General features: G+C 40.4%; 2 protein-coding genes, 1 long non-coding RNA gene and 1 pseudogene across 8 annotated transcripts; 2 read left to right on the top strand and 2 right to left on the bottom strand.

The window, feature by feature from the left end:
- Positions 1 to 299: 299 nt before the first annotated feature.
- LOC136792713 (uncharacterized) lies at positions 300 to 65,241 on the bottom strand. 2 transcript variants are annotated; one of them, XR_010836933.1, is made up of 4 exons: positions 65,016 to 65,241; positions 62,754 to 62,840; positions 29,766 to 29,895; positions 300 to 486 (listed from the first exon to the last, which is right to left on the bottom strand). It is a non-coding gene; the product is annotated as an uncharacterized lncRNA (long non-coding RNA). The 2 variants fall into 2 exon arrangements; XR_010836934.1 differs by lacking the exon at positions 300 to 486 and adding an exon at positions 8,556 to 8,625.
- Positions 65,242 to 65,368: 127 nt separating this feature from the next.
- Positions 65,369 to 117,789, top strand: LOC131742929 (zinc finger protein 271). 3 transcript variants are annotated; one of them, XM_059041366.2, is made up of 6 exons: positions 65,369 to 65,432; positions 66,712 to 67,207; positions 67,483 to 67,624; positions 70,498 to 71,537; positions 78,273 to 78,278; positions 115,075 to 117,789. In XM_059041366.2, exons 2-6 carry the CDS (start codon positions 66,800 to 66,802, stop codon positions 116,821 to 116,823), a joined length of 3,345 nt encoding a protein of 1,114 aa, XP_058897349.2. In that variant the 5' UTR covers positions 65,369 to 65,432; positions 66,712 to 66,799; the 3' UTR covers positions 116,824 to 117,789. The 3 variants fall into 3 exon arrangements, with proteins under 3 accessions (XP_058897349.2, XP_058897333.1, XP_058897334.1); XM_059041350.2 differs by lacking the exons at positions 65,369 to 65,432; positions 66,712 to 67,207; positions 67,483 to 67,624; positions 70,498 to 71,537; positions 78,273 to 78,278 and adding exons at positions 105,594 to 105,730; positions 106,373 to 106,604 and having other exon boundaries at positions 114,812 to 117,789; XM_059041351.2 differs by lacking the exons at positions 65,369 to 65,432; positions 66,712 to 67,207; positions 67,483 to 67,624; positions 70,498 to 71,537; positions 78,273 to 78,278 and adding exons at positions 105,610 to 105,920; positions 106,373 to 106,604 and having other exon boundaries at positions 114,812 to 117,789.
- ZSCAN30 (zinc finger and SCAN domain containing 30) lies at positions 77,133 to 167,413 on the bottom strand. Of its 3 annotated transcripts, XM_067016016.1 has the most exons (6): positions 166,950 to 167,413; positions 164,730 to 165,220; positions 164,315 to 164,459; positions 163,025 to 163,432; positions 138,129 to 138,387; positions 77,133 to 77,777 (listed from the first exon to the last, which is right to left on the bottom strand). In XM_067016016.1, the coding sequence occupies exons 2-6, from the start codon at positions 165,147 to 165,149 to the stop codon at positions 77,168 to 77,170; spliced, it is 1,842 nt and encodes a 613-aa protein (XP_066872117.1). In that variant the 5' UTR covers positions 165,150 to 165,220; positions 166,950 to 167,413; the 3' UTR covers positions 77,133 to 77,167. The 3 variants fall into 3 exon arrangements, with proteins under 3 accessions (XP_066872117.1, XP_058897364.1, XP_066872118.1); XM_059041381.2 differs by lacking the exons at positions 138,129 to 138,387; positions 163,025 to 163,432; positions 164,315 to 164,459; positions 164,730 to 165,220; positions 166,950 to 167,413 and adding exons at positions 82,181 to 82,319; positions 82,595 to 83,049 and having other exon boundaries at positions 77,133 to 78,099; XM_067016017.1 differs by lacking the exons at positions 138,129 to 138,387; positions 163,025 to 163,432; positions 164,315 to 164,459; positions 164,730 to 165,220; positions 166,950 to 167,413 and adding an exon at positions 82,144 to 82,261 and having other exon boundaries at positions 77,133 to 78,099.
- Positions 125,216 to 126,112, top strand: LOC131742939 (small ribosomal subunit protein uS2-like; annotated as a pseudogene).
- Positions 167,414 to 219,412: the final 51,999 nt, after the last annotated feature.

Here is a 219,412-nt window from a genome sequence, read left to right as displayed (position 1 = left end):
AAATACAGCCATCCTCACATCTGTATTATATTAGAGGAGACACAAGACAAAACACTGACTCTTGAGGTTAAACCTAAATTTCCTGCTTCAGTTCTGAAAGAGTTTGAGAGTTTAGATCAAAAAGGCAACAGAGAAATAAGACCCAAAAATGTCTAAAAACAAGTTTCAAAGGCTATAAAATGCCAACACTTAGTTACTTATTTGAAGCATCAGTTTAGTCAGCAATTACCCTAGAGCCACAAACAAAAATTAGTGAAGATTCTACTACATGCTCTTTTTCCAAGTTCGGGATGACCCACCTGGGATCTGTATGTCATAGGAGGTGCCAAACCACCACCTCTGATTCTTCAACTCTATTGTGTGATATTGTTGAATTTCCACGTCTTCCTCTCTAGTATACTGTTACATCACACTTGAATTTCCGAAGATATTATTTCAGTCTCCTTTGGAATCTACTGGTCTTTAATTTCAAACTTTAATTTCATCCTGCAAAAAAGAAAACCCTAAGTCTTGGGTCAAAGATCTACAAGCAAGACAAATTATCTCAACAAAAACAAAAGAGCATGAGACCAGAAACAGGATTCAGGGAACTCTCTCCTTAAGTCTGGCTTTTGAGCCTGCAACCTCAGCCTTTATCAAGCTTGTGAGTAAAACTACGTTTGAGAAAGTAATACTGACCTATTAACTTTGGTGGCTCTGTGGAAGCTTCTCTAAAATGCCACTGATCAGAAATACATACACAGACACACACACACACAGTAGATGAAGAATTTGTTATTTTGAACAACTCAGAATGAAACAGCCTCTCCTATCGAATTCCGTGGTAGAGTGAGATGCATATCTCTAAACCTTGCACATTACAAAATTTTCCTCAACCATGAAGATTCTGATTGAATCAAGGGACTGGGATTAGAAGGAGATATTTACCATGAAGTCATTTTAGACAAATCTTTTATCAAGTTATGCCTTAGTTTCAGCATCTAAAAGAATCTAGGTTCTATGCTTGCTCTTCAAGTCCTTTTACCAATTTATCCCTTGTCCTGTCTCAGCAGATTATTAACCTTCAGCTAGTCAAACAAATCCTATTGCTCTTCTTTCTACCTCACTGGTTACTCCTTCTCAGTCTCTTTTTCTGCTTTCTCCGTTTAACATTGGAAGGTCCCAGGGCTCAGTCCTTGGATGTCTTTTCTATCATCACTCACAAACTTGGAGAGTTCATCCCGTCTTCATATTCCAGAGACTCTCAAATTTATATTTTCAGTTCCAACCTCTCTGCTGAATTCCAGGTTTATATACACAACTGCCTGTTTAATATATCCATTTGGATGTCTAATAGACATCTCAAACTTCTGTGTCCCAAATGGAAGCCCCAGTTTCTCCCTACCCCATCCCACAAACATCCTGCCCCTACAAGGCTTCCTGTTCTCAGCTAATGACAACTCCATCCTTCCAGTTGCTCAAGACAAGTTATAGTGTCACACTTGACTCTCACTCTCCACATTCAATCTGTCAGAAAATCCTATTGGATGTAAGAAAGCCCTCAAGAAAACCGTATATCCAGGATCCAGTCTGTTTCCTTATCACTTTTATAGCTACCACCCTGATCCAGGCTCCATTATTTCTTACCTGGGTTACCTAATGGCCTCCAAAATTCTCTGCCTCCAACCTTGTCTCCTGGATAGCCAAGGAGATCCTCTTTAAACATCCGTCATATCATTTCATTCCTCCACATCAACTCAGTAACGACTACCCAGACTACCTGTTTCACGAAGGTAAAAACAAAAGTCCTTACAATGGACTGGTTTCCTTCATCTCCCCCTTGATCAACCTGCTCTGATCACAAAGGCCACCTGGCTGTTCCTTAAACATCTCAGGCACGTTCCTCCTGTAGGTCCTTTGCACTGGTGCTTCTCTCTTTCTAGAATGTTCCTCCCTCAGAGAGCCATAAGGTTCCCTCACCTTCTTCAAGTCTTTGTTCAACAGTTTCCTTCTTAGTGAGGCCCACTCTGAATGTCAGCTTAAAATTGCAGCCACCCTCCTCCCCAACTCTCAATCCTCTTTCCCCTCCCGTACATTTTTTTCTTTCTCTAAAGTACCTATCACCTTCTAATATTTACTTACTTGTTTATTTTGTTTCTTCCCACAACACACACATACACACCAAGACTGTAAGCTCCATGAGGGCAGTGATTTTTATATTTTGTTCACTGAGATATTCCAAGGGCCTAGAATATAGACACACTGTGTGAATATTAATTGACTAAAGTCCACCAGACCACCAACTTGCCCATTCTATTCTCTGAAGTTTTATCTGTGTCATGGTCCCTTTTTAGACTGACTTTCCCCAACCTCTCTAGCAATATAAATTCCTCTTTTCCTCACTTCAAGCTCCAATTTAAATCCTCCTCCTCTTAAATCTTTTCTACATTAGCTCTGCTCTATTGACCATGGATTTTTATGTACTTAGTCAACAAAAAAATTTGCATTAGCATCTTTGTTTGCCAACTCTGTAAATTTTAAGTCATACATACATACAGCTAAACTCTCAGTTCTTTATCTTACAAGAAATTCTGTAAGAACTATAGCCCCTGGAATTTGTGAACGTTTCATGCCTTTAAGAGATGCATCTGATGGACAGGGAGAGATTAGCAGAGAGTCCCTTAGTCATGGGGTAAATACTGAAAAGTTCACAAGCTTTCTTTGGTGAGAAACCCAAGCCCATCATATGGGGTTAATCATGTCCCCCAGGAAAGAGATGTCCTCACCCCTAGTACCTCAGAATGTGACCTTTTCTAGATTACCTTTCCAGAGGTAATCAAATTAAAACAAGGGCATTAGGGTGGGCCCTAATCCAATGTAAATGGTGTCCTTATAAAAAGGGGAAATCTGGACACAGAAACAGACATACACAGAGGGAAAATGTTGTGAAGACACACAGGAAAAACACCATGTGAAGACAGAGGACTGGAGTGATGATCTGTGAGGCAAGGGACACCTGAGGCTACCAGAAGTTAAGAGACAGGCCTGGAACAAACCCTTCTCTAGCACCTTCAGAGGGAACACGATCCTGCCAACACTTTGATTTTTGTCTCCAGAACTCTGAAGCAATACATTTCTGTTATTTTAAGCCACCCAGTTTACGGTACGTTGTTATGACAGCCCTAGGAAACAAATGCACCCATTATTTGGATGCAGTAAATTGAGCTGAGATCTGGCTAGATATCTACATTTTCAAATTATTCAGGTTGCAACAATGTGCCCTGAAACTGAGGTCTTTTAACTGATTGTCTTGATTCCAGAGCAACTTTGTAATTATTACTTTGCAATCATTCCACTGATAAGATACTCAATTAGGGATAAGGGAATCATCTTTCTACTCTAGAATCAAAAAGACCCTCTCTTTTGAGTACAAGGGAGGATCACACAATGGCCTTATAATTTCTACAGGCAAGCTGGCCTACAAAGCTGAAAGTCAGAAAATATTCTGCACTATTAATTGGCAATTATATGTTTGAATGGGATCTACACAGGGAGAAAAACAGTTTAGAAAACGATTAAAATTATATGACTAAATTTAATCCATTGGTTCAGATTTTAGAAAAATGTCTGGTTTGAGTTACCTGGACCAGCTATCTCGCTTTCTGTTTCAATATACAATCAACCTTTTAGCTTTGGCATCAGGTTCCAAACCATATTCTAAAAGGGAAAAAAATAAGAGCCACTGTTTGAAAGTTTATACTTCAGGAATAAACTCAGCTTAATTCCCTTGGAGGCCGAGAGACTCAGGTTATTGGACCTTTCCTAGGTGTGAGGGTGAGAACAGAGGCCAGTGTCACATGAGCCTGAAAAACTTTGAACTGTTTTCTCCATACTGCGCCTTCAGACCAGATGCCATCTGCCCAGCCTCATTTCTTCCTTGAACTAAATCAAGAACTCAGTTTTTCCATTGCTGCAATGCTCACAGGTCTAGAAAGACAAGAGTTAAAGTTTAAACATTCCTGTCAGTTACTGGATATTTTCCAGTAAAGGAAGAATCACAATTAGCAAATCAAACCCTAGTGATTTACTTATACTGCATATTACAATATAATCCTAGCATCTATTGAGCTGTTTTACCAAAGTGCCAGATGTTTTCTATACATTATCTCTAATCATCACAAAAACTATGCAAGGAAGATGTTATCTCCATTTTTCTAAGGGGAAGATGTTCAAAGGAGCTAAGTGGCAGAATTAGGGTTTAAACCCAGGTCCTTCTGGCTGCAAACTCAGCCACTGAACAAGCAGCATTAAGAAGAGCCAATTCCCACCACTTCCCAGAACTTTAATTCCATTATCTTTAATTTTCAGAATAACCCTGGTAGACAAGAATTGCTGTGATCCCCTTGTCACACCTGAGTGGACTGACACTCAAGAACGTTACGTGACTTGCCTATAGCTGGATTAAAAAACCAAACTTCCCTGTGTTGAGTACTGTCCTAAGCTATTGGGTTTTTCCACAAAACCCAAATGAACTTTTTGGCCAAACCAATATTTATAACCATTATAAACCACCCTAAAAAGCAGAGGGGTATTATCCTCACTTTACATGTGAGGAAGGTGAGGTTCAGACAGGCCACTTGACTTTTCATGTCACAAAGCTATCAAGTGGCAGAGCCAGGATTCAAAGCCAGGTCTGAGGATTCCAAACCCGTGCTCCTGCCACTGTGCCAGGCCGCCTTTCCCAGGGCCTTTCAGTAATTAAGTCAGTGTCACTGAAACTCTAGGCTACCTTTCAAGGGCTTATTATAACAAGGAGAGCACTTGGAATAAAAGTAAAACCACTTGACAACATAGTACAGGAAGAAAAAACTATGATCTGGGGTTACAATAGCCAAGTTGGCCCAGTCAGTGCACAGAGCAGCAAGCATTCTCTATGTTCCAAATAATGACACTGTTAATTTGATTTATATAAAAGGAAATAAAGAAATTTACATAAATGAAAACACAAGCAGGAGGAGGGAAGCAGGTATACATTGCCAGAAATGAGCTAGGTATTAAATGAGAAAGGGCAAAATAGGGAATTTCTGTGTGTTTTATTCATTTTACTTCATTTTTAAAGGCTTCTCCCTGCCTATCCTCTTCCCACTGCGTTCAGTGACATTCCCCTGCCTCTAACCAAAATGTTGCTTTGGCAGGAAATGAGGAGGAGGAGACTGTTTGAATGCAGGCTATTACCCTATGATTAACCCTTCTCCCTTGGATCAGAACCTGGGGTCCTTTTGCCAAAAAGGCAAAGAAAAGAATAAGTTTACCAAACCCTATCCCTTCTATGACACATTAGAGTGTGTTACACAATGCTTCCACATAGATTCCCTCATTTGATCTTCACATCAGCCCTGGGAGGTAGAAATGTCTACATCATAATCCTCATTTTACTGACAATAAAGATAAATTCAATTAAGTGACTTGTTCAATATCATACAATCAGTAAAACTCAGGCTGGAAGCCAGGTATTCTGTTACTGAACCTCAGGTTCTTTCCACAGCAGCATCATGTTCTAAATTCTTTGAGAAATAACCTGTTTTACTGTATAATGCTGAATATCTCTACAGCTGCTATTGCAGTTACCACATCATCATAATTTTTTATTACTGTTTGATAGACTTTATTTTTTTACGAGCAGTTTTAGGTTCACAGCAAAATTGAGCAGAAAGTACAGAGATTTCCCATATACCCTCTGTCCCCACACATGCATAGCCTCACCCATTATCAACATCCCTCACCAGAGTTAACACATTTGTTACAATTCATCATTTTTTAACTATAAAGAAAATTCAAATGATCATTCTTAGCATGTTCTTACTAGATAAAAATTAATAAAGTATACAGATAATGTAGCTACTTTTTTTTTTTTTTTTTTTTTGCCATGGCTCACGGGCCCAGCCACTCTGCGGCACACGGGATCCTCGCAGACCGGGGCACGAACCCGTGTCCCCTGCATTGGCAGGCGGACTCTCAACCACTGCGCCACCAGGGAAGCCCTATGTAGCTACTTTTAATGGGGCACATGCTATGCACTGGAGAATATACTAGGTATTTGCACATTTAACTATCACAACTCTAAGGAAGCTGTTGTTCTTTTTATTTTTATGTCTCGTGAAACTGAGGCTCAGAGAGGCTAAATGACTTGCCCACACTTACAAAGGAGGAAGTAGGTAGGATTCAAAGTACTCCAAAGTCTATGCTATTTCTGAGGCACCAGGCATCAGGGGAAAGACTTCATAAACCACCTTACCCTCCAGTTAAGGCAAGATGACTACTAGAATAATCGTAAGTCTACCAGCTTCCTTAGGAACCCACCCCAACCTATCAATCCCCAAGTTGGTCAAGTTTGTTCATGACCTAAATCCAGGAAAGAAGAACAAAACAAGGTGCTGCCAAATCGGTGAATGACCGAAATGTAACGGGAAAGCTGTGTTAGCATTAATATGCAGATTCATATTAATATGCAGACTCATTAATATGCAAACTCATATTAAGTTTGAGTCTCACTTTCCCCCATGCAGGCAATAATGAATGATCTCTTTACTCTCAGAGGATCAAGAACCCTTTGTTCAAGGCTTCCACCACCTACATGTGAACCTCAACCTGTAGCCCATGGCTAAAGTAATTTCCTTTGTCTCATGAGATGACAGTCATAAGACTGAGTACATAAAAGAAGGAGAAGGAGAAGGGGAAAGGGGAGGAGGAAGAGCAGGAGGAAAAAGGCAGCTCCCAGTATCTGGGGAACAAATGCTACCTAGAGCTCCTACTCACCTTCACTATGTACACTTATCACCAGCCTCTCTGCCTCATCCCCAGTAAACGTATGAAAGATCACGAAGAATGGGCTTCCCAGTCCCTTTATTTCTATCTAAACCCTCCCTAAAACACCACCCATAGTTTCAACCTGGACTGAATGAACAAGGAAACGGGGTAACATTTCTAACAGGGCTTTACTTTTAGTGTGTGTGTGTGTGTGTGTGTGTGTGTGTGTGTGTGTGTGTGTGTGTGTGTGTGTGTGTGTATGCTATACAGTAGGTCCTTGTTGGTTGTCTATTTTAAATATAGCAGTGTATACATATCAATCCCACATTCCCAATCTATCCCTTCCCCCCACCCTTCCCCCCGGTAACCATGAATTCATTCCCTAGGTTCTGTGAATCTGTTTCTGTGTTGTAAATAAGTCCATTTGTATCATTTTTTTCCAGATTCTGCATATAAGTGATACCGTATGATATTTGTCTTTCTCTGTCTGACTTACTTCACTTAGTATGATAATCTCCAGGTCCATCCATGTTGCTGCAAATGGCAGTATTTCATTCTTTTTAATGGCTGAGTAATATTCCATTGCATATATGTACCACATCTTCTTTATATATTCATTTGTCAACGGACATTTAGGTTGCTTCCATGTCTTGGGTTATTGTAAACAGTGCTGCAATGAACCTTGGGGTGCATGCATACTTTCAAACCAAGTTTTTCTCCAGATATATGCCCAGGAGTAGGATTGCTGGATCATATGGTAGCTCTATTTTTAGTTTTTTAAGGAACCTCCACACTGTTCTCCATAGTGACTGTACCAATTTACATTCCCATCAACAGTGTAGGAGGGTTCCCTTTTTCCACACCCTCTCCAGCATTTATTGTTTGTAGATTTTTTGATGATGACCATTCTGACTGGTGTGAGGTGATACCTCATTGTAGTTTTGATTTGCACTTCTCTAATAATTAGCGATGCTGAACATCTTTTCATGTGCCTCTTGGCCATCTGTATATCTTCTTTGGAGAAATGTCTATTTAGGGCCTCTGCCCATTTTTTTTTTTTTTTTTTTTTTTTTTTTGGCTGTGCTGGGTCTTCGTTTCCGTGCAAGGGCTTTCTCTAGTTGCGGTGAGCGGGGTCCACTCTTCATCGCAGTGCACGAGCCTCTCACTGTCGCGGCCTCTCTTGTTGCAGAGCACAAGCTCCAGATGCACAGGCTCAGTAGTTGTGGCTCACGGGCCTAGTTGCTCCGCGGCATGTGGGATCTTCCCAGACCAGGGCTCGAACCCGTGTCCCCTGCATTGGCAGGCAGATTCTCAACCACTGCACCACCAGGGTAGCCCCTGCCCATTTTTTGATTGGGTTGTTTTTTATGAGTTTTTTTAAATTAATTAATTAATTTTGGGGCTGCATTGGGTCTTCGTTGCTGCATGCGCAGGCTTTCTCTAGTTGCAGCAAGCGTGGGCTACTCTTTGTTGTTGTGCACTGGCTTCTCATTGCGGTGGCTTCTCTTGTTGCGGAGCACGGGATCTAGGCGTGTGGGCTTCAGTAGCTGTGGCTCGCAGGCTCTAGAGTGCAGGCTCACTAGTTGCAGTGCGTGGACTTAGTTGCTCCACAGCATGTGGGATCTTCCCCAACCAGGGATCGAACCCATGTCCCCTGCACTGGCAGGCAGATTCTCAACCACTGTGCCACCAGGGAAGTCCAGGTTGTTTGTTTTATAGTATTGAGCCACATGAGCCATTGGTAAATTTTGAAGACTAATCCTTTGTCAGTTGCATCATTTGCAAATATTTTCTCCCATTCTGTGGGTTGTCTTTTCATTTTATTTATGGTTTCCTTTGCTGTGTAAAAGTTTTTTAGTTTAATTAGACTTTGTTTATTTTTGTTTATTTTTGTTTTTATTTGCATACTTTTACAGTCTTTAGATAATTACTACTACAATACTATCCTACTACAACATTTTCCTACTAATAATATTGAGGCAATGAATAACAATGGTAATAATAACTGATTGAGTTCCTATTATATTCCAGGTGCTTTATATACTTAATCCTTTCCCAAATCTTATGATAAAAGGTCCATAATTCACACCCACAATTCTAAAATTTAAAAGTTCTGAAAACCCAAATGTATTTTCCTAAGTATACAGGAAACTCATTTTGTGGCAAAACCTAATGTGAACCAAAACTGGGTTTTTACAGTCTTTATTTATCCACTTGGTGTGAACATCCATACATTTTGCTGCAAAATGAGTTAATGTGTTGGATTTGAGAGCACAGCCTCAGGCTCTACTAGGATGTAACATACTATGTATTATAGAATACATATGCACCTTTTTCTTTGTAAAATCTAAAAATATCTGAATTCTAAAACATACCTAGACACAAGAATTTCAGATATCTCCACTTTTCTGATAAGAAACAGAGAGTCACAAAGAATACAATTTTACTATATACTTCCCTTAGGTCATCAGAGCCCTTTTACTAATTTAATAGTCAATGTTCAATTTTTTTAATTCAGAAAAGGATAGCTATTACGTCTGCACATAATCTAATAGTCATACGTAAATGCCTCATTCCAGTGTATACCCCCATCCAAACTGTGTTAAGAGCTACTGGCTTGTAGCTGACCTGAGAGAGCTGAGCTTGCATTTATCATCTCCTGTTACCCTGTCCAATCTCTAGTGAGGAATATTCAGTAACATCTCTAAGAACAATGACTTACTATATTCCATGCACTGTTCTAAGTGCTATACATAACACATTTAATCCTCACAACAACACATTGAGAATGGGCACTATTATTCCCACTTTATAAATGATGACTCTGAGGCAGAGAGAGGTGAAGTATATTGTCCAGTTAGTAAAAGTGGTAAAGCTAGGATCTGACTCTCAGCAGAAATCAAACAGACAAAAATCCTTTTCTTACAGCACTTGTTGGGAGGGGGAGGGACAGAAAGTACATAAATAAAATAAATAACCAATATATATAGTATATCAGAAAGTTGATAAGTCCCATGAAGAGGAAGAAAATCTGAGCTTTTAATTACAACACTCTATCTCTTAGTGAAAGTAATGTCAGGTCTGGTGTCTGAAGGGTGAAAGAGAAGATAAATTTCAGGCTAAGTAAACTGAACACTGAACTCTACTATCAAAGTAAAGCCTGTAAATGAATTTCCTTTTTTTTTTTAAGAATACATAAGAACTTCCACTTCCAAGCACCATGGAGTAACAAGGATCAGATTTACCCTTCTACCTGAAAGGTTAAAAAATAAAAGCAAAAAACAGACAAAATATATGAAACAATGGTTTTCAAGATACTGGATATCACACAGTGGTGGACAGTGATTCCTGAGAAACAGGAAACAAATGAGGTGAGCCCTATGATTTACCTAGCTTACTAACTGGAGGGAAATTCCAAGTGGAAACCCATATGTGGGATGTCCCAGGAGATTTTGGCCAGTTTAATAAGGCAAGAAAAGGAATAAAAGGCATCTGGCTTAAAAAGCAAAAAGCAGGGCTTCCCTGGTGGCACAGTGGTTGAGAGTCCGCCTGCCGATGCAGGGGACACGGGTTCGTGCCCCGGTCCGGGAGGATCCCACATGCCGTGGAGCAGTTGGGCCTATGAGCCGTGGCCTCTGAGCCTGTGTGTCCGGAGTCTGTGCTCCACAACGGGAGAGGCCACAACAGTGAGAGGTCCACATACCGCAAAAAAAAAAAAAAAAAAAAAAAAGCAAAAAGTAAAACAGTCTTCATTTGCACATGACATAATTTTCTATGTAGGAAATCCTAAGGAATACTTTTTAAAGCTATAAGAATTAATAGGTGAATTTAACAACATTGCAGGATACAAGCAATGTACAAAATCAATTGTATTTCTATGTACCTATAGACAGTGATGAATAATTGGAAACTGAAATAAAATATCATTTACAATAGAATCAAAAATATGAAAAAAGATGTATATAAACATCTTTTATACAATGACAAAAGATATATACATTGAAAGATATATACACTGAAACTATAAAACATTGCTGGAAAAATTAGAGAACACTTAAATGATTGGAAATTTGCTCATTGTTTATGGGTCAAAAGACTCAATACTATTCAGAAGGCAGCTCTCCCCAAACTGATCTATAGATTCAGCATAATTCCTATCAAAATCCCAGCTGACTTTTTGCGGATGAGGACAAGATGAACATAAAATTCATATGGAACAGCAAAGGATCTAGAATAACAATAGAAAAAGTGTTTTTAAAGGACAAAGTTAAAGGACTAACACTACTTGATTTCAAAAGGTGTTATAAAGCTACAGTAATAAAGATGGTGTGGTATTGTCATGAAGATAAACAAATGCATTGATGGAAATGCCTAAGGAGCTTATAAAAAAGGCCCAAACATATATGGCCAACTGACTTTCAACAAAGATGTGAAAGTAATTCAGTGGAGAAAGGATCTTTTCAACAAATGGTGCTAGAATATGCATAAAAAGTGAACTTAGATCAATACTTCACACCACATACAAAGATTAATTTTAAATGTATCACAGACTTAAATGTAAAACCTAAAATGATAAAACTTCAAAAACAAAACATATATGAAAATCTTTATGACCTTGGGTTAGGCAAAGATTTCTTAGCTACAATGTCAAAAGCATGACTCATAAGAAAATAAATTGATAAACTGGACTTCATGAAAACTAAAACCTGTTAAGAGATGAAAAGACAGTCCTCAGACTGGAAGAAAATACCTGCAAAGCATTTATCTTATAAAAGATTTGTATCCAGAATATATAAAGAATTCTCAAAATTCCAAAATGAGAGCACAAACAATCCAACAAATATATAGACAAAAGATGTGAACAGATATCATCAAAGAAGATATACAAGTAGCAAGTAACTACATGAAAGGATGCTCAACATCATTAGTAATTAGGGAAATACAAATTAAAATAGCAAAGGGACACCACTACACACCTATTAGAATGGCTAAAATTAGGAAGATTCACAGGAACAAGTGTTGGTGATGGTAAACTGAGCAACTTTAAACTCCCATACACTGCTGGTGAGAATGTAGAATGGTATACCCAGTTTGGAAAACAATTTGTTAATATCTTAAAAAGTAAAATATATACCTGCCATATGATCCAGCCATTCCACCCAAAGATTTGTACACAAATGTTCATAGCAGCTCTATTTGTAATAACCAAAACCTGGAAACAACCCAGATGCCCACTCACAGGTGAATTGTTAAACAAATTGTAATATATCCATATGATGGAATTAATATTCCTGAGAAATAAAAAGAATGAAGTAATGATACATGTAACACAAGGAGGAATCTTAAAATAATTATGCTGAATAAAAAAAGACAAAAAAATATATATATAAAATATGATTCCATTTATATGAAATGCTAGAAAACTAATCTACAGGGACAGAAAGCAGATCAATGTGGTTGCCTCACATCTCTCAGGAGGGAGAAATTGCAAAGGGTCATAAGGAAACTTTGGGGAGGTGATGGATATGTTCATTATCTTGATTGTAATGGTGATTTCACCAGTGTGTACATAGGTCAAAATGTATCAATACTATCTGCACATACTTTAAACATGTACAGTATTGAATGTCAATTATACCTCAATAAAGCTGTTTTTTTAAAAAAATAGTAACACATAAGAAACTAGAGACTGGTCTCCTTCTGCTCGAATCTACTGAAATTATATCACTTGTACAGATAGGCATAACTAACTGCAAATAGACAAATCAGTCCCATACAAAAGCTGAGAAGGATTTAGTTCTTCAAAAGAATGTTATAAATGTGTGTGATTCACAGATGATCAAACAATTCTAGTACAAGAAGGAACAGTTTTGCTAGTTTTCTTCGCCTTCCTTATGCAAAATCAAGGTTTCAGATACCTTACAAACAACTTTTAACATGACCAGTAATTTTGTTTATTATGTGTTCTGATGATCTACTGCTATATCAAAAACCACTGCAAAAGCTAGTGTCTTATATACAGTTTGGTCAGAACTCAACAGGAACAGCTCATTTCTGTTTCACTCAGAGCCATCTCAGGTGGCACAAAGGCTGAGAGCTGCAAGCATCTGAAGGCTCGTTGATCACAAGTCCAGTGGTTGAAGTTAGCTGGGACCTTAGCTGGACTAGAGCCACAGCACAAACCCTCTCTGTGTGGCCTGGGCTTCCTCACAACATGGCATCTGGGTCCCACACACCAATATCTCAAGAGAGAGCCAGCGATAAGCCATGTCACCTCTTCTAACCTAGGCTTTTAAGTCACTCACTGTCATTCTGCCACATTCTATTCTCTGAAATCAAATGACAAAGGGCAATCCATATTCAAAGACAGGGGATTAGATTCCACCTTTTGATAGGAGGAATGTCAAAGAATTTGCAGATGTGTTTTAAAACCACCGTACTGTATTTATTGAAAATGCAGATTCCTCATCATCCTTTCAAATATGTGGCCAGGAGCATTCATGGAAGGAGCACTGTGCTAGGACTCCAGGACACTGGATTCAAATTCTGATACAGATTTGAGACTCTTACATGGGTTAATTTTCATGTTAAGAACGGGGACTAGGAACTAGTGTACAGATGAGGTCAAAGTGAGATGAGAGGGCACAGAGGGAAGGGACGCAGGCTGCTCAGTTCAGGTCTTTAGTAGAGAAAGGCAGTGGAGGCACCAGGCAAAACACAGTGTCTAGACTCCCAAAAGAATGCTTAGAGCCACTGATGGGTCAGTCCTATAAAAGCAGAGTGAAGAATAGTGGTGGGCAGCCACGAACAGGGAAATCTTACAGCAGGTACACGTGGCTCTGAGGCCAGGATTGGGTTTTAGTACCCCTACTCCTCGGCAGAACTGTGCTTACTCTAGACAGAAAACAATCTTCTATTATTATACCAAATCATACAGTATCATCATTGCATGCTTATCGGACCAGCTGTCCTACTAGACTAATATGCTCCATAAAGGCAGGGACCATGTTTAATTCATTTTTGAATCTCAGCACCTTGCATGTTTCCTTTGGTGCCCAATACTTTGCAAGTGCTCAGGAATAAACAGAACTGAACTATCAAGGTCAAAGCAGGGAACTAGTCTTAAGGGAGTAAAAGTCTAAGACTGGGTATCAGGACAGGATTTAGAATCTGGGAAAATAAAGGCCCAGTTATTAAATTATGTGGTGGTCGAGGTCATAGGTAGATGATAGGTGCTGAGGTTCTGCGTATAACTGGCCACAAGGCTGACCTGCCTGAGCTCTTAAACAAGGGTTCCTTAATTTCCCCCAAAGATTAATCCTGAAGTGTGGGTGTAAGATCATAAGAAGGGAACAAGGGCAGGGACAGAAAGATCTGTGGCTGCCCCACATAAAAGAGTGCACCAGGATGTCTGTGAGACCCCTTTCTTCTTCTAAGTCATTCTGCACAGTAGGGAGCCGTGCCTATGAGCATGATGCGTTCTGGACAACCTGCCAGGAATCCCCCACTAAACCACGTGGTTTCTCCAGGCCAGACTTCTCTGCTGTGAGCTCATCTATTTGACTGCCCCAGATTCCCAAAGGCATCAGACAGAGCTCATCACCACGCCCAAACCACCAAGTTCCTCCTGCATCTCCTGACTGCATGAGACAGAACCACTGCAACCCAGTTTGCCATGCCAGAACCAGGCCTTGTCCTGGACACCTTGCCTCAGTCAGCCCCAACTTCCAGTTATGTCCGATCAATTCCAACTCTTTATGATTACTCAACACTGTCTCCTCGAAATGCAAATCAAAACTACAGTGAGGTACCACCTCACATCAGTCAGAATGGCCATCACAAAAAGTCTACAAATAATAAATGCTGGACAGGGTGTGGATAAAAGGGAACCCTCCTACACTGTTGGTGGGAATGTAAATTGGTGTAGCCACTATGGAGAACAGTATGGAGGTTCTTTTAAAAACTGAAAATAGACTTGCCATATAATCCATCAATCCCACTCCTGGGCATATATCCTAAAAAGACGAAAATTCTAATTAAAAAAGATACATGCATCGCAATGTTCATAGCAGCACTATTTACAATAGCCAAGACATGGAAGCAACCTATATGTTCATCAACAGATTAATCTATAAAGAAGATGTGGGATATGTGTGTGTGTGTGTGTATGTGTGTGTATATATATACATACACATATAAATGGACTATTACTCAGCCATAAAGAATGAAATAATGCCATTTGCAGCAACATGGATGGACCTAGAAATTATCATACTAAGTGAAGTAAGTCAGACAGAGAAAGACAAATATTATATGATATCACTTATACGTGGAATCTAAAAAAATGATACACAAGTATCTTTTCTGACCACAATGCTATGAGACTAGATATCAACTACAGGAAAAGATCTGTAAAAAATACAAACACATGGAGGCTAAACAATACACTACTTAATAACAAAGTGATCACTGAAGAAATCAAAGAGGAAATCAAAAAGTACTTAGAAACAAATGACAATGGAGACATGATGACCCAAAACCTATGGGATACAGCAAAAGCAGTTCTAAGAGGGAAGTTTATAGCAATATAATCATACCTTAAGAAACAGGAAACATCTCGAATAAACAACCTAACTTTGCACCTAAAGCAATTAGAGAAGGAAGAACAAAAAAACCCCAAATTTAGCAGAAGGAAAGAAATCATAAAGATCAGATCAGAAATAAATGAAAAAGAAATGAAGGAAACAATAGCAAAGATCAATAAAAGTAAAAGCTGGTTCTTTGAGAAGATAAATAAAATTGATAAACCATTAGCCAGACTCATCAAGAAAAAAAGGGAGAAGACTCAAATCAATAGAATTAGAAATGAAAAAGGAGATGTAACAACTGACTCTGCAGAAATACAAAGGATCATGAGAGATTACTACAAGCAACTCTATGCCAATAAAATGGACAACCTGGAAGAAATGGACAAATTCTTAGAAATGCACAACCTGCCAAGACTGAGCCAGGAAGAAACAGAAAATATGAACAGACCAATCACAAGCACTGAAATTGAAACTGATTAAAAATCTTCCAACAAACAAAAGCCCAGGACCAGATGGCTTCACAGGCGAATTCTATCAAACATTTACAGAAGAGCTAACACCTATCCTTCTCAAACTCTTCCAAAAGATAGCAGAGGGAGGAACACTCCCAAACTCATTCTATGAGGCCACCATCACCCTGATACCAAAACCAGACAAAGACGTCACAAAGAAAGAAAACTATAGGCCAATATCACTGATGAACATAGATGCAAAAATCCTCAACAAAACACTAGCAAACAGAATCCAACAGCACATTAAAAGGATCATACACCATGATCAAGTGGGGTTTATTCCAGGAATGCAAGGATTCTTCAATATACTCAAATCAATCAACGTGATACACCATATCAACAAACTGAAGGAGAAAAACCATATGATCATCTCAATAGATGCAGAGAAAGCTTTTGACAAAATTCAACACCTATTTATGATAAAAACCCTGCAGAAAGTAGGCATAGAGGGAACTTTCCTCAACATAATAAAGGCCATATATGACAAACCCACAGCCAGCATTGTTCTCAATGGTGAAAAACTTTTCCACTAAGATCAGGAAGAAGACAAGGTTGCCCACTCTCACCAGTCTTATTCAACATACTTTTGGAAGTTCTAGCCACAGCAATCAGAGAAAATAAAGAAATAAAAGGAATCCAAATAGGAAAAGAAGAAGTAAAGCTGTCACTGTTTGCAGATGACATGATACTATACATAGAGAATACTAAGGATGCTACCAGAAAACTACTAGAACTAATCAATGAATTTGGTAAAGTAGCAGGATACAAAATTAATGCACAGAAATCTCTGGCATTCTTATACACTAATGATGAAAAATCTGAGAGGGAAATTAAGAAAACACTCCCATTCACCATTGCAACAAAAAGAATACAATATCTAGGAATAAACCTACTTAAGGAGACAAAAGACTTGTATGCAGAAAACTATAAGACACTGATGAAAGAAATTAAAGATGATACAAATAGGTGGAGAATATACCATGTTCTTGTATTGGAAGAATCAACATTGTGAAAATGACTCTATTACCCAAAGCAATCTACAGATTCAATGCAATCCCTATCAAATTACCACTGGCATTTTTTACAGAACGAGAACAAAGAATTTCACGATTTGTATGGAAACACAAAAGACCCCGAATAGCCAAAGCAATCTTGAGAACGAAAAATGGAGCTGAAGGAATCAGGCTCCCTGACTTCAGACTATTCTACAAGGCCACAGTAATCAAGACAGTATGGTACTGGCACAAAAACAGAAATATAGATCAATGGAACAGGATAGAAAGCCCAGAGATAAACCCACACACATATGGTCACCTTATCTTTGATAAAGGAGGGAAGGAAACACAGTGGAGAAAAGACAGCCTCTTCAATAAGTGGTGCTGGGAAAACTGGACAGCTACCTGTAGAAGTATGAAATTAGAACACTCCCTAACACCATACACAAAAATAAACTCAAAATGGGTTAAAGACCTAAATGTAAGGCCAGACACTATCAAACTCTTAGAGGAAAACATAGGCAGAACACTCTACGACATAAATCACAGCAAGATCCTTTTTGACCCATCTCCTAGAGAAATGGAAAAAAAACAAAAATAAACAAATGGGATCTAATGAAACTTAAAAGCTTTTGCACAGCAAAGGATACCATAAACAAGACCAAAAGACAACCCTCAGAATGGGAGAAAGTAGTTGCTAATGAAGCAACCGACAAAGGACTAATATCCAAAATTTATAAGCAACTCAGGCAGCTCAATAACAAAAAAACAAACAACCCAATCCAAAAATGGGCAGAAGAACTAAATAGACATTTCTCCAAAGAAGATATACAGATTGCCAACAAACACATGAAAGAATGCTCAACATCATTAATCATTAGAGAAATGCAAATCAAACCTACAATGAGATATCATCTCACACCGGTCAGATTGGCCATCATCAAAAACTCTAGAAACAATAAATGCTGGAGAGGGTGTGGAGAAAAGGGAACACTCTTGCACTGTTGGTGGGAATGTAAAATGATACTGCCACTATGGAGAACAGTATGGAGGTTCCTTAAAAAACTACAAATAGAACTACCATATGACCCAGCAATCCCACTACTGGGCATATACCCTGAGAAAACCATAATTCAAAAAGAGTCATGTACCAAAATGTTTATTGCAGCTCTATTTATGATAGCCAGGACATGGAAGCAACCTAAGTGTCCATCAACAGATGAATGGATAAGGAAGATGTGGCACATATATACAATGGAATATTACTCAGCCATTAAAAGAAATGAAACTGAGTTATTTGTAATGAGGTGGATGGACCTGGAGTCTGTCATACAGAGTGAAGTAAGTCAGAAGGATAAAAACAAATACCGTATGCTAACACATATATATGGAATCCAAAAAAAAAAAAAAATGTCATGAAGAGATTAGTGGTAGGATGGGAATAAAACGCAGAGCTACTAGAGCATGGACTTGAGGATATGGGGAGGGGGAAGGGTAAGCTGTGACAATGTGAGACAGTGGCAGGGACATATACACACTACCAAATGTAAATTAGATAGCTAGTGGGAAGCTGCAGCATAGCACAGGGAGTTCACCTCTGTGCTTTGTGACCACCTAGAGGGGTGGGATAGGGAGGGTGGGAGGGAGGGTGACACAAGAGGGAAGAGTTATGGGAACATATGTATATGTATAACTGATTCACTTTGTTGTAAAGGAGAAACTAACACACTATTGTAAAACAGTTATACTCAAATAAAAATGTTAAAAAAATAATAAAATAAATTTAAAAAATTAAAAATGATACAAAGAACTTATTTATAAAACAGAAATAGATGCACAGACATAGAAAACAAACTTATGGTTACCAAATGGGGAGGGGAGGAGGGATAAATTGGGAATTTGGTATTAACAGATACACACTACTATACATAGATAGTAATAGATAACCAACAAGGACTTACTGTATAGCACAGAGAATTATATTCAGTACCTTGTAGTAACCTATAATGAAAAAGAATATATATATATATATATATATATATATGTATAAACTGAATCACTTTGCTGTACACCTGAATCACTGTAAATCAACTATACTTCAATTTTTTTAAAAAGAGGAAAAAAAACAGAACAAAACTGTCTCCTCTTCCAAGAAACCCTCCCTAACCCTAAAAAGTTGAAATGCCTTAAGTAACTTCAGATCCTGAACTGTCTTGCTACACTACCCAGATGGCCCAGGTAACATGGTTGTTCAACAAATGTTTTTTGAATAAATGAATGAACATATTAAATAAAGCCACAGCCATTGTAAACCGTGCCCCCACCCAGCACTTCCTAACTGCCTCCCCTCCTTTGTTTTTTCCCCTCCATAGCACTTATTGCCTCTAACATGCTATAAATTTACTTATTTCTTTTACTTATTATCTCCTCGTCTCCACATCCTTCTGAATGTAACCTCCATGACAAAGGGGTTTTTGACCATTGGTTCATCCCTGAATCCCAAGTGCATAGAATAGCACCTGGCATTCAGTAAGCACTTAATAAATACAAACTAATGACAAGTTTCCAGTGCTTAGCTGGTTTCAGACAGCCTTGGCATTTTCTAGGCAGTGATCCTCCTAGGTTCCCTGGCAATCACGCCTCCCTGACATGCCACCCCTCCCCACCTGGGACACTCTTTCCTCATCTGCCTGGACAACAGCTTATTTTAGGGCAGCTGCTGCTGCAGCAGAACCAACTACCGAAGGACACTTCCCATCCCAACATCTGGAAAATTCACGTAGAAAGCCTTTCAAACCTCACGTGCCAGGAAAAGTAACTCTTTCACTTTTTACAAAGTAGCCAAGTGACTATAAAATAAAATGCATTTAATGAGGAACTAGTTGGTACTTAAAAATTCAAATACCTGGTTCGGAGTCAAGATGGCCTACTAGGAGGATGCAAAATTCGTGTCTCCTCACAACTAGGGCGCCTCCCAGGCACCGGTGGGGGACCACGGACACCTAAGGGGATGGGAGGAACACCCAGTGACCGGGTAGGACATGGGGCATGGGGGGGAGTGAAGGGGGAGGAGAAGTGGAGGTGGGATGGGACTGGTGCCCCTGAGGGGCGGCTGAGGGAGGGGATGGGACCCCAAACCCCAAGGGGGAAATTGGGGAACCACTGGGAGGGCAGAGGATCAAAAGGGAGCATGGCCAGGTTTCCCCTGCCCACTTGAGCCCCCAGGAACCTGCTGAGATCCCAGGCCTGATCCTCTGCCCACCTAGGCCCCCTCCAGCCAGGTGGGTCCTGAGGGAGTGGGAGGGAGGGAATGGGGAGCAAAAGTAAAGGCCGGACCTCCAGGACCAGCACCCCTGAGGGGTGGCTGGGGGAGGGGAGGAGTTCCTACACCCAGCGGGATCCACCCACGGTTAGGGGTCCAGCGTGGACGGGGGAAACCCTGGGGGAGACAGTGGGGGAGGGGCACGAAGGAACAGAAGGGAACGGGGCCAGTGCCTTCCCTGTCCACTTAGGGACCAGGAAGCCTAATCCTCTGCCCTCGGAGCCTTCCTCCTGCAGTGCAGGGCCCAAGGCCCGCCCGTACACCCCCACCCAGGGCCACACCTCTACACTCAGAGACCCCCTCTGAGACCCCCTCCAAGGTGCTGGGCCTAAACCCCACCCACACACCCCCACACAGGGCCCTACCTCCAAAATCCAGAACTCCACACTCCAAAGGCCCTCCTTTCCATGTGCTGCCTCTCCCCTTCTGCACAGGTAATAAACAGAGGTCCTGCCCCATGCTTGAACCTCACCCTGCCTAGGCCCTGCCCCACACTCAAACGTCACCCACCCCAACTGCCTAGGTCCCACCCCACCCAAAACCCCACCCTTGCCTAAGTTCCACACCCACCTAAACTCCGCCCCCATAGCCAAGGCTTTTTTTTCATTTTTCTTTTTCATTTAGATTGGGGTTCTGTTTTACCTTGTTGATTCATTGTTGTTCTTTTATTTTCTTATTTTTCCTAAAAAATCTTTTATTTTTCTAATTTTATTTTATTCTTTATACTTTGTTTTGTCCTCTCGTTTTCACTTGTTCCCCCTTCTTTCTTTTTTCTGTTGTGCTTTCACCTTGTTGCAGTTATTTCAATTATAGTTTTATTTTTCCTAATATATTTTTTCTTTCTAATTTCATTTTGTTTTTTATTCTTTCACATTGTACTGCTCCTTATTTTCTTTCTTTCTTCCTTTTTTTTTCCAACTGTGCCATGAAGCTTGTGGTATCTTGGTGCCCAGGCCAGAGGTCGGGCCCAAGCTCCTAGGGTGGGAGCTCTGAATCCAAACAGCTGGACTAACAGAGAACCTCAGACCCCAGGGAATATCAATTGGACTGATGCCTCCCAGAGGTCCTCACCTCAGTACCAAGACCCAGCTCTACCCAACAGCCTGCAAATTCCAGTGCTGGACATCTCAGACCAAACAACCAGTAAGACAGGAATACAGAACCACCCATTAAAAAAAAAAAAACAGAAATGACAAAGAAATAGGTTACAGATGAAGGAGCAAGGTAAAAACCTACAAGACCAAATAAATGAAGAGGAAATAGGCAAACAACCTGAAAAAGAATTCAGAGTAATGATAGTAAAGATTATCCAAAATCTCGGAAACAGAATGGAGAAAATACAAGAAACATGTAACAAGGTCCTAGAAGAACTCAAGAGCAAACAAACAGTGATGAACAATGCAATTACTGAAATTAAAATACCCTAGAAGGAAATCAGTAACAGAATAACTGAGGCAGAAGAATAGATAAGTGGGGGCTTCCCTGGTGGCGCAGTGGTTGAGAGTCCGCCTGCCGATGCAGGAGACACGGGTTCGTGCCCTGGTCCGGGAAGATCCCACATGCCGTGGAGCGACTGGGCCCGTGAGCCATGGCCGCTGGGCCTGCGCGTCCGGAGCCTGTGCTCCGCAATGGGAGAGGCCACAGCAGTGAGAGGCCCGCATACCGCAAAAAAAAAAAAAGAATAGATAAGTGAGCTGGAAGATAAAATGGTGGAAGTAACTGCCAGGGAGCAGAATAAAGAAAAAATGAAAAGAATTGAGGACAGTCTCAGAGACCTCTGGGACAACATTAAATGCACCAACATTCGAATTATAGGGGTGCCAGAAGAAGAAGAGAAAAAGGATCTGAGAAAATATTTGAAGAGATTATAGTTGAAAACATCCCTAACATGGGAAAGGAAATAGTCAATCAAGTCCAGGAAGCACAAAGAGTACCACACAGGAAAAACCCAAAGAGAAACATGCCAAGACAGATATAAATCAAACTATCAAAATTACATACAAAGAAAAAATATTAAAAGCAGCAGGGAAAACCAACAAAAACATACAAGGGAATCCCCATAAGGGTAGCAGCTGATCTTTCAGCAGAAACTCTGCAACCCAGAAGGGAGTGTCAGGACATATTTAAAGTGATGAAAGGGGAAAATCTACAACCAAGATTACTCTAACCAGCAAAGATGTAATTCAGAATGAAGGAGAAATTAAAGCCTTTACAGATAAGCAAAAATTAAGAGAATTCAGCACCACCAAACAAGCTTTACAACAAATGCTAAAAGAACTTCTCTAGGCAGGAAAAACAGAGAAGGAAAAGACCTACAAAAACAAACCCAAAACAATTAAGAAAATGGTAATAGGAACATACATATCGCCAATTACCTTATATGCAAACAGATTAAATACTCCAACCAAAAGACATAGTCTGGCTGAATGGATAAAGAAACAAGACCCATACATATGCTGTCTACAAGAGACCCACTTCAGACCTAGGGACACATACAGACTGAAAGTGAGGGGATGGAAAAAGATATTCCATGCAAATGGAAATCAAAAGAAAGCTGGAGTAGCAATTCTCACATCAGACAAACTAGACTTTAAAATAAAGACTTACAAGAGACAAAGAAGCACACTATATAATGATCAAGGGATCAATCCAAGAAGAATATATAACAATTATAAATATTTACACACCCAACGTAGCCTCACTTCAATACATAAGGCAAATGCTAAAAGCCATAAAATGGGAAATTGACAGTAACACAATAATAGTAGGTGACTTCAACATCCCACATTCACCAATGGACAGATCATCCAAAATGAAAATAAATAAGGAAACACAAGCTTTAAACACATTAAACAAGATGGACTTAATTGATATTTATAGGACATTCCATCCAAAAACAACAGAACACACATTTTTCTCAAGGGCTCATGGAACATTCTCCAGGATAGATCATATCTTGGGTCACAAATCAAGCCTTGGTAAATTTAAGAAAATTGAAATTGTATCAAGTATCTTTTCTGACCACAACCCTATGAGACTAGATATCAATTACAAGAAAAAAAAACTGTAAAAAATACAAACACATAGAGGCTAAAAAATACACTACTAAATTACCAAGAGATAACTGAAGAAATCAAAGAGGAAATAAAAAAATACCAAGAGACAAATGACAATGAAAACACGATGACCCAAAACCTATGGGATGCAGCAAAAGCAGTTCTAAGAGGGAAGTTTATAGCAATACAATCTTACCTCAGGAAACAAGAAACATCTCAAAGAAACAACCTAACCTTAGAACTAAAAATATTAGAGAAAGAAGAACAAAAAAAAAAGTTAGCAGAAGGAAAGAAATCATAAAGGTCTGATCAGAAATAAATGAAAAAGAAGTGAAGGAAACAATAGCTAAGATCAATAAAACTAAAAGCTGGTTCTTTGAGAAGATAAACAAAATTGATAAACCACTAGCCAGACTCATCAAGAAAAAAAGGAAGACTCAAATCAACAGAATTAGAAATGAAAAAGGAGAAGTAACAATTGACACTGCAGAAATACAAAGGATCATGAGAGATTACTACAAGCAACTATATGCCAATAAAATGGACAACCAGGAAGAAATGGACAAATTCTTAGAAAAGCACAACCTTCTGAGACCAAATCAGGAAGAAATAGAAAATATAAACAGACCAATCACAAGCACTGAAATTGAAACTGTGATTTAAAATCTTCCAACAAACAAAAGCCCAGGACCAGATGGCTTCACAGGCGAATTCTATCAAACCTTTAGAGAAGAGCTAACACCTATCCTTCTCAAACTCTTCCAAAAGATAGCAGGGGGAGGAACACTCCCAAACTCATTCTATGAGGCCACCATCACCCTGATACCAAAACCAGACAAAGATGTCACAAAAAAAGAAAACTACAGGCCAATATCTCTCATGAACATAGATGCAAAAATCCTCAACAAAATACTAGCAAACAGAATCCAACAGCACATTAAAAGGATCATACACCATGATCAAGTGGGGTTTATTCCAGGAATGCAAGGATTCTTCAATATATGCAAATCAATCCATATGATAAACCATATTAACAAATTGAAGGAGAAAAACCATATGATCATCTCAATAGATGAAGAGAAAGCTTTTGACAAAATTCAACACCAATTTATGATAAAAACTCTCCAGAAAGTAGGCATAGAGGGAACCTACCTCAGCAAAATAAAGGCCATATATGACAAACCCACACCCAACATAATTCTCAATGGTGAAAAACTGAAACCATTTCCTCTAAGATAAGGAACAAAACAAGGTTGCCCACTCTCACCACTATTATTCAACATAGTTTTGGAAGTTTTAGCCACAGCAATCAGAGAAGAAAAAGAAATAAAAGGAATCCAAATTGGAAAAGAAGAAGTAAAACTGTTACTGTTTGCAGATGACATGATACTATACATAGAGAATCCTAAAGATGCTACCAGAAAACTACTAGAGTTAATCAATGAATTTGGTAAAGTAGCAGGATACAAAATTAATGCACAGAAATCTCTGGCATTCCTATACACTAATGATGAAAAATCTGAAAGAGAAATTAAGAAAACACTCCCATTTACCACTGCAACAAAAAGAATAAAATATCTAGGAATAAACCTACCTAAGGAGACAAAAGACCTGTATGCAGAAAACTATAAGACACTGATGAAAGAAATTAAAAAGATGATACAAACAGATGGAGAGATATACCATGTTCTTGGATTGGAAGAATCAGCATTGTGAAAATGACTCTACTACCCAAAGCAATTTACAGATTCAATTCAATCCCTATCAAACTACCAATGGCATTTTTCACAGAACTAGAACAAAAAATTTCACAATTGTATGGAAACACAAAAGACCCCGAATAGCCAAAGCAATCTTGAGGAAGAAAAACGGAGCTGGAAGAATCAAGCTCCTGGACTTCAGAGTATACTACAAAGCTACAGTAATCAAGACAGAATAGTACTGGCACAAAAACAAAAATATAGATCAATGGAACAGGATAGAAAGCCCAGAGATAAACCCACGCACATATAGTAATCTTATCTTTGATAAAGGAGACAAGAATATACTGTGGAGAAAAGACAGCCTGTTCAATAAGTGGTGTTGGGAAGACTGGACAGCTACATGTAACAGAATGAAATTAGAACACTCCCTAATACCATATACAAAAATAAACTCAAAATGGATTGAAGACCCAAATATAAGGCCAGACACTATAAAACTCTTAGGGGAAAACATAGGCAAAGAGTTCTTTGACATAAAAGTGCTCTATGACATAAATCACAACAAGATCCCTTTTGACCCACTTCCTAGAGAAATGGAAATAAGAACAAAAATAAACAAATGGGACCTAATGAAACTTAGAAGCTTTTGCACAGCAAAGGAAACCATAAACAAGACCAAAAGACAACCCTCAGAATTGGAGAAAATAGTTGCAAATGAAGCAACTGACAAAGGACTAATCTCCAAAATTTACAAGCAAGTCAATATCAAAAAAACAAATAACCCAATCCAAAACTGGGCAGAAGACCTAAATAGATATTTCTTCAAAGAACATATATAGATTGCCAACAAACACATGAAAGGATGCTCAACATCACTAATCATTAGAGAAATGCAAATCGAAACTACAATGAGGTATCACCTCACACCAGTCAGAATGGCCATCATCAAAAAAGCTACAAACAATAAATGCTGGAGAGGGTGTGGAGAAAAGGGAACCCTGTTGCACTGTTGGCGGGAATGCAAATTGATACAGCCACTATGGAGAACAGTATGGAGGTTCCTTTAAAAACTAAAAACAGAACTACCATATGACCCAGCAATCCCACTACTGGGCATATACCCTGAGAAAACCATAATTCAAAAAGAGTCATGCACCACAATGTTCATTGCAGCTCTGCTTACAATAGCCAGGACATGGAAGCAACCTAAGTGTCCATCAACAGATGAATGGATAAAGAAGATGTCGCACATATATACAATGGAATATTACTCAGGCATAAAAATAAATGATATTGAGTTATTTGTAGTGCAGTATATGGGCCTAGAGACTGTCATACAGAGTGAAGTAAGTCAGAAAGAGAAAAACAAATACCATATGCTAACACGTATATATGGAATCTAAAAAAAAAGGTTCTGAAGAACCTCGGGGCAGTACAGGAATAAAGATGCAGACATAGAGAATGGACTTGAGGACACAGAGAGGGGGAAGGGTAAGCTGGGACAAGTGAGAGAGTGACATTGACATATATACACTACCAAATGTAAAATAGATAGCTAGTGGGAAGCAGCCGCATAGCACAGGGAGGTCAACTTGGTGCTTTGTGACCACCTAGAGGGGTGGGATAGGGAAGGTGGGAGGGAGGGAGATGCAAGAGGGAGGAGATATGGGGATGTATGTATGTGTATATCTGATTCACTTTGTTATACAGCAGAAACTAACACAGCATTGTAAAGCAATTATACTCTAATAAAGGTGTTAAAAAAAAAGGAGGGTGGGAGGGAAACGAAGAGAGAGGGGATAATGGGGATATACCTATGCATATAGCTGATTGACTCTGTTATACAGCAGAAACTAACACAACACTGTAAAGCAATTATACTCCAATAAAGATGTTAAAGAAAAAAATTCAAATACTTGTGAAATTTTAATACTTAGAAAAACTTAGACTCAGGAAATACTAAATTTGGGATTATTTTTCTAAGTCAGTGGTAGAGAAAATCATCTTTATTTTTCCAGTAACAAAAGCAAGGTTGGGGCCTACCTAGAATTAGCAAAATTATGTTGTCTTTTTTTTTAATTCATATGATGTTTTTAAAACACCACTAAAATGATTTATTCATGATTGTCTACATAACAACTTGTCTACATGCCTTAAAATATGGCAGACCCTTTAGATATGTCATGTTGTTTAATTCTAATGACTCTGGGATAGAAATATAATTAGACACATTTCAGAGTAGAAGAAACTGCAAATCCGAGCAACTATGTAATTGCTGTAACTTTTTATTTCTTAACAAAAAAGGAAGGGATCTGAAATTAATATGGCAAAATGATAAGATCTGACAAAGTTACAACAGTGACTAAACATGGTATTGTATATACATCTTTCTGAGCTTCAGATACTTCATAATTTAAAAAATCAATAATGATGGTAATAATTTGCCCATGTTACAGTGCTAATTAAGGGCAGAACCAAAATTTAAATTCACATCTGTTTGACTCAAAAGTCCATGTTTTTTCTCACAATATTGTGCTGCCTTGACTCTCCAAAATAGAAACTATGACTTTTGCTTGAACTAGTACATAACCAAGTTGGAAGACCTGCAAAGTAGATGTAACTCATCATTACATAGTTATTATTAGCAGAAATAATAATACAAGTGTGGCAAGTATGTTGGATGCATGACTACCTTTTTTCCAATGTCTCTGAGATGGTTCAGTAATCCTAGACCAGGAGATTGTGAAAATTATCCCCTTTTCTCAAATGGCACCTTAGGATAGAGCCCACAAGCTTAGAACCAGCCTCTCTTTTAGTCCAAGACATAATTAAAAATAAAGAGCATTATTATGGACAAAGAAAAATGAGTAAACCAAAGACAGTAGGTGGGTAGGGGGTAACTGTGAGTGAGTTCTGGAGGAGGAATGGGAAAGAATCCTGAGACTCAAAGAATAAGAAGAGAGAGTGGGAGAGGAAGGATTATATATAAAGGAGGCATAAAAAGAACTAGGAGATAAGGTGAAATCTGGAGATGGAGAAAGACAAGAGTTAGAGAAAGTAAAAGGAATATAGAACAAGAAAAAACTAAAAATTAGAGGAAAGAGTGGGACAAAGAAGTTGGGGGGGTAAAATGAATTACATAAAGGAGAAGGCAGATGCAGATTTCCAATCATTTCATAAATTAGTTCCATGTCCTGCCATGTGGGTTTTCCCCTCCCTTTCCTGACATTAACAGGATCAGCAACTTTGAGTGCTACATTTTGCAATAGGAGGGTAATAAATTGAAAGCATCAGTGAGCAAACAGACCCTCACAATGAAAATTAAACACTGAAGAACGCAAATTAAATCCCGACATGACATAATGCTTAGAAATGTGGCACGTGGCACTGAAACATGATGTTGTTCTGGAAGCACTGTCAGTTCTGCAGCGAGCCTCCCGACTGCAGGCTGCTGCTACAGATCTTATTTCTTCCCCCCTTAGTCCACCAGTGTACATTGGAATCTGACTCCATCTTTACTACTGAACAAGCAGGAGGAATCTTCATGCTCCCAACCACACCCACACCTGCCAACACCTTTATCCAGCAGGTTGAAGGGCTGAGTGGCAAGCAGCAGTGACACACGCCAGGGAAAAGGCACACTCTTCCTAAAGTTTTCTCTCTCGCTCTCCCTTTCAGGGAATTTTAAAAATCACATTCAGAATGCACAAAAATGTTAGAGCCTTTAAAAACCTGTAGCCGTCATCAATTTTTCTTCCATATTCATTAGGTTTGTTTTTATAGGTAAATATTTCTTTCTAAAAAGGTAGTGGTTAAAATCCATAAAGCTGTAAAGGGAGACTTAGTAGAAGTATTAGCTTATATTGCCCAATTAAGTACTTGTTCTTCAAGCCGGGATTAGTTTTGGTTTTGTTTTTGTTTTAAGGCACTTTGTAGCCATTTCATCTGTTTATAAAGAAGTTTTAGGTTAATTCCAGTTTGGTTAATTCAATAAGGATTTATGTTAAAGTGCCTACTTATATCAAGGTACTATGGTCTAATCCACACAAACTTAAAAAATTAAACTGTCAACCATATGCCAGACGATATATTAAAGCTCACCTTTATGTATAGGCAGTTCCTAAGGAAAAGTGACGTGAACAGATCAACAAGCACAACTCAACCATTCATTTCAACCTCCTGCCACGGAGCACCACCTACCCCCCACCATGGCGCTGGGAAATTCCCTAAGCTATACAATCACCGGGGCCCTTGATCTCCCCTCCCATCCTCTCTCCTCCCCTCTGCTGCCCCATCAGCCCTGCAGCCTCCCTCGGCAGGTGCCCATCAGCTCCAGGACCGACCCAGCCTCCAGCCTGCACAGCAGCTGCAATTCCCTGCTCAGGACACCTGGTGTGCAAGCAAGCCCTGGGCTGCACTCCTGCCAGAATGTCTACGGAGGAGCAGACACTGGCCTCAGACTCTGGGCTTGAGTCCGAAGTCTTCCACTTCCTAATTGTGTGTCAACGGATACTTTATTTCACCTCTTTCAGCTTCCATGTCTTTACCCTTAAAATGGGAAGACCATCTGCTCTACCATCTTCATAGGATTGTTGTGAAGATTTTGTGAGCCTACTTAGTGGGAAAGCATTTTCTAAGTGCTATAGTGATACATACTTATTCAGAAGTAAACTATTTAGAGATATAAACTGGTAAATAGTGGTCTAATTTTATAAATTACAGGACACTGGAAGGGTCACAACCTGAAAATCAGACATGGATCCAGTCCTGGCTCTGCTGGATAACCCCAAACAAGTCACTTACCTTCTCCCATCCTTTGTATGAGTTAATGTTTTTACTCAACTTGAAGATCTCTGAAGATCCTTCAGGTACTGTGAGTCTAGAGCAGCATTGCTCAATTGCACATGTGTTAAAAAAGCTTTCAGGAACCAGCCTGGGAACAGAACAGTAAAACATTGCTTATATGGAAAAATGAGTTCTGAGCGATGACAACTGGCTTACAAGTGAACTTTTGGAACAAAATCAATTTGCAATTTGGAGACTGTATGAATCACTACTATAGATTTCCATTACAAAAAAAAAAAACTTTGGTGAAGTTAGGAAATATCTCCCATGCTCTTCTGGAGTTGATTTTCCACAACATTTCAGCTTTGTCACTGGATGAGATCTGGGATGTACTTGACTTTTTAGTTAACCAAACCACCACATTTCTAAGGACAATGGCTGATTTCCCTTTTGGCACATGATGTGCGTGTATGTATGCGTGCGTGCGTGTGTGTGTGTGTGTGTGTGTGTGTGTGTGTGTGTGTGTGTGTTTGAGGAGTGAGGGAAGGGGATTAACATGGATTTTACTTAAAATCTGATATTTTATGAAATTATTATACATCATGAAAAGTATTTTGAATTCTTAGAAAAAGAAACATGCAATATTGACATACATTTTCATTTTTAACCTTTATTTTCCTCCTTGTATCATTCTGACATTAACTGTTTAAAGTGAAAAAGGAAAGGGCAGTGTATCCCTTAAGCAGTTCTAACAAAGGCAATGGGATAACTAGTACTCTCTGAAGTTAAAAAATAAAATGAAATGAAAAGATTTTCTTCTTAATTGACCTTCCTAAAGCATGGAAGTCTCAGACACATACTAATCCTTGGGTCCCAAGTACAGCATGTTATAGTAACTTTCTGAGGCTATGAGGGAGTATGAAGAGATCATGGGATATTGTTGCCATAGAAGTTTGGGGTTATGTAATAAGAACTTTACTTGACAACCTGTGAATGGAGGACACCTCAGTTGGAGGCCCAGAACCCTGATTTTTCACTGGCTCATCTCACACGGTTTCAATATATGGTTGTTATGATAAAAAATAACCACAATCCAAGGAATCATAATTATAAAGACATGTTCCTCTAAGAAATTTTCTCTCACATCTTCCTTCTCTGATGAATTAAGCTGTACTCACTGTCAAGAAGGTAATGTTTTCCCATTCAATGAAATGTCATGTGCTATTCACTTTGTGTTTTATTATGAGATGCACAGATACCTTTTCTAAAGACAAATTTAAAACATCACATTTTTAAACAAAAATAAAATGAATTGCACACAGGTAGGCTCCAGAAAAAGTTCACACAGTTTTTCAGAAACTATTCCAAGGATCATGGCAGTTAACATGTTTAGTGATTGTCCTTTTCCCCACTATGGTGATATTTTGTGTCTGATGGACTTTCCAAACTTATTAATGTCTATTACAATAGACATTAACATTATCACACTCTGACAACATTATGTATTCATGTAAAAGAAAAATTAAAAACAAAAAAAAGGGGGTTAAGGGTGTTGAGAGGTACAAATTTCCAGTTATAAAATAAACCAGTCTTGGAGATGTAATATAGAGCATGGTGACTATAGTCAATACCATACTGCATATTTGAAAGTTGCTAAGAGAATAGATCGTCACAAGAAAAAAAACTTTTTGTAACTAAAATATCAGGTCATTTCAACAATAAATCTGTTGCCCTGGCTTGAGAGGAAATAAAAATCAGCGTGAGACACCACTTCCCCTCTGCAAGGGATCAAAACAGCCCCTAAGGGATCCGTGTCTTAGTCAATAGATCCTTGAAATCAAGCCCAGGGTAGTCGTGCATTAAAAAACATGATCTTTGGACAATGATGATGATGATATGGTGATGACAACGAAAATAGCTGGCATTTATTGTTCATTTCTACAGGTGAAGCATCACACAAACAGCATGATCTAAATTAGCTCATTTAAACCTTACAATGACTCTGGGATAGTATTATCAACCCCATTTTACATACGGGAAATAAGCTTATGATGACTGACTAACTTGCCCAAAGTTACACAGCTAAGAACTAGAAAGGCCTCAACCCAAATTCAGATGGGTCTTCATGCTGAACCTCTTTGTTTGCCCCTCCAGATCTACTTTCCACCCTAATCTCTGCACCAATTTGATAAATTGTGCCAATTTTATACCCAGGTGGTTGACCTCTGTGAATTGCATCAATGGGCTTCCTTGCCTTCTGGATGACAGGTGTTTAGCCCATAGGAGTAGAGGCAGGAGGTCAGAGGGAGGAAGGAGACTAAGCCTGGACTGCTTATTCCCTGGGCTTCCTGCCTGTGGAGTCACCTCAAGTTTCTATGTCCCTCAAGTAATATCACTGCTCTTCTCAAGATGTGGCTCTCTAGATGATTCTCTCCTGAAGGGTTCCAGGAACCAAATGCCCCCATTCCTTCAAGCCAGAGCTGGTAACAGCTATATTGCTACTAGCTCTGGGTACACACTATCCAATGTGATTTATATCCTTGTAAACTGTCCCTGAATTAAATCCTCCATAGATTAACCTAATTTGAATGTATAGTTTGATTCCTATTGGGACCCTATTACAGCCCAACTGCAGAAATCATGTTCTCAACCACCATGTTAAACTACCTCCTAAATTACTGGAGAATCTCAGGTTTTCACTCTCCAAGATAAATGTAAATGGGCTCCGGTGTGACCTTAGAATAGTTCTGACCTCTGTGGGGCCTCCTGGAATCCAAGTCTGTTAAATAGTTTTCTTACACCTTCCCTTTACTACTTTATTCCCTTCTATATTATATTACATGTTATATTATGGTATGGAATTATCAGTTTAAATACTTCTGAAATTAATCATTTCTAATGAAATTTGATCTCTCAAAAAATTACATGCTTTTTCTTTCTAGGTCTCAACTGTCTAGGCTTTAGTCTTTCTTTTATGGGAATCTAAGCAGTAAAGACTACTATGAATATTTCTGCTCAAGTTCTTTAGAATGTTGAAAGGCAAAAATGGTGAAAAGAAAAAATACCTAGGAATAGGGCTTATTTCTGTAGCCCTATTCCTAGAGTACCATTTCCCAACCAATACTGTAGAATGCTCTGACACGTCATAATGATGGTCCTGGGGTTTCATGAGACCCAAGAGCCAATTTTTGACTAGGCATATTAGTGTGCAGGTAATTATTGATATATTCTCCAAGACAGAGAGTAGAAAAGAGACTGTACGTGTGCCTCTGTGTGTGTGTGTGTGTGTGTGTGTGTGTGTCTTACATACACAAGCAGTACCAAAAGAGGCCCTGGTCCCTGTGTCAATGCAGGAAGTACAGTCACTATGCTCAGGGGACTGTAATGTGACTCTAAAATTACTGCTTGGAATGCAATTCCCCTTGAAATTGATCCTATAGAATCACAATGTTACAGCTAGAAGAGACCTCAGAGATAAAAAAGGAAGCAATCCAACTTCTTCATTTTTCAGATGAGTCAATATATCACAGCAAGAAGTGACCTCCATGGATTTCCAGTCTAAAAGTCTGATACCATTAATCAAACTCTCGGAGTCCTGGGGGACTTTCTGTTGTTCCTCCACATACTGTCCCCTGTAACCATTTAGTTCTCAAAACCACCAAGAGATTGACAGATGACACAACATCTCAAAGTGTTTACTTATTAAGCCTAATATATTATAAGAAGTTTTACATACTATTAAATATTTTACAAGATTTTTAATGACTTTGAATGACTTTTGGCTTTTGGATGTACCATAATTTAATTCATCAATCCCCTGTGTTTTGTTTACCTCCACTTCACCCCACTGGTGAGGGAGGGATTCCTGCCCTAGGGTGACAGGGATGGCCAGATACATGACACCTGACACTGGACAGATGAGACCGACAGCGGTTTATTGCTCCCATATACTCACGTCCCAGGGAAGACACTGCATAACACATGGAGCCGCCTGGGGGCTACCCCCCGGGAACAGAGTGAACAAGCAGGGTCTGTGAGAGGCAGGCTCCGTTGAAACAAGAGGGTGAGGTGACCCCTAGTTCCTGCAGGAGGGTGCCATTGGCTTGTCTGAATAATTCTGCAGATTGGCAGGGAACTGAAGCCAACTACTCAGGGATGAGCAGCACTGTGCCTGGCCCCTCGATAAGGAGAGGTTTGGGCCAGTGTATCTTATCCAAGGGAGCAGAATTGGGGGGGGGGGATTTGCAGTTAAGCCATTCAAGCCTCTCCACACACCCAGTTTCAGATGTCAAGGCAGCACATAATCTTTTTATTTGTTTTTTTAACTTTTTATTTTATATTGGCGTATAGTTGGTTAACAATGTGTTAGTTTCAGGTGTAGAGCAAAGTGATTCAGTTATACATATACATGTACCTATTCTTTTTCAAATTCTTTCCCTATTTAGGTTGTTACATAATATTGAGAAGAGTCCCCTGTGCTATACAGTAGGTCCTTGTTGGTTATCTATTTTTTTTTTTTTTTTTTTTTTTTTTTTTTTTTTTTTTTTTTTTTTTGCGGTATGCGGGCCTCTCACTGTTGTGGCCTCTCCCGTTGCGGAGCACAGGCTCCGGACGCACAGGCTCAGCGGCCATGGCTCACGGGCCCAGTTGCTCCGCGGCATGTGGGATCCTCCCGGACCAGGGCACGAACCCGTGTCTCCTGCATCCGCAGGCGGACCGTCAACCACTGCGCCACCAGGGAAGCCCTATCTATTTTAAATATAGCAGAAAGCAGCACATAATCTTGAAACTTAACTCTAGGTCTTACACCACACCCTGCTGTTTAAATTCCCAATATTTCATTCTCATACGCATAGCTACATTGGGCACCTTTGAACATCTATCATTTTACCTATCTCTGATTGTATCCTTAGGATAAATTCCTCAATGCTGAAATTCAATGGGATAAAACAATAATAAAACAAACACTATTCTATAAGTATGTATGGTGGGGGGGGATACTCCATCCCCTATCTGTCAAATAATATTCATATTCTAGGCAGAATATGTTTTGCTTTTATCTATTTTAACCAGATGCTTTATTATTATAAAATCTATAAGTTCTTATAAATACATTCAAGCAATACAAAATGGTATATAATGAAAAATAAAAGCCTCCCTCACCTACTCCCAAGCCCCACTAGGAGGACTTTCCCCCAAAAAAACTGCAAAATGTTTATGAATATACAAGCATACTATAGTATATCTTAAAAATTTTTTTGAATCCAATAAATTGGAGGATAATATACCTTACACTGAAACTGCAGAGTACTTCATTAGATGGATGGTGCAATGATTTGCCAGGGCTGCCCAATAAAATACAACAGACTGGGTGGCTTAAAACAACAGAAATTTACTTTCTCACAGTTCTGGTGGCTAGAAGTCCAAGATCAAGGTGCCAATCGGTTTGTTTTCTCCTGAGGCCTCTCTCCTTGCCTTGCAGACAGCTACCTTCTCATTGTGTCTTCACATGGCCTTTCCTCTCTGTGTGTGCCCCCTGGTCTCTTTCTCTTCTTATAAGGACACCAGGCATATTGAATTAAGGCCCCACTCTTATGACCTCATTTCAACTTAATCACCTCTTTAAAGGCCCTATTTCCAAATATAGTCACATTCTAAGATACTGGGGGTTAGGACGTCAACATATGAATTTGGGGGTAACACAATTCAGTCCATAACAAATGCATTATAAATTCTGTTGTTTTTAGCTTTCTACCATTATAACAGTGCTGCAATGAATATCGTTGTACATGTATCTTTGAACATGTATGAGTATATCTGTAGAATAAACTCCTAGAAGCAGAACTACTGAGTCAGAGGAATATATTTTCGTACCTATTGCCAAACTGCCCTCCAAAAAGGTTTGTCAAATTTAAACTTCCACTAACAGTGTATGTGAGTCGTCATTTCCCCTCATACCCAACACATGGCATATTATCAAACTTTGCCAATCTGTAAGTAAAAAGTGATATCTTATTTTGGTCTGCTTCTTTTAATTATCAGTGAGGTTTTATACAGTATGAATTTTTCATAAGATGACTACTGTCCTTTTTTCATACATACTATTATATTTACAGTGATTAAATGCTTATATATATTATGTTTAAAAATCAAAATTACTAAAATGTCTTTATTCAAATCTATAGTCAAGTAATTAGAACATTGGTTCCACTATATCTAATTTAAAGAAGTATGGCCACACAAGCTTTGTACTGAATCTGCACTAAATAAGTACTTGCTGAACCAAACTGATCACTGGTGGCCTTTGCTGTCAGCAAAGGTAATAAAACCATCTCCTTTAAAAGGAAAAAAAAAAGCCCCTAATTATCAGTGCATTGCTGAGTGGTTGTGTATCTCTTCAGTAACTTTGAATTAATTTGAACACATTTTCCTCTACCAATTCTTTTCCAGTTGACATGTAGGCATGACTGAGCCTGGTGTTTTCAAATTGAGTTGAAAGAAAAAAGGTTGTTTTTAATTTTAAAGTTACCTGAAAAGTTTGGTAAATAAACCAAATCTAATTTTTAACCTAGTACCAGTACAGACTTAACTTTTCTTGTCCTGCTATGCTTTTGGAGCCTCTGGAAGACACAGCACTAGGGCAACCTCAAGACAGGAGTTCCTTTTACAATGAGCAGGCAGCGTAAGCAAGGCCAGGTACAAGTGAATAGGCAAGATAATGAGAAAAGATGAGTATGCCTGCTATGGAACATAAAATTTAAAAAAGAAAACTCACCTGCAGGGTTTTGATATGAGTGTATTTACTGGAAGGGGGCTCCACAGTGAGGGAAGAAATCATTTTCATATTGAGTAGAACTATCCAGGTTTCCCAAATGCCTCCTAATAGCTAATAGCAGCAGGAATACTTACGAACAGATACACTACTCAATTCTGTTTGCCACATGTAAACCTAAAAGTGCACATTAAGTTTGCCGTGTTTCAGGATTTCATCATGTATTTGGCAAGAGTATGTACACATAAGGAGACCTTTTGTTAAACCACATAAGTCTGATCTTGTTTATGAGCTCTAAAATTAAATTATCTCACATAAATACTCAGAAGGTAATTGTCATATTAGTCTCAATGGTCCACAGTACCACCACAAAAGATTCAGTCACAATTCATTCTGTGACATGGGCGGCCTGTCAGCTTGGTATAATATGCTGCTTCGTGGGAGTTTCATGACCTACAGACTCCCACGCATTTGGAGAGGGAAAGAGTGGCTGGAAGCACTTTTGCTGGATCTGTGGCAAAAGCATTTACTATTGAATAAAGGAAATACACTAACATAAAAGAATGAAGACCATAGTTCAGAGCCTGCAAATTTTCACTGTGAAGGGCCAAATAGTAAATATTTTAGATTTTGCAGGCCATTAGGTCTCTGTGACAACTACTAAACTCTGCTGTTGTATCACGAAAACAGCCATAGACAAAACATAAATGAATAGGTGTAGCAGTGTTCCAATAAAACTTTATTTACAAAAAAAGAGAGAGGCAAGCCAGATTTGGCCTATGGGTGATAGTTTACCACCTCCTGCTCTAGACTATATTGATCTTCCCCTTCTCTGGTAGTTTCTTTTCTAAACATGCACAGTGACTATGTCCCAGGCCCTATTCGGCTTTTTAAAAATTTATTCAATCCTCGAAACAACTCTGCTGTTATCATCTTCCCATTTTACAGATGAGAAAACTAAGGCACAGAGAGGTTGAATAACTTTCCCAGGGTTGTACAACCAGTAAATGGCAGAACTAGAACTTGAAACCAGACAATCTGACCACAGAGACCACAGCTTGCCACCCACTCCTGTGAGCTTTTAACTGTGCTAAGAGCTCTCAAAAATTCATCCGCCCTTTCAGAGATTCCCGAAGCTCTCCAAGTCTGGCTGGTACCCAGAGCAGATTATTTTTGCCACTAATCATCCAAGTGGATCCCAGGTTCATTATAGTTCTATGTGAGACTTCTAACAAGGGAAACACAGGGAGACACTGAGGGTCCCAAATCTATCCTGGCATTTGGATGTTCTCAGACACCTTATTAAGGTTTCTAGATCTTTATACAGCATCTTTTCCCAATTTGCTATAAGCCTAGAAGTTACTGTGTCCCCTAAGGGAGAATTTGGGACAATACTGTGCTACCAAAATATGCTGTTTAAAAAACAAAACACTAGAAAATTATCGTATTTCATGTAAAATTAATGACTATAGAAATAAAATTTAGCCCAAAGTTCTCTTATAACACAAAATTATGGGTCATCTGGATGAAAAGTAATGATGTTTGTCACTATAAGCAACAGGATACTACTACGAGGTTTGGAATTTATCCCTTTAAATCTGAATAAAGTAGACAAATCCTGGCTATTGATGTTCCCATAGTACCAAGGACGGCAGGTCAATTTTAACTTGCTGCTTGCTGAACAGTCTTCATGATTTGATTGTCCCTCACCATCCCATCATAGTATCTAGATATCCTTTCAGTCAAAATGTATTGCTTCTGATAGGTTTAAAAACTCATAATTAAAGAAGAAAGTAAACTGAACATCACTTTCGGAACATGGAAACTTCCTGTGATTGCCAAAAAGAACTTGAAATGCCTTAAGACTGAGATTATACATTCAGTCAAATCAGCAAATATAAATTGATAGTTTTGTGTAAGGATTTAGAACGTAAGTAGAATGAGAAAAGAGGTTTTCTCTGAAACAGCCTCTGGGAAAGGGAAGTGGGTGTTTTCACATCCCATTCATAAAAGCCAAGGACAAGTCCATAAACTTTTCTATGGCCTTTACTGCAGAGAAAAAAAAAAAAAAAATCCCGTTTCTATTTGTGAAAAGTCTTCAGATTTCATATTCTGGGAGAACAGAGAATGTTTAGCTCTGAAACGGCATGAAAATCTTATGCAGGATATATTTTGTAAGTTTTAAAAAAGATATTTTATCACATAAATGTGCCTTGTCATTCATTAGAAAACACCACTGTAGTATTGTGACCAGGTTCCCTACTGAGTTCTTAAGTTTTCATTGAAAAGGAAAGATATGAAAGGGCAGGGGAGAAAAAAACATGTGAAGCCTACTATGTACCAAGCTCCATGTTAGGAAATTTAATATAAATTATTACATTAAGGAAATAGCTAATTTAAAATGTTAGTTTCCATCTTCAAGTTTTGAAGATTGCTGATGGTCATTAAAAATATTTTCTCTTATTTCAATTTCTGTTGGGAAATTTTTAATTTTATTGTGAAAGTGCTTTTCTTTTATATTGTACTCACACCTTCTTTTAAAAGCAGGCTGAGGAAAGCTGACCTGTGAAGGAGTCTCTCTCCTGCTTGAGGTGAAGGATTGTGCCTGCCCATCTTCTGACTGTTGTTAAGGGCAATGGGCCCTCTGGAGCATTTTTAGTTATCAAGGCCTTCCTTTCCATCTCCCACACCTACCCCCAATTACAAACTAATATATTTTTCCATATGAGGACTTGTGTGTGTTCACAACTATAATAAATGAGGCATGGCTTTGCAAGCAGCTGGACTATCCCCTTAAGAAGTCATTTACATAATTAAACACTGAAGCTCTGAACATGGTACCTATGGTGTGTGACCCACTCTTGCATCTGAGGTAACTTCAAAGCAGCATCACATTCTTCCAGCAACTGCTCAGTCGGATCACTCCTAAATCCTCAGGCCTCCGCCCAGCCTTCCCACGGTAACCTGGATATTTGCTTCATCTACAACAAACTCTCTGCCTTCTCTACACTTCCTGCCTCAATTTTGCTGAAAAGTCACTTTCCTTGACTTAAACTAATTTACTCTTTTTGTTATGTTTCCTGTGTCCTGGACATTGGCTAGATTCACTTAGCTGTTTTAAGTTTTGAAATAAAGGCTATGGGACTCTGACCATAATCATTTACTGAATACCTATGAACCCTTATCATACTGTTTGCTCTATTTGGATAATTTATATTTTTCTTTGCTCAGATAATTCAATTCCCCTCATATAATCCCCATAACAACCCACTGAAGTATATATTACTATTCCCATTTTACAGATGTGGCAGTTGAGCCTCAGAAGTTAAGTTGGAAATGGCTAGGACAGTGATAATGATTCAAACCCACTCACTGACTTCCAAAACTTACTGCTCTTAAACATTAGGTAAGGGCTTCCCTGGTGGCACAGTGGTTGAGAGTCCGCCTGCCGATGCAAGGGACGCGGGTTTGTGCCCCGGTCGGCGAAGATCCCACATGCCGCACAGCGGGTAGACCCGTGAGCCATGGCTGCTGAGCCTGCGCGTCCAGAGCCTGTGCTCCACAACGGGAGAGGCCACAACAGTGAGAGGCCCGCATACCAAAAAAAAAAAAAAAAAAATTAGGTAATATTGCCCATAAAGTTCTCTTTATCTGGAGTGGTTAACATAAAACCATACGTAATTACATCCTCAGAAAGTATCTTCAACTATATCTTTACAACTTTTTAAAAATCACTTTTGTAAGGCTAAATTTAGATAAGCTAATTCTTAACTATTTTCATTATGAGTACCATAGAGAATTTGACAATGCTGTTGGACCCTCTGCCCAGAAAAAAAAAACACATATCACACATAAAACAGTCTAGATGGCTGCCAACTTTAAAGGTGTCTCCACTGACAGATTAGAATCCTTCTCAGTCACAGGTTAATGTTGCCAGGTCATCTCTCTGCAGATATTACCAGCAAGCCCTCCCATTCTTTGATTTTGTTTTCTACTGAGTGTGAAATGTACCATTTCCATTACTACATTCTGGCCATGACATAGGGAAATGACTCACAATGGACTTTCCACACTGTTGAACCCCCACATCTTCAACAGTGATGCTAAGTTTGGTGTGACCTTTCTACCCCATCAGCCTCACAGATGTGGTGTTGTTTTGCTACTTGCCAGTACATTTTCCCTCCTGCTGAAATAGTCTTGACTTGTATATCCAAACACATAATAATAAGGCACACTCCATTTTCCTAGCACAGAATCATTCAGAGAAAGGGGTTTGACCACAAGGCATAAGAAAAAGACTAAGGAGAAGCTAGTTATAAGAGAAGTCTAGAATTCCACGGAGATTAAGAGCCCAAGCTTTGGAGTAAGATGGCTAAGTAAGACAGCTATAGGCTCAAGTCTGTGTTCTGTCACTCACTTCCTGTATGACCTTGAACAATTTATTTAACCTCTCTGACTTCCTTAATCTGTGAAATTGGCATAATACTACACATCCCTCGTGGTCCAAGTTAATGTTAAGATTAGACGTTGAGATCAGATGAGAAACGTACAAGAGTTTGGCACATCGGAAGCACTGGGTAATGGGTGGTATTATTATGTTATTCTTAGTACTTTTCAATGGACTGGTTATCTGGTATGATTATGAAAAACTATATTCTAGTCAGCAGATAGTTTTCATATATATATTTATCATTGTTAAAAGTAATATGTAGTATTAAACCATGGACTTTTTACCTGTACCTAAAAGGAATCCCAATCAATTGGATTACTGACTTTTAAGGAATTAGAACATAATAAAAATGCTTAAAGAGGAAATCATATGAATTTCCTATTTTTAATCATTTGGGAGGATCCTCTGGGCTCAGGGTTACACTAATAAACATTAATCATCATTATTATATAATAGATATGCAGAAATACTGAATAAGAGAGGTTTCCAGATAATAAAATATCAATTATTCTTTTACTATAGCACAATATTCTGTGATATATCCTTTTACTTCGAAGTCATCAAGGGGAGTTCCCTGGCGGTCCAGTGGTTCAGACTCCGAGCTTCCACTGCAGGGGGCATGGGTTTGAGCCCTAGTTGGGGAAATAAGATTCCGCATGCCGCGTCGAGCAGTTAAGAAAAAAAAGTCATCAAGAAGACTTATTTTTAAGAGATATTGAGAATGTAGTATGTATTTATTGAATTGAAGGCCAAACTGAAAATCATATATGCCAGTTTTATATATTCTCTTATTATGTCTCACAACTTCCTAGCATGACAAAGATTATATGCCTACTTTATATTTGAAGCAATTGTGTGTTAGAAAACTTAATTTGCCAATGTACACATCTAGTAACTTGTGTGAAAGTAACTAGTAATTAGTACATTAGCATTCCAACCATAGCCTAACTTCAAACCCATGTTGTTTTTAACATACTCTGCTGCCTGCCAAATTTTACAAGGGAAAAGACATAATTTTCAAACCAGTCAGGAATTCTGCTTATAAAATGTCTTACTCTCTCCATTATCAATCTGATAACCTCCTAGAGGAAAAAATGGCAAAGTTTACAGAATAAATATACAGAATGTGCTGTCTCTTGAATAGAGAGATTTTAAATTCAAAAAATAGAAGGTAAAAAATGCAATAGAATTCTGATCTGAGACAACAATTCCATTCAAAAATATAACACCCTTTTCCCAGCTTATTATGTGGGTTCAAATGAATGAGCTGCCATCCCAAACTAATTAGAACACCGGTTGTAAGCATAACTTGGCAATCTCATTACTTACTAATTTGAATGAAGCATCAGCAAAGGGCACATGAAAACTGTATGCATAAATCAAGAGAATTTCTCCAATTTTAATGAATCATATCTTTTAGGAGATAAGCTACAGTTAAAGGTTAGTTTATGTGCCAATTAAGGAAGCTATAATCATAAACAATTTACCTGTGCCTGGAATAAAATTTAACCAATCTAGGATCATTTTCTTTTCATCTGTGCAAAAAAAAGAGTAATTTATTTATGTAATTATTACCAAGAATTTAGAAAAAAATTAAAAGTACTGGAATGCAAGAACTTGGGTAGAAATTTAGCACCAACTGGAAATCTAACATGGACTAATAAGTCAGATACTTCCATAGGTGCTGCTAATAAGAAATAAGTACCAGCTTAGCCCTTGAAATGTCACCTATATAGCCAAGCAGGCCAATGATAGATATTTATGAGTTTGCTAAGTCTTGCAGAACACAGAGAATGAAGAAACTCAGAAGATTTAATTGATTTTATCACCACAATACCCCAGGCTTTTCAAAATAGTACCAGATCCTTTTGTTGTAGAAGTTATCTGCCTTAATTTTTCTATTAGGACCAAATAAGTTATCAAGAGTCAGAAGGGTAGGTATGAAAGGAAGTACAATATCTAAAGGTAAAATGATGCAAACTAAGGCTCAATTAGAAAAGCCAAAAAAAGCATCCAGGCGCCTTATTTTATTCATAAGAAATGTGCCAGAAATCATTAACAGAAATGAACCATTTGGTAAATCTTAGCCAAAGCCAGAGATTTCTCTAGAATTCAGCCTTCTCTCTTGAGTGTAGCTATATCGTGCAACCCAATAATGAGGTTCAGAAACCATATTTTTCATCCTATTATAATGTACAGACATACTCAATGTTTAAATGACTGTATTAATAGAAGCTAAATCATAACACTCTGCCTCTGAACACAACAGGGACAATGAAGACTTGTGATATGAACAAGTCTGCTGAAATTTAAGTGGTGCCAGAATTCAACAGCATAAGAAGAGGTGATTAAAGTTTATGAAACCTCCCTCTCATGGTTGCTTAGGCATTCATTTTTCCTTAATCTTCCTTTTTAAGTTACAAAAGCACTAAAGAATGTTTAGAAAATGAAGAAAAATCACCATGCACATTTGCCACCTTAAAACTATTATCATTTGCCTTATCCCTGTCTAGTCTTGTTTTTTCATGTATATAAAATCCTTTATTTTACACCAAAAGGAATGTATTATATGCACCTTGCTTTTTTTTTTTTTCACCTAAAATGTTTCTTGGAGATGCATTCGTATTGGTATTTAAAGCTGCCTCACTCTTTTTAATGGCTGCATGTTATTTCAGTGTACCATGTAGCATAATTTATTTACTCAGTCCCTATAAAATACCAAAGCACTTGTTTGTAATTTTTTGTGATTACAAACAACACCACAACAAACATTCTGGTACTCATATCTTTATGCAGATATGAGAGTATATTGGTGGGATAAATTCCTAGAAGTGGAACTTCTTTAGTTGATGTTTTATGTATTATAGTTTAAGTCATAGTGTCCATTCAATTTTACAGTCTGGACATTTCACATTGGATTTTATACACAATAAACATTTTCCATGTTGCTATATAGCCTCCAAGATTAAAGTTTTCGGTGGTTTATGGCTTCTTATTAAGGGGATACACTCAACCTTCCCTCTATTGTTAGGCAGTTCAACATTTCTAATAACTTGTTTCAATAAATAACATAATGCTGTTCCTCATGCACTGTATGAGGACCCTGAGCCCCCACTCTGGTCCTCCTCTCCACTCCTCTTAGCACAAAGCATCCCCATTCTAGAATATTCTTCAGGTCCCCATGACCCTGAAATTCCTTGCCTAAATGGCATGATATATGCTACAACATGGATGGACCTTGAAAACACTATGCTTAGTGAAATAAACATTCAACTGTTTGGGAATCATAAACAATTTCCCAAACTGGTTATCATCTTCAGAAAGTTCAACTTTTAATGTAGTTCAGATCTGACTTTAAGCTTCCGGTTTTCCATCTTGCCTACAAAGCTCCCCTCCTTCACTCCAATATTCTACCCCACCACATTATAGAAATATTCCCCTATAGCTTTATTTGCTACATTTAAATACTGAGTTCATCTTGTATTCGTATAAACATAGCAAAAGGATGCATACCAAACTGTTATTACCAGTTATCTAAACTTTGCCTTTATACAATATAACTAGATCCTTTGTGATATATATGTATTACTTAATAAACTTAATAAACAACAAAGAATACTGTCTAGCTCTAAAAAACAGTAAATGTAAACATTACTATTTTCACTGCCAAGATGAGAAAAGGAATAAAATAAAACAATTCATTTGGGAGTATTCAAAGGTACTCAGCAAAAGTAAAATATCAACCCAGATTCTAAATAACCAGTTTTTGTAAACTTTAGAGTAACAACAATTTTTTAAAATTTTCCCTCAAATGCTTTAACCAAATGGAAGAATAAATAAAGCCATATTCCATTCAGGATAAAATGAAAACTGTGGTTCACCTAAAGATCAAGCTTTGGCTAATTAGTAAAAGGGGCCAGACCAGAAGATGACAACCAGCCCAAGGAAAGAAAGAGGCACATGATTAAGAGAGCAGATGGTCACTTGCAATTTATTGTTTGATTTGGATTGATGGCCCAGTGAGGGAAGGCCTTTAGCTTAAGCTCTTCCCTTGAGAGCCCTGGATGGCTAGACTCCAGTGATTTGTTCAAGTTGGAGCCCTTCTCCTCCCAGAAGTGCTTCCATAATTCATAAAAAGTCTAATGTGTATATCAAACAAGCACAGACCAGGGGTCCATACTCCTTCAAGATGGCATGCTAACTAACTCCTGGCCTCAGGCAGGCAGAGTAGAAGAGGAAAAGCACCTTTTTATCTTCCAAAGATCCTGTTTAAAAAGCAAATAACATTGGGAGGAAACTTACCTTACTTAAATTATTTTGTATATATACCTTAAGCTAATGGTAGCAAAGATCTGCCCACAGCCCTCTGAAAGTACAGTCAGGCCTCAGGATAGATAGAAATGGATGACCTCAGGAAAGAGAAACAGGGTACTGATTTAAGGAGCCAAAAGCATGCTTCCATGTATTTCTCAACTTTGTTTAGAATGAACACATCCTGTACCAGCATGATCAGCTCTAAAAGGCCTTCCCTAATGTGAACTGTCCAACCAATTAAAAAGTATCTGTTTATTAAGCTGCAAGTGGCTATTGCATAAACAGAAAGAGATCCCAAACCAAACCACAGATAGTTCTAACAAGGTATTAGTAGAACATATGCATCTTTAAGTATTTTCTTTTTCATGTAAACATCTATTTTTAAAAAGGTGAAGAAACAGATTTGGATGGGGGAGGGGGAATTATGGCTAAGTCCAGCTTTGAGTTTTTCAGCTCAAAAAGTATTTAAATAAATAAAAACTGGTAGTTCTTAAAGTCAGTCTGAGGTTACTGCCATTATCTCTTGGGTTTTGTTCTTATGTTATCTTTTTCTAACTAAAGAGAGAGAGAGAGAGAAATAAATCTGTATTAATCCCTTTATAAGCCAGCCAGCTTTCCAATTACTTTTTCTCACAGATTCAGTATCCTTTTCATTACCAGAAAGTTACCTTGCATTAAATTGAAGATTTACAAATTAAAATTCAAATCTTTTTTTTCCTAAATAACTCCACAAACATGTTAAACAGGAAAAGGAAGTTGGAGTTAGGAATTGGGAGGCTATAAGAGTTTTTCGTTTCTAAAGGATTGGATGTGACTGCCAACAATTCCGTGGTTTTAGATGCTTTCAAAAGGAAGAATGTGATAATAGCTCCTGGGTGGAATAATTTTGGCTGGACTTGATTAAATCTAAGCTTAAAACTTATAGAGAACAGCTTGGACTGCATTTATTTTTTTTTAAGAAACAGCTATGCATTTCATCTTACTGTGGCCTTGCCAAATTCAGGGCCTTTTGGGAGTCTGGCACCAGATTAGACACTAACAAAGCGAGCTAAATGCCCTAGGTGATATGAGTTACTTAACTCCAATCAACACTAATGAGTGTGTGTCTCACTAAAACCCTGCACGTGTAATTTCGGAAAGGAGTCCTTTCCCTTTCCTTTCTCAAAGAGCTATTCCATTAAGCTCCCAGAAAGTAATCAATCTAAAACAGACTGAGTGACAAACACTGGACATATTCAGCTGGCTTTTTTATTTGTACTCTAATGTCTTTTTCTGTTGGTAAATAAATTATTTTACACATCTTAGAAATGCATCTAGAGTTTGCATCCAATATCTTAAGCTTTGTTCTTGACATCATTTTCTGGTGGCTTCAGGACATATGATTTTTAAAAAAATTTTTATTGGAGTATGGTTGCTTTACAATATTGTGTTAGTTTCTACTGTACAGCAAAGTGAATCAGCTATATGCATACATATATCCCCTCTTTTTTGGATTTCCTTCCCATTTAGGTCACCACAGAGCACTGAGTAGAGTTCCCTGAGCTATACAGTAGGTTCTCATTAGTTATCTATTTTATACATAGTATCAATAGTGTATATATGTCAACCCCAATCTCCCAATTCATCCCACCACCACCACCCCTCCCGCTTTCCCCCCTTGGTATCTATACATTTGTTCTCTATGTCTGTGTCTCTATTTCTGCTTTGTAAATAAGATCATCTAAACCAATTTTTTCAGATTCCACATGTATGTGTTAATATACGATATTTGTTTTTCTCTTTCTGACTTACTTCACTCTGTATGACAGTCTCTAGATCCATCTACGTCTCTACAAATGACCCAATTTCGTTCCTTTTTATGGCTGAGTAATATTCCATTATATATACAGGACATATGACTTTAGTACCACTGATAATAATTCTAGAATATTTGAAAAAATCAACTATATGTTGGATAACTCCTGGAGTCTCCATCTTCCAAATCTGAATACAAATAACACTAAATATTAAAAACTGCCCAATGGGTTTCTGGTTCCAAGACAAGATGGCATAAATGTACCTCTCCCTAATCCTCCTGTTAAGCACTGCTAAAATCCTGGGACATCATATATAAAACAGACATAAGAAGACTCTGAATATTCTTGCAGCAGTGAAAGAAAAAAACTCTATATCCATGAAAATATACTTCAAGAATGAAGGGAAAATCAGACATTCTCAGAGAAAGAAAAGTAAGAGAATTTGTTGCCAGCAGGCTGCCCTAAAGAATGGCTAAAAGAAGTTCTTAAATCAGAAAGGAATGATAAAAGAAGGAAACTTGGAACATCAGGAAGGAAGACAGAACAAAAAGAATAAAAATTTAGGTAAATACAATAGACATTCCTTCACCTCTTGAGTTTTCTAAATTGTGTTTAATGGTTGAAGCAAAAAAATTATAGCATTATTTGATGTGGTTCTAAATGTAAGTAGAGGAAATATCAATATTTAAGACAATTACATTATAAATGGTGGAGGTAAGGTTTCTATACTTTATTTGAAATGGCAAAGGCCAACACCAGTAGACTGTGATAAGTTATGTATACGTAATACAATGCCTAGAGCAACCTCTCAGAAAGCTATACAAATACATACACTCAAAACACTATAGATGAATTAAGATGGAATTCCAAAGAATGTTTTAGCAACCCACAGGAAGGCAAAATGGAGAAACAGAGAACAAACAGAAAATGAAAAATAAAATGGAATACTTAAGCTATAAGATATCAATAATTACATTAAATGAAAATAGTCTAAGTTCCCCACTTAAACAGAGATTGGCAGAGTGGATAAAAACCATGACCCAGATATATGCTGTCTACAGCAAACTGCATACAACAACTTGGATGGCACTCAAGGTCATGATGCTGGGTGAAAAAAGTCCTCAGAAGGTCACATACTATATTTTTCCACTTATATAACATTCTCAAAATGACAAAATTAAGTATATGGAGAACAGATTAGCAGTTACCAGGGTTAGGGTTGGGGTGGGCATGACTACAAAGGGATAACATGAGGGAAATCTTTGCAATATAGGAATAGTTCTGTATCTTAATTGAAGTGGCAGTTACACAAATCTACACATGTTATAGAATGGCATAGAACTATACACACACATTGTACCAATGTCAGTTTTCTAGTATTAATATTGTATCATGGTTACATAAGATGCAACTCTTTTATAGGCATACTGCAGAGATATTGCAGGTTCAGTTCCAGATCACCACGATAAAGCAAATATTGCAACAAAGAGAGTCAAGAATTATTTAGTTTCCCAGTGCATATAAAAGTTATGTTTGGGGTGGGAGAGATAAATTGGGAGATTGGGATTGACATATACACACTACTATATATAAAATAGATAATAAGAACCTACTGTATAGCACAGGGAACTCTACTCAATACTCTGTAATGACTTAAATGGGAACAGATTCTAAAAAGAGTGGATATATGATTATGTATAACTGATTCACTTTGCTGTACAGCAGAAACTAACACAACATTGTAAATCAACCATACTCCAATACAAATTTTTTTAAAAGTTATGTTTACACCATACTGTTGTCTCTCAAGTGTGCAACAGCATTATTTTTTTAAAAGGTACACCTTAATTTAAAAATACTTTATTGTTTACAGAAACAGAAATATGGATCAATGGAACAGAATACAGAGCCCAGAAATAAACTCTCATACCTACAGTCAATTAATCTTCAATAAAGGAGGCAAGAATATACAATGAAGAAAAGAGAGTCTCTTCAGCAAGTGGTATTGAGAAAGCTGGACAGCCACATGTAAATCAATGAAGTTAGAACACACCCTCATACCATACACAAAAATAAACTCAAAATGGCTTAAAGACTTAAATATAAGACATGACACCATAAAACTCCTGAAGAGAACATAGGCTAAACATTCTCTGACGTAAATCGTACCAATGTTTTTTTAGGTCAGTCTCCCAAGGCAATAGAAATAAAAGCAAAAATAAACAAATGGGACCTAATCAAACTTATAAGCTTTTGCACAGCAAAGGAAACCATAAACAAAACAAAAAGACAGTCTACAGACTGGGAGAAAATATTTGCAAACAATGCTACTGACAAGCGCTTAATTTCCAAAATATACAAACAGCTCATACAACTCAATAACAAAAAAACAAACAACCCAATCAAAAAAAAAGTGCAGAGAACCTAAACAGACATTTCTCCAAAGAAGACAGATGGCCAAAAAGCACATGAAAAGATGCTCAACATCGCTAATTATTAGAGAAATGCAAATCAAAACTACAGTGAGGGACCACCTCACACCAGTCAGAATGGCCATCATTAAAAAGTCTACAAATAACAAATGCTGGAGAGGGTGTGGAGAAAAGGAAACTCTCCTACCCTGTTGGTAGGAATGTAAATTGGTGCAGCCCCTATGGAGAGCAGTATGGAGTTTCCTTAAAAACTAATAATAGAGTCTCCATATGAGCCAGCAATCCCACTCCTGGGCATATATCCAGAGAAAACTAAAATTTGAAAAGATACATGCACCCCAAAGTTCACTGCAGCACTGTTTACAATAGCCAAGACATGGAAGCAACCTAAATGGCTATCAACAGATAAATGGATAAAGAAGATGTGGTATATATATCACAGTGGAATACTACTCATCCATAAAAAAGAATGAAATAATGCCATTTGCAGCAACATGGATGCAACTAGAGATTATCATACTAAGTGAAGTAAGTTTGACAAAGACAAATACCATATGATATCACTTATATGTGGAATCTAAAATGTGGCACAAAAGAACTTATTTAGAAAACAGAAACAGACTCACAGACACAGAAAACAAACTTATGGTTACCAAAGGGGAAAGGGGTTGGGATAGGGATAAATTAAGAGTTTGGGATTAGCAGATACAAACTACTATATATAAAATAGATAAACAACAAGCTCCTATTGTATAGCACAGGGAACTGTATTCAACATCCTGTAATAAACTGTAATAGAAAAGAATATGAAAAAGAATATGTGTGTGCATATATATATATATACATATGTGTGTATGACTGAATCACTTTTCTGTACACCAGAAACTAACAAAACATTGTAAATCAACTATACTTCAATTTAAAAAATACTTTATTGCTTAAAAATGCTAACCATCATCTGAGCTTTCAACGAGTTGTAATTTTTTTGCCATAGTAACATCAAAGATCACTGATCACAGATCACCATAACAAATATAATAATAATGGAAAAGTTTGAAGTATTGCAAGAATTACCAAAATGTGACACAGAGACACCAAGTGAACAAATGCTGTTGGGAGAATGGCACTGATAGACTTGCTCAATGCAGTGTTGCCACAAACCTTCAATTTGTAAAAAACGTATCTGCAAAACATAATAAACTGAAGTATGCCTGTATCTAGTTTCCCCAGTGGTTATGTTACATCTTATGTAATCACTGGGGAAAACTGAGTAGAGGGTACACAGGACCTCTCTGTACTATTCTGCAGCTTCCTGTGAATCTGTAGTTATCTCAAAAACAAAACAAAACAAAGAAAAAACTCTGCCTAAGTTCAAATCCAGGCTCCACCACCCCCTGTGTGAACTTGAGCTCATTTAACCAATCTGTGCCTTGGTTTTGTCATCCTTAAACAAAATAACATTATCTACCACATCATGGCAAGAAATAACTGAAATAATACATTATAAGAAGAACTGTTCTATGAGTACTAAGTGATTATTCACATATTTCTGACTTTCCTTTGTTGTAGAGCTGGGCAAGATCAAGTCCTCTTTTCATCTTTGATTATTTACACAATCTACTTCATGTCCAAATCATACATCAGGGAGCCTATATGACTAATACAATGTTTTAAGCATCTCTCCGACACATCTAAGAAAACGTTGGCTTGGCAGGATGAAAACAAGAGGATTAGACACTGAGCATATCAAGGATAGGCATGGGCAGTTCTACTCTCTGACTTTATTCAGACCCTACCTTGAGAATCAAAATATGCCTCCCAAAGCACAGGATGTTTACGATCCATATAATTTATTGAACAAAAGCAAACAAAAATCGTATTGTTTAATTAGTCAAAAGCCAATTAGAAAACCTAACACATATATAGCCAGACAAACCCAGAGGAACAGAATAGGAAGCCAAGAAATAAATCAAATACATTTGGGAGTTAAGTATATGAAAAGGGTATTATCTGAAATTGGTCAGGGAAAGTTGGAATATCCAATAAACTGTGTTGTAACAATTGGACAGCCACCTGGAAGTAAAGGTTAGACCCACACTTTACATGATGATAAATTCTAAATGGATCAAAGACTTAGGTGTGAAAATAAAGCAATGAAAGTACTAGAAGAAAATAGAAACTTCTTTTTAACCTTGCGGTAAGGCAGGCTTTTCTTACCATTATACAAAACAAAGAAGCCATAGAAGAAACAACTAACAAAACTGACTATAAAATCAAAAAGTTCCACGTTATAAAAACAAAACCAAAAAATCTCAAAAAAAAAAGAAGAGAATAAATGAGGAAAAACATATACAGAAAACAATAAGATCAATAATCCTCTTTAAAAACATTTCTGTAGCACTGTTTATAACAGCAAAAAATTGGAAACAACCTAAATGTCCATCAGCAATAACCTGATTAAGTTATAGTTTAGTAAATTTTACATGATAGAATATTATGCAGTTGTGAAAAAATGGAAAAGTTCTTTAGTTAAATAATACAGAAAGATATCTATTATTAAAACTATTATGTTTTTTTTTTAAAGTAAAGTGAAAACAGAATATATGGTATGCTTCCTTTTGAGTAAAAGGGGTAACTTAAGAAAATATAAATATATATATTGCTTATATGCAAAAAGAAACTCTGTAATGATATATAATAAACCACTTATATCGGCTATCAGGGGTAGGCAGGTAGGTGGGAACTGAGTAAATAAGAAAAATTTTTCATTTTATACTTTTTGTTACTTTTTTGAATCATTCAAAAATTTATCTGTTCAAAACATTAGATTAAAAACAACTTTTAGGGGGCTACCCTAGTGGCACAGTGGTTGGGAGTCCGCCTGCCAACGCAGGGGACACAGGTTCATACCCCGGCCTGGGAGGATCCCACATGCCACAGAGCAGCTGGGCCCGTGAGCCATGGCCACTGAGCCTGCGCGTCCGGGCCCTGTGCTCCACAGCAAGAGAGGCCACAGCAGTGAGAAGCCCACGTATGGCAAAAAAAAACCAAAAACAACTTTTAAGCAGATTAGGAAAAGATTATTTTATTCATTTTAACCTCCATTAAAAGGTATCCCAAGCAATTTGAATAGACTGAAAATATTCTGATTAACATGTAATCAGAGACAGGGAGGTCTTAAGATGCTACCAAGAGCCCCTGAGTCAAAATGCTGAAAGATGATTTCCCACTCAACAGTCTAAGAAATTAGTTTAAATTTACTTCAAAATAGGAACAATCATAAAAGTATTTTAGCAAATTTTAAAGGCATTAACAACTGAATTTTATGAAATTCTGAGGTCTAGAAATGCCACACTATTTTAAAGAGAAAAAATATATTTTTTAAAGACAACAATGAAGGTGGACAATTGGCAGGGGTGGGGGAAGCAGCTTTTGCAGTAGGAAGATGACTAGTAGGAAATACCAAAGAGCTACAGTTTACTACAGCAGTAACCTAAAGTTTGAGGGAAATATTCCAACAGCTTATTATCTGTGTACATGTGTACTGTGTGTGTTTACCAATTTATTCATTTGTTTACTTATGTACTTGTTTATTTCAGTCATTCATTCATTCATCCCAGACTGATAACTTTCATGTTATTTAAAAAAAATTTTTTTTATTGAAGTAGTTGTTTTACAAAGTTGTGGCAATCTCTGCTATATAGCACAGTGACTCAGTGATACACATATAGACATTCTTCTTTATATTCTTTTCCATTAGGGTTTATCACAGGATACTGAGTATAGTTCCCTGTGCTATACAGTAGGACCTGTTGTTTATCCATCCTTTATATAATAGTTTACATCTGCTAATCCCACACTTTCAGTCCTTCCCTCTGCCACCCCCTCCCCCTTGGCAACCACAAGTCTGTTCTCTATGTCTGTGAGTCTGTTTCTGTTTTGTAGATAGGTTCATTTGTGCCACATTTTAGATTCCACATATAAGTGATATCATATGGTATTTGTCTTTCTCTTTCTGACTTACTTCACTTAGCATGATAATCTCTAGTTGCATCCATGTTGCTGCAAATGGCATTATTTTGTTCATTTTTATGGTTGAATAGTATTCCATTGCATATATGTACCACATCTTCTTTATCCATTCCTCTGTCAATGGACATTTAGGTTGCTTCCATATCTTGGCTATTGTGAATAGTGCTGCTATGAACATTGGGGTGCATGTACCTTTTTGAATTAGTTTTGTCTGGGTATATGCCCAGGAGTGGGATTACTGGATCATATGGTAATTCTATTTTTAGTTTTTTGAGGAACCTCCACACTGTATTCCTTGTCCTTTCATTTTAAACAAAATAAATTTAAAAGCTGAAGAGAATTATATTCTTAAAAGTTTCAGACCTACAGAGCTAAAAATCTATTTAAGGAAGCAATTTTTTTACAGAACATAAGCCTAAATTATAAAATGGGAGGGCAACATGATTACCACATTGGTAAGTGATCATAAAAAAGTAAAAGTGATCATTCCTAAGACACTAAATATTAAACCCAGAGAGACTATAAATATACACTTTCATAGCTTCTAGTCATTTCTAAGCTTTAGTTATTAAATGATTTACATCTTAACTATGGAAAGAGTACACAATTTTTCCAAATTTAAGTATTTTACCTTGAGAGAAGAAAAAGGAAAATTTACAATGAATGACATACACTTTGGATAGAAACCTGACAATATAAAACTGGAGCTTAAGCTTTTGTTAGGGAAGACATAAATTTAAGTCTGTATTTCTCAGCTGCAAACTGGTGTGCCTATTAAAGACAATTCACATTAATCTGCTTTGTCTTTTATTTTCCATAATCCAAGATGGGGTTGAGAGTTCCTCCCACATGCTCCCAAAGTACTCTATGTATTATGCACCTTACTGTGTTCTAGAATTCTGTTGATGTCTCCATGACACCCGCTAGACAGGCTTCCAGAAGGCAGGACCCTCTGTCTTCTATTCACTGTAGTAGTCACAGAACCTAGTAGAGTGTTTGCCTTGATGATGATTAATAGACATTGTTGATTTGATTAGATATCAAAAAATTTAGGTGTAGCACATATTGACTCTATTGATATTTTTGTTACCAAGATGCAAGTCCATGTGCCCAACGACGCACAGTGAGGCCAGACAATACCAAAACGCCGGAGTTTGGAACAGAGAAAGGTTTATCACAGGGCCATAAAGGATGTCGGCTCCCCTGGCCCTGAGGGAGCCACCAACTGATAAACCTTCCTCTGTTCCAGACTCTGGCGCTTTGGTATTGTCTGGCCTCACTGTGCATCGTTGGGCACACGGACTTGCGTTTTGGGACTTGCATTTCGGTAACGCCACCAGTGCCCAGGCCTGGCTGAAGAGGCCGATCTCAGTCAGTCACCCGCCAGCTCACCTGCCAGCCTGAGGCTGGGTGAGCTGGAGGGTCCTGGGGAGAAGGCTGGGATCTGCCTCTTACCTCACTCTCCACCTGACGACCACCACTCCTCCAACGGTTGGCTCAATGCCCCTCTAACGGTCGTCCATTCAGTTACTCACTTGGGGGCGGGGCCCACTTCAGCGCCAACCAATGGCTGAACGGGCCCTCCAACAGTCGCCCATTGACAGTTGCCCGCTTGGGGCAGGGGTCCACTGAGGCAGCGACCAATGGCTGAGCAGGACCTCTAAGGCCGTTCTAACCTTACCACATTAACAGTCTCCCGGTACCCATTGCCTGGTATAGACGTGGGGTGGCTGTAATGGCGGGCAACAATGGCCGAGTGCTAAAGGCTGCGCACTGCAGTGCTTTAATACATTTTTACAGAGCCAACTTTTTCATTTAGGCCAAAGTTATTTGGTTTTTATGTATGCCATCACTTTTAAAAAGAGATGACAAACTTAAAAGACTAAGCATAAGAGAAATTGATCCTTAAGAATTTCACTATAAAATTCTCCAAGGCTAATTTTCTTTCTGTTTATATAACTCAAAATTAGCTGTAATAGAGTTTACTCTTTTACAGCATCCTTGTATAACTCTGTATATTTCAGATTATTTGGTCCCTTTGGCTGTTATATGATTTTTATTTATAATTCAAATATTTGATGAATCCTCTAGATGTTGAAAATCCAAACTACTATGTTCAGAAAGTGTTAAATGTTAGTGGGAATGAGGAATTATACTGCAGGCTCCACTGTGATCCTACAAAAGCTGCCCTGCTTTATCTGGCCAAGAGGTGGCAGCATGCTCCAGCAAAACGTCGCAAAAATCCTGTGACTGTTTCTCCTGAGTAGAATTGCTGGACTGTAGGACACAGAGTACTAACAAAAATTTAGCTATTCTACTGGTTCCAACCAAACTGAATGTCCAAAGCAGTAGAGGTCATTGGATGGTTTCAACCATTTTACAGCTAGATCCAGTGTCACCACTGTTGCTAATTATCACCTGCTTGTTAATTCACAACAGGTGTAACAACGCAAACTAGCAAGGTTCCTGCCAAGCCAGAGAGCAGAGAGGTAAAGGAACAAGGGGAGCCTGGGAATAAGAGAAACTGAAGAATGCTTTGAGTAGTCTGGAACACCTCTCATATGCACATTTGATGACCTTTCAGTCTAATAAACATGATTAATATGTGATATACTTTTACAGTTTATAATACTAACCCTTTATATATAACTATATTATTAACATAGATACTAACAATAATACGACCAAATAACTACAAAAACTAGTGAGGGTTTTAAGGTCGTTTAATTTCCTCATTCTGATTCAGTAAAAATAGAAGAATTTATTCCATGGCATAGGTACTTCTGTTTGACTGACATTCAACATTTTCATATATTTTATTATACCTGTAGGATGTGATCCGTTTATAGAATAATAAAATTATGGTAAAATATTGGGCCAGTTAGATATTAAAAATAAACAATTACTTGTTTGAGTGTGTTTGGTTTGGTTAGATTCAGTCATTAGTTGACTTTATTTCATTCTGCCATGTCATTCATCATGCTTACCTATATAAACTGTTAATTAATAGTGTCCTTGCTTTTAAAGATTTAAGAGATCCTGGCATGCTCTATATTTAAAGAGTTCCTAGTTGCCATGCAGTTTCCTAGGAGACTGAGAAATCTGTTGCTATTTAAACACAAAAGTAAACCGACTAGACTTGTTTAACTGCAAAATTGACTTGAGACCTGTTTAAAATTATGTAAGGGAGTAGCCACTAAGCTTAGAAATGTGTGAAGTGTGCATCAGGGTAGACCTTGAATTTCAAATGAAACTTGGAGACTTAGTAGCACATCATCTTTCTGTGCACAGTCTCTGCTAGGACTCAGCATGTGCTGTATGGTAGCACAGCACTGGAAAAAGTACAATCACGCAACATCACTTCAGGGCTACCATGGAGCTGACTGAGTTGGTGGTGCAGGACAAACTGTTAAATCTTTCTGCACCCTAATTGCATGCAAGCAGTCTAGACATCTGTTAAATGTTTGTCAAAGTGTTGATGACAGTGATGATGATGTTAGTTTGGTTTGCTAAGAAATCAAACAAAGGAAATTTACCAGGTGAAGAACTAAATGGTAATAAAAACTACATTTTTAAGGATCGTTTCTAAAAATAAGGACTTCAAATTTTAAAAACAAGTTAACAGTATGCTCAAAGTGCTTTGCTAGATCCTAGGAATACTAACATATATAAGAGGAGCAACTCATAACAGAGCCCTTCCTAGGGTGCTGAGGAAGGTTTCAAAGGGAAAACAATACATAAAGCAGCCTTGAAGGATGCTTAGGATTTCATCCAAAAGCAAAAAGGTTATTAAAGACAATAGTCAGGGCAAAGGCAAAATGTTGAACAGAGCAGGATGAGAGAGATAATGCCTCAGCTTTGATGCCTGAGTATACAAGGGACAATACCGTGGGTCAGAAGGAGGAAGATGCTGAATGGCGTGGTAATGGTGTGCACCTTATGTTCTGAGGACACAGCAAGGCAGCAAAGATTTATAAATAGGATGATTATATCATCAGATTCATGTTAAGACTCTGGCAGCAATCAAGATGCACCGGAGTAAGAGGGCAGATGTGAGTCAAGGAGATCAATTAAGAAGCTATTACTAAAAAGATAATAAAGCCTTGAATTAAAACAGTAAAAAGGAAAAGAAGACAAATTTGAGCTACTTCAGATGATGATTCAATACTGATCTCAGGTGGCCTTGGCCTGCAGCAGCTTGAAGCAGGATTTCAGTTCCCGGCCAGAGACTGAAGTCAGGCCACGGCAGTGAGAGTGCTGAATCCTAGCCACTAGACCAGTGGTCAGTGACAAAGCCCTGGCCTTTCGGCTTTGCAGAAATGAATTCCCACAAAGACATGGAAAGTAGTGAAACAAGCAAAGTGTTTACTAGGAGGAAAAAGAGTACTTGTGGATAGACACATGGGCAGGCTCAGAGGGAGTTGCACCCTCGTGGTAGTTTGAGTCACTTTTATGGGGCATTTCTTCTGGGTTTTCTTTGACCAATCATCTTCCTTTGCCTGTATATCTCAGGGTCCTCCCACGTGCGTGCGTGCGTGCCTGTGTGCGTGCATCTCTTAGCCAAGACGGATTCTAGCAAAGAGGCCTATGGGTAGGTTGGCATCACTTACTATGGGGTGGTGCCCCCTCCCTTACTGACCTCCAAGGAGACTTTCTGCGCCTGCGTAGTCAGGAGGGTCTCCTTGACTTGGAGAATGAGGAATATGTGGTCTTTTATCTCTTATCTGGGCAGGGCTCAGCTTCTCCTCCCTCCTGCTATTTTGGAGTATCTGTCACAGGGGACAAACTGGCTGCTCAGCCTGGGGCCCATCTATCTCCTTCCTCAATATGATCAAAGTTTTTAAATGACCAATTTTTCCCAGTCCCTTCCACTGGCCCTAAAATTTCTACTTAGTCATGATGTGCGAGGTTAAAAAAGCAAGTTAATAAGTAATTCTTCTAATAATTCCATAATATAACAATTAATTATTAATAAGATTAAAAATGAAGGAAGGTAGTCAAGTCAGATTTGGCTGTGTGAATGCTGAAGAATTGGTAAACTGCCCAGGATAGATGTCCTCACAGGTTGGAAATTAAGATTTGGGGTTTGGTAGATATAATAAGAAAAACATGTTTGATCTTCATCCCCAGTTCCTCCCACAGAGCTCCTAAACCCCCTGGAATTTCCTGAGTGGTGGGGTGAGAGGAGTGTCTTTTGTTATTCATAATAAGCCCCTTTCAACTACACCTGAGTATATGATAATGGAGTGACTCTTCGGGAGGGCTGGTTGCCAGAGAAAATAACCACATGATTAGAGGACTGGAATTTTCAGCCTCACCCAGAGACCTCCAGGGAGAGGAGAGGGACTAGGGATTCAGTTAATGGTCAGTGGTCGATGATTTAATCAATCATGCCTTTGTAATGGAACCTCCATAAAAACCCTAAATGATGGGTTCAGAAAGCTACCAGTAGGGTGACACAACCCAAACTCTATGGAAACAGAAGCTCCCACACCTTGAGACCCTTCCTGACCTCACCCTATATACATCTTCATCTGGCTGTTCATTTGTATCCTTTATAATAAATCAGTAATAGTAAGTCAAGTATTTCCCTGAGTTCTGTGAGCCGTTATAGCAAATTATCAAACCTGTGCAGGAGGGACTGTGGGAACCTCCAATTTATAGCCAAGCCAGACAGAAGTGTGGGTAAGCTGGGAACCCACTACTTAAAATTGTTGTCTCAAGTGGGGGGCAGTATTATGGGACTCAACCTTTAACCTGTGGGGTCTGTGCTGACTGGGTAGTTAGTGTCAGAACTGAATTAAATTGTAGGACACCCAGTTTGTGTCCACAGAGAACTGGAGAGTTGCTGGGTAAGGAAAACCCACACATTTGGTGTCAGAAGTGTCATGAACAGAGAAATGGTTTTCCTTTAGTAAACAAGTCAGGAATGAAAATACAAATTGGGGGATCATTTATGTATGAGTAGAAGAGTGAAATCACTCCCCCAACAGAGGGAATATATCTGGAGAGTGTTGAAGATGAGCTCAGCAGAAGCCTGAAGGAAGGAAGTAGGTGGTAAAGAGGAGCTAGCTAGGCAAAGTGCAGCTGGAGTAGTAGAGAAAAATAGTGCCCTAGAAACTAAAAAAAAAAAAAGGATAGGCTGTCAACAGTGACAAAGTGCTTGAGTTCAGGAACGATAAGGATTGAGAAGAGGTCACTGGATTTGGCAATTACAAGGTCATTATCTTCTAAGGTTCAAATTCACTGGAATGGTAAGAGGAAACTGGATTAATAAATAAGAAGAGAGTATACTGAAAAATTTTAAAGTTATCACTTACTTTTACATTGAAGTACGATTTTGGGGAATTATGAAGTGTGGAGATAAGGATACATACTTCCTCTTTTTTTCTATTCTAAATTCTTTTACTCAATATGAAAGTTTTATTACCTGCAGCAGTATAATCCCAGTCACAAAAAGATGATATAAAATAATGAATTTTTAAAAGCAATACAAATCCAGAAAAAGTAAGCAAACTGGATTGTACCTCCTAAAAAATGTTTTTAAAATAAAAGTATATTTTGGCATTTGGGAGGCCTAGAGGTAATATTGGGTAGTATATATATTAGTCGTTTCCCACCATGTTACCTAACAAGATTGAAAGAAATGAACTTCTCATTAGATGTTGCCAAATAGAAACCCAATGAAGATTCAATAAGTTCACTGTTCTATTAAAAATTCAATTAAAACCTCAATCTCCTTCTAGTAACAATTAATACAACAACAAAAAAATATAGGCAAATAATACAAGCTCAAGACAACCAAATTAGATTTTTAAACAGGTCCAGCTTACCACAAATAATAGTTATAAAGAAATGATGTGCCTTTTAACACCTATGTCCTACAGCTTAAAAAAAAAAAAAAAGCCTCCCCTCCAGACTTTAATGTTTCCTACCCACAAAACCATTAGAAAATATTTCATTCAGCTTCTTTAGTAGAGTTGTTCTTTTCATTACTCATAATCCATTCATTTAGAAAGGCATTGCCTTTCCCCGCCCACCCTCCCAATCTTAGAATGTATCTTTCTTTGTTGAATCACCCCTAAGGCAGAACAGAATCCTGGTGGAAGATCTTTCTGAAGTGGCTGGCGGGATTAAGAGCTAGGATGAGATCTGTCATTGTGGTTAATCCATAAAGGGGAAAAAAAAAAAAAAGTAAACAACAACAAGAGCCTGTCTGTAGCTTTATCTCTGTTCTAGGCATGGTAAATGAAAGAATGTACCTCATGAGCAACCTCAACGGCTTTCTTTGACATTGAGGCAAAGAGAAACAACTCAGCAAATAAGGCCTTTGTTTACTGTCTTGGGTGCTACAAATAAGCATTGTCTTGTTCTGTTAATACATCTATTATGTCTCTAAAAAATACAAAGCTAAGTTGGTGAAATAACAGGAATAGAATTTAATTGTGTAATAATTATTCTTGATATTCTGTATTAATGATTTGGCGTCTTGGAGTCATGGAGCCATGCTAATGATGCAAGCTTTTTTACAAACACCTCCACCATCAGGCATTCAGAAATCTGTCACAAACCCTCCAATCACAAGCATCAACTGTGTGTTTTGCTTCCCACTCAGTAGGGGACATCCCCACCTAGCTCTTCTCAGCACTATAACAAAGGTTTAGTCCAAGTTCTCTCTACTTCTCCCTGTAAGTGACACCACATGGCCCCATGTGGCATGTGGTGCCTACCATCCTCTGGGTAACTGTGAGTAATAAGCTCTTCTTTCAAAGGTTGTTGTCTGCATGTCTGTCAAAACCTGATTAAAATAAATCTTAGGTTAAAATAAAGAGTCTAAGTATATTATTCAAAATTTTCCTTTCTGAATATTCTACTATGGAGCCGCGCCATGCCCCTTAAGGGTATTCGGCCTGGAGGAGAATGACCAATTGAGCACAGGCTCCCCAAATAGAGGCAGGCATTCATGCATGCCTCAGTAAGGTTGAGCCAACGCTCTTGGGACTTCTCCACCCACGTTTTCCCCGAGGTGATCAGTGCATGACAGGTGCAGGTGAAGCCCATTCTGGACGGATGAAAGCCCCTTTTTGCTAATGTTTATCACAAGGTCAAGAACAATATGCCCAGTCATAACAGAAACTTTGGGTACAAACAGAGAAGGCAAAAATATTGTTATCAAGAAGTTAGCAGGATGAAGGTCAGACTGTTCCCACAAGGAAGAAACTAACCTAATCTTAAACAGAACCTAGTGTGCCTTAACTCCCTGAACTTCCTGTATCTGCATTTTATAAAAGCTGTACATATAAACAATAAAATTGACACTTGTTTGCAATGGCTCCTGGTGTCCCTCCCGTCCTCATTCTTTCCTCTTAAACTTTCTCTTCATCCCCTTGCCGCCTGCATTCGAGCCCTCGGTCGTGCTGGCAGCGACATTCTACATCTTTGAATCCTTCAATTACTATCACTAGTTTTGGTATTGTTAAAAGGTAAACTAAGGATCATGAAAATTTTGAAGAGTGTATTTGAGCAAACATCAAAGCAAATCAGGCAGCACCAAACTGAAAATGGCTAGGCACACTCAACTGCCAGAGCTAAAGCAAAGGCTTTATAGAGCAGACGTGGAAGCGAAGCAAGGAAATTGATTGACTATAGCTTAAGTGATGGCCTCATTTGAGAAAGCCTAGTTGGCTGTTCGTGATTAGTTGTTCTTAAGTTTCAGTTTCTTAACCTTGAGGTATTTACAGGGATCAACTCTGGCTTAGGTTTTGGTTTGCTTATACAGGATGCCAAGGCATTAGAGCCACCTCGGTCAAACGACCTCCCTGTTGAATTACTTTAACAGAACCAATGCTCTCTCTTGTGTATTTATTTGCTAGTCATACTGGGGAGACGACAACAGAAAAACAAAACCCCTGCCCTCATGAAGTTTATACTCTAGGTGTTATAGTTGTAAGTGAAGTGAGGAAGCTTATCTTTTATTTCATTTGAATCCCTCACTTTTCCTCCATATACTAATATTCAATAATATTTGCTGAATGAAAGAATGATCCATTTTCCTTTAAGCATCAGAAGCCATTTTCTTTATCTTTACAACTGAATAGTGGTTTACAGTTAAGTTTATCTCACTTGATGAAGACCATGAAGTATAGCACTGCTAAATGATATTTACATAATTCAAGCAGTTGGACTTTCTGAATGAATAGCTGTACTCACCAATCACCAGTTTATGAATGAGTAAGTGGGTCCTCACCAGACACTGAATCTACTGATGCCTTGATCATAACTTCCCAACCTCCAGAACTGTAAGAAATAAATTTATGTTGTTTATAAGCCACTGAGTCTATGGTATTTTTGTTATAGCAAAATGGGCTAAGACACTATGTAAATGGAAATTGTCGACTAAGGCTCTTAAAAGTAATCAGTTGCTATCCCACTAGGAATTCAAACCAAGTCCTAGAAATTTGCTATAAATCTCTAGTCTACATCTCTTGCAACTAAGTAACTGGTTTATATTTTAAACATCTGTACCATCTTGTACGGAATGATAGGAATTTGAATTTTTTTTCCTAGTGTCTCACTTTCTTACCCATATAGGCCTATTACCTATAATAACATTACCTACTGAAATAGATGCTACTGTTGCACACTCATTATTCCTCTATCTATCCCCTTTCTCTGTCTTTTTAACATAACCCTAATTTTGTTCACCTTCCCCAGATTGTCTGTGTCTTTCAGGAGAGGCTAGGATATGAATCTCAGTTGGTCTAGCCTATCTTGGAGGCCTCACCCCTTTGTTAGTGACAGGCATGAACGGGTGAAGCAATTTTAACTAATGAGATATGAGGGAAAATCTGCTGGGGGGAAAGGTTTTCTTTAGTCTTAAAAAGAGACCGAATATAAGGGTGTCCCCCTTTTCTTGCCTTTGGGTATTATCTGTAATCTGTAACTGAGACCATTTTAGGACCGTAAGGAAAACCAGACTGGAGAACAAGCCAACACACTTAAAGATGGAGGAACAAAAAGAGAGAAGGGACCTGGGTCCTTGACAATACTGTCAATTCATTGAATTAACCAACTCTGGTGATGGCCTGACCTCCACGCACCTAGCTATGTTAGGTAATAAAAAGGCTTAAACATTAAGGACATTTAGTAAGGTTTCTACCACTGCAATTAAGAGCATTTCTTCTCTCTCTCAATAGCTCCACTCCTAAATAGTAGGCTTCTCAATATAACAAGGTGTGGTAGATTGAATGCAATGATAACTGCTTAAATTTCCTCCTATGTTCAAGCTGCTCTTCCTATTAAAAGGTAGTCTATTTCAAGACGCTTCCCATGAGACCAGTCCTGCCAGCAGAATACAGAAGAAGTATTATGCATATATAAATATAATGCCAGTTCCAGACCTAGGTCTTAAGAGATCAAGCATCTTCCCTTCCTCCTTCACTGTTGGAAACCAGGATGACGTAAGAAAGCCTAGGCTAACTCCCGAATGATGGGCTACTACATGGAGAGAAACTTTATGGAGGAGAATCAAGTAACTCCAGCCAAAAGACAGCACCAAGACCACAACAATGTGAGTGACATCATCTTGGACCTTCCAGTCCCAATTAGGCCAAGAGGACTGACACATAAAGCATCTCTGCTAAGCCCTGTCTGAATTCCTGACCACAAAATTGTGAGCAATAAAACACCTGCTGTTTTTAGTCACTAAGTATTGGAGTACTTTGTTAGGCAGCAACAGCTGAAACACAAGGTTGTGTTATTTGTTCTCTTGCTTTGTAAAATTACCATAGTCTGTGCACAACGATTAAGAATTATTTAGTGAGCCACTCTGAATGCTAGTGAATATTTTTTTCCAAATATGTGTTTTAATTGTCTTAGCTCACAAAGGAGAACGTGTTTCTATGCATGTATCACCTTGTACTAACATTTACAAAATAATTAAATACTAATAAGAGGGGAAATATTTGTAACAAATGAGAGTTGATATCCTCAGCAAGTAAAAACCTCTCTCAGATACAAAAGAAAAATAGTTAACACCTCAATTTTAAAAATGGGAAAAGCTATTTCCATGAAGAACCATAAATGGTCAATAAACATGTGAGGAAAACACTTTAACTCAAGCTCATTAATTTAAAAGAAATGCAAGTTAAAACAACATGAGGCATCATTTTTTAATCTACTGAATAACCAAAGAAAAATTTAAACCCTAAAACTTAAGCCACCTAAGTTCCAGTGTAAAATGTTAAAATCCTGCATTAGAGGCGCAATGTCTGGGACCCCAGAGTGTCCTTGAACTACGGCGACTTCGGCGTCTCTGGTCACACGTTGCCTGACTTTGGGCAGAGTCTATGGCTGTAAAATGGGCATAAATAGCTACCGCACAGAGCAGTTGGAAGGCTCAAACGATACGCAGAGGGAAAAGAAATATAAATGGTTGTTACTTCTTGTCAGCCCGTTCATCCACTGGTTTACCTCTGTCGGCAGTACTGGAAATGCACAGGAATTACAGGAAAATCCAAATTACTTTCTGGAAAACTGGAGGTAAGATGACTCGGAAATGACAAGACACAAAGTCAGGAGGAAGAAAGCCAGGGTAGGAGGTGGCCGAGGCGTGGAGCAGTGCCCTAGGGGAGGGCGACGTCCCCCTAAGATCTCTGCCTCTAGAGCATCCTCGCCCTGGCGTCCACGCTCCGCGGGGCCGGCAGCCACCCCGGGAAGGCGATGGGACGGCCGGAGCCACACGATGATTGGTTGACTGTGAGCATGGGGCGGGGCGGATGGAGGTTCGGGAGGGCGCGCGAGCGGAAGGCCGCGAACGCGCATTTCCGGTCTTTGTGGCTGGCACCTGCAGGTCCGCGGCTCGTGCCCTGGCACCTCCTGAGCTTCGCGGTGAGGGACACGGGGCCTGAGGCGGAGCGGGGGCGGGGAGGGCGCGCGGCCGGGGCGGCGGGCGCTGGGTGGAGGAGCCCCGCTCCTCGGCCTGCCCATCCCCGGGTCTCGGCACCTTGTCCGGGCGGCGTCTCCGAGCGTCCTCGGGACGCAGAGGAGACCAGCAATCAAGCCCCTGCTTTCCAGCGGAAAGGGCAGTTATTCCCCCACCGCCGTGATTTCACAGATGCTGCGATTTAACTGGGATATAAAAATAGAAAGGCTAGTGCGGCAGGGCTGGTTAATAAACCACAGATTTGTAGGCTAAATATTCTGTTCTTTAAAGTTAACTAGTGTTAGTGTTCAAATATACTGATCTGTCTTGCTAATTCAAGGGTACACCCTTCTATCAATATTCTCCCATCCAAAGATCAGATCATGATCGGTTTATATATTACAAAATTAAAAACAATTATTTGTTGCCATATTTCGCTTTTTCAAATGTTTACTCCCCTATCTTCTAAGCTTTTTGAGAGTTGAGATTAACGTTTTTGCTTTTGTGTCTCTATATCTGACATTTGCGCACATGGTAAGCATTTAACAAATACTTCTTGGTTAATTCCTAGGTAGACTCATTTATTCACGAGCAAATACCTTTGTATCTTAATACCTGGCTCGGGACAGAGCCCATAATAAGTGCCTCAATGTTTGTTGAAGAAGCGCATTAAATACTAAATTTAATCAAATGGCAAACGTCCAACAATGTTTTTATTTAAATCAACTCATGTTTAATATGGATTTTAAAAAATGTTTTATTACTACCTAAATGAAAAGCACCATTATGTGCCATAGGTTAAAGGTAACTAAAAATGTTTAAAAATCAGCATATCAAATCCTAGCTAGATACTGTTACCCATGGAAGTCTGAGGCTTATAGTTTATTTAGAAGGGAATTCTGTAAGTAACATCTTCAGAAGATGTTAAAGACAGACTATTCTCCTTGATGCAAACAGGATTGAAAGAGAATTGAAAAGAAAATTCCTCAATATGTGATTCATGTTAGTATTGCATTCTTTTGCCTCTAAAATAATTTCTCATAGTATAAATGTAGGAATTCTACAAAATGAGAGGGACGTTGAATGAAGTGAGTGATTTTTAGTTTTGTCATTTGATTATTACTTAGTTACAGTCTCAAACGTGATCCCTTTCCATATATTACTCCGATGACTGAACTTTATTATTGTAAGCTCTTAGAGGTTTTTTTCATTGCTGTAAGTTAACAGTGCTTTTATATCCTTCAGGAAAGAAGAGATTACTCAAAAGAAACTCTGAAATAGAGGACCCAGTTGTAGTGAGCTTTTTGCTAAGCTGTTTCAGCCCAGAACGGCTATGGAATCCAGAGCAGTTTCAACCCCGGTACCTCAGAATTCTCAGGAACAAGAGCTAATACTAGTGAAAGTAGAAGAAAGCCTTTCTTGGGGTCAGAAACTTAAGCAGAATGGGAGTGCCCGATCCTGCCAGGAATTGTTTCGCCAGCAGTTCCGAAAGTTTTGCTACCAGGAGACACCTGGGCCCCGGGAGGCTCTGGGCCGACTCCAGGAGCTTTGCTGTCAGTGGCTGAGGCCAGAGCTGCACACGAAGGAGCAGATCCTGGAGCTGCTGGTGCTGGAGCAGTTCCTGAGCATCCTGCCTGAGGAGCTGCAGATCTGGGTTCAGCAACACAGTCCAAAAAGTGGCGAGGAAGCTGTGACTCTGTTGGAGGATTTGGAGAGGGAATTTGATGATCCAGGGCAGCAGGTGAGAAAAGGGAGATGTGATATGTTTTGGGAAAAGGAATCTACTTCCTGGAGCATGTGGTGGCATCATAAGAATGGGGTGAGAATTTGTCTCTACTGAACCATAACGCTGAAGTGACTACCAGGGCCATACCTGTCTCTGTCTTTAAACAGTTCTTTTGATCCTATCCGTCATCCCTGGAGATGTCTTCGGTGACCTCTTGGAGATTTTTACTAAGCATTTTCCCTAGGGATTTTCTCACAAAGACATTTTCTCACAAATTTTACTGATTTCAGGTCCCAGCTAGTCCACAGGGACCAGCAGTGCCATGGACAGATTTGACATGTCTTGGAGCATCCCAGGAGTTAACAAACATCGAACTCCAGCCTTTAAAGACACAGCTGAAACCCTGGGAACCTTGCCTTTCCCCCAGAAGCGGTAAGAAATAGAAACTCATCTGGGCCTGTTCTGGTCTTGAGGGTAGAGAATTAACGATATTTTACAGCATGCCCCACGTGAGCCTCACATTTATTATTCTAGAGTGGAGGTGCTCACTCTTGAGCACCTTTGTATTCAGCAGTCCTGATGAATTGCAGTCAGCCCTCCTTGTGTCAGTTTCCCCATCATTTATCCACTTATTCCTTCATTTCATGATTTAATAGGATGCTAATACACATCTGTATTGTGGTAGGCACTGGGTCTCTATCCTGAAAGAATTTTCAAGCCTAGATGGGGTGGTGGACAAGCAAAAAGGCAATTACAGGGCTTCCCTGGTGGCGCAGTGGTTGAGAATCCGCCTGCTGATGCAGAGGACACGGGTTCGTGCCCCGGTCCGGGAGGATCCCACATGCCGTGGAGCGGCTGGGCCCGTGAGCCATGGCCACTGAGCCTGTGCGTCCAGAGCCTGTGCTCCACAACGGGAGAGGCCACAACAGTGAGAGGCCCGCATACCACACACACACAAAAAAAAGGCAATTACAATACAATATAGGGTAGTAAATTACAGAATAATTAATGTACTATGGAGGCACATATAAAGGCACCCACCTAACTCATCCTTAGAGGTCCAAGGAGTACTTCCTGGAGGGAGAGACATCTAAGCTAGGACTTGAACTCTGAGTAGAAGAAAGCCAGGTAAATAGGTGGGAGGAGGAGATTCCCGAGCTAAAGGGAAAAACTGTTTCTCTGTTCACAACATTTCTGACACTGCATATGTGGGGTTTTCCCTCCCATTAAACAATTCTGACACTACCCAGAACCAGTGCAGACCCCACAGGTTAAGGTTTCAATCCCAAGAGACTGCCTCCCACATCAGACGCCAGTTGCATGTAATGAGTCCCCAGATTATCCACACTTCAGTTCGATCTGGCTACAAATTGGTGGTTCCACAACCCCCTTCTCAGGTTTCATAATTTGCTATAATGGCTCACAGAACTCAGGGAAACACGTTACTTACCATTACCGGTTCATCATAAAGAATAGAAATGAACAGCCAGATGAAGAGGTCCATAGCGCAAGGTCCAGAAGGGTCCTGAGCACAGGAGCTTCTGTCTCTCTGGAGTTTGGGGTTCACCACTCTCCTGGGTGCATTCACCATCCCTGAAGCTCTCTGAACCCCTTTGTTTAAGGTTTTTATGGAGGTTTTGTTAGGTAGGCATGATTAATTAAATCATTGGCCATTGGTGATTGATTAACTCAATCTCCAGCCCCTCTCCCTGGAGGTCAGAGGATGGGTCCGAAAGGTCTAACACTCTAATCAACCAGCCCCCCTGCCCTCCAAGAGTCAACTCATTAGCATAACCTCTGGCACCTTCTCATCTCTACCACAGAGGAAATTTTCAGGGCTTTTAAAAGCTCTGTGCCAGGAACTGGGGATGAGGCCAAATCTATATTTCCCACATTACAGTATTACACGAGCAAAGTCCACAAAATCCTGAAGGTGAGAGAATACAGTCCATTCCGGGAATTGCAGGTAATTCAATTTAACTTGAAGAGAGAACTCCTAGGGGAGAGCTGGTTAGAGGGAAACTAGAGAGGAAACTGGGACACAGGTTGTGAAAACGTGTCTGTCATCCTCATTCGTTTGTACAGTACAGTGGGGAACAGTTGAAGGGTTTTAGACAAGTGAGTGACATGATCAGATTTGTGTTTTAGGACTCAGTTGCAGAGCGGGAATGGATTTGAGGAAGGCAAGAGTAGAGTCTGGTTAGAGACAGTTGTAATCCAAGTGGCCACAGTGAATAAATCAAATTGTATTGTGGTGAGAGGTGGGAAGGATCACGGCTGACTCCTGTTCTTCAGCATTTAACTTGAATTGCAGTAGCTGGTCATTGTTAAACGTGGAGCATGTGGGAGAGGAGTTGAGGGTGATACTCAGTTTTCAGTTTTGAACAACTTGGTTAATGGCGGTGCTATTCATATAAATGGGAAAACATAAGGGAAAAAAATACATATGATGATGTGTTTAGTTTGGGACATTTTGGTGCTTGTCAAATATTTACAAGTAATATGGCCAATTAGCATTGGATACGAGTCTAGAGCTTCACAGAACTGGGATAGAATTGGGGATCTGGGGAGATATTAGCTTATAACATAAGTAGCGATTGAAGCTTAGGACATAGAGAGTTGGTGGAGTGAGGATGTATGAGAGCTCAGAACAGAACCCTGAGGAACTCGTGTTCGAGTGATTGACCTTGAACCTAAGAAGCAACAGCCACAGAAATCAGGCTAATGTATTTGGAAGAGAGTGGCTCTGGAAGGAAGATGTGGTCCCCAGTGTCAGTGCTACAGAGAGGCCAACTAAGTAAGATCCAGAAAGAAGCCACTGGATTTAGCAGCTATGAAGTTGATTTTGATGAGAGTAGTTTGGGGGGTGGGAGGTGCACAGGTATGGCAGAAACCAGTTACAGAATGGGAACGAGTACAGACAACCATTTGAAGAAGCTTTATTCTCAGTGGGAGTGAGGTTGCATGAGGGAGATGTATAGGCAAGGAGCTTGATTTAAAAAGATGAGAGAGACTTGAATTTATTTAAATGCTGACACACAGGAGTCAGCAGAGAAAGAGATTGAAAACAATAGGCAAGGAATAGTGGGTAACTGATCAACTGAAGTCTCAGAGGAAGCAGGAAAGGATAAATTTCAAACTGTAGATGTAGGCCTTAGTATTAGAAAGGAGGAGAGACCCTGTTTTGACCAGTTAAAGAAAAGATACATGCAGATGGCTTTATCTTTGTAAATAGAAGCATCTATTTTCTCTCACATTGAAAGTGGAGAAATAAAAAGTTGTGTTTTTTGCTGTTATCATTTCAGGTTGTAAGAACAATGGATCAGCAACAAAGAAGGACGTTTCAGGAGAGAAATCGCAAAGACTTCCCCAGGAGCCTTCATTTGGAGGAATTAGTGAACATGAAAGCAGTTCGGAGTGGCAGCAAGGAAGTGCTACCGGGGAGAAATTAAGAAGATCCCCTTCCCAAGGGGGCAGTTTTAGTCAAGTAATCTTCACACACAAATCTCTAGGAAACAAAGACCATCCTGAGCCCCAGAGAAGCTTGATTCTAAATACAAACTCTATAACATATCAGAAAGTTCCTACAGAAGGGAGACCTTACAGGTGTGATGTATGCGAGCACAGCTTCAAACAGCATTCTGCTCTAACACAGCATCAGAGAATCCATACTGGAGAAAAGCCGTACAAATGTAGCCAGTGTGGGAAGGCCTTTAGTTTGAGGTCCTATCTTATTATTCATCAGAGAATTCATAGTGGTGAGAAAGCATATGAATGTAGTGAATGTGGGAAGGCCTTCAACCAGAGCTCAGCCCTCATTAGACATCGGAAAATCCATACTGGTGAGAAAGCTTGTAAATGTAATGAATGTGGCAAAGCATTCAGTCAAAGTTCATATCTCATTATCCATCAAAGAATTCACACTGGTGAGAAACCCTATGAGTGTAATGAGTGTGGGAAAACCTTTAGCCAAAGCTCAAAGCTTATTAGACACCAGCGAATTCATACAGGAGAGAGACCTTATGAATGTAATGAGTGTGGAAAAGCTTTCAGGCAGAGCTCAGAGCTGATAACCCATCAGAGAATACATAGTGGAGAGAAACCCTATGAATGTAGTGAGTGTGGAAAAGCCTTCAGTCTGAGCTCAAACCTCATCAGACACCAGAGAATTCACAGTGGAGAGGAACCTTATCAGTGTAATGAATGCGGCAAAACCTTCAAAAGGAGCTCAGCCCTTGTTCAACATCAGAGAATCCACTCTGGGGATGAGGCTTACATATGTAGTGAATGTGGGAAGGCTTTCAGGCACAGATCAGTCCTCATGCGCCATCAGAGAGTCCACACTGTAAAGTGACTTATGAATACAATGAACACTGTAAATACTTGAGTCAGGCTTCTATCTTTGTTAGTCAAAAGGGTTTAATTTACTTTGGAGTGAGACTTCATGAAAGTGGTTGTACAGTACTAGGTCTCGAATCAGTCTGACTTTATTACAGCACTTGCCAGTGCTCAGGCACATTGTCCCCTGAAAGCTTTTCCTGTGACTAATTAGAAGAGCAGACAGAAGAATCATTGCTCCTTTCTCTTACCAGTAAGAATACTCAGGAACTGCGAAAGATGGGACTATAACATGGAAACATCATTTTCCATGAGAATGTCACGAAGAGGGCACAGCAGCTCTGTCACTGCATCGAACTGTCAGTGGTCCAGATTTGGAGGATGGTGTGGAGAGTATGAGGGACATTTTGTCTCAGGAATGCAAAAATTATACTGACCAGTTAAGAACAGTGGCAGGGCAGCAAGATATGGGGAAACAGTTTCATCGATGACTTACTGAGCCCAAGGCAGACCAAAAGTGAGATAGTGAAAAGAAAATACAAATTAAGTTATCCAACAGTTATTTTTTGAGTGGCTGCTTTGTGCCAGGCACTAGAGATACAGTGGAAAATAAGACCATATCTTCCGTTTGACGGACAACACACGCAGGCAGTGACACTGTGGTACGATCAGTGCTGTGTGATGTTAAGGAGTACCTGACCCGACCTTGGATCAGGGAAGGCTTCTGAGAAAAATAATCTGAAGGATGAGTGGCCAGGAAGGTAGGCCAGCCAGGAAGAAAGTCTGGCACATCTGAGGAAAGGAAAAGGCCACTTTGCCTGGAGTATTCCTTTCGAGTTCCTTTTGAAGTGGATTCCTGTCTGTAGGAAAAGCATGCATGTGGCCAGAATCTCTGTTTACTACAGTGCCTATAGTGAAACATGAGCCAGTGGAGAAATTTGTTAATAGACAAAACGTGGAGTCCTTGGCGCATGGGGTGGTGAGGAGCTTTGTCTTGGTTTGTATGACCCCAGGGTAAGGGTTAAAATGTAGTTTCCTTGTCCAACCTGGAGGCTAGGCCTTCCACGTGGGTGAGGGCAGGGGGCCAGAAAGAGCCCAGTCTAGAAGTTAAGAGTCTTAGAGTTCCAAATCTCACCCTCACAGACATAAGGACTCCTTTGGTTCTTAAGACGTGACCAGCGCTTCTGTCGGCTTCCTCCTAACTCCCCAGGCTCCACGTCAGAAGCCGCTATGGCTGCTGTATCATTTGTTTCTGGGTCTGTACTTCCACAGTTCCTAGTGTGCACCCCTAGGCTCAGGCGCTAAAAACTTCCTCCATTGCTGGGTCTGTTACTCTCCAGGCGCCTCACATGTGTTCAGTTTTGTCATATCAGCAGTATTTCACAGTCTTGTGAATTTTGTTAAAGACCATACTAAAGGGAGATAACAGTAACAGTCACGGTCCATCCAGAGAGACTGCCCTCTTCTGAGGGACCCAGCAGGAAAAGGATCTCTAGACTGGTGCTTCTCAGTGCAATGCAGAAAGATGTATAGGTTTAGTCAGCAACAGAAAGACATGTTACTTAGAATACCCAATAGGTCAGAGTTAGAACACACCTTACCAAAAATTCAAACCTTTGGGAATCTCGAGTCCTGTATATAGGAAGAGTTTTCATGAGGATAAATAGAGAAGTAATGCTTCTGTTGGGGCAGGAGCATGTACTAACTAGTAAGAATGACAGGAGGACTAGATGCCCATGCTTGGAGAGAGAATGTGAGAAAAGAAACGGCTAGGTTAAATAACAAAATAGCATGGTAAAGCTATTCAACTCATATTCCTCTTCCACAGAGGAAGATCCAATCAAACTGAAAAGGGCAAAACAAATGTTAAGTAGGAATTGATACAACATATATTACAAAAGGCAAATAATCTTTATATAGAGGGTTCTTACATATATTGGTAAGAAACATAATAGGTACTTGCAAAGGGCTTTGTGTATATGTGTTACTTCTCAGCTCATATTTTGCAGATGAAGAAGTGAAGGCTTGAGGTCATGGCTTACTCAAGGTCATGTAGCTACGAAGTGGTGAGGTCAGACTTTAAACCCAGGCAGTAGGAATCCAGAAGGCGTCTGAGGAGCCACTTCTCTGTACTATCTCCCCATGAAAAAGTCCCAATAGAAAAAAGTAGTACTTAAATAGGCAAATCACAAAAGAATAAATGCCAATGGACAGTAAATATTAGCCTTGCTAGAATTAAAAATGTATATTAAAGCAAGCGTTGAGATGGCACTTTTTTTCCCTCATAAAACAGAGATTCAGGGAAATTGGGACTCTAATGCTGCTGGTGAGATGTGAATAGATGCTGTCTGTGGCAATCAATACCAGAAGCCTTAAACATTGCCTTTGACTTTAAAATTCTACCTGGTAATGTATGCTTCAGAAACCATCATGAATGTATACAAAGTCTAAAAAGCTGTTAAAAATGATGTTGATTAATATTAAATAAGAGCGTTCATATCTTAAGTAAATATAAGATGATATGTACAATATGATTTGTGTAAAAATATATGCATTAAAAATATTGGAAATATGTATAATCTCAATGCTATACTGGTTATATCTGAGTAATAAGATTATAGGAGATTTAATTTTTTCTTGTGTTTGTATCTTCCAATTTTTTCTACAATAAATATCTAAAATTTCTAAGGTTAGAGAAAAAAAGGTTTAAAAGGGAATGGAAGCCCAGGATAGCTGCGAAATTATCAAGAAAAGCATGTGCTTTCTATGGCATCTTTGTGCCTTCCAAGTCCTAGGCAGTTAGCTAACTCGTTAACTGATCTGTGACTTCCTAACTGGTAAATGACAATGGCAGATGTACTCATCTCACTAGTGTAAAAAAAAAGTGCAAACTATAAATCTCTGTGCAAATCCAAGTTATTTGCATGAAGGTGATTATAGTTGAGAAAAGCGATAGCCTTGAAGTAAAGACCTCTGTTTTCGTTAGTGCTTCTCCATGCATTCTGCAGCCATAAGCAAGTCACCTGACAACTCTGGACCCTCAGTTTAAAAGAGCTGAAGTAGGTGATCTCTTACAGTTAAAGCTTCAACAGTCTATATGAAACAGGGGGTACAAAATAGGTGGATGTCAAAGGTAATTGTTTTTTCCTTCACCAGAGTTGCCTGAGGAAAAGTAATCCATCCCTTTCCTTTCTGCTCAGAACCCTAATTTTCTCTTGGTGTAGAGGCAGTCCACTGTTTACCTTAAATGGGTCCCGCGCAGATTCATGGATTAAAAAAGATGTGGAATTTAGGGAAAGTGCTTAATACCAGTTTCCTACCTCTCCACTCCTCCCTCCTCACTTCCACAGCCTGCAGTTAACACTGTCCAGATGAGAGGATTAAAAATTTAAACAAGTCTGACCTTGGTCTCTCCAAGCCCCCTTGTGAACAACTTTGCTTCTTTTGCCCCGTAAAGTGAATCCTCAGAGCAAGGAGGATTGCCGATCATTTCCATGCAGAAGGAACTGACCTGAAGAGCATTTCTGCAAAGTCAAGAGGAAGGGTGAGCGGGGTAGGCAGACCTACCCCCTGCTCTCTGATGGCCCCAAACCAGATGTTGCTGCTCAGTAACTTTATCGTTCACAGCTGTCTTGTTGGCAGGCACAAATGATGATAGATCTAAAGGGTCATGGGGTGTTCCTGCACATGTGTGTCTATTAAGGACCTGCTGAGAGGGTAGGGGAAAGCTGTGGCATTCTCCCAGGCTCTTCGCCAAGGTGGGGAAGCGTCCTGATTCTTGTGGACGATGCGTCTGTTTGTAGAGGCTACTTGCTTTTATTCCCATGTTCTTTGAACCACAGTGCAGCTCCAGATGTCCCCTCAATTTTGTGACTTCACCTGGTAAACTGCAGCCCCAGGGACTAGGTATCGTTTTCAGACACGTTTTGGCCCAGGAATCAAAGCTAAGACCACCAATTCCCTGCCTTCTTCCCACAACTCCTTCCCCCATTCTCCCAGGGCATCTCCATTCGTGTAACGGTGCTCCCTATTACTGAATGATTAATTTCAAAGCAAAACTTAAAACTCAAATTTTATTACGAGACATCTTGCATTACATTCTAATACTAAATAAAGTATAAACAATGAGGTCCTACTGTATAGCACAGGGAACTATACTCAATATTCTGAGATAAATCATAATGGAAAAGAATATGAAAAAAGAATGTGTATATATATATATATATATATAACTGAATCACTTTGCTGTACAGCAGAAATTAACACCACATTGTAGATCAACTATACTTCAAAAAAATTTTGTAAATAAACAGTTGAAGTATATAATCAAAAGTATAAGTGTTAAAATCAGTTACTAAAAATGATTTACCAAACAAGATTTTCACCAAAAAATAAGTACACATATATTAGGGTTGGGGGGTTAAAAGAAATCTACTAGAAGTACTCCAAAATGTTAACAAAGTTTCTATGGATGGTGGGATCGTGGGTGATTTATACTTTCTCATTTTCTGTACTATCAACATTTACATTTAATTCACAATCAGTAAAAAAAATACTAAATGGTATTAAAAACATGAAATCATTTGATTGTCACCCACAGGAAAAGGCAACTCTCTATCCATTTGAAGGATCTTTTTAGATTTCTGACTAGCCTCACTAATAAGCCTACAACCTCTGCACACAAAAGCTGTCCCCCTAATTTCACCTCTCCTATTACCCACAACAGCTTTGATTATCACATCTTCTTCAGAAGTGACAGTATCAGGAAGGGAAATCAGGACATCTTAGAAGAGGACTCAAACTTTCTCTTAGGTATTAACTGCCCTCAGCAATTGTGAGTTAATTAAAACTGCCAAAATAAAAATTGGAGAAGTAGAGTTTTGAGGAATATTCAACAAATATTCATTGCCCTCAAGTAGCTTAGTATCTGTGAGTCTGGTGATGAGGGGAGGGAACAGGGAATGAGGAAGGCAGACCTCCCATTCCTGTGTTCCTGTCAGCTTCCCATTTCCTGGGCCCCAAGGTCATGGGACACAAACACTCCAGTCCCCACTGTCCCTCTAGCCTCCAATATGTATTCTTTCCTTGGTGTACAAACATGCCTTTTTCCATACAACACAGCAAAGTCTTCCATCACACTAATTCTCCTAAGTACTTCAAGAGAACTGGGATAGGCCACCCAACTCAGTGACTAAATAGGAAGAGAGGAACAAACACCTGTCCTGGCTTCTGAACCAGGGGCCCCAAGAAAAAATTCCTGCCAGAGAGAAGAGTTCAGAGGAAGGGATGTCTCCAGATCCTCTGTTCATGCCATTGCACGTGCTATAACCTCTGCCTGTAACATTCTTCTCTTCCTTCTTGCCTTGGTCTAGCTAACTTCTACCCACCTTTTATGTCTCAACTGAGATTTCATCACATTCAGGAAGCCTTTAGGGACTCATGGACCAGGCTAGGTACTCCCCTGCCATACATGCATTTCAACAGAACCATATATATATGATATATATATATATCAATCATATATATATATATCATATATCCCATTATATTACATATATATCATATATACATATCCCATTATTCACCCCCAAAGTGAATTCCTAGTATTTCATAGTTGTACAACTCTTACCCAAAGAGTTAAACTCTGGTGTGAGTTCTCTGATGCTGCATAAGGCCTGATCTATGCCTAAATGTTTTCTTACATTCACTACATTCATAAGGCTTTTCTCCAGTGTGGATTCTCTGGTGCTGGGTGAGGGCTGAGCTCTGATTGAAGGATTTTCCACATTCATTACATTCATAAGGTTTCTCTCCAGTGTGAATTCTCTGATGTTCAATAAGGATAGAGCTTCTACCAAAAGCCTTACCACATTCAATACATTCATAGCCTTTGTCTCCAGTGTGAATTTTCTTATGCTGAATAAGGGCTGAGCTCCGGCTGAAAGCTCTCCCACATTCACCACATTCATAAGGTTTCTCTCCAGTGTGAATTCTCCGATGCCGGATGAGCTCTGAGCTGCCCCTGAAAGCTTTTCCACACTCACAACATTCGTAGGGTTTTTCACCACTATGAATTCTCTGATGTCTAACAAGGTCTGAGCTCAGACTAAAGGCTTTTCCACATTCTTTACATGCATAAGGTCTCTCTCCAGTATGAGTTCTCTGATGTCTAATCAGCTTTGAGCTCTGGCAAAAGGCTTTCCCACAGTCTAAGCACTCATAGAGCTTTCCCCCAGTGTGACTTCTCGGTTGTGTTATAACATTTGAGTTCAGACTGAGACTTTCTTCACCCTCATTACATTCCAGGACACTCTCTTCTGTGGAGATTTCCTTGTTGAAGCTTGCCAGGCTAAAATGTCTTTCCTGGGAAGGGAGCTGACTCATTTTGTCCCCTGAAGCACTTCCTTTTTGCTTCTCAAAATTGTCCAGACCTCCCAAAGCTTCTTCAACTACCTGTCCTGAAGGAGTTTCCCCAGGGAGTCGTCTTGAGGATATCATGGCTGCTGATGCCACACATTCAATAATTTCTTGCTTTGCTGTCAACAATTTGTCAGCCACCAGCTTGCCATCTAAAAATGTGAATAGAAAATGCAAGTGTCATTTGCTCCCCATGTTGGAAGAAAAAAACTTATTGTAGCAAAAACAGAAAATAAACCAAATGAAATAGGTATTTACCTATTAGAAGGAAAACTCTTAAAAACTGGCTTCCCAACCTAGAATTTAGAAAAGGGGCCTGGGGTAGGGAGAGGTGGCACCCTCAGAGAGTAAAATAGAGTAGAATGAGAGTCAGCATTGGAAAGGAGGGATGGTGAACAGGGAAAGACATTAGTTAAAGGAGATAGTGATAAACAGGAGTAGCAGTGAGAGACCAGGAAGCTGGGAGACAATCTTGGGTTAGAGGAGAAGATGTGCTTTTAGGTAATGAGGGAAAGGAAAAGAGGAGATAAAGAGTAATTAGAATAAAGACAGATGTCTAAAAGTCTTGAATCACACTCACAACATTTTGTAGAAGCACAACAGTGCTTCTACAAAAATAGGAGAGCAGGAGATACAATTAGGAAATGCTTTAGGGGTTAGAATTGGACAGAGGTAGGTGGTGCAAAGGTAACTTGCAGATTCTGGCAGATTCTAAGTTGATGAAATGATTATAAGCAAATAGAATAAGATGTGCAGAGCATAAGAAAAGGAATATTGTGAGTTCCTGACTCATTCTGGGGCCAGGTGGGAGTCTTCTATGTTCACTTTTTTATGTATAAATGGTCAAAGATGGTGGATGGAAACAAGAGGCAGATGTGACTGCCTGGTGCCAAACCTTCATCTCTCACACGACACACCCCTCTCATTTCTAGATTTCTAGTAACTCAGAACAGGAGACGACTGGATGATGGCTGAGGTAACTTCAATTATTTTGAGTGTGAAAAATCTGAAGAACTGTTAAGTTACTTTCATCCCCCGCAAAGCCCCCTAAACTTATATGCATTTTACAGATCAGGAAACGAAGGCTCAGAGAGGCTATGTCACTGATGTAAGGCCACAGAATTAATAACTGGTAGAGTCAGGATCCAAACAAAGATCCTTAACATCAAGGCTTGCACTTTCCCCCTATGTCATCTGCTTTCCCTACTGGAAGGAAGCAGGGCTGTAGTTGCACTAAGAAAAAAAAATTAATTTAAAAACCATTTTTATTTAGCTTCAGAAAAGTCATGTTTTTCTATGAAAACAAATACTTCTTTTTGATATTCTTGGAGTTCATCACACTTAAAACACAACAATAAAGGCTCACAATGATTACCTGACCAAAGCAGAGGGCTATCCAGCTTCCCTTTTCCTCACTTCTTACCAGAAATCACAGATGGACAACACTGCCTCTTAGATTAGGACAGAACACTAAAATTCACACTGTTCTTGTATCTTAAATAGAAATTTAAAGTACTCAAGGCTATGCTCGTTCAAAAAGGGAAAATTTATGAATAAAAGCATAATATATAAAAAAGGCAGAGGAATAATAAGCACCAACTTGGTTAAAGTCAGAGACCTGACAACCTAATGAGAAATCTTGTGAAAGTAGTAAATAGGTCAAATTATAAGGAGTATAAATTATAAAGGGTATAAAGTGGCAATAAAATTGTGTAGGGACAAATTTAGGGCTGTGAACATTAGAAAAGCAATGTAATTTATAGGATTTTAAATACTTCTTCAAATTCTATAATCACATGAAGACAAATTATGAGACCAGAAAAAAATCTTGACCTTAGATGTATTGATCAGGAAAATATCAAGACCCTTATTCTTTCAATATGTATATTATATTTTTAAAAATTAGGGGCTTCCCTGGTGGCTCAGTGGTTGAGAGTCCGCCTGCCGATGCAGGGGACACGAGTTCGTGCCCTGGTCTGGGAGGATCCCACGTGCCGCGGAGCGGCTGGGCCCGTGAGCCATGGCCGCTGAGCCTGCGCGTCCGGAGCCTGTGCTCCGCAACGGGAGAGGCCACAGTGGTGAGAGGCCCGCGTACCGCAAAAAAAAAAAAAAAAAAAAAAAAAAAAAAAAAAAAAATTAAAGCTGGAAGTAGTTCATATGGACACAGAGAAGAAGTTTAATACTGTTTTAGTTTGCCGGCCTGCCTGCCATAACAAAATACCATTCACTGGATGGCTTAAACAACAGAAATTTATTTTCTCACAATTCTGGAGCCTGGAAGTCCAAGATCAAGGTGTTGGCAGGTTTGGTATCATTTGAGGTCTATCTCTCCTTGGCTTGCTGTGGCTCCTTCCCACTGTGTCCTTATACGGTTGCCCCTCGATTTGTGTTATGTCCCAGTCTCCTCTTCTTACAAGGACACTGTCATATTGGATTAGGGCTCACCCTAACAATCGCATGTTAACTTATTTACTTCTTTAAAGACCCTATCTCAAATACAGTCACATTCTGGGGTACTGGGGGAGGGTAGCGCTTCAACATAGAAATTGGGGGGAGGACATAATTCAGCCCACAACAAATATCAGCCCACAACAAATATCAGTATGAAAAGCCCAAGAACGACTTAAAAAATTACAGCACAGTCTCTGTTCCTCAAGACCTTAAAAGAAGGAAATAGAAGTAATCTACCCTAACTGATTTAGATATTTACCTACTTTAAGGCAGGGGACTTGAGAAGATGATTTTTTAAAATCCACTTGAATGTAGTTTTTGCTTGATGCGGAAGATATTTAAGTGGGCTTACTTGGCTAACGATGTGTGGGGCGGGGGCAGGGGCTGGGAGGGAGTTTCCCAGGAGGTCTCAGTGTACAGATGCATGGATACCTTTGGTGAATGCCAAGGTCCAAGATCTAGCCCTTGGCCTTGTGGCCTCATAAACTTAACTTTATCATCATACAATGAATAGATTTACCTCTTGGGGTTGACTCTCATTAGCCAAGCTCATGAAACTGAGCAATAAAACCATAACAAAAATTAATGAGTAATGTAACTGTCACACAGACCAGACTAGACTAATGTATGTTTTTATTATAGCTAAGCTTCATAGGAATTTAATAAGATTGCTTGGTAAAGATGAAATCAGAAGGGTAGTTGGGTGTAACAAAGTTGTTAATGAGAACAAGTTAATAAGCCTGATGTACATGCTGCCCATAGGGATGATTTTGCCAATAACATAATCAAAGCCCTTTTGGACAGCTTCAAATCCACCCTTCAGGGCCCTGCCTGTGCTACACTTCTCCCTGGCCAGCTGACAACGATGTGAGCTTTAACAGTAGGGGCTGAACAGACCCTGGAGGAGGAAGGAGCTTTTCTTCCTGGTGCTAGCATGCTTTCTTTTTCCCTGCAACGTGTGGGGCACCCAGCAGTGCCAATCAGTTTCAGGGGCACCATCCCTGAGGGTGGCTTTGCAGCAAGTTCTGTGTCATGGCACCTCCCCATGGTGTGGGGGGCTCCTGGCACCCCAGAGGGTAGCTTCTCAGTGAGTTCTGCCCCCTAGAACACACACTTTCCCCCCACCCATGAATGGCTTTCCTTCATACCCCAAAGAGCAGTTTCCCAGCAAATCTGCCAGCAAGCACTCAGGGAACATCTCCATCCAGTGGGCCATAGCTGCGTCCTCTCCAACAAGATCTGGATCTCAGTTCTGCCAGGGGAGGGGGAAGATGCAGCACCCTCTTGCAGATTTGTTCCTTTCTTGGGCGCTCTGCCTCAACCCTAGAGACTCCCTGTATGTGTTATTTCTGTATACTTTATGGGGGTTTTAAAAACTAATTAGCAAGTAATCCACTGTCATAGTTAATAATTCTTAACAATAAATTTTCCCTTTTTAAGTTACTATGTGGTTTCTCTTATTGATACATTATGCATCACCATCTTAGGGACTGCCTTGCCAGTAGGACCATATTATTAAAAAACCAGAATACTCAATGCTCTTTGAATATTATGGATATTATTAGAGAATTTTATTAGAGACCTTAATTCTTAACCTCAAATTAGAAATTATATTGGAATTTCAGATTCTAGGCAGAGCCAATGGAAGAATATTTCTAGGCAAGGGGGCTTTTCACAGCACTTAATGACAGTCATAAGAAGCAGTTATTAAGAAAATGACCCATGCCACGGATTTAAGCCCTCACCTCCGCCCTCAACTCCCAATGGACTGTGGCTCCTCACCTCTCTCACAGAAACCCTGGGGCTTCTGAATCTCATTCTTGCCCTGGTTCTCCAAGGGCTGGAGCTGGATACTCAGCGACTTCAGTGCTCCCACAGATGTAATTTCCTTCCAGATCATTCCTTGGCCATGAGCTGTGTCCTAGGAGTAATCAAGTACCAACACTATGATTCTGAGGACATACAAGAGGAAAACCCCTAGAATAACAGGGCTGGGCAGCCAGCGTCAGAAACTCATTCAGATGATTAGATAGAAGACAACAAGACTAAAAGCTCTAGTGACTTGATTCCAGTGCACAAATAATAACCCAAAGGACAAAAATTTTATAATTCTCGGGTAGCCCGGTCAAGGCCACTCAGAATGGCTTCCTCATTAACTTACAATCAGTAAAACAAGCAAACAAAACACCTACTTACCTGTTGCCTTGGTTTGTCAAGCTCTTTCTCCAGCTCCTCCAGCATCACCACGGCTTGCTCTCCACTCTCTGGTCGGTTCTCTCGAAGCCAGGTCTGCAGCTCCTCTGGCAGGATGGCCAGGAACTGCTCCAGCACCAGCAGCTCCAGGATCTGCTCCTTGCTGTGCACCTCTGGCCTCAGCCACTGACAGCAAAGCTCGTGGAGCCGGCTCAGAGCCTCCCGGGGCCCCGTGGAGTCAGAGTAACTGAACTGCCTGAACCGCTGGCGGAAGGCCTCCTGACTATAGGCGTTGCCCTGAAGGCCAAAGTCCTGCCCCCAAACATAATTTTCTTCTTCCACCTTCACAATTATGAGTCCTTCCTGCTCCTTTGGAGCATGGTAGACCAAGGTTGCAGACTTTCCTGCCATTCTGCGCAGAGATAGTCTGAAGAGGCTGCCTAGTTGAAGCGGGGAGGGAATGGACGTCTATGTCTGAGAGATTCTTTCTGAATTCCAGTTCTCCACAGAGCTCCTGAGGTGGACAATGCTAATATCACACAGGGAAAAAAAAAATGTGTTTAGAATATAAATTCAAGTGTTTGAAAACCAGTTGCCACTGAGTGTAGCACTGTAAAGAAAACTGACTAAAAGGGAGCTTCCATGTAAATAATACCTTTATAGATGATTCAGGATTTTTCTCAGGATGTAAAACAGAAAAGTTAAAGTACCATTGAAATAAATTCAACTTTTGGTAACAATGTCAGAGACAACATTAGGGATAATAAATAATGCTTATACATCATGGAAATCAGGAAAAACGTATAATATATTATCACCTCTCAGAATAATAACCACCATTTTACTGAGCACCTACTAGATGCCAAGCACCAGCTAGATACTTAACATAAATTTAATATAATTTCCCTAATAATTCTATAAGGATAATCATAATTATGCCCATTTTCCAAATGAGGCTACTGAGAATCACAAGGGGACCAAAGACACACAGCCATTAAGCAGCAGAACTGCTCTCTGCAACTAGAGGATTTATTAGCTTTTTCTATTAAACCATAGGGTCTCCCCAAAGAAGGGAATTTGCACTTAATAAAACTACTATGGGCCAGGCACTTTAAAAATACAATTTTATTGAGGCTTAAAATAACACTAATAGGTATGTATTATCAGCCCCACTTTACAGACGAGGAAACTGAGGTTCTTGAAAGTTAAGTAATTTGCCCAAGGCCCCAAACTGGTATATGGCAAAGTCAAGACACGAACCTAGAGTAGCCCAACTCTAAAGCACTTGATTTTTAAATTACAGAACGGGTTAATGCCCAGGACAATTTTGGTTGATACTATAAATTAAGAATGAGGGTGAAGGACTTCCTTGGTTGCACAGTGGTTAAGAATCCGCCTGCCAATGCAGGAGACAGATTCAAGCCCTGGGCCCGGAAGATCCCACATGCCGTGGAGCAACTAAGCCCGTGTGCCACAACTACTGAGCCTGCACCCTAGAGCCCATGTGCCACAACTACTGAAGCCCGTGCGCCTACAGCCCGTGCTCTGCAACAAGAGAAGCAACTGCAATGAGAAGCCCACGCACTGTAACGAAGAGTAGCCCCGGCTCGCCGCAACTAGAAAAAGGCCATGCACAGCAACGAAGACCCAACGCAGCCAAAAATAAATAAATAAAATTTTTAAAAATCTGCTTTCTAAAAAAAATAAAAATAAAAAAATAAGGGTGAAAATGTTAGGAAAATGTCATGGAGAATGGCCAGGGTGAATGCACAAAAAAGGAATAATTTTTCTCTTTTTTAAAAAATGTTTTTAGTTCTTTTTTTTTTAATTTTAATTTATTTACTTTATTTATTTTTGGCTGTGTTGGGCCTTCGTTGCTGTGCACGGGCTTTCTCTAGTTGCGGTGAGCGGGGGCTACTCTTCGTTGTGGTGCACAGGCTTCTCATTGTGGTGGCTTCTCTCATTGCAGAGCATGGGCTCTAGGTGTGCAGGCTTCAGTAGTTGTGGCACGTGGACTTAGTTGCTCCACCTGCATGTGGGATCTTCCTGGACCAGGGCTCAAACCTGTATCCACTGCACTGGCAGGTGGATTCTTAACCACTGTGACACCAGGGAAGCCTGGAAGAATTTTTCCTGATTTTAAGTCACAAGGTTCTGAGACAGCACAAAGGAAAGAGGAATGGATTCCTTCATCCATTATTTCAACAATACTTGAGCTATGTGCTAGGCAGTGTACTGAACAGGACTCTCAGGATTCAGAGGCCTGTCTTCAAGGACTCCTAGTTTAATAAGGGAAAGTGACAGGGAAACAGGCAAACACAGTGCAATACATCCAAGGATGGAGGGAAGCAGACAAGGTAGCCCAGAAAGATGACTAAGACCAGGAAGAACTGCCTGCCTGGGGGAACCATCTCAGCAGAGTCTGGTATGAGTGAGCTGGGTGGAGCTGTAGAGGGAGGTCATTCAGTCAAGGAGCAGTGGGTATGAGAGGATGTGGCCCATTGAGGAAACTGCAGGTGATTTAGAAAGGCCAGATTCATGGCTATGACTCAGAAACAGCCATGACCATGGCCTTCAGACTTGTTGAATCAGAATCTCCATGGGTGGGGCTTCAATAAGTGCCACAAATGCTTCTGATGTGCAGCCAGGGTAAAAACCCTGGGCCAGAGCCTCGGCAGAGTTAAGAAATAGTGAGAGGAGGAACCTAAACAGAGAAACTTGGGGACATTTTTCTTCTTAATTTTGTGGTATTTGGAAAATACTAAATACATTTCTTTAGTTCTTATTACAATTGACATTTAAGAAATCCCATGATGATGCATTGTCAGATCTGTGCATCAGTATAAGTACTATACCTCAGCAACTTGTCCTCCATTGGGTGGCTGAAGAATTATCGCTGTTCCTTCTCCATCTCCTTCACAAGTCCATCCTCCTTTACATCACATCAGAGTTCAACAGGTTAGCCCTAAGTCCACCACTGTTCTCATTCTCTCCCAGGCAATCTCATCCTTACCTTCAGTTACAGTCAACCTCTAGTCTGGACCTTTCATTTGAGCTCCAGCCCTATTTATCCATTGTGACTCACATCCATCACGACTCTTTTTTAAAAAAAAAAAATTTATTTATTGGCTGCGTTGGGTCTCTGTTGCTGCGCGCAGGCTTTCTCTAGTTGCGGCGAGTGGGGGCTACTCTTCGTTGCGGTGCACAGGCTTCTCGTTGTGGTGGCTTCTCTTGTTGCGAAGCATGGGCTCTAGGCATGCGGGTTTCAGCAGTTCTGGTTCGCGGTCTCTAGAGCTCAAGCTCAGTAGTTGTGGCACATGGGATTAGTTGCTCCGTGGCATGTAGGACCTTCCAGAACCAGGGCTCAAACCCGTGTCCCCTGCATTGGCAGGCGGATTTTTAACCACTGTGCCACCACGGAAGCCCCATCATAACTCTTCTTGAATTTCTCAAAAAGACCTCAAACTCAGCACATCCATGATCAATTGATGATTCCTCCCACCCCAACCTGCTCCTCTCTCAGTGATTCCCCTCTAGGAACAACCAAACGGCTGCACTGCCAGAAACCTGGAAGCATTCCTAACACCTCCTTCCTGTATTTAATGCAAATTAAGTCTTATTGATTTTATTTCCTATTTCCAGAATCTTCCCTTTCCCATCTCTGTCACCACCTTCTTCATTCCAGCAACTATCCTTCCTGTTACACTGTACAATAACCCACAGTCTGTTTATAGTGTAACCACAGTGACTTCTTCAAATTGCAAATCTGATCCTGTTCCTCTGACTAGTTTAAAAAAGCAAAAACAAAAACAATAGATAACCAATAAGGACCTACTGTATAGCACAGAGAACTCTGCTCAATATTCTGTAATAACCTAATGGGAAAAGAATTTGAAAAAGAATAGATACAGGGAGGAGGAACCAAGACGGCAGAGTAGAAAGACGTGCTCTCACTCCCTCTTGTAAGAACACCAGAATCACAACTAGCTGCTGGACAATCATCTACAGGAAGACACTGGAACTCACCAAAAAAGATACCCCACATCCAAAGACAAAGGAGAAGCCACAATGAGATGGTAGGAGGGGTGCAATCACAGTAAAATCAAATCCTATAACTGGTGGGTGGGTGACTCACAGACTGGCAAACACTTATACCACAGAAGTCCACCCACTGGAGCAAAGGTTCTGAGCCCCACGTCAGGCTTCCCAACCTGGGGGTTCCACAATGGGAGGAGGAATTCCCAGAGAATCAGACTTTGAAGCCTAGTGACAATTGATTGCAGAACTTCAACAGCCCTGGGGGAAACAGAGACTCCACTCTTGGTGGGCACACACAAAGTAGTGTGCACATCAGGATCCAGGGGAAGGAGCAGTGACCCCAGGGAAGACTGAACCAGACCTAGCTGCTAGTGTTGGAAGGTCTCCTGCAGAGGCTGTGGGGTGGCTCTGTTTCACCATGGGGACAAGGACACTGGCAGCAGAAATTCTGGGAAGTACCCCTTGGCGGGAGCCCTCCCAGAGTCTGTCATTAGCCCCACCAAAGAGCCCAGGTAGGCTCCAGTGTTGGGTTGCCTCAGGCCAAACAACCAACAGGGAGGGAACCCAGTCCCACCCATCAACAGTCAAGTGGATTAAAGTTTTACTGAGCTCTGCCCACCAGAGCAACAGTCAGCTCTACCCACCACCAGCCCCTCCCATTAAGTCTCTTAGATAGCCTCATCCACCGGAGGGCAGACAGCAGAAGCAAGAAGAACTACAATCCTGCAGCCTGTGGAACAAAAACCACATTCACAGAAAGACAGACAAGATGAAAAGGCACAGGGCTATATACCAGATGAAGGAACAAGATAAAACCCCAGAAACACAATTAAATGAAGTGGACATAGGCAACCTTCCAGAAATAGAATTCAGAATAATGATAGTGAAGATGATCCAGGACCTTGGAAAAAGAATGGAGGCAAAGATTGAGAAGATGCAAGAAATGCTGAACAAAGACCTAGAAGAATTAAAGAACAAACAAACAGAGATGAAAAATACAGTAACTGAAATGAAAACTACACTAGAAGGAATCAATAGCAGAATAACTGAGGCAGAAGAACAGACAAGTGACCTGGAAGACAGAATGGTGGAATTCACTGCTGCAGAACAGAATAAAGAAAAAAGAATGAGAAGAAATGAAGACAGCCTAAGAGACCTCTGGGAAAACCTTAAATGCAACAGTCACATTATAGGGGTCCCAGAAGGAGGAGAAAGAGAGAAAGAACCAGAGAAAATATTTGAAGAGATTCTAGTTGAAAACTTCCCTAACGTGGGAAAGGAAATAGCCAACCAAGTCCAGGAAGCGCAGCAAGTACAATACAGGATAAACCCAAGGAAAAACACACTGAGACACATAGTAATCAAATTGGCAAAAATTAAAGACAAAGAAAAATTATTGAAAGCAGCAAGGGAAAAATGACAAATAACGTACAAGGGAACTCCCATATGGTTAACAGATGATTTCTCAGCAGAAACTCTACAAGCCAGAAGGGAGTGGCATGAAATACTTAAACTGATGAAAGGGAAGAACCTACAACCAAGATTACTCTACCCGGCAAGGATCTCATTCAGATTCGATGGAGAAATCAAAAGCTTTACAGACAAGCAAAAGCTAAGAGAAACCAGCACCACCAAACCAGATCTACAACAAATGCTGAAGGAACTTCTCTAAGTGGGAAACACAAGAGAAGAAAAGGACCTGCAAAAACAAACCCAAAACAATTAAGAAAATGGTCATAAGAACATACATATCGATAATTACCTTAAAAGTGAATGGATTAAATGCTCCAACCAAAAGACACAGTCTTGCTGAATGGATACAAAAACAAGACCCATATATATGCTGTCTACAAGAGACCCATTTCAGACCTAGGGACACATACAGACTGAAAGTGAGGGGATGGAAAAAGATATTCCATGCAAATGGAAATCAAAAGAAAGCTGGAGTAGCTATACTTGTATCAAATAAAATAGACTTTAAAATAAAGAATGTTACAAGAGACAAGGAAGGACACTACATAATGATCAAGGGATCAATCCAAGAAGAAGATATAACAATTATAAATATATATGCACCCAACATAGGAGCACCTCAATACATAAGACAATTGCTAACAGCTATAAAAGAGGAAATCGACAGTAACACAATAATAGTGGAGGACTTTAACACCTCACTTACACCAATGGACAGATCATCCAAAAGGACACAACAGACCAGATAGATTTAATTGATATTTATAGGACATTCCATCCAAAAAGAGCAGATTACACTTTCTTCTCAAGTGCGCATGGAACATTCTCCAGGATAGATCACAACTTAGGTCACAAATCAAGCCTCAGTAAATTTACGAAAATTGAAATCATATCAAGAATCTTTTCTGACCAAAACGCTATGAGATTAGAAATGAATTATAGGGGAAGAAAAAGTAAAAAACACAAACACATGGAGGCTAAACAATATGTTATTAAATAACCAAGAGATCACTGAAGAAATCAAAGAGGAAATCAAAAATACCTAGAGACAAATGACAATGAAAACACGACGATCCAAAAGCTATGGGATGCAGCAAAAGCAGTTCTAACAGGGAATTTTATAGCTATACAAGCCTACCTCAAGAAACAAGAAAAATCTCAAGTAAACAATCTAACCTTACACCTAAAGGAACTAGAGAAAGAAGAACAAACAAAACCTAAAGTTAGCAAAAGGAAAGAAATCATAAAGTTCAGAACAGAAATAAATGAAATAGAAACAAAGAAAACAATAGCAAAGATCAATAAAACTAAAAGCTGGTTCTTTGAGAAGATAAACCAACAGCCAGACTCATCAACAAAAAGAGGGAGAGGACTCAAATCAATAAAATTAGAAATGAAAAAGGGAAAGTTACAACAGACACCACAGAAATACAAAGCATACTAAAAGACTACTACAAGAAACTCTATGCCAATAAAATGGACAACCTGGAAGAAATGGACAAATTCTTAGAAAGGTATAAACTTCCAAGACTGAACCAGGAAGAAATAGAAAACATGAACATACCAATCACAAGTAATGAAATTGAAACTGTGATTTAAAATCTTCCAACACACAAAAGTCCAGGACCAGATGGCTTCACAGGTGAATTCTATCAAATATTTAGAGAAGAGCTAACACCCATCCTTCTCAAACTCGTCCAAAAAGTTGCAGAGGAAGGAACACTCCCAAACTCATTCTATGAGGCCACCATCAAACTGATACCAAAACCAGACAAAGATATTACAAAAAAAGGAAATTACAGACCAATATCATTGATGAATATAGATGCAAAAATCCTCAACCAAATACGAGCAAACAGAATCCAACAACACATTAAAAGGATCATATACCACAATCAAGTGGGATTTATCCCAGGGATGCAAGGATTCTTCAATATACACAAATCAATCAATGTGATACACCATATTAACATATTAAAGAATATAAACCATATGATCATCTCAATAGAAGCAGAAATGACAAAATTCAATACCCATTTGTGATAAAAGCTCTCCAGAAAGTGGGCATAGAAGGAACCTAACTCGGGCTTCCCTGGTGGCGCAGTGGTTGAGGGCCTGCCTGCCGATGTGGGGGACGCGGGTTCGTGCCCCAGTCCGGGAAGATCCCACATGCCGTGGAGCCTGTGCTCCACAACGGGAGAGGCCACAACAGTGAGAGGCCTGAGTAACGCAAAAAAAAAAAAAAAAAAAAGAAGGAACCTACCTCAAAATAATAAAGGCCATATATGACAAACCCACAGCAAACATCATTCTCAATGGTGAAAAACTGAAAGCATTTCCTCTAAGATCAGGCACGAGACAAGGATGTCCACTCTCACTACTATTATTCAACATAGTGTAGGAAGTCCTAGCCATGGCAATCAGAGAAGAAAAAGAAATAAAAGAATAGAAATTTGAAAAGAAGAGGTAAAACTGTCACTGTTTGCAAATGACATGATACTATACATAGAGAATACTAAAAATGCCACCAGAAAACTACTAGAGCTAATCAATGAATCTGGTAAAGTTGCAGGATACAAAATTAACGCAAAGAAATCTCTTGCATTCCTATACAGTAATGATGAAAAATCTGAAAGAGAAACTATGGAAACACTCCCATTTACCATTGCAACAAAAAGAATAAAATACCTAGGAAGACAAAAGACCTGTATGCAGAAAACTGTAAGACACTGATGAAAGAAATTAAACATGATACCAACAGATGGAGAGATATACGATGTTCTTGGATTGGAAGAATCAACATTGTGAAAATGACTCTACTATCCAAAGCAATCTACAGGTTCAATGCAATCCCTATCAAACTACCACTGGCATTTTTTACAGAACTAGAACAAAAAAATTCACAATTTGTATGGAAACACAAAAGACCCCAAATAGCGAAAGCAATCTTGAGAACGAAAAATGGAGCTGGAGGAATTAGGCTCCCTGACTTCAGACTCTACTACAAGGCTACAGTAATCAAGACAGTATGGTACTGGCACAAAAACAGAAATATAGATCAATGGAACAGGATAGAAAGCCCAGAGATAAACCCACACACATATGGTCACCTTATCTTTGATAAAGGAGCGAAGGATATACAGTGGAGAAAAGACAGCCTCTTCAATAAGTGGTGCTGGGAAAACTGGACAGCTACATGTAAAAGTATGAAATTAGAACACTCCCTAACACCACACACAAAAATAAACTCAAAATGGGTTAAAGACCTAAATGTAAGGCCAGACACTATCAAACTCTTAGAGGAAAACATAGGCAGAACACTCTACGACATAAATCACAGCAAGATCCTTTTTGACCCATCTCCTAGAGAAATGGAAATAAAAACAAAAATAAACAAATGGGACCTAATGAAACTTAAAAGCTTTTGCACAGCAAAGGTTACCATAAACAAGACCAAAAGACGACCCTCAGAATGGGAGAAAATATTTGCAAATGAAGCAACTGACAAAGGATTAATCTCCAAAATTTATAAGCAACTCATGCAGCTCAATAACAAAAAAACAAACAACCCAATCCAAAAATGGGCAGAAGAACTAAATAGACATTTCTCCAAAGAAGATATACAGATTGCTAACAAACACATGAAAGAATGCTCAACATCATTAATGATTAGAGAAATTCAAATCAAAACTACAATGAGATATCATCTCACACCAGTCAGAATGGCCATCACCAAAAAAACTAGAAACAATAAATTCTGGAGAGAGGGTGGAGAAAAGCGAACACTCTTGCACTGTTGGTGGGAATGTAAATTGATACAGCCACTATGGAGAACAGTATGGAGGTTCCTTAAAAACTAAAAATAGAATTACCATACGACCCAGCAATCCCACTTCTGGGCATATACCCTGAGAAAACCATAATTTAAAAAGAGTTGGGCTTCCCTGGTGGTGCAGTGGTTGAGAATCCGCCTGCTGATGCAGGGGACATGGGTTCGTGTCCCGGTCCGGGAAGATCCCACATGCCACGGAGCGGCTGGGCCCGTGAGCCATGGCCAGTGAGCCTGCACTTCTGGAGCCTGCGCTCCGCAACAGGAGAGGCCACAACAGTGAGAGGTCCGCATAACGAAGAAAAACAAAAAAGAGTCATATACCAAAATGTTCATTGCAGCTCTATTTACAATGGCCAGGACGTGGAAGCAACCTAAGTGTCCATCAACAGATGAATGGATCAAGAAGATGTGGCACATATATACAATGGAATATTACTCAGCCATAAAAAGAAACGAAATTGAGTTATTTGTAGTGAGGTGGGTGGACCTAGAGTTTGTCATACAGAGTGAAGTAAGTCAGAAAGAGAAAAGCAAATACTGTATGCTAACACATATATATGGAATCTAAGAAAGAAAAAAAAAGGTCATGAAGAACCTAGGGGTAAGATGTGAATAAAGACACAGACCTACTAGAGAATGGACTTGAGGATATGGAGAGGGGGAAGGGTAAGCTGTGACAAAGTGAGAGAGTGGCATGGACATATATACACTACCAAACGTAAAATAGATAGCTAGTGGGAAGCAGCTGCATAGCACAGGGAGACCAGCTTGGTGGTTTGTGACCACCTAGAGGGGTGGGAGGGAGGGAGACACAAGAGGGAAGAGATATGGGAACATATGTATATGTGTAACTGATTCACTTTGTTATAAAGCAGAAACTAACACACCATTGTAAAGCAATTATACTCCAATAAAAATGTTAAAAAAATAATAAAAAATAATAAGTGATGCTAGAAAAACTGGACAGCTACATGTAAAAGAATGAAATTAGAACACTCCTTAACACCATACACAAAAATAAACTCAAAACGGATTCAAGACCTAAATGTAAGACTGGACACTATAAAACTCTTACAGGAAAACACAGGAAGAACACTCTTTGACATAAATCACAGCAAGATCCTTTTTGACCCACCTCCTACAGTAATGGAAATAAAAACAAAAATAAACAAATGGAACCTAATGAAACTTAAAAGCTTTTGCACAGCAAAGGTTACCATAAACAAGACCAAAAGACGACCCTCAGAATGGGAGAAAATATTTGCAAACAAATCAACGGACAAAGGATTAATCTCCAAAATATATAAACAGCTCATGCAGCTCAATATTAAAGAAACAAACAACCCAATCCAAAAATGGGCAGAAGAACTAAATAGACATTTCTCCAAAGAAGACATACAGATGGCCAAGAAGCACATGAAAAGCTGCTCAACATCACTAATTATTAGAGAAATGCAAATCAAAACTACAATGAGGTATCACCTCATACCAGTTAGAATGGTCATCATCAGAAAATCTACAAACAACAAATGCTGGAAAGCTTGTGGAGAAAAGGGAACCCTCTTGCATTGTTGGTGGGAATGTAAATTGATACAGCCGCTATTGATAACTGTATGGAGGTTCCTTAAAAAACTAAAAGTACGGGCTTCCCTGGTGGTGCACTGGTTGAGAGTCCACTGCCTATGCAGGGGACACGGGTTCGTGCCCCTGTCCAAGAGGATCCCACATGCCGTGGAGCGGCTGGGCCCGTGAGCCATGGACGCTGAGCCTGCACGTCCGGAGCCTGTGCTCCACAGCGGGAGAGGCCACAACAGTGAGAGGCCCACGTACCGCAAACAAACAAGCAAAGCTAAAAATAGAATTACCATATGATCCAGCAATCCCACTACTGGGCATATACCCAGAGAAAACCATAATTCAAAAAGACACATGCACCCCAATGTTCATTGCACCACTATTTACAATAGCCAGGTCATGGAATCAACCTAAATGCCCATCGACAGATGAATGGATAAAGAAGATGTGGTACATATATACAATGGAATATTACTCCGCCATAAAAAGGAATGAAATTGAGTCATTTGTTGAGACGTGGATGGATCTAGAGACTGTCATGCAGAGTGAAGTAAGTCAGAAGGAGAAAAACGAATATCGTCTATTAACACATGTATGTGGAACCTAGAAAAATGGTACAGATGAACCGGTTTGCAGGGCAGAAGTTGAGACACAGATGTAGAGAACAAACATAGGGACACCAAGGGGGGAAAACTGTGGTAGAGTGGGGATGGTGGTGTTCTGAATTGGGCGATTGGGGTTGACGTGTTGACTGATGTGTATAAAATTGATGACTGATAAGAACCTGCATTACAAAAGAACAAACAAAAAAACAACTAATGCTAAACTTTCTTTGGGTTATTTGTATGGAAATATGTTAATATAAATGTTTCAGACATTACATGAAATTTCTAAAAATCTTATATGTTCTGACATAATGTTATAAGTCATAATTCTAGTTATTATTTTAAAATGTATATCTCAGAAATAACTAAATTTCCTTGTCAATTACATTATTATGAACTTCCATCAAATCTTTAACCATGGTCATTTTTAAGTCTTTTGTCATTTACAGACAGTTCTGGATGTACTCTGATGCTTTTGCAAAAATGTTCCTATCAAAGGGTTTCATCTTCAAGGAATTCATGGAAAAGACTCTGACAAGTACAGGTTTCTGGTAACTGACTATACTGCTGAACTGAATGAATAAGCATTTCCAGAACTAATGGAAAATTGATGAATTCATAAAAATGCTAACAAATGATCAAGATGAAAAAAAAAATTACATGTGACTGAGTGAACTGATGAGGATGATTATAATTTTTGTGACTCTGAATATTAAAAAAATCCCACAAGGACTCAGAGGCAAAAAATATACAAATCAATTTTCACTGCAAAGTAAAAGAGCTGTCACAGTGGAGGATTACTGGACTGAATGTCAATATTATGACATAGTATGAGTGTGTTTCGTGTTTGGTAATTGCAATCATTGTTGCTTTTGTTGTGGTCATCCACTTACAATGCTTGGTGTCAGTTTATTTACCTATTGTAGAAACAAAATACAGTGTGTGTGTGTAAAAAAAAATCTGATAAAAAAAAGGATACAGGTATATGTATAACTGAATCACTTTGCTGTATACCTGAAATTAACAAAACATTGTTAATCAACTATACTCCAGTATAAAATAAAAATTTTAAAAAGACAAACAAAACAAAACAAAATCCTTTAGCCAAGGTAAGGTTTTCTTTGACTGCAGTCACCTCACTTTACAGATGCCTGGGCCACTTCCCAGCCTGAGCCAGAAAATTGTGGGTGGGGTTTTATATCTGTAAAACATTCTGCAAGTGATTCTGATGTGTAGGCAGGCTTGAGAACCGTGGGCCAGTCAAGGAGTCATGAGAGACACCGTGAAAGAGAATTGCATTCCTTTCCCTCAGAGCACCTCTCTCATTTTGTCAGTATATATACTTCAGTAGTACTACTGGGGTAATACATATCTTCTCCATGATTAGATTGTAAGCTACATCAACATTTTTGCTCACCACTGTATCACCATCACCCAATCCAATGTGTGGTATACACCCAGTCCAATGTGTGGCATAAACTGACTGCTTTGGACCAGAAGTGTGGATTTAAGTGTCAGCTGTTTATGGAGTTGTCTAGGGAACCCAGTTGTGGGGCTGGAAGCACCTCTGGTAAATAAGATCCTGGTTCCAGTTAGCTCTTAGTCCAAGCAACCCAAGAACCTCCACGGCACCTTTGGAAAATCCTTCTTACTGCAGTATAATGTATCTGCATTGTCTGCTTACTTAAACACTAATTGAGTTTTTATTATAGTCAAGTGCTGTCTACCTGTTTTAAGTGTCTTCATCCATTTCACCTTCATAGCACTCTATGCTCTACAGTTTTACAGAAGAGAAACAGAGAAGTTATGTAATTTGTCTCAGGTCACATGGTTAATAAGTGATGTAGTCTGGACTGTTTTGAAACCACATGGTCTGATTCCAGAGTCCACACTCTTGGATGTGTGTTCTGCTGAACTGCCCTTTCACATCTGCCTTCCCCCACCAAACCAAGAGCACTTTTAAGGACAGCCTGTGGTTTTCGCACATTTCTCTAACAATATTTATTGAGTGCCTACTTTTGTGCCGGCACTGTGCAAGGCACTGAGCAAAGAGTTATAAACAAGACAGTGTCCTTGCATTACAGAACTTAAAAATAGTAAGGAGAAGCAGATGTCAAACAAAAATCGCACGGAATTACCTGATTTAATCGTGATAAGAACTACAAATGGGAGAGCAGAAAGTGCTCTGAAAGTGTCTGGTAAAAAATCTAACCTAGACTGGGGAGTCAATAAGGACGGCTGAGAGCGGACTCAAAAGCGATCTCTGGGCGCGTGAAGTGGGAGGAGAGATTCCATCAGTGCCCCTCCGACTCCTCTGCTAGCGGCCTGGCACACAGGAGGCGCCCGGTAAGTGCTTGTGGAGTCAGTCGACGCAAGGGCGGGTGGATGAACCGGCAAGCGGACAAATGCATGAAAGATGGACGGACGGACTGATGGACTAATGGACAGATGGGCGGGCGGACGGTAGCATCGAGGGGCGGCCACCTGGTGCAGCCGCAGGCTCTGCCGGGGCCGAGGAAGGCCGAGGCCGGTCAAGGGCGGTTTGGGAAACACCCAGGGCCGTGCTGCCGGACCACCACACTCACCCTTTGCTCCACGGGCTGCGGGGACCGACCCCAGGCGGGGAGCAGAACGGCCTCTGGCCGCGCGCGCCGGAAGTGGGAGCGGCGCGCCCCTCTAGGCCGCCCGGAGGACTGCAGCTCTGTGGCGGGCGCGCGGCAGAGTTCGGAGGACCCGTGCGGGGTCGGGCAGAAGGAGTGCGACTGTGGGTGGGACCTGGTGGGGAGAGCCCCAGGTTGAAAACGGTTGACCGGCGACTGAAAGAGACAAAAAGAAATAGAGATAGAGGTTAGTAGAGCATCAAGGAGATAAAAATAGAACCCATCATCTGTAAATTTGGGGAAGAGGACCAGATCACATTCACACACCACAAACACGTTGACTGTCTGCAATGACAGTTCTAGAAGTTACGGGGATGACTGTAGGGGAAGAGGCTGTACCCTGGCATGGCGAGGGGACAAGGCGGAGATCAACCCTACCGTCGACTGCAAGGGCGTGGGGACCGGGGCCGAGCCAAAGAAGGGTCAGTAATTTCCCGTAGAATGCGCTACTCAATCTGAGCCTTAACGACCGAGTAAAATGGAGATTTGGAGGAGCACAGGTTTCCCAGGTAGGGAGCGGCAGGAGCGAGAGCCCAGCGGTGGGACGTACAGGGCACGCTTGGGAGTTAGCCCAGCATCTTGGTTGGCCAGAACCTAGGCTAAGGGATGGGTTGGGGTCAAGTTTGGAGTGTTTCAAATGCCAGGCTAAGGAATTAGGAACGGTGCAGGCCATTTATACGTGAGATGGCCAGAACTGTACTTCAGGGCAGTATCTGACAGTACTTTGTAGAGAGGATTAAAGGGCAAAAGAGATGAGAGAAAGAGGACAGGCGGTTAAAAATGTGAACTTAGCAAGATTTGCTAGTATCTGAAAATATGATTGAAGATGGGAAAGGGAATGACATTACCAAGGGAGATCTTATGGAAAATAAACAGGGAATTATGAAATACTAGTACCTGGGGGTGAGAAGAGGAAGAGTTGGTAAAGAAGAGGAGCTTCTCAGAGAAGTTGGGCCCAGCTGGTTCAAACATCATAAAAGCCAGGAGAGCATCTCAGGAGAGGGAACAGGTGACTAGGAGTTGTGCCAGACAGCTGGAGATGATGAGAACTAAGGTGATGCTGGAATTAAGGCGAAGGGCAGAAGAAGGGTCAGAGAGAGATGTTAACTGAGGAATGTCCTTGCCAGGGGTTAAGAAGTGTATGGTAAGGCCCTGAGAATAGATAATAATTCTTTTTTTTTTTTTTTTTTTGCAGGCCTCTCACTGTTGTGGCCTCTCCCGTTGCGGAGCACAGTCTCCGGACACTCAGGCCTAGCGGCCATGGCTCATGGGCTTAGTTGCTCTGCGGCACGTGGGACCTTCCCGGACCGGGGCACGAACCCGTGTTTCCTGCATCAGCAGGCGGATTCTCAACCACTGCGCCACCAGGGAAGCCCAATAATTCTTTTAAAGAAATGTGATAATGCAGGAAGGAAAAAGAGAGGACACTGGTTGGTCTAGGCAACAGGACTGAAAGGTGTTTCTTTGTTTTCTGAGGAGGGTAGAGACCTGATTATGTTTGTAGAAAAAAGGTAAACTATGAGTGGGGAGAAAAATTAAAGATAAAAGAAAAGAGGAATAGCTGACAGGGAGAGAATAAGACTGGATAGGTCTCAGAAAATAAGATGAAGCATTATAATAAAAAATGGTGCATTCGGTCTATGTTGTCATGCTTTGAATGCAGACCAGCCAAGTAATATAAGTTAGTAATGCTGATTTTACCAGTAAATATGTGCATGTACCGTTTGTTGAATTGTCACAAACTGAACACACTCATGCTACTAGTGCTCAGATAAAGAAACAGAATATTATCAGTCCTCAGAAAACCCCCTTGTGCTCTCCTCAAGCCACGACCCTCCTCTAGCCCTGAAAGATAGACTACACTGAACCTTGAACACGATAGATTGGCCTTGCCTATTTTTGTATTTTGTATAAATGGAACTAAGTATGCACTCTTTTAAGTCAGACTTCAACATTGTTTGTGAAATTTGTTCATATTGTTTTGTAGATGTACGCTGTACATTTTCACTTCTAATAATATTATATTTTGTGATTATGCCAATATTCAGGCATTTTATTATTGGTGAACATTATTGAGAGTGAAGTATTTAAGTCTAAGTACATTAATTTATCTTTGAATAGTAAACCAACCTTGTATTAATTACTAAGATAAATTTACTTGATTATGGTATATAATTTTTTAATATATTAAGGAATTTAATTTACTATTATTTGATTGAGAATATTTGTGTCCATATTGTTAGAGGTATTGGTCTGTAGTTTTCTTTTCCTGTGGTATCTTTGCTGGCTTTGGTATCAGAGTAATTACTGGCCCCATTTATTTTCTGGGAGAGATTGTGAAGGATTGGTATTATTCTGTTTGATAGAATTCACTAGTGAAGTCATCTGAGCCTGTGCTTTTGTGATTTACTTTGTTAGAAAAATTTTTATCACTAACTCAATTTTTTTACTTTTCATATATTTATTCACAGGTTCTATTTCTTTTCCAGTCAGTTTTAGTAATTTGTATATTTCTAGTAATTTTCCCATTTCACTTACATTGTGTAATGTGTTGGCATAAGGTTGTTTATAATAATCCCTTTAAATCTCTATAGGGTTGGTAGAGATGTCCCCTCTTTTTGGCTTTTGTTAATCTCTCTTTTTTCCTTGGTCAGTCTAGTAAAGGCTTGTCAATATTTGTTGGTATTTTCAAAGAACCAAATTTTGGTTTGATTTTTTTAATTGTTTTTCTGCTTTTTATTTCATTAATTACTACTCAAATCATTATTACTTCCTTCCTTCTGCTTTTTTTGGTTGTTGTTAAGTTTGCTCTTCATTTTTAAGTTTCTTAAGATGGAAACTTAGGTTACTGATAAGAGATTTTCTTTTCTAATATAGGCATTTCAAAGCTAAAAAAATTCCTCTAAGCACTGCTGTAGCTGCACCCTATAAAATTTTAGATGTTGCATTTCATTTTCATTCAGTGTAAAACATTTTCTAATTTCCCTGTGATTTCTTCTTTGAACCACAGGTTATTTAGATATGGGTTGTTTAATTTCTAAATATTTTAGAGTTCCCAAATTACTCTGTGGCTTGATATGCCCTCTGGGTCAGTGAAAACACTATCAACCCCAGTCTCTGGGCCACATAGGTCCCATTGGCCCCTGAGCCACTCTCAGCTGAGGTGGCCTTGGTGTCTCAGCCCTCAGTAGTGGACCCACCCTCTGGGTACTCCATTTCCTGGATGTAGAATCCCAAAAGTCTGACAGCTTTCCTTTATTTTGTTCTGTCTCTGTCAGGAATTTCCCTGGTTGTCCAGTGCTTAAGACCCTGCGCTTCCACTGCAGGGAGCATGGGTTCAATCCCTGGTTAGGGAGCTAGAATCCTGCATGCCCTGCAGCACAGCCAAAAAAAAAAAAAAAATTCGGTCCAAGATGGCAGTGTTGTTTCTGGTGCTATAACATTCTCAAGAGCCATGTTGGTCTTCCATTGATATCAAGGGGATCTACACAATTGGATACAAGGGTCCTCCACAGATCCTTCCTATGGATAACCCCATTTCTATTCCTGGTTTCTGTTGAGATGGTTGATTGGAGCCATGAATCACACATCTAACCTCTTCACCAAAAGGTTGTCCAGCTACACTCATGGCCTTGTCTCCAGAGCATGCTGTCTGTGTAGGCTGAGGATTTTCCAAATCATCAAGTACTGATTCCTTTTTGCTTAACAGTTCCTTCCTCAATTTATCTCTTCCTCTAACATTTTACTATAATTAGCAAGGAAAAAACATCAAGCCACACTTTACACATTTTGCTTGGAAATATCCTCAGTTAATTACCCAAGGTCGTCACAAGTTCTATTTTCTGTCCAACAGCAGAATATGATTCAGCCAAGTTTCTGCTACTTTCTAACATCTATCACCTTTCTCCAGTTGCTAGTAATGTTTTCTTCATTTCTGCCTAAGACCTCTTTTTTGGCCACGCTGCGTGGCTTGTGGGATCTTAGTTCCCATACCAGGGATTGAACCTGGGCCCTGGCTGTGAAAGTGCTGAGTTCTAACTACTAGATTGCCAGGGAATTCCCCCCACCAGAAGTTTTTTTCTTTTTTAATTTTTATTGGAGTATATTTGCTTCACGATGTTGTAATAGCTTCTACTGCACAGCAGAATGAATCAGCCATACATACACATATATACCCTCCCTTTTGGAGTTCCTTCCCATTTAGGTCACCACAGTGCATTAAGTAGAGTTCCCTGTGCTATACAGTATGTTCTCATTAGTTCTCTATTTTATACATAGTATCAATGGTGTATATGTGTCAGTCTCAATCTCCCAGTTCCTCCTATCCCCCCTTCCCCCTTGGTATCCATACATTTGTTCTCTACATCTGTGTCTCTAGTTCTGCTTTGCAAATAAGGTCATCTATACTATTTTTCTAGATTCCACATATATGCAGTAATATACGATATTTGTTTTTCTCTTTCTGACTTCACTCTGTATAAAAGTATTTTTTTTAATGCTCATTATTTCTAGCAAACTTCTGTTCATGACAATATATGTATTCTCTAAGATGACAGAGGATTCCTCTACTGTCCTTTTCACTTCCTTCTGAGGCCCTGCCAAAGTCACCTTTTTTTTTTTTTTTTTTTTTTTTTTTTTTTTTTTTTTTGCAGTACGTGGGCCTCTCACTGTTGTGGCCTCGCCCATTGTGGAGCACAGGCTCCGGACGCGCAGGCTCAGCGGTCGTGGCCCACGCGCCCAGCCGCTCCGCGGCATGTGGGATCCTCCCGGACTGGGACACGAACCCGTGTCCCCTGCATTGGCAGGCTGACTCTCAACCACTGCGCCGTCAGGGAAGCCCCAAAGTCACCTTTAATGTCCATATTTCTACCAACAATCTCTTCAAGGCAACCTAGACTTTTTGTATCATGAGCCTCAAAACTCTTCTAACTTCTAGCCATTACCCAATTCTAAAGCCACACCTACATTTTTAGATATTTGTTAAAGCAGCACCCCATTTCTGGTACCACAAACAGAGTGGTTTAATACAACAATAATTGATTTTGTCACAGTCTGGAGGTTAGAAAGAAGGGCCATGCTCCTCTAAAGACTCTGGGGAAGGACTGGTTCCATGCCTGTCTCCTAACTTCAGGTGGTTGCTGCCGTCCTTGGCATTCTTTCCCTTATGGATGCATCACTTCAGTCTCCGCCTCCACATTCACATAGCATCCTCCTCTCTCTGTGAGTCCCCTCTGTGTCTGAATTCATCTCCTCGTATATGGATACCAGTCATTGGATTAGGGCCCACCTTAAACCAGTATGACCTCATCTTTACTTGATTACATGTGCAAAGACCCTATTTTCAAATAAGATTACATTCGCAGGTAACAGAGGTTAGGAGTTGAACATATCTTTTAAGGGGGGGGGACACAATTCAACACAACAGTGTGGTAAGTACAAATTAAGAGTTGTTTAAACCGCTGTGACTTGGTTTTGAAGTTGAAGACTTCAAATTGTTGCAAATGACCTCATTTGATTGAAGACAAAAGAAATGATTTGATCAGAATTCAACACTAAAGGTCTTGGGGAATTCTAGTGTTCTGATACAAGCCTACCCGTCTCTGCAAAGTGAACCTCGGGAACTCTGATTATATTGGCCATTATTTCCCCTCTGAGTCTGAGTTTTCAGCATTTGCTCTGTTTTTGAAAAGTCAAAGTCAATTGGACACACACATTAACATTTCAAAGGTGTTGTATTGTTGTAATTCAGGTGTCTTATTCAAAACAAACAGCAGCAGCCTACTCATTAATACATACTTGACCAAAAGGAAAGTTAATTTTTTTTAATTTGCCTTCACAATTTGGATTTCTATCCCTTTTTTACCTAAACCTAGAGATTGAGTTTTAAGTTGGAAGTTCATTCTTTGTGAAGATTGCTTATATAGTCTTAAGTATCGAAGGAAATTAATTTCCATTGCAGTGTAATACATGGTAAGCAAAAGTTCTCATGTAGGTCTTCATGTTCAACTTTCTGAGGAAGAGGTCCATAGTTTTCATTATATTCTCAAAGGAATTATATTATCTCAAAGATTAAGAACCACTACTCTACAAACCATGCCTAAATCAGATATATGTTAGTTTGGCCTAGTTTCTCCCAAGAGGAAATGGAATAGGAAATAGAAATCAGGTAGAATATTGGGGGGGGGGGGGTAACATATCAGTTTCATTCTTGAGGCTCTGATATCATTTTCATGCCTGTATTACCACCCCTAATCTCTCTGGAAACCTCTGAATGTCTTTTACCTTACTGAGATGAACCTCTTCAGTACCAGCTGGAGTGGACCACAGTTGGGTCTAGGTTTGTTTTGGCCAATCCATCGAACTTTTGAACTCCAAGCTGGCTTCTCAGACTTACTCACAGAATGGAACATCTCTGGTAAGACTCCACAAAGCAACAAATCTAGCATAATCTGAAAGAACAGTTTGGTTTCCTTGGTTAAACACCCAGAAAATTTATGTTCACTTTATCACTTCTGGGTAAAAGATTAACAAAACCCTTACATTTGTACGTGAGAATTAACCTTTGGTTGACTTTCCCATTCTCTTTTACTGGAAACCTATTACAAGTATGTCAGCTATGGCATTCTCATACACTGTTGGTGGGAATGCACAATGCTTCAGCCACTCTGAAAAGCAGTGTAGCAGTTTCTTAAAATGTTAAACATACACTTAACCAGGAAAGAGAAAAAAGCATATGTCCATGTAAAGACTTGTACACGAATGTTCATAGCACCTTTACTCATAATAGTGAAAAAACTATAAATAACCCAAATGCCCATCAACTGGTGAATGGATAAACAAATTGTGCTGTGTACATCCAATGGAATATTATTCAGCAACAAAAAGGAGTGGACTATTGATACACACAGTAAGATAGATAAATCACAAAATAATAATGCTCAGAAAGAAGTCTGAGTGCAAAACAGAGTGCATTCTGTTTGATTCCATTTAAATAACTCTCTATAAAATGCTAATTAATCTATAGTAACAAAGCAGAACAGTGGTTGGGGGCTGTGGTAAGAAAGGGAGGGGTTATCAAGGGAAGGAGGAAACTTTTGAGGATGTGGTCACAATTTTCATTGTGGTGATGGTTTCACAGTTGTATACATATGACAGAATTTACCAAATTGTATACTTTAAATATTTGCTGATTATTATATGCCTGTTATACCTCAGTAAAGCTATTTTTAAAAAAGCATCTGTACTCCCTACTTGGGAGGGCTGGACCCAAACGAGTTCCTTACATTTTATCAGGGTCTCATTCACACACCCCTAAGATTTCATAAATCAGAACAGGGTCTTAGGCTGGAACAGAAAACCCTTTTCCTCTTCCTCAATCATTACTTAAGCCAGCCACCATTTTCTCAAACCTATACCTTTTCCTCCGACATCTTAACCCAAGTCACATGTCTCACTGGTCTCAATACTTCTATTATTTCTTATTTCTATATCTCCCCCCCCCGACCCCGCCCTTATTTCCCAAGATATTTCCAAGGAAACAGCAATATCCTTTCCTACCCTGATGCCCTCCCCCCCCCCTTTCAGGTCCTTCTCACGCTGATCCTTTAGCCAGAATGAGGATTGTATTGGCAAGCAAACATTTTAGGAGACCCCATGGCCTTTCTTGATAGCAAAGTAGGTGAAAATCCAGCTTTGCAGCAATTTAGGGATTAATTCCTGAGCATTATTTATTTATTTTATTATTATTATTTTTTGCAGTAACGTGGGCCTCTCACTGTTGTGGCCTCTTCCGTTGCGGAGCAGAGGCTCCGGACGCGCAGGCTCAGCGGCCATAGCTCACGGGCCCAGCCGCTCCGCTGCATGTGGGATCTTCCCGGACCGGGGCACGAACCCGTGCCCCCTGCATCGGCAGGCGGACTCTCAACCACTGCGCCACCAGGGAATACCGCATTATTTATTTTTAAGGCAGTGCTTCTCAAAGTGTGGTCCCAGGACCAGCAGCATCAGGATCACCTGAGAACCTGGGCTCCCATGACAGACTTACTGATTCTAAACCAGCGTGGGGCCCAGCAATCAGTATTTTATTAGAGGCATGCCACTATGCTGGGGAGGAAACTAGAGAGGACAGGAAGAAAGAATGGAAGCACACCAGCGAATCTGACTGACAGGTTTGTGGTTGGGTGGGTGGGGGAACGGATTAAAAAAGAGAGATAATTAAGGAAGAACTCATTTTGTAGTCAGAAAACCTACCATGCCCCAGGGAGCTTTCTAGAAAGATGTTTTCTGACATTCACGTCAAGAATTGGCAGATACGGTAACTTCCCTGGTGGTGCGGTGGTTAAGAATCCGCCTGCCAATGCAGGGGACACAGGTTCGATCCGTGGTCTGGGAAGATCCCACATGCCGCGGAGCAGCTAAGCCCGTGCACCACAACTACCGAAGCCCACACGCCTAGAGCCCGTGCTCCGCAACAAAAGAAGCCACCGCAATGAGGAGCCTGCGCACCGCAAGGAAGAGTAGCCCCCACTCGCCCGCGCACAGCAACGAAGACCCAACGCAGCCAAAAATAAATTAATAAATTAATTTTTAAAAATCCGAAGTGATTAAGTTATGTGTGTGTATATATATATATATATATATATATATATATATATATATATATATATATATACACACATATATATTTTTTAAAAAGGAATTGTTAGGTAGTGCCAGCCAGGCCCCACGCTACGGCTCCGCTGGGGCCAGATCCGCAGCTGTTCAGGGGTTAAATCTCGGCAACTCCCCGCCCCCACCTCATCTCGCCGCCCTCTGCCCCGCGCGTGCGCACGTGCTAAGCCACGCGCCATAGAGCTGAGCAATCCTCCCAGATTCCTAGAGCGGTCGGCGGTCATGGCCGGTTTGTAGGGTGTAACCAGGGTGTGAGGCTTGACGGTGACCTGGAGAATACATCGAGGTATGGGTGATGTCGGCTCACGGAAGGCAAAGGAACTCGGGTGATCTGCCCTCCCCAGCGGCCTTGCAGCGCCACCGGGGAACCGTATGCTGTTTCTTGAGTCCGTGGGGAGTCGAGGCTGCCGACGTGGCCCCCAGGCGCGGCTCCTGGGCATTGCGAGCTGGTCGGTTCTCGGCCTGGTGTGCTTTTGGTACGCGGTCAGCCCTTGACTAGCGTTTGGTTCAGCTGAATGAACACCAGAAACTTTGGGGGCGGGTGGAATCCAGAGCTTGGATGCATTCACACGAATCAGCGGACGAATGCGTGAGTGTGAGAAGAACGGAAGGAGGGAGAGACAGATCATGACGATGGATCAGTAGTGTCATTTCGGTGTAGGAGGGGCAGCGACTAACATAGAGCTAACCTAGAGCAAAATTCTGAAATTCCCTCCCCTGCCTTATCTTTACAGTTATATCCTGATTTTGGTAGCATTAACCCCCGGATTATCTTTGAAGATCTCTAGATTTGGAATGGAGAATGTATGTCCAAGAGGGGTGATGCCTGACTCCTGAATGATAGGGAAAGAAGCGTAGTAAATTTGAAAGAAAAGCGCTTGAAAGTTAAATGAGATTTTGTTTTCTCTTTAACTTCTTCTATATCTAGAGGATGTTTCTGGTGGTCTAGTCTCAGAACTTATATCTCCAGTCTCCACAATGATTCCCTTCCAAGTCCAGTGGTGCCCAGTTGCCTCCAGGTCTCAGACTCCTACGTGGACAAGAAAAGCTTGGTGAGGAAATGGTAAATCTCCATTTGCTCCCTGAGGTGTCACGTGTCCAGTGGCAGTCCATGGAGATCCAAATCAATTATGAAGCTCAAGAACACTACCTTCTGTCAGGTGAGAAGCAGTGTGTATCTTTCTTAGTGGTTTGGGTGGGGTGGGGATTGGTGCCGTGTTACTTTGCTGTGTTAGTGTCTTCAAGTGCTATTGGTATTCCTCATTGCCTAGCCCCCACTGTATTAGGCAGTACCATTTCTTTTGTGCTCCAAGCCCATGGCTTTATTGTACATTCTGTAATCAAATTCTCTTGGTTTTCCTTCCTCTCCTTAAGTCCCCAGTGTCATCCATTTGTCCCATTATAATCACCTTATTACCAATCTGTCAGTGTTAGGTATTTGCCCTTTAAAATCTTTTCAAGTCATCTTTCTCATGTACTCCCGGGGCATAGTTAAGTTTTGGAGTCTGACACCTGGATTCAAATACTAGCTTTGTCATTTACTAGCTTCAGTAAGTTACTTACATTTAAAAAAAATAAACCTGTTTCCTCACTTTGTAAGTGTATAATAACTCATGCCTTGGAAGTTATTTTGAGGGTTGTGTCTATCTATTACTCCATAATAAAGGACCCCGAAACTTAGTGACCTAAAACACTAAGACATTTTTCAACCACGTTGTTTTCTTATGGTTCTGTAGGTCATCGGCTTGGGCTGGATTCAGCTGGGCAGTTTTCTTCTGGAATCACTCAAGCTCAACTAGGGCCAGGGTCTATGTTGGTATCAATCAGAACGTGTCCAGCTGTTGGTGCTGGCTATAGCTTGGGTCACGTATCTCCGGCAGGCTAGCCTAGACTTTTTCACAGGGCAGCTAGTCTTTAAAAAGAGAGAGGGATGCTAAGCACTTTTCTAACCTATGTTTGCATTACATTTGCTATTATCTCATTGACGAAAGCAAGTCACATGACCAATTCCAGAGTCATTGTGGAAGAAAACTACACAAGGATATAGATATTAGGAGATAGGATCATTGGGGTCCATTAATATTATAACAGATACCACAAGCACTAGATAAGATTCCATATATACGGCTCTGAGCACATACCTGGCTGGTAGTAAATTCTTTACGAATGGTAGTCACTGTTATTTTTAGTAAGATAATCTTGGTGCCAACTTTGTTCAGATGTTCTGCAGGCTCTCATTTCCACATCATATTTTGCTGCTTTTTGATATTGGTCTTCCCATTACTGCTGTTTTGCCTATGAAATTAACCATCTGTTGTCCTTTTCTTTTACTCTAAATCTTTTGCCTGTCTTTAGTTTTGGAGTATCTGTTATTTTATTTTATTTAGTTTCTCTCTCCTGTATTTAGAATTTGTTTTTCCTTAAGAGTCTATTTTAAGGCATCTAGCTCTCTTCTTTCCTGAGAATCACTGAGAATTACTGCCTCCTCCTTGTTGTTTTACATAAATTGACATACATACTATACGTGTTTGTATCTCTTAGAGTGTGTATAAAATAACATTTTTTATGATAAAGAAATATAATTATATTAAAGTGCATTTATAAAATATAGAGAGGCACAAAATAGAAATTTTAATAACCTACAACTCCACCATTTAGAGTTAGTCATTGGATACATTAATATATTAATGTATCCTTCAAATCATTTAATTAACTGTTCAACAAATATTTATTGTTGATAAATGTTTATTAGTTCATAAGATCATAACTTATTAATGATTATTAACCATTAATATAATATTATTAGTTATTGAAGGTTTATTTTGTACCAGCCACTGTTCTAAGTTCTGGGGATGTTGCAGTGAACTAATTAGAGAAGGCTTTGCCCTCAAGGACTTTACATTCTAGTAGGGGAAATAGGAAATATATAAATATACAGTGTAGTATCAGATAGTGATAATGGTTATAGAAGATGTATCAGTCAGGATTCTGGCAGGAAACAGATGGCACATTCAAATTGGGTAATTCAAAGTTTCATAAAGAGGATGGGAAGGATTACAGAAATCAACAAGGGATGGAGAACAGCATACACAAAGCCTAAGCTGACAGTCATAACTATCCTCTTCCATCACCCACTCCATATTGCCCTTACCTTCTGCCAGAATCTCAGTGGCACAGAGTTCTTTATCTAGTCAAATAAAATAAACCTTTTCTAGATGACCTGAGTCCTTGGTGATCCTGTCTCTTACAGGTTACTTCCATGAACCATTGACTGGGCCTATTAGACATGAGAGAACTACGAGGCACCCCCACTGAGTCCTCTGAGTTCCAGTAGCAGCAGCCATTTCCCCACTGGTGACTGGTATCAGTCATTCTGGCTGGTAGAGTGACCCCATCTCTGTGGGCTGGTTTGGCAGTTTGAGGAGCCCAAAATACTGAAGCAGGACGCAGTCTCAACTTCAAATTTAACAAAATTATGACTTTGTCCCATGGTAGAAGTATTTTTCCTTTGAGAATCAGAACCTTGAACCCACCAAGATCATAGGGAGAGGAAGCAAAAATAATATAAGTGGATTGTGAGGTATATAGTAAGAAGATACATTATTACTTTCTCTACCACCCTTCGTTCCTATACCCATGTATTATGGCCATGGGGAAGACAACACTGTTTATCACCCTTTAGTTTAATGCATGTATTGCATCCTGTATGACAGCACCCCAGACTTATCAAGCTGTTGTTGTCTAGCTTGTACTGTAACTGAGCCTACATTTAGTCATTCCACCATTATCACAATCCACTTACTTCTGGATGATGGGACATGTGGTAAAACCCATGAATCATATGTGTATGAGCTCATTGCTTAACTTCCTTCCCTGTAAAATGACTCCTTTGGAGGTAATATTATAGAGAATACCATGATAATAAATACGGCATTCTCTTAAGTCAATGCAAATTTGTATCTAGACTATGTATTTAGTCCTTTGAAGTTGCTGCCCTTTCCATAATAAAAGGGGTCAGATGTAATGAATCTGTCCCCAGGTGGCTAGCTGGTTCCTCTCTAGGGAATGGTACCTTACTAGGGTCTTAGCAGTTGGCTACTTGGGCACATAGCAATGATTATAGTCATATCAACCTTGATAAGTGGAGGTCCATATTGTTGAGCCCATATATAGCCTCCATCCCTGCTGCCATGACCTCTTTGTACATGAGTCCATTGGGCAAACATTGGTAAAAAAGCTGATTGACATAATATGGATCACCAAGTCCATCCTTCTAATTGAGAGGCTTTTCCACAGTGGATGCCCTTTGGTGAGGATTCACATGGGCCACAAACATATTCATTCTTTGGTTCATCCTCATACTTTTCCTCCAGAATTCTTATTTCTTGTCTTCCAATCTTGTTCTTTCCAGGTACCTAACTAATCAAATAACCCATTAGTCACTATCCATGGATCAGTATATACATGTATCTTAGGCTATATTGCCTTCCATGGAAAGAAGACAATCAGGTGTATACCTGAAATTCTGCCCACTGGAAGGATTTGCCTTTACCAGCATGTTTAAGGCCACCCCTGAGTGGGTTGTAAGTGAAAGGTACTCACTTTCAGGTGGTGCCCACACACTGGGCAGGCCCACCTACAAACCAGTTCTGTACATTTTCCTCCTCTGTTAACTGGTAATAGGGAATTCCCATAGGGCCATGAATATAGGTTGAGGGGGAGAGGTAGTGGGGCAGTAGGAACAAGTACTATGGGAATCTGAGTCACTAGCACATGGAATTTACTTGTCTTCCAGATATGCTTTTATAATGGAATACTGGTTTGTATGTTCAATTTTATGAATTGATGGGTCAAATAACAACTAATACATAGTGGTCAGTTTGCAGTAGTTATTTGGTGCCCTGTGGTCAAGCATTAAGTTTCTGTTAGTGCCCCAGAGCAAGCCAGGATCTGCTTTTCACTTAGAAAATTGTTGGCAGAAGACAGTATGGCCTTACTCCAGTGTGGTTCTCTTGTAGAGGCTTGCAAGAGGCTTCATACAGCAACCATGACTGCTGCAGACACTTCCAATACCATTGGTTATCCTGGTTAATAAGGGTCATGTGACAGGACAGCTTGCATTGCAACATGGTCCTACTGCAGAACGTTTTTTTACTCTAAGCCTCACTCAAAAGTAGCAACTGTGCAAGTTACTCAGATTGGTCATTTCAGCACATTTACTATGGTATCTGTTGCCTCAAAAATACAGGTCCCAGCAAGCATTGTGCCTTTCTGAGGTGGTAACAGTTGGTTAGAGAGATAACCAAAGTGAAAGAATAAGCCATGTAACCATCTGAGAGAAGAGTCTTCCAGGTGGAGGGAATAGCAAAAGTCAGAGGCCCATAGATATAGCAGGAACAGAGTAATAAGCCTGGGGTAGACAGGTGATAGGGGTGGTTTAGAATGAAATGAGGGCAGAAAGAAAGAAAGGGACCAGATCGTATGGAATCTTCTAAGTCACGGTAAGGACTTGGGAAACCATTGGAACTCTTTACACAGGATAACCTGTAAAGATCACTCTGACTGTTGTATGGAGAGCAGGAGAAAGGTAAGTTAGCTGGAAGAAAGCAAATGATTTAAGAGAGTAGTCAACTATGTCAAACAAATCAAGAATAAGATTGAAAACTGACCACTGGATTTGTCAAGATAGAGCATATTAGGGACTTTAATAAGTGTAGTTTTGATGGAGTTACAGAGATAAAAGCCTGATTGCATTGGGTTAAAAAGAGAATAGACTTGATGTTGGTTAGAATATAGAACAATGTGAACTATATACACCTGATGGAAGTGTGAATTGGCTTAACCACTTTGGAAAAGTCTAGTTGAAGACCTAACAGTTCTGATCCTAAATTTATGTAACCTAGAAAAACATTTGCATATGTGTATCAAGATAGACGTACCAGCATATTCATATCAGCATTGTTTGAAATAGCAAAATGTTCTGATCCTAAATTTATGTAACCTAGAAAAACATTTGCATATGTGTATCAAGATAGACGTACCAGCATATTCATATCAGCATTGTTTGAAATAGCAAAATGTTCTTATCCATTGAAGAAGAATGGATAAATCACTTGTGTTATATGTCACACTATAATAGTGAACGTGAAAGGACTACAGCTACACACATGACTGGATGAATCTTCCAAACATAATGTTGAGTAAAAAAAAACAAGTCACAGAATACATGTGGTATGATTCCATAAATGTATAAAGTTCAAAAACATGCTGCATTTGCCTGCTAGGGCTATAACAAAACCACAGACTGTGTGGCTTAAACAACACAGATTTATTTTCTCAGTTCTGTGCATTAATTTTAGTCATCTATGCTTTGCTTTCTTCTAGAAGTTTTATAGTTTTAGCTTTTATATTTAGGTTTATATTACATTTCTAGTTAATTTTTGTGTATAGCATAAGAGAAGAGAGTTAATTTTTGTTATTATGATATCCAGTTGTAACACTTTTTGAAAAGAGACTACCCTTTCACCCTTGAATTATATGGGCAACTTTGTTGAAGATCAGTTTTACATACATGTTTGGATCTATTTATAGACTCTGTTCTATTCCATTAATGGATATGTCTATCCTATGCCAGTACCTTGCTGCCTTGATTACTGTAGCTTTGTAGTAAAACTTGAAATCAGGGAGTATAAGTTCTCTAATTTTGTTCTTCTTTTTCAAAATTGTTTAGACCCTTCTGTGCCTTTCTACACAAAGTTTAGAATCGGTTTGTCAGTTTCTACGAAAAGGCCTGCTGAGATTTTGATTGGGGTTGCATTGAATCCATAGATCAATTTGGGGAGAATTTCATCACTTTAACTATATTAAATCTTCCTATACGTAAATGATGGCATATATTTCGATTTATTAGATCTTTAATTTCTCTCAACATGTTGTAGTTTTAATTATGCAGATATTGCACATATTTCATTGAATTTGTTTCTAAGTGTTTCATTTTTTTGGTGCAATTGAAAAAATTGTTTTCAATTTTAGGTTCTTATTGTTCATTGCTAGTATACAGAAATACAATCAGGTTTTGTGTATTGCACTAATAAAACTATTTACAAGTTCTAATAACTTTTTATTTTTTATTTTTTATTTTTTATTTTTTTTGCGTTACGCGGGCTTCTCACTGTTGTGGTCTCTCCCGTTGCGGAGCGCAGACTCCGGACGCGCAGGCTCAGTGGCCCTGGCTCACAGGCCCAGCCGCTCCGGGGCATGTGGGATCTTCCCGGACCGGGTCACGAACCCGTGTCCCCTGCATCGGCAGGCGGGTTCTCAACCACTGCGCCACCAGGGAAGCCCAATAACTTTTTAAAGACACTTTAGGATTTTCTGTATACGTGACTGTGTAGTCTGTAAGACAGTTTGACTTCTTGTATGCCTCATTTATTTTTCATGTCATATTGCATTTTCTATGAATATTGAATAAAAGTTGTACAATATTGAATAAAAGTAGTTAAGAGAGGGCATCCTTGTTTTCCTCCCTTGTTCCTAGGAGAAAAGCATTTAATGTTTAACCATTAAGTATGATGTTAGCTGTTGGTCTTTCTTTGCTTTTTATTGAAGTAGTTAATTTACATGTAACATAGTTGATGTTTAGATTTAAACGTACCATCTTATTTTTTGTTATTTTCCCATATTTTGTTTCTTTTTTGTTTTTCTTTTTTCTCCCTTTGTGCCTAATTTAATGATGTTATCAAGTATTTTGTTTTTCCGTTTTTTTCTCTATTAGCTTCTTGTTTATACATCATTTTATTGTTATTTAATTGTCACCTAATAGCAGCCTTTCTCAAATGTAATTCTGTGAGAGAATTAAGCCAAAATGCTCTAAGGCATCCACTGTAAGTTACATATTAATGTTTCTCCTGTACATCTATTGATTTACTTGCTATCTACCATCGTTGGGGGAATTAAGAAAATAGTCAGGCAAATTATTTTCTTGTGGAACCCTAGTTGAAAAAGGCTGCCTTAGAAGTTACAGCATACACATATGATTTATTACAGTTTATCTTAATTTATTATTTCTAGGATAACTCAAAGACCTTGTAATATTTTAGTTCTATTTACCTCCCTCCTCTTGTGCTATTTTTGCCATATATTTTAACTCTAAGTATATATTGTAAAATCCATGAGACATTCATATTGCTTATATCATTCAGTACATACACATTTAGATTTACCGCAATACTTTACTTTTTCCAGTACCCTTTGCCTTTGGCAAAGAGGATATGCCTCCACTTGGAGGCTTGGGATTTTGGACTTTAGCCCTTGAAATTAATCTTTGTCATGTTTTCAGCTCTCTAGACCATTTGCAGTCTGAGAATGGTGTGCCTTTTATAGTAAACACCACTTAATAATGGACTGATAGTCTCAAGAATTTCAGTGGAGCTCCCATGTTCTCTACCATTACAGACCTCTGGTATTGTTGAGCAGAGGAATAATCTCCTCAAAAATCAACTCAAAAGAGGGCTTCCCTGGTGGCACAGTGGTTGAGAGTCCACCTGCCGATGCAGGGGACATGGGTTTGTGCCCTGGTCCGGGAAGATCCCACGTGCCACGAAGCGGCTGGGCCCGTGAGGCATGGCCGCTGAGCCTGCGCGTCCGGAGCCTGTGCTCCACAACGGGAGACGCCACAACAGTGAGAGGCCCACGTACCGCAAAAAAAAAAAAAAAAAAAAAAAAAACCTCAAGAGATTTCTGATCCTACCTCCCTAAACTTTTTCTGGTCCACATACCTAAGTAAGGAAGTTTGGTCACTGAATATGGCTGTTCCCAAAAGGATCATATTTTCTAGGCCACTTCCTTCTAATAATCAGGGCAAAATAGGTGGAGGACTATATAGACCTATTTTTGAAAATCCAGGCTTCTTTTGTAATCATTCCTGGGCTTGATGCTTCTTTCTTTCCCCTAATGACAACATGTGACCAGCCTGGTTGATATACACTCACAGTGACAGCCTGGCTGCCACTGCCTCCTCCTCCTCTCCCTCTCTTTCACCTCCTCCCCCACTCCTTCACCCAAGTATTCATTCATTCTGCCTACTTTATATATGTCAGTAAGTTGTTTATGTATTAGCTCTAATATAGTCAAACCTTCCTAATCACTGTAATTAGGTTTCAGTATTCCCAGATCTCCTGTGACAGACATATACAGAACATATCTGATAAGCCACTTCAATAAACAATTATCCATTACTTGTTGATTCTTCTTAGTTTCCCTCTCAGAAAATAATTTTCAGTATTTTCATAGGAAAATACTAATCTATTTCACCTGAAACTTTCTTACAGTATGGAGAACACATTCCATTTGTATTTTATTGTTCTAGATGGTGAGACTAAGGCCAAGGTTGGAGAGCTGGCATTTGAGGAAGAAATTACAGCAAAAATTGAACCATTGACTGAAGAGTCTGGTAACCCCAGAGATGATGTTCTCCAGGATTCTGAATGCAGAGAATTCTGTGGATTTGGGGATAAATTCAATGAAAAGGATCAGAACCTCTTCAAAAGAAGACAACATAACTGTGATGAATGTGGGCAAAACTTTGCTTGTAGTACAGGCCTTATTAGGCATCGAAGAACCCACTGGGAGAAACCCTATGAATGTAGTGAGTGTGGAAAGGCCTTTAATGTGAGCTCAGCCCTGGTTCTGCATCAGAGAATTCATACTGGGGAGAAACCCTATCCTTGTAATTGGTGTATTAAAAGTTTCCGTCGGAGCTCAGACCTTATTAAACATCAAAGAGTCCACACTGGTGAAAAACCTTACAAATGTGATGAATGTGGGAAAGCCTTCAGTCAGAGCTCTGATCTTATTATACATCAGAGAATACATACAGGAGAAAAACCCTATCAGTGCAGTCATTGTAGCAAGAGTTTTAGCCAGCGCTCAGACCTGGTTAAACATCAAAGAATACATACTGGAGAGAAGCCTTATACATGTAACCAGTGTAACAAACATTTTAGTCAGAGTTCTGATGTTATAAAACATCAAAGAATCCATACTGGTGAGAAACCATATAAATGTGATGTGTGTGGAAAAGCCTTCAGTCAGAGCTCAGATCTTATTCTACATCAGAGAATCCACACTGGAGAGAAACCATATCCATGTAATCAGTGTAGCAAAAGTTTCAGTCAGAACTCAGACCTTATTAAACATCGAAGGATCCACACAGGAGAGAAACCCTATAAATGTAATGAATGTGGGAAAGCTTTTAATCAGAGCTCAGTCCTTATTCTGCATCAGAGAATTCACACTGGAGAGAAACCCTATCCATGTAATCAGTGTAGCAAAACCTTCAGTAGACTTTCAGATCTTGTTAATCATCAACGAATTCACACTGGAGAGAAGCCTTACCCGTGTAACCAGTGCAGTAAAATGTTTAGTCGAAGATCAGACCTTATTAAACATCATAGAATTCATACAGGCGAGAAGCCCTATGAATGTGATGAGTGTGGGAAAACCTTTAGTCAAAGCTCAAACCTTATTCTGCATCAGAGAATCCACACTGGAGAGAAACCCTATCCATGTAGTGATTGTACTAAAAGTTTTAGTCGTCGTTCAGACCTTGTGAAACATCAGAGAATACACACTGGAGAGAAACCGTATGCATGTAATCAGTGCAATAAAAGTTTTAGTCAAAGCTCAGACCTCACTAAACATCAGAGAGTACACTCTGGGGAAAAACCCTATCATTGTGATTGTTGTGAGAAAGCGTTCAGTCAGAGTTCTGACCTTATTCTTCATCAGAGAATTCACACTGGAGAAAAACCATATCCATGCACACAGTGCAGCAAAAGTTTCAGTCAGAACTCCGACCTTATCAAGCACCAGAGGATCCACACTGGGGAAAAGCCATATAAATGTAATGAATGTGGGAAGGCTTTCAGTCAGTGCTCAGCTCTTGTCCTACATCAGAGGATCCACACTGGGGAGAAACCATATCCATGTGATCAATGTGGCAAAAGCTTTAGTCGGCGCTCTGATCTTATTAACCATCAAAGAATCCACACTAATGAAAATCCATATAAATGTGATGTGTCTGGGAAAGCCTTTAGCACATGCACTGATCTTACTGAACACCAGAGAATCCACATTGGAGAGAAACCCCACAGGTGTGTTCAGTGCAGCAGAAATTTTAGCCAACTCTCTGATCTTATTAATCATGAGAAAGTCCATTCTGGGGAAGACACTCTAAATGTGATGAATATGGGAAAACCTTTAGTGTATACACCAACTTTATTCAGTACCAGAGACACTCTGCCAGAAGAAAATCTTATGAATGCTATGGATGATTATGAAAAAGGTTTTAATCAATGCTCAACTCTTGTGCTACATTAAAAAAACACACACTAGAGAGAAAACATTAATTCAGTTTTTATAATGAAAGTTTAACTCAGAGCTCAGACATTACTAAAGAAAAATTCTGAGGAGGAATCCTGTGAGTTGTTGGAAAACCTTCAATGTGAAAAATTTTTTACTGAATGTCAGAAACAATGGAAAAAATTTCTATCTGCTGTAATGTAAGAAAAGCTCTAGTCTTTTATTCAAACACTGCACAAGAGGAAGGTTTTATCATAAGAAATGTCTAACCATATTAATGCAGAACCTTATCAGATATTGTAAAAATCAGTGTGGTGTTGTGTGCAATCAGAACTCAGAAGGAAATGTATTAGTGCTATAATCTCAAACCTTTAGTGAGCCCAGATCACCTATTGCATATCAGAGAAGTTATTTTAAAGAATGTAGGGAAAATTTAAACACTTCCCATATCTTAATTGGCATTCACTCTAATAATTTGCATACCACTTATCTCCTGACAGCTGGAGAATCCTACCTTATGCAAACATTAGCTATTAAATTCCCTCTGTGTGAACATGCTATGCTATTCTGGTATTAAACTTATTAACTGCATAACTCTAGTGCCCCATTTTCTGAAATATCCTTTTTTTGTGTGGGGGTGGCCAAGTTTTGGTCTTCCCTAGTTAGCGTGAGTTTTCAAGTTCCTGTGGTGTTCACAGCAAACGTGAATTTATTTTGCTCTTAATAATGTAGCCCATCCATAAACTTTAGTGGTTTGAAACTACTTCTTCAACACTACCATTTAATTACAGTTTCTAAATATGTGAAACAATTAAAAAAATATAATTCCATATGTTAAAGTGTGAATATTTCTCTACTACTATGTTTATCCTGTCTGTCATCTATAGATTGAAGAAAAATGTTAGCTAAGGTAACACCCACATGACTATATTGCATATTCTGTCTAAAAATAAAAAGACCTATTGATCTTTTTTTTAATGGCAACATTCATCAGACTTTGTTTTGTTTGTTGATTTCTGACATATATATTGATAATATGCCATGTGTACACAATGTTTTCAACTGAAAAACAAATAGTTTTTAAAAATAAGAAAAATTGTCTCTGTGGTATTAACCATTTGTTAAAATCCTGCTACCATCATTTACTTTGACTATCCCCCATAATTATCCAATTAATATTTTAATTTAACATACATTGTTAAATTATTATGTGCAAGGCAATTTTTTAGGTTTTGTAGTATACACAAAGAATATACTGTCCCCAAAAAGCATGTATTATACAGTGATAAAGGCTGATGTATACAGAAAATATATGGCTTAATATAATCATAAAGTTAGGCAAGATGCTTATAAGAGCTCACAGGAGGTAGGGTTCAATTCTGATTGGAAAGAAAAGGAAAAGCTTTGTGGAGCTCCTGAGATTTGAGTTTTGAAGGATAGGAGTAGAGGCATAAAGGCAGAGAGGGAATAATCAACAAAGGCACAGAAGCAAGAAAATATAAGAAGTGATGTAGAGTATGGTGCTTAGTCATTAATTCAATAAATATTCAGTGTCAGGCACTGTACCGAGTGCTGCTGAAGAAAAAATGATTCCTGCTCTCAAGCTTAAGTGTTTAGGAAAATGACTGAAGCATGTACTTAAAAGAGTAAGAATAAAGCGGAAATTAAAATGAAGTAGGAGAAAAGACAGTTAAGAAATGTGATGCTAGGGCTTCCCTGGTGGCGCAGTGGTTAAGAATCCGCCTGCCAATGCAGGGGACACAGGTTTGAGCCCTGGTCCGGGAAGATCCCACATGCTGGGAAGCAACTAAGCCCATGTGCCACAGCTACTGAGCCTGCACTCTAGAGCCCTCAAGCCACAACTGCTGAGCCTGCATGTCACAACTACTGAAGCCCGTGTGCCTAGAGCCTGTGCGCCTAGAGCCCGTGCTCCACAATGAGAAGCCACTGCAATGAGAAGCCTGTACATCACGGCAAAGAGTAGCCCCCCCTCGCCACAACTAGAGAAAGTCCACACAGTAATGAGGACCCAACACAGACAAACATAAAAATATATAAATTATTTTTAATTAAAAAAATATGATGCTAGGGCTTCCCTGGTGGCGCAGTGGTTGAGAGTCTGCCTGCCAATGCAGGAGACACGGGTTCGTGCCCTGGTCCGGGAAGATCCCACATGCCGCGGAGCAACTAAGCCCGTGAGCTATGGCCACTGGGCCTGCGCGTCCGGAGCCTGTGCTTCGCAACGGGAGAGGCCACAACAGTGAGAGGCCCGCATACCACACACACACACACACACAAAAAAAAAAAAAAAAAAAAAAAAAAAAAAAAAAAAAAAAAAAAAAAAATGATGCTAAACAAGCAGACACTTCAACTTTCTGGGGTTTAGTGTCATCTGTAAAACAGAAAAGTACTAGGTATGGTTGGGTATGGTTGGAATAGAGTTCATATTTCTGCATTTTATTCTCAAGGTAATGGGAAGCCATTAAGATCTTTGAACCAGGGAAAGGCATGATCATCCTCCTGCTTTCAGAAGAGTCTAAAAAGGAAGAGCAGAAAGGAAAACTATTTGGGAAGTCTGGAAATAAAATCACAAGGTCCAGAAGTAGAGGAGCTAAAATGCATAGACATGATGATAGGTTGAGAAGTATGGCAGAAGAGACAAATCTTCCCTATGGAAGAATTTCAAATAATATATGTAGATTTTCCCCCCTCAGGATGTGGAGTTTAATCCCCACCTCCTACTCCTAGAAGAGGCTGGACCTGTTGACTTGCTTCCAAGGAATAGAGTATGGGAAGGGAAAAATAGTAACCACAGTGGAGAAACCTGGCAAAAACTACTTTAACCTAAGGTTTCTTAACCTCAGTACTATTGACATTTGGGGCCAGATAATCCTTTGTTGGGGATGGGGGCTATTTTTTCTGCTTATAGGATTTTAAGTATCATTTCTGGCCTTTCTCCACTAAATACCAGTAGCAATCCTCCCCCTGCCCTGCCAGTTACAACAACCAAAAATAGACATTGCTAAATGTCCCCTGAGGGCAAAAATTACACCTGCCAGAGAAGCACTGCCTAAAGTTTAACAGCACCAGTGATGTGTGGATATCATGAACCACTTGGTATGATGTAATTAAAAGGCCACTTCAGCTCTGTATATTCTTTCCAAAAACGTATAATCTCAAAATAACTAAAGTCAGAAATGAAAGAAGGCACATTACTGTGAATATTATAGAAATAAAAAGGACTATAAGAGCACTAGGAACAGTTGTACACCAACAAATTGGATAAACTGGACAAATTCCTAGAATCATGCAACCTACCAAGTGAATCAAAAAAATAGGAAACCTGAACAGAACCATAGCTAGTAAGGAGATTCCCAACAAAGAAAAGCCCAGGACCAGATGGCTCCACTGGTGAATTCTACCAAACATTTAAAGAAGAAACACCAATCCTTCTCAAACTCCTTCAAAAAATTAAAGAGGAGGGAATGCTTTCAAACTCATTTTATGAGGCCAGAATTAACCTGACACCAAAGCCAGACAAAGACACTACAAGAAAAGAAATCTACAGACCAGTATCTCCTATAAATATTGATGCAAAAACCCTCAACAAAATATTACCAAACAGAATTCAACAACATATTAACAGGATTATACACCATGGCCAAGTGAGATTTAGTTCTGAAATGCAAGGATGGGTCAATCAATGTAATCATATTAACAGAGTAAAGGATAAAAACCACATGATCATCTCAATTGATGGAGAAAAAATATTTTTTGACAAAATTCATCACCTTTTCATGATTAAAAAATAACACACTCAACAATCCAGGAATAGTACTTCAACATAATAAAGGAAAGTAGCTCAACATAGTAAAGTCTATGTATATAAAACTCACAGTTAACATCTACTCAGAGGTGAAATACTGAAAACTTTTCCTCACAAGAATGCCTGCTTTTGCCACTTTAATGTAGTACTGGAATTCCTAGCCAGAGCAGCTGGCAAGAAAAATAAATAAAAGGCCTTGAAATTGGAAAACAGGAAGTAAAATTATCTCTCTTTGTAGATAACATGATATTATATGCATAAAATCCTTAAAATTAAACACACACATACACACAACTTGTTAGAACTAATAAATCAATTCAGCAAAGTTGTAGGATACAAAATCAACAGGCAAAAATCAGTTGTGTTTTAATACACTAACAATAAACGACCTGAAAAATAAATTAAGAAAGCAATTCCATTTAAAATAGCATCAAAAACAATAAAATACTTAAGAATAAATATAACCAAGGAAACAAAACTACAAAACATTCTGGAAGAAATTAGACACCAATAAGTGAAAAGATATCCCATGTTTAATACTACCCAAAGAAATCTACAGATTCAGTGAAATCCCTATCAAAACCCCCACAATTTTTTTCAGAAACAGAAAAATCCATCCTAAAACTGATACGGAATATCAAGCGACCCTCAATAGTCAAAACAATCTTGAGAAATAACAAAGTTGGAAATCTCACATTTCCTAATTTCAAAAGTTACAGTGTGATACTTGCATAAAGACAAATGTATAAACCAATGGAATAGTATAGAGAGCCCAGAAATAAACCCACCCATAAATGGTCAAATGATTTTCAACAAGGGTGTCAAGACCATTCAATAGGTAAAAGACAGTTTTCTCAGTAAATGGTATCGGGAAAACTGGATATCAACATAAAAAAGAATGAAGGTTGACCATTGCCTTACATCATACACAAAAATTAACTCAAAGTGGATCAAAGGGGACTTCCCTGGCAGTCCACTTGTTAAGACTCTGCACTTGCACTGCAGGGAGCACGGGTTTGATCGCTGGTCAGGGAACTAAGATCCCACATACTGCACAGCACGGCAAAAAAAAAAAAAAAAAAAAAAAAAAGAGGATCAAAGACCTAAACACAAGAGCTAAAACTACAAAACTCTTAGAAGAAAACATTAAGGAAGTCTTCATGCAATTGGATTTGTCAGTGATTTCTTGGATATGACAACATAAGCATAGGAAACAAAAGAAAAAATAGGTAAATTGGACTTCATCAAAATTAAAAACTTTTGTGCATCAGAGGACACTATTAACAGAATGAAAATGCAATCAATGGAATGAGAGAAAATATTTGAAAATCGTATATCAGATAAGGGATTAATATCCAGAATATATAAAGAACCCCTACAACTCAACAACAACAAAAACTAACCAGAATTTTTAATTGGTCAAATGGCTTAAATAGACATTTCTCCAAAGATGGTATACAGATAGTCAAAAAGCACATACAAAGATGTTCAACATCACTGATCATTGGGATAGACATTATTTAAGAAAGAAAGGAAGGAGGGATGGAAGGAAGTAAGGAAATAATATTGTTGGTGAGGAAGTGAAGAAGTTGGAACACTTGCACAATGCTGATGGGAATGTAAAATGTTGCATCCACTGTTGGAAACAGTATGGTGGTTCCTCTAAAACGTAAACATAGGGCTTCCCTGGTGGCGCAGTGGTTGAGAATCTGCCTGCCAATGCAGGGGACATGGGTTCGAGCCCTGGTCTGAGAAGATCCCACATGCCACGGAGCAACTGGGCCTGTGAGCCACAACTACTGAGCCTGCACGTCTGGAACCTGTGCTCCACAACAAGAGAGGCTGCGACAGTGAGAGGCCTGTGCACTGTAATGAAGAGTGGCCCCCGCTTGCGAGGGTTTTGCTTGAAAACCCTCGCACAGAAACGAAGACCCAACACAGCCAAAAATTAATTAATTGATTAATTTTTTTAAAAAAGTAAACATTGAATTACAATATGATCCAGCAATTCCACTTCTGGCTATATACCCAAAATAAATGAAAGAAGAGACTCAAATATTTGTACACTGACGTTCATAGCAGCATTATTCACAATAGCCAAAAGCTGAAAACAACCTAAATGTCCATTGACAGATAATCGGTAAACAAAATGTGGTGTATACATACAATAGAATATTACTCAGCACTACAGAGAAAAGAAATGTTGATAACCACTACATCATGGAGGAACACTGAAGACATCATGCGAAGTGAGATAAGCCAGGCACAGGACAAATATCTTATGATCCCACTTACATGAAGTACCTAGCAAGTTGGATACACTGAAATGGGAGTTAGTGAAAGCTACATAAGTAGAAAACATGAAGGTTGAAACATGGAGGGAAAAAATCATAGAAGATACAGAAGAGAGCATAGGAATCATATCTGATATAGAAAAAAAGGCCTAACATATACATAATCTGAGTCTCAAAATGAAATAAGAGATGATGGGACAAAGGCTTTATTTAAAGAAAGAGTGGTCAAAAATTTTCCAACCCTCATGAATAATCAAGTCATACATTAAAGGAGCACCACAGACACCAAAAACTACAAAGAAAAGTATACCTGGGGACATCATAGTACCTAACAAAAGCAAAGAAAAAGAGAAAAATTGAAAAAAGGGGAAAAACATTATATTCAAATAAACAACAAATAGACTAAGGTTTAACTTCTCAACATAAAGCCAGAAGATAATGAAATATCTTGGAAGTATAACTTTCAAAAGTAAAGACAATGTGAAGACATTTCCAGACAAAAAAAAAATGAGAGAATTCATTGCCCACATACTCAAACAAAAAAATACTAAAAGGAGTTCTTCAGGCACAAGGAAAAAACAGTTTAGGAAGAAATGAAGAGCCATGGAAAGTGTAAATCTGAAGGTAAATCTAAATGAATATTAACTGTAAGAAAAGATAATAATGCCTAAAGTTAGGAACTAAATACATTCTCAGAGAGATGGTAGAAGTACTAACTTATATGAGGTTCTTTTTTTTTTTTTTTTTTTTTGGTGCTACGCGGGCCTCTCTCTGCTGTGGCCTCCCCCGTTGCGGAGCACAGGCTCCGGACGCGCAGGCTCAGCAGCCATGGCTCACGGGCCCAGCCGCTCCGCGGCATGTGGGATCTTCCCGGACCGGGGCATGAACCCGTGTCCCCTGCATCGGCAGGCAGACTCCCAACCACTGCGTCACCAGGGAAGCCCTATATGAGGTTCTAATAAACCAAGGGTGCATGTTGTAATCGCTAGAGTAAAAGAGGAGTATAACTAACAAATTAACAAGAAGTAAAATGGAGTAATAAAAATTGATTAATCTCAAAGAAGGCAAGGGAAAAAGAATATAAATAGGCAAGACAAATAGGTAACAAATAGGATCATGATAGATGTAAGCCCCAATACACCAGTAATTATATTACATGCAAGTGGACACAAGACAAAGATTCTTGACTAGAATTTTTTAAATTAATCATGTAGTACTTACTTGAGATACAACTACCAGAATCCAGGAAATTTAAAATACAAGTATGGAAAAAAGATACTGCATTCAAACACTAACCAAAAGAAGGGTGCTAATAGCTGTACCAATATCAAACAAGAAGTAGACTTTAAAGCAAAAGTCTTCCTAGAGATAAAATAGGACATTTCTATTGATGAGTCAATTTACCAAGAAAGTAGAAATATTCTAAAAGTGTATACATCTAATAATTTTGCTTCAAAGTATATAAAACTAAAATTGACAAAACTAAAATGAGAAAGAGATAAATCTACAATCCTAGTGGGTGACTTTTACACAACTCTCTTAGTAAAAGAGGACAAGCAGAAAAAATGTCTAAGAATATAGTATATTTGGACAATATGATTAACAAAATGACCTAATGGACATATTAGATAACAATACAACCAACAATGACAGAAACCTTGATTCTTTTTAGGTGCATAGAGAACATTTTCCAAAACTGAGCATATGCAGGTTTGTATATTCAGCAAGCATATGCAGCAAGCCTCAACAAATTTTCATCAGATTGAAATCACTTAGAGTAGGGCTGTACAATAGAATTCTCTGTGTTCTATCTGCATTGTTCAATACAATAGACACCATAGTCAACACAGTAGTCACTAGCCACATGTGGCTACTGAACACATAAAATGTGTGACTGATGAACTACATTTTATTCATTCTAATTAATTTATATAGCCACATCTGGTTAGTGACTACATATTGGACAGCACAGACTTAGCATATGTTTTCACATAACAATGAAATTAGCTAGAAATCAATAACACACACACTTTTAAAAATTCCCAAATGTTTGGAAATTAAGAAAAACAAATTACCCATGGGTAAAGGAAGAAAGCACAATAGAAATTAGAATATATGTTTATCTGGATAATAGTGACATTATTAGGGGAAAAAAAGGCTAAAATTCAATGATTTGAGTATCCATCACAAGAAGTTAGAAAAAGAATAGCAAGTAAATCTAAAGAAAGTAGGATGAGGTCCATAAGCGTTGTTCTGGTTTCTCATCATAACTTAAAGAGAAATATTCACAATGTCCAGAGCCCTTGATGTCCTGCAAATGAAGGAAGAGGAGGTCCTCACATTCCTTACATAAGGAACCCACTTAGGGTGACACCAGCCTTGACTTCCAAATGGAACGGTGCCTCTACAAAAGGAAAAGTGATGGCATCTGCCTCATAAATCTGAAGAGAATCTGGGAGAAGCTTCTGCTGGCAGCTTGTGCCATTGATGCCACTGGAAACTCAACTGATGTCAGTGTCGTATCCTCCAGAAGTACCGCCGGCAAGCTGTGCTGAGTTTGCTGCTGCCGCTGGAGCCACTCCTACCGCTGACTGTGTCACTCCTGGAAGCTTTACTCACCAGATCCAGGCAGCCTTCCAGGAGCAGAGACTTCTGGTGGTTACTGACCTCAGGGCTGCCCACCAGCCTCTCACACAGGTGCCTTATGTTAACCTGCCCACCATTGCTCTGTGTAACACAGACTCAACTCTGTGTTCTGTGGGCATTGCCATTCCCTACAGCAACAAGGGAGCTCACTCAGGGGGTCCGAGGTGGTGGGTGCTGAGCCCGGAAGTTCTGCGCACGTGTGGCACCATCACCCGTGGACACCCATGGGAGGTCATGCCTGATCTCTACTTCCACACACACCTGGAAGAGACTGAAAAGGAAGAGCAGGCCACTGCTGAAAAGGCTGTGACCAAGGAGGAATTTCGGTGCGAATGGACAGCTCTAGCTCCTGAATTTACTGCTACTCAACCTGAGATCCCAGACTGGGCTGCAGATGTATAGGTGCCCTGTGTGCCTATTCAGCAGCTCCCTCCTGAAGACTGGTCTGCAGCTCCCACTGGTCAGGACACTGAATGGGGAGGGACGACCACTGATTGGCTTTAAGCTGTTCTCCTGTAGACCTTAAAGAGAAAATGGAAGTGAAGTTGATGAAAAATCAACAGTTTCTTTAAAGAAAAGAAAATAGAAGGAAGGAAATAGTAAAGCATGAATTAATGAACTAGAAAGCACACATTTTAAAAAAGAAAAGCCAAAAGCTCATTTTTGGGAAAGAATAAAATTGACAATCCCCCAGCAAAACTGATCAAGAAACAGAGAGAAGTCCCGTTTGTCAATGTAAGGAATGCAAAAGTGGCCATCAGCACAGATCTACAGCCACTACAGGTGTAATATAAAGGATATGATTCATAATTTTACCTAAAAAATTATAAAATTTACCCAAAATTAACACAATAAGAAATATAAAATCTGGGACTTCCCCAGTGGCACAGTGGGTAAGAATCCACCTGCCAATGCAGGGGACACGGGTTCTATCCCTGGTCGGGGAGGATCCCACATGCCATGGAGCAACTAAGCCCATGCACCACAACTACAGAGCCTGCACTCTAGAGCCCGCGAGCCACAACTACTGAGCACAATAGCCACAACTACTGAAGCCCACACGCCTAGAACCTGTGCTCCACAACAAGAGAAGCCACTACAATGAGAGGCCCGCGCACCGCAACGAAGAGCAGCCCCTGCTCACCGCAACTAGAGAAAGCCAGTGCGCAGCAACAAAAACCCAACACAGCCAAAAACTAAATTAATTAATTAAATTTAAATAAATAAAATGTCCTGCTCAATGGCTTTTTTTTTAAAAAAAGAAAAGAAATATAAAATCTAAATAGCTCTGTGTCTATTAAGGAAATTATTGGGAATTCTCTGGTGGTCCAGTGGTTAGGACGCGGCACTTTCACTGCCGGGGTGGCCAAAAAGAAAAAAAAAAGGAAATTATCTGTAACTTAAATTTTTCCCATTGAGAATAATCCAAGCCAGATATCTCAGCAGGGAATACTTCCAGACATTAAAGGAAGAAATAAAGCAATCTTACAGAATCTCTTCAAGGTAAAAGAAAAAGACAATACACTACCCAATTAATTTTATGGAAGCTGTGGATTATGTTCCTTACAGAAGAAGATTTCCTTCCTGGAACTAGATCAGGAGGCATGGCTTTCCCAAGGATTTTGGCACACGCATTTCTCCGCATCTCCCAAGGATGCCTTTCAGGCCGTTGATCACTCCAGCTGTCAGGGAGCTGCATCTGAGCCTCCAGGGCACATTAAAAGGAATCTCTTTCCAACAATTGGGATCGAGGGGCAGGCAGACTGAATCTAACTATCTATAATATCATACAATGCATATTTATCACTTACACTACATTTCTCCAGACAAGGTGTTTGTTATTTGTTTATAAATGTGGTTCTGTTTAAATGCTTTCACTAAATTTTATTTAGTCTGCTTACTCAATGATATAGCTAATTACACGGGGCCAGTGGAATTCCCAGACTGTCAGTTGGTCAAGGGGGCCCTATAGAAAACTCCAGAAGAATGAGAATATTCCTTTCCTGTAAGCCATGCTTTAGGGAAAAAGTATTCTTCTAAATCAGGGGTCTGCAAACTACTGCAGGAAGGCCAGCCAGCCACTGTTTTAATGGAACACAGCCTCACTCATTTGTTTGTGAGTTATCTAAGGCTGCTTTCTGCTATAAAGGCAGAGTTGCATAGTTGCAGCAGAAACTGTATGGCCCTCAAAGCTGAAAATAGTTACTATCTGGCCCTTTACAGAAAATGTTTGCTGACCCCTGATCTAAATGAGAATTTTTTTTTAACTTTTATTGATTTTTTTTCTTTTTGCTGATTATAAATGTGCTGCTAGCTTGCTGTTAAAAAAAAATACTATGTAAAAGAATAAAGATAAAAGTCATTTATCTCCAGAAGCCTACTTAGCAAACTTAGTATTTTGATTCTACATAAATATTTGTGTACTTCTTTCCAAAAATGATATTGATGATGGCAAATGATAATTTTCCTGTTGTTGTATCATAAACATTTTTTAAAATAAATTTAGTTATTTATTTGTTTTATTTTTGGCCATGTTGGGTCTTTGTTGTTGCGTGCAGGGTTTCTCTAGTTGCGGCGAGCGGGGGCGACTCTTCTTTGCGGTGCACAGGCTTCTCATTGTGGTGGCTTTTCTTGTTGCACAGCATGCGCTCTAGGCGCATGGGCTTCAGTAGTGGTGGTTCACAGGCTTAGTTGCTCTGCAGCATGTGGGATCTTCCTGGGCCACGGCTCGAACCCGTGTCCCCTGCATTGGCAGGCAGATTCTTAACCATGAGCCACCAGGGAAGCCCTATCATAAACATTTTCACATCCATAAACATAGCTCTTCATCTTCATTTTAAATACGACTGTAGAGGATATTTATAACTACTTTCTCAATATTCCCTTCTCCCTCTCCCTGCCCCAGGCTTTCTCAATAACAGCACCTTACCTGATTTTCCTTTAATAATTCACTCCTCCCTTTCGGGGCCATTAAGTTTTCTTTAACTTTGAATTTTGAGATAATTTCAAACTTATAGAAAAATTGCAAGAATAGAACAAAGAATTCCTATATATGCTTCACCCAGATTCCCCAAGTATTATTTTATCACGTTTGCTTTATAATTCTCTATCTACTTATGCTATATACCCAGATATATCTATAATCTATATATATAGATATGTTAAGTTTTCCCTGAATTGTTTAAGAGTAAGTTACAGACACAATGCCCCTTTGACGTTCAAACAGAGCGAGGAGGAGGAGGATTTTTAGCAGAGAAGTGACACAGTCTGAACATGATCTGGATGCTGTGGGGAGAACTGAGTGAAGCAGAGCAAGCAGGAAATCAGGGAGGCTATGGCCTGACCAACTGGGAGGACAAAATTGCCACTTTCTAAGATGAAGAAGACTACAAGAAGAACATGTTTGGGGAGAAATTAAAAATTTGATTGGGGCATGTTGGGTTTAAGATGTCTAATTAGTCACTGTACCAAGCCCAGTTTATAAGCCTCCTCCTATTTGCAGGGCCAGTTTCTGCTCTGTGATACTGATGACCCTCTAAGAAGATTGCCTGCCCCAACCCTTGAGGTTGCAGGCCCACCAGGTTGCAGTGCCTACACTGTAGACACTCAGTAACACCCACCTGTATTTGTTCTCTCTTTCTCCCTGCTTCACTGCCCATTTACCTTCAGTCATCCTGTTCCAGGATTGCATCACCCCAATAAAGTATTAACAATAAGGTTTAATTTTATGCTCCATTTTCTTAGGAACCCAGATTAAAGCAGGTATCAAAGTGGAGATGTCTGGTAGGCAAAGGGATATATGAGCCTCTGGTTCAGAGAAGAGATCTAGGCTGAAATATAGATTTTGGAGTCCTAGGTAATAAAGATCTAAGACCAGATGAGATTACCTAGGAAGTGAACATAGGTAGAAAAAAGAAGAGATTTGAACACTGAGCCCTCAGGCACTCCAACATACTGAAGTCCAGAGAGGTGAGGAAATACCAGCATCGAGACTGAAAAGAAATGTCCCATGAGGTAGAGAAAAACCAAGCATGTTGTTTCTTGAAGCCAAATGAAAATACATCAATTATGCAAAATACTGCTGATGGCTCAAGCAATATAAGTAATAAATGAATATTGAAATCAGCAATATGGAGGTTAGCAAACTTGATTAGCACTCTTCTTTTGTTTTGTCTTGTTTGGCCACACCATGCAGATTGCGTGCAGGATCTCAGTTCCCTAACCAGGGACTGAACCTGGGCCACAGCAGTGAAAGTGCGGAGTCCTAACCCCTGGACCACCAGGGAATTCCCATTGATTAGCACTCTTCATGTGGAGAAGAATTTGTGTAATATACAGTAATGTCACACCTCTCCTTCCTGTTATAATTTGCATCTTCAACTTTTTTTTTTTCCTGATCAGTCTGGCAAGAAGTTTATGAATTTTATTAATCTTTTTTAAAAGTTAGCTTTTGGTTTAAATAGAGTATAGAAATTGATTTTTCTCTTGTTTTTCTGTTTTCTGTTTTGTTGATTTCCAATCTAATCTTTATTTCTTTTCTTCTCTTTACTTTGGGTTTAATTTATTCTTTTTCTGGTTTCTTAAGGTAGAAGCTGAAGTAATTGAGACTTTTTTTTTTGTATAAGTATTTCATTACTAAAAATTTACCAATAAGAGCTGCGTCCCAGAGATTTTTTTTTTTTCAAATATTTCTCTATTCCTCCTCCCTCCCTTCACCTTCAGGAACTCATTAGGCTGCTTGAAGTTGTACTACAGCTCTGTTCAATTTTTCTTAGTGTTTTATTTGCCCGTTTTTCATTTGGGATGGTTTCTTTTGTTATGTCTTATCTACCATGATTTTTAAATTATTTTCTTCTATTATGTTTAATCCACAGTTAATCCCATCTGTGCACTTTTAAAAAATCTCAAGACATTGTAGTTTTTATCTCTAAAAGCTTAATATGGTTGATTTTTTATAGCTTTCATGTTGCTACTGAGCATGTTCAATACTTCCACTAGCTTCTTGATCATATGGAATAGTTTAATAATTGTCTTAATGAGCTCGTCTAATTCTTTGTCATTTCTGGGTCAATTTGATTGAGTGGTTTTTCTTATTATGGGTTGTATTTTCCTGCCTCTTTGCATGACTCTTGAGTTATCCAATTTTTGATCGGATGCCAGTCATTTTGTATTGTATGTTGTTAGGTACTGAATATTTTTAATATATATATTCTTGAGCTTTGTTCTGGGATGTGTTTAAATTACTTGGGCAGTTTTATCCTCTTAGGTCTTGCTATTAATTATCTTTCAGGCAGTGTTTAGTCTAGGGGTCATTTTTTTTCTCCTATGCAGGCAAGACTCTACTATTCGAACCCAGAGTTTCTCAATCTCAGCACTATTGATATTTAAGGCTGGATAATTCATTGTAGGATGTTTAGCAGCATCTCTGGCCTCTAGCCAGTAGATGCCAGTAGAGCCCATCTTCTCTGGTTATGAAAACCAAAATGTCTCCAGATACTACCGATTGTCTCCTGGCGGGGGTGGGGCGGGGCATAAAACTGCCATCGTTTGAGCGCCATTGCTCTGACGTCCTGTGACTTAGGAGGTTTTCTGCCCTCGCCGATGGTATTATTACTGGCACTTTGTGAGTTCCAGTGATTTTTTCCCCCTAATCCTTCTGGATGATTCTTTCCCCAACCTCAGGTAGTTTCTTTACACAGGTGTTCATCAGCACTCAACTGAGTACTTGTGAGGGACACTTTGCAGACCTCCAGCGTTTAGGTCTCCCCTTTTTGGTACTCTGCCCTGCCAATCTAGTCACTTGGCCTCTCAGGGCCCCTTGTTCCATCATCTCAACTTAGGGAGACGGTCAAGCTCAGCTTGAGTTCTCCCTCCCCGTGCTGTAGCCTAGAAACTCTCTCCAGGCAGTAAACTGAGGGAACCCAAGTTTGCTTCATGTTTTCCCATTTCAGAGATCACGTCTCTCTCATCCTTTGCTTCTGTTTGATATATTTTGTCTGGTATTGTACTTGTTCAGGTAGGTTAGTCATCTTGGTCTGAAGGCTATGTGAGTGACTTTTTAAAAGTATATTTGCATGCTAATTAAAAATTCAGGAGAGGAAAATTTGATAATGCAAGAGGTGAGGATTATTGGGGTATGCCTTTGAGTAGGTGCGAGAGGGTGTCTTAGATCCAATGAAGATGCTAGCCTCAGGCAGAAGCACAGCTGATCCAAAGTTAAGAGGAAAGAGGCACTAAGATTAACAAACCAAGATATGGACATTTTGTTTACTGTTTTCTAGATTTTTCTTTCTGTTTTAAACGTGGTATAATAGGTATAGATGGGGACAGGTATACAGAGAATAATACAGGCGTAGAGAGAACATAAAAATGTTAATGGGCTGTTACTATGTGGACTCATGGGTGACTTTTGGGGTGATTTCTATTTCTAAACTTTTCCTATTATATATTAGTTTATATATTAATATTATATTATAGAATTATATTTTTTAAGAATTTAAAGATACGAGATAGCTGGACCCTGCTTTGTTCTATTCTCAGCACCTACTCATTACACTCCTTTGCCCCAAACCTCTAAGTTTCCCATCTCATTCAAAGTAAAAGTCATAGTCCTCACCAATGGCTAACCAGGTCTTCCATGATCTGGCCCTACCCGCCACCCTTAACTCATTTCTCTGGCTTCATCCACTACTTTCCCCCTTTTCATTCTGCTCCAGACACACCGGCCCCCTTGCTGTCTCTTGAACAAATCAGGTATTGCTCCTACATCAAGTTCTTCGCACTTGCTGTTCCCATGCCTAGAACATCTTTCCTCCAGAGTCTCGTGGACTTCCTTATACTCATTCGTATCTTTACTCAAATTTCACTCAGTGAAATCTTCCCTGGACAACCTATCTAAATTGCAATACTTTTCCTCCTTGTTGTTTTGTGATCCTTTCTTTCCCAATATATTTTCTCTTTACCATTCATCACGTTGAACAATATGCTTTCCTTTTTTTCCACTGCCATCTGTAGTTTCCAAAATCAATAGATGTAAACCCCAGAACACTCTTGGACCTGAGCAACTTCAAATCCACAGGCCTGAAAATTTTTTAAAAAGGACTCCAGAGAACCTTGTTGGGGGGAGGCAGGGGAGTGAAGGCCATGGGGAGGAAGTCCAAGGGTCACATACAGGGGATGCTTCAGGGAAACACCCCAAGAGCAATGGTTGGAGGTGGGTACAACATAGACTCAGCAGTGTAATCCCATCTGGGTCCCAAGTTAATGAATCTGTAGGAAGGACAGAAGAGAAATGCCGAAAGACCTGATTGTGTGAAGTTTTTCATCTATAGACACTGCCAACACCAATGTTCAGTTATTGCTGGAATTTAAAGTATATGTGTGTGGTGTGTGGCGTAGAGAGTACAGTAACAAATGGCAGAGGTTGACAGAGGCCAAATCATGGAACACCATGCTAATTTTATTAACCTATGTAGTGCATTAAGTATGTCTAGAATTTAAAATTACAAAGGTTTTCTAAAAATTGATAAAAAATACAAATAACCTATATTAATCAGGACAGAAATCCAAGTCAATTATCTTAAACAAGAAAGGGACTTTATTGGCTCACAAAATGTTAAAGTCCAGAGGTAGGGCAGGCTTCAGGCACAGCTGGATCTAGGGCCTCCAGAAAAATGACATCAGAACTTAATTCTCATTCCTTTCTGCTAGCCTCTGAGTTTCCCCTCAGACTCTCTCCACATGGTACAAATTTCAGGCTTACACAGTCCTTAGTTCATGAGATCTCTGTCGAGCGTTCTTTCCAAGAGTTCCAGCAGAAGTTCTGTTGAGGCTTTCTTTAGCCTGGCTTGAGTTACATGCCCATTCTTTAATCACTGTGGCTAAGGAGCTGTGGGACTCAGGAGGGCCAGGCCTGGTTATGTACTCACCTAAGCCACAGGGAATGGGTTCCCCACAATAAGTAAGGATTGTTATCACAAGATGGGGAAAGAGATGCTAACAGAAACAACATATATCCACACATAACCAACAGAAAAGCAGGTAAAGGATACAAACAATCCATGATAAAACTATAAATGGCCAATAAATATATGTAAATAACCTCAACCTCACCATTAACCAGGGAAATTCAAAATGATCCTTTTTTTTTTGCCCATCAGATAAAAATTATCAAGTGTAGGTAAGGCGATATGGGGAAATGAGCACTTTCTATACAGTTGGTGAAAACAAAGTTATGAGGGCCTTTGGGAAGGCTAAGGTGGATCTACCAGAGCACACCCTTTGTCCCAACAATCTACCTTATACTCCATTCTAAAGACATATTCACACACATGCACAAAGAGATATGAAAGAGATCTTTACTTCGGCAATGTAACAGCAAAAGAAAAAATAAGGGAATAGTTAAATAATGGTATTTTCATAGTATTGTATACTATTCAACCATTAAAGAAATTTAAAGACCTCAGGATCTGAGACAAAAAAAAAAAAAAAAAAAAAGCAAGCTGCAGAATACATATATATGATCCTATTTATGTAAAAACAGCATTTATATGTGTATGTATATTCACATGGAAATTATGGAAAGGAGACGAGAAGAACGTATACTAAACTGTGGGCAGTGGAATGTGATAGGAAACGCTGCAGAAAAGGGTCTCTCTTCAGTCTTGTGTAAAAGTTAAGTACACTGAGATGGCAGTCATTTATACTTCCATAATTAAAAAAAAAACGGGGAAACAATTCACAACAGGAAATGAAAATGGCCAATAAACATATGAAAAGATGTTCCTTCTTATTAACAAAGAAAAGAAAGATAAATTTTTGCCTATCAGAATGGCAAAAATACTGAAGGATTCAGGGTTGGTGGGAGTGTAGGCAAAGAGGCACTCTGACTACTGATGGAGTTGTAAAGTGGTACAATCTTTTTGGTGGTATTTCTCAAAATGTTAAATGTGCATGTTTTCTGACCCAATAATTCCACTTCTAGCTATTTATCCCACAGAAATACCCACACAGGCACCAAAATATATATGGATGTTAACTCTACCTTTACCTATAATAAAGAATCAGAAATAACCAAATTACCTACCAATAGGGGTTGGCTAAATAAGTTACAGTGTATTGATGCAATGGATTAGTATGTAGCCATAAAAAAATAACGTCTACATCAAAGTGGGAGGGAGAGGAGGCAAGTTTCAGTGCAGTTCATGTAAAACAGGGATATGTACCTACCACACTCATATGATCGCTGTGAGGATTAAGAGTTAATCCATGGTAAAGCACTTCCAACAGTGCCTGTATACAGTGACAAGTGTCAGCTATTAACACATTTTTGCTTAATTATGTATATGTCTAAGTCTGGAAGAACAGCAAACCAAATAATTATTACTTCTGTGTTAAGACTGTGAAAAGGAATGTCCTTTTTCATTTTACATTTCTGTACTGTAGAAAACTCAAACGAGCATGTTTTAATAGCTTTTACATTTGTTAACCATAAAAGCATAAAATTTATCAATCAAGGTTTAATAGCCATCATTCATTGCACTGTGAAAAAATATACATCCCTGGAATTCACAGAACTAGATTTGAGTTTTAGCTCTAATTGGCCACATGCAAGTCACACAATCTCTAAATCTTGCTTTCCTAGTCTACAAATCTAAGTGAGATAAGTGCCTAATCCAATGTCTGGCATGCAGATTACTTCAGTACATAGAACTCTCCCTTGAACTTACACAAATGTATTAGACATATTGCTAAATGATCAAGTGCCAACTGGGTGTGAATGTGGGCAGTTCAACTTTCAAGAAAACCAAAAGAAAATTTAGCAGTAATGAGCAAATAAATGCTCAGTGGCTACTGGACAGGCATCAGCAGTCTGCATGCTGTTAACAATGACTGCTCATTTGATAACCCAACAGATGCCACTGCTTGGCAACTGCCAGATCACCACTTCATCAGAGGCTGGGCACCTCCCCAGAATCGCCAATATGATTATCTGTGTTAACGTAAATGAATGTCTGGATGAAACCATAAATCACCAAATAGTTATTTAAAATCAATTTGTCTAGCGGGAACTTAGACTAACCAGAGATGGTGAGTACACAGACCATCACTTCCTTTTCATGTGTATTGTCACACAGTTTTTTTGGGTCCAACCCATTTTCCCCACAGAGCCTTGCCTTAGTTTCAGAATCCTTTCTAAACAACGTACAGGTATCGGAGATGGCAAGACAACCTCATTATTTACCAACTCAAATTCTTTCTCTAAGCTCTCACATTATACCAAACATCTTTGGCATTTATGAAAAATGTACCACAGGGAAGTTTCTTTGTATATAGGAAAAATAAGATCTAAAAAAAACATGAAATTCTAGCCACCAAGAGGTTATTCCCTTCTTACCTACTCTGATAAAAGAATTCTGTCATCCCAGCAGTATTCCAAATATGCCACCTCCTCAAAACCTACTTGGAAAGAAGCCAGTTATAAATAAATAAAGCAATCAACCCAAGACCGTTTTATCTTAGAGTGGAGGAATTTATAGCTTTATTGGACATTGACTTGTTTCCTCTCAGCCACAAAGAGAAGACCCAAACAAAAGTCCCTACATATTCTTGTATAACTTAAAATACATTATATCATTACTACATATTTATACTTCAATAAATCTTAATCTATAAAGCACATTTCTTATAATTGTTATCAGAAAATCTATAAACAAGCTCCATTCTGCCTCACTTCTCCACCAGCTGACCTCGCATTAGTATGCTTTTTAACAGGCTCATGCAAATCTCACCTTCCATTTTTTAATTTGATCCTAGTACCAGATGTAACCAAAACCTCTGGAACTATGGAATATTTTTATTCACATGGGTCATTTTCCACACAATTATGCCCACTATAAAAAAGCCTTTTCTCATATCTATATTTTAACTTTCAGAGTTTTCCACTAAACAGAACCACAGTACTTGGGATTCTCAGACAAGGAGTATATGATCCTACTACTACAATGTGTATTATTTTTATACATTAAAAAAATGTGTTAAGACTTAAAATGAAAAAAAAAGTTCCACCAACTCTGACAGTTAATAAACTAGTTGTTATAACCTAGTTGTTTTTTTAAAAATAGAACCCATTCAACTTAACATGTAAGTATAACCTCAATGCTACTAGAGATTGATTAGTTTTTGTTTTTGTTTTTTATAAAAGACCCACAAACCTCCAAACTGTGATAGTTCTCTCGGACTCACCTCTGAAGACTGCTGAAGAGCTGGCTAGCTCTTTGAGCTGAGTCTTCCTTTACCCAAATACAACGCCCTGGTAAGACAACTATGGCTCTAAGAATCTCAGAGGTGGGGGAAGAGGCTAACTCACATGAAACAGCTTTGTACCAACCCCCAATGATTTACAGTGGAAGAAATACCTACCTAATTATGGCAGGGTTACAGTACCTAGCACAGTGCCTTGTCGGTAGAAAATTTAATAAATGCATGGCCGCTTTGTTAGCCTGGTGTTCAATCCTTTTGTACCAAAGGCATAAAATCGCAAACCTGATACTTGTTGCCCACCTGTCAGGGATTTTTCTGTCCTTAACAAAAATGAAGGAAAAATAATAATGACTTAGATCTTCAAGTCTTTTGTTCTCTAAAAGCCAAGACAGACCATCACTCTTGTTAACATTTGCCCTTCAACACTGCCATTCACTACAAATCTTTCCCTAGTGTTATAATTTCTACCTTCATAGTTTTACAACTGTTTACTGTTTAGACTGTCCACTTTCTAATAATACATGAGAGGACATTATTTTCATTAGTGGGATGCTTCCCAATTACAGGTAAGATGAGCTATTTCTGAGTTTTCCTGCAGGCAGGAAACTAACTACACCTAGATAAATTCTTGATATACTTCAATTCTTGGATCAAAGTATTTGTCAATCTTCCCCAATCTAGGTGTCCCATTCACTTTTTGATGTTTCATCATCATCACTTCTTATCTGAGTTTTAAGGCTCATTTCACTTTGAGGTTTTTGGTCATCCTTTATCTTCTATTTTCTGAAATGCATATTCAAATTAGGTAAAAGAAAACTGGTAAATTTGGAAAAAATGGTTTCAGTTTTCAGATTTTACAATTCCTACATTGCTTTTCAATGTAGAAAGGAATGTATCCTTGTAAGAACATTTCAATGATCAACACAAATAACATATCTGTCTAAGAAGGAAAGTTTTAACAAAGGGACAAAGAATCAGGTAGTTCATCATTTGGAAAAATAATAAGAATATAAACATCACATGGAAGATTTAGGCATTAACACCTGAATTAAGTTTAAAATTTCAGTTTCTAGGCAGGTACGACACCATTTCTTTCAAGATAAGATAATAATAGTGGGTGGAAATTTTCTACATTTCCCAGTGGATTTTCTAAGTCTATAGGAAAACTATTATGTATCATTTCATGTTTTTAATTTTGTCTTCATTTCAGAAGAAAAAGACCTGAGTGCTGATTTTTTTTTTTCATTTCTTAAACTTTCACAACATTGAGAAGTTTCTCTGCATTGTGTCTTCGCTGATGTCTAAAAAGATTTGAGCTTTGACTATAGGATTTCCCACACTGAACACATTCATAAGGTTTCTCCCCAGTATGGATTCTCTGATGATTAATAAGCCCAGAATTCTGGCTAAAGGCTTTTCCACATTCGAGACATTTGTAAGGTTTTTCTCCAGTATGGACTCTCTGGTGTTGCACAAGGATGGAACTCCTGCTGAATGCTTTCCCACACTCAACACATCCATAGGGTTTCTCCCCACTGTGGATTCTTTGATGAAGAATAAGGGCTGAGCCCTGACTGAAGTGTTTTCCACATTCATCGCATATATGTTGTTTCTTTCGGGAGGGATTTCTCTTTCTTTCAAACCTGCCCTTGGGGAAACAGGTTTCTCCGTATTTAAAAATCTGAGGAACACCTATATTGAGAGTGCCAGGAACTTCATGAGATTCTACTGCTGAAGGAATCTCCTGCTTTGGAGCTAGCGCTCCATTTTCAGTCCTAGCATCATCATCTGAAATAAACAGAAAATGTAAATATCACTCATTTCCTATTCTGAGAGGAAAGAAACCTGAAGAAAAAAATTTTTTTTAAATGAACTAAAAGTAAATAGCTTGCATATGTCTATAAACAGCACTATGAAAACTGGTGATAAGGTTACCTACTCTCAAAAAAGAAAAAAAATGAAACGGCTGATTATGAGATTAATGAAGTGAGAGCATGGGCACATGAAAAATTAAAAGGTTGTATCCTAATAAAAGTGGTAACATAAGGGAGTGGGTTATACAGTAGTAGTCAAAAACCAAAGGGCAGAAAAATGGCAGATTTTTTTAGAGAGTCTAAGTTTGTTAGAGACAGTCAAAGTGATACAGCTAGGTCTGGAAAAAAATAAAATAAAATTGGCCATTAGAAATCATTTTAATATTCTTTTGCTTTGAAAAACGGAGAAATTATATCAAAATACAATGTGTAAATAACCACCAATCTGTCAGAAAGTGACTATTTCTAAAATGAGCAGGACAAGGCAGGTCACAGCCAAGATCAGACTAAAAGGAGAATATAGGAGTCCTGACAAGAAGCTGAAGGTAAGCTGAGAGTATCCTGTGTTAACTTGGGACATGACACTTACAAATTCAATGCACCTTTAATAACTGAAAGTTTTCCTTTAAAAGCAGCCTCATGTATTTGGTATTTGTCATGGTATTTAGACAAGTTGTTACTTCCAGGCCTCAGTTAGATGTGTTCAGTGAAAGAACGGCCCAAATTACCAACATGAGGTACCATCACCCACCTGTAGGCAGGCAGTGATTATGAGTGAGTCTCATTTCAGACCTTCCTGAAATGTCAAGCCTTAAAGAATAAACACAGTTACTAAAGGGTGAACAGCACTGCTCAAAAAAGTTATAAACAGTGAGCAAATCTGTAACAAATGATTAAGAAAGGGATAGTCAGAAAGAAGGCTGACAAAGAGATGCTGAAGAATTAGAGGGGATCAGTGAGGTCTGGAGACTTGAAGAACAGAGAAGTGAGTGTGAAGGTGACAAATGGCACACAAAGAATTGAGCTCCCAAGTGTGGTAGAGACCAGACTGCTAAAATGAGGCTACTTAAAAAGAGGCGAGAATCATCCTAAAGTTCAGGCAGGGGAGAAGTTCCCAGGAAGATGCCACCTCCAACAACCAAAGACAGTGGTTCTCAAACTTTATTGCACAAAAGAATGCCCCATAATTCAGAGGGGAAGCCTGCTCAGAGCTCATTACACTAGCATTACCTCCAATTACCTCAAGGAATGATTCCCAAAGCAGTCTCAAACAAAATTTCATTTTAATTCATATAAATATGAAAAAGAAATGTAGCGGTTTTAGGAATATATGGGGTTGTATCAAAATAAGTAAGTATGTGGCATTAACTGCCAAGATACTGGGAAAGAATAGCCTTAGTGAATTATGAGCTTTCTACGTAATTTTTCTGTACTTATATTTATTATAGCTAGGGGCCATATTTTTGCATAAATACTTAGAAAAGGTGAAGAATTTTCTCTAAATACCACTTATACAAAAGAAGCTTCTTAGGAAACAAAAATGACTTTAGGTACAATGTTTGAAGAAAAAAACACACACAAAAAGCTAAAAATTCAGAAAAGGTTTCAGTAATAAACTATAAACAAAAAACTAGATTTGAAGAGGTATCAGGTAAGCTTATTGTACCAGGAAGACTAGGCAGGAGACTAAAAGGATGTGAAACAGATGGCAAATAAGCAATATTGCATGCGAAACAGAGCGACCTGGTCTACAGGTGGGTGCTGGCTCACAGTAAGGCAAATGCCAGCCTGAAATGGACAGGCCTTCAAAGAAAAAAGTAAAAGAGAAGAAAAGGCTGATGATGTTAATGTCGAGGAATAAAAAACCTAACGTTAGCAAACCAACTGTTATTAGAAAAGAATCAAAATCCTACAGTGTGTCTATGTCTAAGCAATCAAGTTAAGGTGATTATCCGCCCCCCCACAGTAAAAATAAGCAAAGAGTTCCGGACAAAAGGTCCACACCCTCTTTCACCCTCCTGCCCACATGGGGTCCTCACCACAGTGCCTTAGGGAATGGAGCTCCCAGGATGCCCACTTGAGCTGGTTTTCCACGGCATCCAGCTCAGAACTTGGTAATCCCTGAGCTTCTTCTTGAGATACCATCTCCTCTACTAACACTTCCCGTTTTCGTCGTCGAAGAGAAACCTGGAAATGACAGGGTCTGGTTCAGTTGAGAACGAACGTGATGAGAATCAAACCTAAACGCACACAAAAGAAACCATACAAAACATATGCTGTAGAGGCCTAGATGGCAAAGAAGCATAGATAATGGGCGGGGTGGGGGCAGCGACACAGAAACATAATTTTAACTTAGTTGAGTGGAATTAATTCAGCAGCTGCGCCTACTGTCATGCCAATGCTCCTGACCCAGGAACGTGACACAGCAAGCTTACCGGCTGTCCAGGGTCATCCAGTTCACTCTCTAAATCCTCCAGCACTGTCACTGCCTCCTCCCCATTCTCTGGATGATGCTCTCGAACCCAAGTCTGTAGCTCCTTGGGTAGGATGGCAACAAACTGCTCCAGTACTACCAGCTCCAAGATTTGTTCTTTTGTGTGGGTCTCTGGCCTGAGCCATAGACGGCAAAGTTCCCGAAGCTGGCTCACAGCTTCACGGGGCCCAGGTGAATCCTGGTATCCAAACTGCCTGAATCGCTGCCGGAAAACCTCCGGGTCAGGGAGATGGTTCCAGGGGATACTTGACCCCTCTTCGCCATCAGGATCCTCCTCCAACTTCACTCTCAGAATTTTTTCCTCTTCATCTGGAGTTGGGATGATAAGTATTGAATCCTCTTCCACTGACTGTGCAGACATCCTGATTTATAGTACTTCAAGACAAGACAATCAAGGTAGGATACAGGCCTCAGGGAAATACCCCGTTTTCTTCACAGGCACTCCTGAGGCACAAGAAATGAAAAATATATAAATGACCAAATATTCTAAGAATTTGGACACATACCGATTAAATGAAATAAAAATGTATTCTTTTACTAGGTTAAAAATTCCAATCAATAACCTAAACCAGAAGCTGGCAAACTACAGCTCATGGCCAAATCTAGCCTGGTGCCCATTTTTGTACAGTGCTTGTACTAAGAAGAGTTTTCACATTTTGACATGGTTGAAAGAAATCGAAAGAACACTCCATGACATGTGAAAATGATATGAAATTAAGTTGTCTCCATAAATTTTATTTATTTGTTCACGCTGCAATAGCAGAATTGAGTAGACAATTGAGTAGACAATTGCAATAGACACTATAGGGCGTGAAAAACCTAGTATTTACTCTGGCCCTTTAGAGAAAAAGTTTGCCTATCTATGACCTACAAAACCAATTTCAACAATCAAAAGAATCCAAATAAGCACCAGACCACTTCAATGTTATTTAAATGCATCTGACCCTTGAACACATTATTTGCAATTCATAACTGGTGTTCCCTGACACACTTAGGTCACCTCAAAAGCAGGAACTCCTTTTTCATTATCTGCTTAAAAAATTTCTTTTGACAAATGTTTTTTAAGGGCTAAGAAATATTTTCAAAATGTTTAAGAACTCCCTGGAGTTAAAATATACGTGAAAAAAACATTCACTTGCTCAGTAACAGATACATAATGTTGATAAAAATTAACCACTATGTGCCATAAAAGTTAAGTATTATCCAGTCACCCACCGCACCGTAAGTACCTTTACATTTGTAATGACAGGCATTAATCACAGTAAAATTCTTCGAAGAAAAGGCACTCTCATACCATAACTTCGTGCAGTGGTGCAGACTCCTGTCCTTACACTGGGTGACTCACAGGCTCCCTGGCTTCTACCTTCAGGGAAACCTTGTGCTATTTCTGATCCTTTCCTTAGTATTTGCACAGTCATGCCCATGCCATTGTTTACAATACCCATTAGGAATGAGCCATGCAGCTACTCAATGTACCTATTCAGGACCCGGAATGTGAAAGCCAGTAATTTCCAAAAAATTTACCGGAACCCCATGAGACTAGGAATCGGAAAAGATCTTATCAGGTAATATACATACAAGTGTAATTAAATACTCTGGAGTGTGGTGCCCTTACAAACACGTAGGCTTGGCCTACAGATTCGTTTGTTCCTATTCCAAGACCCTACCTTATCGACGGCTCAGTCTACAGAAAATAAATTTCTCTTCCTTTTACGTTCTCATACAGCACCCTGCCCGTGGGACGTGAGGAGGTGCGGGGAGAGCAGGCTCGCGGTCCCGACGGTGCGTGGGCGGGGAGCCCCGTTCCAAGTGACCCCCCCCCCACTCACTCCTGCAGAGTGCTGCTGCGAACCCCGCCCCCACCCCCAGCGATTCCAGCCCTTCTTCCCCGCACTCGCGGCGGCGGCTTTCGTTAGACCAAAATCCACCCTGTCACAACAGCGTCGAAGCCACGGTACTTCCGCCCGCGGCCAGCTGAACTACAAGTCCCGGCAGGCCCCGCGCGAGGTTCGCCCACTCCCACCTCCGCCCAAAAAGAATCCCAGAACTCTCCGCGAGATGCCAGGGCCTCAAAATAGAACAAAACCGGCCGATGGGGGAGGGGAAGGCAAGGGTCGCGGAGGACACAAGGGATGGAGGAGTCTCCGAAGGTGCTGAAAGCCCAATCAGGCTTTCCGTCTACCCCTCGCCGTCTCCCAACTGCCGGGCACGGAGACCGCGGCCTGCCCCCCCGCGCCTCCCGGGAAGCCGAGAAAGGTCCCCGCCAGGCTTCTTCGCTGACTCTTGCCAAAGCGGTCCGCAGCTCGTAGCCCAGAGTCCCCCTCACGCACTTCCCCCCACTCTCGCGCAAACCTCGGGCTCGGGAACCGCAGCCGCTTCGCTGTGCACGGCGGACGCACAAACGCCACTCACAAGCGGTTTCCCAGCAGCCCCCGGCGCGGACTGCTTCCGGTCTGCGGGCCCCAGGAGGCGGGGGTAAGCGAAGCACCGCGTTACCATGGAGATGCGCTCCGGGCGGGGGGAAGGGCTGACCGACGACAATGACTGCTTTGAGGCTACGCTTGGCCTCGCGCCTCTTTCCTCCGGATAGCTCAGCCTTCTGTGTTCCGCTTAAAAGACAAGGAAAAGAAAGAATTCTGCCATTAAGATAGTCTTACGGTTTCATAAGCCTTTTCACATGCATTATCTCATGTGATCCTCACAGTAATCCTCTGACAGAAGTAACAAAAGCTAATATTTATGGTTGCTAACTACATCGTACCAGGCACTGTCACCATGCTTTACATGTATTGTAATTTAATTTTCACAACAACCCTAAAATAGTAAGAACTTTTATTATCCCCATTTCACAGCTGAGATAATCGCGGCACAAGTAAATAGCTTGCCGAGAGCTCATAATTAGTAAGTGGGAAGCAAGATTTAAAACCAAGCCATGACTCTAACCTTTGCCTCCCACTTGCTGTGCTATAGAGCTTTAGTATGACCAATTTATGTGTCAGGGAAACAAAATGAGACTTAACCAAGAGCTTTGGCAATGATCGCACACTGAATTTGCAGAATGCGTGGTCACTTTCTGACTTAAGGCTTGACATTTTATACTACAAAACAGCTGCCAAAGTGATCGTTTAAAAACATAAATCAGATAATTTCATCCCGTATTTAAAGGCCTTCAGTGGATCCCTACTGCCTTAATTATGACATAAAAACTCCTGACATTTGTCTGTAAGGCCACCTGTAATCTGTTCCTTGCCCCCAATCCCATCTCCACCCCACCCCACTCCCCAGCTCTTTGGCTCGCTGTGGCCCAGGATCCTCAGCCTCCCTGACCACCTTTCCTCCCAGAAGCCTCCCCACTCTCAAGCACTGGGTAGAAGTGAGCCCACTTATTCATTTCTCTGTTTTTTTGTTTTGTTTTGTTTTTCTCCATAAGTCCCCTAAGGGCAGGGACCTTGCCTGTCTTGTTCACCACAGTATCCCCACCTAGTAGTCCCAGGATGCTGACTGCCTGGTACATAGAGAACTCAATAAATATTTATTGAATAAGTGAATGAAGCGTGGGCTGCTCAGATTGCTGCCTTTGCTAGATCACATGTCAGGCCTCAGAAACCACACAAAAGAGCCCTGTTGTTTAAGGTCTGTGTTAGAAGTGCGTCCAGCCTTCCAGAAGCATTCCAAGATCCTGAGGCTTCAGCTTTCTGCCTCTTTCAGAAAAGTGCCCTTTGCAAAGAGCCCTCAAGTCTCTGCTGGATTCGTGAATGAGAGAGCAAGTGAGTTAGAAGCTGATGGTATAGCACTACTCTACTCTCTGACTAGAGCTTTGCCTCCCCAGAACCCCTGCGACTCTGATGCCTCTTCTCTTTCTTCATTTAGGAGGTTTCCAAAATGCAGACTTTTTTCTCTCCTGCTTGCCTACTGCCACCAACCTACTTGGCTGCTCTTCCCAACCTTTCTCTCTTCTGTGACTCTAAAAGCTAGCTCAAGGCATTTTGGGGTTTTGTTTTGCTTTAAGAGTTCTTTTTTTTTTTTTACATCTAAGTAATGTTGGAAAACTAAAAAGATACACATCAAACAGAAATACTTGGGGAGATTAAAAATGTTGCAAAATTTTACAAAACCCTTTGCCTGGGATTCGTTCTATCATTCCTAATTCTGAGAGAATAAATGGAAACCACGATGAAGTTTTCCTCTCTAATTTACTCATTTGAGGGCAGGGACTACCAACCCCGGTTTTGAAACACCATCCTTCTGAACCCCACTATGTGAGCTCTTTCCTGAATGGTGGACCCTGTTGCTATCTTAAAGATCTAGTCAAGATAGAGCGTCATGGACTTCCCTGATGGTGCAGTGGTTAAGAATCTGCCTGCCGATGCAGGGGACACGGGTTCAAGCCCTGGTTTGGGAAGATCCCACATGCCGCGGAGCAACTGAGCCCATGCACCACGACTACTGAGCCTGTGCTCTAGAGCCCTAGAGCCACAACTACTGAAGCCCGTGCACCTAGAGCCCGTGCTCCACAAGAGAAGCCACCACTCTCCACAACTAGAGAAAAGACCATGCGCAGCAACAAAGACCCAATGCAGCCAAAAATAAATAAATTTATTTAAAATAAAAAAGATAGAGCATCATGATCCTCTGGGCAACCTGAGTGTAGGGAATAGCTCCGTGCCAGTGCCTGACGACCTTGCACATATCTACAGAGGCCACAGAGACGAGGCTTGTGCTGCAGCTGATCTGAGTCTTGGCAGAACACCTTGTGATCCCCCTGGAACATGAGAGGCTCATGAGGAGCTGCTATAGGCCATTTGCCACTCAGCTCCCTGTCCTTCCAGGAGGCTGTCAGGGAACTTTCTCCAGGCTTCCCACGTTGTGATGAGGCTTTCTGCCTCACCAGCCTAGAGTACAGCTGCAGATTATATAAAGGTTTAGATATGCAGTGTGGCATTAGCCCCTCAGCAACAAGGGGTCCCACGTCTCAGGTTGCAGTCACCCAACTCCTTTTGTTTGGGTGTCATCCTTTCGGTGTGTAAGACAAAAGCTCATGGGGAGCTGAAACCTTTGGCTACTCTTGCTTTGTCTCTGTAAGTAATAATCTGTCTAAATCTAAAAACATTGTTTTTTTACCAGCCAAATCTTTTAACCTTGCCTTGAAAGCATCTCATCCGTTAATTAATGGTAAAAATTAAAAGCAAACAAACAAAACCAGACAGATGCTACCTGGCTGAGTTCCAGAGACCTAGAAATGATTAAAATGAAGTCATGGGGCTTCCCTGGTGGCGCAGTGGTTGAGAGTCTGCCTGCCAATGCAGGGCACACGGGTTCGTGCCCCGGTCCGGGAAGATCCCACATGCATCAGAGCAGCTGGGCCCGTGAGCCATGGCCGCTGAGCCTGCGCATCCGGAGCCTGTGCTCCGCAGCGGGAAAGACCACAGCAGTGAGAGGCCAGCGTACCGCTAAAAAAAAAAAAAAAAAAAAAATGAGGTCATGATTCCCTCTTTTAACATTACCATCTTGTTCAGGAGATAGACATAGAAAACAAGTATTTACAAGACAATGCAGAAGTACTACAGTAAAAGAGCTTAAGAATACCAGCAGGAAAAAAAGAAAAAAGAATACCAGCAGGGACATCTAAATGAATTAGTATGCTGAAGGGGAACGGAGGCACCCGGAGATGACGGAAGTGAGGTAAGAAAAGTTTTCACACTGAACAAAAACACAGACCTTCAGATTTGGTGTTACCATTTTTCATCCAAAAATTATCTTTTCTAGGATTTTCTCTAACAATTATTTTGGAGGTCTCATACCTTCTCCTCAGCTCAAAAGTATCTCCCTCTGGGCACTTAAAATACACTGGTTAAATATTCCATTTTAACTAATAAATACACTGCACCAGGAATCTTTTCATTGCAAGTGACTAAAAAGGTAACTGTGGCAGGCATTGTTAATTTCCTACATAAAGCACTCCCCCTTACTTCTAATACACCCCTCATTTTTTTAATTTTGGGGGACCAACACTGTGCCCAGCCCATAGGTAATAAGTTGTGATTGAGCTAAGCCATCCATGACTTCTCTGTTTCTCTTTGCCATATATTCACTTTGCCTCCCTAATGGCTAGGAATGGCCAAATGATTCTGTTCTGGTCAATGAGATATAAGGGGTAGTAGTTTATTTCAAGAAATTTATCTAACTCATGTAAGTTGTCAGATGTATTAGCATAAAGTTGTTCATAATATTTCCTTAATATCCTGTCTACAGGATCAGTAGTGATGTCCCCTTTTTCATTCCTGAAATTGGTACTCTTGTTTCTTTTTCTTTATCAGTTTTGCTTGAAGTTTATCAATTTTATTAATCTTTCAAAGTAACAACTTTTGGGTTCATTTATTTGCTCTATTACTTTTGTTTTCTATTTCATGGAGTTCTGCTCCTTTTAAAAGAAATTAATATACGATAAAATTAGTTCTGTTTTAGCAGATAGTTCTAGGAGTTTTAAAACATGTACAGATTGTAAAACTACCACCAAAATCATGATACAGGATAGTTCTATCATTCCACAAAACTCCCTCAAGATGTACTCACAACTTTCCTACTCCCTAACCCATGGCAACCACTGATTTATAATCCATCAATGACTTTACACAATGTAATACAAATGGAATCATAAAGTATTTAACCTTTTACATAACTTTCATTAAACATACTACCTTTGAGATTCATCTATGTTGTTGCATGTCACAATAGTGCATTTCATTTTATTGCTGAGTAGTAGTTTACTGTAGGTATCAGTTTGTTTATCCATTCATCCATTGAAGGACTTTTGGGTTGATTCCATATTTGGGCGATTTTTAATAGAGCTGCTATAAATACTAATGGACATGCTTTTGTGTGACCATAAGTTTTTATCTCTCTAGAGTAAATATCTAGAAGTGGAATTGCTGGGTCATATAGTATTATGGACTGAATATTTGTGCTCGCCTCCCAAACTCACACGTTGAAGCCCTAACCCACAGTGTGATGGTATTTGAAGTTGGGCCCCTTGGGAGGTAATTAGGTTAGATATGGTCATGAGAGTGGGGCCTCCATGATGGGATTAGTTCCCTTATAAAAAGAGATGTAGAGAGCTTGCTTCCTCTCTCTCTCCACCATGTGAAGACAAGGCAAGAAGATGGCCATCTGCAAGACAGGAAGAGAGCCCTCACCTGGGAACCAAATTAGCTGGCACCTTGACCTTGTATTTCCCAACCTCCAGAACTGTAAGAACTAAATTCCTGTTACTTAAGCTACCCAGTTTATAGTATTTTGTTATAGCAGCTGGAGCTGACTAATATATATGATTTTTGCTTTTTTTAGTTTGAATAAATTGAATTTTAAAAAGTGAAAAAAAGAAATATTGAGCCAAAATCAATATTTGGTATATAGAGTATGAATCTGGAAAAGCACTATTAAAAATTATATCTATCTCTATATTCTTTTAATGGTGTGTTTCACAGAGAAAAATGTTTAATTTTGATGAACTCCAATTTATCCATTTTAAAATTTTATGGCTAGTCCTTTTGGTGTCATAGCTAAGAATTCCTAACACCAGGTTACATTTAATATTAGATGTATTATTTATATTACATTAATTTTTATATAAGGTATGAATTATAGGTTGAGAGTTTGTGTATATGTGTGTTTCCATATAAATGTCCAATTGCTCTATTTGATTAAAAGTTTGTTTTGTTTTTATTGCATTGCATTTCCATCTTTTTTTCTTTAAATTTATTTTTGTTTGCATTGGGTTTTCGTTGCTGTGCACAGGCTTTCTCTAGTTGCGGTGAGCAGGGGCTACTTTTCATTGCGGTGCTCAGGCTTCTCATTGTGGTGGCTTCTCTTGTTGTGGAGCACAGGCTTTAGGTGTGCAGGCTTCAGTAGTTGTGGCATGCGGGCTCAGTAGTTGTGGCTCAAGGGCTCTAGAAGGCAGGCTCAGTAGTTGTGGTGCACGGGCTCAGCTGCTCCATGGCATGTGGAATCTTCCTGGACCAGGGCTTGAACCGTGTCCCCTGCATTGGCAGGTGGATTCTTAACCACTGCACCACCAGGGAAGACCTCCATCTTTATTTAAAAAATCAGCCATATTTGTGTGGATCTTTTTCTGAACTCTCTAATATGTTACTTTGATCTCTGTATCTATCTCAATACCACATCTTTGATTACTATAGCTTTATAATAATTGTTTAAAACCTGGTAGCGTGAGTCCTCCAACTTTGTTTTTCTTTTCAAAATTATTTTAGGTATATATAGTTCATTTAGCATTCCATAAAACTTTTAGAATTAGCTTGCCTATATCTACACAAAATATCCTACTGAATTCTGTCACAATTGCATTAAATCTATTGATCAATTTTATGGACAACTGGCATGTTAATCATATTGAGTCTACCAATCCATGGATACACATTATATCTCTCCATTTAAATTTTCTTTGATTTTATTCATCAGCATTTTGTATATTTCAGTGTGTAGATCCTGCCCATGTTTTATTCAATTTATTTCTGAGCATTAACTGATTTTTGGAGCTAATTAAAATGATGTTTTAAAACATCCAGTTGTTCACAGCTGTATTTATAAATATAATTGATTTTTGTGTATTGACTTGTATCTTACAACCTTGATAAATTCCTGTATTAGTCAAGGTTCTCCAGAGAAACAGAACCAATAGGATATATATCCATATATCTGTATCTAGCTATCTAAGATATGTTCTAGAAGTTGGCTTACAGTTATGAAGGCCAAGAAGTCCCACAATCTTCTATCTGTAAGCTGGGGAATTAGGAAAATTGGAGATGTAATTCATTCTGGCGAATGTCTGAGAGGCAGGAAAAAATGGATGTCTCAGTTCAAGCAGAGAGAGCAAATATGCCCATCCTTTGCCTTTTCAGATCCTCAAGAGATTGGATGATGCCCACCCATATTGGTGAAGGTGAACTTTTTTTTTAAAATTTATTTTATTGAAGTGTAGTTGACTTACAATGTTGTGTTAATTTCTGTTGTACAGCCAAGTGATTCAATTACATAGGTACATTCTTTTTCATATTCTTTTCCATTATGGTTTATCACGGGATATTGAATATTTCCCTGTGCTATACAGGAGGACCTGTTTGTTTATCCGTTCTATATATAATAGTTTGCCTCTGCTAATCCCAAACTCCCAATACAATGGTGAACTTCTTTACTTAATCTACTGATTCAAATGCTAATCTCTTCTGGAAATACCTTCACAGGAACACCCAGAAATAAGGTTTTACCAGGTATCTGGGCATCCCTTAGCTCAATCAAGTTGACACATAAAATTAACCATCATAACTCCATCATTAGTATTTTGAAGATTTTTTTATAGAGTCAGTGAAATTTTCTATGGAGATAATCATGTTATCTGTGAATAGGGAAAATTTATTTAATTTCCAATCTCTATTATTTTGATTTCTTTTTCTTTGCCTTATTGTACTGGCTAGGACTTCCAATTCAATACTGAGTAGGAGAGGAAAGAGTAGATCTCTCTTAGGGGAAAAAGTATTCAGTCTTTCACAACTAAGTATGATCTTAACTCTAGAGATTTTTGTTTGTTTTGGTTTTTTTGCTTTATGTAAGACTTTTTTTGGAGCAGTTTCAGGTTTACAACAAAATTGAGAAGAAGATATCCTGTGCCCCTACACATGCATAGCCTCTCTCATTATCAATATCACTCACCAGAATGGTATATATATATATATATATATATATATATATATATATATTTTTTTTTTTTTTTTTTTTTAAACCAGGCTGAACCTACATTGACACATCATAATCTCCCAAAGTCCATAGTCTACCTTAGGGTTCACGCTTGGTGTTGTACATTCTGTGGGTTTGGACAAATGTATAATGACATATATCCATCATTATAATATCATAAAAAGTCTTTTCATTGCCCTGAAATCCTCTGTGCTCTGGCTACTCATCTCTCTACTCTCCCCCACCCCTGGCAACTTTTTACTGTCTCCATAGTTTTGCCTTTTCCAGAATGTCATACAGTTGGAATCATACTGTATATAGTCTTTTCAGGTTGGCTTCTTTCACTTAGTAATATGTATTTAACATTTCTCCATGCCTTTTCATGTCTTGATAGCTCATCTCTTTTGTAGCACTGAATAGTATTCCATTGTCTGGATATACTGCAATTATCTTTTCGAATTAATGTTTTCGTTTTTTTGGATACATACCCACGACTGGAACTGCTGGGTCATATGGTAGTTCTATTTTTAGTTTTTTGAGGAATCTCCATACTGTTTTCCACAGTGGCTGCACCAATTTACACTCCCATCAATAGTGTACAACGGTTCCCTTTTATCCACCTCCTGGCCAATATTTGTTATTTGTGTTCTTTTTGATGATAGCCATTCTGAAGGTGTGAGGTGATATCTTATTGTGGTTTTAATTTGCATTTCCCTGATGATTAACGATATTGAGCATTTTTTCATGTGCCTGTTGGCCATCTGAATGTCCTCTTTGGAAAAATGTCTGTTCAGGTCTTCTGCCCATTTTAAAAATGGGTTGTTCGTTTTTTTGATGTTGAGTTGTATGAGTTATTTATGTATTTTGGATATTAACCCCTTATCAGTCATATCATTTGCAAGAAAGTATGTTTAATTCTGTAAGAAACTATTGAATTATCTTCCAATGTATCTGTACAATTTTGCATTACCACCACCAGTGAGTGAGAATTCCTGTTTTTCCATATCCTCATCAGCATTTGGTGTTGTTGGTGTTCCAGGTTTTGGCCAGTCTAATAGGTTTGTAGTGAACTCTAGCTTTTTAATAGATGCCTTTTATTAGTTTGAGGAAGTTCCTATTTTTTCTTATCAGTGGGTGGTGAATTTTGTCAAATACTCTTTCTGCATTAATTGATATGATCATGTGGTGTTTTCTCTTTGAAACTACTAATCTGGTGTGTTTCTTTGATTTTGAATACTGAGTCAACCTTATAGTCCTGGGATAAACCCCATTTCGTCCAGGTGTTTTATTCTTTTTACACATTGCTGGATTCAGTTTGATAATATTTTGTTGAGGAATTTTGTGCCTGTGTTCCTTAAGGATTTTGGATTGTCGTCTTCTTTTTTTGTACTGTCTGTTTTTTTTTTCTGTTTTTCAATCTTTTATTCTCTGTGTTGTTTAAATTGGATGATTTCTACTGATATATAGCTATTTCCTCTGTCATCTGTATTCTTCCATTAAGCTCATCAAGTGAATATTTTATTTTGGTTGTATTTTTCAGCACTAAAATTTCCGTTTGGGTCGCTGCGTGGGATCTTCGCGGACCAGGGCACGAACTCATGTCCCCTGCATCACCAGGCGGACTCTCAACCACTGCGCCACCAGGGAAGCCCTGGGTCTTCTTTATACCTTCTATTTCTTTGCTGATGTTTCCAGTCTTTCCATTCATTCACCCTTACTTCCTAAGCAGGGTTATAATATCTGATTAAAGTCTTTTTCTGAGAACTCTAAAATCTATGTCATCTAGGCCTTGATATAATTTGATTTTCTTCCTTTTTGCAAATTGAGATAGTTTGGTTCTTCCTGTGCTTAGTAATTTTGCACTGTATACTTCACATTTTGAATATTATGTTATCAGATTCTGGGTATCATTTAAACCCTAAATTGAAGGTTGACTTGTTTGTTTGTTTTAGCAAGGAGCTGCCCTTGTTAGGGTCAGGTTACAAGGTCTGATCTGCATTGTTTGGGCTTTCCAAAGTCAGTTCAGTTTCCAAACATTTCTAGTCCTGTGTATGCCACTCAGTGGCCAGTCTGGATTCTGGGCGGTAGTCTGCCCTGTAGCTCAGTTCTCAATGGCTGTGCTCTGATGTTTAGGGTCAGATCCATGCATGCATAGTTTAGAGGTGAGCAGACGAGTTCATACACTACTTGTGGGGATCACTCTAGAGATAGTCTCTGCAACAAATGCAACACTTTCTCACTCCTTGAGGCCTCCCTTACTAGTCTTCCAGCTAGAAAGCTGGGGTTTTATTTTTCCTGCTCTGATATTTACTTCTCTCAACTACATCTGCATCCTGGTCAAAGGAGTGATAGGACACCAAGAGAATAAAAGTAATGGGGATTGGCACCATGCTCTTGAGACCAAAGCTCCTCTGATCAGAGTGAAGGGTTCCCCCTCTCTTAGTTTAAGGTGCCTTCCCTGTGACCCCTGCCATCGCTGTGCTACTGCTGCTGCCATAGGGAGAGAAGTTGAATGAAAAAAAAAAAAAGATGTGGGATTTCCCCTATTCTCTTGACCCTTAGAAGCCCCTTTCTCATCCCTTGGGCCAGACACAGAACACTTCTCTTGGAGTTCTTCTCTGTGTGCACTTCAGGGTTTCAGGCTTCCTTTGAATCCAGGCCAGGTGATACCAAAAGGGAAAAAGGGTAAATTCAGTGGAACTTGAAATTCTAGTCTTCTTCCCCAGTCTGCTTGCTATTATTTACATTGAGGAGTCCTCAGGGAGCTGTTCCATGCTTTCTGTCCAGGATCCTGTGGGAATCTCTCTTTAGAGAGAGATAGGTTGGAGTGTACTGACTCCATCTTGTCTAGAACCAGAGCCTCTGTTTTTATTTTCATCATTTTCCGCCTTTGGCTTACTTTAGTTTTACATTGCTCTTTTGTTTTTTCCCTGACTTCTTCTTTTTTTTTTTTTTTCTTTAATTAATTTATTTTTGGCTGCATTGGGTCTTTGTTGCTGTGCACGGCTTTCTCTAGTTGCGGTGAGCGGGGGCCACTCTTCATTGTGGTGCACGGTCTTCTCACTGCAGTTGCCTCTCTTGTTGCAGAGCACGGGCTCCAGGCATGAGGCCCTCAATAGTTGTGGCTCGCGAGCTATAGAGCACAGGCTCAGTAGTTGTGGCGCACGGCCCTAGTTGCCTCTTGGCATGTGGGATCTTCCTGGACCAGGGATCGAACCTGTGTTCCCTGCATTGGCAGGAGGACTCCTAACCACTGCGCCACCAGGGAAGTCCCATTCCCTGGCTTCTTTTTTTTTTTTTTTGGCGGTACACGGGCCTCTCACTGTTGTGGCCTCTCCCGTTGCGGAGCACAGGCTCCGGACACGCAGGCTCAGCGGCCATGGCTCACGGGCCCAGCTGCTCCGCTGCATGTGGGATCCTCCCAGACCGGGGCACGAACCCGTGTCCCCTGCCTGCATCGGCAGGCGGACTCTCAACCACTGTGCCACCAGGGAAGCCCGCTGCCTTCTTAATGTAGATAATCAGATCACTGATTTTAAGTCTTTTGTCTCTTCTCATATAAGTATTTAAAGGAATGGTACCTCAGGAAAAAAAAAAAAACTTGTTACTTCAGGGCTTCAGTCCTGCTTATCTGTAGTACTCTTGGCTCCTTCCTCCACATGGGTCCGATTCATCTTCCAGCTGTTGCAGCACTGCCTGCTGTCATAACCAGTCACAACAACATCTGGAGATAGAAAAGCATCATCTCTTCTTCATGTCTCTTTGTTTTTGACCGCACCGCGCAGCATGTGGGATCTTAGTTCTCTGACCAGGAATTTAACCCTCGCCCCCTGCAGTGGAAGTGCAGAGCCTTAACCACTGGACTGCCAGGGAAGTCCCTATGTCTCTTTCTTAGAAGAAAGCAAACTTTTCCAGAAGCCATGCAGCAGGCTTCCCCTAATGTCTCATTGGTCCAAACTGAGTGATATGCCTGTTTCTAAATCAAAATTACTTGCAAGTGGAATAGGAGTATCATAATTGGCTTAGACTAATCATTTGGGGTTGAATGAATATTAAAAATATCAAACTGTAAAACCACCTAGGTGACAAGACTGCTAATAGCCAATGAATCAAAAGTAAAATTTAGGGCTTCCCTGGTGGCGCAGTGGTTGCGAGTCTGCCTGCCGATGCAGGGGACACGGGTTCGTGCCCCGGTCCTGGAGGATCCCGCGTGCCGCGGAGCGGCTGGGCCCGTGGGCCATGGCCGCTGGGCCTGCGCGTCCAGAGCCTGTGCTCCGCAACGGGAGAGGCCACAAGAGTGAGAGGCCCGCGTACAGCAGAAAAAAAAAAAAAAAAAAGTAAAATTTAATGGACTAACTCAGTTCTGATGCAGCCTCACTGACATGTCCAGCTGGAGATATTCTACCTAGAATCCTGACAACTCCTTCTTCAATAGACTGGAGCCAGCAAAGCTACATAGGAAAAGACTGCAGATGTCTACCCAGCTGATCATTAGCTCTGACAGTAGAGTTCCTTAGTTTAGCTGCCACTCAATATCATTGTAGTCTTTGAATAAAAATAATCCTTCATTTGAAGACAAACCAGTTAATCTGAGCTAAATTAAAACTCAAGTATGATTGAGAGCCAGATAATAAGATACATCCATTAGCTTAAAATTTCAGGAATCAATAAAGTAATTAACTTAGCATATAGCTTTATATAAGGAAATACATTGAATCCAAGATGGAAATTTATAACTAATTTTAGTATTATTTACTAGCCATCCAGGATTTGTAGCCCATATAGTCCATTCAAATCTTCCTTTAGGGCTGCTGAGATAGTCTCATCATTGCCTGTCCTAAGTGTTAGTGGCAAAGAGAAAATTACTTGTTAGTCCCTTCACCAAACACTCGTCTGGATTTTATCTTGCAGATCTTCTGCTTTTCAGCATTCCATAGGGTTTCTTCTTATTATTATTCCTTTTTTTTTACTAGAATATAAATGTTATTAGGACAGGATTATAGAAAAGTGATTTCCTTTTTGTTTCTTCCAATGCTCTGGTGGTAAAATATACATAAAGTTGACCATTTTAACCATTTTTAAGTGTACAATTCAATGGCATTAAGCACATTTATAATGTTGTACAGCCATCACAATTATCCATTTCCAGAACTTTTTTATCACCCCAAACAGAAACTCTGTACCCATTAAACAACTCCTCATTCTTCTCTCCCCGCTGCCCTGGTAACCACTATTCTACTTTGTCTCTATGAATCTGCCTATTCTAGATACCTCATGTAAGTAGAATCATACAATATTCATCCTTTTTTGTCTGGCTTATTTCAATTAGCATGTTTTCAAGGTTCATTCATGTTGTAGCATGTACAAGTTTCCTCTGCTATCCCATAGCAGGGAGTTTCTATGAAACCTTTCGGAAGCCAAAATGGTGTAAAGCAAAGAATCGATTACTTTATGACACATCTTGCTAATGGATACGTGAAATAAATCAAGATAAAGCACATATGCTCACAGACACAGTTCAAAGCTATGGCAGCTTGATGCTGAGATGCTTGGTGTAGTTCCAGGGAAGGAGCTTGGCTGTGCCAGTCTTGCCATTTGGGGAGCATGCTGTCTCTATTACGGAGGGTTAAATAGGTACTAATGTAGGTCTTTCATAAAAGTGAAGTGATGGAAAGCAAACTTTCAAAAAGCAGAGGATACCTGTACCTGTTTTCACTAACTGAAATAAATCTGAGGAGGATTTTCACTTTTAAGGAAAAAGGCAAAAAGCAATCATAGCATTCAGCACTTGTTTTGGCGGCAAGCTGTTAGAGAGGCAGCAAGCAGCCCAAGCAGCTAGAGTGGAACCGCCAAGCTCCTTCCTGGAGAACTACTCTCAGCATCTCAGCATGAAACCGTCATAGCTTAGAACTGTGTCTACGGTTTTTGGTTCTTTGCTTTACACCATTTCGGCTTATGAAAAGTTTCATAGAACACTCTACTTTCAGATAGTGGGAAAAACCTGTACTAATGTAGGTCTTTCGTAAAAGCAAAGTGGTGTAAAGTGAACTTTTGAAAAGCGGGGGATACCCGTATCAGAATTTCACTGCTTTTTAAGGTTAAATGATATTCCAATTGTATGTATATACCATATTTTTGCTTATCCATTGACTTATTGATGAACACTTGGGTTGCTTCCACTTTTTGGCTGTTGTAAATAGTGCTGCTATGAACATGAGTGTACTAGTATTGGTTCGAGTCCATGCTTTCCATTCTTTCGGGTATATACCAGGAGTGGAATTGCCATACCATGTGGTAATTCTATGTTTAGCTTTTTGAGGAACCACCAAACTGTTTTCCACAGTGGTTGTACCATTTTACATTCCCATCAGCAGTGCACAAGGGTTCCAGTTTCTCCACATCCTTGCCAACACTTGTTATTTTTTGTACTTTTAATCAGCCAGCATGATGGGTGTGACATGGTATCTGAGGTGTCGATTTGCACTTCCCAAATGATTAGTCATGTTGAACATCTTTTCCTGTACTTACTGGCCATTTATATATCTTCTTTGGAGAAATGTCTATTCACGTCTTTTGCCCATTTTTGAAATAGGTTGTTTGAGGGTTTTTGTGGGTTTTTTTTTTTTCCTGTTGAATTGTAGGAGTTCTTTACATATTCTGGACATTAACCCTTTATCACATATAAGATGTGCAAATATTTTCATTTCACAAATATTTGAGTGCCTATTACGAGCATGTACTGCACCTGATGCTTGAGAAACATGTGAATGAGGCAGCTCATGCTCTCAAGAAACATAGCATAGTGAGGTCAATACAGGAGCAGATATAGTATCCATTTAGTGGATAAAAAGCTATAACATTGAAAAGAAAAGTGGAGCTTATTTTTTATAACTGATGTTTTTGCTTCTTGAATTCCCCCCCATTGAGTGGGGAGTGGTAGTGATGAAAGAGTTGAATTAAATTATTCGGTCCATTTTAAGTTCAACTTCCTATCACGGCTATTTCTCCCTCTGCCGTTCTCTGCCATCTGGATGTCTGGGAAGAGAGTTTACATTCCCTGTGCTGAGGTGGTGCTGTGGATTGGGTCTCAGATGGCCTTGCTATCCTCCTGATCCTCTCTGGTTTCTATTCTGGGCAGCTAGTCTGCTGTGGTGCTTTCTCACCAAACCTGCAGTAGTAAGTGATCTGTTCTTCTGGTGGGGCAGGAGGCCAGTATCCCTTCCTTCATGATTTGCCTCCACCTTGGTTCTAGCCACCCCTCTAAGGTGTAGCTGAAACTCACAGTTCTGGCTACAAGTTCCACAAAGTTACTTTGTCCAATGATCCCAACTCTCCAGGTGGTTCAATCAGCTACCTTCCCCATTGGGCAGCGGGAATGGCTACAGATCTTCTAAATCACATGGTAGCTGGTAGACTCTTTACTAACTCTGTATTGCCATTTTTACAATAGTCCAGTGTTGGAGCCCAGGAAGTCTGTTCAGCAATTCTTTTCCCAATGCACTCAATGACAAGTAAGCCCAGCTTTCTCCCCTTTCAAGGTCTCTCCCATCCCCCTCCAGCATTTCTGCCGTGAAACGTCACCTGTGTCTGACCTTCTCTGTCTCACCATTCCCGGGATCAGGAGGGCTTTTTTTTTCTTTTACTATTCTGTGACTTCTTCTCAAAGTATCATTCCTCCTCTTCCTTGGGCCATATGTGCAGTTTGATATTTTATCTTTTAATGATTATTGGAGTATAGTTGATTTACAATGCTGTGTTAGTTTCAGCTGTACAGCAAAGTGAATCAGTTATACATATACATATATCTACTCTTTTTTAGATTCTTTTCCTATATAGGTCATTACAGAGTCCTGAGTAGAGTTCCCTGTGCTATACAGTAAGTCCTTATTAGTTATCTATTTTATATATAGTAGTGTGTATATGTCAGTCCCAATCTCCCAATTTATCCCTCCCCCGACACTTCCCCCTTGGTAACCATAAGTTCTACATCTGTGACTCTATTTCTGTTCTGTAAATAAGTTCAACTGTACCATTTTTTTTAGATTCCACCCATAAGCAGCATATTTGCCTTTCTCTGTCAGACTTACTTCACTCAGTATGACAATCTCCAGGTCCATCCATGTTGCTGCAAATGGCATTATTTTGTTCTTTTTTATGGCCGATTGTAGTTTGATATTTTAAAAATATCGTATTTCATGTGATAAATGTAATGCCAGGGTGAGAACAGATTGCTATGGAATCAATAGAAAGGTGTGGAGGTGGTCCCAACCTACTCTTAGGATGTTAACAGTAGGCTTCCTGGAAGAAGTGGCATTTAAGCTAAAACCTGAAGAATACACAGGAGTTACGTAAAGTGCAGAAGCTGGATAAGAGTTTAAAAGGAACACATACAAAGGCCCAGAGGCAGGAGAAGGACTTCTAATTCAGAATGTCTTTGGCATAGAATATTAAGGAGGCGGTAACAAAAGAGAAAGCTGAAATGGTAAGCTGTGGTCACATCATGAAGAGCCTCAAAAACCTTGTTTAAGAGTTCTGACTTTACATTAAAAGCAATGCGGGGAAATCCTTGGCAGTCTAGTCGTTAGGACTCCATACTTTCACTGAGGGCACAGGTTCAATCCCTGGTGGGGGAACTAAGATCCCGCAAGACACGCGGCTTGGCCAAAGGGGGAAAATAAAAGCAATGGGTGGCTTGTGTTTTAAGCAAGGAGGGTACATAATCAAATTTATGTTTTAGAAAGATCACTGTGTTTGAAAGAGATGGATGCATATGAAGGAGGCAAAACTAAAGGCCATTTTGCTCCCCCCTACTCAGGGATTAGCCACCATCTTGAATTTTTAAGAATATGCTAGAAAAGTCACATCAGCATATTTGAATGTTGAAGAGATGGATCCTGAAGGAAGGCAAAAGGATGAATAAAAAAGAGAGAATAACTGATGGCAGCCAACATCCTTCAGAGGTGGGAAGGAATGCTGAGGGACCAGAGAAGAGAGACCCCTCTTTCATTCTGAAAGGAAAGGGAGAGGAAATGATGGGTGAGATGTAGATAAGTTGACAAACTTGGTGGAGTTCTCATCTTTTTTTTTTTTTTTTTGATAATGAAGGAGGCAAAATCATAGCCATCTGCTCATGAAAAGGAAAGTGGCCAAGAAAGAGTATGGCAAACACTGTTGGCTGACTCAGTGTGGTTCCCAATCCCCATCTGCCCTGCTGCTTTCCCTCTAGGAGTTGAAAACACTGGCTTTACTAGACACACCTGCAACAAGGAAACATAAGCAGAATTTTGCTGGGGTTTCTTGGAAAGCTTTCCCTTTTCCTAGTAGAGGACATGGCCATGGCTGGAGTCCCTCTTCCTCTCTGACTTGACCCCAGATGCCATTCCCAGAGCTGGGACAGCTCTCTTGCATATCTGAGAAAATAAGTATGAAGGAAAGGCCCAAAGAAGTGCAGAGACAGCAGCCAGACAAGTCATTGTTCAGCTGCTGATTGACAGCTAGCAGCAACTCGCCTCCAGATTTCTGGTTGCAAAGTCTAATTTGTTTAAGCCACCAAAGGTGGATTTTGTATCCAGAAGCATTCCTGATACAGGAAGTTTCAAGGACAGTGACAAACATCTGACCTGGTCTCTGAAGAGAATGGGAGAGAAAAAGAGGGAACGTAGGATTATAGATAATAATAAAAGCTCAGATGAAGTGAAATTCATTTTAAAAACACCAATTTCATTTTGGAGTATTTACTATCTGTGGAAATTAATCAATTTGATGGGGTGCTAATATGCTAATTTTATCAAAGTTACATCAAGTCATATTAATTCTCCAGTTAGATAAACTAGCACCTTCTACTTATTAGGAGACCTATGTAAGTGCAAGATGACTTAGAGTACTCAGCGACACCCTTTAAAGATTCGTTATTCTAAGATGATATGATTCACATCACTGTCTGGTGGAGAAGTTCAGATTATTCACACTGAACACAATGTAATCTTGCAAAGTTTATGGCAGAAGCAAGTGAAGAAAGACGCTTCCCTCAGAATTCTTGATTTAGATTCTGTAATTTTATTCACATAGTACCCAAAAAACTCTTTCCATGATTAAGCAGTAATTCACAATACATGTATCTTTTGAGGCATTTGCTGCTTTAATAGATGGCTTGTTCCTCTCTTTAATTACAAAAAGAATGAGACCCAAATAAAAAGACTCCTACATTTTTAATAAATGAAAATGTACAAAACTCAATACTTATTCATATTTACTAGAGCTACAAAGTATAATCACTATCAGAAAATTCTAAAATTAAAATTTGTATTCTCCTCTCCCCTTACTAATCTAATATTTATCAATATTCTAACTAAGCAGAGCATGTAATCCCACATTTGTCTCAGGAGTTACTCCAAGCACTAGATATGACTGGATTTTCTGATAATGAAAGGTTTACACTTCATGAGGAACAAAGAAGTTCACCATGAGGCCTATCTTCTCTTCTCCTTCTAAGGACTTTCATTTCTCATGGTTGCCTCCATATTGGGTAACGGTGGCACTACGGGAGACATGACAATCCATGTATTCTTGTAATACATACAGAGTTTTATTAAGAATCCCTGGGGCTTCCCTGGTGGCGCAGTGGTTGAGAGTCCGCCTGCCGATGCAGGAGACACGGGTTCGTGCCCTGGTCCGGGAAGATCCCACATGCCATGGGGCGGCTGGGCCCGGGAGCCATGGCCACTGAGCCTGCGCGTCCGGAGCCTGTGCTCCGCAACGGGAGAGGCCACAACAGTGAGAGGCCCGCGTACCGCAAAAAAAAAAAGAATCCCTGGAAAGGGGGACATTATGTTATATATTGTCAGAATACTTGCAACTCATTTACTAAGAATGCATAAGACCCTGAAAAGGCCTGTGATGCCTGAAAAATGTTCACAGCTGATTTATGCCAGAACAGAGGCCATGAAGAACTCTGAAGGATAGTCATCAGCTGTTAAGGGTTCTCATTTCCAGGTAAGTACGCTTCTCCATTATGTGCTGCACTTACCAGGTAACATCAGTCTTGTTTGGACAGTCTTTTCTTCATCTTCCTTATTTCTTTATGTTAAGGTGATCATCAACTTTATATAAGCACCCACAGATAACTGTTCATTATTAGAACACTCATCATATTTAGGCTACTTCCTGAAGACATGTAGAGCAAATCTTAATGCTTTCACTGAGATATTTCCAATATAAATTGTAAAGGAGACAATTTTTTTTCCTACATAGGAAATTACTTAGTATCATCAACAGTATGTATAGATGATATTATACATCAACTATACCTCAATTTTAAAAATTGAAACAAAACAGTATGTAGGTTCTCAGATTTTCGTAAGAGATGAGTAAAGTCCCTTTACTCACCTGCTTCTTAACAATGACCCTGGACATTTCAGCTTAGGTCTTGAGGTACATATTCTTTTGGGTCTCCTCAATCCTATTCTCATACTTTGAATCTGGTAACAGAAAATAAAACAGGAAATTTATTTTATTTTATTATTATTATTTTTGGCCATGCCACGTGACTTGGAGGATATCAGTTCCCTGATCAGGGATTGAACCTAGGCCTGCAGCAGTGAAAGCATGGAGTCCTAACCACTGGACTGCCAGAGAATTCCCGGGAAATTTAAAAAAAAAAAAACTGATTTAATCTTTGGTCTAATAACTCCAATGCAAGTAATGAAATGGAGAATATCCACTTATATACTAACTCACACACTCCTTCTCAACAGGGAAAATGTACTTGCCTAAAAAGGAACATACCAGTTCATTGTTTGTGTTAATAATGGAAACAGTAGAACATGTCTGAGAGTATCTTTTCAAGAGTTGCACTAGGGATGGAAATCCTATTTAAGCTTTAGAATCTCAATCATCTGAACTGACACTGTACTAAAAAGGAGAAAAGCAAACAATGCTGACAGAAAATATTCTACATTCTCTCCTGTGGCTTTTACAACCTTTGAAAGGAAATTGGTGCCCACTGAAACTACTGATTTATACTAAAGGAGTATTGGTGCCTTGTGCCTGCTCCCCTGTTGAAAAAGTTCTCAGTAAATGCTTTGACTCCCTCATAGCACTGATGGGACTTTTTCTCCAGCATGTTTTTTCCTATGTCTGAAAAGATTCGAGCTCTGACTAAAGGCTTTCCCACATTCATGACATTTGAAGGGTTTCTCCCCAGTGTGGATTCTTCGATGTTGAATCAGGATTGCACTTCGGCTGAAAGCCTTTGCACACACATCACATGTATAAGGTTTCTCTCCACTGTGGATCCTCTGATGTAGATTAAGGGCTGAGCTCTGACTAAAGACTTTCCCACATTGATCACACTTGTGTTGTTTTTTTCGAGGATGGTTTCCCTGTCTTCTTTCAAACTTTCTATCTTGTTCACAAGTTCCTCTAAATGTGAAATTCTGGGAAGCATTCATTTGAAGAGTGTTAGAAACTTTGTAATGCAGTTCTTTGCCTGAAGAAGTCTTTCGCCTTGAAGCTGATTTCACATTTATAGTTCCAGTGTCTCTATCTGAAATAATACAAGGAAAAGCAAATGTAATCAGTTCTCTGTTCAGAAGGAAGGAAAATGAAATAGAATGATCCAAATGAAATATATATATAGACTATTTTTTAGCTGGCATGTTTGAAATATAGCTTCACAATGTGGAGGATGGAGAGGGTAAGGCAGAAAACACTGAGAAGACCAAAAGGTGAAAAAGAAGGTTTATATACTGATGAGGCAGGCAACTATAAAGATGAAAACTCTGTGCAAAAGGTAGAATGGTGAATAGGGGTAAAAAGATACATTAGAAACTGAGGAAAGTCTGGAAGAAAAGAAAGGGCCTAAAGGATGAGGAATTATTGGAGAAGCAGAGGAGCAACTGAAGGAGAGGAATTAGATGTGGTAGTGGGTAGCAATAAGCAAGATTTAGTACAAGAGTATCAATAAACAAAAGTTATAAAAATAAATGAATCAGTCTTTAGACCGTGACCTTGGGGTCCCTCAAAAGGGCCTCAGGGACTGCCTGATGGCAGAAGAGGTGGGCTGAGACTGCTCATTCCTGCTTTAGTCAGAGTAGCTGTATTTTCATCTGTTTAATATATTGCAACTCCGCCTAAAATTTCATTGAGAAGAGGGCCATGCTGCTTAAAAAAAGGTTTGAAAATCTGGATGGAGATGATGTCAAGGATTCAAAAATCTGAACAATATAAGAATCTCTGAGAAGGAAATAAGGACAAAATACTGAGAATGTGCATTGGCAGTATATATAATGGTGGAAGTTCCCACAGGAACAGGAGGCAGGAGGGGAGATTGGAGACCTCTTTCAGAAAGCAGCCTAGATGTGTGTGATGGGTGGGCTGAGAGGCCACCTTCCCACCCCCCAACCATGAACTGAACCCTGCCCCTCACCATTTTGTCTTAAGGTGTGAAGCTCCTTCGATGCCCACTGCAGTTGCTTTTTTGTGGGCTTAAGCTGGCTACGTGGTGTCTCCTGAGTGATTTCACAAGTTGGTAGCTTCTTTGCAAGCATGTCCTCATTTCGTCCAAGAAAGACCTAGAAACAGTTTGGTACTAACTGAGGCTGAAGAAAGGAATCAGGTTGGGACTTGAAAATAAAATAACAGAGAAGAAACTATCCTGGGACACAGGAAAAGGGAGGAAAAAGGCAGAGGCGCGTTTTGTTTTCTGGCACAGCCGGGAGTCCACTCACCACACTCTACATTTAGTTGTGCTGAGTGGGAGTACAATTTGGGAGCTCTAACCCCAGTGATGTGCCAGAGCTCCTGACTCAGCCTTGTCCCTCATCCCCACAGCCCCTTCTCACCTGTTCACCTGCCCCGTCATGCTCTTTCTCCAGCTCCTCCAGCATCAGCACGGCTTCCTCTCCACTCTCTGGTCGGTTCTCTTGAAACCAGGCCTGCAGCTCCTCAGGCAACATGGCCAGGAACTGCTCCAGCACCAGCAGCTCCAGGATCTGCTCCTTGCTGTGCACCTCTGGCCTCAGCCACTGACAGCAAAGCTCCCGGAGCCGGCTCAGAGCCTCCCGGGGCCCAGGTGTCTCCTGGTAGTCAAACTGCCTGAACCGCTGGCGGTAGGTCTCTGAGCTGTAGTAGCTGCTCCAGTGGCGGCTGGAGGCCATATTACCGGCCTGCCCTCCCTCTTCCGCCTTCATTACCAGAATGCAGTCAGGGTCCCCTGAAGTTTGTGGAAGGAGTTTTGAAGTTTCTCTCAATTTTGCAGACATTTGGACTGGGAATAGCTCTGAACTGCTAGGCTTAAATCTTCAAGAAGGTTAAACTCTCCTTATGGACACTCCTAAATATGATTAAAGAGACAAGTGGAAACAAGACAGAAATGCTTCTTAGAACGATACAACTAAGAGTAGAAACGTAAGACTGTACAGAAAGTACTGCCCTTAATCTTAACATAAACCATGCTTTCAAAGAACACTTCCTTCTTTAAGAGAATCACAGAGCTCAGAGGCATTAATTTATATACATGAGTAATTCACAATTTATTCTGAAAATCATGCACATGAGACTGACTAAATATCACAATAAGAGATCAGCCAGGGTTGCAGAGGAGCTCCTGGAGAACAGAAATAAGGAAAGGCTGAGGAAAGTTATGACTGTGGGTCAGCCTCGAAGAGCCAGTTAATTTTTACTAGACTGCTGCAAGGAGCTCTAAGGAATAGTCTCACGAGAGAAGTACCTTTGCATAGATTGTTGTCTTCAATGCTTACTAATTTTTAAAACAATATTACTTCGGCATTAAAGGGACCATGCAAAAGAAAAAAGCATATTTCTCCATCTTAATGTATTTCCATTTTTTCATGTACATGCCTACTGCTCATCTGTGACATCCATATAACTTATCTTTTTTTTTTTTTTACTTAATTATCTCTTTACTGTAGAATACTTAGGCTGTTTCTAATTTTTACTATTATAAACAATGCTGGGAAGCACATTTTCAGAAAATATACTATTTTTCTCCTTTCAAATTATTTCCTTCAAAGATGTCCCAAGGACTTGACTTACTGGGGTCAAAGGAAAAGGGACAAATATCTTGCTATGTATTATCAAATAGATTATAGAAAACGCTGTATCAAATCACAGTGTCACCAGCAACATAGTGATGTATGGGGGCAACAATTTCTCCAAGTATCGCTAGCTTGTTAGCAGGAAGGGGGTGGGAAGACACTTTCCTTAGTAGCATTGTAGTATATGTATAACTAGTAACTGACAACTAATTTAAACTGTTATATGTGCCCCTATATTTCCTCTCTACCATTTTTTTCCCGACTTCACCGAGAACTCTTCTAGGCACTGAAGATATGGCGGTGACGCGAACAAAGCCTGCGGCTGCATAAAACTTAATATTCTAGCCCGGGAAAGACAAGGTTACCAAATAAATGACACAACTTTATACAGTGCTCCACAATTGAAACGCAGAGAATTTACTATGTGCTAAGCACTCGTCTAGGGATCTTAATAAATATAAACTCATTTAAATCCCCACAAAAGCCCTGTAAGGTTCTTTTCATTCTCATGTTGAGGAACCTGCCAGGGCAAGCTCAGGTAACGAGACCAAAGGCAAAGGAGCAGGGCTGGTGTCTGAGTTCAGGCCATCCACACCTTCTACGGTGCTGCGCGGTCCAGAGCCGGTGGCCAGGGTCGCAGCGCAAATAAGGAGCAGCAGACCCGGATGATCCTGAGCCGGAACCGAATCTGGGATCGAGACCGGAGGGACAGGTGGGGTTTGAGGCCACGTGTCTGGAGCCGTCTAGGGGAGTTACACAGAGGGCCCCTAAGCTAAAGCATCCTCTGGAAGTCTCAGGAGTGGCCACCGGGACGCACTTTGCGTCTCCCGCACCAGGAGCGGAGTGTGTGCCGGGTCCACAATTGCTCTCAGTTCCACCCCAGAGACCAAACCCCCAACACCGCGCGAGGGTCCGTAACGAACCCGGTCCCTGGTGGGGAGGTTTCGCCCAGAGTCCTGGATCCGGGGGTCTTTCCCGAGGGGACCGACTCTCCCTTGGAAATACCTCCTCTGCTGAGCCTGCTCCCGACGGTCCCGGGACACCTTCCTCCACCACACGGCGCCGCACCCGGACGGGGACCCGACTCCGCAAGACCACACGAGGAGAATGGGCGCGGGGGGAGGGTGCGCGGGAGGTCAGGTAAGCGCGCGGAGGGTGATGGGAGGAGGTCGGCTTGGGGGGCGGGGGTCAGGCGCCACGGGGTACCCGGACAAGGAGGGGGGGTGCACGCACGCGCTGTAAGAGGCCAGGAGGTGCGGGGACGAGGTGGAGGCCGCGGGGAAGCGCCGGGGGCGTGAGGAAGAGGTAGCCGGGATGGGGGAGGGGAGGAGTTTTAAGAGGGGGTGCGTGGGCGCGTGTTGGGAGTGGTGGTGGGGCTACCGTGAGGTGGCCCCAGGCCGGCGGTCATCCCTTCCCCATTCCCCCGAGTGACGGCCGCTTCTCCCGGAGGCCTAGCAGAGCGAAGAGACCTCAACTCTCACCTCCGGCCTAGGAAGGACGACCCCGCGTTTTGGGGGAGAAGCCGGGGAAGCGCCCAACAGGACGCTGCTTCCGGTCCTCTCGGCGGGGAGGGGGCGGGGCCCGGGATGCCGGAGCCGTTGCCTTGGAGACGAGCCGAGGCCCGCGCCTCAGGCTTCCAGAGAGGTAGCTCTTGGACTGTGGGGAAGAGCGAAATACCGACGGATGGGAATCCAGCTGCTCGGGATCCCCATTCAAAGAAACCAGCATTATTTTTTTCAGAGTACTTTTACTTACATTATTTCGTTACTCTTTCGATAACCCAGTACGGTTATCCCCATTTTACAGGGAATAAACCCAAAGTTTCTGTGACTTGGCCAAGGTCATGGAGGAGACTCCCGCGCTTTCTACCACTACGCACAACATTCTGTAATACCATCTGCGCTCCTGAAGCTGGCTACGCTCCAAGTATCGTCGTAAGAAATGGGTTTGACCCTCCCATCCTCACCCCATGTTTTCACAAGAGAACCTAATGGCCCTTGAAAAGGTATGAACCCGCGCACGCACGTATTTTGGCACTAATATATACATATATATGTCCTCAGATAATCTTGAGTAAATTTAAAAATCAATTTGAGACTAACTGAGCTATAAGGCCACAGCCCCACATATTGGCTTCCTCCTCTACCCACTTTCCCTAGGGACTCTTGGAAATATACTTGTAGAGGGAAGTAGGGAATCAGGGAGAGGACAGCAATGCTTGAAAATTAATAAACGACAATAAGAAGAAAAAAACCCTTTTGGTATGAACAAACAAACAAAAAAGAAAGGTATATTAGAAATGGAGTCTGAAGTGATGAGAGAAAAGGCTGGTTTACTCAGTCTATGCCAGTCCTAGGGGATTAGTGGAGAAACTTGCATCTTAATTAACCTACAATAATATTAAATTTGAAGAATTTATTTTTTTAAGAAATTCTTGCTTCTACAGCGGTATTTCATGGTATAAGATTTTTTGCTGAGTTAATTGCTAGCACAAATAGCAAGACAACCCAAAAGTGTACTAGGGAATGTATTTATGGTGATGGTGGGTGGGTTAAATGACTCAAGGCAATGAGGAATCTGAAACAGATCCTCAAGGGCAATTTGGCAGTGGTGTGAAGTCATAGAAAGTGGCTTAAGGAGAAAATGGACAGCAGTCAAAAGCTGCAAGGAGAATAAGGAACTGTGAAAAGCCGTGTGATTTGGCAGGAAGTCAGAGTTGAGTACATCATCTAGGATTCTACCAAATAGCTGGACCCAAGAACCTAAAGTTTCTTTTAAAAAAGGGAGGCTTCCCTGGTGGCGCAGTGGTTAAGAATCCGCCTGCCAATGCAGGGGACATGGGTTTGAGCCCTGGTCCAGGAAGATCCCATGTGCCACGGAGCAACTAAGCCCGTGTACCATAACTACTGAGCCTGCCTTCTAGAGCCCTTGAGCCACAACTACTGAGCCTGTGTGCCACAACTACTGAAGCCTGCGCTCCTAGAGCTCTGCAACAAGAGAAACCACCACAGTGAGAAGCCTGCGCTCTGCAACAAAGAGTAGCGCCTGCTCGCCGCAACTAGAGAAAGTGCACGTGCAGCAACGAAGACCCAACACAGCCAAAAAAAAGAAAAGAAAAAAAAGGGGAGCAAATGTAAAAGATTGCTTGTAATAAATAGTTCACAGTAAGCTTGATAAAGGGCAGGTTTTTGTTTGTTTTTATTTTTTTAATGTTTGGGTGGAAAGAAATTAACAGGAACAAGCTCCTAGTAGGGCAAGCATCTAGCTGTATACCAGATGCATGGTAAACACTGGGAATTCAGATGTGAGATACAGATTCTTTTTTAAACAAACAAACAAAATTATTTATTTATTTGGCTGCATCAGGTCTTAGTAGCAGGCATGCAGGATCTTCGTTGCGGTACGCAGGCTTCTCTCTAGTTGTGTCTCGCAGGCTCCAGAGCATGCGGGCTCAGTAGTTGTGGTGCTCCGCGTTAGTTGCCCCGCGGCATGTGGGATCTTAGTTCCCTGACCAGGGATTGAACCCGCGTCCCCTGCATTGGAAGGTGGATTCTTAACCACTGGACCACCAGGGAAGTCCTGAGATACATATTCTTGCTCTTTAGGAACTGATAGACTAATTAAGGAGAAGAGTATGTAAACTGACTATTCCAAACAAAGTGGCAGATGTTCTGATGGAGCTACCTACAGGATGCTACAAAAGCACAAAGAAAGGGAGGTGTTGGGGAGAGCTGAGTGTTGATACATTTCAGACTGAGGGACCAGAGCAGAAAGTTTAGATTTGTTGGATTGAAGGATGTCAGAACGTGAGTGGCTGCGGATGAGGGTGAAGAAGTAAGCAGGGGTCTAGTTTTGAAAGATTTGGCAGGCCAAGTAAAAGGCTGTGAACTAAAATTTTAAGGAGGGTCTTGAGCAAGTGGCTCAAGCATATCTGCAATTCAGATAAAATTCTGATGGCAAAGTGAAAGATGGGTTTGAGTGGAGACCAAACTGAAGGTAGGGTGACCAGCTCTGAAGCTATTTCAAGGTTCCAGGCTGCAACTGATGGAGGTCTGAACTAGTGCAGGGGGGGAGAGGATGGAGGCAGATTCAGGAAATATTTGGGAGGCTGGTGTTTGTTGGATGGTAGGCTGACCATTGGGTGGATAGTGCGTCATTAAAGAAGTTTAAAAATAAAACAGTATGAGTAGGTTTGACAGTGGCTTATGTGGACTTTTTTTTTTTTTTTTAATGTGGACTTTTGAGGGGAATTTTCGGTAGCCTGAATCTGAGTCTGAATGAGATGCTTTAATCAATACCATATAATCACACAACACAAAATTGGACATTCTGTGAGATTATGTGCAAGTAAATATCAAATGTGCTCTATATCTGAATGCTTCTCCTGTACATTAAACTCCTTGTAAATTTCTTTTTTTTTTTCCCCTGCGTGGCGCAGCTTGCGGGATCTTAGTTCCCTAACCAGGGATTGAACCCACGCCCTTGGCAGTGAAAGCTTTGAGTCCTAACCACTGGACTGCCAGGGAATTCCCTCCCTGTAAATTTTATAAGCTACTTATAAACACAGTGAAGGAAGAGGACAATCACTTTACTTATTTAATTTTTGTATTTTATTTTACTTATTTTTGTATACAGCAGGTCCTTATTAGTCATCAATTTTATACACATCAGTGTATACATGTCAATCCCAATTGCCCAATTCATCACATCACCACCCCCCACTGCTTTCCCCACTTGGTGGCCATACATTTGTTCTCTACATCTGTCTCTCAATTTCTGCTCTGCAAACCGGTTCATCTGTACCATTTTTCTAGGTTCCACATATATACGTTAATATACGATATTTGTTTTTCTCTTTCTGACTTACTTTACTCTATATGACAGTCTCTAGATCCTTCCACATCTCTACAAATGACCCAGTTTCGTTCCTTCTTATGGCTGAGTAATATTCCATTGTATATATGTACCACATCTTCTTTATCCATTCGTCTGTCGATGGGCATTTAGGTTGCTTCCATGACCTGGCTATTGTAAATAGTGCTGCAATGAATATTGGGGTGCATGTGTCTTTTTGAATTATGGTTTTCTCTGGGTATATGCCCAATAGTGGGATTGCTGGATCATATGCTAATTCAAGTTTTAGTTTTTTAAGGAACCTCCATACTGTTCTCCATAGTGGCTGTATCAATTTACATTCCCACCAACAGTGCAAGAGGGTTCCCTTTTCTCCACACCCTCTCCAGCATTTGTTGTTTGTAGATTTTCTGATGATACCCATTCTAACTGGTGTGAGGTGATACCTCATTGTAGTTTTGATTTGCATTTCTCTAATAATTAGTGATGTTGAGCAGATTTGCACGTGCTACTTGGCCATCTGTATGTCTTCTTTGGAGAAATGTCTATTTAGGTCTTCTGCCCATTTTTGGATTGGGTTGTTTGTTTCTTTAATATTGAGCTGCATGAGCTGTTTATATATTTGGGAGATTAATCCTTTGTCTGTTGATTCATTTGCAAATATTTTCTCTCATTCTGAGGGTTGCCTTTTCATCTTGTTTATGGTTTCCTTTGCTGTGCAAAAGGTTTGAACTTTCAGTAGGTCCCATTTGTTTATTTTTGTTTTTATTTCCATTACTGTAGGAGGTGGGTCAAAAAGGATCTTGCTGTGATTTATGTCAAAGAGTGTTCTTCCTATGTTTTCCTATAAGAGTTTTATAGTGTCTGGTCTTACATTTATGTCTCTAATCCATTGTGAGTTTATTTTTGTGTATGGTGTTAGGGAGTATTCTAATTTCATTCTTTTACATGTAGCTGTCCAGTTTTCCCAGCACCACTTATTGAAGAGGCTGTCTTTTCTCCATTGTATATCTTTGCCTCCTTTGTCATAGATTAGTTGACCATAGGTGCATGGGTTTATCTCTGGGCTTTCTTTCGTTCTATCTATCCATTGATCTATGTTTCTGTTTTTGTCTTGATTACTGTAGCTTTGTGGCATAGTCTGAAGTCAGGGAGTCTGATTCCTCCAGCTCCGTTTTTTTCCCTTAAGACTGCTTTGGCTATTCGGGGTCTTTTGTGTCTCCATACAAATTTTAAGATATTTTGTTCTATTTCCATACAAAATGCCATTGGTAATTTGATAGGGATTGCATTGAATCTGTAGATTGCTTTGGGTAGTATAGTGATTTTCACAATATTGATTCTTCCAGTCCAAGAACATGTATATCTCTCCATCTGTTGGTATCATCTTTAGTTTCTTTCATCAGTGTCTTATAGTTTTCTGCATACAGGTCGTTTGTCTCCCTAGGTAGGATTATTACCAGGTATTTTATTCTTTTTGTTGCAATGGTAAATGGGAGTATTTCCTTAAGTTCTCTTTCAGATTTTTCATCATTAGTGTATAGGAATGCAAGAGATTTGTGTGCATTAATTTTGTATCCTGCAACTTTACCAAATTCATTGATTAGCTCTAGTAGTGTTCTGGTGGCATCTTTAGGATTCTCTATGTATAGTATCATGTCATCTGCAAACAGTGACAGTTTTACTTCTTCTTTTCCAATTTGGATTCCTTTTATTTCTTTTTCTTCTCTGATTGCCATAATGACATTATAGCGACATTCACTCCTCAACTTTCTATTCACCTTCATCACGACATTCCTTCATCCCAGCATATTTGCTTTCCACCTAGTTAAAGGCTTTTAGTGGTGTGGCTCTGTTTCCATTTGTGCATAGAACCATTTTTTTCCTTGCCCAGGGTGTGTGAAGCAGATGTGTTAGAGACAAGCTGCCATATTTCTATAAGGATAATAGGTTAGAAAGTAAAGAAATTTAGCTTTAGAAATAAAAAGCAATTTGCCTGCAATGGAACTATGCTTTCCAGAGAGTGGTGGATAGAGTGTGAGTAGCAAGTCCAAGTGTGGATACACATTGAATGGCTATGAGAGTTTGGATGTGTCCCTTTGTGGATGATATGAATGAAGTACCAAGTTAGGGAAACAACTAAGGAGGCATCCCAAACTGAGTTCATGTTCTTCCCCTTATACCCTCAACTGGCCCCGCTCCCCCAGTTCCTTGCTTTGATAGTGAAAACTACTGTTAACTCCATGTTCCAGGCAAAAATCTTAGAATTCATCTTGGACATTTCCCTCTCCCTCATTCTACTACACCCAGTGAGTCCAGAAGTCAGCAGAGGGACCTGGTTCATTCCCTGACTCTGCCATAAGCTAGCTGTGGGCAAGTTCCTGCAATCCTCTACTCCACATCTCCTCATTTATAAAATAGGGATCATAGTAGTCATCTCATTAGATGAAGATTAAATAAAATAATGTACGTAGGTAAAGTTCCACAGGTGATTCCAGTGGACAGCTGTTTCAGTTTCTTGGGGCTTCTGTAACCAAGTACCACAGAATTGGTGCCTTAAAAGAACAGAAATTTATTCCCTCACAGTTCTGGAGGCCAGACATCCAAAATCAGTTTCACCGGACTGAAATCAAGGTGTCAGCAGGGCAGCACTGCCTCTGAAAGCTCTAGGGGAAAATCCATTTCTTTCCTCTTCCAGCTTCTGGTGGCTGCCAGCATTCCTTGGCATGTGGCTGCATCACTTCAATTTTCAAGGCCAGTATCTTCAAATCTCCCTCTTCCTCTCTCTTGTAAGGTTAGATGTGATTGCATTTAGGGTCTACCTACCCAAAAAATCAAGGATAATTTCCCTATCTCAAGATTCTTAATTTAATCACCCCTGCAAAGACACCTTTTTCAAATGAGGTAACATTTACAGGTTCCAGGAATTAGGATCTGATATCTTTGGGGGCCATTTGGGTGGGGGTCTACCACAACAGACAAGGTTGAGAATCTCTATATTAGGTAGATAAGGAACTGCCTCAAAAGGAAAGTTTTGGAAAAACAAGCATTTAAGAGGAGAATTCTAGGGCTTCCCTGGTGGTGCAGTGGTTGAGAGTCCGCCTGCCGATGCAGGGGACACGGGTTCGTGCCCTGGTCCGGGAAGATCCCACGTGCCGCGGAGCGGCTGGGCCCGTGAGCCATGGCTGCTGAGCCTGCGCGTCCGGGGCCTGTGCTCTGCAAAGGGAGAGACCACAACAGTGAGAGGCCCGCGTAACACACACACACACACACACACACACACACACACACACACAAAGAGGAGAGTTCTAATCCATGGTCTGTGGGCTCTCTATCTGTGTGCCCGATGTGATAACCACTAAATACATGTGGCTAGTTAAGTTTAAATTTAAACTAATTAAAATTAAATAAAATTAGAAATCCAGTTCCTTGGTCACATCTGCCAGTTTCAAATGCTTGTAGCCTCATGTGACTCATGGGCTACCATATTGGACAGCACAAATACAGAATATGTCCACAATCGTAGAAAGCTTTAATGGACATCATTTCTCACCCCTGAAATATGTTTCTAGATGCATATGTTCACTTTTCTGGGGACAGGGTCTAACAGACGACACAAGTTACCAACATTGACAAGACCAGCCTGTTGATGTGTTTTACTGGCTCACTGTTTTAAAATTGAATTGGTTCCTAACATGGACATTTTGATTCAATACATTAAAAAAAAAAACACTACTTCTTTTGAAAAACTGAAAAATCTAGGAATACTGATCCCGCATTCCCTCAGAGCAAACATTTCCTGGACAAAGTATCTGCTGCCTGCTTTAGACAGATCATGCTTTCCCTAGTTGCCAATGTACCCACCTGCCCCCTGCCATTTCTATCACTAGTCTAGCCCCTACAGGTTAGTGGAGTTTGAGACTTCTAATCTTCATCTTCTGATTCTCAAAGATGTCCAAGATTATCGCTTCTCAAACTTGAATGTATCAATACATACAGATTACTTGGGGATCTTGCTGAAATGCAAATTCTGATTCAGTAAGTTTGAGGTGGGGCCTGAGTTTCTGCATTTCTAATACATTCCCAGGTGATGGTAATGTTTGAATAGCAAGGCTCTGATGGAATCTAGAATCCATTTTCTATCAATAGAATAACTTAGTGGAGAGCCAAATTCAAGCTGCCAGAGACATGTTCTGACTATTGGAGAAGTCACAGCACTAGTAGCAGTACTGAACAATTGGTAAATGAGGCTTCTTCCCCCATCTTTAAAATGGCTTCTTTGGTATTTAATAGTGAATTTGTACCAGTTAAAACCCAGTTTAATTATTCACAGATATGAGTGGAGATGTTTTTAATCGCCCACTCAGCAACTGTTTTTGAGGTAAAGGCTGCCAAGATACTTAGCATAAATCATTTTACCAAAACATCTTAAACGGGGATTCCCTGGCAGTCCAGTGGTTAGGACTCAGCGCTTTCACTGCTGAGGGCCCGGGGATCGCTGGTTGGGGAAACTAAGATCCCTCAAGCCTCAAGGAGCGGCCAAAAAAAAAAAAAAAATCTGAAGATGATCAAACAACCTGAAAATGATACACATCTCCCCAGTGTGGATTCTTTGATGATCAGTTAGGGGGATAGGACTTGTCCCCAGTGTGTATGCTCTGAGGCTGAATAAAGGTTGAGCTTTGAGTAAAGGTTTTTCAAGAAAATGTCCCAGGACTGAAAGACAGGAATTCACAGATCAAAAGGGCCAGCCCGGGCTTCCTTGGTGGCGCAGTGGTTGAGAATCCACCTGCCAATGCAGGGGACACGGATTCGTGCCCCGGTTGGGGAAGATCCCACATGCCGCGGAGCGGCTGGGCCCGTGAGCCGTGGCCGCCGAGCCTGCGCGTCCGGAGCCTGTGCTCCGCAACGGGAGAGGCCCGCATACCGAAAAAAAAAAAAAAAAAAAAAAAAGGGCCAGCCCTTTGTGTACTCAACACGGGATGAAGACCTATATCATTATGGAATTTCTCAAAATTTGGGAGAAATTTAAGATCCTAAAAGCTTCCAGAATCTAACAGGCCACAAACTAAAAACTGAAAAACAAGATGGTATTAGACTTCTCAGTTTAGAAGGTGATAAACAGTGCCATCAAAATCTTGAGAAAAATTATTTCCAATTAAAATCCTGCTGGGAAGTTCCCTGGTGGTCCAGTGGTCAGGACTTAGAGCTTTCACTGCCATGGCCAGGTTCAATCCCTAGTTGGGGAACTAAGATCCTGCAAGTCATGCGGCATGGCCAGAAAAATAAATAAATTAATTAAAATAAATAAAAAATAAAACCCTGCTGGATCATTATGCAAAGCGAGAAAAAGGACATTTTCAGGCATGCTAAGTATTTAAAAAGTTACCTTACATGCAGCCTTTTTCAGGAGACTATTGGATGTCTACCAAAAAGAGAGTAAACCAAGTAAGAAGATATGAATAGAGGATTCAACACAGGAGATAATTAAGGAAATTCCCAAGAGGGTGATGAAAGGAGGTCCCAGGTGGCAGCTGGAGTTAAGCAGCAGAGGGATGGAGAGCTCAAGGAACATGACTTCAAGGGGAAAAAAAATGGTGCAATGGAGTACTGGGTGTGTTTGTTTTGTTATGTTCCAGTGTTGAGAGGAAATTTATACTCTGGCTGAAAGTCAGTGGAAAAATTAGTGGTAGATGGATAGAAGACTAAACAAAGGGGGAAAACAATGTTATCATTTATCATTAGATCCAGGTAAACAAAATAGTATATAAGAAATTTAATTATAGTATATCAGAAGGCTTAGCTATGGATAATATTTATATAGTCATAATAATGTAAACACTGAATTCTGATCTAACCAAAATATGTTAGAAGTATATTGGGAGGATTGGGGTTGCAGGGAGGAGAATCCTGTGTGATGAAGATGCCTGTGGATTTATAAGAGAGCTAAGTCCTTATCTTCCATAATATGAGCTTAGTCAATAGTAGTTAAAATGAAATATCAAGAAGAAATAGCTGTATTAACAAGTTATTTTTAAAGTGTAAGTAAATCCCCATAGAAACAGCTATAAGAGTTGAAGGTAGATGCAGTCCTGGGGAGCAGGGGATGGGGAAGGGACTGCCCTTGTCCATTCTAGGTCTTGTAGACCAATTTGACTTTTCAATTATATGTATTATGACATCAGCTATAGAGAATAAACTATAATTGCACCTCCCATCCCCTATAAGCCTTCTGTATTGAGGCTTCCACCCTCACCCCCTTACTAGTCTTCCCTCTTGCCAAATCTAATTCACTTGTTTTAGTTCTCATCTTCTCAGAATTTCACATTATTAACTACGGTACTTCTTCCACTTTGAACTCTTTGTCCTTCATTTTCACTACTCTTCTGTCTTCGGGTTCTCTTCCTTCTTCTGAACACTCTTTACAGTGGTTACTCTTGCTCTGCAATCCCACATATTGAATGTTCCCCATTGTTCTGCCTTTGGTTCCTGCGCGTTTCATGTTGTAGGCTCTCTGTGGGCCAGCTCATCTATTTCCACCTGTAAGGCTCCACCCACGATCTCTAAACTAATCAGTTCCAATTTACATCTTAAACCTGATCTTTTCCTTGAGCCTCCTCCCCACAGAGCTGAGTGCTTATCAGACATTACCACTTGTTAAGTCAGACAGAGAAAGAGAAATACCGTGTGATATCCCTTATATGTGTAATCTAAAAAGAAATGATACAAATGAACTTGTTTACAAAACAGAAACAGACTCACAGACTTAGAGAACGAACTTATGGTTACTGGGGGTAAGGAGGAGGGCCAGGGGTAGTTAGGGAGTTTGGGATCGACATGTATACACTGCTATATTTTAAATGGACAACCAACAAGGACCTACTGTATAGCACAGGGAACTCTGCTCAATGTTATGTGGCAGCCTGGATGGGAGGAGAGTTTGGGGGAGAATGGATACATGTATATGTATGGCTGAGTCCCTTTGCTGTGCACCTGAAACTATCACAATATTGTTAATTGGCTATACGCCAATATAAAATAAAGAGTTAAAAAAATTTTAAAAACAAAAAAAAGCATTACCACTTGTTTGTTTTACTGACATCTTAAACTAAACATGAGTTACTCCTCACTTCTCCCACACTCACCTCTTTTTCCTCCTTATCTCTTGAACTAGCACCACCATCCACTCATTCCCCCCAGTAGAAATCTGGACTCTTCCAGATATGTCTATTTCACTCATGTACATGCCAGGCAGTGTCTGTGTCCCATTCATCCTTGGACTCTCTGTGTCCTTCATTCCCTTTACGGTGGTTGACACATTGATCTCTACTTAATTCATGCTCCATAAATGCAGGAATAAAAAAGAAGAGGATCAAATTGATAAAAGGGTCGGTTTCCCACTAGCAATGGGATTATGGGAATGGACTGGAAACAATATGAAATTTGATGTATGCTAGTAGTGGGAGTCAAGGGTAAGGTCTGAAGGTGATGAAGGACGAAGTCAAAACGTTAAATCTGAAATTTAGCAGAGTGTTCAGATGGATTTAAAGGCATAGTTACCAGAGAAGACAGATAATCCACGAGGAGAGCGCAGTGGGTCAGAGAGCTGCTGCAGGTACATATATTGTAATAAAAGCATAATGGCTTCATGACAGTTTAATGTGAAGAGATAAAGATAATACATTTCATACAGTACTTAACATCCATGTCTGGGAAGACAGTAAAACCCAATGAGAGGGAGATAAATGGTAGAGTTTCACAGTCTGCTGTAACCTTGGGTGTTTAGCACACTGTCTACGTGGAGTCTTGCTTCTTGCCTCGCTCCCGAAGCATGGGGCTCCAGGTGTTCATTTATGAGTTGGTTCTCTACAAACTGCAACTAAACATTTGGTGCTGTATTAGTTTCTTAGAGCTGCCATAACAAATTACCACAAACGGTGCCTTCAAACAACAAGAATTATCTCGTGGTTCTGGAGGCTAGAAGTCTGAAATCAAGGTGTTGGCGGGCCATACTCCCTCTGAAGGGTCTTTGCCTCTTCCTAATTTCTGATGCTTGCTGGCAATCCTGCATCACTCCGATCTCTGCCTCTGTCATCTTATGGCCTTCTTCCTTCTGTGTCTAAGTGTGGCTTCTTGTCTCATCTCCTTTTAAAGGATTCAGTGGATTTAGGGCTCACCCTCATCCAGTATGACCTCATCTTAACTAATTACATCTGAAAAAGATGTCCATTTCTAAATAACGTCACATTCTTAGCTTTCAGGTGGACATGAATTTTGGGATGACACTATTCAACCCAGTTCAGTGCCTTTGCCTTTTAGCAGTTTATTGCAATTCACCCTTCTTTGCCTGCTCTCTAAACCTGAAATTGGCCTCCTAAATATTTTCCCTTTACCCACAAACATGATGTTACGATTTGTCAGTAGGGGGCGCTGGAGAAACATTGTGGGAGGAAGGGGTTTCCCTTCCCCATTCTGGTGTGCTGGCTCAGTTTGTGGCTCTCCAGAATCCAGCAGCTCTCCCTGCAGCAGTTTTCTCCTGCACCCTCTCAGGCAGTTTCGTAGCACACTGCCTCTAGTGAGATACTGCCTTGCCCTCTAGAGGGAAGACTTCCAGCAAGATCCACTACCATGGCACAGCAGTGACTCCTTTCTATCCAGTGAGCCATGACTGCACTGCAGAGAAGGCTCCTAATCAAGTAAACAAAATGACAGACTCGGTATATGTAAGTCAGTCCCTTACCCCAGTCACCCCAGTGCTTGCTCTACGGGCCATAAACAAAGTGACCACAGTGTCAGGGATGGAAGCTATGCGTGGGCTAAAAACAGGGACTTTACCTACCCAAGACTGACCTGACAAGCATTACTGCTGAGTGTCTAACCTGTCAACAGCAGAGGCCAAAGCTAAGCGTCTCAAATGGCACCACTCTCCATGGGGACCAACCAGCCACCTGGGGCAGATTGATTACATTGGACCTCTTTCTTCATAGAGGGAGCAGAGATTCATCCTCACTGGAATATTCATGACTCTGAACATGGATTTGCCTTCCCTGAACATAACACTTCAGCCCCACCATCTGTGTACTTATGGAATGCTTTATCCATCCTCTTGGTATTCTGCGCAGCACTGCTTCTCATCAAAGAGCTCATTTCACAGCAAAGGAAATAGAGCAATTGGCTTATGCCCATGGAATCAACTGGTCCTACCATATACCCCATCACCTGGAGCCGTTGGCCTAATTGAAAGTTGGAATGGACGATTCAGTTGTGGTGCCAGTTGGGAGACAACGCCCCCAGAACAATGGGATTCTGTCTTACAGGGTAGAGTATAGGTTTTGAATCAATGACTGTTATATGATATTCTCTCTCCTGTAGCCAGAACACATGGATCTGGGCATCAAGGGGAGGAAGTGGGAGTGGCTCCTTTCACTCTTAAACTCACTAAGAAGAAATGTTCTTCCTTCCCTAGAAACTTTGAGCAATGCTGGTTTGGAAGTCATAGTCCCCAGGGGAGGAATGTTTCCACCAGCAGACACAATGGTTCAATTGAATTGGAAAGTGAGAATGCCTCCTGGACATTTTGGACCTCTTATACTACTCACCAACTGGCCAGAAAAAAGGGGGGGGGGTTACTCTAAATGAGGTACTTGAACTTGGGCTGCTACTACACAGGACAGGCAAGGAGGACTATGTCTGAAACCCAGGGAGTTATGTGGGAGTGCTTCTTAGTACTTCCATGTCTAATAGCGAAAGTTATTGGAAAACTACAGAAACCAGGAAAGGCAGGACTGAAGACTCAAACCCTCTTGAGAGTGAAGGTTTGGGTCACTCTGGTGAGTAATGAACTCCAACCAGCTGAATTTCTGGCTGAGGATGGAGAAAATGTGATGTGGACTGGGCAGTGGACAAAGGAAAAGATGGGGTACAATTGACAGCCTCATAACAAAGCACAGAAATAATGGCAGTAGTAGCTTCGTATATATTTTCATTACATACATGTGTGTTTATTGAATATACTAAACATTTTCTTCTTCTGTCTCCTTTCTGTTTTTATGTTACATACATGTAGTTGAAAATTAACTTTACAATTTATTCTTTAGGTGACAGAATATTCCGTGGGACTCCACCTGAATTTGAGGAGTGATTCATATAACCACTGATGGATATGGTGCCTGTTGGAACTGTGTGCTTCTACATTTTGAAGAAGAGGTGAGAACTTTACTTTTAATACAGAGAGTTGTATTTTGTTACGGGACAAATTAGAAGTGTTTTATTTATGTACAGAAGTTCAAAGCTGTGTAGAAGGCTGCACAAGGAAACTAAAGAGCCAGAGGGCTCTCCTCACTTGTATTGCTGTGCTACTGCTCCAGCTATTCTTTGAACCTTTAAGTGTCTCTTCTTGTCCTCTCCAATTTGAGACACAGCTTCTATCACCATGAAGTTTCTTCCAAATTCCCTATTCTATAGTGATTTTTCTTCTCATGACCCTGAAGAACTTGACTATATCACACATTTAGCATCTAATCGTACTCTGAATATAATTTTCCTCTCATTATTTGGTGCATTACACTGCTCCTCCACCAGCCCCAGTCCATTTGATCCTAAGCTCTTTTAGGACAATGTCTCATTCCTTTTTTGCATCATCCACCAAAAATACACACATGAATACACATGCAATGAATATCTCTTAATTAACTGCCTTTGCTTGCTGCACTGGTTGTCTGCTTCTTGCTCCAAATTTAGTGTTTCAGCTAATACAATGTTTCGCAACCTAATCTGACTAGAGATCGCCTTTGACATTAATATGTCAAACTTACTCAAAATTACTTGGAAATTTTAAAAAATTCATCAATTCATTGAATTCATCAATTCATTGTCTGCTTGATATAGAGCAGGGATTTATGTAAAATATTTTATTCTGGATTAGTACATTGTATCATAATATGACTTTCCCCCACTACTTAAAAATAATTATATAAGAATTAAAATGACATAATGTAGTTCCAAAAAAATTAAAAACTAAAATTACTATATGATACAGCAATTCCACTTCTGGGTATATACCCCAAAGAATTGAAAATAGAGTCTTAAAAAGATAGTTGTACATCCATGTTTATAGCAGCATTATTCACAGAAGATGGAAGCCAACAAATGGCCATCAACAGATGAATGGATAAGCAAAATGTGGCATAAACCTACAATGGAATGTTAGTCAGCCTTAAAAAGGAAGGGAATTCTGACACATGCTACAACATGGATGAATCTTGAGGATATAATGCTAAGTGAAATAAGCCAGCCACAAAAAGACAAATACTGTATGATTCTACTTATATGAGTGTAATCAATAGAGTAGTCAAATTCATAGAGACAGAAAGTAGAATGGTGGTTTCCAGGGGCTGGGGGAAGGGGTAAGGGGAGTAGTTGTTTGATACAAAGTTTCAGTTTTACAATATGGAAAGAGTTCTGGAGATTGGTTGCATAGTAACATGAGTATACTTAACACTACTGAACAGTACACTTAAAAATGGTTAAGATGGTAAATTTTGTTGTGTATCTTTTACAGCAATTTAAAAAATACAACAGAGTCCATAAAATAAAATTTATAGATGAGATTGTTTAGGAACCAATGGAAAAATTATTGAGAGAAATTAAAGACTGAAATAAGTGGAGTGACATCCTGTGTTCATGGATTAGAAGACCTGACATTGTAAAAATGACAGTTCTTTCTAAAATTATCTGTAGATTTCATGCAATCCCAATAAAAATTTCAACACTTTTTCTGTAAATTAAAAAACGGATACTAACATTTATATGGAAATGCAAAGACTTAAGAAGAGCCAAGACACTCTTCTTTTTTTCAATTGAAGTATAGTTGATGCACAATACTATATAAGTTACAGGTGTACAATATAGTGATTCATAATTTTTAAAGGTTATATTCCTTTTATAGTTATTATAAAATATTGGCTATATTCCCCACGCTGTACAATATATCCTTGTAGCCTGTTTGATACTTAATAGTTTGTACTTCTTAATCCCTAACCTCTATATTGCCCCTCTCCCCTTCCCTCTCCCAGCTGGTATCCACCAGTTTGTTCTCTATATCTGTGAGTCTGTTTCTTTCTTGTTATATCCACTAGTTTGTTGTATTTTTTAGGTTCCACATATAATTGATATCATATAGTATTTGTCTTTCTCTGTCTGACTTATTTAACTTAGCATAATATCCTCCAAGTCCATCCATGTTGTTGCAATGTCAAAATTTCATTCTTGTTTATGGCTGAATAGTATTCCATTGTATATGTATATACCAAATCTTCTTTATTCATTCAATTGTTGATGGACACTTAGGTTGCTTCTGTATCTTGGAAGTTGTGAATAATGCTGCCATGAACATCGGGATGCATGCATCTTTTTGAATTAGTGGGTTTTTGTTTGTTTTTTTCCAGATATATACCCCAGGAGTGGAATTGCTTGGTCACATGGTAGTTCTATTTTTAGTTTTTTGAGAAACCTCCATACTATTTTCCACAGTGCCTGCACCAATTTACATTCCCACCAACAGTGTGTACGAGGGTTCCGTTTTCTCCACATCCTGCTCAACATATGTTATTTGTGTTCTTTTTGAGCCATTCTGATAGGTATGAGGTGATATCTCATTGTGGTTTTGATTTGCATTTCCTTGATGATTAGCAATGTTGAGCATCTTTTTATGTGCCTGTTGGCCATCTGAATGTCCTCTTTGGAAAAATGTCTGTTCAGGTCTTGTGCCCATTTTCTAATTGGGTTGTTTGTTTTTTTGATGTTGAGTTGTATGAAGAAGAGCCAAGACACTCTTAAAGGAGAAGAATGAGGTGGTGGGACTTGCTCTGTTGGCTATAACGATATATTAAAACTCTGCAGTAGCTAAAAAGTTTTATATTAATGTAAGAATAAATAAACATACCAATGGAAGAGATTAAAGTTACCAGGAATAGATTCACACATACATGGTTAGTTGATGAGTGACACAAGTAGCACTGCAGAATAGTGGGTGAAAGGTGGTCTTTTCAATAAATGATGTTGGATCAATTAATTATCTATGTAGAAAAAGTAAAGTAAAATTTTATCCCTACCTCACACCATACACAAAAATAATTTCCAAGTCAATTTTAGGCCTAAATGTGCAAAGCAAAACAATAAAGATTTTGGAATATAATGTAGGAAAACATCTTCAAGGTATTGGAATGAGAGAGATTTTAAAAATAGGACATTAAAAGCACTAACCAAAAAAGGAAAAAATGACAGATTTGTCTTATTAAAATTCAGAACTTCTATTCATCAAAAGATTGAAAAGGCAAAGCAAGTGTGGGATCTCAGGATTTTAGCTGTGCACCAAATGAGGAGGTAAATAACTAATCTCATTTTAAGTGGTAGCACTGAAGATAGATCCAGTCATTTTTATTTAAAAAAAAATTAATTTAAAGGATATACTGTATAGCATAGGTTATACCCATTATATTCATTATCTTGTGATAACCTATAATGGAATATAATCTGCAAAAATACTGAATCACTGTGCTGTACACCTGAAACTAACACGATATTATAAATCAAATATATGTCAATAAACAATTTAAAATTTTAATTTATTTTTAATTTTTTATTGAAATATGGTTAATGTATCATATTATGTTAGTTTTAGGTGTAGTACATAATGATTTGACTTTTGTATACATTATGAAATGGTTACCACAATATATCTAGTAACCATCTGTCTCCATACAAAGTTATTACAATATTATTGAACATATTCCTTATGCTGTATATTATATCCCATAGCTTATTTATTTTATAACTGGAGGTTTGTGCCTTTTAATCCCCTTCACCTATTTCCCCCATCATCTTACTCAGTTCCAGTAATTTTTAATAGTATTTTTGAAGGTTCCATATTTGTTTAACAATATTGAGAGGACCTTACAGCTTCATCAGATAGTCTGGACATTAATTTTGACAATACCTAGAAGACTAAGCAAATAAAAAAATGAAGCGATGTAATGATCTTCCAGGAGGAAAAACATACAAGGATATTACTAGGAGGAAAATATAATTATATAGTACTTTCTAGTTTCATCTGTGAATAATAGTTACAAAATCATAAATCATAATATGGTAAAGATGATTTATTAATATCCTATTATAACTATATTTAGAATAGTTATACATAAATACAGACTAATATTAAGTTAAAATTAAATATTGAAAGATAAATTTGTAGTTAAATGTATTTTAATTTATTAATATTGTATTACCAGTATAATTAGAGGAGGAGGAGGAGGTGGGGGTAGGGAAAGAACTAAATCTGCATCTTCCAAGGTAGTAATACAGTGTTCTTTGCCTTCTTCTCCACAAGAGGGCGCAAGGTGAATAAGATTTCCAAGTCCATTGTTTCAGCCAGGGCCTTCGGCTGTGACCAGGGACTAACACTTACCTCCATTTTGGTAGAGTTAACAAACTACTATCGTTAACATCTAAACAACTGTCTTTGCGGTCCGGGAGCTGTTGAAGGGATACCCAGATGAAGAAGTCATGATTTAAGCACTCACAATCTAGTGGGGTCCCAGAGGGAACAAAAATAATACATTTGGAGGGCGTGCTAAGGGCCCAAGGAGTCCCGCAGATAATGAGTTGGGGTGTTCCTTCCGAGAGGTTGGCATGGTTGCGGGTGATGCATTGGATGAGGCAGAGCGATGGAATAGACTGCACATGGAGAGATCAACTGTGGGAGCACTGAGAGCCCAGGGCTGCTGTGGGAATGCAGGAAATTCTTCACCAGCAGACTCAGGGGCCATGATGAAAGAGGCGAAGGTTTCTTAACCAACACTCTGCCTGCAAACACTGGGCAGTTTCTGAGGTCTGTTCTCCCTTCTTTGTCCCTTGCAGTCTGCTCTGTTCCCTTAAGGGCCCATGACTTTCACATAGACACCACCCCTGCCCGCCCTGCCCCACCCCCATGACCTTCATCAGGTGCGCTTCACCCTTTCCTCACAGAGGCCTTTCCTTATCCAGGGCCATTTCCTCTTTTTCTTTCAGGCCTTCCCCACTTATCTGAGGGTTTGCTTCCTGGTCTCTAGGCCTCTTCTCCTCTCCTGGACCTTCCTCCCCAGCACCAGGATTGCTGTCCTTCTTCCCCCTGGTCTCTCATCTGTTGCCCAGTCAGCTCCCTTTCTGGAGGGCCGGAAAGGGACTGACCCTCAGGACCCCTGGGGCTCCGGTGAATGTGGCTGACGCTCTTTCCACACCTCTGCTTTTCCTTTTGTGGCCAGGTGTTCATGCTGTATCCTCGACATTTCAGTCTGATATTTCCAAAGCAATAGCACTGCTTATGGACTCTGAACTTGAAACATGAGAAGGTTCTGCACCGCCCTTTCAGATCTTAAACCTGGTTCCAAGTGAGCTTGTCTGTCGTGTGGTGTGATGGTGTGATGGAAATCACAGGGGTCACTATGCACAGGCCTGCCTCCTGGTGCTGACCTTCCCTGCCAGGGTACTTGGGCAAGTGAAGGTACTCTGGGAGTCTCAGTTTCCTCACTTATAAAATGAAGCCAATGAGAGCAATTACCTCATAGGATTGTCCTGAGCAGTAAATGAGGTAACAATAAATGAGGTAGTGTTTCCTAAGCATCTAGGAAATCCTTTACACTAAAAGGAAGTGCTAAAAAATGTAGCTATTATTATTATTTCTTCATCTATGACACTCAGGTGGGATTGCCAAGGGCAGACTGAATGATCTCCAAGACGCTCCTTCAAGTTCTTTCCTCTGAGTTTGTCAAATATGACTCGCCATACATGCTGCATGGGTTTTGTGGCTCAATCTTCATAGCTTCCCTCCTCTGTTTGTCTCCTCTGGTAACCCCCATGCCACCCCAGCCCTGGGACACCTCAGTCAACAGCTCTTTGTGCTAAATTACTCGCTGTTCGAAAGAGTGAGTAGTTTCAGTTCTAGGTGCAGTGGCTTCACCACCCGGGGAGTCAGCTCCAGGCAAGTGGCATCCACAGGACAAACCAGAGGAGTCATCACCACCTCTGCTCATAGTCTGGTTTCTAGATATGAATATGGGTCAAAGGATACCGTATTGGTTGCCATGACAAACCACCTGGCGTATATAAATGTTTTCATTTCTATTCTGGAACAAAATCTCACACAGCCTGCAATGGGACAGTGTTTCCAGGCCTGAGGGGAGGCTGAACCTTCACTGATGGGTCAGACTGGTCAGATTGTCCATTCCCCTTAAGATATTTTTGTTTCCTGGCATTTTGCTGTCTTCCTGCTTTAGAACAACAGCAGCCATGAGTAAACTCTTCACACGTTGCACGTGCAATCAAGCATGGCAGGATTGAGAAGCGGGGCTTGCTTCAGCCCAGTTCAGGCTGAGTGACAGGGGCTGCTTTCCCAAGTGACAGAGGGAAGGCAGCAGTGTTTCCCAAGGACCAGGCTCAGGCCACTCAAATGAGAAAGCTGGCCTGGGGTCAACTTATATCCCAACCAAGGAGGCTGCCTGATGAGCAGAGCCCCACAGCAGAGTAAATTCAGAGGCTCCATCAGCACCTAAAGGCTGAGGAAGGAGTCTTAAGTGACAGGCTGGAAAGAGATCCCCAGAGACTAGGTGTTCAAAAAACCCACAGAAGTACTTCAGGGAAGAAAGTGCTTGCTTCATGGAGAGAGCTGATGCCAGAGCATAACAGAATTCCAAGTTGTACGAGGACTCCCTGCCCCACCTGCACCTCCACCCTGGGTGGGGTCAGAAACCACAGCAAAGGGTGGGGCAAAAGTCATAAAGGAGGTTGACAAGAAAAGAGAAAAATATCAGGACCTTTTCCCCTGCAGGTGTGATGGGAAACCCAGCCCAAACATGAAATTTAGTTTTATTATTATTGACAGCATACTTTAATTAGTAGCCTTGCAGTGACTAGAGGATCTTTGGTTACTCATAAGTAACCAGAAAAATCTTCAGAGCTGCTGGAGCGCTTCTCCTCGGGGCAGGGGAGAACTAGCCCCACCTCAGGGGAAATGAATGAGGCTGTCTGAGCCCATCTCCATGAAGCCCGTTTGCTTCTTATAGAGGCCAGGCTGGCAATCCATGCCCGAGTTAGGAGTTCAATGGAGCGGCCATAAGGAGTGACAGTGGCTGCCGGCTTTATTCTAGTGCAGGATGCTGAGCCCCGAGACAAGCAGAGGGCTTTTCACATCTCCCAGAAGCAGGGAGTCTCTGCTGAGCTGGATAGGATGGGGGGTAGAGGAGAAGGGAGGGTGTGAAATAGACTATTCAGAGGGAGTGGATATGACCGTGACCGAGGAGCGCAGAGACCCTGGTGTGCAGGGCTGCTGCTCATCTGAGATTTGTGACATCTCTGTCCCTTTGATACCTGCTTCTTGGGTCCGATGGCTGGATGATTAAGGTTAACAAGCACTGGGGTTTCACCGCAGTGTAGAGAAAGGCTGCAAACAGGGCATTAGACGGCAGGTGGTGACATGCTGGACCACAGGTAGTCTGGGCCGGATGAGGAAGAAAGGGAGACACCGGCACTGCAGACTGTGCCCCGCGGGTCCGGGTGTTGGAGCTGGGATCTGTAGAGAGCGGGGGCACAGGAGCTGGAGGTGCCAGGATAGCAGGCTCCCCAGCAAGCTTCTGAAGTGGGGCATCTACTTGTGAAAATAAGATCTGGGCTTAGGCTGTGGGTGCTGAGGTGTAAGGAGAGGATGACTGTAGAGATGGTGAAGGACTGAGAAGCCAGAGTGTGGTGGTTCATCCATTGTAGGGAATTGACAGGGGACAGGTAAGGTCAGGGGAAACACTGACTGAAACCGCCCACCCTGGCCAGGCACCACAGTAACCATGTGCATGAGTTATTTTACAACAGGAGGTCCTGGTAAGGAACATGGAACTAAAAGCCACCACCAACCAGGAGAATTCTGGAAAGGTCAAAAGGAGACGCCAGTCCATATATCCTACCAACCTCCCAGAATCTTCCTCGCTGGAATCCATCTTGGCTGAGTGATGCGTGCACCACCAGGAAGGACTCTGAGTCAGAATGATTGGCCAGAGACAACCCGGAAGCTAACGCCATTACCAGAAAACCAGAGACTGCGAGCCACGTGGCAGAGCAGGCCTCCTGGGTTCCCTTACCCTGCTTGCTGCTCTCCACCCGGGCGCCCCTTCCCAGTAAAGTCTCTTGCTTTGTCAGCACATGTGTCTCCTCGGACAATCCATTTCCAAGTGTTAGACAAGAGCCCACTCTCAGGCCCTGGAAGGGGCCCCCCTTCCTGCAACAGTAAGAGGACCAGGTCAGTCAGTCAGGTGCTGCAGTTGCTGCAGAGTGAGGTGAGTGGAAGTTGACCACAAGGAGAGTCATGAGTGGTAAAGTCTTCAGGGCATGAGCTCAACTTCAAGGGAAGAGAAATGGATTAGAAATGGACTTGGATGTTTGGAATGACTGGAATGCTGCAGTGTGATATCCAGTTATTAAGCTCTGGTCCTTACACACACACACACACACACACTCACACACACACACACACACACACACACACACACACACACACACAGAGCCTGAGCTGACCAGGGCCTAGGTCAGTAGCTGGCAAATTGCTGGGGAGGAGGCCTGGCACACTCCCCTGGTCTACAAAGTCTTTATTCTTCATCCCTAACCCTCCACCAGGAGTGGGGTCATCAAAGCCGCAGGACCCCATGGATTCTCCAGGAAGGAGAGAAGCGTTGGGGAATAAGCCCCCAAGACCATCAACAAAACAGGGAGGGAATGAAGGGGGGGCAGAAAGAGTGGAGGGGTGGCAGACAGCAGGGGAAGAGAAGGGTGTGGTGTGCAGGTGCAAGCAGGATGAGACCTGAAGGGTGGTTGCAGGAGCTGGTGAGAGACGCTCAGGAAGGCAGGGAAGGGCAGGGATGTGGTATAGAAGGTGGATGACAACCGGGTCAGGCGTGAGGAAATGGAAGGAGCAAATTCAGACAGTTCTTTCAAGAACTTTGGCTAAGAAAGGGTGGGGAGAGATGGGGCAATAACAGCAGGGAAGGTGTTCTTATGATGGGCAAGGTTTGAGCATGACAAAAGCCTGCTTTTTGTTTAAATGCTTCTTGGTGGGAGCATGTTAAAGCTGATGTGATTATCTAGTCAGCCTGTAAGTAGGGATGCTCATGGAGGTCTGCCTCTGACAAGACCATGATGGCAACTGATCACATGTGTATTACAGCACCGTGGCTCTGACATGAAGCTCTACCTGGGGACAGTGTGGGTGGGACTGGACAGCATCTGGATTATTTAGAAGAACTACAGGCTGATGGGGAAAAAAGTTCAAGGATGAGGAAAGGAGAAAGAAAACTCAGAAAAATCTGTGTGGAAATGGAAATTATTTTAAAAAATCTACCAACACCTGAAAGTTAATTATGTTGGATTTAAAAATGAGTATCAAACCTCCCCAGAGCTCTAAGAGGCTTACCTAGAGCCCACGGGGTCTATGGACATCCAAGCGTTGGTGGGGGTGATGATCCCAATTTTAGGAGAGAGGCCAGCTAAAGTCAGAGTGTATTTGATGACTAGGGGCACCTTCAGCAGTACATAAACCCATGCTGTTTGTTCCAGTTCCCAGGGAAAAAAGGGTGTGGAGACTGGCATTTGCAGGTTGCAGGCAAGGGAGGTTAACTTGGAAGAAATGGGCGTATTTTGTAACAATACAAGCTACCAGGGAAGGACTTCAGGATGGTGAATGTCAGGATTGGTTAAAATGTGATCAAATGACATCATGCCTCAAAAGAACAAAATTAAAATTGAATTAATTAATTAAAATTAAAATTGAGTAGAATGAATTTAACTGCTAAACCAAAGTACATAAATTATGTTTTTAAACGGTAGCAGAATTCTGCTTCTAGCCAAGTGGAGTAGGAGAGACTGTGTTTACCCTCCTACCTGAAACAACCAAAAAAGAAAAAGAAAAGAAAAAAAAAGGATGAAATACATGAAACAATTGTTTTCAAGAGCCTAGACATCAGGCAACAGAGGACAGTGATCCCTGAGATAAAGGAAACAAATTATTGCCCCAGCGTATTGCTTTGAGAATTTTCAGGTGACAGTACCAGGAAAGGGACCCAAGCATAGCAAGACCCAGCTGCACGGTGCCTATAAGAAATCCATTTAATATAAGGACATAGAGACAGAAAGCAAATTGGTAGTTTCCAGGGGGTGGGGGAGGGGAAATGAGAAGCAACTGCTTAATAGGTCCAGGGTTTTCTGTTGGGGTGATGAAAATATTTTGGAACTAAATAGAGGAAGTGATTGCACAACACTGTGAATGCACTAAATGCCTCTGAATTGCACACATTAAAGTGGTTATTTTGATGTTATGTGATTTTTTTTTTTTGGTTATTTATTTATGGCTGCATTGGGTCTTCGTTGCTGTGCATGGGCTTCCATAGTTGTGGTTTGTGGGCTCTAGAACACAGGCTCAGTAGTTGTGGAACATGGGCTTAGTTGCTCTGTGGCATGTGGGATCTTTCTCGACCAGGGCTTAAACCCATGTTCCCTGCATGGGCAGACGGATTCTTAACCCCTGAACCACCAGAGAAGTAAGTCCCTGTTATGTGAATTTCACCTGAAAACAACAAAACAAAACAAAAACAAAACACCAACTAACCAGGCATACAAGGGAACAAAACAACCAGCAGAAACCAGAGACCCACAGAACATCTAGAGAATGAAGTTATAAAACTCAGACTTGAAAATAATTATGCTTGCTGTGTTCATTAAGAGATGAAAGATGAAACTGAGTATTTTGACAGAGAAATATAAACTGTAAAAAAAAAAAAATGAGTGTTTTGTTGTCCAGTATTCCATGTTCATCTCTATGTTCAGGGTCTCTGATCTTGGACCTGACTGGTTCCCAGGAAATAATCACAAGTTAAACCATTAGAGGTCATACCCTTGTATGTGTACTTTTATAAAGTTTTGGGAAATCCATTTTACTTTTACATAAAAGTGCTAAAGCTGTTAGAAAAAAAGGTTACAAAACATCAAGTATATTAATGAAAGAAGTATGTGTAAAAGACATTGTAAATGTTCATTTGTGGGTGTTTTTCTACACGTTTTTAATCTGAGGCATTGTGGAGTTTAACTAGTTATCTTCATTCAACTCATTAGGTAAACATTTACTGAGCATCTTCAAAAAAAAAAAAGATAAATTCTAGAACTGTAGGTACAACAATCAAATTAGTAAGTCAGTGAATGGGTTTAACAGGGGACTAGAGAGCTGAAGAGAGAAGTAATGAACTTTTAATGGCTTGGAAGACAATATCCAGAATACAGTATTGAGAAGTGAAGGTAAGACAAAGAAATTACAGAAAGGAATCTCATAAGGAGGGGGACAGAGTAGTATTTGAAAACTTAATAGTTAAGAATTTCCAAAAATTGATGAAAGATATTAAGCCATATATTTATAGCTGACTTCTAAATAGAAACAGTGGAATCTGGAAGACAATGGAATGATATCTTCAAAGTGCTAAAAAAAAAAAAAAAATCTGCCAAAGGATGGTGTAGGAAACGAATCCTCTAGCATTTCATAAATGGGACATAAACTTAGGACAAGAGAAAGATGACAAGATTACAGAAGATGGGTAAAGATTGAGCAGGCCACTAAAGAGGCATTGACAAGGGATGTTTCCTAGGCAGGTGGTCAGGAAATATTAAGGTCTATTGGTGGAACAATGAGTCAGTCTGTTTGGGTGAAGTTGGGCAATGATTACCAGGGTTGGGATAGAAGTTGAGCCTGGAAATAGTCAGTAGGAGCAAGATGGTGAATGATCTCATCCTACAGGTGATGGGAAATACTGAAGGTGCTTTTATGGCATCCTTGCCTTGTTTCTTGGTAGAATACTGCTGCTAAAAGTCTTTCTCACAATTTCCTGGTATAGGTATAAATCATGCTGTCTCTTGCTACTTTACTATGAGTGAAATGAAATTTAGATAAGTTCCAGCTTCAGCCTGCACCATACTTTTACTCCCCTGAGAGGAAATATTAAATTACCATTTTAAAATAATCCAATTGCAATGAATCTTATTTCCCCTTTGATTTGTTCCTCTGGAGCCAGAGTGAGACAGTAAAGCAGGGAGGGAAGAGAAAATAAAGAAGTTCCCTTTCAAAGTTGTTTCCACATGGCTGACCTTTTGAATTATTTTCTCATTTTTTAAGCACCACATTCCTTTTAGTCCTAACTTTCCCTTTCTGTCTTCAGAAGGTCAGAGATACTCCTTATAAACCCATACTGTCTTAATCAGTCCACGTGAGCTCTGTTTTGCTTTAACTGTGTATTCCTCACCTCTGAGTGCCACTCCCATTTGCCCCCCAACCCAGAGTCCAACTCTGATATGTTTGGTGTACATACTTGCATAATTCATTAATCTTTAAAAGCTATGATGTTCTTTTATGCATATTTTAATTACATCAATGGCACTTGCTTTTAGGATCCTATAATTTGACCTACTGGACTATTAATTTTCTAGTCCTTTCTCTTTCATTTGCATCTCTTGGAATTTTTTGTTTTTATCTATTTCCTTTAAGATTCCTCAAGGTGCTCCGCATGATAAATATCAGGAAAATGCAAATCAAAACCACAGTGAGAGGGCTTCCCTGGTGGCGCAGTGGTTGAGAATCCGCCTGCCGATGCAGGAGACACGGGTTCGTGCCCTGGTCCGGGAAGATCCCACATGCCGTGGAGCAACTAAGCCCGTGAGCCATGGCCACTAGGCCTGGGCGTCCGGAGCCTGTGCTCTGCAACGGGAGAGGCCACAACAGTGAGAGGCCCGCATACCGCAAAAAAAAAAAAAAAAAAAAAAAACCACAGTGAGGGACCTCCTTGGTGGTCCAGTGGCTAAGACTCTGAGCTCCCAATGCAGGGGGCCCAGGTTTGATCCCTGGTCAGGGAAGTAGGTCCCACATGCCTCAACTAATACCCAGGGTGGCCAAATAAATAAATATTTTTTTAAAAACCACAATGAGATATCACCTCATGCCTAGAATGGCTATTGTCAAAAAGACGAGAGGTGACAAGAGGTAACAAGTGTAGAAGAAGGTGTGAAGAAAAGGGAACCCTGGTGCACTGTTAGTAAAAATGCAAATTGGTGCAGCCATTATGGAAAACAGTATGGAGTTTCCACATATGATCCAGCAATTCCACTTTTGTGTATATATCCAAAGGAATTGAAATAAAGATCTTGTAGAGATATCTGCTCTTCCATGTTCACTGCAGCATTATTCACAATAGCCAAGACATGGAAACATCCTAAGTGTCCATCAATGGATGAACAGATATTTTTTCATCTGATTTTATTTTTATTCCCATATTAAACACAGAGATGGGAAAATAAAGTCTTATATTAAGCAGTGACCAAAAAAAGTTACAATGGAATATGTTTCAGCTATAAGAAAGAAGAAAACCCTGCCATTTTGGCAATTTGGATGAACCTTGAATGCACTGTGCTAAGTGAAATAAATCAGAGTAAGACAAATACTGTATGGTATCACTTATGTGGAATCTAAAAAAATTAAACTCAGAGAAACAGAGTAGAGTGGTAGTTACCAGGGGTTGGGGAGTTGGGGGAAAGGAGAGATATTGGGTAAAGGGTATAAACTTCCAGTTATAAGATAAACAAGTTTGGGGATCTAACATACTTTTTGTAGTTGCTTAAGTTGGAAGCTGACATAACTGATTTGAGATGTTTCTTCTTTTCTAATACTGATATTTAGTGCTTTTAATTACTCCTATTGCAGCATCCCACAAATTATATGTTATGCTTTCATTTTCATTCTCTTCAAAATACTTGCTAATTTTCTGTTTGACTTCTTTTTGTTTCATGGGTCATTTAGGAGTGTGTTATTTAGTTTCTAAATATTTGGGGTTTTCCCGAGATCTTTCTCTAATTGATTTCTAATATAATTCCATTTCTTATAAGCAGCATATGGTTGGGTCTTGCTTTTTAATGCAAACTGACAATCTAAGCATTTCCATTTTATGTGATTATTGGTATGGTTATGTTTAAGTCTCTCATCTTGATATTTGTTTTCTATTTGTCCCATTCGTTCTTTGTTCCTTTTTCCTCTTATTCTGCCTTCTTTGGGATTGAATGAGGATTTTATTTTTTTATGATTCCATCTTATCTCGTTTGTTGCCTTACTAAGTATAACTCTTTGTCATGTTATTTTAGTGCTTGCTTTAGGGTTTATACTATACGTTTTAATGTATCAGGTGATATTGTACTAATTCATACATATTATAGGAACCTTACAACAATATACTGCCATATCTTTCCTCCAGCCTTTGTGCTATTGTTGTCATATATTTTATTTCTCAACTTCACAATATACGGTTATTATTTTTGCTTAAGCAGTCAATTATCTTATAATGTGATTTAAAGATGAAAAGTTGTTTATATTTACCCATACGGTCACTGTTTCTGATGTTCTTCATTCCTTTGAATAAATTCAGTTTCCATCTGGTATCTTTGTCCTTCTGCCTGAAGGACTTCCTTAAATATTTCTTTGGTACAGATCACTGGTGATAGATTCTTTCAGCTTTTGTTTGTCTGAAAAAGGCTTTATTTTGCCTTCTTTATTGAAAGGTATTTTTGTTGAGTAAAGAATTTTAGGTTGACGGATTTTTCCCTCCAGTACTTTAAAACGTTGCTACGTTGTCTTCTATCTTGATTTTTTTCCAGTGGGAAATCTGCTGTTGTTCTTTGTCTCGATGTAATGTGTCTTTTTCCTGCTGCTAGCTATTTTTAAGATTTTCTCTTTATCATGGATTTTGAGAAATTTAATTGTGATGTGCCTTGGTGTAACTTATTTTTTTGTGTGCTTGGGTTTTATTGAGTTTCTTAGTTCTGTAGGCCTATAATTTTCATCACTTTTAGAAAGTTTTTGGCCATTATTTTTACAGATTTTTTCCCTGCCAATCCTCTCTATCCCCTCTTCTTCAGAGACTCCAGTTGTGTGTATATTTGACCACTTGAAGTTATCCCACAGTTCACCAATGCTCTCTTCATTTATCTTGTCTTTTTTCTCTGTGTTTTATATATATATACATATATATATATATATATATATAGGATAGTTTCTATTGGTATATCTTCAAATTCATGAATCTTTTCTTCTCTAATATCTGAGTAGTTGCTTTATGGTTTATATCGTATATCTTTAACTTATTACAATCTATCTTCAGGTGATATTATATCACTTCACATACAATACTTTACTTATGTTTCTCCCTTCCTAACATTTATGTCATTCATTTATACATCTGTTATAAACCCCGCAATACAATGTTATTACTTTTGTTAAACTGTCAATTTTTTTTAAAGAAATTTAAATAATAAGAAAAAATCTTATATAATTACTGATGTAGTTACCATTTCTGGTGCCTTAATTCCTTTGTGTAGGTCCAGATTTACCTCTGACATCATTTTTTCTTCTGCCTGAAGGATGTCCTTTAACATTTTTTTACAGTGCAAGTCTGATGATGATGAATTCTTTCAGCTTTTGTATGTCTAAAAATATTTATATTTTGCCTTCATTTTTTGAAAGATATTGGGTGTAGTATTTAAGGTCAACAGTTTCTCCTTTCAGTACTTTAAAGATATCGCTCCATGTTTTCTTGCTTACTTTGTTTTCAGTGAGAATTCTGTGGTTTTTATCTCTGTCTCTATGTACATTAACATCCCCCCACCTCCTGCCCCAGCTACCTTTAAGATTTTCTCATCACTGTTGTTGTTTTTTTTCCTAATATTTTGTGAGTTGGTATAGTTTTCTTCTTCTTCTTCTTCTTTTTTTTTTAATGCTTGGGATTCATTGAGTTCCTTGGATCTTTGGATTTATAGTTCACAAAACATTAGAAAAAATTTTAGCCGTGATTTAGTTAAATTCCTTTTTGACCTTCCATTCTCTTCTCTGCTGTGAAGACTCCATTAATATATGTTAGGTTGCTTGAAATTGCCCCACTGTTCACTGAGGGTCTTTTTTTTTTTCTTCTTTTCTTCTGTCAAATCTAACCTGCCGTTAATACCATCCAGTGAATTTTTCATTTCATACATTGTAATTTTTATTCTAGAAGTTTGATTTAGGTCTTTTAAAAAATATCAATATATATCATACTTCTATTTAAGTTTTTGAATATATACAATACAATTTTAATTGTCTTAATATCTTTGTCTGCTTATTCTAACAACTGTCAGTTCTGGATTGGTTTCAATTGATAGATTATTGTCCTTATTGTGAATTATAGTTTCCTGCTTCTTTTCATTACCTGGTGACCTTTGTTTCTGAGACATTGTGGATTTTACCTTTTCCGGTGCTGGATATATTATTTTTGTTGTTCTGTGAATTTTTTTTTAACATCTTTATTGGAGTGTAATTGCTTTACAATGGTGTGTTAGTTTATGTTTTATAACAAATTGAATCAGCTATACATATACATATATCCCCATAACTTCTCCGTCTTGCATCTCCCTCTCACCCTCCCTATCCCACCCTGCTAGGTGATCACAAAGCACTGAGATGATCTCCCTGTGGTATGTGGCTGCTTCCCACTAGCTATTTTACATTTGGTAGTATATATAAGTCCATGCCACTCTCTCACTTCGTCCCCACTTACCCTTCCCCCTCCCCATGTCCTCAAGTCCATTCTCAACGTCTGTGTCTTTATTCCTGCCCTGACCCTAGGTTCTTCATAACCTTTTTGTTTGTTTGTTTGTTTTCATATATATGTGTTAGCATACAGTATTTGTTCTTCTCTTTCTGACTTACTTCACTCTGTATGACAGACTCTAGGTCCATCCACCTCACTACAAATAACTCAATTTCGTTTCATTTTATGGCTGAGTAAAATTCCATTGTATATATGTGCCACATCTTCTTTATCCATCTGTGAATGTTCTTCATGTTTGTCTAGGATGCAGTTACGTTTCTTAGAAAAAGTCTGATTTTTAAAATTCTTACTTTTACAATCTTGTGGGTCCAGAGTATTGCTTAGTTTAGAGCTAACTATTTCCCCTTACTGAGGCAAGGCCTTCCTGAGTATTCCACTCAATGTCCTGTGAATTATGAGTTTTTCCAGTCCGGCTGGTGGGAATAGGCACTGTTCCCAGCTCAGTGCCAGTGCCAGGTGCTGTTCTCCAATCCTTTCAGATAGGTATGTTTCCCTAGGTTTAGGTAGTTTTCTGAGTCCTGTGCTGGTCATTTCTCTGCTGAATACGCAAAGGTGACCCTCTGCAGATCTCTGGGATTCCCTCTCTGTCCTAAGCACTTTAGCCACCTTGATTTGCCTGTGACTCTCAGCTCCCCAACTCAGGGAGACTGCTAGTCGCTGCCTGGGTTCCCTCTCGCTGCACTGCAGCCTGGAAACTCTCTCAAGGCAGGAAGCTGGACAGCCACAGGGCTCACCTTGTTTGTTTCTTGTCTTGCAGGTTAATGTTTCTTGTTGCCTGATGTCCAATTGGAGTCTTTAAACCTGTTGTTTCATACATTGTGTCTTGGTTGGTTGGTTGGTTGGTTTGAGACAGGAGTATAGAATCTAGTCCCTGTTACTCCATCTTGAGTGGAAGCAAATATTCCTTCCTTTATTTTCTTAGTTTTAGATTTTAAATAGTCTCCATAAATATCTTGTACATTCTTGAATTATTTCTTTGATAGTTCTCTTCCCTCAGTTTTCTCTGTTCCTTCCTTCTGAAACATAATTTTCTGCTCTCTTCATTGTCTTTGTTTCCAAATTTTATTTTTTTATCTGTTTATTTGATTTCCAGATTTCATGTCAGATGACTGTCAATTAAATTGTCAGGTGATTTCTGGTTTCTCATTCACATTTAAGAGGATATTAATTTAAAACAAAAGTGGAAACACTTGCCTATTTACACAGTAGTAAATTTTATATTTACACCACAGTTAACTTCACCAAATTATGCACTCACCCTTATATCCCTTATTCCAAATTTCCTCTCTTTATTTATTTATTTTTTGCTAGAATTTTTCCTCCAAGATTGCTCTCAAGAAGGTTTTTTTTTTTTTTGTCTACTAAAACTCTGTAGACTTCGTGTGCCTGAGGATATCTTTATTTCATCCTCACATTTAAATAGTAATATAGGGAATTCCTTAGTGGTCAAGTGATTTGGACTCAGCCCTTTCACTGCCGTGGCCTGGGTTCAATCCTTGGTCAGAGAGCTAATAGCCCACAAACTGTGCAGCATGGCCGAAAAAAAAAGCTTCTGTAAAGTGAGTCTGTGTGTGTTTTTTTAAAATAAATAAATAGTAATATAGCTGGATATAAAATTCTAGTTCAAAGTTCTTTTTCTGTAACACTTTCAAAATCAGCATTCCATGATCCCGTCATATCAGTAGTTGCTGTTGACAAGTTTGATGTCTGTCTGGTTCTGGGCTGTCCTTGGATTCTCTGTCTCACAGGGAGTGCATCTTTATGTCTTTTCCAAATATCCTTAATGAAACCAGGAGGCCAGATCCCTCTCAAGAGAAAGGTGATGACTGCATGTAATTAAACCCCATCTGCAGCTGGGGCTGAAATTCCCACCATAAGATCTGTGAGGCCAGCCACTGACCACCCTGCATAATCGATTCTGCAGCTAAGGGAAACAGCCAACCACAGACTCATGGAAAACTCAAAGTCCTTTATCAGTTTGCTCTCAGAGAACTTATTATCAAGTATAAATTCCCAGTAGCAAGGCCAATGGGGGGTGGGCATGGAGCCATGCCCACTGTGGGTTCCAGGTACATCTGGGATCTGTTTAGTTGGAATGGAATGCCTGCCACTGTGTCCCTCTCCGAGGCTTCCACTCAAGACTGCTTGAATGGATGTTTGGCTTGGGACAGGAGGAATGGGTCTCAAGAGTGAGATAATGTGCTTGTACTGTCTATGAAACACAGTGATGCTGGCAGGAGTCTTTGGGAAAGAAGTGATGGAAGAACACCATGCTGGACAGTGTACGTGCGTGTGTGTGTGTGTGTGTGTGTGTGTGTGTGTGTGTACACAAACACATTCTTCAGATGAAAAGATATGGTTCAGTCAAGGTTTCCCTCTTTGAAATAAACTTGATGAATTTTGCTCATTCTTATTCTTACCAAGCTCAGATAGGTACAATAGGACCTACGGATTTCCATTCTTCATGAGGTCGCCCAGGAAATTCACCACCCTCTGCCATCCCCAGTACACCTACTTGTGTGTCCTGCTGTCCAAAGTTTATTCAAAATATGGAGCATACATATGGTTTTAGTTCAGTTTTCCCCATCTGTGGGGAAGCTCTCTCCTGGTGAAGGTATTGGGATTGATTGTCATAATAGGCAAGGTGTTGTGTAAGGAAGGCTGTGGTAGGCAGGATAATGCCTCCCCCCCTCAACCAAAGATGTTCATGCTCTAATCCCTGGAGTCTGTGAATATGTTACATTACACGGCAAAAGGAACTTTGCAGGTGTGATTAAATATAGGCCTTGAGACAGTGATGTTATTCTGGATTATCTGCGTGGGCCCAACCTAATCACATGAGTATTTAAAAACAGAGATCCTTTCAGCTGGATCAGAGAGATGAGAGGGAAGAAAAAGGAGAGATTCAATGTGTGAGAAGAATTCAACCTACCATTGCTGATGATGAAGATAGAAGAAGGGGCCCCCAGGTGGTGGAAAGTGGTGGCCTATAGGAGTTGACAACAGCCCTCAGCTTATTGCCAGCAAGCAAACAGGGGCCTCAGGTCTACAACTGCAGAATTCTGCCAACAACCCAAATGAGCAAGGAAGTGGATTCTTCCCTAGCACTTCCAAAAAAAGAATGCAAGCTGCTGACTCCTTGATTTTTATCCTAGGAAGATGATGCATATATCAGACTTCTGACTTCCAGAACCATAAGATAATGTATTTGGGTTGTTTTACACCATGAAGTTTGTGATAATTTGTTACAGCAGCAATACAAGGCTACCACAGAGCCTTACACAAATGTCAAAAAACAGTCAACAAACTGAGATGACTGTAAATCCTGTGGGAAGGTGACCTTGATGTACGCAACCTTGGGCATTACTACGTTCCCAGATACTGATCTCAGGGAGCAGGAACATATATATATGCCATTAATTATAAAATGCACCCTTGGGCTTCCCTGGTGGCGCAGTGGTTGAGAGTTCGCCTGCCGATGCAGGGGACGCGGGTTCGTGCCCCAGTCTGGGAGGATCCCACATGCCGCAGAGCAGCTAGGCCCGTGAGCCATGGCCGCTGAGCCTGCACGTCCGGAGCCTGTGCTCCGCAACAGGAGAGGCCACCATGGTGAGAGGCCCGCGTAACGAAAAAAAATAAATAAATTTTAAAAATAAAATAAAATGCACCCTTGAGCTTCCCTGGTGGCGCAGTGGTTGAGAGTCCGCCTGCCAATGCAGGGGACACGGGTTCGTGCCCCGGTCCGGGAAGATCCCACATGCAATGGAGTGGCTGGGCCCGTGGGCCATGGCTGCTGGGCCTGCGCGTCCGGAGCCTGTGCTCCTCAATGAGAGAGGCTGCAACAGTGAGAGGTCCGCATACCGCAAAAAAAAAAAAAAAAAAAAAAAAGCACCCTTACTTTATAGATATTAAAATGTGAAAAAAAATGTGGTGCCAGGCAGTAACACTGCATCTGTTGTGTGCCTTAGGTTTAATATCTTCTCTTCTTGCTCAGGAAGAAGGTCAAAATCAAGAGCCCAGAGCCATGGCCAGCCTCTCTAGTGCAGGTGAAACTAATAATAAAAGAGTCCCATGAATTAAACTGTAAGTGAAAACAATTGAACAACCCTCCAGCTTACTTAGAATAAAATATCTACCTATGAAGGTGGACATTTTAAATTTTGTTCCATCTACATATTTTCAACTTTATATTATGGAAATATTCAAACATGTACAAAAAATAGAGACTAACATAATGAGCATCAATGTACCCATCATCCAGCTTCATCATCAATAATAATCTAGTTTCATCTCTTTCTTCACAGCCTGGTTTTTGCATGGGAGTATTTTAAAACAAATCCCAGCCACCATGTAATTTCACCACCAGAGTAGGATATTAAAGGAATTTTAAAAGAAACTATTCCTTTGGCATTATTACACCTAACAAAATTAATAAGCATTTGAGGTGGACCATTAGGCATGAAGCTATAAGGTGGAATTAGAGGGGAAAGGCTAGGAGTAAAGTGTTCAAATCTGTATTAGCTTCCTGTTGCTGCTGTAACAAATACTACAACTTTAGTGTCTTAATACAAATTCATTACCTTGTCTTGCAGTTTTGGAGGTCAAAAGTCCAAAAATCAGTGTCTGTGGGCAACAGTAAAGGTATTTGTAAACCTTCATTCCTTTCTGGGGCTCTGGGGGAGAATCTGTTTCTCTGACTTACCCAGTTCCTAGAGGCTGCCCACATTCCTTGGCTCATGGCCCCCTTTCCTCCATCTTCAAAGTCAGAAATGTTGCATGGCTCTGACCATTTTTTACCTGGTGGTTACATCTTCCTCTCTATCTGTCTCTTCTGCTCTCTCTTCTACTTTTTAGGACCTATAGATTACATTGGGCCCACCAGGATAATCCAGGGTAATCTCTCTATTTTAAGGTCAGCTGACTGTTAACCTTAGTTTCATCTGCAAGCCTAATTCTGCTTTGCCATCTAACCTAATGTAGTCACAGGTTCCAGGGATTGGGATGTGGATGTCTTTAGGGGACCATTATTTGGCCTGCCACAAGCTCCCTTCTCAATTAGGTGTATGGTTGGGGACAGCAGCCAGGAGAAGCAAATAATAACAGTATCTGGAAAACCATGAGAGAAGAAGTTCAAGTTCTACACGGGAAGCTTCAGGGAAAAGGCTTCCGGTATCCCTAATCATGAGGAAAAGAGATACAAAAGATGCAAGGAAAACTGAGAAACTCTTTTGCATGATTTGCCAGCCCTGGCTGTGTGTGTTTGCAGAAGAAGGGTGGTTGTAAGGTCCTTCGTTTCTCTCTCTACACAGGGATTTAGTTGTGATAGGAAAAGTCACTGTAGAACTTTAAAAAATGATAGGAATGTAAACCAATGATGATGATGAGCCTTTGGCCCACTGGTGAGGTGGCTTCCACTTGCCGCCGACGTGCCTTTGTCAGGAAGGCCCAGGGTCCCAGAGAGAAAACAGCGTCAGGGTGAGAGGAGGGACCCCAGCATCCCCCTCTGGGAGTTAGCTTCCGAACAAGCCACGTTGACTTGGGTGTGAATCACACTGGTCTGAACAAGAACACAAACCCAAGAAAAAATATTGTTGAATGAGGTGATTTATGACCTCCTCTTATCTCTTCTTTCAAAATGTTAAGAAACGTCAGGCTTAGTTTGTTCAGATTCATTACAGGTTGCATGGAAGAGGGAAAAACTAAAAAACAAAACAAGACCAAAAATTTGTTGTTTGGCCCACACCCGTCTCTTGGGCATTGTTTCTGGACTGCATTTTTGTAAACCAGGGTTACCTGCAAACCTTCCTTGCAGGAATAGCTGATTGTCAGAAATTGCTGACACGTGCACACTCACACAGTGATCTACACTGCTGCTTGCTGCTTATTTTTCATTTGTAAAACCTCTTGATTGTGAGGTTAATTTGGAAACCATTTCCAAATACTATTACTTTGGTGTTTCTCACTCATATTTTCTGTTTTCTAAATTTGTGTTATTAATATGGTGCAACTCTCATATTTAGTTTTATTAAACTAGTAGCACTTTGTTCTTTGTATTGGGGTGTGTGTGTGTCTGTACACCCCACACACTTTTACTTGTGCATGGGCATAAAGGAAACAACGAGCCAAAAAACAAACAAATACTCTTCTACTTCCACACTAAAGTGACTTTAAAGTCTTGTTGGGTAAGACATTTGAGTGCAGGGCAAGTTAGAGCAAGCAAAATGTTGCAGCAGACTTATAACTGTTTTATCTGAATTTTAGTGTAAAACAAAGCTGTGGCTACCACCACGGTTGTGGATCATGCTCCTTATATTTGTTTGTTCAGCTTCAAAAGAAAGGTTAGTCCCGCCTTTGTCACAAGCAGGCCATGTTCAATGAGCCACCAACCCTCCTTGGGGCCAGTGTCAGAGGACAGACACAGGGACCCCAGACACTCGCAGGCTCCTCTCTCAGGGATGTGGGAGAAGGGTCCCTCTTGGAGGCACCTCAGCACTGCCCCCAGCGCTTATTACCCTCAGGACCGATCTTGCCAGGCTTCCCTTCCAACTCTGCCAAGAACGTCTTTGAGACAGAGGCTGATGGAAAGAAAGTGAGTGGGAAGCAGCTCAACTGAGCTGTGGAACTCCAGGAGTTCCACAGTGTTGGTTGACTTTAGAAGGGGCCTATCCTCCAGTTTCAAGCACTGCTCAGTACTTGAGTACTTGTGGCTACTCCTGAATCTGGGACTCTAGGGAGGAGGAAGAGCCCCTGCAGCCAGGAGAGGAACAAAAGGAAGCCCTGTGCACCGCCTCTGCTGTCATTCATCACAAAAGGCTCCCTTCTGTCTCCTATTTTGCCTAAAGGGAAGGGTTGGCAAAACCTGAAAGATCTCTCTCTTTGCTTCAAAAGAAAAAATAGAACAAGGGAGGGAGAGAGGGAGGAAGAGAGAGAAGGGATCAGTTCATCTTTTGTTTGGGAAGAACTTTAGGTCTGTAACAACAACAAACACCAATTGTGGCCAGCGGCCTCAGCCCTAAAGAAGGGATCCAGGCCACATTAGAATCCAGGGAATTTGAAATGGCGCGTTTGTGGTGCCTTGCAGATTTCCACTGGCAATTTCTTTAAAGCCAAAGAATTATAATTAAAATGGAAATGGATCCAATTATATCTGCCTCCTGCCTGAAAGGATGTAGCTGGTAATGAGAATCACATGTCTAAGCTCCAGCTCCTATTTCCAAGCAAGTTGTCCCATGAGAGAAATTCCTTCTTTTCAGCAAAGCTCAGTAAACCACATTTCTCCCTCCTCTTTGGCTACTGTGGTTTTGCACTGATTTTTAAAAGTCCAAGCAATGGAGCTTCAGTCATAGTAAATGCTTCATTTCTCTCTCCTTTCTGCTCTCTATGAGACACATCAGGGTGATAAGACATAGCGTTTTGTTTCAAAGACAGAGATCAGGAGAGTAGGAGCTCTTAGTCTTAACCAACCAAGATGCACCCTCTCAGGAATGACAGACTAGGTAGCGCAGGCTGTTGCCACCTGGGATGTTGTCAGGCTGTGAGAAAGTGGCTTGGTTACTTTGGTTACTTGGAGGGTTGGTTACTTGGAGGGGAGGGGAGGAGCTTACTAGGTGACCGGGGAGGCCAGTCTTGGGGAGAATTTTACCCATGGGTGAGTGAGGCTCACATAACATGGTGGTCATCAGAGTGCCTTGAAAATGGCAGAGCCTGTACTGGGACAGAATGCCATGGTTGCCAGGAATAAATAGATTACATAACAGTGTTGTTCTTATCATTGTTACTACAGCGACTCATGACAGATTTGGTCTGTGTAGCTCGGATCCATTCAGGCACAGCAGGGTGTCCCAACACTCTTCTCCTAACTGGAAGCTCTAGAAGCAAGAACAGGGGCAGAGTCAGCTGTCCTGGTGCCCAGCTGTTATAGACATCCACGTACAAGTCTTTGGGTAGACATATGTTTTCGTGTACTTAGTAATTGTGTGAATATCTTCTTTGGTGAAATATCTATTAAAATCTTTTGCCCATTTTAAATTTTTATGTATTTATTTTTAACATCTTGATTGGAGTATAATTGTTTTACAATGGTGTGTTAGTTTCTGCTTTATATTGCTCTTTTTTTTTTTTTTTTTTTTTTTTTCGGTACGCGGGCCTCTCACTGTTGTGGCCTCTCCCGTTGCGGAGCACAGGCTCCAGACACGCAGGCTCAGCGGCCATGGCTCACGGGCCCAGCCGCTCCGCGGCATGTGGGATCTTCCAGGACCGGGACACGAACCCGTGTCCCCTGCATCGGCAGGCGGACTCTCAACCACTGCGCCATCAGGGAAGCCCAGTATATTGCTCATTTTTAAATTGAGTTTTTAAACTTATCGAATTGTAAGAGTTCCTTATATATTCCAGGTAAAAATTTTTTATTAGACATAGATTGAAAATACTTTCTCATAGACTGTGGTTTGTCTTTTTATTTTCTGAATTGTATCTTTTGAAGAGCAAAAGTTTTAAATTTTGATGAAGTCCAATTTATTATTTCTTTTTGTATCATACTGTGCTTTTTGTACAATAGCATCTAGGAACTCTGTACCTAACCCAAGGTCACAAAGATTTCATCGAACGTTTTCTTCTAGAAGTCTTATAGTTTTTTTTTTTTTTTTTTTTTTTTTTTTTTTGGTGGTACGCGGGCCTCTCACTATTGTGGCCTCTCCCGTTGCGGAGCACAGGCTCCGGACGCGCAGGCTCAGCAGCCATGGCTCACGAGCCCAGCCGCTGCGCGGCACGTGGGATCTTTCCGAACCTGGGCACGAACCCGTATCCCCTGCATCCGCAGGCGGACGCTCAACCACTGTGCCACCAGGGAAGCCGCTGTCTTATAGTTTTTGCTTTTACTTTAAGCCTGTAATTAATTTGGGGAGTTAATTTTTGTATGTATCATGAAGTAAGGATCTAAGTTCATGTTTCTCCATACGGATAGACAGTTGTCTCAGCAACATTTGTTGAAGACCATTGTTTCTCAACAGAACTGCTGCGGCACCTTTGTTGAAAATCAACTGACTAAATATAAGGGTTAATTTCTGAACTCTCTGTTCTATTCCAATTATCTATATGTCCATCTTTATGCCAATACCACATTTTCTTGATTACCGTGGCTTTGTAGTAAGTTTTGAAATCAGGTAGTGTGAGTCCTTCAAGTTTGTTCTCCTTTTAAGAAATTGTTTTGACTATTCTATGTCCTTTGCATGTACATTTTAGGATTGGCTTGTCAGTTGCTATAAGAAATTCTGCTGAGATTTAGATAGATGATGATTCTGTTGGCCAATTTGGGGAGAACTGCCACCTTAATAATACTGTTTCTTTCAATCCATGAAGATGGAATATATCTCTATTTATATCTTTAAATTGTCCTGTATTCTCTTTAAATCCTTTTAGTTTACAAGTCTTGCACTTCTCGAGTTAAATTTACTCCTAAGTATTTTATTCTTTTGGATGCTATTGTGAATGGGATTTTCTTAACTGTGTTTTTGGACTTTTCATTGTGAGTTTGTAGGAAAAATTGATATATTGTATATTGATGTTTTACCCTGAGATTTTCTGCATGCCGGGTTGTGCTGTCTGTGGATAAAAACAGTTTTTCTTTTCCAATTTGTATATAATACATTTGGTTGATCTTTCTTGTTTCATTGTACTGGCTAGAACCTTCAGTATTATGCTGAATAGGTGAGAACAGATATCCTTTTGCTTTCAATCTATTTGTGTCTTTGAATTGAAAGCGTGTGTCTTGTAGATCAGCGGTCCCCAACCTTTTTGGCACCAGGGACCGTTTTGTGGAGGACAATTTTTCGATGGACTGGGGCCTGGGGGATGGTTTCGGGATGATTCAAGCGCATTACCTTTATTGTGCACTTTATTTCTATTATTATTACATTGTAATATATAATGAAATGATTATACAACTCACCATAATGCAGAATCAGTGGGAGCCCTGAGCTTGTTTTCACTTGCCACTCACTGATAGGGTTTTGATATGAGTCTGCAAGCAGTTGATTTATTATGGTCTCTGTGCAGTCAAACCTCTCTGCTAAAGATAACCTGTATTTGCAGCCACTCCCCAGCATTAGCATCACTACCTCAGCTCCACCTCAGATCATCAGGCATTAGGTTCTCATAAGGAGCATGCAACCCAGATCCCTCGCATAGGCAGTTCACAGTAGGGTTCACGCTCCTCTGAGAATCTAATGCTGCCACTGATCTGAGAGGAGGCGGAGCTCAGGCAGTAATGCAAGTGATGGGGAGCAGATGCAAATACAGATGAAGCTTCGCTCACTTGCCCGCCCCTCACCTCCTGCTGTGTGGCCTAGTTCCTAACTGGCCATGGACCCATACCGGTTCATGGCCCAGGGGTTGGGGAACTCTGTTGTAGACAACATATGGTTGGATTTCATTTTTTTATTCAGTCTAACTATCTCTGACTTTTGACTGGAATATTTATTTTTAATGTAATTATTAATATTGTTGGATTTATATGTGTTATTTTGTTATTTGTTTTCTATATGCCTCATGTCTTTTTTATTCCTTCTCACTCCTTTTGTGTTAAACAAATAATTTTGTATAGTATTTTAATTCCTTGGTTGATTTTTTAAAGTATACTTTTGAGTTATTGTCTTAGTGTCTCTAGGAAACACAATGTGCATTTTAACATATTACAACATATCTCATATTTCAATCTAGTAAAATATAGCAACTTTGTTTCAATATAGTTTTATTTTATTCCTATGTCACTTTTGTGCTGTTAGTGTCATGTATATTACTACAACTATATATGTTATAATTCCAAAATACACTTGCTTTATATAATCTTACACCATTTAAAGAAATAATAGGAGAAAAATATATATTCATTAAGTCTTTTATAATTACCCATATTTTTACCATTTCTAGTTTCCATTTCTTCTTGTGGATTCAAGTTACCAATTGAAGTAAGTTTCTTTCCTCCCGAAGGACTTTTAGTATTTTTTGTAAGGTACGTCTGTTAGCAGCACTTTATAGCAGTCTTTGCATATCTAAGAATATCTTTATTTCACTTTCACTTTTGAAGGGTAGTTTTGCTGGATATGGAATTCTTGGCTAAGTTTTTTCTTTCAGCACTTTGAATATGTCATTCCACTGCTTTCTGGCCTGCATTGTTTCTGATGAGATTTAGCCATTATTTGTATTGTTGTTCCCTTACATATGATTAGTTTTTCTTTTGCTATTTTCAAGATTTCCTCTTTGTTTTTTGCCTTGAAGATTTTGATATGACTAAGTGAAGATCTCTTTGTGTTTTTCCTACTTGCGTTTCATTGGTATTTTGGGATCTATGAATTAATGCTTTCATCAAATTTGAGAGGTTTTCAGCCTTTATTTCTTCAATTTCTTTTTTCTGCTCTTTTTCTTTCTCCTCTTATTCCAGGACTCCCATTTTTCAGTTGGTATGCTTGATGTTGTCCCACAGGTCTCTGAGATTGTTCACTTTTCTTCAGTCTTTTTTCTCTTTGTTTTTCAGGTTGGATAACATTCTATTGATCTGTCTTCAAATTCACTGGTTTCTTCTGATGTTTTGAATCTACTGCTGATCCCATATAATAAAGTTTTAATTTTGTGATTGTATTTTTCAACTCTAGAATTTCCATTTTGGCCCTTTTTAAAAAAAATTCGATTTTTTGTTGATATTCCTACTTGTTGAGTCATTTTAATAATAATTTCCTGAAATTTCTAAAACATGGTTTCCTTTAGTTATTTGAAATACTTCAGATAGCTTTGAAGTCTTTGTCTGTTAAATCCAACATCTGCGCCAAAGACAGTTTCCATTGACATTCCACCCCACCCCAAGTATGTCACCCTTTCTTGTTATTGTGCATGACATGTAAATTTTTGTAGAATATTGGATATTATAGATAATATAACAAATCTAGATTCTGTTTTCCTTTTATCTTCTGAAATTCTTAGCTGTTACTGATTTTTGTTTGTTTGTAACTTGCCTGGACTTGATCTGCAGAATCAGTCACCCTGAAGTATGCATCTGCTGATGGTTCAGCTCAGTTTTGTTTTTTTTTTCAATTCTTATTTGTATTTTTTCTGTGGGGGCCTGGCTTCTTTGGGGTCATCTCTGTGTTTGCATCGCTTAAGTCACTCAGTGATTGGTCAGAAGTTGTGCTTAAACACCACCCTTTGCTGGTGGATCTGTGTTTGAATTGGGGGATGTATTCAAATTTGGAAGTTTTCAACTCTGCCCTAGCTGTTACTTTAACACCAGGCCCTCTTGGGTCTCCACTGTGCATGCGCACAGGCTCCCAGACAGCCAGGGTTATGTCAAATGCTTACCAAGATCTCAGTGGCTATCTCATTTCCTGGATCCCCCTATTCAATTTCTGGCCAGTCTTATACTGCTCATCCCAACCAGAAGTGCAACTTCAGGCTAGGAGATCTGCAGACTTTTCCCATTTGCTGCTGGCTGTGGGTTTCCACTCTTCACTCCAGATAAGTGAAGGCCAGTCCTATCCTGGATGAACAGGCTGACTGGGCTGAGATGGAGGATGGAGTCAGTCCCAGGCAAGAAAGCCACATATCCCCACTGTTTTTACCTGTATCCCCACAGTTTTTCATGATTACATGTTGCTCAATTTGTTGTTTGCCTGAGGTCAATTTCCAGAGCCCTGAAATGATTGTTTTTTTGCAACTATGTCCAGTTTTATGGTTGATTTTAGTGGAGAGGATTTATTGATCTCTACTCCTTTATAGCTGCAAGTCCAGCCACATACAATATATTTTTAAAGAAATGTATTCTATTATTTTTAAGCATGTTATATTATCATTTTAGTTATAAATGAGTACTAATAAGTAAAGCGAAATTTAGAAAAATGGAATCATTTCTCAGCCTTTTGGCTAAGATCAAATGTAAAAAAATTGTAGTTCACAATAATGTGACTTTGACATTTTATGATCAGAAACAGAAAAACTTTTCAAAAGGCATTTTGAAATAATTCCTAAGTTTTCAAGTCTTGGATTAAAAATTCTATCTGAATAGCAAGAGTCTCATATTTTTACAGCAGGAAATTATTTCAAACTTTTAATTTATCCACAAGCATATGAATGAACTGGAGTCTAAATTGTAGAATTCCAAGTGTATTCCTGTCTTGGTTGAGGCATAATATAAATATTTTCCTGGTGTCTTGTGGGGGCGGGGCGGTCATGATTTACATACTTGCCACCCTCTTTTAAATGGATTCAGCTATAATGTCTATGGCATCAGGAGAACGTAAAAGTCTGCCTGTAGACCAGGATTGTGGCCATTTCAGGTGCTCAGCCAGACCACCTTCCCTGGGTTCTTTCCAGCTCTCCTCCTTTTCAGCACACTCCTTTTGCCCCTGCTCTGGATGGGGACCTGGGAAGAGGGGCTGCAGGATCTGGAGGACATCCAGCCCTGGTCTCAGAGGCCACATGGTCCCCAGAGGGGACTGAGATATTCCAGGACCCTGGAAGCAGGGCAAAGAGTCATCCGTGAGGAGGGTGAGGGGACATCTGCTCAGGGCTGGATGGCTCCCTACTGCCTACCCAAGCTAGTCCAGGTCCTGGGTCTTCCATGACCTGGCCTGGCCTTATCTACCCCCACTGACTGCCCAGCTGGCCAGTGTGATGGCCATGGGGTGAGGGACAGGGAGAAGACCAGTCATTCAGGCCTGCATGACCATGACTGCACCACTAACAAAAATGCCCTAGCCTTAGGAGCATAAAAATCCTTTTTACTTGAAATCATGCAACAGAAGCACTCAGAGTAAAGAGTATTTTTAAGGGTATTAGTGGGAGTGATTCAGAGTCAGCAGATCCAGGGTGTGGACATGAGCTCAGAACGGCATCTATGGTGCAAGATCTGTGACTCAGTTCCATGGCTGCCCAGTCCTTTCTAAGCTCTCTTCCTTTCCTCGCATAGCATTGCATTTTGGGTTAAATGTGCACCCCCAAAAGTTATGTTAAAGTCCTAACTCCAAGTACCTCAGAATGTGACCTTATTTAGAAGTAGGGTCATTGTGGAAGTAATTAGTTAGGATGAGGTCATTAAGGTGGGCCCTAATCCAATATGACTGGAAGACAATGTGAAGACAGACAAACAGGGAGAATACCATGTGAAGGCACAGGACACACAGACACACAGAAGGAAGACAGCCACGTGAAGATGGAGGCAGAGTGAAGCTACCATGAGCCAAGGAACACTTGGGGCTATGAGAATCTGGGAGAAGCAAGGGAGGATCCACCCCTAGAGACTTCAGAGAGAACAGGCCCATGCTGACAGCTTGATTCCAGACTTCTAGCCTCCAGGATTGTGAGAGAAGAACATTCTGTTGTTTTAAGCCACTCAGTTTGGGTACTTGGTTATAGCCCTAGGAAACTGATAGGCATGGTATGTGTACTTTGTCAAATTTGCTTCTCTCTGTCTTCGCAGTTTCCACCTCTGTTCCCAGCCTGGGGCACCAGCCCAGCTGCCAGGTCCTCTTCTGGGCCACATGGTCATGCCATGTGTGGGTCAGTGGCTTTGGGAAGCAGGCTCATTTTATAGACTTGGATTTTTAAAAAGACTGTCTTTATTATTCCCACAATTTCTCACACTTACCAGCATCTGGTATGTTATAGAGGAGAGTATCTTTCATGCTCACTGTGAAATCACAGATGTTTCTTGGGCACTATTGAAGCCAGGCCTAGTTGACAGCCTGTGTAGAGAAATGGCAGGAGTGTGAGGCTGGTGTTGGGGATACAGAGTGCTGTCTTTGGGGGAGGCCAAGCAGGGACTGGGCTGAATGTTGTGATGCTGGGGCATGACTGCATCTCTGGACCCTGTCCCACCTCCCTGGTTCAGGGCCTTCACACAGGCTGCTCTCTCTGCTGGGGACTCTAACCGAGCTCCTAATCCTATGTCTTAACCTAGGTGTCACCTTCTTACCTAAGGGGGCACTATTGTCCCCCTCCCCATACATATCCTCCCACATTCTTTGCTTGCTTCATAACCTTCATTACGATTTGCCACTATTTCACTTATTCGTCTGCTCACTTGTTTGTTGCCATGGTGAGTATAAGAGCTATGCCAGCTTTATCCCCCACTGCACCCCTGGTACTGGGCACCAGTCCCCAGCACATACTAGGTGCTCAAAACCTCCTGTGGAATGCATTCCTACTTGGAAGGAATCGTGACATACATGCAGACACCTGGACACCACCAAGGGTGTTTTTGTTTTGACTGTTCTAAACCACTAGGCTCCAGACCTGCCTCCCATGGGCCCCGAGGCTCAATGAGTAAGTTGCAGCTTGAGGTTCCTGTCCTTAGGCAGCCCCTCATCTTTACCTTCAGGACCCTCATCCTCAGCTGTGTGATGTGCTCTCTGTGGGTCCCCAGTGTAGACTGGGGGTTTGGGGGACTAAGAAGCGCCTGCGCACATTACCAAAGATCTGCGTGCACACATGCCCATGAGAGTCACAGACAGGGCCTGCCAGGGTTGGGGAGACACCAGGGGTCATCCAGGGTCCCTGCAGCAGCCCCCTCACCATCTCCTTGCTCCTGCCTGGACCCCTACAGTCTGGCCCCACTCAGCAGCCAGAGGGGTCTGTTACAAGGGAAGTTGGCCCATATTCCTCTGCTGCTCAGAACCATCTGTACCTCCCCTGACCACCAAGAGCGAAAGCCCGGGACCTCCCCATGCCCAGCAGGCCCCAGCTCCACCTCGGACTCACCTCCTGTGCCCTCCTCCACGTTCACCCAGTCCCTTGGTGCGGCCCACCTTGAGCATGCCGCGTGCTCTTCTATAGTAGGGCCTCTGCCGGCGACAGTGTCCACCCAGATAAATGCATCTCTCCAGTCAAGTCTTAGTTCAAATGTCAACTTCTCAGTGGGCCCACCTGGACCACCCTATTTTTTAAATTAAACTTTTTATTGTGAGACAACTGTAGATTCACACATAGGTATAAGAAGTAATACAGAAAGATCTCCTGTGTCCTTTACACTGTTTACCTGCAATGGTGACATCTTACAAACCTACAACACAATAGCACAACCAGGACGCCGACATCGACACAGTCACACAGTCAAGATACAGAACATTTCCATCCCCACAAGGACCCTCCTACTGTCTCTTTCATAGCCACACACACTCCCCTCCAGTCCCATCCCCTCCAGATCCCCGGCAACCACTCATCTGTGCTCCATTTCTATGACTTTGTCATTTCAAGAATGTTCTTTAAATGGAATCATATAGTATGTAACCTTTCGGGATTGACTTTTTCACTACTCGGAATAATTCTCTGGAGACTCCTCCCGGTCGTTGGGTATATCAATGGGTTATTCCTTTTTGTTGCTGAGTAGTAGTTCCACGACGAGAAGGTGCCAGTTCATTTGATCATTCACCCGATGAAGGACGGCTCAGTTATTTCCAGTTTGGGACTATTACGAGAAGAGCTGCCATGGAAATTCATGTATAGGTTTTTTTGTGGTCACAAGTTTTCATTTCTCTAAGAGAAATGCCCGAGAGTACAATTGCTGGGTTGCATACTAGTTGCATGTTTAATTTTTAAAGAAACTCTGGCCGTCCTATCCTGATTTATAAAGTCCCTCCCCACACCCCAAAACATCCAACGCCTTTTATCCCTGCTTTACTTTTATCTTTTCCTCAGCAGTTCACTTCCTGATGTAGTATATAAGGGGCTTATTCATTTATTAGGTGTATTGCATTTGATCTGTCTTCCCCATCCCCCCCAGAGTCGTGCTGGGCCAGGGCGGGCATAAGGAGCCCCTGTGTAGACACAGGCCTGAATTCAGCCCTCTGACCGGCGCCCTGCACAGGGGAAAGCTTGCTGACATCTTGAGTGCACAGAAACGCCAATGTGCCCGCGAACCTCCTAATGTGGCTGTGATGACGAGGCAGACTGTGCACAAATTCCCCAGCTAAAGCCGTCCGCTAGGTTTACAAGCAAATCACACTGAGCTCAAAAAACACATTAGTGCTATCCCGAAATAAAACTTACTGAGCAGGACAGTTTGAACTCAGAAACTCTCTCGATTTATGACCTGACCAAGCAGAGCTGTGGTCCCCACAGACCCTCATGCCCCCAGCAGTGCTTCTCAGCATCACCAGTTCCAGGGGAGGGAGTCTTTTTTTGCAAATGAGCAGAAAGGATTCTAGTTAGAAACATTCAGAGAGCCCGGGAGGGAGGAGAAGCAAGACAGGACTATATTTCATGCTGAAAAGTGAAAACCAAATAAACAAAGCTGCCTGTGATGGCAGCTGGCCAGCTCAGCTGTGTAAGTGAACAGCAAAAACATTCCTCTGCCCTGTGGAAGCCCCTGGAAGAAATCCAGAACGTTGTGTACTTAGCCTGACTGGGGGGTTGTTGTTATTATTATCATTACCATAAATTCATTTATCCTTAATACATTGGTTTCTTTCATTTTGAACATTTGCTTGACATTTGTACTGATTAGGTGAATGCTGGAAGAAATGATTAAATAATATTGTAAAATAATGCTTTGGCCTGACTCAAAGTGGAAATGTTTATAGTGTTCTCATTAGCACCAGATGATGTCAGCCTGACTATTGTGCTGCTTTCTCAAAAACACACAGGGCTGAAAAAAACCTTCACAAATAATCCAAAATGAGTCAAGGCTCTCAAAGACTTTTTCTCCGTAAATACCCTCCTGTGCGATTTGGCCTGTGAGGCTGTTGGGAGCGCCGTGGCTCTGAGTGTTGGGAACTCATATGTCTTGTCATCCGAAGTGTCACCTGGAGAGGTGACTCAGGTGTCACTGTGTATCAGTGCTGCCTGTGTCCCCTCTCAGCCTGGCTCTGTGGGATCTGACATCTCTGTGCTTTGATCCTGTGACTTCTACAGGAGTAGAAGTTGACACCTATTTGTGGCCTCCAGCTAAGTAAAAGTCCCCACTTTTCTTCCTAACCCTTTGTTCTCCTCCACTTTATCCTTCCTCTTCTTCCCTTTCCTCCCCCCCACCCTAGGCTCAACCAACTCAGTTAACCAACTAACTCAACTAGGCCTCAGCCCTGAAGCATCAGTGTCTATAACAGAAATACAGCTGCAGGTAAACTGCCATCCTCACTTGGGAACTGCAACTTCCCAGTTGCCCTGGGCAACTGGAAGGAGGTGTTGAGGGCCCAGGGCATGGCTTGGGCCAGGGGGCAGTCCTCAGTGTTCCCCTCCAAACAGACCAGTCTGCCTCTGCCCAAGCCAACTCCATGCAAGTTCCACCTGCCCGCCCTGGACTTCCTCAGGGCCCCAGAGGGACCATGGGAACCACAGGAGACAATCACTGTGGTCTCCTAACAGTGTCCTGGGGTGAAGAGGGGGTTCTGAGGAAGAAGGCTTTATTGCAGGCTTCAACATGATCTCTAGGGAAGATTAGCAACTTGTGGGAGAAAAGCAAAACCCATTTACAGGGAGCCTTCAAAGGCTAAACTATAAATGCTCAGTGAGCACTGCAAACCATGGATGGGAGAACAGGCAGGTGCCTGCCCAGGCCTGCAGCTCTAGGTCAAGGAACCACAGTAGGGACCATCGTCCTCAGAATCAGAGGCCCCAGAGCCTGGATCCCCGGACCAGGCCATACTGGCCAATCTCATGGTGGCCACTGTCTTAGTCTGCTCAGGTTGCCGTAACAGAAGCCCATAGTCTGGATGGCTTAAACAAAAGAAATTTATTTTCTCACAATTCTGGAGGCCAGATGTCCAAGATCAAAGTCCGACAGGGCCAGTTTCTGGGGGGCCTCTCTTCCTAGCTTGCAGACAACCTCTTTCTTGCTGTGTCCTCACATGGCCCTTCCTTGGTGCATACACACAGAGAGCACTCTCTAGTGTATCTTCGTAATGGGACATTAATCCTATGGGATCAGAGCCCCACCCTTCTGACCTCATGTAACATTAATTACCTTCTGATAGGCCCCATATCTAAATACAGTCACATGGGGGGTTAGGGCTTCAACATATGAATTTTGGGGGACACAATTCAGTCCATAGCAGCTCCCTAGGAACGGGTGTCCCACTTCCCTAACTGGAAGAAGGCCAGGATTCCCCAGCATCAGTTTGGGTAAGGTTTGCTCATGAAGGATGTCTCCTATTCTGGGTGGGGGCTGGGACCCTAAAGGGATCAGCGTGCCCTGAGTGCCCCTGTCCTGGCAGAAGCTCAGCTGACAATGGAGAACATTACGATATATGAGTTACTTCCAAATTAAGCTAAAGTACAAACGCAGGAGCTATGTGCTGGCCCTCAGTCTCGAGAGCTGGACAGGAAGAGGGGTAGGCCATGGTACATCACAGACAGCCCACGGGCCTGCATGTGAGAAGCCAGGCATCCCCTCCCCACTTCCCTCACCTGTGCAGCGAGGATACATGGTGAATGCTGTGCACCCACAGGGTTGTGTGGTGTTTGCACGCGCTCACGTGGGTGGAGCCCTGAGAAGTGGAGAGGGGAGATCTCAGGAGGCAGAGGCAGGAGGAGACTGACCTCCTCACCTTTTCATGGTGCCATGGGAAGCCGGCCCCTGGGTTGGCCACCCCAGGTGCCATCTCCCTCTCTGGTACTATGCCTCCCTGGTATCTGTCTCTAAACCTAGACTCTGAGAGAGCCACCATGTGTCTTGTGACAAAAATTAGAGGCCTCCTGCCCTTGCTGCTGTTGGATGAAGAGCAAACCAGAACGTGGCCTGAAAGTGCAAGGCAGCTTGGTGAACCTCGCAGCTGTCATGGACCAGAGGGAGAGCCGCCTGCCTCAAAAAAGCGTGTGAAGTGTGCACACACGTGTATTTTTGTGTGTGTGTGTGTGTGTGTGTGTGTGTGCACGCACCCACTGGAGATGAGGGTCATGGCCATGAGTCCTTCTAGCAATTGTCTATGATTTTGAGGGGCTGGAAACATGGCCCAAGCTGAATCTGTGATCCAGCATGTTGGGTCCTACTATCCCCAAAGCCTGTAGTCCTGGTCTAGAACAAGGCCCCTAATAGACTGGGGGAGCCACGTGGGGGTGACATGCACTGCAGCAGTGTCTGAGCAGCATGGCACCAGAGACCAAGGCCCTCCGTGGAAGTACACACACATGGGAGTGTGCATGTTAGGGTGGGGCGGAAGGAGGGTTTGCTTGGTGGTGTAACACTGATCTCCTCTCTCTCCTGTCCTCCTGGGAAGGGATAACCCAAGAAGAAGCTGAAACAGAGACTTGTGACCCTCACTCACGTGGGGTAGGGATGGCAGCCCGGCTTCTCTGCAGACAGCTCTCCCAGCCATGGGAGTGGACCTCTGCTTCCACCCCTGGCAGGACAGGGGCAAGAGGACTCATGCTCTTGGAAAAGTTCACTATATATATATATATATATAGTTTTATATTTTATTTTTGGCTGTATTGGGTCTTTGTTGCTGCGTGCGGGCTTTCTCTAGTTGTGGCGAGCAGGGACTACTCTTCGTTGCGGTATGTGGGCTTCTCATTGCAGTGGCTTCTCTTGTTGCAGAGCACAGGCTCTAGGTGAGTGGGCTTCAGTAGTTGTGGCACATGGGCTCAGTAGTTATGACTGGTGGGCTATAGATCGCAGGCTTGGTAGTTGTGGTGAACAGGCTTAGTTGCTCTGCAGCTTGTGGGATCTTGGCGGACCAGGGATCGAACCCCTGACCCCTGCGTTGGCAGGCGGGTTCTTAACCACTGTGCCACCAGGGAAGTCCCAGGTCACAATATTTTAAAAGAAGATAAAAATTGCTTAGCTGGAGGCCACAAATAGGTGTCAAAATTCTCCCATATAGTGCTGGCAGCCCTAATTTATGTTATATGAGGTATAGCTAGGCCTTCAGTTACCTGAATTGGTCGTGGAATATGCTGTTGTCAACGGGATAATATTTGGAAATGTCCATTTCACCCATGTAACAGGTTTCTATAGAACTCCTGGGCTGTGCTGGACCAGTACAGCACTAGAGATGCATCAGTAAGCAAACCAGACAGAGTCCTGTCCTGTGGAGCTTGCACTTAAGCAGGAGGAAATAGACCACGAGCCACTAACAGAGTAAATCAGTAAATTGCACTGTGTACCAGAGGTCAGATAGGTGTCACAGAAGAAAAAAAGAAAGAAAAAGAAAAAGAGGGATGGGCAGTAACAGGATGGGTGGAGCAGGTTAGAACTGTGGTCAGAGAAGGCCTCATGGGGGAAGTGACATTGAGAAAAGACAGAAGAGCAGGGTGGGCCAAGTAGATATGTGAGGTAAGAGCCTTCCAACCAGAAAGAAGAGCCAGTGCAAAGGCCCTGAGGTAGATAAGATAAGTGAGAGTTCGTGGATAAAGTTTTCACGGACCCATAGGCAGAGTGGAGAAAGGATGGATGCCTACGAGGATCAGGGTCCTCCTCCATGTCATCTTCAGGAAGTCCCGTCACCTCCCAGTTCTCCGAGCCCCAGGTCTACCCCAGGCCATGAGGCCAGAACTTCATGAAGACAGGCTTTATCATACTGGGCATCCCACTTAGTCTCTGGAGTGGATTCCAGCGCCCTAATTTCAGTCCTGAACACTCTGCTTCTCAGTGGCTCCTCCTGTCTCTGTCGCTGTGGTGCTCTTCCTTTGTGTCTGCTTTACCCTTTGCTCCCGTTGAGGATCATGGTTCACACTCTTCCTCTAGTTACACCCTGCTTGGCTGCCTTCAACCCCGCCCTAGGAAAGGTCTCCAGACTCCATCCGAGAATCTTGCACTTCAGAACCTAGGAAACACACTCCCACCCCTGGGTTCTTCCTGGACCCAGAGTCAGGGTCAAGACCACCCAGCCCTCACAGGGCATTAGATTAGATGATTCATTAGATCTTTTCATGGGCTAGTACTCCTCAATCCTAAGA

The sequence above is a fragment of the Kogia breviceps genome, chromosome 15 (assembly GCF_026419965.1).
Source record: "Kogia breviceps isolate mKogBre1 chromosome 15, mKogBre1 haplotype 1, whole genome shotgun sequence".
NCBI lineage: Eukaryota > Metazoa > Chordata > Mammalia > Artiodactyla > Physeteridae > Kogia > Kogia breviceps.
The sequence above is the reverse complement of the archived record's forward strand: the minus strand, read 5'-3'. Positions and strand labels throughout refer to the sequence as shown.

Bases quoted from the DNA above. Each gene is read 5' to 3' on its own strand.
- LOC131742929 (XM_059041366.2), top strand. From the start codon at position 66,800: ATGGAATCCAGAGCAGTTTCAACCCCGGTACCTCAGAATTCTCAGGAA. The intron at 67,208-67,482 runs GTGAGAAAAGGG...TACTGATTTCAG, and splicing joins TTGATGATCCAGGGCAGCAG to GTCCCAGCTAGTCCACAGGG. The intron at 67,625-70,497 runs GTAAGAAATAGA...TTATCATTTCAG, and splicing joins TTGCCTTTCCCCCAGAAGCG to GTTGTAAGAACAATGGATCA.
- ZSCAN30 (XM_067016016.1), bottom strand. From the start codon at position 165,149: ATGTCTGCAAAATTGAGAGAAACTTCAAAACTCCTTCCACAAACTTCA. The intron at 164,460-164,729 runs GTGAGAAGGGGC...AACTGTTTCTAG, and splicing joins ATGACGGGGCAGGTGAACAG to GTCTTTCTTGGACGAAATGA. The intron at 77,778-138,128 runs GCGAAGACACAA...TATAACACAACC, and splicing joins TCAAATCTTTTTAGACATCA to GAGAAGTCACACTGGGGGAA.